A 243,325-nucleotide genomic window follows, 5' to 3' on the forward strand; every position below is an offset into this window, starting at 1 on the left:
GCGCTGACTAATTTAACTGATCCACAGAATCCACAGCTCCGAACACCCGGATTTTGTCCACCACCCAAAATATGCCCATATTCTGACAAGTTTATAATACTAAGCAGTACGCCGAGTAGGCCTACGCGTCTCCACTCCTCTATAAAGTCGTGCTCGTCGGTGAGCTCTTGTACGTCGTTGTCGAACAAGGCGGCGCCACCCTTGCCCTAGAGGAGCGTCTAGCCGATAAGGTTAAGCGTGTGAGGTCCGCAGCGGAGGCGCTAGTGGGTGGCATTAAAACTATACTCTTAAACTATTGGAACAAGGTCCCTCTAGTAGTATGACTACTATGGATAACCGAGTGGGAGGAGGGACAAGGCGGGGTGGCTGCAACGTATTGTATTGACTCTCGTGTCCCATGTCAAGCTCTCAGGCTGTTGTGGTGGATGCCATTGCCCACCGGGCAGTGCCTGCCACACCAGCACATCATGTGACCCCCAAGCACCTTCTACCTGGACTGAACCCAGATATTCTCAACATAAACTAATATTGCAATAGTACTGTTGTTGTTAAGGGCGTTATTAAGCACGAAGTAACTAATTAACTGCGACGTAATCTTAAAGTCCTGCAGCGTTTTTATAATAACCTTAGCTATCCTCTCGCTACTGTGAGCGCCTGTTAGCTAGGGCAGCGCTATAGGCAAGTCCTGCAGGTCGCCTCTGCTATCGACAAAGTGCGCAACGACGCCTAGAAAGCCACGCTTGCCGCCCTTTGTCGTCTATCTATTAAAGCTAAAGTGTACTTTGCTAAGCGCCTGCGACAGTTGCAAGATAACGCGCAGCTTTAGGTGCTTATATAAGCGCGCAACGTACTAGGAGACGCTTATATAAGACGTCTAGAGCGCTCGTTCTACTAGTAGGTTGGCAGCTTTAAGGAGGCGTCGAAAAGCTGGTGTTTCAAACTTAGAGAGAGGGTAATTGTTCTTAATAAGCTAGCTAACAGCTGCTAGCTAGAAGCGCTAGGTATTAAAGCTAGCGAGCTCGTTAGCGACCTTCTGCAACACGCTATTATTGCTGTCCTTAAGCAGACGTTGTAGCTAGGTGGGTTTTGCAGCGACGGCCGACTTGCTATAGCTACGCTGGCAAATGGGTCGGGGTGTGGTTGGGGTTGGGTTAGAAATTTTGCGACCCCAACCCAACCCCAACCCATTTGTCAGCGCCAAGCTTAGGGTTGGGTTGGGGTTGGGTTGGGGTCGCACGGACCATGGGTTAGGGTTGGGTTATAGTAAAAAAATTGCAAGATGTATAATATAGATTTCAATAAAAGAAAAGTTTATATAGTATCACAGTAGATTAACACAGTGTAGCATTAACTAGTTTCATTTATAATATACAGAGGCTTCGCCAGCTAGCATTTAAGCACGTGTATCTAGATATATCTTATAATCTAGAGAAAAGCTAGTAACTCGCGCGCAAAGTAGCGCCTAGCCAATTGAGAATCCTTCTCTTGAATAGTAACCCTCTTTGCGTGAATAGCATTGATGTTGCAGTCTATAAAAGTTATTAAATGAAAAATAGTATAGGGTAGATAGACTATACCCTCAAAATAACCAACTAAGAAAGCTTCTGTAGCTTCCTGAAGAGCTTCGATTGCAGATCGTTGAAAGCGGATATCGGCCTTGTGCACCTGTGCAAATTCGCGCACTACGCGGGAAAAGGGGAGTTTTCGCAAGAGTAGTTCAAAACCTCTCTGGTATCTCTTGATTTCCCGTAATGCGACAGCTAAGCTAAATTAGAAAATAGCTGTGATAAACGACTGTGATAACCTACTGCCGGCCTTAAACTTGCGCTTCTTCTTAACAGCTACAGGTGCCTTTCGCGTAGACTTTCCTGCTACTTGACGTCTAGCCTTACTAGCAAGGGCCTTCTGAGCCGGCTTGCCGCCAGTAACTGTCTTGCCATCAGGACCACCCCGGCCGGCTTTACCGGTGACCTTAGGCCGTGGTTTTGTCCTTGCCATTGCGTAGTAGAGTAGATGATGAACGTAGGCGACGTATGTGATTAATTACTGTGATAAATGTGGTCGACAATTAAGAAAGTAGTAGGCTGAAAGAGTTAGGTAGCTGGAAAGTTTGGGCGACGGCAATTTCCCGATTTCCGCACTAGTAAAGGCAGCAGCGCACGGACTGCATGACGTAATTTGCTGTTTCACGATCGCATACAACCATTTCTGTTGCAAAATCAGTAGCGAGCATATCATACAAACGTGTTAAACTGCTGTGATAAACGCCGAGCTCGCGCATGCGTGCAGCCCAAAAATGAAGGAATCATCGATGTGTTGATCATTTTGGGTAATTTCCGCGTTTTCGCGCTAGCGCAGGCAGCAGCGCACGGACCATTTCTAGGTGAGCATAATGCTGTCTACCCATTTCTCCAGCCCCTGACGCCCAGTAACTCCCAACACCTAATAACTCTCTTTACTACATTGAAAACACCCCATTTACAACAGCGCATTATCACAGTCCCCGCCATGCCTGTCGCGAAAGAGCAAGTCGGCGACGTACCTGAAGGCCTAGTTCCAGCCATCAAACTTGAACCTCCGCCTGGGTTCGAACAAGATGAGTGGGAGCAGCTTACCGATGTAATAATCACAGCCATTTATCACAGCTTATGCTAATATAAGCAGGGATTTGCGTGTGAAGCTGACGAGATTGACGGTATCTTAGATCAAAGAGGTAGTGGGGGTTCACGAAAAGGCCGACCTATCAATTTGAGCGTCCCCTATACTGGCTCTCTGAGTGGTAGCGCCCGTGCTATTGCTCAACGTGAACGCAAAGCTCTTTTCGATAAAGAGGAGAAGGTACTTGAAAGCGTTAGAACAGCCGACCGCTCCGCGAAGTACCAACTGAAGAAATCGCTTTTGCAACAGCCTAAGTATAAATTAGCAAATAGTGCTAGACAGGCTAAGCTGCTAGAGAAAGAGTGGGATATACTTTCAGAGAAGCGGTTTACCCAGAAAAAGTCTGGTAAGTTATCACAGCTGTTTATCATAGACATCTGCTAATAGACTATCCCAAGTGGCGAAGGATATACTAGCAATACCAATTGCTCAGGTTGGGGTTGAAAGAGTTTTCAATGTTGCTAAGGATGTTATTGGTAGTCGGAGGCACCGACTATCTGCCCGGACAATACAGCAGATAATGGTTCTTAAGGATACAATATCTCAAGAGGAAGAACAGGGTCTAGACTACCTAGTTGCTCAATTAGGGGAGGATGGAGAGCCAATTGACGAGGTTAATGATCTTTTTGAGCTTCCAGCCTCGTTAGAGCATACCTTCGATATAGATGAGGAGAACCAGACTACAGAAGAAGAGTCGGAGGAAGAGGTCCAGGAGGAGCGTCAATTGCCACCTCGAAAGCGCCAGCGTCCTCAGCGCTACCGTGATAATTAGCTGTGTTAATATATCTCGTTTTATGTATCTACTATATCATCAACGTGTACACATTATCTTAATTAAGTGTTGTTCCGTTAAAGTACCCAAAAAATATAACCCAACCCCAACCCAACCCAACCCAACCCAAGCCCAACCCTACCACTTGGTCTGTGCGACCCCAGCCCAGCCCTAACCCATGGTCTGTGCGACCCCAACCCAACCCTAACCCATGGTCTGTGCGACCCCAACCCAACCCCAACCCAAGACTGGGTATACCCAACCCATTTGCCAGCGTAGCTATAGCTATAGCCGCGCTTAGGCAGCTCTAAGTGTCGCTGCGCTAACGACGTTAAGAGCGTCGTCTTATATGTCTTAACGCTAGTATCTATATACTTATGCTCGTAGTAGTAACGGCACACAAAGTATAGCTTACTCGGGTCCTTCAGCAGCGTAACGCGGTAGCTATAGTAATAGATTTAGCTCTTGCGCGACTTCTGCGACGAGAGCGGCTTTATATATATGCGTAAACGCCCCTAATTAATTCCCTTAAAGTCGTCTATAAGGCTCGCGTCTAGAGCCTCTTGCAAGGTCTTATTGTCTAGGGCTGCTGCCGACGAGGCTGCTATTACCCTCTCGCTGCCCTCGGTAGGCGCGACGATAGCGTCTTCAGGCCGCGACTCGCGTAGTTGCGACTTAAAAGTTGAAGCCTAGGACGCCTCTACGAGAGCTCTGCGAGGCGATAGCTAACTATTAACGGCTATAGGCTGGCTAACAGTGCCGCGGGCGGTGGACGATTTAACGCGTTTTTTAGGGCGAGTAAGGTCATCAGAGGCGCGTTTCGTAGGAGGCATGGCAGTGGAAATATGATAAGGGCGACGGAAGCAAAAAAAGTGACGTGATAGTAGGTTACAGAAGTTAGGCTAATAACGTACTAGTACTGCGACGACTACAACACCAAAAACTTATCGTAAAATCGCTCCTGCTGCAAAACGAGCAGCCTCACGCGCCACCTCAATTAAGCCTATTAAGCTAAACAATTAAGCTGACCCTCCTCAGCTTAGATTGCTAAAAAATTATTATAAGCGAGCTTGACTTGATGGGATTGATAGTTATCAAGCTATCAATCAAGCGCTTGCAAGCCGCTTGATTGTTGACAAGTCTGGTAGTGTTGATGTAACTCTTCTGCTGAAAAATGATATGGGCATGGTTCATTGGTACCGAAGTGCTCCTACTCGCTATAAATAACGGTCAGCGATGGAAGTTAATGGTCAATTAATCAACGAACCTCTCAACATAGATCAAACATTCTTCTAGGGGAAAGAGTCAGTTGTCCTAGGTAGAGCCTGCAAAAGCTTCTATCTGCTTAAGGGTCTGCCTATAGGGATGTCGCATAGCCTTTTATATTAAAGGGTTGTTCTCTGCAGTGTATGTTTTATATGTGTGAATCATGATAGACTGAGACACCTAGTATCTGAGTTTGTCTTTTGTGGCATCGTTAAGTGTTTTGAAGTTTTTAGGAAGCTTTATTAATATGTCGATCCTATAGTCTAGAAGTAATGGAGGATTGGCTCTGATGAACACTAGGGTAGTCTAAGCTCCTTGCCAGTTAATGATACAAGATATCTTTGCCTGCTCGTCGATATAGATGTTACCGGCATGGAAGTCTGGGTGCCAAAGTCTAGGAGAGACAAGCTCTAGGTCCTAGGGAGTAATATACTGAGCCGCGGCTAGAAATTTCTATAATAGAGCCGTATGGGCCTCTAGGGAATACTACTTTAGACTCGTATACTGCTATGGATTCTTATTCGTTTTATCTGCTCTCCCGTACATGTTGATCCATTCCATCTCACGGTGAGCGATAGACATTAGATATGCTGCAGAAGATGTCCCTATAATTAATGTAAGTCTTAATTATGAATCTTAGGTATCTAAACACCTATAGGGGCCGTAGTATTGCATCTTACTACGCTCTTTCTTCCAAAACTCTCTTTGGGTGATAGGTCCAATGCAATAGGTTGATTCGACGTGACTGACAATATCTTGTGGACCAGTTGTAACGATAGCCAGCTCACATCCCGCAATCCCACTATCTTTGAAATACAATAATCCTAGTCTGCCAGTGCATGTAAGTTAAAACGGCCTACAATTCTCTGTTGTAGTAAGTTAGGCCATAATTAATAAGAGAAATTAAGAGCAGTTTCTTCTCAACGTCTACAAACTCACGAATGATATTAAGCTTCTTCCTTAAGGGGAGATCCTGCTAGACCTTATGCAGTTGGGAACCTTTTGCTTCTTCTATGATAATATACTCTGCTTGAACAGGGTTTTCGTCGGTAGCACTCCAAGCAAGAACTCGTGGGACGGGTATGTTTAAGATGGTCCTGGCGAACAGACTTCCCAACAAGCAAGCCTTATCAAGCGCTTGGCTTGATTAGCTTGAAGCTTGATTATTCTATCAAGCCAAGCTGCCTTATAGTAATTAACAAGCCAAGTCAAGCTGTAATGGAAGCCGGCTTGATTAGCTTAATTAGTAGGTGAGGCTTTTAGTTTTGCAGTAATAGCGATCTTGCGATAGTTTTTTGGTGTTGCAGAACTAGCTTAGTAAGCAATTACTGCAACCTTACGTCGCGCTCTTATGCTCTATCTTATCTATACCTTCGTCCTATCCTTCTTATTATTACTATGCCGCTTAAACGCGCTGCTATTACCTCTTCTGCACCAAGAAATCGCGTTAAAGTCGCTCCCCGAGGCACCTACAGCCAGCCCATCGTCCTTAAAGACTCCTAGCAGTCGCAGCGCCTCTCGCCGCGCGGAGCCCTCGCCAACTCGCGCCTACCTGGCAATACTTTTAAGTCGCAGCTGCGCGAAGCGTTGCCCGAACGCGCGATCGTCGCGCCTGATGAGGCTAGCGAGGCCGCCACGGTGGCCGCTACGGTCGAGGACGATGCAGAGAAGGGTAGCGATCACGCAAACAACCCTATTAAATACTAGGTAGAGCTGCGCGATCGCTACCCTAACCTTAGCAAGCTTGCGCTTGACGTACTCTCTATCCCAGCTTTAAGCTGTGAGTGTGAGCGCCTGTTTAGTGAGCTTGGCGACCTCCTTGAGCCGCGTCGCCGTGCTATAAAACCGCAACTTCTAGCGGCTATACAGTGCGTAAGACGATGGCAAAGAGCTGGCTTAGGCGACGTCGAGGTTGCTACTAAAGGGGTGATAACGGACGATGAGATGGAGCTTTTGTACGACTTTAAGAGCTGGGGTGGCGACTATCATAACTCTTAACACTAAGAACTTTTGTAACTATAGATTAACAAGCTATTAAGCCAAGCTTCAAGCAAGCCACTAGAACCAGCTTGATTATGTGATCAAGCCAAGCTCCTCAACACTAAATCAAGCTCAAGCCAAGCTGACCCGTCGGCTTGACTTGACTTGCTTGTTGGGAAGTCTGCTGGCGAACTGCATAGTTGTCACTTCCGAAGCGGTGATGAGTAGTCGTAGGCTAGCATTAGGATGTGGAATTTTAGCGATGACCTTTTAGCCGTCCTCCATCTTAAGGCGATATGCCTTATTGTAGTTTCCTTCGCCGATCTTCTTAAATGATACACACCTGTCTGCGCCGACGGCTTGACAGGCCGCTTGCTCAAGACTAGGCACGTTAAAACGTCGATATCGGGCTTCTAGTTGCCTACGCTCATTTTATAGCCATCGCCCGCTGGTGTAGCAGAACAAGGGATTCGTGTCAATTTGAGATTGCGATGGCATTGCACGGCTACCCTCGAAAGTGTGTAGTACCGTGCACGGACACCGGGTGAGCCAGGACACCGGGTGAGCCACCCAACCCAAAATGGGCTTGTTAGAAAAATGAAGCTTTTAAACCACCCACAAATGCTATTATCGCGAGATTTTTCGGAGTTAAAGTAATTAGATACTTGCGATCAACTTGTACTAATTATATTTGGCTGGTTTACGGATTTGACGACCGCGCATTGTTGTTTTAGGCGGAGGAGATGGCGGCGCCGGTGCAGCTTCAACTTAAGTTGTAACACTAACAACATAACGACGCTCCGTATTTTATTTATTAGTGCCAGATAAGGCTTTTCGTTTACTATTATTCTCTCTATCGCGGGCTTTTTGTGCGGTTGCAGCGTCGCGTTGTTGCTTTTTAGCTTTACGTTTAGCGGCGAGCTCTGCGGCCCTACCGAGGCGCCCGGCTTAACCATCCACCCGGCGTGACCATTCACCCGAACACCGAACCCTGACAACTACACAATTTCAAAACGACATAACTCTACTAATATGGGAGCAATTGAGGATGCGATTGAAGCGATTGAGTCGCGCAAGCCAGGAGAACCTTTTTCATACAGGAATATAGCAGCTATCTATAGTTGCAGCTACGCAGCGCTTAGCCGAAGACACCGAAGCGTCTTAACCTCATGCAGCACTAAAGCTCATGTCACGGTATCCTCTCGTCTCCCCTGCCACACTCGCTTATGCGCACGTGCCTCCTCTCACCGCTTGTATGTATCTTCAGCTCGCTCTACGCATAACTTGCTCCTTAGCTATCCTCTTGGCCTCACCTGAGTATTGTCCGTAGCATATCCAATCAAGCTTCTGAAGTCAGCTTTGGTGTCCCTGCTCGTTGCCTCTCGTGACAGCTCAAAACTAGTAAGCGTGTTACGAACCTGTGGGAAGGGGCACGGCGGTTAAGTTAAGGAGCGTCGGCGGGATAGCTGACCCCTCCATATGTGACACGGGAACTTAATCACGTGACCTCCTCGGCTTGGCATGCACGAGGAAAGGTCTTGGCACACTCCTCGTACATACGCCACCGAGGAGTACTCCTCGCGCGTCAGCCACCGAGGAATCCTCGGACTCCTCTGAGCGAGGACAGCGAGCACCATAGGTATATAGCATTAGGCAATGAGCTTCTATAGCTCATTGTGTTCAACTTCGAAATCTAAGGATTAGTACTTGATTCTCAACTCCCCGTATATTACATCGATCTACCAATCGTGCTATACACCCTCGTGTCCATCGCATCACTCTATCCCCGAGAACCAACCCAAGATCATCTTCGGACGACCTTCACAAAGCGCTCCACCCCTAGTAGGAGCTAGAGCTCCTACGCTATATTAAGCGCCTTACAAGGCAAGGCCTACCTTCTACACGGCCTATAATACGACGCTTTGCCTTAAATATCGCGAAAAAGGAGCTTAGAAAAGGCTAGGTTAATTGATATATTAAGCGACACCAGGTTAATTGTCACGATACTCCAGCTGGGTCATACTTCGGTAGGCCTCAGGGAACCCTTCGGAGACCCATCGGCCCGAGCCAGCCACAGTCACGTGCCATAGTCGTATATAGCATCTCACTGGATCCTTGATTGCTCCTCGAGGATTCGTCTTAATACAAGCCTATACCTACATCTCAGTGCCTTGTAAGGGGCGAGAGTCTATAAGACTAGCGGCACGACTACATGCACCACGCCTGCGCAAAAGGCATGCACAAGTTGAATCAACGCGATTCAGCTTGCGTAGTCGATATTTATGTAGGAGGCATGACTGCGCTGCTCTCTTAGCCTACAAGTAGGCCTACATGGGTCTAGCCCATCACATGCCTGTTCGAATACTCCTTACAAAGAGACGCTTAAAGAACAACTTGTAAGGGGCTACGCTCAGGGAGCAATCGCACAGGTATACTGGAGTTGTATTCGATGGGGAAGAGAACTCCAAGCTATCTCGTGCTAAAGGTTATTCGGAGAGCGGCTCGGAATAACCTTCTGCCTATGGACTGTGCAGATGGTCTGAGCGTCGTTCGGACCGAGATATCATCGAGGATTCACTAACTGGGCTCTTGTGAGGGATCGATCAAGAAAGATTGGATTTGACAAGATACAAGCTATCGAGCTATCTAGGTTGTGAGCCCGAACTTATGCTGTGGGCGCCAAGGCGCTAGTCCGATAAGATAAGGATCTTATCGATATGGGGGCCATGGGCCGAGCGAGTCTATGGATCCGTAACAGCTATAGCCCATCACATAGTATAGCTTACGTTACTTCTTAGTGTCAGATATGAGTTAGTATTTGGTAGAATGGAGCGGAGTTGAAGATAGCACGTTCCATAGAACCCCTAGTCCCAGGAAGGACTAGGACAGGGCGGACCTTCCACCTCATCCCTCGCAAGACTGCAAGACACACGACAATACACACGTTGAACCCAAATCATCATCACTCTCATCAGAACCCATATTATCTGACACTTAGTACTATTAATTATCTCTTAGTGCTTCTTGCTACACTCTCTTAAGCTTATTTTTTTAGGCTTAGTCTTCTCCTTATATAGCTAGGTCTCTTAGTTTAGCTTATTCTTTAAGCGTTTCTTACCCTAGTTCTTCTAGCTGTTCTTTAGTTAGTTGTGTGATGGGCTGGAGCCCAGTTGGTGAATCCTCGATGATATCTCGGTCCGAACGACGCTCAGACCATCTGCACAGTCCATAGGCAGAAGGTTATTCCGAGCCGCTCTCCGAATAACCTTTAGCACGAGATAGCTTGGAGTTCTCTTCCCCATCGAATACAACTCCAGTATACCTGTGCGATTGCTCCCTGAGCGTAGCCCCTTACACTCGCGTAGACTACCTTTATTAACCTCCGCGCTAAGACCTAACCTAGAGTCTATAGCTATATTAGAAAGTTTTGCGAGATAATTGATAATATTACGGTATAAGGTATTACACTTTGTCGGCCATAGGGCTTATCCCTTGGCTGCTCCCTAGGTAACCAGGCAGCCACCCATTCGCCCGCTAGTACCTTTACGGCCTAGCTCCTCCATTCTCGCCTCCCACTATATATATAGACCTCTTTCTGATAGCTCTAATACAACATGATTCTCCCCAACCTTGACGCTTGACACATAGTACCAAAGCGCTACGGTCCATATTGCAAGTCTTGACGTAGACGAATAACATTCTAGCAAAAGCATGTGTTGACTTTGATACCGACACTGGTACTATGGTACATCTAATCCGAGGCGACCCCCCAAGACTACCGTATCCAAAAGTCCCTAAAAGATTACATCAACGTAGCGAATTTGCGATCGAAGAGAACCCCTAGCCTATTGACTTTGATTGTGGTGATCTTCTGCGTCTCATGTTAGTTGCCCGATGCTAATAAAGGAGGAGATTTGAGCTCGAACCCTAGCAATCGACTTTCTGTGCATAAAAAGCGTGGTTGAACCGCCAACCATTAACGCTAGGAAGTGCCTTGTTCTTCATGTTGGTCTGCCATTCGCGGTATCTCCAGGCAGTAACGACGCACTGCTGAGCGATGCAGTTGGGGTTATCGTCAGGCAGAGTAATAGTTTCAGCCATGTCGGCTGTGATGTCGCGGCCGAAAATTTGCTGCATTTCAGGTTTCGCGTTCAGGTCCTTGAACTTTTGGCCTAACGCTGCGCACTCCAGTTTGAGTTTCTGATCAAGACCCCATGCCTGAGCTTCATGGCAGTTCTGGTATTCCTTGTAGAAGACATATAATCTCTGGTAGCAGCTGAGAACGGGTACGAACAAAGTGAAGAATGTGGTAAACCACAAAGTAAGAATGGATTGACGCATGATAGCAGGAATCTTATTATATCAAGAGAACAAGATGTGTGTGATGATAGCGGGGACAAATTGTAGCAGTTGCTTCCTTTATATAGACCTCTCTCTACTAGTGTTTCTCAGAGATATTTATGATTGTCGCTCTATTTCCTTTTCAAGAATCTATGTTTATCGCTCTAGTTTCCTTTTAAAGATCTATGATTATCGCTCTAGTTCCCTGTTGAAGATCTTTGCCTATCGCGCTAGTTTCCTGTTAAAGCCCTATTATCATCGCTCTAGTTCCCTTTTGTAGATCTGTGTCTATCGCGCTAGTTTCCTTTTAAAGACCTATGATTATCGTGCTAGTTTCCTTTTTAAGATCTATGACTGTCGCTCTATTTCCCTTTTATGAACTAATAAGTGTTTAAAATTCTACTTTGACACGACCTTATAATGCTACATAAGCTGCCACATTCGAACTCAAACTTACCCTTCTAAACACCTTCTACACTCCTCCTATCGTTCGGCGTTCATCATCATGAAGCCTCTCATTCTTGTTTCTACTCTTCTTCTCGCCGCCTTCGGCCCCTCAACGGAGGCCTGCAGGCAGAAATACATAGAGTGGAACAAAACCTGGAAATGTGGGGGGAACGTGGATACATTGAATAGCGAGTGCTTCACCATCATGCAAAGAATGCGGGACTATAGCAACTCCCATTCGAGACTCTGGGGCGGCGACTTTACTCACGACACCCCCGTTGCCTGCGGAACGTGTAATCCTAATGGTCAGGTGACCTGCACCTGCACTGTCCGCGCCTGGCGTTTTAGAGAATGGATGTACGACCCTGGCACACAGTATTGGCCAACGATGCCCCGTGGCTGGGGAGTTGTCGATCCAGACCAGGTACCCAATGGCTGGGTTGATACTGTGAGTTCTGATTTAAACTCCTCCTGATGCTTTTCTAATTTTCTGAAGGGACACAAAAACATCGACTGCGACTAAACGTTTACCGAAATACCGGCAATCAGGTTCTATTGTCGGAGGATATGTGAGGACTCCGTTGGGTGGAGCGAATGGATGGCAGCAGTAATGACCGGAGATCAATGTTATAGCGGAGCAGTAGGCTCATTAGTTGTTCCTTTCCAGCATAATCAAAATGCTTAGCTCTTCAAATTCAAGATCACACTATAACTATTCCAGACGTGCAGTTGCATCGTCATCTGCGACTTTTTTAGGAATAGATGTATCTAAACATGGATTGACTGTAACCTCATCAAGTAATGTATTGATAGAAGCGTTTTCGTTAACGTTTGAGTGACATTTCTCTTCGGGCTTTCTCAAATGCTAAGCTGTTAGTATTTACTGCTTGTAATGGTGCAACTACAACCTTTTTTACTAAGCACCACAGCCACGCAATGTTATCAAATTAAAAATCCACCGGAATATTCGGGGTTTTTGGCTGCGTCTACGCATATAGTCTAAATCTAAAAGCCGTGTAAAGTTCACTAGGCTAATACATGGACCGTTTCCAAAGGCTCTCGTACTTTCTAAACGTCCGGATCTAGACGAATTTGGATCGCATTCTAAAACTGTAAAAATACGAGCTCCTTCGTATATGTCGCCATGCTAGTGCGACTGCACATACAACGACACGTGTATGTGGTACCCTGCCAGTGCGATATCGTCTGTGGGGTTCGGTCCGTATTATGCTTCTCCCAACTACACCACATCAAAACTGAATTAACTCTGCAACGTCTGCATTAGACCGAGAACGCGCCTTGCGAGAGTGTAGAGATAAAGCTATACACATCCAATGGTTTATGTTATGTGACATCCTGCTAGCATGTGACCTTGGGCGTGAGTCAAGACCATTTTCGCGCCACTACTAGTGGGCGCTGAAGGAGCTCGTATTTTTAAGCGCTAGGGTGTCCCCCGCATTCGCCTAGACCCTGCCTAGCAGGAGGAACGACCTCGGGAGCTCCTTCGTAAACCAACACTGATCACCCCTAAATTAGGCCGAAAAGTCGCCTTGAGATAGCGTAAAGATAAGCTATACACATCCCACAGTTAACTATGACTAACTCGTTCAAATCACATATATATATATATATATATATATCAGATCAAAGCCTCCTCTATCTTAATACCCACACAACAAACAAAATTTACAGGCTGCACTATCATCATGCAACTTCTTTTGCCCGTTCTTCTCGTTACCAACATCCTTGGTCTTGCCTCCGCATGCACACAATGGCAGATTTTTTACAGAACCAAATCCTATGCCTGCGAACTCGACGCCGGCGCCCATCGCAACCTTTGCAATCAGATGCCGGGCAAATATTTAATCTACAACGCCGACAATCAGGGCCGTCTTGGTACCGATATTACTGCTTCTACATTCTGCGATCCGTGTAGCCAGAGGGGCCAGCGCTGCTACTGCCTCGTTCAATTCTGGCGTTACTCGGAATGGATATCGAGTTATATCCCACCCTTTGAGGACAATACCTGGCGAATCGACTCAAGTATCCCTGCGGGCAGATTCTCGGAAAAGACGGTCGACTGCTAGATACCTGGAGGTTTGGTAGAATGTGTGGACCTCGCTGCATAAGTTGACGGAATGGAGAAGGAGCTCAGAAGCATTATTAGCCGGGGATATTTGTATTTACTATCAGTTAATGGGAGAGTCGTTTAATTTTCTACATAACAATGAAACCTGTTCCTAATGGCTTTTAACAGTTTTATCATAAACTGCCTTTGGTGTATATGTTGCCGAATTTGATTCCTTACCTATAGGATCTTTGGCATGATGCAAGCGCTCGCGAATAACCTTCTGTTTGAACTATGCCGTTCTTTGGCGCCTTCGTCAGGTGAGCGCATAGCACCTGTGCTGGTACAAGAGCACGAACGAGATCGAGTGCGACTTAGGTAAAGTAATTGCTTACAAAGAGAGGAAGATATTTCTAAGAAAATCTCTGACTTAAGCTATTTACACAATATCCATGATGTAAAACTATACATAAAGTATCAATGTCACTTGCTCGCTCCCTCACAGTACCTATACCTACTGTAACCAGTTAAGCAAATTGCATTATTAGGAAAATACATGATGGTATCTCAGATTAAGAGGAAATACGCGCGCGTGCTTTAGGGAACGCCTTATAAGATAGTCGCTAGTAAAGTGGAATATGTCGTAAGCGCAGATGTGGTGTTCGTTGAGGTTCCTGGGTTAGCTGCCTCGAACCAAGCACACACCAACTTCGTGCACGTACCTCGAGTACCATCAATCACTATTGAGCTTTTCCGGCAATGTTGCCAAATACCTAGGTAACTATCACAAAACTTGTAGATGATTAAAACTGCCAACACTACGAGTAGAGCTAGTGACATATGCGTGGTAGTCTTCGCTGAAACATCTAAGATGCCCCTGCATCTTGACAAACTCACAGGGAAACCTATGCGATCAAACGTGGCTCGAGCGCGCGCATAGGCGATGCGCGAATCAGGCACAATCACGGAAACAAGAGCTCTGATAAGCAGGATGTCACTCGATATCAGAAGGGCCGTTACTAGAAAAATGAGTACTGTCACGAGGCTTCCGAAATACGTAGACTACGATTAGCGCGCTTATTGTGGTTTTCGAAATACCTTGAGCCGCCTGGATCTGGTTAGCTTGGTGCCCAAGAACATCAACTCCCATAGTAATTTGTTAGTAAATTAATGCAGCAGCCGTTTCCCACCTCCAGAAGCCCATGAAGCTAGTCCTGTACTCTAAATCGTTCGTGTATAGCGTTTTGTTTGTGTGGAGCTTGTTGCGAGCTCAATCTAGCTGCTGTTGGGATGCCGCCCAAGCGCCAGCGTAAGCCGAAGCAGCCATTCGATCAAGGCGTTAACCCGTCCTCCCAGAAGCGTAGAGCGCCAGCAACTAGACAAAATCCTACCCATTTAACGCCTAAACGTGTCCGCCGTGAGGCGCTGCCGTCGCCTCCAGCGACTGCCCCGCCGCGCCGTCAAAGCCCGTTGTCCGAGCCTGAGCTGCAAGCCACCCAAACAGCTGCCTCCGCGCAAGCTGAAGATATCGTTGGCGAGGATGAGGATACTTTCGAGGATGGAGATGGCGATCCGCTGCCTGAGGATGAGGATGAGATCGCTGCTAAGGGCGCTGCCGGTAGTGTTGAGGATGAGGGAGAGCCAGCGTACCGACGTCAAGAAGGCACTCCATGGCTGCCTCGCTCATCGCAAGCGCTAGAGGATGAGGTTAATCCTGTACTGCGCGTTAGGTGGAGGGCTTGCCTTGGTGGTGATATGGAGAAACACTTTATTCCTGAAGCTGCCGATAGCGAGCACGGCGTACGGCTGTACTCGCTGCATTTCGACGACCTATGGCAGTGGGTAGATGACGTTGTTGCAGAATTACGGCCAAAAAGAGCGAAGATCTCATCTGTTTGCACTGTTGTTTACCCAGCTAAGCAGGCCAAACGCGAGCGCGCGATAAAGCGATTGCGGCGAGGTGTTGATGCAACGTGGAATAGCTTTCAGCGCCTTGTTGTAGAGGTTGATAACTATGTCAGCGAGCCAGTAAACGTCGATTTCGAGCTCATCTTGGCTGAAATTCCAGGGGAGCAGCAGCCGTTGCCAACGGTTGTCGACGGTCCTCGTCGACGCACCGCAACGGTGATTCAAGAGGAGGGGCTTGCTGGTGTAATAGCAGCTGAACAAGCAGGTAGCGGGCATGCTATTGCTATCCGGGATAGATGGCGCTGTACAGATACCCATTGCGAGAACTATCCTTATTGCTGCTGGATGGCGCCAACAGCGAGGCAGCCAGCGCGCTTCGAAGATCACCTCTTTGTCAACGGCAACATTATCTCCATGTGGGCAAGAGCAATTACAGCGAGAAGGGCAACGTACGATGAGCCATCTGATGATGTACGGCTTGCAATTTTGAGAGCAAAGGACCTGCGGGTGCATGAGAAAACGCGCAAGTTGCGGGCGGCTGGAGATGGCGACGATGATATCAAAAGCTTAACAAAACTGCTCATCGTTGGACAGCTTGAGCGGATGAACAGGCAACCTCAACAGGAGTCTAACTTGCAGGCAGCTGCACCAACGATAACAAGAGCTGAGGTATCTAGTGCATCTCAGTGGGCGCCTATCCGATATGATCATGAGCAGGAGATTAACGAGCATACTAGTAATTTCTTTAACTACCTTAAGTTAAAATTTCCTACAGTTGGAGAGGACATTAACGAGCTTTATAAGACTCTTGTTATTGACGGAGCTATGGATATCAACCTCTTGATGCAGCCATCTGGTGATATCTTGAAGTTGTGGACGCAGCATTTCAAGCAGCCTCCTGGCTGGTTTTTCACGCTACAAAACACTGCAAAAGAATGGCAAGCTGGGTACCAGGGTCTCACAGATCGTAACTGGAGACGAGTCGAACGTTGTAAGAAAAGAGAAGAGATTGCGCGCAAGAAATTGGTGGTTGAACCGTCTAGCAGTGTTGTGTAGGATGATGGCGAGAATGCTTGAAGCTTAGTGGCCTGAGCGTTTTTGGTGACAGCGGCCCGTGCCCGCTATAAGTTAGTGTTGAGGTTTTTCAGGCGTTTCAAATGCGCTGCAACAATAGTCTATTTGGATAGCCCTATGTACAACACTACAACGTTATGCGATTATAACAGGTTAACTTCCTAAGATAGTTCTATATGTATAGAAATAGCTCTTATTTTTTTAGAATTATTAAATCGCTTTTGTGGGTTGCGCATTAAGGTGTAATCGTTCGCATTTGTATGGTATCATCTACCTATAGAAACGTACTGTGGCATCCATTTAAAAGCACAATTAATAGGGATAGCCACACCTATGGAACCAGCTTCTGCAGTTAATATTACAGCACACCAGCTGCGCTGCATACTCAAGAAAGACCCCAAAGTCAATGAAGTTCTCCGCTTGCGCTGAATTCCTTTTCATCCACCCCTTGAGCTGCTTAAAGCTCTTCTCGATGGGGTTGAAATCTGGTGAGTATGGCGGCAGATACTCAAGGAGTACTCCAGCACTTTGGCAAAGCACCCGTACACGCTCTGATCGATGGATGGAGGCGTTATCAAGCACGATTACTGAGGCTGGCCCTGGGTGAGGATTGCAGAACGGCAGCACTTGAAACTCTAAGAAGTCTTCTAGGATCTCAGATGTAATCGCGCCTTGAAAGATCTTATAGCTTATGTAGCCATCTATCGTCATGGCTGGCAGCAGCGACCACCGTTCTGATCGCCTGAAGCTGTGTGATAGCTCCACCGGCTCCCCGATTGGAGACCAGCCATACTTGCGGTCGCCCGTACGCTCATTGCAGGCGCTCTCGTCCAACGCAACGATCTGCTCCGCCTTATAGTGTTGCGCCATCCTGGCAAGATAGAGGCGGCGGAGTGGCTCACTCTGCTCCTTTGCCCGCTTTGTTGCAAGCTTGCGAGACCATCTCATCTTCTCTAGCTCTCGGTAAACGCTCGCAAGGCTTATCCTAACGTCGTACTCGTCGTACAAGAAGTCCCTCATCTCATCCATGTATGCGCCCGGTGAGCCATTGAGGTATGCCTGAAGGCCTTCGCGCTGAGCTTGCCGGAGTATAGATGGCCGCCCAAGTCGAACGCAGCGCGGCGGATAAGGCACGCCCCAAAACTCTAAGCTCAACCTCAGCTTTGCTACTGTGTTACGGCTCGCACCTGTAGCTCTAGAGATGGCTCGATCACTTTCGCAGGCAGCAATTCGGTCGAGGATAGCCTGGAGAACAGCGGGCTGCAAGCGGTGGCCGGTGCCTGGCATCGCGATGAGATGGGCTCGAGAAAATTGCAACACCAAAAACGCGAGTCAGTAGAGGCGATCGCAGCAAACAATGAACTTCAAATACGTTGTGGGTGTTAGAAAGCGTGGCTGCATCGATTTACTAACAAATTACTATAGGAGTTGATGTTCTTGGCCACCAAGCCAACCAGATCCAGGTGGCTCAAGGTATTTCGAGAAACACCCATAAGAACATAGTGATTTGTGCGAAACATACCAACGTAGGATCCTGACTATTACCTATTTGCGCTGAGTAGGGCCGGTACTGGAATAATAAGTACTGTCACAAGACTTCCGAAATACGTAGAATACGACTAGCGCATTCATGAACATAGTGATTCGTGCAATGTCCGTGTATGTGTGTTATTAATAGTCGTGATAACCGCTCCAGACGCTCGGAACTTGTCACAATAAGGTCTTCCGATGAAGAACCGACAGGATTTCTGATTACCTCCTTATTAAAGATATACATACAGGATGCTAGCCTTGAGGGACAATTTCGGCGAAATCGAGGGTAATGAGGCATGTCGCGCGAGTGTCCACGACTACAAGACTCTATACGGTTGGGGCGGCGCGGCCGGGTGTCTGTGGGGTGATGGGGTTGGGTGGGGTCGGGAACTGGTGTCTGATGTGGAGAACAAATTCGAAGATAATTAGCTAGTGTGCCGATAGATGAAGACATCTTTAGAAGGGCTGGCGAGCTTTCGTTTTATCTAAAGAGCTCCTAAATCCACCAGAACTCTTCTAAACATCTCAAGCATTCACTACTACATTGCTCACTTCAAGATGCTTATTTCTAATCTTATCTTTGTTGCTTTATCCCTTGGGGGAGGAGCCCATGCCTTTGCCATACCCGCCGACCAGAGCGCCAACATTGACTGGAAAGAACTCCAGTGGGATATTTCCAAAATCCATTCTGGGAAACCTATCGATACCGGCCGAGGCGACGAAATCCTAATTCCTCAGCTTGCTAACTGCAGCCTTACTCGCCACAATGGAAGTATAGTCTATAAAATCCCCACTGGCGGTTACGATATTTCTGAGGAACTGTTCGGGAAACTAAATGGAAAAAAGCTAGAGTATGACCTTAATTCTATTCTTAATTTCACCTTCGTCTGCTGACTATAAAAGATCTTCTTTAGACAAGAGGCAATGCAATTCCGACAACCCTTGTGAGTGTGGCACACACAGAACTTGGCAATTGATCGATGTCAGTTGGTCAAAGTTTTTGGGAGAAACAAAGGTCATGTCGTCTCCTCTTTGCGGACCTGGTTCGATTTCAAACACGTTCACTGCGACGTACTCTTACTCAGTATCCACTACAATTACTACCGGTGCTGGCCCAGTAAGTCTACAATATTACGATCTATCAGCACACGATCAAGGCTAACAAAGTTCAGGTTGCATCCGTTTGGAAGGGTATCGATATCAGCGTTGGTTTCTCATACACATGGGGTAATGCCGTTGCAACCGGTTACAGTGCTACTTGCGACGCCTCACATCCATGTATCGCCACATTCAGGCCTTATATCGGTCAGGTCAAGGGAAGGGCCCGATGGACTGATCTGTCTAACAGTGGCAACAAGCTCTGTGGAACCGGCATCGCCGGGAACGTCGAAATTCATCTCCCTGCTACTGAACGGGGTTGCAATAATGACAAATGTGGTGCTGAGGGTGAGCCAAATCATATATCAATTTTTGATGAAATCTAAACTAACTATCCTCTTAGGAGTGTGGGATCATTGTTACTATTTAGGTCCTGTAGCAAAGGGGTATTGCAGGCACATCGGCCCTACTCCTAAGCCTGAGTGCCCCAAAGCTCTGTACCCTGGTGGGTCATCGTAGTATTTCAATTGCAGTGTCAGGTGTTGGACAATGTTAGTGAAAGGTTTAGTACTAGGATTGTATTTAGGAGTAAGGGTTAGGTGTTCAGCTGAATCGCACTCTTAAATACAGAGAGCTTTGCCTAAATATCTCCGAGAAAGCACCTTTTATCTTGAGTTTTTTTTTAAAAAAAAAGACTCCACAGCACGGCCTCAACTACTATATTATCGAATGAAGGTCCCACGTATACTGTCGCTGAGATTCTAGTACATTATATACGACGAAAATCTTGCGTAAAGTAAGAAAATGCACTAGTGAATTAGGGTTCAAGCAATTACCGACAGAGGTTAGGGCACGTGACCTCTCTTCCTACTTAAATTTAGCGTTATATCGTGTCGGCCATAGGGCTTATCCCTTGGCTCCTCCTTAGGCGACCAGGCAGCCACCCATTTACCCGCTAGTACCTTTACGGCCTAGCTCCTTCACTCCCTCTTCCCACTGCGTATATAGACCTCTTTCCGATAGCTCTAATACGACATGATTCTCCCCAACCTTGACACTTGACCGGCTTCTTGATGCCAACAAACTTGCAGCAGCATGTGTCAACTTCCCCAAGTCTGGCACTTTGTGTATTTCTACCAATGCCAAGTGTAAAACCCGACTCGTACAACAGGGCGACACCTGTGCAAAGGTCGCAGACGCGAATAAATCGACATGGACTCAGGTCGCTACTTGGAACCGTGACTTCGGCTCCGATTGCAAGAGGATTGGAGAGTTTGTTGGGGGTTTAGTGTGCATTTCCACGCCAGGGGGAGATTGGAAGAACCCTAGTCCTTCAGCAGCAACACCAACTCCATCGGTCACGTAAGTTGGCTATTTTATCATTCTCTATTGTGGCTAGCGTCCCGTGGATCACCAAACTAACACTTGAAAAAGCCTCCCGCCCTTCTATGGAGTCGATGCTTCTCTCATACCGCAACCGACCTTTAGCGGCATGATCAACGGCAGCGATATCTGGACATACAAGTTAGCCGAAGGCACACGGCTCGATTGCGACAAGTACATCAACGTTACCGACGTCGGCACAAGCACAGGATGCGCAGCCGTTGCCCAGGGTTACGGTATCACAGTCGACCAACTCGTCAATTGGAACCCGTAAGTCATAAACAGCATTTAGAAGTGGTGTGGTTGTCAACACTAATCACTAGTTTAGTTCATTGAGCTCTTCATGCGTCCTGAACAACGACCTCACATACTGTGTCCAAACCTCCATCCTCCACGTCGCCAACGTCACACAATACTGCACCTACGAAGACCAGCCGAGCTTTGGACAAACATGCGATGAGTTTTTGCAGGCTTGGGATTTGGATTACGAGACGTTCGAGGCGTTCAATCCTGGCCTTGGGGCCAAGTGCGACAGATGGAAGCTTGGTAAGTTATCCGATATGTCGCCGTTGATGCGGGACAAAGCTGACAGACCTCACCCAAGGCCACAGCTACTTTGCGAAAGCGATGCACTTTCGCCAACCAGGTATCGTCAAGAACTGCAACAAGTGGGACATGGCCAATACCACAAACTGTAAGCTCCCCACGAACTATCTGTTCACCGAGGCATTCAGCCCACTGAAGGACCCTAGATCTGGAAAATCCATGCCAGATTTTCGAAGACAAATACGGTCTACTCCATGCTCGTTTCGTCGCCTGGAATCCCATGGTACAGCAAGATTGTGAGACCAGCATCATGAACCGGCAGATGATCATTTACTAACAGAGGGTCAGGCTCTGGTATACAGTTGCACAATGACTACTGTGTCAGTATTCCCAATTATGTGCCTACTTATACAACGAGGCCGGTGAGCTCTGCAGCAGCGTGGACAAATCCGTTGGGTACATGGTGGGGTCCTGCCCCAACAACGACAGGATAGGCTGCCGCTTCGGGTTCTGGAGGAACGTTCCTGGGGGACATGGGGCGCCTCCATGAAGGCCTCAGAGAACAGGAATGGCGCAAACACGTATTATATGGGGATAAAAAGATAGCGGTGTCGGTGTGGCCTGCACATTTCAGTTAAACGTTTGCGACTTTGCGCATTCCTTGAATCTGTATTGAATAGCTTCATTGCACTTCCCTACCACACCAACTTCTGCGCTTTCTTGGACCGCTGTTTCTTCTCCTTCGGTTTACTCTTGATCTTCTTTTCCGCAGTCTTCCATTTCTTCCCAGAATCCGCATAGCATTCCCTACCCTTCCAATCTCCCACAACTGCATCCTCGCCAATTCGCGCGTCCAGATGCTCCAACCCAGGTGCTAGCTCAAGCACTTCCATGTAGTGCTCCAGATCCCAGGCCAACATTCCTGGTATGAAATCGATGGGACCTGAATAGTTGCCACCTCCACTGCTCGTTATCGTCAAGTTTCGCAAACTGCCATGAAGATTCTGTAGTATGACGCGTAAAGTGCGCGCCAGAACGTCAAGATCTTGCACACCGAAGTCGAGAGTGTGGAGGGATGCAGTAGAAGCAAAGAATTTTGCTAGAACGAGAAGTCCAGTTTCCAAAGGATGAAGATCCCATGTTCGATTGGAGGTCGGCGAGTTGATGTAGAATCTGAGATACTTGAGGTTGGTAGAGCGGTTAGTGAGGGAAGCGAAAAAATGGCGCGGCGCGCCCCTGTAGAGATCCAGGCGCTCTAGTCGTTCCCAGGATGTTGCGCGCGCCCATAGATCGCAGTTTTCCTCTGATAAGATGAACTCATCATCCTCCAGGGCCAACTCCAAGAGTGCAGGAAAGCGGTCGCCGGGCTGGAAGTCGAAATTGAATGTGCTGTGTTTGATAATTTCCCAGCCCTCAAATTGCGCACGTTGTGGGTATGCGTGGACACCGCGAGATGAAAGACGCAGGACTTGTAGACTGGGAGCTATGCTATTCTTAATCAAAGACAGCTCACTCAACGACCGTTCAGTGTCATCGGGCATAATTCGGTAAACTTCGGTGTCAAGGGTGTACAGTTGAGGAGAAGAAAGTATATCGCGGCTGAGGGGGTTGAATTTGCGATTTCGGAGTATCATATGCAGATGTGCCGAAGGGTGCCATTCGTGAAATGAATCGAGCATGACTGGTAGAGGCGCGCAATTCATGCTCCAGGTGAGGTCCTGCAGGCTGTGGGCGTTCTTTAGAATACCCACTAGCATTGGCGAGATTTCTATCTCAAACCTGTCCTCGTCCTTAAAAGGGCCTATCTTTAGATGTCTGATATACTCTCCAGTGACCCCATTGCTATCCTTGAGCTTCTCTAGTATTTTTGTTGACTGGCTTTGACTAACGGCGGTGCGATCATCGATCGTAATGTTGCGGAAGAGCAAGTACTCGGACCTATTACGGCATGTTCTTGAGACGAGGCGAAAGTTGGAGTAGGCATTCTGATCAGTTTCGTAAAGCTAGCAAAAGTGATTGATCAGAACAAAATAATGTCGTGAAGCAACTGCCCGGGGACGTACATCTTCTACGACAATGCGAAGAATAACCAACGGCAATTGGAGTAGTTGAGAACTAGGCTTGGCAGCCATGTTGCTTAGAGGCCGCTATGTGAGTTGAAGATGTTGCATTTTAGTGGAGAGGAAATAAGAATCGGAATGATAGACACACCAGACTTTGAGCAAAGCTAGGCACGGCGGCGTGATTATCCGCTTCTTTTGCAATATATCCGCCGGTACCTGTTCAGCACGTGGATATTAGACTGCATATGGCGAGCCGCGTGCCGTGCTCCACTTACGCCCGCAGCCCCTTTGCATGCGCGTGCATTTGGGATGCAATCCAACATTAGTAGCATGTCCATTCTGGCGAAGATGCTACCCATTCCATACACCCTTCCGAAGATCGCAGAAGAACAACGCCCGATTCAAAATCATTGTAGTTGTCAACCTGAGGATGGTAAGGTCGTGGTGAGTAGGGCGTAGCCCCGCATGTCAAGTGTTGCACGTGCAACTCCTACCCTAGACAGTTATCGCATGTGGAAAATATCCACAGGCCTGCAAAAGTGGCCGTTGCATACATGTAACGAACAAGATTTAATTGCACAGCTCTAATACTTTACAAAATGTCCATCTCGACAGGAAGTACACATTATACATTATCCGCTGCTGCGACACACAGGAAGCCTGAAATCATCATCATAAAGCTCAATCATTGAACTATCCCAAAACCTCATCGTGCCATCCTACTCCACTCTTTTCCCCTACTCAAGCTTCTACAAAGAACCGCATCGCAGAGACAACGTATTCTTCTGTAAAGACCCCCGACCTCTCCCCTTTGATCTGTCGCAACACTCCTTGTGTGCTAGTCTTGACCTTACTCTCCGCAAATGCGATGACGCAGTCTTGGTTGACAGCTGGATTGTCGTTTGTTTGGAGGCGCTTGGGGCTGCGAGGTTGCTTAGTGATGTTGGGCTGGGGTTTTCTGTTCGATGCGGACTTCGCTGGAGTTTGGGCGGGGTTTCCAACGCGAGATTGGGACGTGGTGTTGAGTTTTGCGGTAGATGGGTCTTGCATGGTATGAGAGCGTGTGGGCCTGAGCTCTCGTTGTCGGTCGCATTGCTTCTCGGGCAAAGGGTTGGTCGAACGCGAAGGAGCTTTTTTGGTCGGATCGGTATGTGCTTTGGTTTGCATGTCGATATCGGGCGTGGTGTGCAGACTAGAAAGGGGGGATGTATTGACAGATCCCGACATCGCTGAGTCAGGCTTGACTGAACCTATGGGCATGGGTGTCGGTGCTGCAGGTTGAACGTTGCTTTGCCTGGTCTGTTGTCGAGCTCGTCGTTGAGCCGAGGCCTCTCTTAGCATTATCTCAGGGTCTTCCAACCAAAATGGATTTGCTTTGGGTCCCTGTACACCCATTATGCGGGTTTCTGATGCAGGACAAGTTTCAGAAGTTCCTTCAACGCACTCGGTAGGGTGTGTAGTCAATAGGCTACCAGACTCTGCAACGTCTGCTTCAGAGCTGCCTGCTTTTTCTGTCGAATCTGTATCTGCTTCCGTTGGCGTTGAAGTCACCGCAAATGGCTTTGATGAATTCCCCGCTCTGAGTGATCTATGTTTCTCTTTGACTTCAGTAATGGTTGAGGGGGGGACAGCATTACATCCACCCAGCGTTGGGGCCGGACAATCTAAATATACTGGTTTCTCTGTCGACCTGCTGCATTCCATAGGCCTAGGATCGTGCTCAGTCAGCCCTGAGTTCTTGCCAGTGGTTACAGTTGTTGAAGTTCTATCGTCATGGTTGTGAGGTCCACTCGACGTTGTACTGAGAATCTTTGCCGGAGTCCAACGACGATCGATCAAAACTGTCCCGTTCCGTCCCTTGACTTCCAGTCGACTGATAGAAATTTGTGAGCCCACATTCTTTGTCCGTTTCGAATCACTCTTCTTCTGAGGAGACAGACTGCGTTTCGGTTTTGTGGGTACGGAATATAAGCCTACAGGTGGCAATGCCCCCGAAGGTCGGCGATGGAACAGTGAGGGAGGTGCAAGCGGGACTCTGGGATCTTGCATCATGGAAGGTTGCGAATGGTTCCAGGAACGCGGATTTGTGGCACTGACTTCGATGCCATCTGGATCGCGATATCCGGGCATCATGGGGGGTACAGAGTAGCTCAGAGCCGGGAAGTCGGCGTTGAGCGAATGTGCAGTTGGTCGCTTTGGCAAGAAGTATGGCACTGTGTACGGACTGGAACTGAACAGTACCTGGTTGGCTCCCGTACTTACAGTCGACAACGGGGTGTGAGTACGTCGATCTAAATTATGGGAGCTTAGTGGAAAGTGCTCGAGGGGACTAGATAGTCCAACATTGAATGGTGGGGTCATATGGCTTTTCATACCGCTAGACATTGCGCCTTCTACGGCTGCATCTGATGGCTGCATACTGTGAGGCGATAGGTGGAGCTGTGGTGCAAAAGTATTGAAAGGACGATCTTGAATCAAACTAGTCGGGTTCACACCAGGCCATTGAACTCTATGCCTTCGATCTCTGTATGCATCTTGTTCATCTGGAACTTGTTTGTAAACCTTTCCAATTCCAGGGGAAGATAGCTCTTGTGCTCCGTTAGTCGCCCGGGTAGACATTCTCTGCAAGTCACCATGAGCGTGCGGAGACACTGAAGGCATGGGGCCCTTCGCCTTTGAGCGGAGCTCTTCTGACAACTCAACGACATGCTCATCGACATGTAAATGGACGACTTTCGGCACAGACTCGGGCTTATGTTGAGATTCCGCGCCACTATCACTTGTTGGTTCGAATGGATAGTTTGTGTCCACCATGCGCTGCGGTGCCTTCAGGTAGCCTACGCCATCGGTAATCTTCCTACCCTCTCCAGCAGTGACGATGATGTCGATGGTACCGAACTTCTTTTTACCTAGCTGTTGCATTTCATACACTTGGTCTGGCGGGTGCATGGTGGCGAGGGCGCTCAAGAAATGTGCTGTAGGGGGGATTTCTCCCGCCTCATTCGTGCCTCGCTCGCATGCCTCGTTCTGTAATGCCTGACATAGTTGCCGCCAGCGTTCTTCCGTCGAAGTGTTGTCACTGTCGTCATTCTTCCTCACAGTCCCGACTGCGGTCGACTCGGGTGGAACAAAAATCCACGGTCGCTCAGCAAGGAAGTCGATCCTGGTACCGGAAAACGTTTGGTGGAGACCCTGAACTCCAGATCTCAGATCGTGGACGGGTATGAATCGGCATCCAGAGAGCTGTCCGTTGAAAAAGACATCGATCTTGAGGGACGTCTTTTGGTCCTGCAGTCCAGATACGAACGACTTGTCAGAGAGATGCAGATGGAGTATCAGTGCTAAAGGCATGAGGTCGATGGCTGCATGCACAAGTGTCTATTAGCCGCTGTGCTGTCAATTGGTCTTCCTAGTACGTACGCTGTGTGGTTTCGGTTGTTGCGTCACTGCCTTTGGCAAAGAGGTCTTTGCCGGCACGAACTTGCATGAAAGGTGCACCTCCCAGCCAATTGAGCTGCAACTTGTTCTCGTCGCCTGGAAATGGCACCGGCTTTTCGGCGAGCAGTTTGCTTTGTAGGAACTTTGCTTTTGACGCCTCGGCCTGCTGCCTAGCTGCTTCACCTTTCCTTAATATGATGTTGCTCGTAGTGGTGTCTTCTAATGGCATTGCGGCTAGACGCGCCGTTATGCCACGCGCAAAGTAGGTAGGCATGACTGCGGGCGAGGGTGAGAGCACCTAGATGGGGCCCAGGTGACGAGTCGCGCCTTCCGAATTTGCAAGGGGGGAGAGTTGTTCGGTTCTGGTTGCGATGGCCGTGCTTTGAGTGGTTATGGCGGGGGCAGGCACTCCCTACTGTTCACCGCCCACGGCCAATTCTGGTACAGCGCTCGGCAGATTAGCAGAAGCGAATGAGAAAGACACATGCGTACATTAGGGCACCGAGATATGTGATATGGAAAAGACTAGGAACTACCCACCAGCATGCAATTCTACATGTGCATGTGACATGCAATGGCAAACATGTGCAACACCAAACTTGAAGCTTACATGTCAAAGCTCCATTTCGCCGTCAGACTCTACAAACCCCCTGCCGCTTCTCTCCTGCTCAGTGCCGCCATTGACAGCCCAGTCGTCAGTTATGATGCCAATCGGGGGACCACCCAAGACGTCGCCGAGCTGGCCGATGGTCTTCTCATATATACTTGCCACACCGCGCTCCTCCCATTCGTCGTCTTCCTCGTCTTCTTCATTGTTTTCAAACCCTTCAAACGTGACAGTTGCCTGACGCCCACTCGCATCTGTTTCCTTCTCCGTATCTGTATCCATTGAGTCGCCAACATAATCTTCGTCGCCCACAACGCTCTCCTTGCTTACCACACGCGTGACGGTGAGGCGTGTACGATCAACAATGCCTTTCAGACGGACCTTGTCTGTCGTAGTGACGGTGCGACCGCCCTCGAAACCGGGTAGTTGGTCGCCAGTCGCGGCATCATGACCGGTGAGCAGGGATGAGAAGGCGTAGTCTAGCTTTGAAAGCAAGCGGAAGGTGGCCTGTGTGGATGGCGTCGAGGATGCGAACAGAGGGAGGAATTCGGCGCCAAGGACGGCCAAGTTGAGCAGGTAGGGAATCTGGAGGTTTGCTTACAGACATGTCAGTAGCGCCCATTTCACCAGCGAAGAATAGCAGCATACGAGACCCAGATACCCATACGACATCTACCAGCCCATCAAGATCCTTTGCAACTTCCCAAAAGGCCTTGTAGCCTTCCTCTTCACCTGGCGCAGGCTTTAGCTTCCGGTTGGTCATACGATTATCTACACGCTTCTGGATGCTATTGACACCGTGGTCTAGGTACTGGATCAAGTCGGACTCGCGCCATCCGCCAGGCTTGAGTGGGTGTTTTCGTGGCTGCGGCAAGGGCGATGGGTGCTGTGACGGCGCATTCGAGGCAGGCGGCGTAGGCTGGCCATCTACCATTGTTGCGCTATTACTATCTTGCACTGTGGCCATGATGATCAAGTCACCGTGTCTATCAACTGGCATGTTCGGTTGTGTGCGCGCGTTTGGGCGCGTTGGAGAGTGTCAAGGTGGCAGGAAGAAGGCAAACTGAATGAGTAAGCGGCGGGGTGCAATCGTCATGCTACCCCTACTGTACACGTTTGAGGTTGTGTCTGGCTTATGCAGTGAATTGTACATGTAACAACTGTTGAACGTAATCTCTGCTGTCTTCTGAGTCGAGTGTGAAGGAAACATGGGCGACTGGTGAGGATGCCATGACGTTCGCCGAGGGGCTGCCAGTTCCCCCGCAGGAGCCTCCGACACAAGGCCTTGCACTCACCACCTAGACAGAGAGTATTTATCCCAGGCCTGTACCTTCAGCATTCAATATGCATCATCAGACCTTGTCTGACCAGCAGTGCATGCGTATTGCTTATTGCCGACACAATGGGAAAGTTGCTTGCTTTCGGAATTGCATGGCTGACTCATGTCGGCATACCGGACTAGTCGGAGTTCAGCTGCCATGCTAGGCCGCCATGCTGATTAATCACCAGCGCCCTTCTCATGCGCGCCCTACGAATAAACTTCGACATGTTCTTGACGCGGCCTAGACGCCTGGTTAGGTCACCATGGTGGTCTTTGCGCACTCCTCCTGCTCCAAGTTGAAAGAAAATTCCATTGCAAATGCAACATCGGAGGACGCCGATGGCAGCGTCAAAGATTGAAACGCGACTTTTATTGACTCTACTATTTAACGGCATAACGCTGAAAATTTGCAAAAGAGCCAATCGTACCGCATATCCACTCATCGTATGCTCTTAGCGTTGGCAGTCACCCCAAACATTCCGTCTTTGTCCTTCACACAGGGCAATTGGAGGCTCGACTTGCTGCAAGACGACTGCTACACTGTTGTTTGACGCTGCAGCCTAACGTGACCCTCCATTGAACGGTGCAAACATGTAAAAGACGCCTTCGAGACCGCTATTAATGTGGGTGCTGTTCTTTGGTTGTAGTAGGCTTCCAGAGAAAAGCACAACCTGTCGCTCGATTAGGCTTAACGCATGGCGCTATCGGCATAAAGGGCCTGGCTTCTTGAATGGACAACTGAAGGTCCCGCGTGCCCGACGGCAAAGCAAGCCATCAGCGCATCCCCCAGCGCATCATCCTGCAGCCAGCAAACTTCACATCACGTATTCTGCCGCCTGGGGATGACTCAAGCCAGGGTGTATGCAGATGACATGTATAAGATCGCCTTAGGCCCAACTTGTTTTGGCTTTTGATTCAACCTTATCTCCGCTTGCCACCTCAATCCCTTGCTCTAACTCGTACTATCGCTACCCCGGTCACTTCTCCGCATTGAACATATCTTATCTTCCCCGCCTTGTCTTCTGCTTTGCTGGTGAGAACGTTTCGACATGCCTTCTTCTCCAGCTTCTTCCGTCTCTGTACAGCCAGACAGGATGCAGGCGCTTGGAAACCAGATAGGTTACAAGGTCCGCAACATTTCGCATCATGGCCAGCCCAAAATCGTCATCCATCTGGACGACAGCAATGGCCACCAACAGAAGTTTGTCACAAGCTACTCTTCAATGGACACCCTCAACGGTACAGTCACCATTACCGCGCCGCATGATACACGCTTCGAAGATATTGACATTGCATTCACTGGTAAGTTAGTGCTATTTCCGTGCTTCTAGAAGACAACCATGGACCGGCGTATACAATGTCACCGCTGAAAGGTTCCATCGTGCAACGCAGCTATGTATAGCCTGGCATTTTGGTCTTTCTATTGAGAAACTTTAATGAGTGCGACTGGTAGCTGACACAGCCCAGGTACAAGCCAAGTGTACGTAGACAGGATGACAACCACGCCGACTATGACAGGACGAACAGAGGCAAAGCACCGTTTCTTGACTCTTAGACAGCCAATAAACGAATCAAACTTTCCAACCCCAAGAATCTTTGAAGCTGGGAAGGCGTACATATTCCCCTTCACCTTCACAATCCCATCGCAGTTACTGCCCAAAGCCTGTTCACACAACGTCATCTCAGATCAAGTCCGCGAACAACATCTCTTGCTACCACCCAGCATTGGCGATCCTGACCTTGCCGGTTTCGGTAGCACACTGCTCGATGATCTGGCACCAGACATGTCTAAGATTACATATGCAATCCAAGTCAAGATTGCGCACATGCGCGGGGGAGAAGGCTTAACTGTACTCGCGGATAAGACAAAGAAAGTCCGCGTCAAGCCTTCATTTCCCGAGCAGCCTCCACTGACCATTGACCACAACGAAGACTACCGACCGCGACAAGAGAAGACGGTCAAGAAGGGACTATTCCAGGGAAAGCTTGGAACCCTGTCAGCCAAGACCGTCCAGCCGCCCCCTCTGGTCATTTCAGGAGCTCGATCCGCTGAAGGCAGATCAATAGGCACCATGGCCAAGCTGGTACTACGATTTGATCCCATAGAGGAGACTGCTGCCCCGCCGAAGCTAGGCTCACTGTCGACGAAGATAAAGGTTGCGACTTATTACGCCTCAAGTCCCAGGCAAAACTTCCCAGTACGATCGAGCCTCGGCTTCGACTTATCCCAAGGTCTCTACTCCGAATACGCGCCCTTGTCCAACCTCTGCATTGCATCAGCGCAGTGGGAAAAGCATGATGCCACCTTCAACCCTCCTGCTGCATCTCTCCTACGTCGTGACTCTGGAATCAGCGACTGCTCAACGACGAGTGAAACCGAAGAAGCTTTTGCCATTGGTATCCTTCCCGCGTCCAAGGACTACAAAAAGGGCACCTTCTACACAGCCCAGATCCTTGTGCCCATCACCCTCTCTATGACGAGAAATTTCATTCCTACCTTTCACAGTTGTCTCATTTCGCGAATTTACACCCTTGCGCTACAATTCCATGTACATGGCTGTTCCAGTCTGCGTCTCAAAGTTCCCGTCCAAATTTGCGCCGAAGGCAGCGATACCGGGATTGAGAACGCAAGGGTGAGGAGTGTGGAGGAGACTGCATTTAGGACTGCAGCGGAAATATTTGTGCCAAGGAGTATTGCACCGCCAAGTTTTGAGGCGAGCAGGAATGCCAGCGTCAGCATCAGGGAAGAGATGCCACCTGATTATACCGCGTTTGCGCCATCTACGAGCAGATGTACCATCAGCCACTCGGTTATCGCTTGAGGATTCCAAAGGCAGGGACGATATACATTAATCCCGTGGACCTTTCATCGACGGCTGCTATAGAGAGACTTGTCACTTTTTCTTTTCAAATTTCGGCGTTGAGTGTCACGATCAAATTATCCACAGCATACTTAATCTGTCAGTCTCATGATGAGATTCATCCTAGTTACTTTAGATGCAAGATACCCAGTCTTCAATTCTGAAAAAACTAATACACCGTTGATCCTAAACATTGTCGATGCTTCGCGTACTCGTTGCCGGTACCATGGAAACCAGTGCTGGTGCCGTTTAGTGTATAATGTATTCATTTCATCAGGAACGATAAAAACCCCCAAACATATGTCTTGAAGATGCAACAAAATCTAACATTAAATATATCGATCACGCATACCAGTAAGCTAGGTGGGTGCCCCCCACGATAATGCATCCATCTCATAATGTCTTGGCAAATCTGTGTCCACGGAGATCTCGCCACAACCTCAACCCACCTAGGTACCTGAACCTCACAAATCCCATCTCACCAAGCTTTCTCCCATCAACCAAAAATCAAAGGAATCATGGCCGAGCACCCCTCCTTCACACTAGCGGGCCTACGTAAGTCAATGCGCTGGACATTTGCGTGTGGGTAGGTCTGACGATGCCCGTGTAGTGGCTTGCGGAGGAACAGCCGGTTATCTCCGAACACGCTCAACACCCAGCCTCGTCGCAGGACTTGGACTGGGTATATCGTATGCGTATGCTGGTATGTTGAACACCGTCCCATTTCGAAATTCCACCGCATGGGAACACGGAGGTCTTGTTGATGGTTTGGTGCTCGTGACCTCGGCAGCCGCCTTTCACCACATGAAATCTCTTTGTGGCAACGATTGCTGACTTGGTAGGCTACCGCATCAAGCAAAACCAGGATTATGGCACTGAGCTCGCGCTGGGCAATAGTGTGTTGCTAATGGGTTCTGCGATTCCTCGCATTGTTAAAACGGGTGGGCGTGCGCCGGTGCCGATTGCGTTGGGTGCGACGGGTGCTTTGGCGACTTGGTATTATCAGAAGAAGATGCGCGAGTTTAGGTATGGCGTGTGAGTGCTGTATGGCGGTGGTGGTTTAGGGAGACAATGTATTGTATGTGCAATTATAAACGCTTCTCAAGGACTACTCTTTATATGTTTTAAGCCATGTGGTCGTTTTCTGTTCATATGATACTCTTATAGCTTATCAGAATCTCGTCCGCATCACGACAGGTTCATTGTAAGTTTCAGATAATAAGTGGTGGCTTTGGAATAAATCATTGTTATTTAACTTCTATAAATGCAAGTCTATGATGCCTGACCGTTCTACGAACGCGGCGACATGGGGTATCAACAACAATTTCTCCAACATCAACAGAGCAGGAGCTGAACTCCGTCTGCTTTCACACAACAAATGTGTGAGCAAAATATCGGATCCTTGATAACTCCAACACTATACTAGCAAAGGAAAGGTGGGTATATAGATAGGGAAATCGTGGGGAATGCGCGGTGTATACGTGGACTGGCCGTGGGGAATGCGCGATGTATGCGTAGACTGGAATGGAAGTCATGTAGGGAAGGCTTTGTCTAGTCCTGCTATTTCCGTGGGCAGCTAGGCGATTGTAGTCGAGACCACTGCGGCATTAGGAGAAGACTTTGATGTCTAGACAATTCCCCATCTTGGAAAGCACCTACTCTGGCAAGAACTATATAGGCTGTTGATTTGTCTTACGAGTCATCTTCTTGTCATTTGGGTTCCGCTTTGCCTTAGCATCCAGAACTGGATTGCCAGGCGCTGAGTTGTTAGCACCTCGACGGGAACTCAGAATAGTCCCCACAACTGGATTCGCACGCTCCGCTTGGGCTGCGTCCTCGTTAGCTGGTGCAGTTTTCCATTTGTGCAAAGCTTTCTTCTTCTTGGCTAGCTCCTCCCGAAGTTCGGTAACATCTTCTCCCAACATATCGAGGCGATCAACCTCTGCCTGTAGATCGGTGCACTCCTTCTGTGCTTTTGCCTTGGCTTGTTCACCTGTCAACGGAGTTGCGTCTGCGTCCTCCTTTAATATTCCCCAGGTTAACGTGTCGCTACGACCAAGCATGCACAGAACGCGTTTGGGACGATCTTTGTGGACGATCTTTGAGTGCTGAGTGCATTGATCTGATTTCACGAGGAATTGGTTTTGACACCGAACCCGATATGTCTTCCCGTCGAAGACCACATCTACCCACTCAAGGCAGAATGCAAATGTACCATTGGCGAACGACTTACGCGTCTTTGCTCCGCCGTCGGGGATGTGATGGCCATTGTTGAACATGGCACCTGTTCCGCCGTTCATCATATCCGAATGGAAACTACCATCATTCCAAACTCGACACGTTCGTGATAGTAGGTCACTAAAGTCCCGCACCACATCTTCGTCGTTGTAGTGTGCTTCTTGAAAAGCCAAATGAGCTGGTGGCTCTGGCTCTGGCGCCGTCGCCGTCGCCGTCTTCTTTCCCTTCTTGGTCAGATTGTTGTGCTTAGACACGTGGGGCATCTTGAATGCTGGTGTCGATAGTCTTGCTGGAGATTGTAAGGTGTTGGATTCTGGTCTAGTTGGAGCTGGTGGTCGAGCGATCAGGGGAGTGCGGGTTGATGTCGTAAAACATCTGAGCGGGGAGAAAATTATATAGACAGATGGGCGAGAGTGGATAGCCGGACCTGTAGCGCTTGAGTGCTGTGCGGCTATAGTCGCGAATGCCTTGTAGTCGCATAGGTGGCGGGTGTAGTACCTTCACACCTGCACTGACTAGGCGAGTATTCATGACGAGTGAAACGTCTCAAGCTTGTGATAGAACTCAACATTGTACGGCGCATACTGTGTGAAATCGAACATAAACCAATGAAGCCATGAAATCGTAGTGATATCAGCTTTCTTATAAAGCCAAGCGCCAATACATTCTAGTAATGTATCTGGATCAAGGCGGACAGCACGTATCTAAACACACCATATCATAACTCAACAAACAATTACTATAGTTTCCCTCCACATTGTTTACTCAAACTGGCTGTACAGCCCCGACAACACGCACGTGCCAGGATTAGCCCCACGAACTCTTTGTGCGCAACACTGTTCAGTCTTCATTCACGCACTAGGGCAAGAGCAAAAAGGCTGGGTGAAGCCCTCGTCAGAACCATGTAATCGACGCTTCTCATGCTTCACGCACTAGTTCAGCCCCTCCTAACATATGTTCCCACTCCCGCTCTACCCTCCTCACACCTCATATCGCGCACACTTCAATCCATCACACACAACCACTGAGATAACGCACCGTTTATTGCACATTCGACAAGCAAACGTAAAACCTCAATACCGGCAGCATGGCTTTCGGCCTTCGCAAGGTTGCCAAATTTGGCAAACGTATTTGTCACTCGATTGCTGGTAGCTTTGGCCACATGTCATCGTCCCAAGACGTGACTACCACTTCTTTCGACACTGCTTGTCGGGCAGCTTCCTCTTCTCAAGAGACGATTATGACCCATTCACTGGTAGACTCGGAGTCTACTGCGCCAACGGAACACTCTCTCCCTCTTTCAGACTGTATGCGCAAGAATTTCAAAGCTGTTTGCAAGAAGTTCAAGCTAGATTACCGCCACGACACTGTCACTGGTACTGCGATGATTGCTACAATATTCGAGGTCACCTCGGAAGATGCGCCAGAACCTACCATGGAAGGTGTCCCGGAATCTATCGCGACACATGTGCCAGAACCCATCGTCCAAGATGCCCCAGAACCCACCTCGGAAGACACTGTAGAGGTCCGAGACGAGGAGGGTGACAATGAGGGTGATGAAGACGACGAAGACGACGACAATAACTGGGGCCATCGCCGCTGTGACTTCAAGATCACTAATACCATTCCTGAAGCAAAGTACGTAGAGCTTTTCCGTATCACCAAACTCATGACCGACACCATCCAGGACATTCGTGTAGTGGGTCGAAAGCATGGGTTCTACAACGCTGCGACATTCGTCGAAGTCAAAGACGGGGAAAACGTCACTGAGTATGTGGTACGGGTTCCAGGACACTCGACAACCGATCAATGGACTGAAAACGATGCCTACGTACTGGAGCGTGAGGCCCAGCTCATCGAGCACATCCGCAAAAACACTACGGCGCCAGTGCCTCATGTCATCGCCTACTGTTCCAGTCACGATAATCTGTTGGGTTTCCCGTACATCCTCATGACGAAGCTACCCGGCCAGACTGCTGACACCATGTGGGACGACGGTAGCCAACTGTCTAATCAGGCGCCAGAGTTTGGTTTCGATCCATTCTATCTGGCGGCTGACGTCCCGAGCGCAGTCATGGAAAAGAAGCGTCTGAGATTTCTTCGCTCATTAGCTCGCATCATGCTGGAGATTCAGACTCTCTCATTCCCGCATATCGGAATGCCGATTTTCAATCCAGACGGTTCGCTGGAAGAAGTAGGCCCATCTTTCTGCGTCCACGAAAATTATCCAGACACTCTTTTAAAGGTGAACGCTAGGCCACGAACCAACGGATATCTTTAGTCGATCGGTTTCAAGACGATTATCTCCTTTGTGACGATCGTGAAAGCGCGACACTCTGCATGGCAGCCGAAGCCATTTTCCATATGATCTTCAACCTGCCTGTTTTTACAGAACAGAATGAGACATTCACCATTCGCCACAATGATCTCGACCTGCAAAACATCCTCGTCGAGGAAGAGGGCAACATCACGGGTATCATTGACTGGGACAATGCAATTGCCGCGCCGCGTAGCATCGGTACAGCAGCAGTACCTGTCTTCTTGCGAAACGACTGGTTCCCAGACTGGGCAAACGACCTGCGCACCCCCCAATCCATGGCGTGGAATCACCATTATTACCGCCAAATTTACGCCGCCGCCTTGATGGAAGCTGGTAGCGAGAATGCAAAGTACACGATCAAATCCGCGCTCTATCAGGCTGTATGGTGTGCAATTACCGGTAGTGGTAGCCAAACAGACTTGGTCGAGAAGGTGCTTCGCGAGATTCCGAATTTCCGGGGTACTAATGTGAACGATTTCAAGTTGGCACTCGGTCAAGGCAAATGGACAGCAGCCGAGAACATGCTTAAGAAGCAATTGCCCAAGATCTTCGAACCGGAGCTACCACCCGAGGGACTCCTAGCAAAACTAGATTTTGAACTAGACATGCAAACGACCTGGTGGACATCTTGCGACGAGCTGATTGCGTTATTCGAAGCTAAACGACGTGTGGCTGATGATAGCGCCGAGGAGTCGGATGATAGCGCCGCCAGCTGGAATACGACGGAGTTCCGTACATCACCGCATGTGCTCATCTGACTGAGCAGGATTTCCGCCTCTATGCAGCAACCACCACCGACTCCCGGGAGGAAGGAAGACGGAATTGGCGCGATTTCGGCATCCAAATCAACGTCCCGGTCCATCGTGACTGCCTGCAGCCTAGATGGCTCTATGGAGTGGGTTGCAGGTACGCCTCCATCGCCATCGGCATCGGCCTAGTAGCTGAGCCATCGCAGAAATGGGCCGGATGGTTTGGCGATTCAGTGTAGCTGAGTCGGTCGGCAATTCCAAGGTCCGTTTGGGTCTGCGCTCGTTTGGTGGGCGTATTCGGCGTATTCAATGAGCATACGAAGGCAAGAAAAGATCAGAAACAAGGAACAGCAAGTAGGTGATTAGTATACGGCGTGGATATTTTAGCCGTTTTCTGTTTTGGTCATGTACAAAGAGAAACTTGACGTAGAAACTCGGAGCAATGAACAAGAAAACTTGATATTTTGACAACTTTCCCGCAGTTTTTCCGTGTCGACTCGTGAGATAACGGCGAAGACTAACATAGTGACACAGCGTTGTAACCCTGATGATTGACATCGGAAACTCGGAACCGCAAACGAGTCATTGCCCGGTCTATATACTAGGAAATTGATAGGAAAGGGGGGATACCGAAGGCCATGCAGCTCGCTGTCGTAAGCCACGTTACTAAACCGGCAGCCATGGAGTTGTATCCGGGCCCCATATCCAGCCCCATACAGGCTCCATATTTGGCCATCTGGCCATCATGCATGGGACATACGGATCCGCATGTGTGTGACGAAATCCAAGAAAAGCTCATGCATCACTGTGCATCCGATCTTGGGACATTGACGATACGTATGGATTCCAAATGCGTAATGTGGAGGCTGGGCAGAGGTGAAATCATGTGCATGACCTGCTCTATTGGGTTTGAACGATCGTCACTCACTGTGCTCCAGACTTTGGAATCAATCCAGCTCGTCCCGAGGGCCATCGGTTGTGATACCGGATGCCTGGAGCGTTCACGGGGAAGCGGATACTGTGCTGTGCTATGCAGTAGCGACATGACTGCTTGGTTAGCCAGGGTCTTGTTCAGGGTGACAACTGGCGCGTCTCTAACATCATAATGACGCGGTTTTGCATGTTGAACGTGTATAATTTCCCCGAAACGCGTGCAGCTGAGGCTGAGGTATCGTAGATCTGCAAGCTGAACCTCAACGGTTGGACCCCACATCTGCAACCGTTCATGAACGGTTGCGAGAACCCTCGGATTGTGGCATGCGAAAGCGTTTCGCTGCTTCGGGATTGACGTCAGACGGCTGATCGTTTGCTCGTGTCTTTCATGGATGAAGGGCCGATATCACCGTATAGGACCGAAATGTGCAGCAACCGCGCCCCATACGCTCCGGGTACGAATTCCTTGATGTCATGGGCGGACTTCTAGATGTGGTATACCGTGTAGAACCCATGAAGCAAATCAACAGCATTAAACTGCATATGTTGTCACTTTGCACTGTTTGGTGGTTGTTTAGCGGCTCGGTAACGTGACAAAGGCGTCTTCGGACCGACCCAGGGCCAGATTGTCTAGTGCACAAGTATGAAAGCTTCATGCAAGACATCTTGGAGTGGGTATAGTGGAGAGCGCGTGTCGGAAAGTGCATCGGAGCTTTGGGGCGTTTGAGGCGTGTGAGGCGTCGTTAGCGACTATCCGGTGGTTGAAATTGGCCAAGTCTCAAAAGTCAGGGACCTCAGGTGGTTTATGCTGGTGGGGCCCACCCATCTTCGATATTGTCACAGCCGAGATCTGGAGTCTCAGCGGGGCGGGTCGGGCTGCTGGCATAGGCGATGTCGTGCTGTTGCTGGCTCTCGCTTGACGGCAGCCGTATCTGACGGCAGACGGAATAGCTTCCAACGAGAAGTTTGATTAGGAAGATAATGCAGACCGCGTAATGCCAGCGAGCGGAAAGTGGGTGAGGATGGGGCAGGGAGAGCGGCTTCAGTCTTCTCCACGGATGCCTGGCTAGCCATGCTCGTTGCTTTTTGGAGGCCGACCGACAAGGAGCGACTGTTGACTTTTGAGGTTTTGTGATTGGAATCCGACAGATGGCGGTTGAGCACATGAATCATACCCCACTTCTTGGTATTGCAATGTGTATGATTTCAGAATAGCGAGGTAACCCCAGAGGGGAGCCAAGGAGCGCAATGAAGCAGGCTCAAGGGCCAACACGTGCGGAAGATTGGATATTGACGAGAGCTAGCAGATAGACTTTACGATGACATCTAGATACAGCTTAGCAGAATATGCACAGATTGGCGCTACCGAATGGCAGACGTCGACATAGCTGGCACGTCACGAAGCGTCGTTGGCGGTGAAGCATGCTAGCCACGAAAGGTACTGTCATCCCTAATGTCATCGAGGATCATGCTGACTCGGACTTGAGCTCGCTAGACTTGCTGTAAGAGGAGCTCAGAGTTGGGCCAATTTACGATGCGTAGCCGTGTCCGCAACAACGAACCAGATGTGAAGGTGTCGTGCATGACGAAGGGCTGGTGTCTAATCGCATCGGAACTGCCTGCATGTCAAAAAATGAATGACGTCGCCATCCAGACATGGCGGAGACAGCACCGGTTGGGCGCGGGTCGTGAGTGAAGCACTTGGCGGCGTTGACATTAGGCGACAGCGGAAGGCCCGCGTCCCAACGGAGGCGCAACCTGCCTCGCCGACACGAAGGTCAGCATGTATGTCACTGGGATAGTGGTTTGGCGCAGTGCTCAACAATGGCTGCGGCGCAGGCGTGCAGGCGTGCAGGCGTCCAGGGCCGAGTGGTTGAGTCATCTGATCGTCGTAATCCATGGCGCGACGACGACGAGGACGACGACGTCTTTCGCAATGCTTCTCCACGAGGCCTGAGGCGGTGATGACCTACACATGGTGACACAACGGGTGGGATGGTGATGTGCAAGATTGGAAACACGTGACGGTGTAGGGCGGAATTCCCTTTCTAGGCGTCACAACGTGGGAGCTGCTGCAGGGTCCAATGAAGGCAACAACAGTGACAACGTCGAGGAAGGCGCACCGGGCGGACATGCCGTTGCAAGGATGGCCGGCCTATGTATGGCAGGAAAGTGTGTCCGGTCTTCGGAGAGTAATCACGAGGACAGCGTGCATTGTTTCGAATTAGGAGCCACATGAAGCAACACGGCAAAGTGAGGCTTAAAGGGCGACATCCGTGGGGGTAAGCGCAGTGGGTAGACGAGTCGAGTGGTGGTGGTGGTTACGAGGATAATTCGGGTCGTCGCTAAGGGCCTTTTTTGTCTTGAGTGGGCTAGAGGCTTGGTTGGTGTTGAGGGTATGCAAGTAAGCACGCAAGCACCCAAGCGACATGATGACTACCCCAGAACGGCAGACCATGGGGTAGCTGGCGCGACCAGGTCTGTTTGCTCTTGCTCATGTTTTGACGAGTGGAGTGGGAAGCGACTTGATACACACGTCAAGCCGCTAGCAAGGTGGGCTCATGACGCGCAGCCGTCGTCGTCGAGGCGAGGACATGTGAAGGGGGTATGGTAGGATACAGGGCGCATCAAAGGACAGGCTAATGGCAGCAGCGGCCTGTTAGTTGGGTGCTTGTGTAAGAAGGCCCAAGAGGGTCAAACAGCCGAGAGGGCTCCGGGCTGGCAGATGCATTCTGCCGACCCGGCCGAGTCTCGAAACGCATGCAGCGACAGTGACAGTGAAAGCACGGGGGGATTGCTGGCGTCTCGCCAAGGCTGCAGGTAGAATAGACAGCCTGCTGTAGTGGTAGTGGTAGGGCAGTAGGGCAGTAGGGCAGTGGTGGATATGGTGGTGCATATGGACTGTGGACCCAGACAAGAAAAGGTGTGAGTACTACCAAAGGACTACTGTATGTACAGTATACCCTACAGACCAGGGCGCTTGGGCGTCAGCGGCGGTTCGCAGAAAGCTACAGCAAGCATGCACGGTACTGGCTAGGTATGATGCCAGGTGAAGTCGGCTGCGACGACAAGGGAGGACGGATGAGCTTTGACCAAGTATACAATTCAACTATCACCAATACCAACAGAATGATGCGCCGGTTGTATCTCGGACAAAGCGGTGGCGGGCTTCCAGGTCGCGGACTGGCTGCGCCACGTGGAAGAGAGACGACGGCAATACAGTAGTCTGAGTGGTAGGCCAGACAGTCGGCCGAGCGGCACTTCCCATGAGGCAAAAGGGAATCGTCTTCTAGAAGGACTGGGAATGTTGACATGTAGCACCGATGCATCTTAGGAAGCCGTGCTGGGTCGACTCGAGGCTACCGCCGGCACTGGCACTGGACTGACTGGTGGCCAGGGTGGGCTTGTATATGCACCGCACGACGGCGTGACACTCGACGACGCTCTCGACACTACCGCTCCGGCTCTAGTAGGGGCGCGTACCAGTACCAGAGCAACCGTGTGGCCGTGCTCTCGTTCCCAAACCATGGCATGCAGATGCCTCGGCCGCCAGTGCCGTACGAGAAGGCGAAAGCACATGACTGTGTTTCTGTCGCTTCAATTTGCAACCAGGCTGAGCTGCGAGCAATCGACGACGGTACCGCATCTGCCAGATCCTTCCGCACTTGACTAAGGGACCCCAGCCGTGGCTTTCGTCACATCGTCAGCGATCGCCCTTCGTCAGAGTTGCACCTTTGCTGTCGCCGACGCATACAGGCACAGTAGCGCCTGCCCGCAATTGGCCGCACCCACCCACCTCTTTTCAGGGATGCTCCAAGCTGCAAGCACGCCCGCCCGCTCGTCCATACTAACCTCGTCACCGCTTCCACGCCAACATATAGCCCCCCAGGCCCCGGGAACGAGTTCACTATAATTTTGTGTATTTTGAAAGACGGCTATTTACCAGCGCTATCCTTTCTACCCAAACTACTGCCAAACTTGCAGTGCAAAACACGCATCATTCAAAAAGAAAGACTTGTGCCCCAGCCACACCGCACACACCCACCTACGCCACACCAACCGCACAGTCATCTGAAACCCGCGCCTAAGCACTTGTCGGCGCACCACCATATTATCCTCCCCTCCCCTCCCCTTCCCTCCCCCATTGCCTGTCTTCAAGACTCTTTCTCTCCCCCACCGTGAAGCTGGATTCCTACGAGCATCCGCCACCTCTCTCCCACTCGCCGCGCGAATCTACCGCAGCGAGCACTCCCATCACCACTCCTGTCGAACAGCCCTCGTCGCCGCAGTTTGGCCGTACTAACAAGGACCCGAGCGCGAGCCTCTTCAACCACTGGCACCGCAAGCCCCAAGAGCTTGTGGCCGGCCACCAGCCCGACTCGGACGTGCTTTTTGAGGACGCGGGCGACTGCAGCTTCCCGCTGTTCCCAGAGGAGCCGCGCGTGCAAAGCGGCTTCGCAGACATGGCGACTGCTTCGCCCATCGACATTCAGACCCCGCCACGCTATGGCTCCAATTCACCACAGAACCAAACCTCTAATCTGACGTCTGCTCTGAGGCAGGCCGAGGCTCAGCCCGACCTCGCCACAACACCGGGCCTGCTCAACCCCAACAATTTCGACTTCCATGCCAATGGCACTCGTCCGGGCATGGGTGAGCGCCACCCCTCCGTCACCATGCTCGGCTCTTCCTTTTACGGAAACAGCAGCGCCCGTCCCATCACTATGAAGGACCGCGGCCGGCGCGAGAGCATGAACATGGGCAGCTTCGCCGGTGGCATGAGCTGGGGCGGCCACTCAGTGGGCTCCTGGATTCGTGATGAGTAAGTTATATGTAACCCTTCTGTCAGCGCCTACCATGTCTAACACTCGGCCAGCATCATGATGGGCACCTCGCCTGCTCCCCTCGCCCAGAACTCGCCCTCATTCCACTCGTCATCGTACCTGCCCAAGATGGAGGCGGCCTTTATGAAGGACTTCACCTGCTGCGGCCTCACCCTGGCCTCGCTGCACGACCTGCTCCAGCACTTTGAGGAGACACACGCCAACACACCCGCTGCCCGCCCTCAACAACCACCACAAAATGGCTTCACATCACAATCGGGCGCCCCTACCAGCTCAATAGCGCCCAGCCAGACCCAGGGCGAGACATACAACCAACAGAACGGCTTCCAATCAAGATCAGGCTCCACAGGCGCACCCCGCCAGCGGATAGGCTCCGTCAGCCGCTCCAACCTGTCCACTGTCCAGGACATGGACTCGCTAGACGACATGGACATGGACGACATCAACTTTGAGACTCTCGGCCCCATCGAAGAGCAGCAGCCCATGCAGCAATATCCCGTCCAGAGCCAGTTCAACCAGAACCAGAACCAGCAGCCGCAGCTCAACGTCAATGTCAACCTCGCCAACAACATGCAAAGCCACCAGGGCATGCGAACATCGACGCCCACGACGCCTTCTGCCTCGCAGCAATTCAACCTCCAGAACAACCCTACTGTCTCATCCGTCAACACACCAACGCTTGGCACGATGCCCATGCAAAACCACAACTTGACATCGCCCGAATCATCACACCCTGGCACACCTGCCGAGCTCGACATGGACTTTGGCGGTTTCAACCCAATGATGGGCATGGACATGGGTATGCCCATGGGCATGAACTTTGGCAACGGCAACGGCAACTTTGGCATGGGCGCCTTTGACAACAACGGCACCATTGACCAGCCAGGCAAGCGTCTGTTCAGCAAGCAAGGCGCCGGTCTCAACCAGGCTCAGCTCCAGGCCGCCCTCAAGAACTACCAGCTCAGCGGCAATGACCAGAGCGAAATGGCGAGGAGGCTACGAGAACAGCAGCTCATCAATGGCGCAAGCATACCCCAATTCCCCTTCCCTGAGGAGGTCAAGCCATTCCGATGCCCAGTCATTGGGTGCGAAAAGGCCTACAAGAACCAGAATGGATTGAAGTACCACAAGCAGCATGGTCACCAAAACCAGCAGCTCAAGGAAAACGACGACGGCACATTCTCCATTGTCGACCCCCTGACATCCATCCCTTACCCGGGAACTGTTGGCATGGAGAAGGAGAAGCCATACCGCTGCGAGGTCTGTGGCAAGCGATACAAGAACCTCAACGGTCTCAAGTACCATCGCTCCCACGCTCCCCACTGCAATCCTGAACTGGCCATGCAGAAGCTTGGGCTGACGGGTTCTCTCCAAAATCTTCAAAACGCAAATGTTGCTGGAGCCGGAATGGGTGGCATCGACCCTTCCATGTTTTAGAGCACAAGCTCGTACAATGCCTTCAATTCTCCCAGTCGCTATTGCTGCGTCTCACCCAATTGTCCTCTTCTTAATACCCAAACGTTCAACAATCGCGACCAAGCTTGCGTCTTTCGTCTATAGACCTTGTTTTCCTTATCGACTGATGCTGGCCAGCAACATGAAAAGTCATGACTGAATTCAATTTTTATCTCTGCATCACCTGGCGTTTCTTGGATTGGACCATCAGCAACACATCTAGCAAGCCAGCCAGGCCTGATTCTTGGATAGACTGTTCGTTGGCCGTTCTATGTATTTCAATCTCTGCACATCCTTAGAGTTGTGCATCTCCTTTGACCGGCACAGAGCCTGGCAGGATGACATCGTTTGCAGGAGAGCCGTTTCGAGCAGCCCTGTCCTGTTTTGTGTTTTCGCGGAATATCCCCTGGGTCGTCGTCTGATTTCACTCAATCGTTAGATCTGGGTCTGTTGTGGCGTTACTATCACAAACTAAAAGTTTTCAAAAAAGGTTCACGCTTATACGCTGTCCTTTGGTTTTACAAGTGTATTTTTCTGTTTTCATGGAGATAGTTCATAGACGTTGAGGATTTTCCAACGGCCCCCCCGTGTAATTGGGGGGAGGGAGGACGGTCCCGTAATACCACACTACTACAAACATGACGCTTCGCTCCGAATCGCTTCTTTCGTCTTCTTTCTCTTGTAGCCACGTCGTTTAAGAATGGCACTACTCTACCAGCATGTTCCTAGTATGACAGACTTCGCTTGGTGATGTTCGCCGCCGTCGCAACTACGGTACTGCACTACTAAGCTTTCGGCCAGGTGCCCATGCACCAAGTTTCCTGGTCCGGCAGACCTGTCGCGTGCGTTCAGGTACTCATTCGGCTATTGTGCCAAGGTGGCTACAAGCGTGGTCAGCAGAAAAATTATCAGACTCGACTTGCTTGATCACAACAAATTGAACACGTGCAAGACAGGAAATCCAATCCAAGACGGTAAAGACATAATATCCGATCATGTTATTTAGCGCCGAACGCGGTGCAAGTATGCCCAACATGGTGGATCAGTGGAGTTTCTATTACCCCCAGGTAACTCCACTCCCACTCCGACTTCACACACACCGCTTGCAAATGTTCCGTGCCTACACTCCTAGGACCTAGGGCAGTCAGCTAGGGTCTTTTACCCGTATGGCATGGAAGAACCTAAGAAGCACTTTGCATTATTGGCAATGCCGAGTGGAGGCGGCTACTGCGAGACACTTCTGAGTTCGCATGCACGACTGGGCGGGATAGCCTGGCCAGGGTAGTTGTGGTTTGTGTGTACGTGCAGGCACCCCACTTACGGCCACTCGACGATTATCCACATTGTCGGTAATGCGGCTCCGTGACGATCGATTTGCTGTTGCTTGCATTCGCCGCTTTTTTTTGTCCAGACCAAACTAGAGTATTGCTACCTTGCTGCCATTGCCAATTGCCTTGTTCTAGCTGAACCCAGCCAACCGAGGCTCGATTGGCGGCGATGCCGTCGGCTAACTACGGCAAGGTGACTTAGTTATAAACGGCATTCCGCAACGCCTAGTTCATAAACAGCAGTTCGGATACATGACACGCAGTCACCGACCATACCTGGCCTGTATGCTAACGGGAACAAGGCCCCTGCGTTGGCGACAATGCGAGTCAGACACGTGCGCACGAGACAAGAGACCCTTAAGGCGGGCGGCAGGTGGCCAGGAAGCATCGATCCGCCCAGGTAATGAGGTTTATCCGGGCCTAGCGAGTCGTGATTGGACGAGAGACTTGCGACTAGGGTCTTGACTCTGGAGACGGCAGACGGAACAAGCGCGAGCCGTGGACTGATGACTGTTTTCCAAGGGTACCTGAAGACATGGGTACCAAGATTTCCTTAAACCAATGTCGCGAATATTGTGGGACGATTCTGAGCTTTCTGGAATCGAGGCAAACCCGCTTGGTGTGTAACGCGTGCTGACCACCGTTCCTGGAGTAATAAAATGCCTTTCTCGCTTCATCATGTATGCACGACCCGTGGCATGTAGATCATTCCACGTCGTCGGCGCCTTCCAACAAATCTCTCTCTGGTTGTCACTTGTGTACTTGGACATGACTACCGACGTAGGTAAGCACTAGAGGTACAACAGCGTCCATGTGCAACCTTTGTTCGTGTCGTCTTTCCTACTGTGTGGCATGCACAGTACAGCTTCAACCCCGCTGCATCGTCGTGATCGTGAGTCTACTTGGCGCTTACGAAGCATGTTGCCAACAGGTGTCCTCAATCTCACATGCAATTTGATTCCGAGGTCATCCGCCTTACAACCTCGGAGAGACACAGGCACGACTTCAAGATACCTAGGTCTGCTGTTGCAGCTGCATATTTTGTGTATTTTGTTTTTCCGGTCCAGTGACATACCATCGTGCCATGTCGACGTACGGTACTTTCCATGCGGACCCAGAGCCCGAGCAACATCCCGTTCGCCGGGCCAAAGCGCCATGGAACCTCATGGCCGAATGCTACACGTTGCTTCTGAAGCTGAAAGACTTACCGAAGGGTGTCTACGACCCGCTCGAGGCTGCGTGGGCCGATAAGGGCATGGGCGAGTTCGTTGGTGGACTGGGAGCGGTCATCATCGTCAGGTATAGCGATACGCCTGTTGGTATGTTTCCTATTTTTAGATACCGCCGCATTCTTTGTGACATTTCATACTATCGCATATCGCATGTCTAGTCGAATTCACGAGCCTCAAACTTGACAATGTATCGTGTCACAAGCGGAAGCGATGGAATCCCATCTGATGTCTTGTTACACCACACAGATGCATGACTACTAAGATTGGGCTCATGTCCCATAAATAATAACGTAGTTCATCTCTAATCACTCCGTAGGGCCTTACGATGAGCTTATGATCGTACCCGGCAGCTTTACCGTTCCTCATCCAGCAGACGGACCACTCAAGATTCCCAAGAAAGCACTGCGCATCTCCCGCATCTACGTCTCCCAGCGCACTACAACCTACAATGGCCGTCTAAACTGGAACATTCCCAAGAACTTGGCTCGCTTCTCTTTTTCCGCACCACCCACGGTGCAAGGACAAACTCCACCAAAGTCGCTCACGGTACAAGTCTTTCCACCAGGTACAACAGACGGTGATGGCGAAGCTCCGTTTTTCGCATGCACGCTCAAGCCATGGCAATGGATTCCAGCTATCCCTGTAAACACGAAATACATGCCAATAAGTTTGACAGTTGCCCAGCCTCCCATTCGAGAGCATCCAGGTCACAAGGCAGCTGCCAAGGCTGCGATTGAAGGTCCGCCTGTGGACGAATATGACCTTGATCCGAAGAAGGCGGAGGCAGTTCTGGTGGGCACAGATAGGTGGCGCGCAGTCGATTGCTCATCGTCGGCACCACGTGCAAGGGGCTGCTGGGTTGAAGTGCATGAAAATGAGACCAAAGAGCAGGATGATGGGGAGAAGACGTGGTTTCCAAAGAACTTGGGAACATGGGCTGTGGGTGGGTGGCTGGAAGAGGTGAGTTGGAAACTTGGCGACGTCACTGATTGGAAGCTTTAGGTGTGTTGGGTAGAAGGGGTGATTAATGTGGGAGGAGACAAAGTACGAGACAGACAGGAAGAGCTGTATCCAAGGTCGAGCCGTATGAAGTTGCTGTTGTGAGTATAGCTACAATAATTTCTACGTCATAAGCTCCTCGCGACTGTTCAGAACACGTGCAGAGTTTCCCCAACGCGCCAGTGAGCAACTTACGTCGAAGCAAACAAACACACTAGGCTTCGCGTATCGTACCTGCTCTCCCCCCTTCCCATATAATAACTGCTGTTTACCAAACACGTACACCAGAGTCTCCCACTGCACTGCAATCGCACGCGCAACTGTATCTCACTCTGCTACATCTTTTCCCACTTACGATAGCACTATACATACCACACACGCACGCAATTGCGCACCATTGCATCACTGCATCTTCATCCAACATCTCTTCCACACACACACACACACACACACACACACACACACACACAACAGCTCATCCATACACGCGTCGAGCATATGCTCCTATCGGTCAGTGTTTCCATGTCGCTTATTGTCGAATAGCTCAACTAACGCACACACAGTTGTTCATCATAACAGCACTCATCATCTCCTTTGCCACATCATCTCTTCTCGTCTTCTTCGCCACAACATCCCTAATCATCTCCCTCATCACAACATCCATACTCATCTCCTTCATCATGGTGTCACCCCCACCCCAATGCACTGTCCCATGGACCATGACCCTTCTCCGCCGCGACATTCGAAACCTCCGGACCAAGTCCACGGCCAAGTTGAAGAACACGTTTGCTTTCTCTAGGACTGCGACAGATGCTTCGATGCACCCAGAGGTAGAGTCCGATAGCACAACAGCGATCCCGGGAGGCCGTCAAGACTGCAGCGAGGTGACCGAAACTGCGAGTGAGGGCAGTGTATCCACCAAGCCGGTGCAAGACAGCCACTCGGTAGCAGAAGTCGGTGCCAAGAAAGGCGGCAATGCCCTATACGAGCTCCTGCAGAACAAACTCAAAGCCTCGTATGCGTCTCGCGTCCTCAAAGCATCACATGAAGCCCGATGGAGTTTCCGTGGTAGTTGGCTCCTCCTATACATGGCTACCCAGGCATGTCCGTCGAACGACAGCTACAATATCTTCAGAGGGGACCAAGGCCCTCCAGATGAGTCACAGATGCTTCTCGACTTGCTTCAGCAGAGCATTGAGCCGACCCAATCGACTACAGCAAAGGTCAGCATGATGCCCGCCGATCCATACACCGAAGACAACAACATTCACACACGATATGACTCCATGTTTAGTGACGCTGGAAAATCTATCCCCTCTCCTGTGCAGATCTGGTTGACCATTCTCCAAGCCGCCAATGACTCTACAAAGATAGAAGGCCTTGCCGAAGAGCTTCTCGGATACGTGTACCCCGGAAAGAATGCCACCGATATCCTTGACCAGATTGGTAACCCGAGCAGGAAGTTGAACGATGATGACGACGCTCTGCTCCGAGCCCGTCTCCAAATGTTGTTGTATCCCGGGTACGAAGCTCTCACGAGCAACTGCATCTGACTTCACCGCCACTATCCTGGTGGTCGTCCGTCTTCGGCGTCTAGGGCGAATCATAGCCCGGTTCGGGAAGATTTGGTCGAAAAATCCATCGTCGGTAGCGGGCGATACCGCAAAGCGGCACGTAGCCGAAGCGGCAGAGTGGGTCTGTTTGTCATGGCCGTCTACCCCTCCCCTCATCTCGTTGTACTTAAACTCCTCGGGCATCCTCTTTTGTGCAGACCACACCGCCTGGGGAACCACGACTTGCGATACGATTTTCGCACACATTATTGATTGGAAAACATTTAGGCGACACAGAGGACGCTTTCTGGGGGGTCCACAGGAGATTTCGCATCTTTTTTCGGCAACTTGAACCGTCCGCACGTCGCGCACGTCATTACACATACTCGACATTTTCTGGGTACCGAATCAGCACTTCGTATGAGCAGCGAAGAAAAAGGCAGCACGCCAGGATTAATCAACCCGCATAACAATCTCGCAAGAGTCAACACCTACCCCCACGCCGAATTCACTATTCCACCATCGGACACGCTCTCACCATGCCCAAGTGCCCAAACTCACACCGCCGATGCCCCGGCATTGGCCAACTTCAAGGCGAATCACCCAAACAACACTGCAACTGGAGATGAAAAAAGCCACCAACCTCTCGATCAAGACTCTCCATCCATCACAACTACTGCCCACGATGAGGTAACCTATCCGGAAGGCGGCTTAGGCGCTTGGTCCGTCGTTCTGGGTTCTTTCCTAGGGCTCATATCGTCGCTGGGTATGATGAACACAGTCGGTATCTACCACGCGTACATTTCCGAGCACTATCTACAAGACTACAGCGAGTCGACCATCTCTTGGATCTTCAGCATGTATGTGTTCTTGTCGTTCTTCTGCGGACTGCAAATTGGTCCCATATTTGACGCCCACGGACCGCGGCTCCTGGTACTGGCAGGCAGTATTCTACTATGCCTATCGAATTTTCTGCTCGGCCTATGCACCTTATACTGGCACTTCTTCCTTGTCTTTGGCGTACTCGGAGGCGTCGGCACGTCGCTGATCTTTACTCCGGCATTCGCAGCTATTAGCCATTTCTTCTACGTGAAGCGTGGCAATGCGACTGGTGTGGCTGCTGCTGGAGGCTCGTTGGGCGGTGTCATTTTCCCGCTCGCATTGGAGAAGCTGCTGCCTTCGGTGGGGTTCCCATGGGCAACTCGCATCGTCGGCTTCGTCACACTGTTCTGCTGCATTGGGGCCTGCATCCTCATCCGTTCTCGCTTGCCACCCAAAGTTGGTCAGTCAGTGTGGCCCGACTTCCGAATCTTCAGCCAGAAGAGCTACTTTTTGCTGACGGTCGGGATTTTTCTGATGGAATGGGCACTTTTTGTTCCAATAACCTATCTCACCACTTTTGCTACTAGCACAGGAGCGGTCGGCCCGTCTTTTTCCTACCAGCTCCTTGCCATTTTCAACGCAGGGAGTTGCATCGGCCGCTGGGTCCCAGGCTTCCTAGCCGACAAGCTTGGCCGTTTTAACAGTATGATCGCTGCACTGGCAGTTTGCTCGGCTACTTCTCTAGTGTTTTGGCTTCCAGCCTCTCTGCTTACGCCGACAACTGAGTCTGAGGCCATTACTATCAAAGCACTATCGATCGTCTACGCAGTCACTTTCGGGTTCGCCTCTGGCTCCAACATCTCATTGACGCCGGTATGTGTCGGTCAGCTCTGCGATACGAACGTATATGGGAGATACTACGCTACTTGCTACACGGTCGTGAGCTTCGGTACGCTCACGGGTATTCCCATCGCAGGTGCTCTTATCCAAGCTTGCGGTGGGCATTATTGGGGTGTGGTTGTTTGGACCGCGGTCTGTTACGTGATGTCCTCACTCTGTTTTGTTTGGAGTCGTGCACTACAGATAGGATGGAATCTGGCGGTCAAGTTCTAAGAGGTAGACTAGGCAGTGGTGCTTTGAGTTACTGGGTGTTGCTGAGTGCTGCTGGGTGAGCAGCGGCTGAGATCAGCAACCACGGACGCTTTATAAAATTGTAAACTTGTTGTATGGGAAAGGCGATGTAGTGCATGTTGCAAGAGGAGGACGGTGCCAAATTGGTTGATTGCGCATGGGATTGTGGGACGTTCTTTGGTGTCCCCACTTACTGTCATTATCGTGCTACTCTGATCGTCACTGTGGCGACGGTAATCTTAATCAAAGACGGTGGCTTTGTTTCATGTTCTCTTTTTGTCCCCCGCTTGTCCGAAGCAATTGAGATTCGCCCCAACATGTTGGTGAGGCTGGAATGTTCGGAACGCCGATATATTGGCAAGGTCGGGACGATCTCCCCCACGCCGACTAGCAGCCCACCGAACCGCTGCCAGACCGAGCTCAGGACAAGCTCCCCAACCAGTTCTTGTTGTGATATTCAACCCGTATAACGCCCAATGCCCTTCTCTTCAGAATGGAGGTGCCAGTTTTCAGAGAAATTCTTCTAATGGCTCACGTGGTCTCGAACAAGAAGCGTAATTTGATAGAGGTGGTACCTATACCCCTGAACTACCGGGAGCCACAAACACGTGGGCCGCCTAGCTGAAAGGTTCATGCCGCACTGGGCTAAACTCTACCCACACCAGTGAGTGCCAAGCAGATTGTCCGAAACAACAAATTCCAGTTGATTGCGCGCTCTGGGATCCGTTTGCAACGTAGTTTGCACTCTCTCATTTGCCCGGCGATCCCACCAAGCACAACCCAACCGCCAGTTTTCCCGCGCCACCGACGTGCTCACCGCACGTTGATTGATTGAGAGAGACGATGTACCTGCACGGATGCGGTGTTGCAGTCATCTTAGACCTACCGTCGTACCCGTTGGCGAAAAAGCGAGTCAGGTCGGTGTGTGCCCTCTGTCCAATGCAGGACAAGAGCGAAACGCTTTTGGCAGATTTGAGTTCAAGGCACAACATCTTTTGCATCTATTGGCAAAGCGCCATGGAGATGGTAGCGCCATGCGGGGCGAAATGACACAAGTGTTGGCGATGAGGTTGTCGATTCGTGCCGGCGCCGTTCCTCTACCATGCCCGATTGGGACGACTGAGGTCTGGGTATACCGTAGTGTACCTGTCAATCTTTCGTTCTGTTGCAGGTGTACTTTCTTCTACAGACTGACCAGTACCCTTCTTTTTAACCCTGCATGCCCTCGAATGCCTGGTTCTTCCATATACCTGTGCTTAAACTAATTGCTGGGCTTCTTAATGCCCGCTCAAGATCATGAAGTCCCCGTCTTGCCATTGTCTCTTTGCTCGAAACTCGACTGACATGGAGCCCGCCATACGCAGAATCGACCTCGAGATGGAATCCGACAGTGCGAAAGCGCCCGCGTTGAAACGCAAGGGCTCGACGCTTCAGACTTCTGTTGAAGTCCTCAAGTGCAGATTTGGGAAGCCAGCAGGCACACCGGAGGAACGCGGAGCTTTCAAACCATCCAAGCAGTGGACGCCGATATATTACGCCGTGTATCATCAACGCGAGGCCGCTCTATCACATTTCCTACGGACCGGCGGATCACCAGACGACATCACTGGCACCGGCCAACCACCACTGTGCATTGCCTTTGCTAGCGGCTATGTCGAAACTGCAAAGTCTCTCCTCGAAGCTGGTGCCGACGTAAACGCTACAATCAAGAACACCGGCGAAACCGCTCTTCATTTGGCCGTCAAGAATGGACGAAACGACTTGGTCGAGCTCATCATTCCCTACGGAGCGAATCTGGACCTTAAGACATACGACACTGGCGAGACCCCTCTGCACTATGCTGCATCAAAGTCTGCATCTTTGGCAAGCGCCATGACATTGATCAAGCATGGAGCCAGCTACGATGTTCTCAACGTCAAGGGACAAACAGCAGCAGAAGCAGCTTTGAAGGCCAACAACATCCAAGGTGCGGCGGCAATCATCAACGCTGCACGAGACAAGCGCGACGAGCTTGTCAAGGAAAAGGAGATGCTGCTGAAGCACGTGGAAAACACTCAGGGTCGCTTCTCCATTGGAAACGACCTCATCGCAGATATCTTTGCTGCAGCCTGCGACCCCGAGTCGACGGTTCTTGTAGAGGCTATCAAGAGGAACGATGCAGCGCTTGTTGAAATGCTCCTCGAGAAAGGCTCGGACCCGGATCAAGAAACAACCAGCGGCCTCCGACCCATTTTCGTAGCCCTAGACTGCGCCAGCGCACCAGTCGTCAACGCTCTCTTAAAACGAGGCATCGACCTCAAGGTCCTTGACAAGAAACAGTCTACTGTACTCCAAGCTATTTTCGAAAGCCCGTTGGCACATGAACAAGAAACGTCCGCTTTATTTGCAGCCCTGCTAGAGCAAGGTGCGGATGCTGATGTAAGGTACCCCGACGGCAAGACACTACTCCATCACGCTGTATCACCCATCTTCGACAACACAAAGTACGCACAATTGCTTATTGACAACGGCCTCGATGTTGATGCGCAAGATGAGGGTGGAAACACAGCGCTGCACCTTGCAACACACAGCAAGTCACGTGTGGAAATGCTGTTGAAGAACAAAGCAAACCCACACCAAACCAACGTTGGAGGACTTACGCCTTTGCTCTATGCTTCCACATTCTGTAAGAAAGACAAAGAACCAGACCTGCTCTCATTGGTCAAGGTGTCAGATCGCAGCAAGACCAACGCCAACGAGCAGTCAGCCCTGCATCTCGCTGCTGCAAACGGGTTGGAGAAGACATTACGCTTGTTGCTAAGAGCTCGTCCGGACATTGCGGTCGTTGACAAGGACAAGAACACGCCATTGCTTCTTGCTGTTAAGAACCACCAATGGGCTGTTGTTCCGCTCCTTGCGATAGCTCCCAGCATCAATGCATGGGGAACAGACGGCCTGATCGCGCTACACCACATTGCTACCAGCACCCCGACCGAACCTGAAACATGGGCAGACATCGCCGCAGCGACATTTCCCTTTTGTCAACGGGGTGTAAGCAGGAGTATGCGCGACCGATCAGGAGCAACGTCACTTATTTTGGCTGTCAAGACCCTCCCTGAGGAAGGACTTCCTGTCGTAGAAGCTCTACTAGTCCAGAAGATGGACCGGCAAGCGAGCTGGAACTGCGCGGGCCACGAGGATCACCAGAAGCGCGAGGCATTGTACTACGCCGTCACACTAGGCAAGCCCGCATTCGTGGAAGCATTGCTCAAGAATGGTGCTACGTTCAATTTCGAAGACTGGACATCCGAGACCGCCGAGATGTCTCCCTCTGTGGAGACCAACAAGCAAATCCTCAAAATTTTCGCTCAGCACGAGTGGCAACGACGTGCCGCTCTGTTACGGAGATTGCCGACCGAGGCCGACGATGGACTATTTTTCTTTTTCACGGCATTTCCTATCGCGAGCCTCAAGCAGATGATCTCATTGGGTCTGGACATCAATGCTTTGCCCAAGTCGCCTATGGGATCATCTTTGCTATGGGCTTTCCTACGCCACATCCCACTTCAACCACCTATGTCACCAGATTACTTGATGGAAGGTCTCAAGACTATCTTGGCAGCTGGATCAGACCCAAATGCGGAATGGGTCCGCAGCTCAAGACGCTCGACTCCGCCGCAGTCACCAAACTCCTCCAGGATCGGTCTTCCGTTGACACTACGTCCTCTCTCTTTCTTGCTCGAAGAGTGCCCAGGCATTGACATCGCTGCGGTGAAACTTATGCTGACGCAAGGTGCGGACCTATCCGTTGCATCGCCGTTCTACGCTGGACGTTTTCCTCTTCATTCTGCAGCAAAAGCCCGCCGAGTTAATATCGTAGAGGAGCTGTCACTGCAACGTGCCGACATGAGCTGTGTCGACCAGTCTGGACGAACACCACTATTCTACGCAGCTGAGGTTGGTGATTGGGAGATTACGGATACCTTGCTGCGTCGCGGCGCCAAGGTAGACATTCAAGACTCGACTAAGGACACTCCCTTGCACCTGGCAGCCGTCGGTGGAAGCAAGAGGGTCGTAGCCATATTGCTCCGTGAGGAAGCAAAGGCCAGCATGAAGAACGTACAGGGTCTCACACCGCTAGAACGTGTGCCAGAGGACCTCGAAGAGCAAGAGAAGGAGAAGATTGTATCTATGCTGAAAGATGCCGAAGAGAAGGAGAAGAGAGAAGAAGAATATCAACGACGACGACAAGAACAAACTGCAGCGCTAGAAGCAGAAGTCAAACAAGCCCATGAAGAGGCACTCGCAACAGAAAGGAGACAACAAGAGGAACACCGCAAGAAGGAGCAAGAAAAGGCAGAAGCCCTTCTCCAGGAGAAACACACAGAAGACCACGCCGCCACCGCCACCGAAACCCTCCAAACACCACCCCAGCTCAAAAACCGCAAATCATACTCCCTCTTCCGCAAATCCTCCCTCTTCTTCTCCAAGTCCACAGGCACCAACACACCTGCCGACAACAGCGCCAAAATGAGGAAATCATCAATGCTTAGCCTACGCATTACTTCAACACAAGAGCCCAACAAGCCCATCCCCGCAAACCACCCCTCTCCCAACACTCCCGCGCTGCTGCTCGCAAGTCCAGACTTCTTCACGACGGACTTTTCCACCAAGATGAGCCAGCGATCAACTGCCGCGGTACCAACGACGCTGAAACGCCTTCCCACGCCTCGTGTGGACAGCGGACTGGATTCAGGGCAAGCGGGACTAGTGGGTAGAGAAAAGGATGACAAGACAGCGTTGGACCTGGCGGCTGTGAACGAGAAGTTAGCGAACCCGAGGGACAGTGGGCATGAGTTCAAGGATTGGCTTGCGCTGACTAGGATGCTCGATGTCGACGGTGTTTGATGAGGTCGTTTGGCTTGCAGAGTGGCGTTTTGAGGTGTCATCCGGTTGGTTTGCATATACTTGGCGCTTTCTTCTTTCCTTCTGAATCCCCTTTTTCTTTTCTCTTTTTTTGTGCTTTCTTCCTTCTTCTTTTAGAAATATATTTTGTGGTCCAGATGGATCTTTTCACGAATATAGGGGTATGAGGTTGCATGCAGTGTAGACTTTTTTTGAGCGAGGGGATGAGGGTTTTTTTTCTTGTCGTTACAATGACGGGTGGCAGTGGATACTAGTATATGTAATATTAATTAATCATCAAGGCTCTCGCCCTCTGTCGGATCATGCGTACCAGCAGGTACGTCAGCCGCCTAATGATGCCCAACAGCCGACTCAATCCTACTTCGGCCGTACTCGCATCAGATCATATACACCTCCATAGCACCCTTCGGTAGGGGGATAGATCAGTCGAATACAATGCAGTTATAGTTATTTCACTTTCAGCACTAGTGCTACAAGGCCTACCAACACCCTCAAAATTTGTTGTAGCAGTGGTTTGATGGCGCTCGTGATGCTAGCTAATGAGGGCCAATTCTTGTCATGGGAGGCAAGAGTCGAAAACACACTGAAGAGCTCTCGTCAATATCATGTAGCGATCGTTCTTCAGTTTGGTACGCTAAGGATAGGCACCATGGTACTGTCAAAGAGATAGAGACTTCATCGTAAAGACAAAACTTTTAGATGTTACACAATCATCGCTCTGACTAATTCACTATGCGCGTCCAAACATGTGGTTAATATTCATCATGCTCGCATGCATTCCGTTTCCAGGTCCACCAGATTCCATGCTTCGCAACATAGCCCGCATCGAGGCCCCACTCTGACCAAGCGATCCCACGCCATAGACTGCCTCCGCTACCATCCTCAACTGCATCGGTGCTTTCTCGTCGCCGTAGTGCTGAATAACCTGCGCTTTTGTGACCTTTTTGCGTAGATCCTGCCACGCACCACTCTCACCGAAAGCCTCACACTCCTTCTGCTTCTCAGCTGTCCACCATGGCGGAAGAAGCCCTGGTCGTGTAGCCGCCAGGGCGAGATACTTTCGGAACGGCTCAATGCTTGAGGCCGCTCCGGTGTAAACACTGTTCGGGGCCCTCTTATCCTCCATTTGGTCGTCGTCCTGCTGTCGCATACGGAAAGAGTCGATGAGAAGCTTGTAGACGTCTTTCTCTGGACGATCGTGCAGGTATTTGCCTTGGTCGAGTCGCGTGAATGGGTTCGGTACATGCATTTCGAGATCTATCAGACGTGGTGCAGAGTAGTTATCGCTGTGTTCGGCGTTGGCGTCGACGTGGGCGGCGGCAGCAGCCCGCTTGTTACAGGCTGCCTTGTGTGCCTTGTAGTGGGCTTTTTGACAATCGCGGCCGCAATAGACGGTGCTCTTGCACTTGGCGCACCGTTTGAGTGAGGCGGCGCCACAATCAGCAGCTGTCTTCTGGCATTTCGCGCATTGATCCATGCTTTGGCTAAATTGGGGTCAAGGATAGAAGAAAGGGGTGTGCTGCTTGCGATGTTATGCGGTATGAGGGGTGGAGGAAGAGTCCCAGAGTTGCACTTGCTAGGACGGACTTGTGAATGAGGGGCAGCGGAATTGTCAAACCAAGCACGCCAAGAAGAGGCAAATACTCAATCACGCTTGCTACGCGTCATCATGTGATTTCGTAGCTGAACACGAGCCTTATCCCTCCCAGCGAACAGGAAACCGTCCACTGACGTTCCCCTTACAAATGCCGATAAGAGATAAAGAGTATGATTATCGCTACCCGCGCCTCCATTACCCCTCTAGTGGCCATCCTCACTCAATGCGGCTATATATAGCGACATTCGCATCATCTATATTCGTATCGCAACACTGGAGTGACCCATTACAATTGAAAGTGAAGACCTGTTTCGAAGATCAATACTCAAAATGTCTTCCTGATCAGCTGCGTGGCGTTAGACGATGGAAGCCTGGGGTGCGGGGAACATTGGCTACACGCGTCTACATTCCCACTTTGGGACGGGTCAGGTACAATTGTCACGACAATCACTGTAGAATTCTTACGACGTGAAGTACTTCAATAGATCAAGTCCTCAGGTTTCTCAAGATATTCTACAAGATCAATTCCTCATCTTTCATTCACGTCACGTGACCCGAAAAGCTGGCAAATTTCTATCTTGATTGAGACATCTATCTCGAGTTATATATATATATCCCTCCAAAAGCAACATGCAGAATCCATCCGTAGTTCTCTATGGTCCACACAACGCGAAGATCGAAGATAGACCCATACCAGAGCTGGTCGACGCACACGATGTCATCATTCGTATCAATTATGTTGGAGTGTGCGGCAGTGATGTGAGACACCTTCGGTCCTATCCCAAGAAATTCCACCTTTATAGTCGCTTTATGCAAGAGCATGACTGATGATGTGCACTCGCAGGTCCATTTCTGGCACCATGGTGGCATCGGCAAGATGGTGAATCCATCCACCGGCCTCGTGATGGGTCACGAAGCCTCTGGCACCATTCATTCAGTCGGATCTTCTGTCAAGACCGTCAAGCCCGGTGACCGGGTAGCAATTGAGCCAGGAGTTCCCTGCCGTGTATGCAAAGCCTGCAAATCTGGCACCTACAACCTGTGTCGCAATATACGTTTTGCAGCGGCACCAGGGCCGCCAGATACCCCAGGTACATTGTCCAAGTACTTTCGTTGTGCAGAGGACTTTGTGTACAAGATACCGGAAACCATAGGACTTGATGAAGCGGTGCTCGTGGAACCGATCGCAGTCGCAGTGCATGCTGTCAAACTCGGTGATATCAGACCTGGCGAGACCGTGGTGGTGATGGGAAGTGGAACAATTGGTTTGTTTTGTGCAGCGGTGGCACGTCAGTTCGGGGCTCATCGCATCATCATCGTCGACATCCTGGAGAAGAAACTGGAATTCGCAGCAAACTTCTTGAAGTGTGAGACATACCTGTTCTCAATGGATATCAGTGCCGAAGATAACGCCGAAAATTTGCTGAACAAGTTCGATCTTGTGGAGTATGGTATCGACACTACTGGCGGCCTCGTGGACACGGTCATTGAAGCTTCGGGCGCAACAGCCAGCATTGAGACTGGCATACACATGATCAGACCTGGCGGAAAGTACGTTCAGACAGGCCTTGGGAAGCCAATAATTGAATTTCCCATCGTTGCCATGGGACAGAAGGAGTTGATGATGCGGGGCTGTTTCAGGTATGGTGCTGGTGATTACGAACTTGCGGTGAAGTTGCTGGAGAATGGTCTTATTGATGTGAAGCCTCTAATCACGTCAGTAACACTGTTTGAGCAGGCCACGGATGCGTGGGAAAAGACTTCAAGGGGAGATGGAATCAAGAATCTGATTCTAGGCGTTCAGAACTGATTGGACATTGATGGCAACTATCACGTTTTAAATAAGAAACACGATCCGCTCGCAATTGAATTGATTGATATATATGAAGTGATACAAAAGTGATACGAATATTAAGCAGTACAATCTCAGAATGCAAGATCGTTGTGACGCTATGATCAGTACGGGCGAAGAAGCCATCTATCTCACTATCCTATACTCATCAAACTACGGTAACAGCCCATTGTCTCTTGATAAACCGACGTAATTCCCCGTTACTCCTGCTATTGATCGTGCCATCTCTGTGTCGTGCCAGCAATTTGTCCCGGGGGTTTGAATTCGAATGTGGAGCATGGACCTGTAAGGGGCTAGACCCCAGCGGCCGTATCGATGACGATACACAGATGACTGATCAAGAGATGCCTTGTAACAGAGTGGATTTGACAAAGAGCTACAAAAGGATGCTAGCTGTACATAAATACAGGAGCGGACCGAAGATGGGCCGAAGTAGAATTAGATGGATGATGACAGAAACCTATAGATGCATCTCGAAGGAATCGCATGACGACAGCTACGCACACAGCGTAGCGCATGTAATAGGCTCAGCCTGTTACAGGACCATGCACAATACATACACTCATGGACCTCGTGATCCCACCCTTCATGAGAAGAACCCTCTGTGCTATATCGTTCTACTACAGCTTCCTCCATGAGAGTGAGCTTTCTGCCACCAAATCCAAGCTTTTTGTAGAAACATTCCATGGGTAAAAGCTCTGAATTTGAAGTAGGCTTCTGATATAAGTGACCGTGGCCATCCATCCATATGTCGGATTGTACTGGGAGTCTATCTGGCGGAAGATGGTAGAGAAGGTCTGTGAAATGGAAATATATGTGCCATTCGACTTCTCTAAAGAACAGCCGATTGCTCTTATACTGTATTTTGTCTTTATCCATATATTCCAGCTGAATATTCATGTAGAATGATCCTCGACCACTATAGATGTGTAGTTTAAATGAAGTATAGAGAAGCCCATTTAACTTAATTCGTACTTTGCAGACTCCGCAACAATCAATCGATTGACATGATTGATTCCTATATAGGTTAAAGAATTACTTCATTAGGCAGCCTTTAACCTAGATAGGAATCAATCATGCCGATCCGATTGATTGTTGCGGAGTCTGGTACTTTGGTCAATGTGCTAGGCGTTGCCAGGCAGAAGTTGAGTGCCAACGTGCAGACATTTTCCAGAGACCGGGTTTGGGCTTCTGAGCTTCTAACTATAATGCTACCGTGTAGGGGATATAAAGCCCTATCTTCGGCCCACTCAAAAAGACTCTGTAGTGTTTTGAAGTTGTCAAAGTCAGCGATTGGTTTCGTTGTTTCTAGCTCCATGGTTATTGGGATGGACCGAGCAAGCCACGTAGCGCAATAATATCGGAACTCGGGTGAAGCGTTGAAGATGCTCTGATCGAAATCTTTGATTGTACGATTGTCGAGATTGAATCTGATAACCTTTTGCTCTGTAGCTGCATAGCGGCATATAAGACCCATTGGCTTTCCACTAAGACGATTCAAAAGGGTATTCTCAGGTGCCCACTGAACCATTCCTGAATCTTTCGAAATGAGAAACTCGCGCTCCGTTCTGCTACAAGTGACATATCCATAGTCGCTTGCAATGACCACTGAGCGCAATAGGACTGATTGCGAGAGTCTTCGAAGGCCCAACGCATCTCCTCTCCCAAGATTGGTAAGGCATCTGTTTAGATGTCCAGCATATTCTTTAATATCGTCCCGGTCATTACGTCCACGCATTGAACATGAATGCCTTCTACCCGTATCAGCAAAGGTAATCTCGCAACCTGCCCAGAGAATTCTCAGAAAAGGGAGAAATTTCATATGCAACCACTCAACATCGGGGGAACAGACAGCGCCTGCATCGATGACCATTTTCTTTATCCTGCTAGTTTGAGTGTCGAGGCTCTGGAACCACAACGGACCGTAGTTGAACTGGTGGTACGCGGTCCTGCTCGGGCCTAGGAGAAGTTCATCATCATCGTGCCTCGAGACAACTCGCGAAACAATGAAAGTGTTGTCGCCATAGAGAATACCTACAGCCTCATGGTACATTTGACGACACGAGAGAAGTAGCCCGAGTCCAAGTGAAGCAGAGTGGTTGAATTCTTGAGCCTACTCACGTGCATCTTTGTTTCTTTTGTCCCACTTGAGCAGGCATTCTTCGTCATACTCGTAAATTTCTTCCTCGCAGAGTGTTGCGCATCTCTTCACCCTGTATTATTATTATTATTATTATTCCATTTAAGTCCTTTTTCAGTCAGAGACTATGTAGGACTGGGCCGGAGGCCGTTCTATCTGGTTTTGTTTATCGTACATTTTGGGTGTTTGTTTGGCTATGGCAGTTTAGGCTTGCTTCTAGCTAGACTCGGTGTCTAGCTGGTGCCTAGTGCTAAAGAGCAGTTTGGTGAATAGAAAGAGATGTATCAGCGGGCTCTTATAGCAAAGGAGAAGGCAGTGTTTTTAGTTTTATATAGTGTCTCTCTGTGTGTCGTCTGTTAGCTGTCCTTAGTACTATTTTCTTGTTCCTATTCTAGTGCTAGTAATAAAAGCTAAAGTGGCTTCTATACCGGCGCTAGTATAGAGAAGTAGTGGTAGAGTAGCTAGTTAGTGATTGATTGCTTGTATAAGAGTTTTTCTTTCTGTTTTGTATAGAGAGCATTGTAAAAGTAGGTGCTCTAGTGTTTAGGTGTGCGAGCAGCTGCAGAGATCAGATTCTATTTTCTTAAATCTCTTTAAATAGGACCTAAAGTATCCGTGTCCTATTTTAAGAGCATAGAAGGCGCTAGAGATTTCTCGATTGGTGCTGCGTGGTATTTAGATTGTTTTTCGGATTTTGAGTGGGAATTTTGTTGAGTAGGTCTTTTTATTTAGAGTAGTTGCTCTTGTTTTGTATTTTTGGTACTCTTAACGTTATTCGGTTTGTTCGATCTTTTTAATAACAGTGCCTAGGTAGGCAATGCTTTTTGTTGATGATTGTGGGACTTCTTTAGCAGCTTCTTTTGCAAGATAGTCTGCTCTTTTATTCCCTACTATGTGTTACGAACCTGTGGGAAGGGGCACGGCGGTTAAGTTAAGGAGCGTCGGCGGGATAGCTGACCCCTCCATATGTGACACGGGAACTTAATCACGTGACCTCCTCGGCTTGGCATGCACGAGGAAAAGTCTTGGCACACCCCTCGTACATACGCCACCGAGGAGTGCTCCTCGCGCGTCAGCCACCGAGGAATCCTCGGACTCCTCTGAGCGAGGACAGCGAGCACCATAGGTATATAGCATTAGGCAATGAGCTCCTATAGCTCATTGTGTTCAACTTCGAAATCTAAGGATTAGTACTTGATTCTCAACTCCAGACTCCGCAACAATCAATCGGATCGGCATGATTGATTCCTATCTAGGTTAAAGGCTGCCTAATAAAGTAACTCTTTAACCTATATAGGAATCAATCATGTCGATCGATTGATTGTTGCGGAGTCTGCTCAACTCCCCGTATATTACATCGATCTACCAATCGTGCTATACACCCTCGTGTCCATCGCATCACTCTATCCCCGAGAACCAACCCAAGATCATCTTCGGACGACCTTCACACTATGTCTGTGTGTCCGGGTGCCCACAGTAAGTGGATAGTAGCCTGTTTTTGTCGGATTGTTTTTGCTGCTTTTAGGCATCGTAGTTGCCATTGTTGCCCTAGGTTATCTAATAGGTTTTTAAGCCTATAGATTGCTGCCTGATTATCTGCGTAGATCTCGAATTCTTAGTCTCTTGTAGCTGTCTTTGCTGCGTATTCAAAAGCTAGAGTAATGCCTTCTAGTTCACCGTTGTAAACTAGTTGGTATTCCCCTATATTAGTCTTTTCTGAGTAGATCTCTTGCTGGGTTGAGTTGTAGGCTACGATGCCAACACCTATACTATTTCTATCTTTTATTTGTGAGGCGTCTAAGTAGATTGTAGTGCAGTTATCTAGCCTAGTTTTAATGTAGGCCTTATGCTCAATTGCTTCCTCTTCCTTGCGTTTTTGTGAGATTGTTATTTTGTAGTTAGGCGTATCCTATGGTCTAAACCGGTATAGGATAGTCTGTTCTATATCTCTTTTGTTATTTTTAGGAATTAATTCGATAATAGCTTATAGCTGTTAGTGTTAGTCTAGCTTTTTTGTTTGTTGGGGGTTTGTTGATTGTATCCGGGTTATTGCATTAGCAATTAGGTGGGTACTAGCGAGCAGGTTTGCTCTTCTTGCGTAGTTCCGGATAGTTGTGTTGAGTCTAATTGCTAGTGGCAGTAGGCTAGCTTACGCTGGTAAATGGGTCGGGGTTGGGTTGGGGTTGGGTTACCTTAATAGGTAATGACTAGTTCCAAGTTAGCCTAGTCATTACCTATTAAGGTAACCCAACCCCAACCCAACCCCGACCCATTTACCAGCGTAGGCTAGCTTCTATGCTTGTTGGAACGGCTGGTGCGGTTCTAAACACTCCTAGAATCTTCCGGCATGCTAGGTTATGTAGTGATTGTAGTAATAATGTGGCGTATAATTAGTTTTGCCAGTAGATTTGCGCTCCGTAGTCTGACACGCTGGTTACACATGCTAGATATAGTTGCCGGATAGCATGTGTTGATAGGCCGAGTTCAATGTTCGCTAGTCTTCCTAGTCTGTCTTCACCCTGTAGGTGAGCTGCATTACGTAACTTTTGCAATTTTCGAATGTTCCGAGCGCGAACATAGCGACCAATTTTACGGATAGACGTGTAAATACTTTCTTTTTCATTCCTGATGTAATCATTACCCCGCGCGTCTAGCACGACTGGCTTCTGGTTGTAGTAAAAGTCGGCATTATGGATCAAGATAGGTTCAGGTTGAACAAAAACGAATCTGCTGATTGTGTTTCGTACCTCTGCGGGCAGCTTGAGGAGCGACGGCGCTGTCGGATCTGCGGGCGCAGAGTAAACCTTGGGGATCTCCATCATGGACAACGTTGAAGTCGCAAACTACAGGTTGTCGACTGCGACCTCAAGACCAGTCTTGTAAGCGGCAGTAAGAAGGAGCGATAGATAGGGATTCAATACAAAGTATGAGAAGGAAGTTCGGGTTTAATGACTTTGCATCTTTGGGAATGGGGAAGGAGTATTTATATTGCTGCAAAAGTAGTTGTCGCCAGGACCGTGCGACAGCACAAACGCCGCTATCAGATGCCCCTTGCGTGACTATCTCATTCAAATGCTGGGACACATGGTTATCCTTGATCAAATAGTGATACTGATGAGCTTGTTTGAGTGAATTGTGACAGATCAAGCGTTGCATCATACGTTTTTCTTGACCCACACCTGTTATCACGAACAGTGACGACACGCTTCAATAACGACAAACACTCACTCCGATCACGTAGCGTCAAAGTTATATTTTTTCTTCATTTTAATTCACGTCCTGGCGAGAGGTGGTTGCATCGTCCAGCGACATATTCACGTCCTCTTTCTTTAATGTCACCGCATTTTGGGCACATCAGCACCGCTATGCGCCTCCAACGATTAAAATATCAACGAGCAGTCTTGGTTTAATAATTAAAGTACATATTGCACATGCGTGGATATACTCATTCATATCTACCCAGGTTCGTCATGAATTCTGCCAACAAGCAGCATAGGTTGTAAATAAACAGCTATTGAAGTAAGGCATAAATTCATGCTTCGATAAGATAAATTGATAAGAAGGCTACCACATAGGAGGATTCTTTGACTCATTGTGTCGCACTACAGCATATGTAAATGTGCGAATCACCACAAAATCTTAGTAGTCAGCTTCTGCATGGTAGACTTTGTCGACCCACAGCCTACACACAGAAGCTCTATATACCTGAGGCACATAATATGTCTTATACCCAGAACATTTATATATTGTGACGGAAGGCATATAGAGAAGAATCTATTCCTCTTCATATTGAAAATAAGCATATATAACGTGGTTGGCAAGCGAGTCGGTCACCCCACCAACTTTAATCACCTACTCTATCTCAACACATAATGCCTCCACGCCGCGCTCCTCTTGTGCCTTCAAATGAAGCAGATATTCAGCTTGCTCTCTTATCTATAGATTCTGCCTAAATTCAGAGTACGCGACGCGCTGCTACAGTCTTCGATATCCTAAAATTAACCCTAATTGACCGGCGCGCTGGAAAGCGCGCGCGACGCGATTGCCAGCCTAACTTAAGGAAGCTTACCTAGAGAGAAGAGGAGGTGATTGTTAGCTATATACTTTATCTAGATCAGCGCGGGTTTGCGCCTACCTACGTAGCTGCACGCGATATGGCTGATAAGCTGCTAGCTGCGCGCGGCGCTGGCCAGGTTAGGCAGAAGTGGCCAGCCAACTTTGTCAAGCGGACAGATAGTCTTCGGACGTGTTTCAACCGAGCGTACGATAGGCAGAGAGCTCTCTGTGAGAATCTAGCCCTTATTAGAAGCTGGTTTGAGCTTATAGAGAAGACAAAGGCTGAGCTTAGTATCTGCGATAAGGATATATACAACTTTGATGAAGCTAGCTTTATAATGGGCAAGATTACAACGCAGCTGGTTATAACAGGAGTAGAGAGGAGAGGCAGGCCGAAGACTCTTCAGCTAGGCAATCGCGAGTAGGTAACGCTGATCGCTGCTATTAGCGCTGCTGGCTAGTCAGTCCCACCGTTCCTTATCTTCGCTGGCTAGTACCACCTATTAGCCTGGTACGAGGAAGCTGAGATCCTACGCGACTAGGCAATCGCAGTTAGCGACAATAGCTGGACAAATAATAAGCTTAGAGTTGAGTGGCTAAAGCACTTCAACGCTCACACGCAGGCTCGTACTATAGGCGCGCGTCGCCTGCTTATTATTAATGGCTATAAGAGCCACTAATCTCTAGCGTTCTAGGAGCTCTGCAAGGAGAACAATATCTATACGCTCTGTATGCCTCCTCACTTATCTCACCTACTCTAGCCACTTGATGTTGGCTGCTTCTCGCCATTGAAGCGCGCGTACAGCCGTGAGGTGGAGAGCCTTATGCGCAACCACATCAACTACATCACCAAGCTAGAGTTTCTGCTAGCATTCAAGATAGCATTTAATTAAGCGTTCACGCTAGCTAACATCTGCTCAGCCTTCCGCGGCGCAGGCCTTGTTCCTCTACAACTAGAGGCTGTTCTATCAAAGCTAGATGTACAGCTGCGTACACCTACTCCTCTAGCAGCAGCTCTGCCAGAGGCTCCTTGGGTAGCTCAAACGCCGAGCAACGCGCGTAAGCTTGAAGCTTAGTTAAGCCTAATACGTGAGCGCGTGCGCCAGCACAAGAGCTCATCACTAGTATTAATTATTGAGGCAATTGACTAGCTGAAGAAGGGCGCTGAGGTGATAATGCTCTCTGCTGAGCTAATGCGCGATTAGATCTCTAGTCTTGAGAAGGCTAACAGCGCAGCCTCAGCGCGTAAGCGGCGCTCTAAAAGGCGTATACAGAAGCACGGAGTACTTATAAAAAGAACTGGAGAGGATATACTAGCTCAAAATGAGGCTGACCAGCAGATTGCTCATGAAGAGCGTCGAGGAGGAGCGCGATCAGGCCTCAGCCAGCGCGCTCAAAGGCGCTGCACTAGATGCAAAGAGACCGGGCACAACTCGCGCACATGCAACACTAATACTATTAATATAGAGTAGTCTACTATATCAATATCTAGCAATAATATTATCGTGTTGTTGAGATATATCGCTTTAAAGTTGCAAAAGTTGGTGGGGTGACCGACTCGCTTGTCTGACCGACTCGCTTGCCAACCACGTTACCCTTGGTCCTCCCACCACGTCAATCAGCCCAAGATAAATATGTTAGCAACACCCCGATTTCTGGCGCTACCCCTGAAATCACGGAGTGGCACATTCAGCCTTCTTGTCCTCCATCCCCGAGTATCAATACTCCTCCAAGCTGTCTTTCAAATAGTAGCGTAGTTCACGCCAGTAAAGCGATATAGAACCACGTCCTGATAGCGAACACACATATTTTGCCCGATCCAATTGCGAAATTCCTCAGTACAGAAGTTGTTCAGGAATTTCCGCAAAAAGATCTGAACATCAAGGGTACCCACTACCCTCAGACATGTATATCCATGGGGCGGTTGAGGAACCCAAGTTGCAATGTTCATGTTCGCCTTCTGCTTTTGATAGATATAGTTCAGGTATACGGTGTCTAGGAGTGGAAGTTTCTGTAAGCCCTGGGCAATGCAACGCCACGATCCGTCTGTCAGTGAGACCTCAAGACATTCAACTTTTTTGAGCGTGGCCCCATGCTCTTTGATGAAGCGCCTAGGTCGCCCTCCACTTATGTACATTTCCGAAATTTCGAGTTCGGCAAGGCTGGGGTAATGCGTTATGCTGATGGTGTTGTTGAACACATCGTTGAAACCGTTGCAGAATCGTATACGAGGGGCGTTTTCACACCCGGTTACATTTATTGCAATTAATTCATTGCACTCCCTCATGAATTCGGAAGTCCCCTAGTAACGCCAACTGTAATCTTTGAAGTGATATCAAAGATTTTTCGACCGCTTCTCTTGCCTCAACAATCGCTTTGTTTCAGTGTCATCATGTCCGTCTCCCAATTTCGGGACACCGATTGCGATCGACCTTAGGTAGTCCTTGTACCCTGGATGCTCAGTAATGTCGTACTCCAAGGTTTCGTGTTCCTTAGCCAAAATTATTGTCTTCCTTACAAAGACCACGATTCGCCGTGGGAATTTTGTTTATGAGAAGGCTCCAAGTATAAGTTTGTCGAGCACCTTATCACCTGTGTTCACGTCTGGGAACGAGGGAGAAGGGTTCAGGTTGTGGAAGCACTCTACTACTCTACTAGGAGATAGAATGTCTCACTAAAATTTGCGTCTTCATTCATGTCTCCTCCCATAACTTCAGCCTCAAACTCGGGTCGGGGGCCGATATAAGACGGTTTGACTTGAGGTAGACTGAGCTATATCATGCCAATACGGTCGCAAAAATCCGGGATGCTAGCTAAGTGGAGAAGCAAGTAGAGGTTTGAATGGTTGGCTTCAAGTTTCAACATATCCAACATCATACCATATCTGATTGCAGCATCGTAGGTGGTGTTTACATACAGATACCAGCACGTCAGGCGTAGTGATTGTAGATCCTGATTTTTGTACCTGACAAATGTGTTCTGATCTTCTTTGACAACTGCGCCAACATATCGACAGATGTTGCCGATGATCTCGGACAGAAGAGAGAGGATACCCATTTTGAGATTTTGTGTCGGTTGTCATTGAGGTAGGTTGGTTCGCGTGAAGTTGTATCGATAAGGCAGTCAGACGGGCTATCCGTGACCGAAGGATTGATAGATAGAGGAAAGTGTCCTAGAGAAGTGGTGTTGATTAAGTTGCTAAGTAGTCGTTGGCCTTAGACAGTGTGGGCATGAGTAGAACGTTGATATAGAGAGAAGAAGTATATGCCAAGGCGCTAAAGTGATCGCAGCTCTGCTACCATCACAGGGTCGTGTGACCTATTTATTCGTTTGTAAGAAGATCAGTGCGCATGCATTCACTAATTAAGAATGAATGATTGTATAGCATGCTCAACTACTCTTCGGGAGGATAGACCACGATGCGATCAATGTCCGCACCCTTCACATCCTGCCCATTACTGAGACCGCCAATTGTAATGGTATTGTGGCTCCCCTTTTCTAGATTGAGCAGCAACGGTGTGCTCAAGATGATACCCTTGTGAGTATCTCTCTGATACAGAGACTCGACTTCCTCCGTTTTATTATTCACAATAACGCTCGAGATGCGGCGCAACTGCCACGTCCCCTTGATCCGATCTGGCGACCCTCCCGGCTGGTCACCGAAGCCCATGTCATCGGTATTCTGGTAGTAGAATGATACCCACTGGGGCTTGCCCGACCCTTCAATGTTCGAAAATGTGACTTTGCTGTCGTTGCCATGGATGCCAGTGACAATCACACCATCGCTCGCAAAGGTGGCTTCTTGATGGTATGCGTCACCTATCGTTGTGGCGTCCTTGTTGTAATAGGTGGTACCGTCGATTGGCGTAACTTCTCCGGTCTTCAAATCGAGATCGTAAACATCGTACCACTTGAGCTCGACCGACTTCTTCTCTTCGTCAATCTCAAGAGGTAGCCATATGTATCTCGACTCCCAGAGTGATATGGAATCCCATTGGTCGCCCATGTATAAATAGGTTGTCTTTTTTGTGCCATTGATACGCAGATTCAGGCCAGATTGGGAGTTGTAAGTTCGAGTGTTGAGTGGTGCGATGACGAAAGGCTGTGACCATGGACCCGAGAGCGAATCTGCGCGGAATGCGACCACGTCTAGGCATTGTAAGTTTCCGGTTCTTTTGAGTTTTACATATTTGATGCTTACTGTTTGGACGATAGCCTGTTTTATGCGACATCAAAGCAAAGTAACTCTTATCCGTCTGCACAATTGTGGGCGCTTCAAGGTCAAACTTGTTGAATCGAAAGATGACCTCATCAAGGGCTGTGATGTTCTCATTGAAGGATGTAATGTAGACATCCCGCCCCTCCTTCCTGTCGCCATTCGAATACAATGAGTATGCTCGACCATCTTTCTGGTCCATGAATAGACCGAAGTCTTGTGACCAGTTCCCAAGTGGGGCTGTAGCATCGACAAAGCTGTATGGTCCGGTAATATTATCTGAGACCGCCAGACCTTGGAGAAGTTCTCCGTAGGTTGAGTTATCTGCATGCCACCACATCTATGTATGGTCAGCAGAGCCTTGAAATGACTGCATCCAATATCTTACATGGTATCGGCCGGTGCCTTCGCTGTATACGACCTTGGGTCTCTGAATAATATCTGTTGGAGCAATATGGGGATGGCCCTCGATGGGTTTCAATGCCAATCCGTGTGGCTCCCATGTCGCAAGATCATCAGAGCTGTAGACGCTGACGCCGCCGCCTTCTACTTGACCCTCAACCTTGTATTCGCCGAACCAAAAGTATTTGCCCGTCGCTTGGTCCACAGTGATACCACCTGCGTGAGCATTTACGAGTGTACCATCCGTTGCTCTCCATCGCGCTCCTGGAACAATCCATCTGGCGTGGGAAATTGCAGCGGCCAGCAGCAGCTGGCAGGAAAACTTACCAAAACCCATGGCAGACCGATGGGAGGGCAATTGTGGTTAAGAGCTTTAGTTCATGGCTATACGACCTCATATAGCCGGTTGCAAATGCATGGATGATGACCAGCCAAGAATATCCGGGGTTCAATGACCCGAGCCCCCAGGAACCTAAGCCTTGACTTACATCTTGCGGGGCTCCGCATCTGTTCACGGAAGAATGTCTAAAGCTTCCCCAGGTTTTTGGACAGGACTAGTGCTGCGTATGGGTATTGGCGACTCAAATGTCGGAAAAACCAAGACATCGGCCCCTCTGCTAGCGGTGCGGAGACACGGAGACACGGAACGGCAAGGCTGAATGCGACTGCCACTTGACAGAGCAACTGGCACGAACTCCTGATGATCATCCTTTATCGGAAGAAATTGGTGGAAGATCGATGCTGACCCCTCATGGGGTAGTTGTAGAAGAGCTTCAGTGAAGCTCGAGATTCCTGGAGTCAAAGAAGCTACTCGCCTACGCTAACGACAAGTGGCGACCGCAAGGGCCGAACCAACATGTTGAAGTATGTCAATGACGCAACTGCAGCTTAATGCTTACAACCTTCCGCGCTTTTCATCGGGCTGTGCCTCAAAAGTAGACAGTCCATGATAAAACGGCAAATCATGTGATGCCATTCACAGGTCACGTGCCCAATGCGGACACAGATTAACTGTTTGACAAGTATGTACAACTCTCAATTAAATATTTACAAAAGAAGAATTCCGTATCCCATGAAAGGTCTCCAGAATGACTGATAGCAAGCTTACACACCTATATCCACGACCCAACAGGACCAAAGCTCAGTTGAACGCAGTAGGCGTAGCAACCCTCTTAGTAACAAACGTACTGCAAGGTTCCGCCTCAACAATACCAAAAACACTCTTTGCGCAAACAGGAAGCTTAGCAAGCTTTCCCTGGGTACCATTGCAGTTGACATTGGTATCCAGCTTCTCGCTCTTACCGTTGCCCTTGTCAACGCCCTTGTATTCTCTGCAAACGGCGTGTGTGACTCCGCAAGAGCCACTGACCTTTGCCGTATCGCCGAAGTTAGGGTTGATACCGACAAGGTCGGAGGTCAGGCCGTATGCCGTGACGTTCTCGACAATGACGTGGCGGGGTGACTTTTTCGAGTTGTTGGTGCAGTCGCCGCAGGAGCGGTAAAGTTTACCCGCGTCGATGACGGTGTAGTCGCGGATTGTGACTGTTCCGGGGCCGCTGGTTTGGGGTCAGTTAAAGCTGAATGTAAGGTTGGACAAGGGCTGCTTACTTGTGTTGGACGACCTTGTCTACTGCGTTTTGTGCTCCACCACCGACGATGAGGGCGTCACCAGTGCCGAGAATAGAGATGGCATCTTCGCAGACATCGCGGAACCAGACATTGGTCAAAGTGCAAGAGCCTGTGATGTTAGTGTCACTGTCCAAAAGAACCTAGGGGAGCATATGTACCTAAGCAGTGGACGCCCTCGAGCGAGTCGCTGCCAATGATGACGTTTGAGATGGCTGCACCATCGTTGAGGATGAACACAGCATTACTGCTGCCTGTGTCTTCATCTGAGTCGCACGGGTGGCCACGGTCGAACTCCTTGTTGCCAAAGTCAACCTTGCCAGTGATGACACTAGGCGATGGAAGCGCAATCTTAGAGCCAGAACGAGTGGGAATGTTCAGCGTTTGCGCAGCCGCCATGCTGGCGACGAGCGAAAGAAGTGCGGCTTTGGAGACCATGGTGAAGAGCTGGAGATGTGTTGAATTGAGGGAGTTGTTAGCCTTTCAGATATATGTGTGGAATCAACGAAGTATAGACTGGGACGAAAGATGATAAGTAACACTCCTCTCTTCTTATAGATACATAACACATCCCCTTTCCTAGACGGATGCATAGTGGACGAACTAGAATACACGATAAGCCCACCGAGGCAGCCCTGAAATTGCTGAGGCCCACAGGGTGGAGAAGGTCTGCGGAGTAGACTCTGAATTGAGGCCAAGACGCCATGGTAATTGTGGAGAAATATTTTCCGTTGTTGCTTGTCCTAGAATGATACGTGCGTTGACGCTTGGAGAATGAATGGTGACTAGGACAGCCATGTCAACTTCTGAGTCGTCGCCGTCTGAATGCACATTGAGTAGCAATGGGATAGGTCAGTCTCCAAACAATTGGCGGAAACAGGAGGGCAACGATCCCTCCGCATACTAGCAGCCTAGTGTAATTACTTCCTTTCTTTTTTACAACTCTAGGCAGGTGATGGGGCTACGCGTTACCCAGATTGTACATTTTGGTGGAGATCTTAGGTCCCAACACCCATCGGTAATGAATTTTCCTAGACTTGTGCAAGGAGTTCTGGGCGTCACCTACATTTGCTTGGCAAGGCTTTTGAACTATAACACATCGTTTCTAGTGTGGTTACTTGGGGCGCCATCTTACTGGTGCACACACGAGGTATCTCTTCGCTGAACCGTCTTCGGCTGTCAGTCAGAAAGCGGCAGTCTGTGGCCGACTGGTATCGCGATATGAGGCGTTACATCTGATCAACAGTTTAATTCGCTTTGCACACACAAAGGCTCTCGTGCATCATGGGATGATTGTATGTTTAAATTTGAGATTAAGTTGGGCTGGGATAGACGCAGTAGCACCTCGTGACGGTTGGCTGCTCATGCACGATACGGTTGTTTAGTTGGATATCCTTGCTCAAATCTATCTTTGAAGTGAGATAGTAGACTAGTAGCATCGTAACGGTATGTCCATCTTTCCGTGTATGTGATATGTTTACAGTTGAGAGGTGTCTCATCCGACTGAGCGGACACTGTCAAGGCGCACAGACCCGCGCTAACAATTTAGGGCCGAGGCAGGCTTGGCGTCTAGAATAATTTCCAGACAGCAATTCGAAGGCAATCTTCGACACGATTCGGAAACCACCAAAAGTCGCCCGTCATGTCGTCCATGCGCAATGCCGTCCAGCGGCGTAATCACAAAGAGCGTGCGCAACCCATTGAACGCGAGAAATGGGGCCTACTCGAGAAGCGCAAAGACTACAAGCTGCGCGCAGCCGACCATCGACAGAAGAAGGCAAAACTCAAGATTCTGAGCGAGAAGGCTCGCGACCGCAATCCTGATGAGTTCTCGTTCAAGATGATGTCATCTCAGGTGGACAAGCAGGGAAGGAAGATTGTGGATCGAGGCAATAGGGCGCTGAGTGTGGAGGTGGTCAAGTTGCTGAAGACACAAGATGCGGGGTATATTCGCACAATGTTGCAAATGGCACGCAAGGAGAGGGAGGAGTTGGAGCAAAAGCTCATCATGGAGGAGCAGGGCGAGGTCCGGGCTGTCAGAGACGGGGAGAGGGTGAAGCCGGGCAAGCACAGGGTTTTTGTGGAGGATGAAGAGGAGCAAGAGGAGTTTGATCCGGACTCGTGGTTTGGACAAGGCAAAGATATGCCTGCGCGCAACGATTCACCCACATTTGGCGACCTTCAAGACGACCTCTCGGAAGAGGAAGAACAACTCATCCAGCAGTCCGGCACATTATCCAAAAAGAAGATTGAGGCACAAGAGCAGGCGAGACGGGAAGCAAGAAAGTTCCGCAAAGACCGAGAACGAGGACAGGAAAGACTAGTGACAAGGTTGCGAGCGATCAAGAAGCGGGAGAGCGAGCTCGCTGCGGCCGAGGAGGAACTGGAGCTGCAGCGCGCAAAGATGAACAACACAGTAGGAGGTGTCAACAAGAACGGCGTAAAATTCAAGATTCGGGAGCGCAAGCGCTGAGCCGCGTTCTGGATATTATACACGAATAGATACTAAAGCCTTGCTGGCATTCTCATGGCGCCATCCAACCGCAACACGGTCCCGTTCAGCATCTCATTGCCTACACACTCCACCACCAACCTCGCAAATTCCTCAGGCAACCCCGCCCTCTTGGGGAACTCCATACTGTGTTCGAGACTCTTCCTGACCTTGTCGCTCATCATTCGCGTCATGGCGCTATCGAACATGCTCGGCGCTATCGTTACGGCGCGTATACCATACTTTGACAGATCGCGGGCGAGTGGAAGAGTGAGAGAGGCAACAGCGCCTTTGGAAGCTGCATATGCGACTTGACCCATCTGACCGTCAAATGCAGCAGAGGAAGCGATCATGATAATGACACCACGGGAGCCATCGGGGCTGGAGGGCGTAGCAGTAGTCATATATGGCAGCGATTGACGGATCAAATCCAACGTGCCCCTCAAGTTGATATTGAGTACAAAATCGATGCTTTCGATACTGAGCGGCTCATTCTTCTTATCAATGATCAACCCAGGCATTCCCACACCTGCTCCAGCTATTACACCTCCAATCTCTTTCCCCGTCTCTTTTACCCATGCTACTGTTCCTTGTACTGCTGCGGCGATGGCTTGTGTGTCCGAGACATCGGTTTCGAAGAACTTTGCGCGAGAACCGAGTTCGGAGACGATCTTGGCACCGTTGTCAGCGTTGAGGTCAAGCAGTGAAACGTATGAGCCTTGTTCGTGGAGTGCGCGTGCTGTAGCGAGACCGAGGCCTGAGACACCGCCGCTGATGAGGAAAGTTCGATCTGCGATCTTCATTGTAGGTGGGTTTGTGTGTTCGCAACGTGAATCGTGATGGGGTAGGTGGTAGGTGGGAAGCGAAAATGAGCAAATATCTAGATCATGTAGTGGTGAAACAACCGTGTAGGTAGTAGGCCGAAAGCTCAAAAGCGACACTGCATGTGAACTCTACCCCAGCTGATGTTTCCATGCCTCGGCCCAGCCAAACGTCGGTGCCTGTCCCTCCAAGCCCCCGATCTTGCCCGCTCCCAATCCACATCTCCGCTAACACCCCTGCTCCCAAGGATATCAATCTCGACCCAGCACCATAGCGTAGCGTAGCACCACCGAAAGTCCGCAAGCATCACCAACACGCTCACGCATTGCGCCTCGCCCATAACCCCGTTCTCCGAACAATTCCTGCTCACATATACGGCAAACCTCAATCGAACTACGACTAGGGAACAGGAATACAGCTGGCTTTTACGCCCCACCGATACGCCAGACAGGCGCATACACACAGATCTCCTCCCACATAACCAAACATGACAGACCGCATGATAATCGGGACAAACAAGCTACCCAGCAACCCCACACCTCTCTCCGCGCCACAAGAACAACAAGTTCGGGATCTATACTACAAAAACGTGCGCGCGAAATGCGCTCAAGAGATTGAAAGTATGTCTCCATTCCCATCTCCCCTTGTATCCCCTTCCCCTCCCTCCCACAAACCACATCACTAACACGCTCACCACGCAGCATTTGCCCAATGCGCCCTGGGCCGCACATTCACCATGATCTACGCATGCCGCGCCCCCCGCCTCGCCATGAACGCCTGCATGCTGCAATACCAGAACCAAGACGAGCTGGACAAGGCGCGACAAGAGTGGTTTGCACTAGCTGGGGAGCGGCGGCGGGCGCGGGAGGAGCATCAGAAGAAGTTGGAGGATGCGCGGGAAAAGCACAAGGAGTGGTGGAATTTGGATGAGAGTGGGAGGACGGTTGGGAGGAGGGCTGAGGAGGGGGCTGGGAAGGGGGGGAGGGAGGAGAATAGGGTTGATGAGAGGGGGGTGCAGAGGGGGGGTATTTATAGGGGGACTTAGGGGGGTGTGGGTTGGGAGGTATGGGATAAGCATGTAACAGTGGTTGAAAAGGTGGGGGGAAGGTTGCAGGAAGATTGTTGTATTATATTGTAAATACTATTTCATTCTTCGAGGCGCGGAAAAGGCAAGCAAGCCATTCGGCTCTGGTATACCATTTGACCAAAGCCAACCCTAAACGCCATTAAAATGCTGCAACCTCAAACGCCTTTTACCATCTCCCCTCCCATGTCGACTAGGTACCCATCCGAGCCATCACATTCAGCCATTGTTCTCCTGGTTGATACCCATAGCCTCCTCAAACTCATCGTCATCGTCTTCATCCTCCTCCTCCATCCCACCCATGGTGGTATCCGCACCCTCCCCACCTGCAGTCCCATTGACCGCACCAACTGGCCCTCCAAAGCCCGCACCACTAACCCCCACCTCATCATCCATATCCACATCGTCATCGTCATCCACCTCTTCCTCCCACGCACCTTTGACACCCCATCCCACCCCGGTAAAGCAGTACCTCTCCGGGGGCAGCCTAATCCCAAACTCCCTCTCCACACGGGGCAGCGCGATACGATTCCGCTCCTGCGCTACCTCACTCATGAACTCTTTGCCAAGCGTACCCTGGAACGTGCTTGCAGCCCGCGCGCCCACGGCCGTACGCAGCGCATTGAGCGAAATGCCATCTTCACCGGATTCGGCGTTTGCGCCGCTCCGCTTCTTGGACGTCGAGGTTGTGGGGAGAGGCGGCTCGTACGATAGCGCGTCTGACAGGATCGAGGAGGTGTAGCGGTAGGCAAAGTCGAGAAGTTGGAGGGGGACGCGCTCCGTGTAGGCGTGCACACCCATGTTGGCGAGAATAAGATGAATGAGGCGCGCGTCGCGGGGTCGCTTGCTTACGCCATTGTCTTGGAGGGAGGTAGGCGGAAAGGCAGCGCTCATGCTGGCCGTGGGGTTAGTGGGCGCCCCGCTGGCTTGTTGCGATAGCTGTGTGTTGGGCTGTGGTTGTGTGGGCGGGCTGAGTGTAGGTGCATTCGCTGTCGCTGGTGGGGTGGAAATGCCATTTTGCATGTTTTCTGCGGTCGGCGACGCCATTTTGTCTGGCGGGCGGGGGATGTGTGTTGGATTGTTGGTTCGACTTGATAGGTAGTGATGGAGCGTATTGGTGAAGTCGTGGAGGTCGCGAGTCGACCGGGCTTGGCATGCGGCCAGGTATAGAATCTGGGGAAACAACGTCACAGCAAAGTCAAGTCAAAGTAAAAGTGGAAAGATCTAGTAATATGCTACACGCTATGCAATAATATTCACAGGTTTTTATTTACGTTTGTGCCAACTCATGCTCTCAAGTGGTCAGTGAGAGCATCCTCTTCGTCGCCAGTCGCCTCACTAGCGATACTCTCATGCAGACTTGGGGTCTTGTCCTTCTTCCCAATGCGCTTGATAGAGCCCCAGACGCTGGCCTTGTCCTTTGGCGTTCCAATGCTCGGACTGTTGCCTGTGCTGTCTGTACTTTTACCCAGGCCAAAGAAGCTACTGGAGCTCTCCTCTTCTCCCTCGTCAGGAGTACCAGGCACATCACCCGCTTTGGTCTTGGAGAATAGAGCATTCTTCTTACCAAACGTCAGGAATTGATTGGTGCTACCTTTGCGTGTCAGCTTCTGCATGAAAGACTCTTTGCCAATGGAGCCTGCATGATCCGACATTGAGTGAGAGATACTGCGTTCAAGCGATTCGCGTGGGGAAGCTTCAGACACGTCGGCTGTGGAAATCGATGGTGTGTCACGTGACATGCGAGAGCCGTAAGGTGAAGTCGCATCCCTGGAATCTCCAGCCTCGGACGAGGTGGTCTTATCTTTTCGCGAAGCCTTCTCAGCCTTGTCTGCCTTGGCCTTCTTCTCCTTTTCCTCCTTCTTTTCAGCCTTCTCCGCCTTCCTGGCCTCTTTCTCCGCAGCCTTCTTGGCCTTGTCTTCTTCGTTCTTCTTACCCAGTTGAAACATGGTAAAGCTTGCTGCTGCAGGGTTCAACTGCTTGGGGGGCGTAGGTGGAATTGGACCAAGGGAGGAAGTGGAAAGTTGCGCTTGCATGTGCGAAGCAGAAGACTGCGGTCGGGTACCGATGGGCGCTTGAGTAGGTGACCGTGTGTTTGAAGGAAAGTCCAAGACATCATCATGCATCATGTCATCGTTAATCAGATTGGCGCTGGATCCATGCTGCATAGAGGGACGGCGTGATCCTAATCTTGACCACGAAGTAGTATTCGTGTTGTTGACGCTCCAGTCGACTCCGAGAGGGCTGGCTCGAGCGCCAAAGGCATCCACGTTCCAACCAAAACGTGTCTGGCTCTCAGTTGATGGCCGCGGCAGGGCCATGCCTTCCAGCGAGTTTGTAGAGCCTTGACGTGGGGATTCTGGCCTCTGGAAACCCAGCATGGAACGCAGCCATGGATCGTCCCCCTTTGCACTGCCAAACATGTTGAAAGGTCGCTTACGCGTAGCCACGTGCTTCGGACTGTTGGTCGATTCCATAGGCTGAGTCTTGGTGCGCATAAAGGCGTCGTACCATGCACCCTCGGAATGACTACCGCGGCGGCGTGAACTTCCGATACCATCGAGGCCGTGCTCCTCGCGAGGCAGCGATTGACTTTGAGACGGTTTTAGGGAGCCTAAGGCAGGTCCTTCATCCGAAAATGTCTTGCCACGTGCCCGATTCAATCCAAAGAGCCCACCAAAGCGACTGGCTTGGGGGTTAATTTGGAACGAGCTTGACGTGGATCGTATTGAGCGCTTATCGCTGTCAACATTGTTTTCGTTGGTCGGATAGAACTGCAACTCTGCAGCACTTTCCCTAGGGCTGGCGAAAGCACTGGGCGATTGACTTTGCGGTGAAGTTGGTGAGCTCGAGTTCTGCGGGGGATGCATAGTGCCGGGAGCACCGAGACCTGGCAAGACATTTCTCATATTTGGCGACGGGTTGAGTGAGGGATCCTGGGGCGGGCCTGGGTCGTCCTCTTCATCCTCAGTCAAGCCCAGATCATCCGCAAACAGGCCTGCTGGAAGCAGCGAGCCGGCCGTCGGACTCATAGGGGCACCACCAGTCAAGCTCTCAAAGTCAGCCTGCGAGAAGGAGGTGTTGTAAGTACGTGGAGGCAGTGCCATGCCGTTGACTGGATTGAAGTACGGTGTAGCCTGACCAAACGATGGTGATGCGGTTGTGGGGATGCTGTTGAACGGAGCCGACGAAGTGTGCACAAAGCCAGCAGTAGCTGCAGACAGAACTCCCTCGCGCATGCTGAGAGGCCGCGCGCGCTGGCTGTTCCTCCTCACTGGCGGCCCCATGTCCGGGGCGATGGGTCCTGAGAAGAGTTGAGGTTGGCTCAGACGACGCTGTTGCATATACGTCAACCTGTTTGTGGCGTCTTGATGAGCACGCTCAGCTTCGGCATATAGTGACCAGGCCTGCGCATACTGTTGCTGCAGCAGGCCGAGCGTCATCTTCCATCGGTTGTCTTCCTCTTTTTCTGCGCTGTCAGGACCGTCTGCCGCCTCCGCCCCCTCTTGACCTTCTTCCAGCTTCTGCCTCTCTTCCTCGAGCACCTTGATGTGGATACCCATTTCACGAATAGCATCCTCCAGGACTTTGTTCGCCTGCGTTTCATCGGCATACTTGTCTTTCAACTCCTGGATACGCTTTTCCGAGGCTGATTGGTACTCGGCCTGCTCCTGTTTGATCTTCTCGGCAGTGTTGCGGAGTTCGCCAGCCTCTCGGGTCCATTTGGCGACATCGTCTTTCAACTTCTTCCGCTCGGCTTCCTTTTGGCGGAAGAGACGTTCCTGGTGAGCGCGCCTAGTTTGAGCCGCGGCATTCTGACGTTCAAGACTGGCCACCTCTTTGCGCAAATCTCGGCTGGCATCCTCCTTCTCTTTCAGTGCTGCCTTCTTCTCGTCACGCTTGTCAACCAGAATGGCCTTTTGAGTGATGAATTCCTGGTCTTCATCCTGAATCTGCCGTTCCACGTCGTCCAGCTCGCGTCGGAGCGCATCCAGCTTTTCCGTCAATTGCCTGATCGAGTCTGGGCCTTCAGCCTCTTGCGGTATCCTCCCCTGGTCCTGCGGCTGCGAAGCGGGCGAGCTCTTCCTCCCAATGTCCGGGCGCCTCATGCGGGATGTGCTATTGCTGTGTTCGCGGGTCATGGGCGGCGCGGCAACCGAGGTGACGACATCAGCGAGTGTCTTGTTTGGCCGGATAACGGGGGTAGGCGTGTAGTCATTGTCGTCACTCGTGGCCTGGCCATCTTTCTGTGGGTGTGGTCCATAGAACTCATCTGACTCAGCGGGAAGGGTGCGGAGACGTATGGGCACGCTGGGGGCTTGGAAGCTTGAAGAGTTCAGGGTAACGATGCGAATGGTGTAATGACGGTCGGGTTGCAGGTTCTCGATAGTAATGGAGCTTTCTTGCGGGGAGATGTCGCCAACTGTGGCGTGTCAGGTTGTGGTCGCGTGCCATGGGTAATCACACACATACTGTCTATGCCGTTGATACGGATCACGTACTTCAGGACAGAAGTGCGCTGATCTGGCGGCTTCCAGTGCAGCAGCACGCCGTCTGCCTTTATTCCGGCGAGCGACACCAGCGGCGCAACGGGGACTTCGAGGCCAAGCACCTGCACCAGTTTCTCCACGGGTTGGGTCAGGACTTGGTAGGCGCGGAAGGCGACCCTGCGTGGACGATTAGCACGCGCGTAGAGGTTAGTTTTTGCATGTTCTTGTCCATACCAGAACAGGGCGCACACGATGCAGGCAGTGCGCAACCAGCCTGACGATGAAAACAATAGTGCTTCCATGTCATAGCGGGCCACGTCCGGGGGCCAGTAGAGCGAAGAGGCAGGTTCGGAGAACATGATGGCGGACGGGAGTAGGCGTCGCCAGCATGGGTGGAGTGCCTCTCGTTTTTCCTCTCTTGCTTATTTCTTAGTCGGGGGGGTTTAGTTCAAGTTTGCATCGTGAAGGCGGGCGCCATGTGCAGCGCCGCTGTATGGCCGTACTCAGCCGAGACCGACAGGGCATTTCCTGGGCTCCACATGGGCGTGGGTATGCAGCTGCTCCGCATCCCGCATTCACTCTTCGCTCCATAGACACTAGCGGGGGCCCTGTGGCTTTTGATGGAAAAGTCCAGATGAGGTGTCGCGGGCTATGGGATTCATGTCACTGGACATGTCACGCAGCCACGGAGCCTCGCCAGAAGCCAGAAGCTTGGTGGAGCCAGAGCGCGTCCCAACACTATCTACTCAACAGCCCCTCCATGTGCGCTGACGCTCCGGCCTTCCAATCTGCTCGCGTCGTTGGAGCATGTGAAAGATATTTCTCCCCACTCGCCAGAGGGCTCATATGCAATTATTCATCCTCGCCATGGCCAAGCTCAAGTTTGCAAAATTCCTGCCGCAGCAACCGGCTCAGCAGACCCCATGACCGCCGACTGACGTCCGTGATGCGCGCGCGCTCGGTGACATAGCTCTCACCACTTGCTCATCGCATACCTAGGCACCCAAACTGACCTCAGCTCCGTCGCTCCTTCCACCCCCTAACCTTTTCGCTGCTCGTTCTTGCCCTCGGCCGATTCACAAAAGCCCCACTGGCATGTGAAGAGCAAGCTGCAGATTCCCTCGCCTGAAACAAATAACCTTTTGTTCTATAGAAACTACTCGACCTTTTCTCTCCTTCGCTCTACACAAACTTCGCACATCTAGCCACCTACCCAGCGCACGAGGGCCGCCGCGCCCACAACTGCGAGCCATGAATTACGTGCGTTCCATCACCGGCAGTGTCTCCAAGGGCTGGAATTCCATCAACCCCGCGACCCTGAGCGGCGCCATCGACACCATTGTCGTCGAGCAAGAAGATGGCACCCTGGCATGCTCACCCTTCCACGTTCGCTTCGGCAAGTACCAGATTCTGCGCCCGTCGGACAAGAAAGTCGAGTTCCGCGTCAATGGCGAGCTGCAAGACTATTCCATGAAGTTGGGCGAGGGGGGCGAGGCCTTTTTCGTCTTTGAGACAACGCGCTCCATTCCCGCCGAGATGCAGACGTCGCCCATCGCCTCGCCCGCTGCCAGTCCCGAGCAGAAGCCCGTAGAGCTGCCCTCAGAGCGCGCCTTCGACGACGAGCCCGAACCTCTCGACCTCGACGGTAACAGTGTCAGGAGAAGGGGGCGCATGTCCATGTCGGTGCCCCTCTCGGACTGCATGCTTGAGGATGATGAATATGGGCACCCGACATCAGGCGACTGGTCGGGCTTCCATATGCAGAGGGCAAGTACTGACGAGACTGTTCCTTCTGTAAAGGATGGTTTTGCCAAGACTTTTGAGCCATCTCAGACACACGGTCCGCTACAGATCAGTAGGGAAGATGCAACTGCCTGGAACAGATCAACTCGCTCCACAAGCCCGCCGCCCGTCTCACCCAGCGAAGCCCTCGCTCGCGCCATCAAACTATCCAAGAAGCTCTTCACCTCGAACATCCCTAACAAGGTCACCGAGACGGGCGACTTGGAACTAGACATGACTGGATACAAAAGCAGCGAGGAGGATGCTTTGCGCGCCGAGGTCATCGCCAGGCGCATTCTCTCGGATGAGCTTGCTGGTGACTACGACATTGGCGCACTGATCGGAACCGATGAGAACGGAAACTTGTGGATATACAGCAGTGAAGAGGCGAAAGCGGCAGCCATGGCCAAGACTTCGATGAACGTTCTCAACGAAGCAGCCCTTCGGTCCACTGATGCCCTGTCGGACCCCGGCTACCAGAGCGACAGCGGTCGTAGTGATGACACTGTTCAGTACCAGATGCGACGAGACTCGGATAGTGCCCTGGGCTTGTCTGCACCGCAATCCCCCGAAGCACGCAAGAGCGAAACCAAGACATATGCCAAGACACTGCGTCTAACAAGCGACCAGCTTCGAGCTCTCAACCTGAAGCCTGGTGCGAACACGATGAGCTTTACTGTGAACAAGTCCAAGTGTGAAGCCTACATGTTCTATTGGAAGCACGATGTACCCATTGTCATCTCCGATATTGATGGTACTATCACCAAGTCGGACGCCCTAGGCCATGTTCTGCATAGAATTGGAAGAGACTGGACACATCAGGGAGTCGCGAAGCTGTACACTGACATTGTCAACAATGGCTACAACATCTTCTACCTGACTAGTCGCTCCGTCGGCCAGGCTGACACAACACGAGCCTACCTAAATGGCGTCGTACAGGACAACTATCGCCTACCAAAAGGCCCGGTCATTATGAGTCCAGATCGCACAATTGCCGCCTTGAGGCGAGAGATTTACCTTAGAAAGCCAGAGGTCTTCAAGATGGCATGTTTGCGTGACATTATGCAGCTCTTCAACAAGCCGCCACATCAAACACCCTTTTACGCCGGCTTCGGAAATCGTTTCACCGACGCGCTCTCCTATCGCTCTGTCAACATTCCCTCAACTCGCATCTTTACCATCAACTCAAATGCCGAAGTCAGTCTTGACGTCCTGTCGCTTAATACTTACAAGACTGGGTATGCTAGTATGCGAGAGATTGTAGACCACTTCTTCCCACCCGTCGGGCTTCTAGTCCCCGCAGGAGGTGAAGCATATACAGACTTCAACTACTGGCGCGAACCAGTCCTTGATATCGAGGATTTCACCGACAGCGAAGATGAGGACGAAGACGAAGATGATCATACCGAAGCGGCTAGTATCCGCAGCGAAGACGAAGGATCGGAACTTGGCGAAGATCTTGAAGGGAGCTACATGTCGCGGGAATCGCTGGACGAGGCTGGTATGGGTGATTCTATCATGGAGAGTGTCGAAGGAGGCGATTATGTTGAAGAAGATGAGTACGTCGACGAACAGGAGACAGACGGGGAATATGAAGAGGATGAAGTCGAGGAGACTACGCCGACTGAGGAAGAGCAAGTTGATATTGGTAAGTCTGCAGAACGCATGAGGACGTTGGGTGTCAGGGACTCCACGCCTATTCCGCGCGCAAGCCCAGGACGGTAGCCGTGGATGAGTTGTTGTTTTATTTGTTGTTGCATAGCATGGCATGGTTTGGCGTTGGTAAAGCTTAGATCAGTAGCTTTCTATACTATAGATGAGGATGTATCTCTAAATTCATACCAATTCACGGTCCTGGTATAATCTGCCCTTTCATTGTATCTTGCTGTGTAGACGTGACGCGATAGCACGACAATGTAAACAGCAACCAAGTTTGTTCACGTGTAGAAGGTTGGCTCATAACTGGTACAGCCCTTTGGTGGCCTCTGCAGAAGCCCTAGTCTAGGGTATTATAGCATTCTTGTACGGAGCGCAAGTAATGGATACAATAGCATCTTCACCTGGCTTCTCGGTAACAATGCTGTACTCTGCGCAGTGTCTTCTGTCGCTCGTTGTCTAAGTCACGTTTATTTCTTTCTACTCCGCTCTTTTCCACTGAGCAAATTTCCCAAATAGGTTAATTCAGTCCATTCACAGTCACCTTTACCCTCGTACGTCAGTACCAGTTGACTGGGTCGCGGTGACCAGGCGGCCGCTCTCTCATCACCACGCTTTGGGCCCTGGCCCCTCACTGCCTCTCCCTGTTGGTATATATACGGCCCCTTCTACCAACCGTCGATAACGCTGCACAACTAATCAACGCCTACCTTGACCCTGCTTCAACTCCACTCACAAACGACCACCAAACTCTCCGCGCTCATGAACATGAAGACTATTATCGCCCTCATGGGCCTCATCTCCATGGTCCTCAGCGGCGCCGTCCCTCGTGACACACCCTTCGACGCCCTTGACGACATGTCTGACAATGTAAGTGAAACCACCGATCTATTCTTGAACCTACTAACCAGAAACCAGGATTTCAATGCCATGTCAACTCCATGTCAGCAGTGCTCGCAGATCTACAAGGACTGCCGCGTGGTATGTCTTTGAAATACTACAGCGGATTTGTGTATGTTTACTGACAATTGTGTCAGCCCTGTCATTATGAGTATTGCAAGCCTATCTGCAAGGAGAAGGCTTGCAAGTCCATTGTCAACGGCAAGGACTGCAGCTCGCTGTGCCTTTGGTACTGCTAGAGTGCTGTATCTCTTGCGCTACAAGAACTTGACTGGGAGATAGGCTGGATCTCTGCCTGGAGAGGGTGAGGTTGGATGGCACTGTAGATGGATACAGATTTTTTCCACGGCATACAATTCGAGTATATGAACGCCCTTGGGTAGGCAGTATACATGGCACAATAAGAGCATGACTTCTTTTCTAATTAGCGGTTGAGTACCCCGCTTTGTGACAGTAAAATCACATCGGATTACAGCCGAGTTAGGCTAATTTGCGTCTAAGAAGGTTGGGAGAAACAATGGCAATTCTGACGAGAACTCGGACCGACGTCTAATGTAGAGTGAACGCTTCGCTACTTTCACCGGATGGAGCTAGCGCACCCCATCTGCAGGGTCCTACATGGATGAAAGCTATTGATGAGGCGACATTTTCGGGCCCAGATGTCACCCAACCCAGTCTCATGACCATCACGGCGTTTATTACTTGAATATGAACCTCTCCCCCGCCGGTGCAGCGTCTTATTCATCGTCCATTACTCACCCTCCGCCATGATGAGCACCAAACCCCGCTCGTCGAAGAGCGTCTCACCGGAACGCGACTGCCCCTCACCACCAGCGAGATCGGCGCGGCCACTACTTTGGAGGCTATATCTGTCGCATACACTTTCGACGTGGAATGCACGAACATTTGAGTTTGGCGCGGTGATATTTCTAGCCGCAATTTTCCCTGGCACATTGTTCTTCGCATCCTGCTACGCTTTATTTCGGTCTGCGGCTGCGACTATCCTGGGCGCATGGATCGGCAGCCAGGTTGACCGGAAAAATAGACTACATGTCGTCCGTCAAAGCATCATCTGGCAGAGGCTAACTGTCGCTGGCTCGTGTATTATTTTACTGTTGCTGCTAGCTGGTGGCAAAGAGAAGGGAATCGTCACGTATGGCATGTTCGTCGTCAGCGTCATTTTAGCGTGTCTCGAGAAACTCGCCTTCATCGCCAACACAGTCTCCGTAGAGCGAGATTGGATCATTGTCATATCCGAGAGTCTACAGGTGGAACGCCACGACCTCAACAGTGCAATGCGCAGAATCGATCTAGTCTGCAAGCTTATCGCCCCCGTCGGCATTGGCTTGATTGATGGCTACTCGACCAGGATAGCCATATGGGTAGTCTTTGCCCAGAATGCCGTCAGCGTACTAGTAGAGTACTTTGCAATTGCTCACGTTTACGCTGCAGTTCCAGAACTGGGACGCGAAAAAGAGCTGAAGCATTCTGAAACACCAGGTACCGAGATGCAACAGTCTTCCCACCAGGATGCCGCTACGGACCCTACGGACCCTGGTCTACGTTCCACCCTTTCAAATATAGCAGCGCACCTCCGACCGTGGAAGGATTACGCCCAGAATCCAGCCTTCCTCGCCTCCTTTGCGTTGTCACTCCTCTACCTCACCGTCCTGGGCTTCGGTTCCCAGACGACCACATACCTCCTCACACTCGACTTTACTAGTACTCACGTTTCGCTTATGCGACTTGCCTCCGTCGTAATCGAACTCTCAGCTACCGTCGCAGCCCCTTGGCTTACGAACAAAATTGGTGCCGTACGAGCAGGACTCTGGTTTATCAACGAGCAGCTCTTCTGCATCGCCTTGGCTATCGGGACTTTTGTCATGATGGACAACAAAGCAATGCTAGCAGCCGGTGCTCTGGTTCTTGGAATATGTCTGTCCCGTCTCGGTCTATGGGGATTCGACCTTTCCGTACAATTCCTGGTCCAAGAAGACGCGCCAAAGGCTACACGCGGATCATTCTCCGCTATTGAGATGTCACTACAAAATCTCTTCGAAATGCTTTCTTTTGCTACCACAATGGTGTTTTACCGACCAAAGGACTTTAAGATACCGATTTTCATCAGTGCGGGTGCGATTATGTCTAGTGCGGCGTGCTTCGCTGGCTTTGTAAGGAAGAAGAGAGGGCATTTGCTGCACACGGATAGGTGTGTTAGGAGGATATACAAGAGCAAGACGGGGAGATATCAGGTTCTACCAACCATTGAGGAAGAGATTGAGATTGACGAGTATACGAGCTATGGAAGCAGACATGAAGTGCGATGAGAGGTAGATATCAATTAAATTGAAGATTTCATCCAAGAAACGACATGACAGGACTTGGAAAGCGTCCTCCACCACTTTCCTTTATCATCTCTTCGTCAACCTTTCCATCATCCAGCCCATTATGACCTATAGAGTCTCCACCACCACACCCCTTCCGCTCCACAACCCCCATCCTCTTCAACAACCCCCTCACCATCTCAACCACCACCCCGGGCCTCCTTATCGGCAAATCATGTCCCCAATGCTCAAAATACGTAAACTCAACATCCCCACTCAACCCACACTGCGCCCTAGCAAGCTGTCCATGAAAAACCCTCGCCCCCTCAATAAACTTCTTTGCAACCCCCCTCTCCTCCTCCGTGCCCCCACCCAACCTAACCCCCTCATCATACAAAACCTGATAATCCCCCGCAATATTACACTGCACGACTGTCAACGGCCGTGCCCCAAACGCCACATTATCAATCTGACGACTCAGCGCCAGCGCATGCGCAGACGCATGCGTGTCTTCCAATGCAAGCGCTCGCGAGCTCCGCCCCGTCGCTTCAATCGCGTACCTCCACTCTGCGTCGCTGAACCCAGCTTCTTGCTTCAGATGCGTGAGGGCGGCTAGATTAACATATTTGCCCACGGCTTCCAATTCCCGCGGCGGGATATGATTGAACAGCGCTAGCATGAGCTCGCTCGCGGTGTCGAACAGTAACATACCGCCCACCTCGCCTTCCGAACATGTTTGCAGAAACGTCCGCGCTGCTATTCCGCCGAAGGAGTGGGCGGCGAGTAAGTACGGTCCCTCAAGCCCGGTTTCTCTAAGCAGGATACGCAGATCCCGCGCTGTGTCATGGCATAGGATTTGTGTTATTTGCGGTGGTAGGGTGCTGTGGTCGTAGCCGGCGCGGTCGTAGAACAGACAGCGTATGTGGGGCGAGAGGTGGCGTTGGAGGAGCGTGTATACTGCGCTGGGTGCGCCGGCGCCGGTGAAGAAGATGAGGAGCGGGGAGGTGGGTGTGCGTAGGGGGCCGCTGATTGTGGTGGAGAGGACGTGTGTGGTGTTTATTGGGACGAGGGCGGTGTGGGTGGGGGATGTGAGCCAGGGGTTTTTAGAGGAGGGGAGGCGCATTTTTGGGAGAGGATAGGAATTGGAGATGGGAGGATGCGATGGGATGGTATATTTAGGATTAAGGGGTGTTGTTAAATACTTCTCTTTCTCTTATGCAGCCTTATCACACATCACTATATTGATGCTGCAGCCCCGTACGTCATGTCAGCATTCCCATTGCAGATTGCCGTTCTTGTTTTCAGTGCGCAAGCTATGAGGAGCTTATAGTCGCAACATTGAGTTGTTTGTACATTGATTTAAATCGCAGATTGCGATATTGACTGCATGAGAATGTGTCAAAGATCGTCAATCAGCCTCCATAAGGCCTGTAGGACCATTTCCTAAAAACGTACTACAGTACTCAGTGACTGGCGGGGATAACGTAGAGATTGCATATTATATGCAAGGCCACCCATTACCTGCAGTCCTAAGAGGTTAGAGGAGCGGGATTAGATATTACACGGCGGTTCAACGGCAACGTCTTTTTGTACCCCTAAAGTAGGATAGACTGTGTAGTCGAATAGTGTGATAAAGTTGTATCGCTGCTACAAACCGCAACAAAAGTAGAAGCGAAACGTCTCTATACCTCTCGCTGGCAAAAAGATACATCCCTTTCCCCGCATTGCTACTACCCTCTCTTCTGCGATCCTGTGATCTCCACCCAAGAGAAGGTTGTCCTGGCAAAAAAATATTGTAGCTGTTTCTCCGCTCCCAGAATCGAACTAGGGACCTTTCGATAACAATTGCTATTACAGTCGAACGTGATAACTAGAGAGGATGTTAGAGGCTGAGTGGGAAGATATCGACAGTATCAGAACTTACACCAACTACACCAAGCGGAGTTTTCTGTCGAGTGGACAGGCTTGTTGATGGAGGATTTGTGGAAGAGTTGTTCTATAACCTTATTCAAAAAAGTTAGGTAATACAAGGGGAGGTTGGAAGAAGTTTGGAAATATTCGTTGTTCGTGTGAAGAAACGACAGAACAATGGTTGGGATAGTGGGGCAGGTACCCACGGTGGTGATGATGCGGGGTAGCAACGGTCGTATACATACACCTTAGCGGTACCACCTCCAAACGCATTATAATTAGTCGCTTGAATTATCATCTAGTTCCCGAAGAAGCAGGTACAATGTCGTGCAAACACCAGCATGTCAAGGTTCCACGTTGATTCTGGCGGTTATCTGCCTCCTGGTATCATTGCTCTATCCTACTCGTTTCTGATAACCTACCTAATATTACACCTGCGAATCCGTTCCTCATTCATAGGAATGAGGTCTCGTCATCTGTATAAGTGAGGGAGCCTTCCTCCTCGCCATTACACGCATCCAATAGGTCACTTATGTCGCTTCCATAATCATCTTCAGCATTGCATCGCTCTGCTTTCTCATACCGCTCAACGTCTCTGATCTCGCTCTGTGTAAGCGACTGCTTTGGAGCTTGCTCCAACTGAAGAACGAAATGGGGAACAGCAGTCTACGCTCCGCCGTTAAGCAAATACTCAATTGCGCCCTGAACGTTGCCGCCACTTCTCCGCAACGCCGAAACGTTGCGCTCGAACTCGTAGAAACCCATCTCGTTTAGCTGCCTGAGCTGCGTTTCGTACACCTCCTCAGGCGGTCGAGTATCCGCTGGTGGAGGTGTACCAAAGCCACCTGCTCCGCCGAATCCACCGGGGCCGAAGAGTGCAGCGAATGGATTGGCCGCAGCGCCGCCTGCACCAGGTGCTCCTGTCTCTCCCAAAGAACCGAATGGGTTTGCTCCAGCACCTCCAGCGCCGCCCATCATTTGCATCATGTTGCGCATGGCTTCAGGGTTCTGCATCATCCTCTGAGCTGCCTCGGCGATTGGGTTCGCTTGTCCTCCTTGCGCACCGGCTCCTCCGAACAAGTTAGGAAAGGTGCTTGAGGCGTCTTGTGTGTTTTGCGCTGCGCCAGCGTTTGCGCCCGGTTGCTGAGGCGCGAAAGGATTCTGTCCGCCGGCAAACAGGCTAGCAAAGGGATTGGCTCCACCAGCACCTCCACCGAACGCTGCGAAAGGATCTGCGGGAGCGCCTGTATTGGGCTGGTTTGGTGTCGCCGTGGCGCCTTGATCTGTCGCTGTCGAGCCTGGTGTGTTGTCGGTAGCGCCTGGAGCTGGGAAGCTTGCTGCACCACCTGGAGCGCCTCCACCCATGCTTCGCTGCATCCTCAGTTGCATGCGCATCATCTCTGGGCTAAACATCATGCGGCGCATCTCGGGATCTCGGAGTACCTGCTGCAGCATCGGATTGTCGCGTATCTGTGACATGTTAGAAGTAGCCATAGTAGAGCTGGCACAGGACCTACCATAGGACTCTGCAGCATCATATCGACCACTGCAGGGTTGTTCATGGCTTCATTCATCTGTGACAAGAACATTGGGTTCTCCATTTGTTCGAGCATTGACTCAGTCGTTGGTGGGGGGCCCATCTACGAATTGTCAGTACACGCTCGACTAGGCCGAACTCGAGGACACTTACACCTCCATCGGGCCCAAACATGTCCATGCCAGGCAAGCCATGAAATCCAGCATACCGTGCGCCTGTAAGACCAGCAAGAGGATTGTTGCCTGTTCCTGCTGCGATATTGGTCGGTACCTGAGGCGTAGGAGTCCCGCTTCCACCTGTAGTGCTCGTTGTGCCTTGGCTGGGGTTCTGCCTTGCATTGCTCGCGGCGCCCTTGACAAGATGTACTGTATGACCGTCCTTGATCTTGACGCTGGCGAGTGTGTCGGGATCCTTCAGTACGCGGCCTGAGTATATCAAGCGCTGGCGCTCGGCGGGCACATCTGCATATTCCGATGTCGAGAGCTTGGCTTTGAGGTCGGCAATGGTAGTGGCACTGGATAGTGTGAGGACGTGTTTCTGATCGTTGGCAGCCTTGACGTTGAAAGTGATCTGCGTGTCATCCGTCGTCGTGGCGGCGTCGTCGGCCATCTTGTAAACAGCGAGGGGGTCTGTTATTCTTATGTGCGATAGAGTTCCTGGGCTAGTAGTCTCCAAGCTGCGTATTAATACCGTGATCTCGGCAAGGAGAATAATGTCTCGTTAGGAAGAAGAGACGTGGTGAAGTTAGGTAGAGTAGAGAGGCTGTGGGTAGCTTTGGATTCGATTGGAAGGCAGTAGAACGTCACTGACCCGCCATGGTACCCTGCTTCCTTAGCGTTAGCACAACGCTGCCTGCTGCCATGTGGCGCGGCTGATTACTAAAGCCCGCATGCCAAGCTCTGGGTGGGGAAGGAGCGAGCGGAGGTCGACCGGGGAGCTAGCCGAGGTATCTTTGAACGCGGAGGGCTAATACGTCTCATCTCAGCAAGCTGCAATGGAGCTCTTGTGTAAAGTCGGCCCTTACTCTCGTCATCATTCAAAAGTACCAGACTGACCTCCTCTTTTCTGCGCTTGTGCCTTCCGTAGTCAATTGCCTCTCTGAGACCACAATCGATTACATTGTCAACATCAGCGCTAGCTAGACATCAAAATGAAGGGTATACAGATCAAAGAATATGTTGAGGTAGGTCTCTTATATCCTATCCTGAGCATGTCAGCTGATGTCCCCAGGGTCCCAACGACCTCAAAGTCATTGATCTCCCAACACCCACCCCAAAACCCAACGAGTACTTAATCGCCATCCATGCCACGGCAGCGAACTTCTTCGATATACTACAAATTCGCGGAAAATACCAAACCCAGCCACCATTCCCTTGGGTAGCTGGAATGGAGTTTTCTGGAGTAGTTCTAAAGGCACCAACAGCTTTGCCCGGTGGCAAGACGCCAGCATTCAAGGAAGGCGACAAAGTGTTTGGCGGAAACCAGGGCGCATATGCCACACATATCACATGTACAGAGGAGATGTTGAAGCCTCTGCCCGAAGGATGGAGTTATGAGGATGCGGCCGGCATGTTTGTTACAGGACCAACGAGTTATGGTGGGTTGGTAGTCAGGGCCGGCGTCAAAGAAGGTATGTTGTCCCCTTCATCTCTTTTTCGCTTTCACTAAGTCAATGAAAAGGCGACTGGGTACTCGTGCATGCAGCAGCAGGCGGTGTCGGACTAGCTGCCGTTCAAATTGCCAAGGCCTTCGGCGCAACTGTCATCGCAACAGCTGGTACCGCCCACAAACTTGATGTGGCCCGCTCGTTTGGTGCAGACTACGCTGTCAACTACCGTGATGCCGACTGGCCTGAGCAAGTCAAGAAACTTACTCCCAAGGGTCGCGGTGTAGACATTGTCTATGATCCCGTTGGACTTATTGACAAGTCCATGAAATGCATTGCCTGGAATGGTAGACTGCTGGTGATCGGCTTTGCCGGAGGACCCATCGAGAAGATCGCTACAAACCGTATCTTGCTGAAAAACATCAGTGTCGTTGGTTTGTTCTGGGGTGCGTTAATCGAGAAACAACCCGAGATCGAGACTCAAGTTTGGGATGGCATCTTCAAGTTGGTCAAAGAGGGGAAGTATAGGGGCACTACCTTTACTGACAAGGAATATGTTGGGCTGGAGAGTGTACCTGCTGCACTAAATGTGTTGGGTGGAAGAGATAGCTGGGGAAAAGTCATAGTCAAGGTGCCGCAAGATGGAGCAAGTAAGTTGTAAGATCATTTTGAGTGTGGTTAGCAAGGAAAGCAGTAACTACTTCAATGAAACTTACAACTTTTCAAATTCAAGTGGTTGAACCTCTGTATTGCTTGTCTACCATCAAACCCGATACCAAATCCGTGCAGGTAATGTTACTGATGTAGTCTATTCACTGACAACATCTGGTAGTAGACGACCTCGCGACGAGTCACCTCAAACACATACTGCTGCTTTCCGAAGGTTCGACCCAAAACCGGGAATAGGCTTAGCGTCAGGCAACAGTCCCTATGGCGCAACGCTAACCATTGCTCGAGTCTGCTACAATCGTTGCCCGAGTCTGCTACAATCGTTTCCCGTGTCTACTACAATCGTTTCCCAAGTCTGCTACACAAGCAGCCAGGCTAAGGCCCACCAGGAAAGATTTCGCAATTATAGTAAGTGGCAAAGGTCAACAATGCACGACAGATGTACTTACATACCTAAGGCCTCACAAGATACCACCCATCAACCGATTGCAGAATCAATATGCACCTGTGACCTCGAATCCTCATCCCCCATCACCCAAGAGCCTCTCGCATGGTCCCTCACTCCATCCACCATACAAGACCAAAACACATGTCCCTTCTGCACGCCCATCCCGCGCGAAATCCGCGACATGATCTTCAGCTACGCCCTCACAGACACCACCTCCTACCCTGTGGATCGTGAACCGTGCAGGGCCGTCTAGACCATAACATTCACATGCCAGAGTACCGAAACCCTTGTCTCTACTCTTCCGACATGGCATTATCTCTGCTTCTGACCTGCAAGGCAATCTATCTGGAGACTCATATCACACCACTATGTGTGAACCCATTCGTCATCACAGCACTACGAAGCCAGATGAGCAGTGCACTCAAGGTATGGCAGCTAGCAGAGATCAGGGGGCTGGATATCACACTTGAGCAGTGGGCCCTCGATTGTGGCCACTTGTTCAAGAAGCTAAAATCCTGGGCTGCTAAATCTCGAAAAAAGGGTGCTTATATGGTGCCCGAGGTGTACAAAGAAAAGTATACATGGGGTAGATATTGCAGTTACGCAACCTCCTTCAACTCCGTTCTCATTCCTGTCAATGGCGTGCCGGACAAAAAACCTCGGCGTCTATGCGAAATCTTGACAAACGTACAAACTGCCCCCTTCTTTCCGACTCTCCAATGCTTCGTTAACAAGCGTTGTAGTGTCTTCCAACCACTTACACACTTAACACTACGCATACACCACGGAGACTGGTGGATGGATCAACCCTACAAGAATGACGACCCTAAACACAGACTGTATATGGACCCTACGTTCGGAGTCATTCGCGCCGGCTGTGAAACTAGCGACCTCATGATGTTTCGAGCTGCCGAGCGCCGCATCGGGAGACAGCTAGATCAAGCCACCGAATCACCTTTCGGTCATTGCTGGGGTCCGCAGATAGGGAAGGTACTACCTGATCTAAAGAGTTGGGAGCTTGTGCTTGAGATGTTCAAGATGAAAGCAGATCTGTTGCATAACGTGGTCGAGTGTGCGAAGACGTGGAGGTTCGCAATGGGGGCCTTGGATGGAGAACAGGTTGCGGAGAGGAACCGACAAATGCTTGTTTGGGATGGGGAGGTGATTGTGAAGGAGTGGAAAAAGAAAAATGGTATGGTTGATTTGAGTTTGCCGAAAGATGCGGCTGATGGGTACATTGAATTCGAGGTTCAGGTTGTGAGGTATGTGAAGAAGACGGTTGATTAGGGGGCAGGGCACAGTTTGTAGAGGGCATCTTTGTTCATTCCATGTAATCTTCAACCCTAGCCATGTATCTAGGTATATGGTATCTGACCGTGTACAAACATTACCCAAGTCCTTTTCTATCGATGTTTGAGGTGCTTCCCAGTTCGCACTAAAGTAGCCCCAATAGGTAGTTCGACATGGCTTCGCAGCACACGTACACAACGCTCCAGAGCAAGATGGCCACAAGCATGATGCCGAAGAACATGATCCGGTCTTTCAAGTTGCTGAACTCGCCGTGTGCACCGAATAGTAAGGCTACTACAACCATTGCGATGGAAAGCGCAAGGCTGTACTTGAAGCTAACACACAGACGTAGTAGAGTCATGACCAGCGTCAGGCGCCTCAAGTTCAAAGCCGGGTTACGGACACCCACGTTCGTGCAGCGGTCGACAACAAGCTCCGCATAGTATAGCAGGCAGTGGCGGTACCACAGGAAGCGAAGAAAGGTGTTTACTGGGGTTGGTAGCGGATCGAAGAGATAGGAGACTTGGAGTGATACCGCTTCGATTTTCTGGACAATTCCCAGGACAATATCGTCGAAAGTGACTACGGCAGATGGTCCGAACAACGGAGCTGCACAGAGTGAACAAAGATGGCCCTGGTGACCTCCAATCATGATTAACCACAGTCCGCAACAATCAATTAAGTGGGTCCTAGAAGGTTCAGATTGGATTGATTGATTACCGCTTTAAGCCTAGTAGTTACCTATAGGAGTTTAAGCCCTACCTAGATAGGTAAGTGGGTCTAGGAGAGTGACCGGATTGAATTGATTGTTGCGGAGTCTATGATTAACAGACACGGACGGCCGAATACGTGGTTACAGGGCAGGACTCGAACTGCGAGATGGTCGCTGTCGTTGTATTCGCACAAGCCTAGACCTATCAGCATACTATACAAGAAGCGGCAAGCTACTTACAGAAAGCGCAAATATCGTCGTTGAACTTGTCATAGGGAGAAGAGGGGACAACATGTTGCTTGAGAAAGGTCTTCTTCGAGATGCCTAACACCATGCCTGACATGATGGCTGGAGTAGGGGTTGTATTTCCGCCTTCTGGCGATGTAGTGAGTTGAAAAGGAGGAGATTCGATCAATCTGCGGACCAAGTAGTTTAGAGTGGCGCGTGATGACCATACTACAAGAAGGGCGTGGCAACAACCAGACTCCGCAACAATCAATCGGATCGGCATGATTGATTCCTATCTAGGTTAAAGGCTGCCTAATGAAGTAATTCTTTAACCTATATAGGAATCAATCATGTCAATCGATTGATTGTTGCGGAGTCTGGCAACAACGCACGGACGCGACATCAGTGAAAGAAAATGAGTGACATGCTATCCGCCCAACAACTAAACTAAGCCCTTTCTGCAGATATAAATGTTTTCTATGTTTGAAGTTTGTCATACCAAGTGGTATCACCGTAAAAGAAGAGAAGGAACAAGAGAAGGAAGAGCGCAATCCTAGCAAGAAACGACGGCCGTAAATGTTTGAACTGTGACTCGATGGAACGGAAAATATACAGTCAACTAGGAGGGCTTGAAAGATATAAGAATTTTGAATAGGGGCAGAGCCATTTGAGGGCCGGCGATGTGGGAGTCTGCAGAAAGAGCAAACTTTCAATGATGAGTGTCTCAGCTATAGCAACCAAGTAACGAATTATTGCAGTCTCAGTAGTTATGCGTTGACCAGCTTTCTCGCTGTCCCTTCTCACCTATCAGGTGCTCTGTACAAGCATCAACACCATGTACAAGCCATTTGCCTCAATCAATCCTTCGCATACGATCGCAATGGTAACACGCAAAAGTAGCAAAAGGGGAGAACTTGAGTGTTGAGAAGAGAAAGATCTCGGATGGTTCGACAGGAAACTTGTGCCTGCAAAGAGAAAGGCTACCCATCTTGTACAAAGCAGAATAGGGCGCGGAGGACACTGTAAAGCATCTGGGCGAGAACCATCGACGAAATATGACCTCCCACAGCCTTTACAACGCAATATCGCCATCATCGGCTTGACAACTCCTCAGCTTACAGGGCCATAGTTACTATGAGATGATACCAAGTCCACTCATGGCCTTATTGTTGTTTTTGTTGTTGCCTGGAAGTTGCGGTCGCGCTACCTTGCACGTGCACTGGCGTCACAGGCGAGGAGGGGCCGAGGTTTTGCCGTCGCTAGCGCGCCCGGGCTCAGCTACAAAACCCCGCCAAAAATGTTTCTCACTTCTCCAACGGCCTGCCTCGCCAAAGCTGCGTTTCTTTGCACACATACAGACGCTTCCACCAAGTTGTCCTAGCCTGCAAATGAGAAATTCGGAGTAATCTTCACTTTTTATCACGTCCTTTGGGACTGTACTGCTCGTAAGAGCCTGGCGTGACTCACGTCTGCATTCGGCATCAGAAAGCTCAGGGCCTAGAAAGCAGGCTTCTACTTCGGTGGGAGTGTGTGGAACTGGTGTCCCTATGGGAGTCGGTGCGAAGATTGTGTGCTCTGAACCTCTGGGAGAGGAGTGACACTGTAGTACAATACGCAGCGTACTTGACCTTAAGTAGCCCTTGGGTGAAAAAGGGCACAGTATCATTCGATTCTGATTACTCTGGCGAGGCAGGCCGTTCACCATTTTTTTCTACGTAAGTGTGCTATTTTGCGCAGCATCTATCAGTTCAAGGATACTACTAACAAAAAATCACGCAACCCACGCAACCCGCCTTACCTTCAGCCATGTCACCTTTTCTCTCCTGCACCTGCTCGCCTAGGCCCCTTCGCCGCGTCCTTCGACCGTATACATGATATCCGTCCGCAGCGTATACTTTGTTCCGCTTACCACATCGTCGCCGGAGTGGATGAGATTGCGATGCTGGAATAGCAGGACGCGTCCGGCCTTTGGTTCGACATCTATACGCTGGACCAAATTGCCGCTGAAGAAAGTTGTGGCGCCGCCTTCTAGCTGCCGCACCCCACTCTTTTCCACAGCGCCGTTTAGATACAGATGCAGGGTAAAGTATGACCGCTCGGTTCTATCGGGTGTTTCGTAGGCACCATCACAGTGGGCTGCATGGATCAGTATACGCAAGAAAACTACCGGAAAGAATACATACGTTTGAAGTACTCGCCGCCAATGTATTTGAGATATCGTCCGCGCTCGTTCAGCCTCGTCACTTTCCACGTTTCTTTACGCTTCACGGGACCGTATCCGGTAACTTCGGCCCAGTTTTGGAGACGATGGATCTCTGGTACTGATGTCTCTATTCTGGCCCAAAGCCTCGTCATGAGTTCCTTGTTGTCCCAGATGATGCGGCCGCACTTTCTTGTGTCCTCATACATGGCTTGCATACCCCCACCGATGTTGACCAATGCTCTTTCCCATTTGCCATCTGTGGTTGCCTCGGCCGCTTCAAGCAATGTTTTGCATTCCTTCTCTGTGAGTACACCGTCTAGTACGACTGCCCATGCATTCTGGTATTCCGGGAGGCCTTGTTTGTTGAAGTCAATTTTGGTTTTGGTTAGGTCAGGCGCTGGGTCCTCGAGGAACCCATGGGGTAGTTTATGTGTCGAGGTTGATGCCATAGTTGCTGATATTGTGATTGAATTGAGCGCAGGTGAAGTGTATATGAGCACTTGACTAGCCCCAGAGCTGAACTGGATTGCGGGGCGGTGAACGATGCCATTGGCCTTCAGGGACTGTTGCCTGGTATAGCACAGCCACGCCGAAAGGTTTCACCGGTGGTCGATGTCGTCCGGATAGTGTGAGCCATCATGTGGCATGTGGTGATGTAAAATGATCATGTATGAGTAGTAATCATGTGTACATTGTGCCTTGCAGCTGAACTCTCTGCTGCGAGCTCTGAAAGCTCTATAAATAACAACAGAAAAAGCAAATCTCATACCCCGCCAATGGAGCTGCATTGCGCGGGTACCTGAACGCATTCAATCATCTTAGACTCTTGCACCTACTACTTTCGACCATCGCCCTTGTCGGTTGCCAGAATGGGGGGAGTGAGTGAGGTCCGGGGAGGCGCGGGACATTCAGTCACGTGGAAGCGGCAGGCGCAGCCCTGTACATTCTTTGGTTCGCGTTTCAGGCTCGCAGGCTCCCGCTGCTCAACTAACTCCCACACCACAGCCATTGATCCGCGGCATCCGAACGACTCGTGTCCAGCCCAGTGGTGCAACCGCATGTGACTTCTCGGCCGTATATCATCATCCTGCAGAGGGCGCCTCGACGCGACGTAAGCCACTGCCGCTCGCGCCACCAACCGTTGCGCCAAGGCAGAGCTGGCTCACTCCTAATTTCCCATCTCCACGCCAGCTTCAGGGCGAAGGAGAGGTGCGCAGACGACACGCGCCGACCGCGACAGATTCGCCGACTCTCGTATCAATTGCCTCACCCTTTGGAGCCTCCAGCTACACCTTCTCGTCGCCCCTCCCCCCGACCACGCATTGACAACCCCGTCACTGTTCCCTCAACACCCGCCAAACAAAACAAGCAAACGCACTGTGGGCTCCACGCCCTTCCGCAGACCCTGGGGCTCTTGACAATCGCTCCTTATCTCGAACCCAGCGACAATCGTCGCGCGCCCCTCGCTATCACCATCCATTAGACGCGCCGCCGCCATGTCGCACCCGCAAGCTCAAGATGATCAAAACGTAAATACCGGACCTATCGTTGGCCGCTTTCCCAACCTATTTGAAGTGCTGGGCCGGAGAACGGTCGCACCCCTAGATCTTTTCTCCTTCTACATCTACATGCGAGACCAGCAACGATCGGTAGACTACTTGGACTTTTGGTAAGGCAAGCGCAACCAAGGCACGTTGCAAATGCTAACAAGCAACAGGCTCGATGTATCGCAACACCTCCACCTATGCCGGCTGTATGTGCGTAGGCTGCACAGGAGCATGATCGAGGAGACACCGGACATGGAGAAGAATAGCAAGCGGTCGTCCTACATCTTGGACAACGCTGGGGAGGGACCTTCTAATGAGAAAGGCGACAACATGTCTGATCAGCGCTTGTCCGCCTTCCTGCGCTCCGATCGCGGAAGCCGCCACCATTCACCACAGAACAGCCAAGGTAGTAATCAGAGTCGCGAGCTTCCACAGCCAGGCCTGAACTTACACGAGACACCAGGTGACTCGACAGGGCAGAACTCGTCTACTGACAACACCTCACCTAATCGGGATGACTTGCGCGCATCAGCTGAGAAGATCCTCTACACATACCTGCTGCCCGGATCCGAGCGAGAGATCATTATTCCCCAGAGTATCCTCGCAGACGTTCAGGAAGCCATAGAAGGACCCGAACAGCGTGCAGACCCGGAACTCTTTGATCATGCCAAAGACTACGTCTTTCAGGCCATGGAGCGTGACGCATTCCCAGGTTTCCTTCAGACCAAAGGGCTCGGCAACCTAGTTCCCCAGAGCATGTTTGCGCGACTCATTATAGGCTTGATCAGCTTCACCGCTGGCTGTTGGGCAGCCATGGTTCTCATCTTCCTGGACAAGTCAAGGTCTACACGGTGCTGGGTATGTCCCACGGTTGATTTCCAGAAGCACAATTGACTAACAACATATGCAGATTATCCTTCCCTTTGGTATTGCCATATACCTCATGTTAACATACCAGTACATGCTCGATCCCCTCATCGCCCTGGCCGGTTACAGCGAGTACACATTCTTCGACTTCAACCGAATTAGGGAACCGTTTGTCAAGAAGTCGCTCAACAGGCGCTCATGCACCGTACTGATCGTCTTCTTGATTGTCACGACAGCTTGGTGCTGTCTCTTCATCTTCGTCCCCGGCAAGCGTCTGTAAGACACGTCGGGTTACCTTTCACTTCTTACATGACGTTAATTGTTTATTTTTTTTGTGGCATTCTCAGCTGCACAAATGGATGCGGTACTGGGAATAGCCTGAGGGGGAGGTGCAGAAGTAATGCAAGCGGGCGACGTTAAGATACCCCCTCGCTTCGTCGACATATGACCTACAGCAGGACTTCCATTTGTTTTTTAGTGTAGTTTGGATTGCGTATCTTCTGGTTATGCACAGCCCCTCGATGTACAGAGCGCGGCGTTTGGGTGTTTATTTATGAGACAATCATTCAGCGAGCTTTGATAGGGCAAAAGACCCAACTTCATACTAGCCACTACTCAAGATTACCATAGTGACGTGAGATGAGAAATGCGTCGACTTATGCACCCCTGATTAGCATTTGGCGAGCCGTTAGCATGTGGAGTCGCGCTGCATGCACGCCAAGCCTAATGACGTGAACCGCGGCCGGGTTCAACCACGTCGAATTGAACCTCTACCTCCAATATCGGCTTATTACGCGCCGCCACGGTCGCAATTCACCCCATCTCTGCCGGTACTTGTCATTGAGAAGACCAGAATACACCAAACATAACCACATTCGCTTCAACGTGCAGCATCTGCGGCAGCCAACCGTTTGTTGAACTACGGCCACTAGTAAAGTGGATAGCAGTAACCAGCAAAATGAGCGGCCCAACAGCTAAGAGCAAGAGAGGGCCGACGGTGCTCATGACGGATGCTCGCGACGCGAAACCTCGAGCACCTCAACGACCCGCTGCCCTCCAGAGACAAGCCACGGGCGCACGATTGATTTCTGTCGACAACATCCTGCAATACGCCTCCGACATTCCTTCGCAACAGCAACGAGGCCCACCGGGCAATCGACCCATGAATCACACGCGCACCCCCAGCGGTCGACACCCTCTCGATCCTAGGTTGACTGGCCGACTGATTCCCCAGCACATGCCGACGCGATCCAGCAAGCTCAGCGAAAAGCTTGTCCTGCTACCCGAGACCGAAGGCCAAGACGACGATGAGAAGGTAGACTTTGACGAGGATGAATACGAGGGCCCGCCTACAGATGAGGAACTCGCAAGACGAACTGCCAAGGGTGGTCCCAACGACAAGAGTTACGCGGAGCGGCTGCCCAAAGCCAAGAGGACGGACAAGCTCTCGCGTGTCACGGCCTACTGCACCGCGCAAGCATACAAGATGAAAAGCACCGCCGAATTCGTAAAGGACCAACACCATGCGCGCACCAAGCTGTATGATGACTGTCTCTACACGGTATACCATCTTCCGTTGCTGCCAGGTAGCGACGGTTATCGCGTCCGGAGTAGTCCTGCGCTGAAAAGCCCGGGCGGCAAGACCGTCCTGGACGAGGAGATTGAGCGAAACGAGCAGCGCGATCATCAAGAGGGCTACTTTGGCGATGAGGAGACGTACTATGTGCGTGACGACCATGAGCTAGACCAACCCTACGATCGCAGCCAAAACCGTCGGGACTCGACGGAGAACTCAAGAGTTGCGCCCAATGCGCTGACCTTTGGTGAGATGTTTGTCTTCTCATACGGTGTAGTTGTTTTCTGGAACTTTACCGAAAAGCAAGAAAAGGATATCCTCGCCGACCTCACCTTTTCCGCAAATGCCACCGGCATCTCCATCGCAACACGGCCTCTGACCGAATCCGACTTTGAGACTGAAGAGTTCCACTTTGAATACAACCCGGATATTCAGCGGCCTCGTGTCTACAACGACATGATTACTTTGAAGAGCGGAGACCACATGATCAAGCTCGCCATGAGCCACGCCATCGCACAGAGCACAAAGCTCAGTCTGTTCGAAGAGGGCATGAACCGAACCATGCTGGCCGCACAATACGTCCCGAAGCGCCTAGCACTGACAGGTAAACTGGGTATGCGAAGAACCGACGTCGTCAAGATGATTGGCCAACTCTTCACCAGCCGTGTAGACGTAAACCTCTGTACGTAACCTCCCCCTTTCCCACAACTAACCAACCACATTCATCTACTAACCCCATCCCAGCCTCAAACATGCTCGACACCCCCAACTTCTTCTGGGACGCCGAACCCACACTCCACCCCCTCTACACCGCCGTCCGCGAATACCTCGAAATCAAACCCCGCATCCAGGTCCTCAACGAGCGCTGCCAAGTCTTCCTTGACCTCGGTGAAATCCTCTCAGACTCCATTAGCGACAAGAAAATGACGAAAATCACCTGGATCATCATTGTGCTCATTGTTCTGAGTATCTGCATCACGTGCTTGGAGGTGCTGCTTCGTTTTGCTATTCTGCAAAAGGGGAGGACGAATGTGCCGGTGCAGGGAATGAATGTTGGGGCTGGGAGTGGATTGAAGGCTGTGGGACCCCCGGCGTATGCGGGGCCGGCTCTGCTGGTGGCGAGGAGCTTGATCTGGGTGGGTGGTGGGGTTAAGGGTATGCTTGTGGGATGAGGATTCATGTGCGTATGTGCGTATATGTCCGAGATGGTAGTGGTGCAAAGTAAGAGAGTTTGAATGGCGTTCAGAGGGTATATACGGTCACTTTTTTCTCTAGTGCATATTTGCAAGATTCATACTCTTAGATAGGCGTTTGAGAGTATGTATTCTCCATTGTGGCTTAGCGGATGGCATTTTTTTAGTGTTACGCGGTAGATGCAGTAATGTTCGTATAACGAGATACTTCAAAATGCGTGGTCTTATTTTGTACAGTGCTTTTCTAATTGTTTGAGTGTGCCTTGTGGTAGTATGTCATATCAGCCCCAAGGCCATGTTATCGCTACGACGCTACTTGACAAAGTTCAAATACTCGCTATTATGTTTTGTAATCCACTCTAGCTCGGAACACGCCGTTTTCCGGCCTGGTTTGTTGTACACTGTTCGGTTCATCGGGATAATGATGAGCCGTAAGCTCTGAGTCATACGTACATATTGCTGAGATCATCTTTTTATATATATTGATGGTACTCCTATGTTCTTTGAGAGTTGGAACCAATGTTCATTTCCCTCTTCAGATCACGTTTCCAAATTGCCGCCACAAGCTCACTAATCCCCACACACCACGCCCATAATGACAGACGTAGAGAACGCACTTTCCGTAGCAGAACGCGGAGCCCTCCGCCACACCCTAGCAGCCACAACCGACGCCTACATCTCCTCCATCCCCAAAGTCGAACTCCACATCCACATCGAAGGCATCATAAGCGCGTCCCTAAAATGGGAATTTTCCCAAAGAAACAACCTCCTAATCACCAACCCACGAACCGGCCACCCCTTCTCCTCCCTCGCTGAACTAGAAGACTCCCACGATACCTTGAAGCCCCGCAAGGGAAATCGCATGGACAATACCGAAGAGACTTTGTCGTTTTTTGAGGCTTATTACGGGGGCTTTGAGGTGCTGAAAACGCAGCTGGATTATTACGATTTGGCCATGGCGTATTATGAACGCGCGGCGGAGATAAAGGTGAGGTATGCGGAGATTTTCTTTGATCCGCAGGGGCATACGAGATGTGGGACGGGGTGGGATGTGATGATGGAGGGGTTTCGGGAGGCGCAGAGGAGAGCTAGGGAGGAGCTTGGTGTAAGTTGGCCTGTTAAATTCCCTGGAGAGCCAGGTATGGGGGCTGTTTTACTGACGGTGTGGTTGTAGGTGGAATCTGCGTGGATCATGTGCTTTCTCCGGGATGAATCACCAGAGTCTGCGATGGAGCATTATAATGCGGCACTGGAATACCGCGATATGATAGTGGGGATTGGTCTTGACTCGAACGAAGTCGATAGACCACCGTCGTTGTTTGATGACATCTTTGTTCGAGCGAGGAAGGATGGCTTTCGGATTACAGCGCATTGTGACGTTGGCAAGTCGTATCCTCTCGAACATATCCATCAGGTGGCATCGAGTATCGCAGGCACAGGTGCTGACAGGATCGACCATGGACTAAATGCTGCTAGCGACTCAAATCTCATGACCTTGATCAAGGAGAAGGGTCTCGGAATGACTATCTGCCCTTGGTCGTATATTCGCCACCAACCGATGGACGAGGTGTTCCAACGCATTAGAGCGCTCTTTTACGCTGGTATCATGATTTCCATTGCGAGCGACGACCCGACGTTTATGGAGGATACGTGGGTGCTGGAGAACTTGCTGGTGGTGAAGAGGTACTGCGGCTTTACGAATTTGGAGATACAGAGGTTGGCTGAGAACGCGATAAAGATGTGCTGGGCTTCTGAAGACGCGAAAAGGCAAATGTTGCTGGAGCTGTATAGTATTGATCCAGGGACTTAGATGATCCTGTAAGTATACCGACATAACTATGTCCTCTCTGCTGGTTGTGCGATCTCATGGTGTATAGTCGGGTGTCTTATGCCCGGCGTCGTTCAATGCGCTATGTTGTCCCAATTCTTTGCCCAGCTAGCAAGCCTCGTGATATTTTCTGGTGACTTTGCAGCCTCCTCGCCCCGGTCTCTGTGCATCTTCATGATCAATTCACGAATCATTCTTGCGTTTTGGTTCATATAGCTAGCTGCTAGACGTCTCACGTAGAGTTCTACATGTGCCATCGTGCATTAATTCTGAAGGTTGTAATGCTTACTGTTCGAATGCTATCTCAAAATTTGTGTATGTAGAGCAATGTGTGGTTGAAGCAATTCTCTCTCCTATTCTTCGGTAAAATGGGTTTTCCGGCGATAACGGATCGACGATAGGAGAGCTCATGGCCTCTATATGAGATCGCCGTGCTCCTCCCTAATGTCAAGAAACGTCCGTTGATAGATAAGCAGTGTTATCCGATAAGGCAAAGATATTATCCCGCTAACTATATGATTGAGATGATATACTTGCCATCTCCGCAATCTTTCTCATACTCGAACCAATCTTGGTTCTTGACAGAGGCGAATTCCTTCCAGTTACTCACTGTTAGTTCCGCAGGTAAATACATCTTACTACAACCAACTCTCCGGAATTGGCCCACGGTAGTACCGGCCAGGACCAGAAATAGACATTCCATACCGCAAGACTGATCTCCCCCATAAGCGTTATCGGGATCCATGGTAAGAATTAGAAAATGCAACTTTGCGATGTGGTGAGGTGCATCGATCGCTCCACGTGACATGCGAGATTTCAAAAGCTTCTCGTTGAATTTGAAAGTAGCGAAAGATGTACTCGATTTCGTCGATAAGAACCTGATGGTCGCTAGCCGGCAGAATATTCTCAGAGTACCACCAATGACTGCGCCGGTCCGGTCCGCCGTAGCAGTCTGTACATCGCAATCAACGATGTCTATCAAAGATGTCCGGTTTTCGAAAATACACCCTGGCTCAATCTCGAAATCTTGGCATGCCCACGACCATGAAGGCGTCCGTTAGGTATTAGAGACACTCTTAGATAACGGTGGCGAGACCCACTCAAGCTCAATTTTAGGATGCGACGGCTTCCACCCAAGCTTAATGTGAAGACGGCTTTTCCAGAGTCCTGCGCAGTATTCGTCATCGAACAACCGTTCCATAATCTTCGCAATACCGGACAGAGCGACTAGCTTGTCACTTGTGTATGTAAGGTTGCAACCGGTGTACATGGCAACGATATCACGCCAGAGCTGCCAAGGCGCACGCTTGGAGTCTTGAGAGCGCCTTTGCATTGGCATGGACTCATAGGAGTTGCCAAAAACCTCGTAGAGGAGATCAATTGGGATGGGTCCGAAGCTCAGCCATAGATTCTGTATTATCCAGTATTGTAGGTGCCCGGACCGTTCTGAAAGCCACCAGATAACTCGGGAAGTTGGCGGGAGACCATTTGGGAACATTTCACAGGCGCGTAAGTCATAACACTGCCAGAACATCTGGCTGCCACATAAAAAAAGCACTCTGGGGGCTAGTAATATTTCCTGAACAACCCAGGCTCGGTTAGTCAGCGGCATACCGGCTATAGTTTCATTCCAAGAGGTCTTTTGACACAGACGATAGCTGCCGTTAGCGTGGTCGTCCCAGTCCGTGTGAACGAAGCAGGGGTCCAAAAAAGATGTCGTTCTTTCCGGGAAACAACCCGCGTCGCTATCGGCAGCGATACTGGCAGCGATGTTTAGGGTACTGTTGCTGTAGACTTGACTCATAAGTGCTGACTCCTGCTGCCAGTCCAGCTCTGAATCCTGAAATATACACAAGCTGTCTATCCAAAGCAGACCGATGTCTAGTGATCGTGTTGTAAAGATGGCATCTTGGAAGGTCTGACTGAGCTCTGAAATAGCTATACCCATTTCGAGATCGTGAAAAGAAGCAGATGTCAACTTCAAGACGTTTGTTTTGCCCCAACAGTGACTTAAAGTAGCATAACCCGAGGATGTATCGAGTTTTTTCAGATACTGGTCGAAGGCGAACCTTATGAGGCTCCGGCTGGCCTATTTCGAGAAGACGAGTAGGAAGAAAGGAAGTATCGCGCGCGGAACGAGATGCTTTGCACCTGTTATGCGCTATGGAGCATTGCGAGAGCCAATTCCTGGCGCTGAGCATGCTTGACGACTAGTCTGCAGGATTGTAGTCGCCATCGAAATGAATGCAATTATCGGTTACTAAACAGTCTGTCAGGATGCATACGACTGCCTGCATACGACATTGAGAAGTGTTCCTGACTTCCACTTTTTTGTCTTGTCAACTTGGTGTTTTCGAGACTGTTACATAGCAGGCCGTATCCAATTTTTCGTTTGGTACATAATTCGCTCCAGATTTTCGATTCAAAAGACCCCGTTGATCATTTGCCTGGGACCCCGGAACAAGACAAGACGATGTGCTAGTGCTTGACGATGGAAAGGAGAAGAGAGAAGTGATGATGCAGCGTGAGGTGACGCGCGCCGATTGGCTATACGCCGACTCAATTAGCGGGTAGTGGCGACAGGGGTCTGACGCGACAGCGTTGCCCGGACGCAGCACATCAACACAGGACCAAATATACAGCGTGTCTGCATTGAATACGTTATCACACACCCTCCCACCTCTGTCTCACTCCAACTAATCATCTTCCTTACAACCTACTCTTGATCTCTACTTTTCTGGGGTGCATTTGCCTTTTGTTTCTCCTCAACTCCTACACCGTCTTTGTACTGCAGCTGCGGGTGACACAACAACGTGTGGCAATTCTCTCCTCAAAGACGACAACATGGCAGTTTCGACAAATGGACGAGGAAATGGTGCAAATGCGAATGTCGCACAGCGGTACGCCCCCTCACAATTCTGCCTTTGAACCCCACCATCCTCTACGTGTACGATAGTTTGATATGTCCTTGATACTAAAACACCTCCAGACTTCAAAAGGAGCTCATGGACATCATGACCAAGCCCACACCTGGTATAACCGCCTTCCCCGACGATGAGAACATGACGCTGTGGACTGCGACCATCGACGGCCCGGCCGACACACCCTACGCCAACCTCGTCTTCAAGCTGTCTATGGAGTTTGCCAACAACTACCCCTACAGCCCACCAACCGTACTCTACAAGACGCCGATATACCATCCCAATGTCGACTTCTCGGGCCGCATCTGTCTAGACATTCTAAAAGACAAGTGGAGTGCAATCTACAACATCACGACCGTGTTGCTGAGTCTGCAAAGTCTACTAGGAGAGCCGAATAAGTGAGTGCTCCTGATGTATCTGAAAGCGGATATGGACTGACAATGTAAACAGCTCGAGTCCTCTCAACGGCCAGGCTGCTGAACTGTGGGACAAGGACCCCGCAGAATATAAGCGCCTCGTTCTCGCTCGACACAAGGCACCAGAGGAGTTGGACGCCTGAGGCTCCCCGCCGCATCCTTTATGATCCCGCACTGCCTCCCGGCTCGGTACGTCTGACATGTCGGTCTGGCACGCCATCTGGCGGCACAGTTGCTGTGCGTCTTCAGCGCGGCGTTGGGGTTGGATAGTTCTTGAGTCAGGTTTGACTTGTCTCAGTTGGTTCTCAGTTGCCGCGGCTTACCGCACAGTTACGATTGGCGTCTTTGCTTTCGCGGGTGTTGGTGGCACGGAAATGCTAGTCTTGGCTCTTCTTGCACATAGTAAGAGAATGAGACTCGATGCCTCTTATTCCCTGTGGAGTTCCGATAGGCGTTTTTTGGTTCACCCTTGGAATAGCGGGTGTTGGATAGCCTCAGGCGTCGGTCACGTATCGGTCGCATTGCGCTGCCTATCTGTCCAACGCATCAGCATCTGACATCCTCCAAAACCCCAGAAATCAGCCCTAAAGCTTACTAAGAATTACCCACCAGTAATTAATTTCTGCACATGCTTTCATTCCAGTGACATTGCATAGCATAATCACTAACAGCGGTGGGTGGCGGAAAGAAGGGGATCCTCAGCGGCTGCTTACCCTTTCTCTACCCCCAATCCACCTTGCCCTTGCCCTTGCCCTTGCCTTTGCCCCCCCACCCCTCAAACAAACCAGCCCAAGTAGAACATCCCACGCCCCCAAACCACTTTCTCAAAACCTAATCGTGTTTTACACCCGCTAAACTTGCGCGCCGAAACCGATCGTGCCGCTCAACAAGATTTCTGTAATGGTACGTCAAAAGCCGCGCCTGCCAGAAATTGTGGGTGTGTTTTCCGTGGACAAAAGGGGACATGGCCCAATGCGCTGTAAGTAGCTGCGCGTGTTGGCTGGCGCGCCCCACGCCACTACCGCGCAAGGCGGGATCAGAGACCAGGGGGCTTGCCTTTGCTCCACAGATTCATTTCATCACACTTCACACATCGTAGACGTGGATCAATCATCGTCATTATCACACACACAAGGCACAGGCACAGCAACAAGTACCGGTCGGGTACGACAAAGCCCTACGATACGGATACGGGGTGACTTTCCTTCGTAACCTCCATCGGCGCAGTTACCGCAGCCGCCGGCTTACTCGTAAACTCAGCCCATCATAAGCCCAGAAACAGCTCTGTGCCAGAACTTTCTGGCTGTCTGGCTGACTGGCTGACTGGCTGACTAGGATCCATCAGGGTAGTCGTTGCGAGGGCACATTATTTTTTCCCTTCTTTCTAATCGAGAAGAGTTCCACTGCCGAGGTTTAGATATTAAGCGGCGGAATAAAATGTTGTTTTTGAGCTGACATCCTTTCGTCATCGTTGTGTTCTTTTTTGGAAGCATGAGCGGAAACGGAAACGGAAGCGGAAAACGGGTGGAGTGTTTTTTTTTTGGGGGGGGGGGGGGGGGGCTGTGGTTGCGTTGATGGAATATGCCGGATATAGTAGACCTACGTAGAGAAAGCCGGGTAAAGGAAAGGGAAAGGAAAGTTGGCGAACAAGACTACGGTTACTTTGTCAGATTATGAGTTGCTGGATTAGGGTTAGAAATGATGCGTTGTTTTTCTACAGTGCGTGCAGGCGGTATATTTTTCCTTTGCCTTTCCCTTTCCCATGGTCGTGGACGCGTTTGCGAGCGGCGGGTGAGCATGGATGAGACGTTTTGCAATGCCGTGGTTAACTAGTTGTTGGCTGGTTGGCTGGTTTGTTTGGGTGCAATCAATGCGTATGGTGGTAAAAGGTACTTAGTTCGGGGATAAGCCGCCCGAAGGGTGGACACTAAAAGAGGGGCGGCCGGTCGGTTGCCTTCTCTTCCCCATTCAGAAGCTAGCAGCTGAGGCAGGTAGGTTGGGGTCAAGTGTGGAACAAGCTTGGGAAACTTTCCGGACACACACTCTCATTCACGCACATGCAGGTCGGTCGAAGACAAATGGCAAGGTTTGATAGTTAAGGATTTAAATTAAATTTCTAAAATTTTCTCTCAAATCGACGGATGAAAACGGTTGCATGGTACACACTATTTCTTCTCACGAACGAATGGTTTGCAAGGGGGGACGAAGATTAATTCCCGCCCTTCCGAGTAACGCCGATTTGAGGGAATAGTATACTTGGGGACAAAAAGAAACATTGCATGCCAAAAGGAAAAGTCCCATGATCTGAGCAACACTGGGTATGAGCTTTGAGTCCTGAGACAAGCAGCAAGCCTCCTTCCTCATAGTCCTCGCGAGGCGCGCACGCACGCCAGCCACATTGCGCGGAAATTGAACAGGGACGCTGGATAATACTGCCGAACAAGACCTGCGACTACGTTGACGTAGTCTCCGTCGCACGCTTGTCCAGTCCGAACCAGACACCTTCTTAATGTAATACGAGAAGGGTGTGAGGCGAGGCTAGGCCTAAATTTCCGCCATAGATGAAGATTTATGCAGTATATGCGCCGGCTTGGTCTGCCGCAGCAATGGCACAGCCAGCGCAATCAGGGCAGAGGGCAGCAGAGGGCAGCAGGTGCGAAGCGCGGAGAAGGCAGAGTACTTTTTGGGGTGTATCGGAGCCTCAATCTGTTCAAGGGGGAATAAGATCCGATGGAAGCGCCGCCCCGGTTTGAATACGGGTAGCACAAGGTTGGCTCAAAACAGGTACGTAAAGCGAGGCCGCCTGACGCTTGACCATTGACAACTGGAAGCTTGTCCGGTACGGCGAATATTCGCGGGAGATGCCCCGGGAGGCAGTGTGGGCTATAGAGAGGGAGACGTTGTTTTGTTTAATGTATGCGATGCGTTGTGTGTTCAGCAAACGTAGTGGTAGCACCGATGAGGAGCGAAGTCTTGAAAAAGTAACAGCATTGGCATCGTCGTACTCTGTATCTTTTTGCTCGACATTTGCTGGTCTGGTGACTGTCGCTTGTGATACCTCATCTATGTACCCCGCGAAGGCTTCGCAATGGCAATATCGCAAAACGACTGGGTCAGGGGTGTGGATATTGTACCTCGGACGCCTTCCAGAACACGGAAGCCTTGATATTAGAAGACGCCTCTCGGAGCTACGAGACACACCAGCAGCCACTGCTGATCAGCGGTAGTGGATGGCAATGAGCAGCATCACCTGTCCAACTGGTTTGTTACGTTTTGCATGCAGGTCAGGGTTGAAAAGGGCTGCAGGTGCTCTGAGAGTGGGAGGGTAGTTAGAAGCAAGCATGAGTCGCTGCTCGTAGCTTGCAGCCGTGGTTACTCATGCACATGTCGAGTAACATGTTCACGCACGCATTCGGTTAATGTTGCTGGCGGCCGAACCGAAGGCGAGGAGACGGGGCGGAGGGGTTTTGTATCCACATGCATCATATCGCCTGACGCTGCAACCGACGGGCAGCGTGCGAATCATTAGGGCAGTTCTGCTTACGGGGCTCGTTTGTTGGAGTAGTTCGTTGCTGTCGGAAGAATGTGGCTGGGCTGGATAACTAGAGGTGGGGGTGGTGGGCTGACTCGCGTCGACGAAAGTTGAGGAAGGTGGACTAAGGCCAAAACTCAAACCAGCTCGTCTAGGCACCTACCTGAGGCATTTGGACGGCTGTGCCTGGAGTATGTTTTCTTGACGTGCTGGACCGGTGGTCACAAACACATGGTCCACTGCCCACTGCTGCGCACTCGGTGAAATCAGTGGATAGTTCCGCCCAAGGTGTGCGGGGCTCCCGTCGGCGCAGACCAAAATAGGTCGGGCAGACTTGCTAGAATGGCGCATCCCGATGAAGCTGAGCTGCTAACCACGACTGACCGACGCCCACCTGGGCACCCGCCACGCCGGATGACAGCGCGGGTGACGCGATGCTTCCCAACCGCACGCCTCGAGGCCGCGCACCGCTCTTTGCTGGTCAGGCGATGCGGCCTGGTGGACTATCGTAAGCCTCACGACCACGGTAGTCCCAGGGCAAGGCGTGGTGAGGCGTGTACCTAGGTATGGCAATCTTGTCGTGTGTGCTGTGCTGTGCTGTGCTGTGCTGGCTGGCGCTGGCTGTACCTGTTTCGAATCTGACCATGCCCTGTCGATGCTTGAGACGACCCCCGACCCTGCCTGGCGCGACAAGGCCCGGCTCCCAAATTCCGCACCCATGCGCCCCGTCGTTTTTTAAACGCACCGCCATTTGCTGTCCGCAAGCCTGGCACGAGTGACGGCCGTCGACTTGCCCAGACCTAGCCCGACTCAGCACACGGTGCATCGCTCCGTCGCTCGGTCAGCGAGCCTTGACCCGCCCGTCCGTCCAGCAGGTCGAGCAGCCGTCAAGAGATACACCATGAAGAGTGCTGGCTGGTAGTAAAAAGGAAATGTCCCATTGGGCGCATGTATATAGAGCAATGCCTTGCATCGGCCACAAATTGGTCGGGGTAGCACGAGGTACCTTGGAAGCGGGCCGCCGCTGGATTTGGCTGCATCTGCCACCCTGAACTGGCGTAATGTTCTATGCCTCGACCGCCTTGGTTCGGCACCACGGCCTTGTGAGGTATGCGCGTTGGCACAGCTTCACCACCCGCTTTCCCACTCAGCTCTGCCCATCCCTCTGCTTTTTGCATCGACGTTTGAGCATATTGAATCGTTGCTGTCTCTCGTCTGGTTTTCCCAGCCGTTGCTCCTGTGCGTGACAACCAACCGTTTCAGCATCGTACCTTGATACCCCGTGCACGCTTACTCGCTGGATTCCGGGACCACCGCGCTATGACAGTCTGACCTGGCTGATGGTCCTCTGAGCGGCGAGTCCTTTGTTCGTTCCTTCGTCTTCCTCGAACATACCAACGCCTCACCCAAACGCCAGGAGCCTCGCCGACGGGCCTCTGCTCTGCCACATACCCGCTAGCACTGCTTGCTCCTCGCTCAGTGCCTGGGTGCTCTCTCCATGCATTGCTTCTCCTAGCAACTTACGGGTGCGAGCTTCACACCGAGTTCCGCCTCTTTGTATATTTCAAAAGCCAGCAACACCAACATGGCTACCACTATGCTGCCTGCAGGGGGCATTGCCCTTGTTGGCGCCCCGGACCGCGACCTCGGACTTAACGACGCCAAACCAACGCCGATGCAGGCCATGCAGGTGGACATAACTCAGGACATTGTTGATGCCCTCCTCGAAAGCATCAAGAGCGAGAAACCGCCCCAGATCATCTTTGGGCGGACTCCTGTATGTGTGCCAATCTTCCGTGCACCTCTCGTGTGTTTGTCATGTTTGGTGTTGGCCTCGTTGTCGGCGTGGTTCGATCGGAGGAATGGGAAGACACGAGCTGGGCTGACCACAACAACAGCAACTCAAGTACGGCGACAAGACGCACATGCTGCAGAGCAGCACCGAACTCCATCGCTATGAACTATACAAGTCCAGCGGGACTGGGACCGACGACGAGACACTCGAGTTTGCCGGCTTGATCAACCACAGTCTGGTGGTACACAAGGCCGAAGATGTGACGGCGGGCGTTGACTCGGCGCTGGAGCAGCTCAGGAGTAACATGGCTGCGATCTCAGAGTTCAAGGAAGCCAACAAGTATGCCTCCCCGGTGTTTGCATGGCTGGCCAGTTCTTTGGCATCTAGTCGAGAGACTCGAGCACCCCTGTCGCAGCACGCCGCCATTGTGACATGAAGTTGTGGATATCAGGACTGACAGTGCTTGTTGCAGGACCATTGTCGGTGATGCCACGCCAGGTCGCACTCCAGCCCATCGCCGCTTCCCTTCGACGGGCTTCAAGGCTTCGCACCTCGCCCCTTCCTCGCCCATGGGCAAGCGTCCACCTACCTCGCAGCCCACAAACAGCCACGACAACATTGTCACGGCTCTTCGCGTTCCCATAATCCACCTCCTTGCACGTGAACCCGCGACAGAAGCCTCTCTTGCCGCCACCTGCCGCACCTCGCTGGCTGTCATCAGAGATGTCTTGCCAAAGATTGCCAAACGCTCCACCTCGGACGCGGATAAGTGGCAGCTGACTGACAAGTCTTTCCGTGAAGTGAATCCTTACAAGTTTCCATACAAGAGCTCGGAAGAACGTCAACAGGCAATCGATGGCGCAGTCAAGTCGTTTGACCGCCAACGACTGTCAAAGGATGACAAGCTTTGGCAGATTCTCCTACCACGTGAAGAGCGTGGCCAGGGCAAATGCTTGTCGCGGTCGACGGTCAAGGCACCCGAGGCGAAGCCCAAGGCAAGCACCCCAATGCAGAAGATCTCCGACCTCACCAAGAAGAAGCCGGCCGCCAAGAAGGCCGCCGACAAAGCTATTGTCGAGAAGAAGCCTAGAGTCGCAAAGGTTGCCGAGGCCAAGCCCAAGTCGAGCATGAAGGAAAAGTACCTGGCACGTGAGCAGCCGGTTGTGAAAGAGGTGAAGGAGGAGCCCACAATAGCTGCGGCCCCAGTCACGTCCACCTCTTCAAGCTCAACTGCTCGACCGACCGCACCTTCTCACCGCAACACACCTTCTACCGACGTTTCCAAACCCCGTACCAATACCACCACTCCACGTGTAAAGCCCAAGATGTCCGGCCGAGACGCGCAGCGAGAACGACCCGCGAACAGGCCATTCAAGCCCACGATGCCCGTCAACACCAAGCCCAAGAACCCCTCACCTCTGTCTGCCTCGCCGCCCGTCAACGCCAGTGACTTTGAAGACTCGCACCCAGTCCACAAAGCTCTCGCCGCTGCTCCGTCGCCTGCCAAGTCCTCTGGCAACTCGGACCGCATTCTCAAGCGCAAGGCAAATGACATTGACAGCGACATCCACAACCACAGTCTGGCCGTCAAGAAGCCGACCGCCGACCGCGCCACTCCCAACCGCACCCCCTCACACACCAATGGCAGGCTCAACGGCTCCACGCCCTCCAGCACTAGCTCACTGAAGCGCAAGTCCGACGATTCGTCTTCCTCCAACACCCCCACCACTGCACCCAAGGTTCGCAAGGTCACCAAGATTGACACCGGTCTCGCCTCTCGCTACCACCACAACAACCCCCGCGCATCTCCAGGCGCCTCCTCATCTTCGACCACGTCTCCATCCATGCCGAGTCTGAGCTTCCGACAGACGGTTGAGCTATCTCAGAAGTTCCAGCGCTACTACAAGAAGTACGAGGAGCTCTACTGGCAGCTGACCGAGGCGGAGAAGCCCCCGACTGAAGCACAGAGGAACGATCTGCTCAAGATGCATAAGAAGCTGGAGGAGATGAAGAGGGAGATCAAGGCTGGTGCTGGCATGCACCACCGATGAAAGACGGCACTGAGTCGTCGCTCACGACACGGCGCATAGTGCGCGCATGATTATTCAGTACACATTGCACATATACCCCACGGCCTACGCGACTGATGAGAATGGCGGCAATTTGCATATCCAAAAAAAGGAGTTTGTGTTTTCTCTGTCTCGGCGTTCATACAGGAGGACTTGCAAGGACGGCATTTAGGGTATGGTGTTTTGCATTTGATCATTGTTCTCTTCCAAGCTTGCATGTACCTATGCGTACGGCTCCCAATACTATGAACGCGATGAAAACATAATGCCGGCGGCTACATATGCTCTGCATCCGTACAGTGTGTACGTCTCATCACTAGAAATTAGAACCATTGCCCAAATACCGTCTCCACTCGTGCGTTGTCTTTACATCCAGCGGAAGCCCACTTAGTACGACATGCAAAGGCTGAGCCGTTCCCTGCATGAAGACGTCAGTATGTCAGGATGAGCCAAAACAAAAGAGACAGCACTCGCGCCGACCATACTAGAAGAGCGCTGAACAGAGTTCAGGACGAAGGGAAACCCTGGATCAGCACACCGCCGATCTCAGCTTGGTGGACCGGGGGGGGGGGGGGCAGCAGCAAAGACGCGCCCCAGGCCCGGCACCGATCGTGCAACAGCCGATCGGTGGTGCTGGCGATCTGCGGCAGCTACCACCCCCCTGCAAAACGTCATCCACTCAGCCCTATGCGCTAACCGCACCTCTCGACGTTGCTTACTGACGCCATGAGCATTACACAGTCGAAACAAGCAACATAGTCGACGTCGCCGCCACCATCTGCAATTGCCTTTGTCTCTCCATATGCGCGCATTACGAACTTTTTTCGCGAACCTCACACGCAGCGCACCGAAACGTGAATACGCACGGGTCCACGACATCACAATCAAGTGGGACAGAGGAGCCAGTCCGACACCAAAGCAAGAGAACCACGACACTGAGGCCATGTCTTTGAACGGTATGTTATTTTTTTTATACGCCGGTTGTTGGGCATGACCCCCGGGAAGCCTGAAAGGAGAGGTATGCCGCATGATGACTGCATGCATTGGGTGCCTTGTATGTTTTGCCCGGTCCGGGACCCGGTTACAGGATACCACGGTACCCGTCTCATTTAGCATGGCCGTCGGGTGAAACGGTTTGGTTTCGGGTCGAGTGTGATCTTCAGGCACGAATTTGTTCGGTCTAGAACCGGCGGGTTTTTGTATGCATTGGGTGTGGTAGGTCGAAGAGAGGAGGGGGGAGGTTACGCCATGGCTTGCTACGCCCAAGGCTACTTTTGGTGGACGACGACCACCAATGCCACCACTACTACAACGAATACATGTGGTGCGATCATGTTGCACAAATTTGCTGACAAAGGACTGTTTTTCTTTCTAGTCTTCAAGCAACCCCTCGCGCTGCACTCAACGCAGCCCCTCACAGGCTTCACCCGCACCGGCTACTGCGAGGTGCCCGCCTCGGACGCTGGAAATCACTCCATAGCGGGTATCGTGTCCAAGGAGTTTCTCGACTTTAGCGCGTCCCGCGGCAATGACTTGCGCCAGATTGGGCTCAAGGATGGCTGCAAGTGGTGTCTTTGTGTGAGCAGATGGAAGGAGGCGTTTGATGCGAGGACGGGGCATGACGATAAAAAGGTTCCCAAGGTGGTGCTTAAGGCGACGAATGAGAAGGCGTTGGCGCGTGTTACGTTGGAGGATTTGAAGGGTTTTGCTGTGGATAAGGAGTAGGGGGATTCTGGGGTGGGAATGTAGTGGGATAGAGGGTATGGAGGGTAGAGGTAGTCGTGGAAGTGATGCGTTTCTCGTACATTGTTAGAATTTGCTGCTTTCGGTTCACCATGGATATGGATTGGATTGAAGTGTTAGTCGTGCACTCGTTTGCGGTAGAGAAAACTATATGACTAGAGATACCTTCGCTTACACACTACATCATAAGAATTTCTCATCTCAACAACGCATTGGAAGTAGTTCATCAACAGTCAGATATATGCACATTTCTCAAAGTTATGAGATTCAAGATGAAATATTCGGAGTTGACTATAATCTAGCTACTCTATCCATCGATGCTGATCCGAAAGTCTACATTGTGGGGTATCTGTGTCGTGCCGAAAATGACGAGAATCATGTCTCGATGCAACCATGCCTTTGTATCCCCCAAGCTATTCCATACACCCAACCAACTACATCCTCGTGAACCACCAGGGCGAGCTTATCATGTAGCGATTGAGTTCTCTCGATCAAGCGAGTGGCGGGTCTGCGCGTTCTGCACCGAGATCACGTGTCACGTTTGCCTTCACTCATATCTGGCGATGTTACACGAACTGAATCCCATAAAACTACCAAGTCTGACTAGTACATCCAGTACGTCATTACAATACACAAAGTAGCTTGAGTACCTGGAAAATACAGAGATGAAAGTGGTTTTACTCGAGGTTTAATGTACCGTAAAAGGTACCTGGGTATACAAGTTGAGAATATGGTGTGGAATACCACAGAAAGATGTATCCACCCTACTATTTACCATCCAAATGCTTGTGAAAATGCTGTCTGTAGTCTCCAAAAATTCCATACCCATCCTGGGTCATGGTCTGCTTGACCATATGAGAGCATCCATTCTATGAACTTAACCACCGTATGCTCTACGACTTGTACTGGTGGTGAATTCGGAGCACTCGTGCTGAGCGCTCCGGTGTTTTGCTTCCGGTGGGTGCCCTGTATGGGCTGTCGCTTTCCCATTGTAGTGGACTGCTGGATTGTAATGGACTGCTGAGGGGGGGCGTAGAAGCTGGAATTCCCCTTTTCTGGAGTATGAAGACAAAGGCTTGAAACACCCTCTGTTATATCTGCTATCATAGAGTCCTCTGAAGGACGGGTACGATTTACAAGCAGGGTGCAGAGTGTGCAGTTGTTGACGCTCATTGGGAAAATCCAGCGTTCTTTCAAGTCCATGGGTTTGAGGTCGTCCGGAATGCTCCAGTTGGCTGCTTCGGGTTCGGGTGAACAGGTTTTGTGGATGAGATATCGGATTGCGAGGCGGACGCTGACACTGATTTTTGTAACGGCTCCAACGTCGTTACTTGTATCGTCGCTATCGTCACTATCGTCGCTGCTTGCATCGTGGCTAACGTTGTCATTTGAATTGTCGCTAACTTTGTCGTTGGGATCGTGGCTAACGTCATCGTATCGTATGACATCCGAGAAATAGATGCAGGGATCGCCTTCTCCCCCATCACGTTGGTCCAGTTGGAGAAAGATGATTTGGTCGTAAGTGGTGATGAACCCGTATTTGAGTTTGTGACCAAGCATGTAGTTGACTGGTTGGCCTATATTTCATTAGTAGTCTGACAAGAGAATGTAGACTGTTGTGCATACCAAGGATTGCACGAAACTCCGTTGAATCGCCGTCAATAATGCCTTGCATCATTCTCTCCAAGTTTACTAAAGGGTGAAATTTGATCTCCCCAACCAATCGGATTTGGTCTCGACCTTGGATAGGCAGCTTGAGTAGTATATCAGGCTCCATTCCATCGACTCGAAGGTGTTTATCCAAAATCTTTGCATCTCCGAACGCGAGTTTCTGAGGCAATAGAGTCGGATTTGCACTCTTCCCATGAGCTGGAACAACCAATGTGCGAACAACTGAAATCACAGCTGCGAGTACCCTAGAGAATAATCGACCAGAAAGCGAAATCTCGGCGCCACATTGAATCGTCTCGCGGGTCATGGCTTCGCTGTTGACCTCCTCGATAGCTTTGCCCATATAGATAGGGACCTTAGCATAACGGTCCAACTCGGCTTTGGTTCGTGGATCTTTGTAGAATGCCATGACACTCTCTTTGAAGTCTTTCCATGGAGCGAGTTCACCCTCGTAATTATGAAAGATTCTAGGGGCATTTGTGATCGTCTCTATGCCGTGTTCTCCCCTCAAGGGTCCTGGCAGAGGCTGATTTAGTAGATCGTCAGCATTGAGATAGGAGCCTATGAGCTCATCCCCCGAGGATTCTGGGCTAACAATGCTGGTGTCATTTGAGTCATTGTTGATTTGAGTCTCGCTAACCATTCTGGGTGAAATTTTGTAAAGGGGATAGTGACGTTCAGTCGAGAACACTAGTGTTAACTTCATGGAGTCGCTGACTTGCGTTGAACTGTTGACTTGCGCAGAGCTGTTGACTTGATAGAGCTGTTGACTTGATAGAGCTGTTGACTTGATAGAGCTGTTGACTTGATAGAGCTGTTGACTTGATAGAGCTGTTGACTTGATAGAGCTGTTGACTTGATAGAGCTGTTGACTTGATAGAGCTGTTGACTTGATAGAGCTGTTGACTTGATAGAGCTGTTGAACTTTCAGGTACAGTTATTGGTTGATTGCGAAGAATGTGGGTTTTTGTAACTCATAGGTCTGCGACTTTCCACTGCCATGATCGCTTGCATTGCCGTATGGTGATTTCATCCTGCGACCTATGCCAGAAACTAGACCGCTTTCTTCCAATTTGGCCGCCAATAGCTTTAATATTACTTCACACTAAGTTTTTTAATGAGCTCACAGTGTTATTGTTTGCGTTGCGTGAATTGGAGCCTGTTGTCGCAGCGCACGATTTCCTATTTTGGTTAGTACGATCACGTGCCTGCCAGACCCTACTTGTTTATACCTGGACCCCGCCATACACTTCCTGAGCACCCTCACTTTCTCAGCATCGCGAATCAACTGCCATACTTAGGTGCTAAAGTACGAACACTACAGTTTACCATTGTTCAACGCGTCACAGCGACACAAGTTGTGTCCCTCGACACTACCCCCTGCCCGCCGATACTGCTCCGAGAGAACTGCACCAAAGGCTGGCTGGGATATCAAGTAGAGTTTCAGGATGGCTCGTGGTGGAAGTTGGAGAAAGCGTTGTCACAGATGGAGTACCAACGAACCGACCCACCCTTCGAAGCTCGACAGGTTTTCGAATGCGTCTGCACCAAGGACCCCAACAAGTGCCATAACGGCGTCGGAAAAGCTATCGCCAAGGTCAAGTACCAGTAGAGTAGCACAACCCACTAACATTCGTAAATACTGACTAGTCCTAGGGTTCGGGGTAAATTCGATGATAGGATGTTCTACTTCTCGGAGATGGAGCGCCGCAAAGAGGATTTAGCAAAGAAGCTGGGCACTAAAGAGTACGACAAAGCGCTTCAAGAGTACGAATATTTCTCGCGTCTTTATCACAATGCCGTTAAAACAGTCGACACCCCCCACATCTTCACAACCCACGAGATGAATGCGCTCAAACTCTTTGTAGAGTTCAACTGCCAGTATGTACCGCATCTTCTCAGCTCCTGGGAAGGACCCATGCCAGAGGGATTGGATGAGCAGGCGATGCCTGGGGGCTTTCTGAAGATCATACTCATGAACAAGCTTCCTGGGGAGTCGCTCGACTACACCACTTTCTGGGACAAGGATAAGAAGACGAGGAAAGCTATTCGACGTGCGTTTAAAGTGGCTCTCATGTAAGTTAGCTATTTTGATTTCACTAGTTCAATGCTCACAATAGGTAGGGAGGTCCGGAAGTGCGTACTCAACCTACACGACACTACCCTACGGAATCTGGTTTGGGATGAGAAGGAAAAGAAATGGTATGTTCTTCTTTTGTGATAATAGGCTATGCTAACCTCTCTGATTAGCTACATTGTCAATTTCCAGCAGTACCGCAGTCTCCGGGGCGTGCCAGGTGAAGAGAGGGCATGGAAGAATTCCCACTACAGGTTCTGGGGTCTCGCAGAAGAATGTCGGGAGTGAAACGGGAGGTGACGGAGGGTTGTGACAGATGATCGGAGAAGAATCGTAGTCTTGGGAGAAACTGAGGTTAGACGGGTGGGTATTGTACCTATGTGGGATTTCTGTGATATAGTAGCGGACACGCGACATTGCTGCAGATATAACTCTTATAGGAGGCATGTCTTTATTCTGCTATTCTACTGTATATTCCTGTGTATGTCATGTATATCACTCTGTAAGCCATGCATATTCTCCTGTAGGCTATGTATATCTACCTGTACGCCATGCAAACTCGAAAGGGTTAGTCCAACCCCGCTAGGGCTAGCCCGTGTATACATGAACCACCACACCCGCTACAAACCTTCATATCAACACCCACATCGACTTGCGCAACCAGTTAACCACACCGATCAATACCACTAGAACATGGAGCTTGTAAATCAGCCCTGATGTGTTGAATTCCGCAAACCCGCGCCGCAGAACAAGTCAGCTGCTGGCCTTGCGACTGGATGCCTGGGCACCCAGGTACGATTTGACGACGGCTCACTATGGGAAATGACCAAAGTACTATCCCACCTGAAGTACCAACAAAACCAACCACCCTTCGAGGCTCGCCAAGTTCTGGAGTGTGTCCGCATCGAAGACCCTTATAACGCGCATCCTGATGTGCAAGTCGCAGTCACCAAGGTGAAGTATCAGTAGGTTGGCACGTAACATCTCAATATAATTGCTAACAGTTTCAGGGTGCATGGAACGCCGGCGAGTTGCTTCTTCTACTGGAATCAATCACAGGAATCCGAAGAAAAATTGCGCCGAGCAACAGGCACTGCGCATGATGAAAATGCAGAGTCGTGTCAATATGACAAACAACGCCTTCAACTTGCTACCAAGCCAACGGATAAGCTAAACGATGATACCACAAAAGAGTTCGCGGCTCTTACCCATTTCAAGAATGGAGAGTTCACACATGCGCCCCACATTCTCGGCTTTGCAGTGGATAACACGGCAGAGGAAGCGGACGACACTGAAGCAATGCTTGGGGGATATGTTGTTTTCATGCTCATGAATAAACTTCCTGGCGAGCAAATTACTTGGGCCAAGTGCTGGAGCAAGGAGGAGAAGACTAGGGAGGAGATTCGTTGTGCGTTCAAGGTCGCTCTAATGTAAGTATCTGCGCTGGAACCCTATGTCCTAATACTGACAAAAAAAAATAGGGATGTTTGGTCGGTAGGTGCCTGGCCTAGCGACCATGGTATGCGCAAAGTCATGTGGGATGAGCAAGAACATAAGTGGTATGTGTTCCTTTTGTATTGCCAGTTCTTTTACTGACCTTGTGCAGCTACATTGTGTATTTCGAACATTACACTGTCATATGTGAGGAGGACCCAGAGACAGTGATCGGAATGGTCTGGTCTGACTTGGTCTTGGTCTGGTCTAGACCGCCAAGACTTGGTCTGGTCTGGCGATTTTTTGAGACCGTGGTCGGACCGGTCTAGATGATCGGACCGGTCCGGCTATAAATAGGTCCACGTGACTAGATCTTAGACTAATCTAGCCAGAAAATTTAGCACAATATGAGTCATTAAGATCAAGGTAAGTCTTCTACTTACATAGAACAATCAAGTCCTTAACAACCTACTTATATACTATTGTTATGGAGCCTTCAACACCAACCTCACCGTCCCCATCGAATATTATAAGACTAGATTTAACGTCTCTTACTCCATCTCCTATCCCCACGTCATCACCCACCCCTATACTATCACCCACTCCTATTCAATATCACGAATCTCCAGATGAGTTCGTGCAGGGCGGTATCACGTACGTGAAACGTGCAATAATTGCAAGGAAGGATTTCCGTCAAGGTACATCACACATCTGGAAGTACGGACTCCAATACATTCGAGATAGCGATAAGAAAGAGGTGTATTACTGCCATGAGTGCAGGGTTGGGAAGAGCAAGCAAGAGTTGTTTGTCATCAATGGCACTTCTAGGATCCGGAATCACCTGGAACAGAAGCACCAGATTGATCCCCAGAGTGGCATCAAGCGAAAGGGTTCTGTACGGAAGTCTATAATCGACCAGCAAAAGGATGGGGCTGCTTCCAGCATCTTTTTCTGGAAGGAGTCAGTAGAGAAGTTTAAAGAGCTTCTAATTCGTTGGATTGTGTACTGCCATATCGCCTTCTTTCAATTAGAGAACCAGTACTTTCGTGAACTACTCCTCTTTTTAAATCCGGCACTACTCAACCACCTCCCGAAGGCTGCGAAGACTATCCGAAGCTGGGTAATGAATGCATTCATATCGAAGAAGCAACAGCTTAGGGAGGACCTACACCATTCACGGAGTAGGATCTCTATCTCCTTTGATCTCTGGACTTCACCAAACCCTTACGCTATCCTAGGCGTCGTCGCTATGTGGATTGATACTACCGGCATGCGACGTGTTACCGCTTTAGGTATGCGACGTATATACGGCGAACATACTGGAGAGAATCTTGGATCGGTGGTCCTTGAATTGCTGGAAGAATACGACATTAGCGGAGATCAGATTGGATACTTTATGCTGGATAATGCCTCGGCAAATGATACCGCTGTTGAGTTTATACTCAAGGATCTCTGCCCATGGATGAAGTCAAAACAACGTCGTCATCGCCGGCTGCGTTGCTTGGGCCATGTCATCAACCTCTGTTGCCAGGCGTTCCTTATGGGGCGAAACTGTGAGAAGTATCTTGCGAAGCTGGAGAAGCATCATCAACGTGGCGACTATACGAAGGTGGAAGAGCTCTGGAAGAAGTTCGGATGTTTGGGTCGTCTTCACAACCTGGTGCGATACATCAGGCTTACTCCACAACGGCGTGAGGAGTTTGCTACAATTATTATCGGCGGAGATCTTTCGCAATTCGACGGGCTTGAGCTTATCCAGAACAACTCGACCCGCTGGAACTCATGGTTTTATTCGATTACACGTGCATTAAATGTTCGAGAACGTTTAGAGCTCTTCTCGGCTCGTCATGTACCTGGAAAGGGCTCCGTAGGGATCGCGAACTTTAAGCTTGATGGACAGCACTGGTTTGAGCTTGAAAAGATTGAACTCGCTCTCAAAGACTTCTATGCTGCAACTTTGCTTTCTGAAGGTAAGAAGACGTCACTTGCGGACTGGTTTTCAACTTTGGACTGCCTTCTCCGGGAGATAAGCGAGACGAAGGATCACTACCACGACATCCACACTGAGGACGATAACAACTTTACATGGAAGTACCTTCAAGGCTGCGCTGATGCTGCTTGGTTAAAGTGCGTTGAGTACTATAACAATCAGCAGCTGAATTGGCAAAATCGATTCCCTGAAGATACTGACCTTCCACCGGCATATTATGCGGCTCAAATCCTTGATCCATATCGCAAGTGGGGATGGTTCAGGCAAGAGTGGGTTCTTCATGGCGACGAAGAGAAGAAGAGGTGGTTTGAAAACGCACAATTAGCGGTGAAGCATCTCTGGGAGACAGAGTATAAGGGAAGGTACCCTGTCGAGATGCTGCCACCACCAGCCAGGAAGGAGAGAGATCCTGACCCAGCATTTGATCGCCAGCGGGAACATAAGCGCATTCGAATAGACGCTCCAGTTTCTACAACTGATTTGTATGAACAATACATCTCTACTGACCGGCTTCATAACGAAGAGGCAGGTTGCAATGAGGCTATTGCGTACTGGCTATCTCGCTACGACTCCCAACGAGATCTCGCTCGCTTCGCTCTAGACATGTTTGCGATCTCGCCTATGTCGGATGAATGCGAACGTCTTTTTAGTAGCGCGAAGCTTACTATCGTCGATCGCCGTGGTAGGCTGAAGGCAGATATTATAGAAGCGTGCGAGTGTCTCCGGGCCTGGTATGGAAAGCCCCAAGCTGAGGGGAACAGCGATATCGAGGATAGTGAGAACGAAGACGACTAGATTGACAGTCAGTAGTAAAACACATTTCCTCGGCTTCCTTCTTTGCTTCAGCCTCATTCTTGGCGGTCTTGTTGGTCGGACCGGTCTGGTCGGACCGGTCCTTATGTAAGCACCTGGTCTGGTCTGGTCTGTACCCTCAGACCAGACCAGACCAGACCATTCCGATCACTGCCCAGAGACATTGTGGAAAGATGCCTGGTACGAAAGTTGGGAGCTTGCAGAGAATTGTCGGACATGGCGCAAAGAATGAGTGCGATGGACAATCGTAAGGACATGATCTACGATAGGAGGATTTGCAAAGATTGGGGAGACATTGAGGTTGGACGGGCTTGCCCTGCCCCCGGCCACATTAGCCGAGGGGACCCGCAGTCGCGTTACCTATGACAGCATCGTGCTGAACTCCACCTAACCAGTACCAACAACCTGTTTGCAATGAAGATCATCCCAACATGTCTCTAGCATGCGCATACCAATTGCATCGTGAATTTGTTGCATACTCCGTGAAATGAGCTACTTGGGACATGTACGCACTCACGTTAGCTGGGATACCCATCTCCATTGGCGCCAATGAAGCCGTACACCAACAGCGGCTCTTGGATGAGGAAGCGGAGGCCGATGAACGCCAAGAGGAGTTTTATTTAGACGTATTTTGCGACGCGAAGAGCAAGAAGAAAGACGAGGTCAATGGCGCGATTGTGGTTTTGAAAGATGGAAAGGTATGCACTATAACCCCACATCAATTTAGAGGCGCGTCAAGCATGCCGCATAATCAACCGCTATCCACGCATGTGTTCAGGTAAAGATTCGCGGAGCTGATTGTCACACAGATCTGCCTCTGGCCCAAAGACCCAGAAACCGGCCTTCCCGCACGCGGTCCAAATGACGAACCACCACCCTACCCCTTCACAGGCTTCTATCTACCTTTCCCTTCTTCTGAGCTCCCACATCGCCCTATGCCTGCCGCGCCCATCCTAGGCCTCGTCAGCACCGTCCCACCCTCTCCCCCCCTTCCCCGCCTCATCCGCGCCTTCAACACCCTCCCCGACACCACCCTCCAAAACGTCCTCCAAACGCACAAAGCCAAAGCTCAACTGGCTCTACGCGGACAACTATTCGCGCGAACTGCGGTATGGGCCGCGCGCTGAAGCAAAGAAACATACAGTTGGGCCGTGGGATTGGACAGAAGATGAACAGGGTTTGACGTTGGATGGGGAGGAGTGTCTTGTGGCTGTAGAAGAGAAGAGGGGCGGGTATGGCTGGGCTGTGTACTGGGATCGAGAGGATGACTGTTTGAAAGAGCAAGGAATAGGGAAGGACAAGAGGGTGTTGAGGTGTAGTTTGGAGAGGAGGCTAGTGGAGGAACGGACTATAAAGGGGCTGAATGAGGACTGATGCATCGTTAGAGAGTTGCGTTTGTTGGAGACATCCTCGTGGTTTTCTGTTGACTCTCCACCTGGCAATGTGAAAATTCAGCTAAGGACCACCACAAGATATGATCATTGATTGTTACACCACGCAGGGTTTCATTTCCGTATCCGCTGGCATTGCTTACGCATTACTGGGTTTCCCGAATCTACGCCGGTTTCTACAATCGATTTTACTGTACAAACCATAGCGATTCCTAAAATCCGATTTTGGATTCACTCCGATTTTGCCGGGCCGATTTTTGGAATCCCTACCGATTTTCGGAATCCCTACCGACTATCGTGATGCGTACCGATTTCTGACTCTCGATTCCTAGGACCACTGCCGGTTTTCTGGAATGCACCCCGATTTCTAATCGTAGATTCCTAACTCTACGCCGGTTTTATCGTAGCTTTCTCTTAGATTTTTGCCAATTATTACAATACGTAGTTACTGTTGGAAGGTCTATAGCACTAGTGCTGAAAGGAAATAACGATAACTAGGAATGCATTCTGTTCGGTGATGGTTCTTGTTGATTACGAACATAGCTGCTACGAAGGTATACCTAAGCTCTGCGCAAGGTGGGCCGAAGTCGGGCCGAAGTGTCCAGCAGCCGACGTCTCTACCGATACTCACGATCCGACAGTTACTAAGTTTTCATTACCGATTCATAGGATCCCTCCCGGTTATCTGGATTGTACACCGATTTCTAATGGCCACATTTTAGAACCCCTCCCGATTATCACAACTTGTAACGGTTTTTAGGACCATTACCTGGTTTAAGATTTTATCCCGACTTTCGAGTGCCGATTTTAGACCACTGATTTTGGGGACCCTTACCGATTTCTTCGACGCTGCCTTTCTATAGTAACTATAACTGAGTCCTGGCCTCGGAGGCTACCCTGAATAGCCTAAATGCTTTCGCAATCCTGGAATTGCGAAAACTTTCCAGAAGATGCATAGCAGAACCTAGACTCATGACTCTAGAAACGCGTTAGATAGAGCTACATCAAGGTCTACCTTTCCCTACTACGTACAGATGAGGTTCTAGGAAGTAACTTTAAATTAAAGGTTTTCGTCGTCTTCTTCGCCTCATTCGTGTTCTGCTCATACCAGAAGCTCCGGACCTATATCTTTATATCTTTAGGTAAGGCTAAGAGTGGTCTACGCAAGAAGATACAAGTAATTGTACCATGTCACTATCAGCGACTCTAGTAACAACCTACACGACTGCTGAGTACAAGGCATCAACGTTAACATCCATAGCTTAGAGCATGCAATCAATAGGTCTTGATTTGAGATTCGACTCCCTTGTCTATCGCCCGTACTATAGTTCATCATTGATGTAAAAAGGTCAGTGAATGTTGTGGTGTAGTAGCTTGTCACGTGTTCGGTGTTAGGTAATCGGCGCTAGGGTTGAGTATTTTAGGGCGACTCCGTGTAGAGGAGCTCGACATCTTATCGTACACGATTCTTAATACTACCGATTGTTACTCGGATACCTTCTTGTTCTCTACTCTCTACCGATTGCGGGTCGGCAGCCTCTCTTCTGACTATTGAGACTATCCCTCTACCACAATATCTACCAACGACCAAAGTGTATCCCCGATTACGAAAGGCTAAGAATTTCCTACAAAGAACATCGTCGGCGTGGAATAATTCCACACCGATTTCTCAAATCTACGCCAATTTTGGACACCCCCCAATATTGTAAGACCTCAACTGATTATCGAGATCCACACCGGTTTTGAGTACATACGGACTATAGATGTACAGCGATTTTGTATGCATACCGAGTTTCAAGAACCTTTACCGATTTTATGTATCTGCCGATTTTACGCGTCTATCGATGATATAGGTTTTTAGCTTATTGTTAGAATCATGCCGATTTTTGATACTCAGTACATTAGGTACCGGCCAACCTCTTAGCATCCACCTCAGTTTACATACCTAGCTGCCTTTGAAGACCCACACTGATTTTCACACTTCATACCGATATTATAATACCTCGACCAACTCATGAACGCAGATTTCTGACAACCCACTCCGATTTCCAGAACATACGCCGGTTTTCAATACGTACCAGTTCTCAGAAACCCTACAGATTTGCGAAAATCTGCGCCGATGCGTCGTCAAGCAATTACTAGAATCAATATCGATTTTTAGAATTCATGCTAGATATCGAGAGGTACTGATGTACAGAACCCCTACCGACTTTTGGATTTCACGCCGATTTCGAATAGCCGGTTTTTAGAATGTACCCCAATATACTAAGATTACAGCCAATAGTAAGTAGTCCGACTTTTAGAATCTACATCGATTCTTCGAAACTACACCCATTTTTAAATAAGTGCTGAATTTCTAGCACCCCAGCCGATTTTTGAGAACTCACACAGATTTTGTACAACCTTTGCCGGTTTTCGACATCTAATTACCCTAATTCATGCCGATTTTAAAAAGCCGATTTCCAGAGTACACCGGTTTTCCACATTCACAATCGACTTTCCGAGATTCCCCGCCGATTTTGAGTAGCCGATTTTCACATTCCATACTGGTTTCGATGAACTCATACCGACTTTTGGTATAGATGGCGAGATCTCATTTTGGATGTATGACATAGTGTAACAGGCTGAGCCTATTACATGCGCTACGCTGTGTGCGTAGCTGTCGTCATGCGATTCCTTCGAGATACATCTATAGGTTTCTGTCATCATCCATCTAATTCTACTTCGGCCCATCTTCGGTCCGCTCCTGTATTTATGTACAGCTAGCATCCTTTTGTAGCTCTTTGTCAAATCCACTCTGTTACAAGGCATCTCTTGATCAGTCATCTGTGTATCGTCATCGATACAGCCGCTGGGGTCTAGCCCCCACAGATGTCAATGAGCAAGCTGAGCGAGCTCAGCCAATTGGCTTGCTCAGCCAATTGAGCGGAGGCCAGCAGCTCGCTCGGCTCGCTCGGATTGGCTGAAACAGGGCTGTCAGCTCGCTCGGCTTGATGGGCTCAGTCCCGATTAGGAAAGTTATATAGAAACCTTGGTGTTGAGTTTCTCAGCTAATATCCCACTTATGTACACCGTATTTCGCGTCCATCTCCTCATCGCTGATAGCCTCCTTTACAGGCACCTCACCACTGCCAAATCCAGCTCTTATCCATCGTCTATCGCACTGTATTGCTGCTAGAAGTTGCGGAGAAATGCTGCGCCGACGGGGCTCGAGGAGGTCACCCAGCTCGCTGAATAAGCGCTCACACTCACAGCTTGAGCCTGGGATTGATAGCATGTCGATAGCAAATTTGCTAAGGCTGGGGTAGCGATCGCGGAGTCCTACCCAGTATTTTATAGGGTCGACGCCCTCGCTAGCGATCGGTTCGCTGCGTTTCCAAGCCTCATATTCATCCTCCTCGTTCTCCGTAAGCCCTGCAGGCTCAATAAAGCTGTTGATAGCGTCGTCTATATCATTGTGCCTGACTTTGGGGCGTAAGCGCGGCTTCGGTAAGCTTTTGTACTCCGCCCACAAATGTTGAAACTTGCGGTTGCTGCTCTCTAGCCAATCAGGCTTATCCGCCCACGCTGCGTCAAGGTAGCTTTTGTAGCGAGGATGAAGGATTGTAGCAGCATAGTAAGCTGGCGAGAGGTCGAGCTTGTTGTAGTACTCGCGGGCTTTAACTAGGGCAGCGCGGAGGTTGATAGCAAGGTGGTCTTCGGGTGACTCTGTATGCTCATCGTGAATGACGTCTTCATAGCTTTGCAAGCGGTCCTCATAGACTCCAAGTAAGTATTCAAATACTGGAATAACCTCAGCGATTGCTCCAAAAGCACCGCTTTTGCCGCGGCCTTCAAGCCGTTTTGTAGCTTGTTTCAGTGGCCTGAGCACATCAATATACTCAGCAATCACCTGCCAGTCATGGGCATTGATCCCATCAGACCTCATCCAATCCGGCGCTGCAGGCAGCTTGTTGTTACGACTTCGGGCGTACGCGTCTTCAGTTTCAATCTTCTGAATATGGTAGTTGGCGTACCCATTAACCGCTAATTGCAACTCAACAGCGCGCTCAAAACACGAAACGTAAGAGTTCCAGCGAGTAACAACTGGCTTGACGGGCTCCTTGATTTTGTGCTGTTCTGTTGGCGCGTTGACAGGCTGGTCCCTAATAGCGAGCTTCTGATACTTCTCAAAAAGAGCGTACTGTTGTGGTGTTTTGATGTAGTTGATAACCGCGAGAAGCACTCCTAATGGTCCATCGCCTCGCCAAGTAGCCATGTTCTCAGCTTCGTTCACGCGCTCAGTCTCCTCGTTGTCGTAGGACTCTTTCTCCTCACCCCAGAGTAGCATCTGGCCAATGAGATTAAGCGTATGAGGACCGCAGCGAAGGCGACGCTCGGTAGCGCTGAAGCCCATCTGCAAGGCGAGAGTGTTGATCGTGGTGTTGTTGTTATGTGCGTTGTCGAGGACGAAGTAACCGAGCTTGCCCACAGTGATTTCGAACTGCTTGAATATTGCCATCACGACCTCAGCCATGGCCTCGCCGGTGTGGGCACCTGTCAGTTGTGGGAGCGCAATAGGCAAGTCCCTGAGCTCGCCAGAGCTATCAACGTAGTGGGCGACGATACCTAAGTAACCGCGCTTGCCACCTTTTGTCGTCCATCCGTCAAAGCTTATATGGACTTTGCTCATTGATTCTGAAAGGCTTGCGACAACCTTTGGTAACAGGTAGTTGTACAGGCGTATAACGTATCGTGAGACGCTGTTATGAGATGCCCACAGGGCTCGTTCTGCCTCTACGCTAGCTAATTGTATCATATTGCGAAAAGACGATGATTCGAATTGTGAGAGTGGGAGGTTGTTTTCGACGAGCCAGGTGACGGCCGCAAGCCTAAACTCTTGTATATTGAAGTTGGTAAGCTCGTTGGCAACAGCCTGAGAGCAGCCCTTCTGAAGGGCGCGTTCGAGGAGAGTTTCTTTCCGAGGAGCGACGGTAGTGCGCTTACTTGGAGGCTTCAAGCCATGACCTTTCTTGTCTTCTCCGAGATGACGTGCTGGCGCTGATGGAGACTGCGAGACGTCATGTATGCCACGGCCAACAGTAGTGAACTTGTGCTTATAGCAATAGTGGCAGATCCACGTGACTTTTGCGACGTTGCTGCGCAAGGCGATGCGATAGCTATGGCTGTATACCCAGCTTGCTCGGTTCGAAAGTGATGTGGGCGGCTTGCAGTGCTTTGGGTAGCGACTCCAATTAAAGCCGTCGTATTTGTCCTCTACCCATACGAAACCCTCGTCGACAGCCTCGCTAGCTGCTCCTGAAGCTGCAACAGTGGCATGCTCGCTGCCCTCAGGTGGTGGGATGATTGTCTCTTCGGCGCGCGACTCTCGGAGGGTCGCTTCAAAATTTGGTGCTTGTGGCGCGGCGACGAGAGCTTGACGCGGCGACAGCGGTGGAGGAGGTGGAGATGGTGAGAATGGCCGAGTATCGACTAGCACAGGTTGGCTGGCAGTCCCGCGATGACGCGCTGCGACTCTAGGGCGCTTCGAAGTTGTCGCGATTTCTAGAGCATTAACGCGTGTTCTTTTTGCTGGCATTATAGCAACGGCGAGGTAGATAATAGCTGCAAATAGAGACGCGTTGATGGAGTATAGGTGAGTGTGGTGGGTGATAAGTAGTAAGTGAAGTGTCGCAGAAGGAGAATATTGTTGCCAGGCCGTTAGCCGGAAATTTAGTAGCTTATTTGCTAGAAATATAGCAAAAAAGAGTGTATTTTAGGTTATAACTAGGTTTCGAACTTACGCACTACACCTAAAAATCATCGTGAGATTGCCCCTCCACCAAGTCCTTCAGCCCCAAGTTTCCAACCGCCCCATCCAACCAAGCTAAGCAAGCTGACTGAGCGAGCGCCTATCCCTAAGCTCGCTCGGCTTGCAAGCGCGCACTGCGCGCTCAGCTCATTCGGCTTGGTCAAAACGTCCAAGCCGAGCGAGCTGAGCGAGCCGGCTCGCTCGTTGACAAGTATGGGGAATAGTCTTCAGGCTTGCAGTTTGCACTGTCGTAGCGCCATCAAAGAGAGCTTGTGTGGTTATAAACACTCGGTTTACTGCAAATTGCCGGAATGCTGAGTGTGTACTGTTTTCCTCAGAAACTTGTGTATAGTCTAGGATCGCATAGTATCCACGGCGTCTAAGCATTGACATCGCATCAATATTTATACCATCTCCATCGGTTCGTATGAACGCAACCTGCAGTTATTGGTTGGTGTAGAACATTGATACTTGTTTGTTGAAGTCATGCCAGCTGTCCATGGGGCCCTTGAATACATCGCACAGAGCACTTGTCGTGGTCCTTTCATTGGCGTTTCCACCGATAAGGTTTGGTAAACTCTCTTCGATGACCTCTTTGGGGTTTTGTTCTATGACTTGTCCTGGAATAGGGCTCATTGCGCTTGCTACACAGGGGACGATATCGTGGTTGAAGAAGCGCGTGATTCAGGAGTATGTGGTGCAGGAGTGTGTGGTGTAGGAGTGTGTGGTGTAGGAGTGTGTGGTTGAGTAGAGGTCTGTGTTCACGAAAAAGCCTTTTTATCTGTAGAGGGAATAGAATTCCGCGCTAGTCAAGTAAAGGTCGGTGGTCAGTGCATTTTTTCCAAGTGAAAGAAGCCCCCGCGCACTCTACGCGTTGTCTCAGAAACATCTTCATATGCAATTCACCTGCATAATTTTCTTGAGCCTCTTAAACATCTACTTATTATTATTATTATTATTATTATATTTCCATTAGAGTCCTGTATCAGTCGGTGACTATGTAGGACTTTGGCTAAGCCGTTCTATGTATGATGGTCGTTGTGGAGTTTCTATAGGTCTTGTACAATTTGGGTGGTGTTTTGCGTACTCCAATTTCAGAGCTAGTCTTCCATTGGCGCGGGTGCTAAAGAGCAGTTTGGTGAGTAGAAAGAGATGTAGCAGCGGGCTCTTTTGGATAAGGGAATATTGTTTTTGTAGTTTTATACAGTGTCTGTCTGTTCGGTGGTTTGCCTAAGGTGCCATTTTCTCGTGCCAATCCTAGTACTTGCAATAAAGGCTAGAGTAGCTTTAATGCCTGTCTTTGTTTGGAGGAGAAGTGGGAGGGTGATAGGTCTGTGTGGTATTGCTTCTTTGAGTGTATTTCGATGTGTTTTGTACTGTTTGCACTCTAGAAGTAGATGCTGTGGTGTTTGTGGTTTGTAGCATATACATAGATTGCAGTCTCTCTTGTTGAATCTCTTAAGGTAGGAGTTGAAGTATCTATGTCCTAGCTTGAGTGAGTAGAACGCGCTCGAGATTTCTCTTGGTGTTCCCTTCGGGACTTTGATTGTTGTATGTGTGTTGAGCTTGAAGATCCTTAAGTAGGAGCTTCTGTTTTTAGTGGGCCTGTCGGTATACCTCTTGTACTCCATTAGTTGTTCTGTTTTTTGTATTTTGTTGATTTCTGTGCCTAAGTAGGCTAGGCTCGCTGTGGTCGATGTTGTTAGTCTCTCTTTAGCTGCTTCCTTTGCTAGCGTGTCGGCTTTTTCGTTGCCCTTGACGTCGTTATGTCCTAGGGCCCACTGCAGGTGGATCGATGCTTTCTTTGTCGTTATTCTCTTTGCAGCTCTGATGCATCTTAGTAGCCACTGTTGTCCCGGGTTGTCCGATAGGTTGTTAAGCCTATGGATTGCTGCTTGGTTGTCTGCGTATACGTAGATCTCTTGGCCTTCTTGTGCCACTATAGCCGCGTGTTCGAATGCCTGTGCTATCCCCTCTAGTTCACCGTTGTAGACTAGTTGGGAGCATCTAATGTTTGTCTTTTAAGAAAAGGTTTCTTCGTGGGTGGAGCTGTACGCTACTACACCTACGCTGATCCCTATTCCCTTGTCGTGTTGTGAGGCATCTGAGTAGATTGCGGTGAAGTTATCTCCGCTCCTTGATAGGATATAATCCGCGTGTGCAATTGCCTCTTCCTCTTTGCTCTTTTTTGATACAGTAACCTTGTAGTTAAGACTTTCCTACGGTCTGAACCTATATGGGATTATCTTTTCTACGCTGTTGTTGTCTCTCTCTGGGATTAACTTAACAATAGTATATAGTTGTCTATGCTGGTTTGGCTTTTTGTAGCTAGTTTTGTCTGTATTTGTGATCCTTGTAATTGCTTTCTAGATTGGGTGGTTGCTGGATAGCTGGTGTGCTCTAGACGCATACTTTCGGTTGTTGGTGTTAAGTCTAATTGCAGGTGACGTAAGTCCGGATTCAATGCTTGTTAGTAGAGATGGTGACGTTCTGAACACTCTAATTATCTTTCTACACGCTAGGTTGTGCAGTGATTGTAGGAGGCTAGTGGCGTAGCTTTGGTTCTTCTAGTATATTTGTGATCCGTAGTCTGCAACGCTTGTGACGCAGGCTAGGTATAGTTGTCGTACTGCTTTTGGGGAGAGTCCTCTTTCGATGTTGGCTAGTCTCCCTAGCCTGTGAAATGCTTTTGTTGCTTAGCTTACGCGTGTAGCAATATGTTCCTTAAAGGACAGTCTATTGTCTATGTAGATGCCTAGCCATTTGATTGTGTCTTTTGGTTCTACAATGGTGTTGTCTGGGAGCTGTAGGCTTCTCTCTTTTCTCTCTTTCTTGGCGGTAAAGTGAATAAGCTCTGTCTTAGCTATATCGAACATAATCGCTAAGTTTTTCCCTTGGTGAGATAGTAGGCGGACTTGCTGTTCTAGTATTTTGACGTTTTTCTTTAGGGATGTTGAGGATGTCGATAGAGATAGGTCGTCAATATAGGATAGGTTGAAGCTTTGTAGTCCTAGGAAGAGGTCTCTAGTGTAGATAAGAAAGAATATTGGAGACACTGGGCTGCCTTGAGGTATCCCAGCTATTATCTCGGAGAATTCTTGTGTCTTATTGTCGAAGGAGAGTCTTAGCGATCTGTTTGAGAAGAAGGATTTTGTCTAAGCGATAAGACTAATTGGAAGGCCTAGCTTCTTAAGCGTTCGCAGGAATTAATTGTGTGAGACGTAGTTAAATGCTCCCTTTACGTCTAGGAAGATAGTTAATGTTATTTGGCCTTTCTGTTTCTGGTGCTGAATTTGGTCGATGAGTAGCATAGCTGCATCTATTGCAGATTTCTTGAGTCTACCCCTAATTTGGGTTGGGTGTAGTACAGACTCCGCAACAATCAATCGATTGACATGATTGATTCCTATATAGGTTAAAGAATTACTTCATTAGGCAGCCTTTAACCTAGATAGGAATCAATCATGCCGATCCGATTGATTGTTGCGGAGTCTGGTGTAGTAGCTCTGTGATTTCTGCTAGATTGCTCAGCCTACTTGCGGTGATTCTCTCGTTAATCTTTCCTAAACAGCTTAATAGAGTGATAACTCTGTAGGCTTTTGGGATTGAATAGTCTGGTTTTGATGCCTTTTTAAGAACAGCTCCTGTAGCTTGTTTCCAGCATTTTGGGTGGTATCTATAGTTGAATAGGAGTGAGAAAGCTCTAAACATTGTTTGCGGTTGAGCTTTGTACGCGGCTGTGATTATGTCTTGTGTTATTGCATCTGGTCCTGGGGTGCTACTTTTGACTTGACTTGAGCATGCTCGTTCTAGTTCAGTCGTGGATAGTGCTGGCCAATCCCATCTCTTTTCCTAGTAGTTAGTGAATGTGGGCGCTTCGGTTATAGGCGGTGGTGGGAATAGCGTGTTGCGGAACGCTTGGTATTTCTTGTCGAATGATGTTTCTCCTTGTATAGGTGGAATTCTTTCGACTTTGTTATCCTTTGTATATGCCATGGCTTTGTAGATTGACTGCGGGTCTTCCTTCTCTAGGAATTCATTCTAGTGTTTCCTTTTAGCGTCTTTGATTGCCTTGTTGTAGGTGTTTCGTGCACGTAGGAAGTCTCTTTTCTCTAGGTAGGCGTCGTGTATCGCAGTAGTTTCGAGCTTTTCTTTAAAAATCCTTCTATAGTGGGAAGTGTCTTGTCGTAGCTTTGTCAGCTCTTTGTTCCACCAAGCTTTTGGTTTTGGACCAAGTCTAGTGATAGGGATAGCTTTGTTTGCTGCAGTTTGGATTGCTTGAGTTATTGCTTTACCAATCTCTTCTAGCTGTTGCTCTAGCTCTGTATTGTTGCCGAGGAGGAGGTCCATTAAGTCTGCCTTTCTTGGATCACTGATCTAGTCTATATCTTGCAAGGTTTGACTGTTTTGGATTGCCGTTTCTAGTTCTTTGTTGAAGGTGTCCCAGTTAGCCTTTGCAGTATTAAATCTGGGTTAGTTTGTCGGGTTTTCTACAAGGTCTGCGTTTGTTTGGATGGAGAATAGGAGGCCGTAGTGATCTGATCCAGTTTTAGGTATGGTCTGCCAGTCCGTAGCTTTGCTAGCTAAGTCTGGAGTGACAAGTGAGAGGTCTAGGACTGTTTCTCTAGATAGGTGTGGTCTGAAGAATGTGCCTACTCCTGGTGTGTTTAGGAGCTCTAGATCTTGTTCTTCAATCCAGTCAATAAATGGCTGTGCTCCTTGGCTCGTCGTTGGGCATAGCGGGTCCCACAATGGATGGTGCTCGTTGCTATCTAGTACTAAAATAGAACTTGGCGGAAGCTTAGTGTTAAGTATAGCTCTGGGCAGTGTTTTTTCCCCTTCGGCGTTTGTTTGGTTGTATACGTTAAATAGGTTAAATTGGAAATTAGAACCTTTTATTGTAATAGCTATTGCGTCTGGGTCTATTTTGAAGTCGTTTTGGGTGAATGTCTCTGCTTCTAGTGTTCTAGATATATAAAATAGAACCCTAGGGCGGACGGGTAGGTTTGTTACTGGTAAGATCTGGATAAACGCAGTGTGATTTATGGATCTTGCTGTTGCGTAGTTGTCGTTGGTAGTTAGCCATAGCTCTTGAATTGCAATTATATCAGCTTTAAGTTTAACTGCAAGTTGCAGTGTAGACTCAGTCGCTGTAATGCTCTTGTTGAGATTGACTTAGAGGATCCTAATGTTGTTCAACATTAAAATCCTGCGGGGATGCTCTTTGTTACTGCTTAGTAGAGTTCGCACTCTTTGCTGTTTGCAAAGTGGGGCTCTTCGCAGTTACTACAGTGGGGGAGTGTATAGTTGCAGGGTTTTCCTTTTGTATTACACACTAAGCATTTGTGTGTTGTAGTTGCATGTTCTTCTCCGCACAAATTGCATGCTGGTTAGTTTCGGCATCTAGTGGCTGGGTGGCCAAATTGTTAGCAGTTTAGGCATTGGGTAGATGCTGCTATAGGCTTAAACTTTTCGGTGAAGAGAGTTTGTCTAAGGATTGTAATTCTACCACTAAGTTTGGCTGCGTCTTCGGCTGTTTTGAATGCTATTACAATAGAGCTGTTCTTCTTGTTTTGCCATTCTCTTAATATCTAGTATGGGTTGCTAGTAATTTGTAGTCTGTTGTTGTATGCTGGGATTTCTGTGTGGAGTATCTCTAGTGTCTCTGCTCCCTCCTATTCTGTTGGCACATTATGTACTACTACTTTCGTCCATAATTCTAGTAGTTGTACATTCTTTAGCTCGAACTTTTGATGCTATATATGCTTGTGTTGGACTAGGTATTCTCCTGAGTAGGTTGGAGTGGTTGTTAGGATAATATTGTTCTTTCTACTTGTTGTTACTTCCTTCACTACTGGGTCTTTGATGCCGCCCTTTGTGAACTCTTCGTTGTGTGAACGGTCTGTAGGGACTGTATTCCAGCTACCTAGTCCAGATGCTATTTACAGTCAAGATGAAGAAAGAAGGTAAGACGCAAGCGGCGAGCCTGCTTTGTTTGGGTTGGCGCACGGCCCTCACGTTGCCGGGGAAGCGACTAGGCTAGCAGCCTAGTCATGTGACTCGAGGCTCAGCCCGTTACATTACCCCCCTCCTTTCCCTTTAGCGCGTAGTTTTCTCCATTTCCTCCAAGCGTCAGTCTTTAGTACGTTACTCACAGGTTCCCATGTCGGTTCAGTATAGTCCACCCACTTCACATATGCCTCCTTGATTTCTTTCCCTCCCTGCCTTGTTGTGCGTTCGCCCAGAATACGTTCAACCAGCCATAGCTCGTCTCCATCTACAAGTATAGGCCCTGGCTGAGTGTCTCCAACCTTCTGCGATGGGAGAGAGTCGTTAGGCGCGTAGCGAAGCAGGTCTACGTGGAAGACAGGATGGATCTTCCCCGGAACGTCAAGTTGATAAGAGTGGGAGTTGACCTGCCTCAAGACTTTGTACTTTCCATGCAACCAGTCTAGCTTCTTGGAAGGTCGTGTTGTCTTCACGTTTCTAAGGTTCAAAAACACCCAGTCTCCCTCCTTGTATTGGGGCGCTGCTGTTCTTGTCTTGTTAGCTTGATGTTGCTGTTTCTCTTGTGTTATCGCGATCGCAGCTTGGGCCCACTCTGTTGCGTCTTGGAGTCTTTTAAGGAAGCCTTCTGCCAGTGCTTCGCCGTCTCTCTTTGGTCGGTCCTGAATAGTTCGATCCTCTACCAGCTGAATGGGTTCATTGTGATATCCGTGCATAAAATAGAAGGGGCTTAGGCCAGTAGATGAGGCCTCGCGATTGTTGATTGCTCCCATAACGATAGGTAAAAGTGCTAGCCAATTTTCTTGCGTGTAGGTGGCCCAGATTCGAATCATCTTCTCAATCTCTTGGTTCATTCGCTCTGTTGCACCATCGGTTTGCGGATGATAGGCAGTCGACAGGCGTTGCTCAACGCTGAGGAGTTTACAGAAATGCCTCCAAAGATCGCTGACGAATTGTGGTCCTCTATCGCTCGTAATTGCCGTTGGAATACCATGAATAGGGTAATGCCGTTCTAAAAGCCGTTGTGCTACTGCTTCTGCCGAGATATCGTGCATGCCTTCCAGTTCAACTCCCTTTGTCAGCCGATCAGTGACCACCATGCAGTTCGTTGCGTCATCGCGTCCAGATGGCGGCAAGTCCGTAATAAAATCGATTGAAAGTTCTCCCCATATACGTTCTGGGATCGGTAGCGGTTTAAGGAGGCCCTTCTTTGTCTCTCTCCATATCGTATTCCTCCCGCAAATCTCGCAGTTACGGACAAAGCGTCGCACGTCGCTTGCTACACCTGACCAGAAGAACTGCCTTGATAAGATTGAGTAGGTAAGATCTCGTCCAGGATGGCCGGTGATATGCGAGTCGTGAATATTTTGAATAATTCGTGTGCGAAGTGGTTCGCAGTCAGGGATCCATATCCGGTCTCGAAATCGCAACAGGCCTCTCTCGTCTAGGGTGCATTCTGCTATACTCACTGACTTCTCCTTCTGAAGTTTGGTAGGGAGGTTCCGCTCCTTGTTTGCTACCAGCGTAGTGAGCTCCTGATAAAGCTTATCCTCTTGGCGGCTTCGGTGCCAGAGATTTTGCATGTCCTGGTCCTCAAACATGCGTATCTCTTCTGTGAAGTCAATCTCCTCGGACGACAGGGACTGGATTTGAACACTCTGCAAGTGCTTGCTCTGGAAAAGACGGATAAATCGAGACCGTATTCGTTCATCGTCGTAGTTGGCGGGTAGGTCTTGTTCTCGTCGTGACAGGGCGTCAGGTTTTCCCATAGTCTTTCCAGGTTTCCATTCCAGGGAGAAGTCGAATCGTGAGAGAAACTCTGACCAACGTACTTGTCTTTCAGACAGCTGTCGTTCGCGGTAGAAGTATTGAAGGTTCTTGTGGTCCGTCAGAACTGTGAACTTCCTAACCATACGTAGTTCAGGAGCCCATGCTTCTAAGCAACGAACAATAGCTAGAAGCTCCTTGTCATGAATTGGATAATTGGCCTCTGTTGGTGAGTGCTTCTTTGAGTAGTAGGCAACGGGTTGCCAGTTGTTGTTCTTGTCCTTCTGCAGCAATAGGCCGCCAGTTGCATGTCCTGAGGAGTCGGCTTCTACCAAGGTGTCCTTCTCTGGATCAAAATGGCCGAGTATTGGTGCTGTAATGAGAAGTTCCTTAATCGTTTCAAATGCTTGATTGCAAGCCTCGTCCCAATGAAAAACCATCTCTTTCTTAGTTAGGTTGATAAGCGGTTCAGCAATGTCCGAGAAGTTTGGTATAAAAACTCGGTAAAAGTTGGCAAAACCAATAAATGCTCGGATAGCCTTAACTGACGTTGGTGTAGCCCATTCGCGGATTGCGATAATCTTTTCAGGATCAACTCGAATGCCCACTTCTGCTTCCACAATGTACCCGAGGTATTTGACTCGTTTAGTCTCGAACTCGCACTTGTCGATATCAATCTGCAGTCCAGCGTCTATAAGGCGTTGAAGAACCTTTCCAACCTTCTCTCTGTGATCCTGAAGCGATCCTGACGAGTAGATTAAGATGTCGTCAACGTAGGCTGAAACAAAGTCGTCAAGGTAATCCTGTAGAACACCATTTACGTAGCGTTGAAATGCGGCTGGTGCTCCTGTTAGTCCGAAGGGAGCAACCCGCCATTCGAATAGGCCGTATCTTGTTCGGAAAGCTGTCTTCCATTCTTCTCCTTTGGCCACACGGATCTTGTGGAAGGCTGCGATAACGTCAAGTTTTGTGAACCATTTAGCTTTAGCTACATTTCTCAGTGTTTCTGTGAATAGAGGCAGAGGGTAACGGTCCTTCCTGGTGATGTTGTTCAAGCCTCGGTAGTCAACGCAAAATCGGATGCCCCTCCTGGCTTTTTGACCATCAGGACGGGTGCAGCTGCGGGAGAGTTACTTGCGCGGATAAAATCCTTGTCTAACAGCTCGGTGAGAGTTTTCCTAAGCACTAGTAACTCTTCTCGGCTCATGCCGTAGAGCGGACCCCATGGAATGGTCTTCTCGTTTCCGTCTTGATCCTTTTCAATCTCAATGTGGAGATCAACGCCTTTACGATGTGGGGGAAGTTTCTCAGCTAGGAAATGGTCGAAAGCCTTCAGCCATTGGTGGTACTGGGGTGGGAGCTTCGTCTTTGGATCGGATCGTTTGCGCGGTTTCAAAGCTTTCTCAATGTCGGCGATGGAAACAGCGAACAGTCCAGTGTCGAGCGCAATACCGTCTCCTTTGTTCTTCCTACGGCTTCTTCTCACCTCCGCCATGAATGCGGAAGCCATCACCTGAGTAGCCTTCATTAGTGGTGGCTTGTATGACGCTTTCTTGTGGTTCCATGCGCGGATGTTTGACGCGCCGATATCTAGGCAGCCTTGTTTGGCCGAAATTGTGACGTCGGCATCTTCTAACCAGGGCTTTCCTAGGATCACGTCGTAAGTTAGGCCAGGTACAACGTAGAAGAAGACGCGTTTCTGCTGGTGGCCGTCTATGTCTATCGAGGCGTAAGTAACTGTATCTAGGACAGTACTTGGTTCTGCGTTCTTCCCAGCTGCTTCCTCTAGCTGACGCGGGGCTATCTTGATTGATGGCAGTCTCAGAGATCGAAAGAGTTGTTCATTAATGGCAGAATAGCAAAGGCAACCTGAGTCAACAAGTCCAGTGACAAAGTCAGTTCCATTAAGTCTAACGTCCAGTACAAAGGGATCGCTATCCATCTTTTGCTTTCCGGTCTCTTTCCATTCTTTCTGAGCTGCCGCGTGTTCCTATTGCTCTGCTTCGGAGTCTTCTGGATCTTCCTCCTCTACAGCTGCCTTGGTGACCACAGTACTCTTTGCTGTCTTGACGCTAACGTGAGTTGGTCGTAGAGCGGCTGCTAACGGGCATGTAGCTATTCGGCAATTGTTGCGGCCGCATCGGAGGCAGCGTCGTTCCTGGCGTCGAGCATCGATTTCCTCTTGGTTGACCCATTTTGCTCGTTTTCCAATAAGTTCTCGGTCTTCGGGACGCCTAGATGGATATCCATTCATGTTGGTCTTGCCGCGGAGGCCGACAGCGTTCACTTGGGTAGTTGTAGGCTGCGTAGGTTCCCATTCCATCATGTCTTCAGGGGAAACTGCTGTGAGCGTGGCATTATTTGATTTTGCTGGTGGTTCATAGGTTAGTGCATTTTCAGCAGTTCGGCTACCGTAACGGCGGGTTGTTTTCGTCCATTGGCCGAACAACTCCATGTCGTTGCTAAGATCTACACACTTCTGAGCGAACCTTGCGTATGTGCTTGTTTCTGCTCCTGATGTACCAACAAGCCTATCCTTTATCCTACCACTTAATGCGTTGCGTAAGTAGGATATCTTCGTATGCTCAGGCCAGCTTTCTGCGTCAGCGTTGGCCATCTCTTTCTCAAACCGTGGATAGAAGGAAATAAACGTCTCGTCGTCCTTCTGGCGTATAGAGTAGAGGTTCTGAATGGCTTTCTCCTTCCGATTTCGTTCGCCGTAGAGGAGTTCAAGGCGGTCAAGCAGCTTGAAAGGGTTTGGCGATTCTTCTTTAACTTGTATCTCGTAGTATGTTGTAACGTTGGTTTTCGCTGCCCCATCAAGACGCATGTAGACGTAGCGTAGCTGAGCTTTTAGGCTTCCAATAGCTTGCGCGTCTTCTTCGATCTTGCCCTCCATCTCTAGCTTCCATCCTCGCCATTGTGATTTGTTTCCACCAAACGTAGGCGGGTGGGGTAAGCTGTGCCGCGGCTTTGGGGTTATAGGCACAGATGTGTTCGAAGTCTCGGAGGTTGGCGTTGGATCAGTGGTGGCGTCTGTATTGTGACCAGGCGTTTGAGGTAGCTCGTGCGATGGTGCTTCCAGCCTCTCCATCCTAGTGCTCATGTCTTCAAGTCTCTGTAGTAGCGACTGTAACAGCTGGTTCGAATCGTTCGTCGTCATGTCAGTATCCCCGGGGGAGCTCATTATAGCGGTGCTTTGGTTGCTGCGTGTTCTGCGTGTTCTGCGTGTTCTGCGTATTCTGCGTGTTCTTCTTGATCTTGACTGTATGTGAACGGTCTGTAGGGACTGTATTCCAGCTACCTAGTCCAGATGCTATTTACAGTCAAGATGAAGAAAGAAGGTAAGACGCAAGCGGCGAGCCTGCTTTGTTTGGGTTGGCGCACGGCCCTCACGTTGCCGGGGAAGCGACTAGGCTAGCAGCCTAGTCATGTGACTCGAGGCTCAGCCCGTTACACGTTGATTAAGTCTCTAATCTGGAGTGGTGTGTGGGACGTAGGCTGGGTAAGCGTAAGGACTGCTTGGTAGTAGCTTGCTGGCTTTTTGTTTGTCTTCTTTTTTGTAGACACTGTAGTCCATGTGTTTCCGTTGTTCTGGGCGGCTACGCTAGCGTATGATGTCTTGTTTTGTTAGGTGTTTTGGGTGTTTTGGGTGTTTTGGATGTTCTGGGTGTTCTGGTTGTTTGGTTTTTCTTGGTTGTTTGGGTTTTGTGGTCTAGTTGTGGCATTAACAGCTTTCTTTAGTGTCTTTGTAGCTTGTTAGGAGGCGCTTGTAAGCGTTGCAGTCTGGTACGCAAGCTGTGCTGTAAACTTCTCAGTCATTTGCTGCGTAACCCTGCCTAGTTCCGTAAAGTCTCTAAAGACGTCCAGTAGTTGTAGTAGTTTGTTTTGGGATAGATAGGATTCGGCCATAGTAGATGCTTGTAGAATTAGGTCCCTTGCCCAGAAGATTGCTTGGGTTGAGTCCTTTGCTCTTGGTTTCTTTTCTTGGCTGTTCTAGAATGGGTTTCTCTCTCTTGTAGTTATCTCTGGGGAGAATGCCGCTGGTCTTTTATTTAGTGGTGGCTGAATAATTAACCTTGGTGTTTCTTGGGTGGTCTGCTCGATGGGTGTTGTTGGGTTGTCTTGGTGCCTTTCTTCGGTCTCCATTTCGTCTTCCAGTATGCTTGGGGTCCGGAGGTCTTCTGGTAGCTGGACTACGATAGTGTCGCTATCTGGGGCCATTTTAGCCTCTCTGTTGTCTTGTTGTTGTTGTTTCTTGGCTTGGTCTGTGCGTTTGCTTCTGAAAGTTCGGACGCGTCGCGTTTGGGGTACTAGACTCCTTGTATCTCCACAACCACGCGGCTGCACGGCTTGGGAGTAGTCGGAATCTATTTCTTTCGATGGATATAGTTGGTTTCTGATGGAGTTTCACGTGTTCGGAAAAACTCGAAGTTGTAATTACTGTTAAACATCTACTTGTCTAGGTTAACATAGCGTAATATATGTGTATGGGGTAGAAGTTAAAGACATCAAATTCCTAGCTTATGTTCCGCAGGAAAATACCACTCTTTATCCAAAGCGTAGTGATCATTGTTGAACTATACTGATATACTAGTCAGCCACGAGTATATTATTGTCGGGACTGTGAAGGTCGTCCGAAGATGATCTTGGGTTGGTTCTCGGGGATAGAGTGATGCGATGGACACGAGGGTGTATAGCACGATTGGTAGATCGATGTAATATACGGGGAGTTGAGAATCAAGTACTAATCCTTAGATTTCGAAGTTGAACACAATGAGCTATAGGAGCTCATTGCCTAATGCTATATACCTATGGTGCTCGCTGTCCTCGCTCAGAGGAGTCCGAGGATTCCTCGGTGGCTGACGCGCGAGGAGCACTCCTCGGTGGCGTATGTACGAGGGGTGTGCCAAGACTTTTCCTCGTGCATGCCAAGCCGAGGAGGTCACGTGATTAAGTTCCCGTGTCACATATGGAGGGGTCAGCTATCCCGCCGACGCTCCTTAACTTAACCGCCGTGCCCCTTCCCACAGGTTCGTAACAGGGACATGCGCGTACAGCCAGCCCGGCGAGTTTTTCCGGGCCGGAAGCTTGGACCACTAGTTAGACCAAGCTTCCCGCTTAGCTCGCAACCGTACATATGGAGATCTCTCCATCCAGCTCTTGCTCACTACTAATCAAATACTATACACTTTGTTCGTTGCAACGACTGCTAGTATTCGACACCTTTGCCGTGTCAACAATTATAAGGTTGAATTATAGAGGAACGCCAACTTATTCCGTTACGTATACATTTGAGAGGCTTATAAATATGAAGTAAGTAATATCAATGCTTAGTAGTAACGTACCTCACGGGCGAGTGGGCCACATGGGCGAGTGGGCCACTCCGCTAAGACCCCACCAAAACATACTGTTACCTACAGTACTTTCACAATGAGCCAACAACAAAACAATCTACCAGCTTTAAAAGAGGCTCGATTACAGCTTGCTCTCAAGGCTATCGAACGCGACGCGACGCTGTCGCAGAGACGCGCTGCAGCTATCTACAACGTATCTCGAGTAACTCTTGGGCGCCGACGCGCTGGAATACCTCTTCGGAGCGATTGTACGCCTAACTCAATGAACCTCCTTAAGACAGAGGAGGATGTAATTGTCCAGCATATCCTTGACCTCGACGCGCGAGGATTTCCGCCCCGACTTGCTGCTGTGCAGGATATGGCTAATTCTTTGTTGGCTGAGCGCCACCGCGACCCTGTTGGTCAGAACTGGGCTGCAACCTTCGTCAAACGTCGCCCTGAGCTTAAGGTCAAATTCAATCGCAAGTATGACTACAAGCGAGCCCTCTGTGAGGATCCTGAGGTTATACAAGGCTGGTTCCGACTTGTGGAGAACACAAAGGCCAAGTACGGTATCCTTGATGAGGACACCCACAACTTTGACGAGTCTGGCTTCATGATGGGCATGATATCAACTGGAGCAGTAGTCACAGGCTCTGAGCGTCGAGGACGACCAAAGAGCGTTCAGCAGGGCAATCGCGAGTGGGCTACAGTGATCCAGGGTATCAACGCGACTGGGTGGGCAATCCCACCTTTTATCATCTTCAAAGGCAAGAACCACCTCTCTGCCTGGTACAAGGAAGATAACCTACCTCGCGACTGGGTTATTGCAGTCTCTGAGAACGGCTGGACAACAAACAAGCTTGGTCTAGAGTGGTTAAAGCACTTTGACGCTCACACAAAGAAGAGGACTGTAGGAAACTATCGTCTGCTTATTATCGACGGCCACGAGAGCCACGACTCGCTCGATTTCCAGCAGTACTGCAAGGATCACAACATTATTACTCTCTGCATGCCTCCTCACTCGTCGCACCTACTACAGCCTCTTGATGTGGGGTGTTTCTCGCCTTTGAAGACAGCGTATGGCCGCCAAGCCGAGGATCTAATGCGCAACAAGATCACCCATATCACTAAACTAGAGTTCCTACCGTGCTTTAAAGGCGCTTTTGACGCTGCGATTACAAAGGCCAATATACAAGGAAGCTTTCGAGGCGCTGGCTTAGTCCCATTTAATCCAGAGGCTGTGATATCGACGCTTGACGTGCGGCTGCGCACTCCACTGCTACCTACCGTCGAGGACGGTCCCTGGCAGTCGCAAACTCCAAGCAATACCCTAGAACTTGGGTCGCAATCAAAGCTGATTCAAGAGAGGATTCGAAGACATGTAGATAGCTCACCTACGTATATGGTTGAGGCGATCAAAAGCCTGTCAAAAGGTGCAGAGATGATAGCGCATTCTCTGGTGTTAATGACCAAGCGCAACGCTGAGCTCCAAGCCGCCAACGAGGCCTCAAGTAAGCGTAGATCATATAAAAGGAAGCGCTTACAGCAGCAAGGGACCTTAACAATTGATGAGGGCGTGCGACTGACGACTCTTAAGGAGTTTGGGGCATGTAGTGATAGGAAGAAGGCGAAGAAGAGAGTGCGCGTTGAGGCAGGCGAGCCTAGCCAACGACGCTGTGGACGCTGCGGCGAGGCAGGACATAATATGCGCACATGTAGGCAAGAAGCAGCGATAGATTCTGAGTAGAATAGCCTATTACGATTTCTATTTACTATCTTTGACGGTGCTATATAGTCGTGTACAGTCGTGGTTTTAATGGGGTCTTAGCGCAGGTGGCCCACTCGCCCGTGTGGCCCACTCGCCCGTTAGGTACGTTAGCAGATTTTCACAACATGGGGTTTATAGCAGCAGTATAAAAAACCAGTTAACAAGAGCTTTACAATGAGAAATGGTTCAAAGACGATACTCTATGAAATGCAGATCATCGTCTTCACTTACTCGTGGCTGTGAGGGACGTCAATAGTTGAGATGACCGTATCTGTATTAAGTACTAAGTGAGATATTGCGTGCAGGTTCGAAGACCTGCGCGGGTCGAACTTTGGTGTTCGGCTGTGGCCTTCGCTTAAGGCGCACGGGCCACCTCGCTTACTAGAGGTCGCGGGTTTGATCCATGACACTACCCCCCCCAAAAAGAGAGCAAGTTCCAACGCTCGAACTGCCTTTTTTTTTTTTTTTTTTTTTGCCTAAAATTGTATACAAAGGAGATACCTATATCGCAAAACTGCTGCATACCAAGCGTGTCGCTTGCAGTGTCCATTCCATTACTACATTCTATTCCCGTTGTCTGTGCACAGTAATTATGGATCATCATCGTGGCGTGGTGACCTTAGCATCTTGTCTTAACAATAGTAACTTTGACAGTCTAGTCCTTGCCACGAGCACAGCGTCTATAAGTCCTATTTCTAGCACAACTTATCGACGCCCTCGATTATAGCAAGCACAACTATATTATCCCAGTCTTATTGTTGGTCTTGTCTGCTGTTGTCACCACTGGCTAGACACGACTAAGAGCGTGAAGTCGCATAACCAGCATATCTTGTTTGCCTGTGAGAGACTTAAACTTCCTGTGCATAGGCGGCTTGTTTGGGTGATCAAGGTGATAGCGCGTCACAGTGTCAGCGGAGTCCGCGAGGTTCATGTATGGTTCCCATGAAGGATTGTCGGGGCCGTCGGGATAGTTTGCCCATCGTACCAAGTATTGGAGCAGGCCTTGGGTAGTCTTGCCCTTGCGACCGCGGGCGGCAGGATCCTTAAGCTTCTTATTAATGCGGCAGTCTTCGATTGCTTCGACAGTGTATTCAGTGTCGTCTTCCACTTCTGGGTCGAACTCCGCAGGGACCTCAGGATCTTGTGTTTGTCCAGTAAGTGGGTTGTCGTCAACCAAGTGTAAGAGCCATGGGTGGAAGACATTGTGGATGCGCTTCATGTTAGCGGGAAGATCTAGCTCGTATGCGGTGTTGTTGATGGCGCGAACGATAGTAAAGGGACCGCGGTTCTTTAGGTCTAATGACGCGGAGGGTCTTTTCGTCCGTAGGTTGCGAGTGTCCAGCATCACTTGGTCGCCGACTTTGAAAGCTGGTGCGGGTAGCCTTCCTTCATTGGCGTATTCTGCTTGTTTTGCTTGCGCCCATTGCATTGAAGCTCGCAGCTCGTCCTGCAGCGTTTTCATGCGATCCGCGAAAGCGTCAGCGTTGAGACGTTCTTGTTGCGCAGGCGCAGTCAAGGTCGCAGCGCCTGGCGCTGGCGCAGGGGGTTCAATGCCACTCCGTGGGTTGTATCCTTTAGTCGCGAAGAAAGGCGACTTGCCAGTTGTGCTGCTGGTGCTGGAGTTGGCTTCGAATTCAGCTATTGGCAGAAAAAGCGCCCAGTTATCCTGCTCGTAGTTGACATAGGCGCGTAGGTATTGCTTGAGGTAGGAGTTCGCGTTCTCGGTTTGTCCGTCAGTCTGGGGATGGTGAGCGGTCGAGAACTTCGGGCGTACACCCAGACGCTGGCATAGTCGCTTCCAAAAGTAAGAGACAAACTGCGCTCCACGGTCTGAGATAATCTCCTCAGGAAAGCCCTCTTCTCGCCAGATGTATTCGATAAAGGCTACCACAAGGGCGTCGGTGGTCATACTAGCCATTGGGATGAACTTCTTCTTCTTGGTGAGTCGGTCGACTACCACGAGGATGTCAGTGAACGTTTGACCGTTATGCCTGCAGGGCGGCAGGTGAGTGATGAAGTCTATAGAGATGCTGGACCAGTATTTGCTGGGGATTGGTAGCGGATGCAGCAGCCCATGCTTGCCTTCTCGGTATGCTTTGCTCCTCTTGCAAGTCAGACACGCGCGTACATATTGCGCGACGTCCGTGGTCATCCTAGGCCAGTAATACCATCGCGACAGCTTGGAGTATAACTCATGTTTGCCGCTGTGGCCACCGCAGACGCTCTTGTGGGCTTGTTCAATAACTTGGGTGCGAACGGCGCCGGCGGGGACGTAGACCTTGTTGCGCACATAGAGTAGTTCGTCGGTGATCTCGCAATCGCCAAGTTCCAGCCTGAGGTGCTCTTCTCCATGTATGAGTTTGAACGGCAGGCGTCGTAGGCCGTCCTTCTTGGCTTTGACGATCGCCTGCAACACCTTATCATCCTTGTATGCTGCCTTGATATTGTCAAGCAGAGCATCAATAGTCAGCTCGTTGTTCGGTGGCGCGGGCACATTAATTGCGGCGGGCGTCTCGTTTGGTATCGCGGGCGCACTAGTTGCGGCGATTGGCGTTGTAATAGGCGAGATTGTAACGTTATCGGCTGCACAGAGCGATCTTTTGCTCGTGAGGTCATGGGAGACGCCGTTTTCTCCCCCCTCAGGCTCGATGCCAGGCAGTGCGGCGAGGACGGCGTACCGTTCAGAGATGTTGTCTTCCTCGCTAAGTTGATACAGCATTTGCGCGACTGCGGGGATAGAGTCAGGAAGGGTGCGCTGTGTGATGAGATTTGCGAGGTAGACTGCATGGCGAGAACCTCCATCCTTGGCGATGTTGATGGTGCAGACGCGCGCTTCAGGATCGACTTGGTCAGGCTTGATGACTACCTGGAGTTGATGCCGACGGCGGATGTCGTCGGGTGACTCGGGTAGGTCGCCAGGACGCCTTGTCAAAGCGTCTGGCTTCGTGCCCTGCTTGCCTGGCCTGTACTTGATAATGAAGTTGAACTCTGCCATGAATTCCGCCCAACGGGCTTGGCGTCTGTTGAGGCGCTTTGTGGTCATAAAGGTCTGAAGGGCTTGATGGTCAGACAACACCATAATAGGATCATCAGTACCAGACAGCTCAAAGCGCCATTGCTCAAAGGCGTTGACAATAGCTAGGAGTTCCTTGTCGTATATCTCATAATTGCATTCCGCAGGGTTCATCTTGTGCGATAGGAAAGCAACTGGGCGGAGGACTCCTGTCGCGTCCTTCTGAGAGAGGATAGCTGCAGTAACGAAATCTGAGGCATCGGTTTCCAACCAAGTCTCTAGGTCAGGATCGAAGTGTGCAAGGACTCCTGCAGTCTTAAAGGCGTCCTTAAGTCGATGGAAAGCTTGTATAGCTTTGCTATCAGCGATGAGCGGGAACTGATGTCTCTGGTCCTTGCCTTCGCCATCCTTGCGCGTGAGTTCTGTCAAGGCTTTTGCGATGTAGGAGAAGCCTTTGATGAAGCGACGGTAGAAGTTGGCGAAACCAAGGAAAGACTGGACGTCTTTGACTGAGCGCGGTATTTGCCAGTCTAGTATAGTGGAGACCTTTTTTGGATCCATTTCGATGCCCTCTGTAGTGAGGATGAGGCCTAGGTACTTCACTTTCTTGACCTTGAATTTGCACTTCGTGGGATCAAGATGGAGGCCAGCGTCGCGTATCTTAGAGAGGACCTTGATGACGTCGGCTTCATGAACTGACTCGTCATCGTCGCAGGTGTATATAAGGACGTCGTCGAGGTAAGCTGTACAGATATCGTCAAGGTACTCGCGGAGTGTCTCATTGATAAAGGTCTGGAAAGTGCCAGGCGCATTGCAGAGGCCGAAGGGCATGACAACGTATTCGTATAGCCCATACCGAGTGAGAAAGGCTGTCTTTTCTTCATCGCCTTCTTTGATCCGAACAGTGTTGAATGCAGCCACAACGTCGACAATCGTCATCCATCGTACCTTGGCCATGCGGGCCAGCGTTTCCTTGATGGAGGGTGGAGCGTTGCGGTTCTTCTTGGTGATGGCGTTGAGCTGACGGTAGTCAACGCAGATGCGAAGTCCGCCACCTGGTTTCTTGACAACTAAGACAGGTGACGCGTACGGAGATGTGGACGGTCGGATGAATCCGCGTCCGAGCATGTCGTCGATGTAGGCCTTGATGGCCCTGGTCTCCGTTCGTGTGAGCCCATAGATCTTAGGCTTGTGAATGCGTCCGTCGGTGTCAATCTCATGGTCAACGCCTTCGCGATGAGGTGCCAACTTCCCTGCTTGTATAGGACTGAACAAGTCTGGCATCTTGCTGTACAACCAGTCTGGCACCAGTTTGCGGATCTCCGCTTCCGTCATATGTGGACTCTCCATCTTGTTCATATAGTGGTCGTAGTCCTCTTGTGTGACGGCGGCGAGGCGGGCGATGTTGCGTTTGAAGGAGTCTAAATCGCAATCGTTATTGTCGTCTGGAGGGTCAGCAAGCTTCTCCCAGTCTTGTGGTTCGACCCAGATGGCTTCGTCTGGGTTGTGCGCAGCCATGAGGTAGGCGGCCTTGGCGGTGATAATGCAGATCTCGCCCACGGGCGTGGTTTGCCGAGATTCTGAAAGTGATGGAGTCTTGCCGTCGCCGTATACTGTCTCAGGGAGACCGTGGTCGAGACAACATGAAGTACAATGTGAAGAAGAGAACTTCATGCTCCGCGGTGAGAAGGTGAGACCGGGGTCGTGGTCTTCCAGCCAAGTCATACCAAGGATAAGATCAAAGTCTCCTACGTCAGCGACGAAGCACACGACTGGTGATAAGTGGCTGCCGTGTTTGACTTGGATTTCCACGGCTTCATTCAATGTATCAACAACCTTCCCATCCGCGAGAGAAAGCTGGATAGGTGAAGAGGTAGACATTATGGGCAGGCCCATGGCTTTAGCCCATCGCCTGTTCACAAAGGAAGCGCTAGCGCCTGTGTCGATAAGAGTAGTTGTCTTTTTCCATTCCTTAGAAGAAGTGAGGGTGTAGGAGTCGTAACGTAGTTGTTTAGTAGATCGAAGATGGCCCTTAACGGCGATCGCAGAGATGTAGTGGTCTTGGACGTCTTGTGAGTTGTCCTGATCTCCGACTTCTGGAGATAGTATCCTGGCGGCAGCGACCTTGAGACGGTTATGGTTTTCTCGCGTCTCGCGGTTCTGTTGTATGTCCTTGCGCCAGTCTAGCTCCTGAATGCGACTGTTATCAGGAGCGTCTAGTTTTCCGAAACTGGCTCGCCCATGTCGTCCAACTCAGGCTCCTCTTCAGTGGAAGCATTAGAGTCGTCGTCTTCGGCGTCGAAGTCCGCTCCCATAGCATAGAGATGCATACTACTAAGCTTAGGCTTGATTTGGTCCCAGTCTAAGATTGCGCAACCCTTCTTATCGCGCGCCTGGTGACCAGTCTCGCCACAACGGAAGCAGACCTTAGCCTTAGCCATTGCGTCCTTCTGCCACTCTGTGCGCGTCGTAGTAGCTTCGCGATGTTGTCCTCGGCCAGAGCGAGCCTTTCGTGCAGGATTACGATCATTTGGGGAGCGCGTGCGCGGCTTGGTGCGAGGTTTGTCAGCAGCGGTCTTGCCTTGATTAATCTGTTTCTGTGTTAGATCAGACTTGCGGGCGGCGTCAAGGAACTTGACAAGAGCATTCTCTTGCTCATCGTCAAAGGCGTGTGAGGCGGCGGCGGCGAGGCCAGGTCGCAGGAAAGCGCGAGCGTAGCCAATCATGGCGCTGTCTGGAAGCTTCACTAGGCGACACACGCTCATAAAGCGCCCACGCCAATCTGCAAAGGATTCAGACGATCCCATCTTGAGAGAGCCATCAGCGAGTTGCGACTGTGCTTCTGAGACCTTCTCGTAGGTAGAGCGCGCGTAGTATGGGTCCAGTCCTTCAAGAAGGTCCAAGTAGTGTTCGAACTTGAGATCGTCAATATATTGCCATGCTGCGCCGTCCACCTTCATCTCCAAGTAGGCCAATTGCTTGTCTTCAGGCAGAGATTCGCACTTCTGGATGGCTGACCGACGCCACTTGTCGTAGTTCTTGGTATCATCGTTGCCTTTCCAGACTTCAATGTCGGGGAGCTTAAAGGAAAGGCTTAGACCTCCAACTGTGGACGCTGCCTGTTGTACTGATTGCTGGCCGTTGTATGGAGGAGGGATATATCGGTGAGGATCTTGGTTCAACGGATTCGCGCGATCTCGGCGGGAGCGGGAGCGCGATCTTGAGTGAGAGTCGCCGCGAGGGCGAGGCGCAGGCCGAGTAACAACAGGAGTGGCTTGTCGGCTAGGATACGGGTTAGGTGATGCAGTGCGGCGATCTGTACGGCGCTCAGGTGACTCGTGTCGTCGGTTGCGCTGAGTAGATAGATGACTGTTACGACCGCGGTCCTCGCGACGCTGCAAGGTGTACGGGCGGAAGTTATGATCATATCGCTGAAGGCGCGCAACAACGTCATTGTACTCACGCTGTTGCTGAGTTAGAGAGGTCTCTAGCTTGCGGGTATTCTCAGTAGCTTGGACAAGTTGTTCTTCAAGTGCGCAGTTCTGGGCGACCACATCTTCGTAGTCGGCGTCGCGTTCTGCGCGCTGCTGGTGATAGCGGTCTGCGCGGGCGCGCTCTTCCTGGTGCTTCCTGAAGAACTCCTCGTACAGGCCGTGGAACTTAATGGACTGCGCTTCTTCGTGTTTCCAGTCCTCATACCAGTCTTGGTGAGTAGGGTTAGTGCAACCGGCGGTCTTGGAGGATGAAGGACGATAAAAGCGCTCGACCTCTAGCTTAAGCTCATTACGCTCTCGGTTGGTGTGTTCCAACTCAGCATTAGTAGTCTCAATAGTCTCAGTCAGCTTTGAGACTTCCTTCTCGTACCAGCTAAGCTTAGCTTCAGCCTTAGTGATGCGAAGGCGTAAGCGGTTAACAGCGGCTTCGTGAGCTTCCTTGGTTATTGCATCGATGTTCGCGTCCAGGATAGGAGCGCAAGCAGCGGCGAACTTCATGAGCTCAATAGCTAGAGAGCGCAGGAACGCGGTGTTTGAAGTGGCTAGCTCCAATAAGTCGTCGTCAGTGCAGACGGGGACTTGGAATTCTTCCAGGGGAGATTCTCGGCCTAGGTACAGCTCAAATTCATCCTCAGTCTCGTTTTGTACAATAGTGATGAACGTGAACTCAGAGTGAGTAATCTTGGCAGACAAGACGTTCTTGTTTCTGAGGGATTGGAGTCGACAACTGCCAACTATAACATCGTAGATGTCGGCAGGGTCGTGTGGTACCATTGTGGGCTCTTGGCTGTCTCCTTCTGTAACTGGAAGTGCGGGGTAGCCGAAGGTGCTTCGACGGCCTGGTTCGGATCGACGAACAGGCTCATGCTTAGGAGCGGGGCCTTGGCTAATAGTTTGTTGGGTGTCGGATGCAGTATCCTTAGGTCGCTCGCGGCTGGAGTCTTGGCTGCGGGGGTCGCGGGCGCTTTGTCTTTGCGCTTCTTGCGGCCAATAGGGAAGTCAGTCACGCTGGGCTGTGGAGGAGGCTGCATGTCGCTAGATCGGCGGGGTGGCGGCCGCCGGTAGAGACGTTGTCGCTAATGGCGTTGATAGTTCTAAACATTTAAGGTGTTGGGTGTGGTTAATGTAGGTGGAGAAAGAGAGTGGTTATGATTGTGAGAGAGTGCGTCAAATGTGGGCGGGGAGCACAGCTGATTATTTGCTGTCACACTCCTGACTCCTTGCTCGAAGTAAAGCGGTGAGCCAAACCGTCTACCAGTCACCAAGGTGATGCGATACCGTCGCAATCGTTCCAGTGCAATCGCGATACTCTCAATCGCGACGCGGTACTGGCAACGTCCTTCGATGATGGGCTTCTAGCACAACACGCCTTCCGCTGTCAGCACAATAGCTTGTATCGCGCGCGTACGAGGGCCAATGACAATTGAGTTCCACTCCGCAGTCGTATAACAGAGCCTCAAAGTCCCAGTTGGCGGCGCGCGAGCTATCCTGATGCGGGTCTGTGACCGAAGATGGGGGACGAGTTGTCGCCGTCTCAGCCGCGGGGTTGCGGGGTTGCTGTCACGAGCAATACTGATTGCGCGCTGAGTTCTTCGGTGCGGTCACTTTCCGCGCGTGTCCTAGGTACCGTATGGTAGACGCAATATAGTGTGAGGGACGTCAATAGTTGAGATGACCGTATCTGTATTAAGTACTAAGTGAGATATTGCGTGCAGGTTCGAAGACCTGCGCGGGTCGAACTTTGGTGTTCGGCTGTGGCCTTCGCTTAAGGCGCACGGGCCACCTCGCTTACTAGAGGTCGCGGGTTTGATCCATGACAGTGGCTACTGCTTGGCTTGCTATCCCGGGGGTACTTCGTGACTTCATTCTTGGCAATTCAAATGTCACCAGCATCGGAAATTCGGGATTTGCGATAAGAGGAGTCATTTTTTGGTACCTAGTATTAAATATAGTGATAGCTACCTATGTTCATAGTTTATTCAAGGCTATAGAGCAAACAAATTGTTTTGCTGTCTCAATTCTTAACTTAACCGTACTCTACCGCGGGGATACACGGACTACTCCAGGCTTTCTTCGCAGAGCATAAATCGAATAACTTTTTTCTATTTACGCTCAACATATCTGAGCATCCGAGTAATACTCCTGATGCTGTAACTTCTCTCACACTTAGTGGAATCCTGGTGTAAGTGAATGCTAACAAACAATCACTTGGAAGTGGCGTTGCGTGGGGCTAACCCCTTCGAGGTTAAGAGCGCACGTGCTCACGTGAAACCGTACCCGGATAACTAGGGCTATGTATCGCACTACCGTCCACTCAACTCTCGCGCCCAAATTACACTCACATATTAAATGTGCAAGATGTCAGCCCAAGTTTCTTCGTCTACGGTATCTGGGGTCTTGCCTGCTGCAGGTTATGCGTCGCTTACCCCAGTTGCAGCCGACCATCCTAAAGCGGCGCGCAGTCCTGACCGAGATATTAGCGACTCGTGCGGCGTGGTGGGAACATACGTTGCCTTCTCAGAAGAATCGCGATGGTTGATTCAAGAACCACTATCCGAGATGAAGTTTCAGCGCACGAGTAGTCCTTGTGAAGCGACGCAAGTATTCGACGTTCGTTGCTCTGAAGACCCGTGCTCAAATTACCATGTCGGCCAGGAAGCAGTAATCAAGATGAAGTTCCAGTAAGTGCGCCTATCCTTTTTCTCCATAAATCTAAATTCATAAGGATCAAAGCATTGGAATCGACCGAGCGATATTACCAGAAGTGGATTACCGTATGCGAAGAGTACATGTTGATACGGCTAAGGTATCGGAATCACCTTCGTTGCAACGAGTTGAAATGATTGTGATTGTTCTTGTTGTTCTATGGAGGTGGAGGAAGGTCGGCAGTAAGGCAGCAGCTAGAGCTCGGACCACACGGCTTAGTCAGCCGTGTAATCCAAGCTCGTGCATGCAGCAACCAGCTGCCTTATCTACCGCAGGTTCGATTCCCAACAGTACACTAGTCGACATTCCGAGGACACCCCAGAATCAAGCAAAGAAGACGAAGCCAGTATCCAAGAAGTCAACCGCACAAAATTGGCAATGCACCTCTGCACACACCCTGCCTTGGAGGTGCACCAAAACACAGCCAACGAGATCTTCGCCCTATATCACCTCACAGACCAGCGATATCAACACGCACCATGGCTGTTGAGCTTTATAGAGACCTGCGTAATGCCCTGTGACCACCCGCTTGGGATCGTCGGAGGTTACTATGTGGCAGTGATCGGAATGGTCTGGTCTGACTTGGTCTTGGTCTGGTCTAGACCGCCAAGACTTGGTCTGGTCTGGCGATTTTTTGAGACCGTGGTCGGACCGGTCTAGATGATCGGACCGGTCCGGCTATAAATAGGTCCACGTGACTAGATCTTAGACTAATCTAGCCAGAAAATTTAGCACAATATGAGTCATTAAGATCAAGGTAAGTCTTCTACTTACATAGAACAATCAAGTCCTTAACAACCTACTTATATACTATTGTTATGGAGCCTTCAACACCAACCTCACCGTCCCCATCGAATATTATAAGACTAGATTTAACGTCTCTTACTCCATCTCCTATCCCCACGTCATCACCCACCCCTATACTATCACCCACTCCTATTCAATATCACGAATCTCCAGATGAGTTCGTGCAGGGCGGTATCACGTACGTGAAACGTGCAATAATTGCAAGGAAGGATTTCCGTCAAGGTACATCACACATCTGGAAGTACGGACTCCAATACATTCGAGATAGCGATAAGAAAGAGGTGTATTACTGCCATGAGTGCAGGGTTGGGAAGAGCAAGCAAGAGTTGTTTGTCATCAATGGCACTTCTAGGATCCGGAATCACCTGGAACAGAAGCACCAGATTGATCCCCAGAGTGGCATCAAGCGAAAGGGTTCTGTACGGAAGTCTATAATCGACCAGCAAAAGGATGGGGCTGCTTCCAGCATCTTTTTCTGGAAGGAGTCAGTAGAGAAGTTTAAAGAGCTTCTAATTCGTTGGATTGTGTACTGCCATATCGCCTTCTTTCAATTAGAGAACCAGTACTTTCGTGAACTACTCCTCTTTTTAAATCCGGCACTACTCAACCACCTCCCGAAGGCTGCGAAGACTATCCGAAGCTGGGTAATGAATGCATTCATATCGAAGAAGCAACAGCTTAGGGAGGACCTACACCATTCACGGAGTAGGATCTCTATCTCCTTTGATCTCTGGACTTCACCAAACCCTTACGCTATCCTAGGCGTCGTCGCTATGTGGATTGATACTACCGGCATGCGACGTGTTACCGCTTTAGGTATGCGACGTATATACGGCGAACATACTGGAGAGAATCTTGGATCGGTGGTCCTTGAATTGCTGGAAGAATACGACATTAGCGGAGATCAGATTGGATACTTTATGCTGGATAATGCCTCGGCAAATGATACCGCTGTTGAGTTTATACTCAAGGATCTCTGCCCATGGATGAAGTCAAAACAACGTCGTCATCGCCGGCTGCGTTGCTTGGGCCATGTCATCAACCTCTGTTGCCAGGCGTTCCTTATGGGGCGAAACTGTGAGAAGTATCTTGCGAAGCTGGAGAAGCATCATCAACGTGGCGACTATACGAAGGTGGAAGAGCTCTGGAAGAAGTTCGGATGTTTGGGTCGTCTTCACAACCTGGTGCGATACATCAGGCTTACTCCACAACGGCGTGAGGAGTTTGCTACAATTATTATCGGCGGAGATCTTTCGCAATTCGACGGGCTTGAGCTTATCCAGAACAACTCGACCCGCTGGAACTCATGGTTTTATTCGATTACACGTGCATTAAATGTTCGAGAACGTTTAGAGCTCTTCTCGGCTCGTCATGTACCTGGAAAGGGCTCCGTAGGGATCGCGAACTTTAAGCTTGATGGACAGCACTGGTTTGAGCTTGAAAAGATTGAACTCGCTCTCAAAGACTTCTATGCTGCAACTTTGCTTTCTGAAGGTAAGAAGACGTCACTTGCGGACTGGTTTTCAACTTTGGACTGCCTTCTCCGGGAGATAAGCGAGACGAAGGATCACTACCACGACATCCACACTGAGGACGATAACAACTTTACATGGAAGTACCTTCAAGGCTGCGCTGATGCTGCTTGGTTAAAGTGCGTTGAGTACTATAACAATCAGCAGCTGAATTGGCAAAATCGATTCCCTGAAGATACTGACCTTCCACCGGCATATTATGCGGCTCAAATCCTTGATCCATATCGCAAGTGGGGATGGTTCAGGCAAGAGTGGGTTCTTCATGGCGACGAAGAGAAGAAGAGGTGGTTTGAAAACGCACAATTAGCGGTGAAGCATCTCTGGGAGACAGAGTATAAGGGAAGGTACCCTGTCGAGATGCTGCCACCACCAGCCAGGAAGGAGAGAGATCCTGACCCAGCATTTGATCGCCAGCGGGAACATAAGCGCATTCGAATAGACGCTCCAGTTTCTACAACTGATTTGTATGAACAATACATCTCTACTGACCGGCTTCATAACGAACAGACTTTCCAACAAGCAAGTAAAGCAAGTCACCGCTCTAAACTTGACTTGCTTGGTTCAAACATAGGCTTTACTTGACTTGCTTGGGGTGATTTTTTTACTTGCTTGACTTGCTTGTATTACTTGCAAGTACTTGGATTACTTGACTACTACAAAGAGATTGAGCTACATACAAATTACCAAAACTCAGTGTTCCACTCTAGTATGTTGTAATCTCCTACAAGCTGCTCATCTGAAAGCTTAGCCTCGCTACAGTTGTACGGTTTATAACCAGCTCGCACCCATGACCTTACTAATTGAAGAGCTGCGAGTAGCTCACTGCCCAGAGCACGTCGTTTAGGTTCAAGAAGGTCGCCAAGCTCACTGAAGAGGCGCTCACAGTCGCTGCTTGATGCTGGGATAGTCATGATATCGATTGCAAACTGCGCTAAATGCGGGTATTTCGGCAGTAGTTGTATCCAGTATTGGACAGGATTTCCATCTGCGTTGTACTGCTCCTGCGTCCACTGCGGCTCTTGTGTTTTCCAGCGCTCAAACTCGTCAAGTGGAGCCTCTCGGTCATTGTTGCGGCTAAGTATAGCAATAATTGCCTCGTCTATGTTGTTGCTACTCGGCGCAGTTGTATACCGCTGGCGTGCTCGTTGAGGTTTGTATGCCGCCCAAAGCTGTTGGAACGACGCGTTGGCACTAGTAAGCCAATCAGCTTTGTCTGCCCACGCCACATCGCAGTAGTTCTTGTAGTACGGGTGTAGGCAAACAGCGGCGTAGTAAGCGGGCGAGTCGTCGAGCTTGTTGTAGTAGTCGTTGGCTTTGCTCCACGCGGCGCGGAGGTTGACGTTGAGGTGATCCTCTGGAGCCTCGGCATGAGCGTTGAAGTCGACGTGCTCGAACGGGCGCGCCCGGGCCTCAAGCTTGCTGAGTACGTACTCAAAAACGGGTATAACCTCATAGATTGCGCCGTATTTGCCATCCTTAGAGCGTCCCTCGAGGCGTTTTGTGGCGTACTTGAGCGGCTCTAAGCAGTCCTGGTACTCTGCAATCACCGCCCAGTCAGCAGCTCGGAGCCCAGTTGATCTCATCCAGTTTGGGGCGTCGGGCCGCTTATTATTCCGCTGCGCAGCGTGCGCATCTTCAAGGATAACCCTATTGATATGATGCTCAGCGTACAAGTTATACGCGGCTTGAAGCTTGGTAGCGCGCTCAAAAGCAGCATAGTATGAGTTCCAGCGAGTGACGACAGGCTTGACTGGCTCGAGTACTTTGAGACGCCCTTCAGCAGGCAGGTTGTTGTTGGCAAGGCGCTGGTAGCCACGAAAAAGCTCGTACTGTTGCGGCGTTTTGATATAGTTGATGACGTCAACTAGCACTCCAATAGGGCCATCTTTCCGCCACTCTCGCATATACTGCTCCTCGGTATTGTACTGCTCTTGAGTGTTGCCGTAGGCGTCTTTGTTGGTGCCAAATATAATAGCCTGGCCGATGAGGTTAAGCGTGTGACAACTGCAGCGGAGGCGCCGGTGAGCGGACTCAAATTCGTACTCGCGCGCGAGCGCGGCGATCGCAGTGTCGTTGTTGGTAGCGTTGTCGAGTACAAAATAGCCTAATCGGTCGCTTGTTATTCCGTATGCTGAGAGCGTCGTCGAGATAGCTTTGGCAATAGCCTCACCGGTGTGGGCGCCAGCGAGCTCAGGCAGATCGATTGGTAAGTCTCGTATTATTCCAGCTGCGTCGGCAAAGTGAGCGACTACTCCAAAGAAGCCACGTTTACCACCCTTTGTTGTCCAGCCATCAAAGCTTACGTGTATTTTGCTTACTGAGCCTGACAGGGTGTCGATAACTTGCGGTCGTATAGACCGGAACAACCTCATCACAAAGGTAGAAACGCTGGTATTACTTACCCACAACGCTGCCTCTGCCTCTGGGTTGGCAAATCTCATCATCTCTCTAAAATCAGGCGTCGTAAGTTCGCTGAGCGGGTGGTTTCGGTTAACAAGCCACATGACAGTGGCTGTTCGAAAGCCCTCTACGTCGAAGTTTCCAAACGCGTTAGCAGTGTTTTGTTGTACGTCTAAACCAGCGTCAAAAGCTTGCCGCAACGACAGCTGGCCTCGAGCTCTCTGCGCTAACTTTGGGCCATCTTTCGTAAGGTTGTGGCCAGGCTTTGGTTGGCTGAGATGGGTGGCTGCTGAGGTTGTAGCCTGAGTAATGTTAAACAAACCACCACGGCCAGCGTCGATAGTTTTGTGTACATGGCAGTACTTGCACACAAACCAGATTCGAGATGTAGCATGGCGCTCAACAACGCGGTAGCCATACTGAAAGATCCAACTTTTTGGGCGCTTAGAACGCGCCAATGGCTTGATAAAATCAGGTAAACGTGCCCAGTCAATGCCGTCAAAGTTCTCAACTAGTGCGCTGTTTGTCTCATCCTGACCACCCTCTCCAGCCTCAGTTGTAGCCACCGTGCCAGCTCGGCTGCCCTCGGTGGGCGCGACAATCTCAGCCTCCGCCTGCGACTCTAAGAACTGCAACTCGAAGGTAGGTATTGGCGGCGAGGCGTTAGCCTGGCTTGCGGCAGCTAGGGTTTTGCGAGGTGATCGACGCTGAGGTCTAGGCTTAGATGCAGGCTTAGATGCAGGCTCAGGTGAAGCCTCAGGAGTTGAGGCGACGTTGTTGGTGGCAGCGGCTACTTTCGTACGTTTGCTCCGAGCAGAAGTTTGTGGTAGGCGACGTTTGGCCATATTGGGGGTATCAGGGCAGTATAAATCACTGGAAAACGCGTTGCTATAGGGGATACTGCATTGCGATAGGCTTCTAGACAGGCGTACGTCGAGATTGGAGCAATGCGCTAGACTAAGGCTAACGTTATTTGATAGCCGCTTAGCCTGTTTGGGACTCAACCGAGGCAACTGCAACACTTCAAAACCATCGCGACATCTACCGTACAGCAGTTTTAGCACCCTCATCACAGTAACGCTAAAACAACCAAGTAAACCAAGTAAGCCAAGCAAGCAAAGTATCTTGACTTGACTTGCTTGCTTAGCTGCCCAGCTCTTACTTGACTTGCTTGCTTGGTTTAAACCAAGCAAGTCAAGCAAGTAATCCAAGTCAACTTGCTTTTTGGAAAGTCTGATAACGAAGAGGCAGGTTGCAATGAGGCTATTGCGTACTGGCTATCTCGCTACGACTCCCAACGAGATCTCGCTCGCTTCGCTCTAGACATGTTTGCGATCTCGCCTATGTCGGATGAATGCGAACGTCTTTTTAGTAGCGCGAAGCTTACTATCGTCGATCGCCGTGGTAGGCTGAAGGCAGATATTATAGAAGCGTGCGAGTGTCTCCGGGCCTGGTATGGAAAGCCCCAAGCTGAGGGGAACAGCGATATCGAGGATAGTGAGAACGAAGACGACTAGATTGACAGTCAGTAGTAAAACACATTTCCTCGGCTTCCTTCTTTGCTTCAGCCTCATTCTTGGCGGTCTTGTTGGTCGGACCGGTCTGGTCGGACCGGTCCTTATGTAAGCACCTGGTCTGGTCTGGTCTGTACCCTCAGACCAGACCAGACCAGACCATTCCGATCACTGCTATCAAGACGGCAATAAAAATCCAAGCATTCACATATTAACTGCGGAGGCGCGGGTATACTGCAATTTCAATTAGGCTTACGCTTGATCTCAGAAGGAAAATATATCAAAAACCTACAAGCTCAAGGTTAGTTGCAGACTCCGCAACAATCAATCGGATCGGCATGATTGATTCCTATCTAGGTTAAAGGCTGCCTAATGAAGTAATTCTTTAACCTATATAGGAATCAATCATGTCAATCGATTGATTGTTGCGGAGTCTGGTTAGTTGAAAGAAAGGAGGTGAGTTAAAGCTATGCAGGAGGTGGGCTAGAACATTTTCTCGTTTCCATCTGAATGGTAAAGGCTTGGAGTTCGAATCACGAAGGGAATGTTTTAGGAAGTATACATGTCTTTCCCGGTTAGATGGCGAGTCCGGGCGGGTTCCCAAGCTTCCCCGCTATCTTCAATGATTTCTTCAATCTCTACGACTTGTCCAAGACCATTGACCTAGAAGTTGGGTAGCGGCTAGTCATCTTCCAGGTAGGTGCGGTCCATCATTGCTGTGACTACATTGATCCGCAGTTGCAGAAGAGATAAAGAGTGCTCAGAGACCATGGAAGAGGATCCATCAGTTCCCGAGGTCCACATCTGGATCTTCAATTTATGAACCTTATTTATTGCTAAGAAGTGCAAGGCAAGGTTGCTGATAGATTATATACCTAGGAGGCAAGAGCTGGTCTGTGCGTCAGATTGCGCGCAGATTATGATGTACAGGTAGGTGAATGACGTGCACGTGGGTTATAGGAAACGCTAGACACTTTACTCTTTTCTTATCTCATGACAGTCATATAGCGCTACATGTAGCCGGAACAGATGCAAATTGTAAAGATAGAAGTCCTAAAGGACAGATTTCAACCAGGTTATTATCACTGCATAGCACCATAACCCTCCATAATAATAGAGATGTTGAGTCTTATATGTGACCCAGCCCTCGACAACACTAGAGGTATCAGGTCTTATATATCATCCGGATGATTGCTTCCATACCCACAATGATTGCGTCACCTCAAACCAAGCATATTGGGTGCTAAAAGTTTTGCTCCAAGACGTTAAGCTCAAGTACACAACAATGGCACGTGTGAACCCATCACTACCCAAACGAGGTAAACATTGTATCTCCTACGCAGTACAATCACTCACAAGAATGGAAAAAAGCTCTTAAACTCTAATCACCCACCTCCTCTATTCCCCCCTCACAAACCTACAACCCATACCCCCTCAACCACCGCAACTCCCTAGCCTGCTGTTCCAATGCCCTCCTCATCCCTGCCGTATACTCCCTCTCCCGAACCCTCTCCCCGGCCGCATCTCCAACCTGCTCCTCCAACGCATCCTCAAACACATCCTTGCCACCAAACGGCGGCTCGCGCCCAAATCCAAGCATACCCAGTTTACCGTCTCCAGTCCACAGGACCAGGTTACCTCCCACAGTATGGTCGGAAGGTACAAACGGTGTCACCAGCGACGACGTCACGGTTGGTAAAATCTTCTGTACGATATCGCCGCCCCATCCCGCTTCAGTATCAGACTCTGCATTAACGAGACCGGCTTGATGGGTAGAGGTAGTGGCAGCGTGAGTGTTACCATCGCCACCGCGCTGCAAGTCATTGATGTTGAACTGACGAACTGGTGTAGAACCATCACGCTCCACCCACTTCAAATTTCCATCACCATCTGCAAAAACAAGACGCGTACCATGTGGCGCCACAGACAGTAGTTTCGAACTACTAGCCGTTTGGCGATTCTGATAGTACGCCTTTTGGTTCCGCGTCGTGCGGCTATCACTCGAATTGATGGAGTGAGCGGGATCGGTTGATAGACCGTACAACTCGAGTGAACCTTTGCCTTTGTATTCGCCGGCTGTGATTAACGTGTAGCCTGGCGTAGATTTGACTTCGCGAAGGAGACTGGGTGGTGCGTAAGGCCGGCCTAGACGGAGGTCATGCGGTACAAAGGGGTACGGTATAGCTGTGATACATGACAGCCGAGCGCCGGAGTGTACGGTGCCGCGGAGGCGGGGAAAGGCGCGACGGTCGAAGTTTAGCATGCTTGTGAAGCGGCCGCCGACCCAGATATCGCCGTTGCCATCCCATTCGCGGGCTGTGGGTAGGTGGAAGATGGATAGCGCGCCGGGCTGTGAGAGCGAGACGTGGCCGCCAAAGTCGCCAGTTTCGAGGCGTGCAAAGGAGGTGTCAGTCGCGCCGCCGATGAGTTCGCAACGTACAGAGGCGGGAGGCTGGGGAGGTTTGCGCGTGTCGTGCAAGTGGAGAGTCCAGTTGGTGCCGACTGTCAATGGCGTTCTATGGTGTGCTTCCGAGAGAGCGGTGATGGGGAATGGATATGGCGTTCTTGAAACGACTTGGAGTGTATTCAGATCCACCTCGTTCAATACGTTTTGCACAGCGAAGAAGCCCTTTTTCAACTTGCTGTCGACACTCACACACTCCACTGCGCCCGTTTCCGTCATGATGGCTTGGCTCTGCGTGAGTCGCGTATTGTAATCCAGATCCGAGCCTTTCCCTGGCAAAAGTCCCACATTGCTCTTCGCCACCAGTTTTCCTTGTTGCTCGCTGCTTGCTGCAGCGTCCCAGATGCTGATACTTCCGTCGTCGAGTGGCGCAACGAGCTTGTCTGCGAGACCGTCGCTATCGAAGAGTATGCCCGCACCAGTGGCCTCGCGTCTAATATTACGCTCATCTTTCTCATCGCTTCCTACGTCTTGGAACCAACTAATCTGCTGTTCCGCATGTCGCTGTATGAAGTCCTGGTACCAGTTGACCTTTTCGTCAGGATAGCTCGGGTCCCAGTTCGCAAGCAGAGCCTGCCTCCTCTTCTCGCGGTTGCGTTCCTGCTGCGCCTCTGCACTCGGCGCGTCCGCATTGTGGACTGAGGTATCAAATGTATTCGAGAGGGTATCAGCGGCGCGTATCAACTCAGCGAGTCGCGGGTCGATATCGGTCGACAATTCGAGACGGCGACGACGGCGCTCGGCAGCCGAATGAGAAAAGCATAGGGCCTTCCAGAGGTTGTTGTCGCGAGATATCTCCAGAAGGCGGCGCGATACGTGTTGGAGGTTGACGAGTTCAGAGGGCTCGAGGTCTGGAGGTCTGGTTAGGGGTGGGGTCGCATGTCATCACAGGGTTCGGGGTACCTACATGAGATGATGTGGAGAATGAGCTCGTCGGGGAGGTGCTGCATGGTGCTTGAGTGATACTGAACGTTGTGATGAAGCGTACTGCAGAGCGCAAGGTTGTGAATGTGTGCGAAAGAGCGAACAATGGCGGATACGATGCCGTTATCTCGACTTCAATGACCACCGTCGCTCTGCGTTTGAGGGCGACAGGGCTGACATGCCGAGTGCGCATGACTCGCCGCCCTTCCCCCCTCACCGCCACCGCCCTTCTCCGCCCTCAGCTCCCCCATGTCATTTCTATATGCACACCTTCAGTATACCGTCATAAAATCAGTAAGAAAAAATCGGATAAATTGAACAGATGAAATTGGTATAACCGCTCCTGTTCGAAGGCAAAACGCCCCGTCATTATATGTACATGTCCGCGTAAAATATGTCATACATCTCAAAAGAAAAGCCTGAAGACGGCTGTTACATATGCCGGTATTATGTACTCCGAAAATGCCCACAGTAAAGACGGTCTACCGCTGTACCTGTTTCTCCAGATCCTCGGGTGGTGTTGTAACCGTCGACATCTCAGCTGTGGGCTGTGGTGGCCTATATGCGACATACTGCTGTGGGGCTTCTGGTGTCTCTCTGATGGCCGGCATAACGCTTGTGCCGTCCAGCTCCGACGCCCCTTCGTACTGGTTGAAGGTGGTCTGGTTATGCGCTGGCGAATACTGAGGCGGTACGCTGCCCCAAGTGTTGCGGTCCGGGTGGCCAGTTCCATTTCCTCCGCCGATACCAACTGCATCTGGTCCGTACGGTGTACCTTGTCCTGGTTGGAAGCCGTTTCCGGATGCAAGTTCTGCGTGGCCTTTGACTGTGGAAATGGGCCGTCCAGCACCTACGGGATTACCATCAATTTCGGCAGTTCCAGGCGCCGAGTTACGGAATGTCTCCTTTTTGCTGAGTTTGCCTGCTGCGCCGCCGATCAAGCCTCCATTATCGCCATCAGCGTCGGCTACATCGTTGTAGGGATTGGCCTTTTGTTGATGGCGCTTGCGCAGCATCCAGAAGATGATGCCCAACAAGGCGAGCGCAAGGGGAATGCCCACTGCGCAGCCAATGATGACACCGAGGTTCGAATTTGATTCACTTGAGCTGGCGTTGGATCCAGCAGCGGTAGCAGTCGACGTTGGCGTAACATAGAAAGTAATTGGGACAGTGACTACTCCGGCCGAGCCTGAAGAGACACTGGCAGAGACGGACACGAATGGTGTGGCCGTTGTCGAAACCGAGTTTTCCTTGGCAGAACCGGCAGAGGAAGGGGGGTTTGCGGCAGCAGAAGAGGGTTTATTCGACGATGCTGGTGCCGATGTCCGTGGTGCTGAGCTTCCACCACCTGAGCCTGATGCTAGGCCAGTAATGTCGGCTAGGTCCGGCGCATTCATTGCAATCTGGCCACCAATGGTCGCATATGCCGAGCCGTCTTTGAGCGCGAAGAAGGGTCGTGGTGAGGGCGATTCCTGGCAGCAGTTTACGTGTTGAGCGTCTGCGTTGCAGCACCATTGGTCGTCATGATTTGAGCACTGTGTTATCGACTCTCCGCCGCCAGCTTTCATATCTGCTATCGTTTAGCAATGCTTGGATTGATAGAGCGACATTCTTACCATAGGTACACATGTTGGAGGCACAGCCATCACCCTTCCAATTCTTGTCGGTGCAACTATATCTACCAAAGAGGTTGTCGGCAGGATAGTGACATAGGCCGTTGTCGAGACATTCCCACTTGTCTGGACAGCAAGCCGTAGCACCTTTTCCTGACGAGCAGGGCTTCTCTGTATCTGGAGCCTTTTCGCCATTGGGATAGTCTGTCGTCGATCAGTTGAGGCTCATTCGCGAAGATAAGACATAACATACAGCATTGCTGAGCAGCAGCCTGTGTCGCAAGAGCAGCCAGGGCAGCGGCGCGCACCCACACGAATGTAGTGGGCATCCTGTCCTGTGTTGAGGGTCCCTTGCTCAAAAGAACAGCAAACACATCAATGGATACTAGCTCAGAGTCGCAATTCGTGGGGAAGCGGTTATTAACCGCGCTGAGTTGATCCGAAGTGAGAGCGAATGGTGGTGGAAAGTAATTGTAAATCCCCAAGCATGAGAGACCAGGTGACAGTGATAGTAGCAAAGATGGAGACGCGATGAGAGACGGGAGAGAGCGCACTGCAAGATGATCACACACGAGTTTGCGCGACGGCGATTGCCCTGACTCTCATGGATATACAGGCAAATGGCGGCCAAGGCGAGCAAACGTTGAGCTACCGCACCAATGAAAAATGCACTTTGTCTCGGTTGCATTACCGTCCGCCCATTTTAGCGACCGAACGGCTGGCAGTCACGGTGAGGTCATCGGATATACTGTCCCCTTGCACTTGCCACAACCGGAAATGTGGGTCCGCGTATCCTTCTGAAGTTGCCATCAAACGTCGTACCAACCAAGCCGATCCATTGCTCCAAGTTCCCCTTGAAACGAGCGCGCTGCTTTGCAATGCGGTCGAGAATGCAAACAGACCACTTTGACACTGCTACTGGAACCTGAGTTTCAATGCAATCTCACACACACCGACGACTGACCAAGTGAGTAGACAAGCATATCGCAATACGAGCGATCGGCACCTCCAGAAAAGCAGAAAGCATCATGCCTGGAGCGCAAAACCGGCTTTCTCGGCGCAGCCCGCTGCGACTGGCAGGCGTAGTTGTGAACCATGGCATTATCCGTCTCTTATATTATTCTCTGGCGTACAAGTCGCACGGGATGGCACCGCCCGCCCTGTCTTGCTCCAAAGCAACTCCAGTTGCGTCGTTGGGACCGGTAGCTGACACCTCCTGTCCTTACTCAGCTCCGCGGCGCCATTACTTTTTTCCCCCTCATTTCACCTGCCAGCGAAGGAAGCGACCAGGGGCACGTCCCGTTGATCGCCAGCAGCAGTGACCGCTTCGCTCCGTATCGCGGCGCAATTGGGGAGAATACGAATGACGTTGTTGGTGGCACGGAGCGGGCGACTGAAGAGAAGTTTCTATTTCCAGCCCCGCACCGCCGAAGCTACTAATTACCGACTTAGGTACTCAGCCTCGTGCACTGTTGCCTCTGTCGTGGGACGGCGTCTTGCCCTGCGTCAGGACTTTTCACATTTATGCACTTTTTGATTTACCATGCTAACTGTTTTTGTTTCTTCTTATTCGCCTCGCATACGCTACATGCGGTGCTCGTCTTCGCCTCGGTAATCTTCCGACGCTCCACACTAGCTGATCTACCGGACATGACTTACCCCGAGTTGTCATCTTGGAAGTGACGTGATACATATATTGTAGACTGCGAATCAATTCCACCTGATCCCAGAATTTCGCGACTCTTTTCCGGCAACGGTCAACATTTGAACAGCAGCCTCACGCACGTGTTACCAGCATGTCACCGCGTCCAAGCACACCGAAGCTTTGCCAACAGCTAAGCTACACGCAGATAGTCGGCATCTTTCCATCTAAGTTATCGGCCCTTTAGCGTCTTACATTCTACTATGATTAGATCCCAGTCGTTGGGATCTACATCTACACTGAGTGACTGCGAAGTCTAGCCGAGTATCCGGCCATATCGCCTCTAAATTCCTATCTAGATTGCACGCTATGCCAAGGTGGCCAGATACACCATCTCCCACCGTATTCACTTGGCAACGATATGTTATACTATAGCTGTCGCTTGGAGACGTAATCTACAACGTACACATACAATTTCGGAACAGCTGTGCTTTGTTTGCTCAGGGATAGCATCTATCATTCTAGAAAGAGCAAGCCGACTAACATCTAGGAAATACTTGACTCAAATCATCCTCACGAACCTAACACATCCTTGCTCTCCTCCTCCTTGCCCTCGCTATCGCTTGCGCAAATTCCGCATTGGAATTACCGCCCTTGACACTTGTCTTCTCACCTGGCCAGTTTTCCTCCTTGGTGTTGTCCATCTCCGCATGCAAGATACGAATCTGGTGCCTGATCACCTTGAGCAGTACATTGTCCTTGAGGTGTGCCGGAATTTCCACGGTCGGCAGCACCATGTTGTTGAGCGCTGCTTCCTCGTCTGCTTCGACAGCCTCATCAGTCTTCTTCTTTGTCTCTGAGGATGAAGTGGTCGGGGGGAGGGACTTGTGGCACGTAGCGCATTTCGCGGTGCATGTGCAAAGCTCTTCCTCCTTCTCTTCTTCTTTCTTCTCTTCTGGTTTCTCTTCTTCGTTGTCCTTCTCTTTATCCTCGTCTGCAGCTTGTTCGGCATTCACATCCTCGTCCTCGCCCGTAGCCCCCCTCACCAACCCCAAAAGCGCCATAACAAACAACTCCTTCAGATAGGCGAAACTGAATCCCTCAGTCATCTCTGCCACAACATCCACAACATCCTCGGGAAATTCGACCTCTCTCCCTACCAGTTTGCTTCTCCAATACTTGGCATACGCCTTCCTCTCCTCCAACTCCGGAATCTTGAAATGATACTTCCTATCGAACCGGCTTGGCCTCTTGGCAATCGCAGGATCCAACCTGTTCAGGTGATTTGTGGAGCCAATCATCAAGATACCGTCGTTGGACTCCAAGCCATCAACCTCGTTGAGAAAGTACGACCGGGTCTCATCCTTGACCAGGGAATCCAGATCCTCGAATATGAGCAGACACGGTGCTTGGCTGCGTGCCAATTTGAAGATTTCGGAAATGGCATATTGCTCCGTATTACACTGTGTGCTCAGACTCTTGATGTATAAACTGGGAATGGCGTCTTCCCTCGCATATAGCGCGTTCATCAGCGCTTTGATACTGACCGTTTTGCCGTTACCAGGCACCCCGTGTAGGATGATGCCACGTTTCCAGGGCACACCGTACGAGGCATACAACTCCCTGTTGTCGAAGAAGCCCATCACGTCTTCGATGAGAGACTGCTTGGTGGTGGGGTTGAGAATGACATCGGCCCAGGAAGATCCCGACACCGCTTTCCAAAGTTCTTTACTCTTGTCCCAACATCCGTCGTCGAAAACGAAAATCTCGGAGTGTAGCTGCGACGTCCATTTCCCGGCTGCCAGGATCAAAGCATCGGTCTCGGGACAGTGGCCGTTTGCAACACTGCCAGAGCTGCGCGGGTACAGGATGTAAAACACTTTATCCATTGACTTGAGCATATCGGCCCAGGTCACGTAGTAAACAATAAACTCGTGATCCTGCCAGATATACTGAAATCGCGCAAACCGATAATGATCAATCAAGTCTCCAGGATGCATCTTCTTCTCCACGCCCTCACCAACAGGAACCCACTTCCTCGTCGCCTTGAACTTTTCATCCTCGGCATCCAGCGCCAGCGTCGCCTTATCCGCAGCTGCAAATTCGAACAAAGAGCATTTTGCCTCGTCGACTTCCGTGATGTGGAAGTCGGGGTAGGTGCTGCGGAGTGAGGTGAGGACCTTGTTGCGGGTTTCTACGCGGTCGCCGCTGCAGTGTTCGTCGAACGTTTGATCGACGTAATTTCTTTTGCTGGTCGTGGAGGAGAGGAGGGTGCGTGCTGCCGGCATTTTGGGTGGATGCAGATGGGTGAATGAGGTGGAGGATATGACTATCAGACACGAAGGATGAACAACCCTTTCTTCAACGAAGGTAGGATGCAAGATATTGAAATCTCTGCCAACACAAAACTCAAAATGACAGGAAACACACCCTTATATACCCCCTCATACTCCTCACATCATCATCGCCTTCACCACTTTTCCACAGCCGCAACCCAACATATCCGCATCCAGCATCCCTCCAGGCAGCAACCCCATCACCATGCATACACCCTCTCACATCCTACCAATCACCCCCGCCTCGCTAATGCACTCTCCAGCTTCTCGCGTAAGCCATACCACCAACGAACCTACCCATCACCGCCTATCTTGTGAGAGAACCAGGCAGTAGAGGCAAAGCCTTGACACAGGCCGCACACAACGCCTTACTCTATGCGAGTGCGACTGGCTGGCCGTGTGCGGCCTCTTCTCTACTACTATCGGCGACCAGCTATACAAAGGACGGTCAAGGGTGGACTAGTTCGCTGAATGGGCTGGCTGCCTGGCTAGCGGTGGCGAATACACAGAGATCGAAAGATGGTTGGAGCGGTGTTTGGTTCGGAGTGAAGTGGCAGAGGATGTGATGGTGTGCGTTGCGTTGAGTCTTACATACATGTGGGGACCAGTTTTTATTCCCCGCGTTGGTGGGAGTGGCGGGCTAGGCACCCAGCTTTGTAGCGGGGGATGTGCAAGGCATCTGCAGTTTATGCGATCAGCCTATGCAAGTGAAGGAAAGAGTAGAAAGATAAGATCTGCGGTGAGTAAAACATGGGATACGCAGGTATCTTGGCCGCGTATACGACACCAAGGCAAATGTATACGCATGCGTCAGCCTCACTATTTTTGTGCTTCCAAATTCACTGCATTTCTCAAGACTCAAGTAGAAAGATTCACCACATTTGCTCAAACATCAGATAGACAGATTCATTTCATTTGTAAATGCCTATCAAATCTGGGGGCATCGTCGTAATCTAGCTTTCCAGCTGAACACGCCCCTGCGACGCCAGCCAATCTTTCAGGCTAGCAAATCGCCCCTGCTATCTTCCCTAAATCGTGATATCATGTCGAAGTTGTAATAAGTCGAGTCGTTTCTGTACAAGAAGAGACCACTGCTTAGTGGGCTTGACGTCCGCCCTGGGACTCGTTGGTGATGCCGATGCGTTCAGAGTTCTGTGGAGATGCATGTTAGCAGCTGCGGTAAAGCATGAGGTATGATGGCAGTGGATGGGGAAAGCTAGGGTTGCAGTGTGTACGAACCTCGCTCGACTGGACAGATCCCTCCTTGAGGATCTTCTTGACAACGTCGTCCTCGTTGCTGGTGCCGAACTCGTTCTCCATTTGGCTCTTGCTCGCGGTGTTGAGGATACCCTGCTTGCCGTGCCTGCAATAGAAGATAATCGTTAGTTGTCATGTTCTTGTTGTTTTGCCAAACACCTCAGGCTGGCGTCATAGGAACAACCACTTACTCAGGCACCAGAATCTTCCATCCAGCGACAACCTCAGTCATGGGAATGCTGCTGTCCTCCCTCCACTTCTTGAGCATCTCCTCGCTCTCGATGAAGACGGTGAATTGGTCGCCTGAGCTACCCTTGTAGAAGACCTGGGTCTGAGCTACGTTTCCACGGGCCATTGTTGCGGATTGGTGTATTGTTTCGTTTGTTAAGCAAAAAGGTTGTAGTGTTTGGTGTTGATGGAGCTGAATCTCGTGTTTGGAGCGTGAGAGACTGGTAAAGGGTTTGGTGATGATGTGTCGATAGAGGGGAAGCTTTGGAGGGGCTATTTAGCTTTCCACGACAGCTCGTGAGCTTTGACCGGACCTACGTCATAGCCAAGCTCGGACTAGGAGCAAGGTAAAGCACACACACGCAGAAGGTTCGCAAGCCCTCCCTCTTACTGTGCCTGATCGGACTGCACGGAGGCTCATGCTGAAACATTAATCTCTAGCTCCATGAGCGCCTGTCTTGACTATCGTGTTCACTTTGCTGTTTTGCTTGAACAAGTGCGGGAGCAACAACAACAACACTCATGTTGCAAGCCGAGGCCCTGTGATCACAGATCCTACAATTCCAGAATAATGCCACGTTGCATGGCATATTGCCGCTCTAACCATGATTTGATTGCTACTATCCAAATATACGTGTCTTTTGCAATGTGCCCCTCCATCATGCGATCGCGTGCCCAACCCCAGCCGATGACGTCATATGGATTGCAAGCCCCAACCCCCAAACGAGGCTGCGGGTGTGCCTTGCATTAATGCTGATCCGCCATGATGTTGTGCATCGCCACCGTCGTTTCGGTCGTAGTATTCATGTCTCATACTTGCTATTACCACAAGGATAGCTTCGTGACGTCGTGATAACCTTCATAACATGGAACCTTCCTTTGCATCCATCTAACAACCATCCAGAAGTACCGTGAACGAAGACAGCAATTGACGTCAGTCGATGGCGTTCATCTAAAGAAATTAAAAATCCGGCTTTTGCTCTTAAAGAACTTTTTCGAGGGTGTAATTGGTGTCATCTCAGGCCTCGGCTCGCGGTCCTTCTTTTCTTCCCGCTTCACCCTCCTGTTCTCCGCACTCCTTCTTACACCCACACAGGGAGTTGGCGCGTGCAAAGCAGATGCTGTTGATCCATGGGAGATACTCCTCTTTGCTACTCGATTACTCGACTCAGATCGTGGGAGGTTGATGATATGTGTAGAAAGACGACGAGTCTTCTTCGGCTTGGGTGCAGGTTTATCGTTTGAATGTTCTGAACCTATCGCACGGTTGGCGAGACGTCGGCGTCTGCTTGAGGGTCTTGGGTCCTCTACCTCGAAGTCGGTTGGCAAAAATGCGGCTGGTGCGGTGTGAAAGTCCACGACTGCTGGTGCTGGCCTTCGGTCGGTCGCCGATTGAGCTCGTAGGTTTCTCTGAGACACCTTGTGAACGCGGCTACCAGAAGAATCTTCTGATCGTGAGTGACTCGTGTTCGAAAGGCTAGGGGACCGACGAGAAAAGTTGCTGGCGATGCTTGCCATGCTCAGCTTCCGCATCACTGAATTTGCCGAGGCTCTGATTTGATTCTCCATTCTGCGGTTTGACATGCCGGGAAATGGCAGGAGGTCCTTTGTCCATACGTCTTCCAACTGACTCTCAAGGCGAATGCGCTCTGCGCGCCGAGGAGCCAGCGTAGGGACGTGATTCGTGGAGAGATGCGATTGCGATCGGGTAATCATGCTGGGGGAGAATGTGGGAGGCACATCTGGCAACTTCTGTGACTGTGTGTTTTTGATAATCACCTGGCTCATGTTCGATTTCGAACCCAGCGTCGCCGCTCGATGAACTGACATGCGTCGCACTAGACTGTTCGCGTGGCCAAAGACAGGACCAAGAGACTTGAGATCTAGAGATATCGATGTATACATGTCCTGCATGGTAGGTTGGCCTTCGACGAAGTCGTGTGTTTCATAAACAATACGTTCGCGTAGTTGTGTCTTCCACACCTCCTCTTCCTGCGAGCTGCAGGCACTGAAGATGAGTTCATGTAACCGATGCCCATGTTCAAAGACGAATTTCCACGTGTGCGGTGCAGTGTGGCACTGGATACCCCGGCCATTGTTAGACTCTTCGATGCTAGCATTGGCGAGCCCAATCGAGGCGACTACGGTGTAAGGCGAATGAAACCGGCTAGCCGTTGCAAGTACAAGACAAGATTTGTACAGAACGCACACCAAGTACGAACCCTTAATGCGATCAGGTGTCTGGTATGCCACGTGGAGTGCACCGCATAAAAGCACATGCCCAAGCAGTCGAAAGACGAGAGCTTTCGATATCTTCTGTTCTTGAAATGCTAGTCGATCTTGTAGCTGCCATGTAATCTCAATCAATCGTCGTGTTTGGGGATCGTCTTTTGCTTTGTTGACCTCTCGAATAGTCTCTTGCAGGCGAAAAAGGGCCTTCTCAAGCTCAGCGTGCGCTTCCGGATCATCGTAGACGGGGGTGTGACGGCAAAGATCATCAAAAAGTAGGGGGTACTTGCAGACCCTCTGGATGGGTTTGATCAAGAGGTCGGGAAAGCTGAGTGCTTTCCTGCTACCCGCCTCGCGATTATTCTCTGAAGCTACTACCTTTTGTAAAGCTTCTACACCTCGCTCGTACTCTTGCCAGCCATGCAGCCCCTTGCACATTGTAGTCAAATCCTGTGACATTGTTGTCCAATGGGCACCATATTCTTCATAAGTGAAGAAACGCTTCATGTGCTTGTTGAATATCTTGGCAATGTCTCCGGCCGTCTCGGTATCGGTCACCAAGCCGTTTGGTCTGCGATCTGGCGATCGCCCAATCTCCAGAGAATGTCTAAGCCTTCTCGCGGCTCTGTGTTCGGCAAAGCGTCCGGGTACGATATCGGCACTGTGGAAGCGGATGTGCTTGGCTTTTGTCACTGGGTAACTCTCTTGATCTGCGCTCTTGGTAAAATCGGCCTGAGGTACAGCTTCGTGAAGATCCGCAAGCAGGTCTTCGTGGAGTTGTAGAATCTGTGAGATGTTTTGCTGTATGGATGACTTTGTGTTTCCTGATAGAGTCGGAAGAGCCGTAAGGACCATAAAATAGTCGTTGATGAGAACTTTGAGGTCGGCAATGTAGCTCTCTTCTGAGGAAATCAGTTCCTCTACGACCTTGCGGCGCTGTAGTGATCGAAGCCATGCGTTCTCGTCAAGTACAGGCCCCAACGCACCACAATGGCTCTCGAGTGATCGGCGGACATCCGAATAGTTGCTGCTTCTGTTACATACGCGGGTCCTGCCATGCAGACCAATTTCTGACCGCGGTGCAATGCTTGCGCTCCCAACCGTCATGGAACCGGTCTTTATCGCGGTTACGTAATCCATCGAAGACGACATGGAGTCCGAGGTCCTGCACATGGACACTGACGTCCGTCTGGCTGGAGGAGAGAGAACAGAGATGCCATCAGTAGTATCGAATGACAAACGAGGTACGTTGTGCAGATCATCCTTCCAGCGCTGGGCATGTCGACGTTTCAAGGTACTCATCCACCGCCGAAACGGCTGCGAAGGAACAGCAACCGCGACAGGCACTAGCTGATCAACCTCGTGTGATTCACCACTAGTGTTATCAGAAAAGCGAACTATTGGCAGGGGTACATCTATGGCTTCGTAAAGGTTGAAAAACTGGTTCTCATCGAAATGGTGTTCATCAACGTCCATGGATTCTCGCAGGCTTTCGCTGTCGTAGGAAGGCGCCGAGGCATGCTGTGGTTTGTGGTAGTCTCGCGCATATGGGTAGGACGGTACTGCTGTCCGAGAAAAGGACGGTGGAGGTCGGTCGGGGCCGCAGTTTCGCTTGCGCGGTTCTTCAACGAGGTGCCTGGTGCTAAAGGGAAAGCCAGTCTTGTCAGGGACGAGGTCGAGCAGCGACTGAGAAGTGAGGGGCGCCATGTTTTCGGTGCTGCGGGTCCAGTCTCCAGTTCGATTTGCGCCGAGCGTATACAACGAGCAGGCGGAGCCATTGCGAATCGTGATGTCGCTCAGTGGTGCGAGCAGTGCATCCTTGGGGGGCGAGTAGGCATTGAGGTACGGATTGTCGCTGAAGGAACGCTTGAGCGGGCTGTGCGGCCGAAGGGACAATACATATGCCATGTCAATGGCGGTGATGGGCTCGACACAAGGCGAGGACGTGTATGACGACTAGAACGGCATGGGATAAATACTACTGCATCCAACGACGATGACTGAAGGAAAGACTTGAAAACAGCAGAGTCGTCAAGGAGCTTGATGAGGCATGACGGATATGACTACTGGCTACATGTATGAACGAAGAAGAAACACGTCCAGGGAAGGGTCCATGGGCAGTGCGAGCAGGCGGCGATCTCTTGGGCAGGTAATGGCGGTCTTTGGGGAGAAGGGTCCAGTCGGGGCAATTTGAGGCATAGACTAGAGGGAGCCATGGACACTTTGCACTAAGAAGGCTTGTGGTGAGCCGTCGTTGAGGCGCGACTAGGGCATGGTGGCCGCGTTGTTTTGATATATAGTTTGGTAGGCGCGAAGTCACCATGACGGTAGCAGGAGCATCTAAAGGCAGGGGCGACTCGGACAGGGCCATGTTTGATGGTGATGACTGCATGTAGCGAGTCATCGGGCCATTCTGACCATGGGTTTGGTGTTTCAAGCTCCGCGCTCTGACTGGCATGAGGTCCTAGACATGACCCTATGGAAATGGATGGCGTGAGTGAAGGATAGCCAAACTGGACTGGCGGGTTTTGCCCCGCACCAGTGTCTGGAAGGCGCGTCTGGTCGCGCAGCTCAAGCTTTCCTACCCCACATTCAATCCGAGCTCCAGCAGCAGCCAGCGACAAGTGATAGACATTTTTCGCCATGGACGATATTCACGCGCCGACAGTCTCCTCGGGCCCAACTTCGTCGGGCTACTCCAATGGCATTCCCAAGGAGCAGTTGTCGCTGCAGGAGCTCATGGCCGAGAAAGACCGAGTAGAGGCAGAGCTCAAGGCCCTAGGCCAGGTGCTGGATTCGGTACGCATCAATGCAATGAATCACGTGTGTCGATCTGGTTGTCTGATGTCTTGCTATAGCACGGCGTCCACATGAACACTGGCCTGACTACCTTTGACGGCTTCCCGCGCAGTGACATTGATGTCGCTCAAAGTATGTAGTATGCGCCACCCACCACAGGAGCCTGGTGCTGATCCCTCGCAGTACGGACAACGCGGGCGCGCATCATACGGCTGAAGAACGACTACAAGGACCTCATGTCGCGCATCGAAAAGGGCCTCCACGAGCACCACGCGCGCCTGGCAGAGCAAGCCAACAACCCCGCGGCCGGCCAAACACAGGATGCAGGGCTCGGTGCACCGCCTGCGGCTCTCGAGGCGCCCTTTGCAAAAGTCAACAGCGTCGTAGCAGGGAGCCCGGCCGAGACAGCTGGACTTAAGATGGGCGATACCATTACAAAGTTTGGATGGGTGGACTGGACAAACCACGAGAGGCTGTCGCGCGTGGCAGAGGCCGTGTCACAGAACGAGGGGGTACGTCATCTTACCGCAACCGGCAAAAAGACCAAACTTGAGACGCTCGGAGGCTCAGACTTTCGCAGCATGCACAGCGTGCACTAGGTGTTGAAGGCAAAGGCAGTCTGCAGACAGCTAACATGTACTTACAGATCCCCATCACGGTCAAGGCGCTGCGACCCAACGCATCGGGCGGACCAGCAGAGAGTGTGCAGATGCAGCTCACACCACGGCGGAACTGGGGCGGGCGAGGGCTTTTGGGCTGCCACTTGCTGCCCATGTAGCTTATCTGGTATGGCATAGCATTATCAATCAAACCAACAGCAGGCGTAGAATTACCAAACCGACAACACGGCATGGCTGGTGTGGATAAGGCGCAATGGGCGAAAACAGCGCTTGCTGCGTGGCGCACTGGGCTTGGGTCAACAAGCACTGCATGATACCCGGCGTTTGTCTTTATTTGAACAAATGAAACTTGAATCGAGCGAAAGAATCTTCTCGCGGCATCACGTGCCGATTGCCCGAGCAAAGGTCCAGCGTTTGTTTGCAGCCAGGCAGTTGTTGTTGTGGAAGCCTGTGGCTGCCTAAAGCGCTGCCTTCTGCCGCTGAGGTCAATTTTGCGGAAGGTGAGGGCGCCAAGGGATCCACACCGCCCGGGGCCAACACTTCAGCGTGCACAACAAAACCTCTTCTTGCCCCTCTGGAAGCAACAAACGCCCGCAACCTTCCCCACTCTTTGCACAAACGTAAGTCTGCACCACCGCCTTTTGCTCAAATCGCCCGTGCGACCTCAACTAACACTTTTGCTCCTACAGCTTCTGCGCAATACCCTTCTCCCACTCCCACACACACAGCACATCCCCCCCCCCCCCCGCCACAACAGTAAATCATGGCCGACGCTGCAAGCACCGTCCCTACCTTCAAGCTCGTGCTTGTCGGTGACGGTGGTACCGGAAAGGTGAGTCGCCAAATTCTGCTGCGCTCGCGATACGCTGCTGGGCCATTGCGCCGGCTGCGCGGTCGAGAGCAGCCGCATATCTACGCGATAACACATGACTAACAGCTCAACCACAGACGACCTTTGTCAAGCGTCATTTGACTGGAGAATTCGAGAAGAAGTACATTGCGACGCTCGGTGTCGAAGTCCACCCGCTTGCCTTCACCACCGTACGTTGTCCGCTTGATCCACTCGCCCGATACGGCATACTAACAAAGCAAACAGAACCTTGGCCCCATTCAATTCGACGTGTGGGACACCGCAGGCCAGGAGAAGTTCGGTGGTCTCCGTGATGGATACTACATCAATGGCCAGTGCGGTATCATCATGTTCGATGTTACCTCGCGTATCACATACAAGAACGTCCCCAACTGGCACCGTACGTTTGCGACGCATTCCTTTAGCTACCCATGACTAACATTCTCAGGTGACTTGGTCCGTGTCTGCGAGAACATCCCCATCGTCCTCACTGGTAACAAGGTCGACGTCAAGGAGCGCAAGGTCAAGGCAAAGTCCATCACCTTCCACCGAAAGAAGAACCTCCAGTACTACGACATCTCCGCCAAGTCCAACTACAACTTCGAGAAGCCCTTCCTCTGGCTCGCCCGGAAACTGGTCGGTAACCAGACGCTCGACTTTGTTGCCGCCCCGGCTCTCGCGCCTCCCGAGGTTCAGGTCGACCAGGCTGTGCTCGATCAGTACCGACAGGAGATGGAGAACGCCGCCCAGATGCCTCTTCCCGATGAGGACGATGCCGATTTGTAGATACGGTCACGAGGTCGCTCCTGGCCACGGCTAGGACTGTAATGGGTTACACGACACGACATGCAATTCCCGACACTGGGAGAAGCAGGAATATGCAGCTTTCAAGAGCTTAGGACTTTTTTGGCAAAAACGGGGCAGCATGCGGAGGATTGGGGAGGTATCCAACATGGAGCGCTGGAATAGCCGGCGTTTCGACGAAATGATCAAATACAATTCTGTTCTCATGTTCAATGGGTACATTTATCGTCGATGAAGACGTTTTTGGTTCTACCTAACCAGCGTGGATCAAACATCCATCGTCAGCCTGGCTTTCCCTTTCCTACTTGCCCGTCGCATTAGATGATCCTTCGTTATCGTTGAAATTGCCTTTTTTACCCACCTTTTCCCCAGCCAACTCATTAGATAATTATATGGGTATATCAATGCCCCTCAGTGACTCCGATGACCTTTCTTTTTGTTCTTTTCCTAATTTATACTTTGGAGGTTGCGCAAAAAAGAAAAGGAAAACTCACTACAAAACCGCCCGTTGACAAGATCATCCCGAAGAGAAACGGGCGCTTGCTTGCTTATCCAGTACTAGACAACATGGGGAAAAAGACATTTGGCTCGTTATACACGAAGACTAGAGATGGGAAAAACGAAAGTAATAGACAGGATAAGACAAGACATAGACAGTGATGAGCAAACAGTAATGATACGAAATTTCATGGAGCCAAAACATGTGATCAAACGGACCCTGTGGGGGGAACATCGCGTGTGCCATAATATTGGAAATGTCGAGGAAGCGTGATTTCCCTCTCGCTGTGGTGCGCGTCAAACGCCCGCTTTGTTGACCCCCAAGACGGAAGAAGGAGAAGACGCCATAACTCGGGGAAATGCGGAACGATGAGGGTGCGAATTTTGGAATTTGTTCGATTTTGAGCATTAAGATTTCAGCATGCTGTGATGAAAGGTCAATTCTGTTTCCTGAGTCAAGACGAAGATATACTTACGGAGCGATCAGCTGAGCATATTGCTGCTGTGGGACATGGCTTCCCTCCTCGATGACGTTCCGGATAACGTCGTGTTGGTCGATGTTGCTCCACAGATGGATGCTCATCGCCTTCTTGCTGTTGAAGAGCGTGTGGGCTACACCGCGGACCTGACCGAGGACAACATTGGCAATGAGCCAGGTGTTGGAGTATTGTTGCAGGGTACCAACATCGAGACGAATCGATTGCTTTATGATGTCGTCTTGGCCGTCGGGGACGAGGAAAGACCAATAGGAAAGATGCACAACCGATGCCATGACGACGACGCAGGTGAAGAAGGGCGTGTGGAAGAGTAGTTGTCCGGGTAGTCGGATGAGGGAGGATATGTTTTCAGCAGCCGTCAAGCACTTTGCCGTGTGGATCTCCCGTGTTTGCGTTGGGAGGAGTACCTGTCCTGGTTGCACACAAATGTTTACACCTTCAACTCGTCCAAAGCCCAGACTACTTCTTGGTCTATGCAGCATGATGGTGCTGCCAGCATTGACCATGTGTGCTTGAAAAAGCACCTCGTCGACATGACCATCGTTATTCACAATGTCCATCTTGGACGTCGGGAGGTGCAACCGCCAGTTGCATAGGTACTGGTCCACCACATCGACGGCATGGTATTCAAACGTCGAGTCGAGACGCGCGCATTCGAAGACTTTGCCCAAGATCCGGATGGCGTCAATGAGGTAGGTGAAGGAGCTGAAGGTGACGAGTGAGGGGAGAAAAGCGGAATCGTCATAGTCTTGGAGTGTTGATGGGTACGGTATTTGCTGATGACTGTTAGTGTCGGTCTTAATCATGAGTGGCACAGTCGCCGCGAAGGGAAAAGTGATATGCAGTCAGATGATCCCGTCCACACCCGCGGGATCTATACGCCGGACCGCACATGCGGGAAACACTGCCAAGCTCGGTTGACAGGTGTCAGACTAAGCGGGTGGGGGCCTTGAACTTACACCTGAGAAATACTGGCTGTTCTCGCATGGAAGCGGAACATCAGACACGACATCCTTTAGTCTGAACTGCACACCTGGGTTGACGGCTGTCATCATGCCATTGGCCGTGAACATGGACCACCACGTTCTCCGCCAGCTCTCTTCTAGCTGCGGGTCGTTCTCACCGTGCATCAGGGCAAACTCAATCCGGTTAAGACCAATCTCCAGGGTCAGGTTCTGAGCTATGGCAAAGACTTGTGCGGCTCGAGGCACCTCGTTATGCGCATGGAGACCAATGGAGAAGAGGAGCAGAGCTTGGACCGACCACGCATCCCTTGGAAAGTTACCGTTGTTGATCTGGCGGTCCAAAGCTTCCTTGTACATTGCAGTTGGTACCGAGGGTATGTAACTTGACCCGATGAATTGGATGGCATATTCCAGGAGCGGGGCATGTCTCTGCTTGAAGAGATCCGCTAACCTCACCTCGGGCAGGCAGAAGGGATGTGAGTTGTAAAAGTAATGGTAAAAAGCTTGAACCGCAGTCTCCGGACCATGGTGACCAAAGCGGTTCAGGCGTGCAGTTCCGTTCAGGTTGAGTTGAGCAACTGGTGGCGCTACTGGACGGACGCCAAGGCCATGAGTCGGGGAGAGTTGATTCAGGTCGCCGTTATAAGAGTACTCGGGTGATGGAAGGCCAGCACCCGCATGGATGACTGGAGCCTCGGAAACAGATAGACCTGGTCATGTTAGATGTTAGAAAGGTCGCCGTCGCCAGTTCACGCACCGTTGACCGTCGCCGGCGCGCCATTCTCGTCCTTGTTCTTGCGCTTCCCCTTCCAGCCGCGTCGTGACTTAATGTAGGTACATTCCACATTATCGGTCCTACATCGGGAACACCGTACTCCACCGTCGCATTTAAGATGTCTGCTCCGGCACGGAACACACGCGACTGCGACTGAGGCCCTTGTTTGTTCGTTGTTTGATTGCCTCTGGCTGTTCTTCGGTGCAGGCTGTGAGTTCCCTCTCCCACCATCAGACTGGGGCGTCTGTGCAGGCGGAGTGCCGCCATTGACGCTACTTTGCGTGGTAACACTGGTAGAAGGCGACATGTGAAGTCGGAGCGATGATGATATGGGCGAAGTGGAGTCGGATGAGAAGTCGCGGTGGCCGCCCCAGAAAGCGGGATCCACGCCACCCGCCATGGAAGGGGCGCCCGTCATGGAGTGGGCAGGCATCGACATTGCAAGCAGCGCTTCTCGCAGTCGTCCAGTATTCACAGCGTCCGAGTGAGCGCGGCGTTGCAACAGTGCGTCTGTCGAGACGTTGAAGGTCTAACGGGTGCGGGCTGCTAGTACTGTTGACGGTTGCACGTGACGCCCTTGGTTAGCGCTGGGAATGGGAAGGTGCCAAACCGATCCCGAACCACCCTTTACCCAATCGGCCGGCTTCGCCCCCGACCAAATGTTTGCAGCCTCAGCCTCTTTGTCGGCCCTCTGAGATCTGCGACCGTCTTCATTCAGCTCACACCTGCCATTGTGCAACCCACTCGCTCGCACCGTGGAAATGGGCGGACTACCGTTACGCTATCATACCGTTGACTCCTGTTGCCCGCAGCGCAAGCCCACCGCTGTTGAAACGCCTGGCTGGCGAATCGGGACACGCGAGCTGCCTTCTCGGACGAGCCGTCGTCAATTACTGGGCCGTTTAGTGCGCGCAATCAATCCGTCACCGCTGTCTCGCGAGGCGACGTTCTAATATACGTCCGATTGCGCTTCTCAACCTGTCTTATTAGAGCGCTGGGGAAATTCAAATCCCCTCGCCACACGTGATCGCACTTCCATCGTAGGGTAGCGCTTTGAGGTCATGTGAGTGATGAGTAAAGAGATTAGTACGACCCCGACCCAGCTGGAGTTACTCGCTTGCCAGCGATCACCTCTTTCGATTGGACAAACTCCACGGGTGGCTTGACAACGAGCAGCATGTCGGGTTGGGGCAAGCTGGCCTTGGCTCCTCCATTCCGAGCAGGTCTTATCAGATACAAGCGCTGAGCCCACCCACACCAAGCCCGTGAGAGATTCACGAAAGCATCTCAATTGGATAGTGTACGTTTCAGAGAGATAAACATGCCACCGTGCTATCAACATCACGACAGCGTGGGTAAAACTGTCAAGTATAAATTCGTGGTTGCGCTGCCCAAACCTCGCCGGCCAAGCCTCCATGCGCCTTTTGTAGACGTCAGCGGCAGACCTCGTCCTCTCCCGGCGTCCATTATCCGCTTCCATGTGGTCATGATTTGCAGACCAGCCTCCCTCATGACACACCACGGAAGACGTACCCGTGAACCCCTCATTTGACATGTCAACCTGTAGCAATCTTCGTCACAGTGCACTCACAGCGCTCGTTCAACTAACTCCTGGATTATTAACTCGAATCATATGATCTATCTAGCTCCAAAGCAGACCCGGATATATACGGTGTAGGACAAAACCAAACGCCAGCTTGCGATGCTGCAGGTATGCGAAGAAAAGTGGACGGAGTAATTTTAGGGGACCGATGCATCATCCGGAGTGTGCGACTATCCCAAAACTTTTATCGTGCTCGCTAGCACACCATTGGATCAGACTCCCGCGATCCGGCACATCGAGCCTTTGTGAAGTTCCAAACGTCTCCGGAACAGTCGTCCAGAGACCGCTCTGCTCTCCATTGCAGCTCGGTTTCAGCTCGGCGCACCTCTGCCACGCAGAAGCCAACGTCACCCGGTCTACGGCCAACTTCCCGCGCTGGGATCTTCCGCTGGGACGCTCCTTCCAGACTCCCAAGCACCTCACGGACGCTATGTCCTCGTCCAGTACCTAAGTCGGGTCAGAGACAAGTTGCCAAGGATAGTATGGTATCGTTAAAGCTTACCAAGGTTGTAGGTACGGAAGGCGCCTTTGGTACGACCAGCAGCCGAGGCCGCTAGTGCTGCAATGTGACCCCGAGCCAGATCGACTACGTGGATGAAGTCACGAACAGCTGTACCATCGGGTGTGTTCCAGTCAGTGCCGAAGATGTCCAGTACTGGCTTAGTCCCTGTCAGCACTGTTGCGATGACTGGAATCAGATTGCTGGGCTTCTGCCGTGGATCCTCGCCCAAAAGACCAGACTCGTGACATCCGACCTGCTTATGTTAGCCGCATTCCAAATCAGTTCTGGACTTTCCACGTACCGGGTTGAAGTATCGCAGCGCTGTAATGGCCCATGTTGGGTCGGACACCGCAAGATCTGCCAAGATGGATTCGCACATGAACTTGGACCGTCCGTAGGGAGATGTTAGACCCATAACTCCTGGAAGCACGCTCTGTTCAACTCCTTGGTTGTCTACGAAAGACTCCGTGTGATGAACACACAGCTCTTCACGGAGAGGCACTCCGCAGTTGGCACCTTCGCCGTAAACCGTTGCCGACGACGAAAATACAAAGTTCTTGATTCCAAACTCCTCCAGCAGACCCAGAAAGTCTACTAGCCCACAGACGTTGTTGTTGTAGTATCTCAGTGGCATCCGGATACTCTCTTCGACGGACTTGTACGCCGCAAAATGGATCACCCCCGAGATTCTGGATCTACGCTCAAGAACGGGACGCTGTACATCATCCATTGCTATGTCGATACCGGAATCCATTCGCTGCAGCGTCGAAAAGGGGAACCGAACCGCGTTTGGTGCTGGTTTACTGCCGATACAGTATGATGAATACTCAGACAGCACGACTTTCATCTGAGAGCTTCTGTAGTCAAGCTTCCGGAACTGCAATGTTGGCATTTGCTTTCCTTGTGCCGCGCAATATTCGAGTGCGAGGATTCTGATCCTGCTCAAAACGTTTTCGTATGAGTTGCTGAGATCGTCAACGACGAGGACGTTGTAGCCTTCCTTGAGCAGCTCCAGTGTTGTATGCGAGCCGATATATCCGAGCCCACCGACAACCATGATGAATGGAGAATCCGATCCGGCAATGTCGAGGGGATCCGCAACCACATCGTCGTCGAAGAGTACGGATTTTTGGGTTTCTGGTGTGCTGACGGCCGCGGGCGATGCGGACGGCGAGCATGAAAACATCGATGAAGATGACGACATGACGTGCAGGAAAGCTTGCGTATCGAAGAAAAGAGTGAATTAATGAAGAGCGAATGTTGTTGCCGTGATGTGAGACTTGGTAGGTATGCCCAGAAATCTTTATATACGCACAGCTTTTGGGATTCCACGCAGCTCACGGTCAATTAGGCAGAACACGACCAAAAGAGATATTTTCTTGCGCCATCGATATTGTTTATGGGCTTGGCACGACCCGGCCTCTTAATCCCGACTGCTCAGATCCGAAGTCTCGTCAGGTCCAGCACTCTGGAAGATACTCTCGCATCGCTAATAATCCCTGTCTAATTTGCATGGCGAATACCCAACACCTGACTGTGTACAGTAGGTCGCACGGCGGTATTCTCTAGACCCCAAGAATAGTTGGCTGCGACACACTAACGAGGGCAGTCCGTGAGGAACTGCTCAATTTCTAACAACATCTTTCGTCGCCGCACCTGTTAATGACGTCTAAACACATCGGTCCAGGTCACTTTACATGATTGCAATCATTCAGGCCGGCAAGTCCCCACTCACAAACTGAACTTTTCACTCGGATTGTGGAGGCTGGAGCTGAGTCCTCGTCATCGGCTTACAACTAGCCGCGCCCAAAACGGAGCTATGGAAGGGTCTGGCTCGTACATGGTCCCGCTCCATGTCCACCTACGTCGGCGCGTGGAATCCTTCCCGCCATGCGTATGGCGCCTTGCCATTGTTGTACGTGCCACACCATGGCTGAAAGTTTTCCATATTCCTCGGGAATCGTCTCATTCCCGAATACAAATTACAAAATCCACAAACAATCACAACGGACATGGACATGGCGCAACGCCGGATGTAGACTATTCTGTCGCCAACGACGCACTCGACTCGCTCAACCATGTAAGCACTATAGATGATGTGGCAACTACATGCTGGACACGAAGTCCGTGGTCTGTACGGGATGTCACTTTCGTTTGCTCTTCTGAAGGAATACAAGTCAGCACTTGTATTGAGTGGGACCGTTGTTGGTGACAGTAGTCTTTAGATTACGCTGAGTACCTTGATCTCGTTGCTCGGGCATCTCAACATAGGTCCGGTCTAAAGGAAAGAAATATCAACCGGCTCACTTCAATCTGACTCGCACTCTGGACACCACAGTCACGAATTTGGCTTTGCCATATCCATGGTATGGTGTGATCCTCTCCTAACGCGCCACTCGTGGAGTAAAGACTTACTATCGGTTACACGGAAGAGCAGCAACTTGATTGCCCGCACCGGCAGTTGCATGAGCATAAGGCTGGCATTGTGCTGCATTTTACAATCCGGGCGCTTGCCCGAGCCTAGTCGTCTTGTGTAGCAGGGAATTGGGCGCGAAATCCTAGTGCTGTCCATTCCTGGCCGAGCCTAACTTCTATTGAGACAACGAACACGCTACTGCAGCTCCTGTTCGTGGGTCGTAGCCTACAACTAGCTCCGACTATGCAGAGATGAACTGTGCTTTTCCCACGTTCATACAGCTTTTGGAGACCTTGTCAGGCTGAAAATGGGGGTTCGGGCCATTAGGATGCCGAGATCCAGGTTTTCGGCGGCGACACCCACACAATCACACACGGAGTCGGTCGCCACCGTATTCGAGCCCAACACTAATCTTCCCGAAATGCTATTCTGAGCAGTCCAAGCCATTTTGACGGACTGGCACACATACATACAGTCAGCCTCGATTTACCGGTATGACGATCCTGACACGAGGAGCATTCACAAGTCTCCCGGGCTGATCGACTATGCGCATACCGCTTCCGTTGACGAACTATAGGAATATCGTCTTGACAAATATATAGATCCCGAGGAGTTCACTTGAGAGAAAGTTGCTCTTCTCTACTTTAACGGACCGCGAGCCCGACGGATGAATCGATAGAATACGCATCAGAAGCTGATACATATGGCCGAAAGGCATGCTAGGTGAAAAGAAAGTGTAATCTTCACCGAGACTGCGCTTGCCATTCCCCATCCAATCAAATCTAAACTTTTCCAAAACTTTCCCTGTCACCTCCCCTGTCATGTTGCTTTGGGCGGCAGATCTGACAGTCAGATGATCCATGTCCGCATCCCCGGATCGGAATACTAAGCCTTTAAGCCCGCGCTAACTCCGCCCAAACCACTTTATCACAACCCTGGCCTTCATCTGCATATGCCAGCTCTGCTGCAGTCTCTCATACCTGCTGAAATTGCCTTTTCTTCGAGACGATTCTCCGGCCCTAAAGCATATTAGCTGCATTTCACCACAATCATGTCATTTTTTAGGGCCAGCTCGCGGGATTTGCAGAGTCGCCAACGGTCAGTCAAAGTGAGTCGGCCCTGAACAATGACATGCGGGATGCGCAGAGTCGCCAAGATTCAACAAACTTTCAAACTTCACAACAACGCATGTCATTCTTCAGGGCCGACTTGAGCCGCGCTGCTTGAATGTTAGCGGTTCTGCGCACCCAGTCGCAGTACCTGCTACATCAAGATGCAAACACCCGAAGATCATGCCTTGCTGAATGTCACAGTACATTAGCTCGGGCCACAAAGGGTCTCGATAGCTTCGTATGACATACCACGAGGCTGGAAAACCTCGTTCGGTCTCATCGGGACAGTCATACTCGCTGCTCGCGAAATGCGCTGCGTCCGCAGCGCTTCCGACCATTTGGGCCCGTAAGCGAAAATCAAGCTTTCACATGCCCACACAGACATACCTATCTACACATCGATGGCGATTTCATCGGGTCGGGACAGACATACTTAGACAGTCGTCTCGGCTCGGGTACAATTTCGAGTACAGTAGTGCTTAGTCACGCAACTAAACTGCAAAAGCACCGTCTTGGGTCTTGGAGATCTGATTAGTCTCCACAACTAGCGCACAGACAACGTGTCTCCACACCCGCAACAAGGCATCGTCCGCGGACCAGCCCCTGGGGCTTGCTCACAGCCTCAACACATGCGACCCCTGCCCCAGTCAGCATCGTTTCAGTTACACAACGTGGATCGAAATAGCTGCATGCCCAGTCAAAGCGCCTCCAACACGGGACGAGAACGATCCAAAATCCACACCACCATGCATCTTGCCGGCTTGTAAATCGCCCAAACTGGTGGCTCGGCCGTCTATCGTGGCGTTATTTGCAAGAAAATTTCGTGACGGAGCTTGTTTAGACCACCAGCTTGCAGTAGCTGACTTGAGAAACGGGTATCCGGGGTGTCCACTGACGCGTATCCCGTATTTCTGCGCGATGCATCTGGGCATGCATCTTTCCTTTAGCTTCTCCATTAGCTTCCCCGCGAGGCTGGAGGGGAACGTGCAGTTGGTGGATGTCTTTACCTCGATCTGCTCCGGACTAACGTCCCGCACCAAATGTGTTTATTGACATGGCCGCCAGCGGCAGCCATGAATCGTGCCGTCCTCGGGCCACTAGCCCGCTCTAAGTACGAGGAATTTGTTCGGATGAGGCCGCGTGGTCTACAATCAACATCCTATACCGATCGCAACAAGAGATTAACTGGCAGTTTCAAAGCCGACGGCAATTGTTGTGAGTAACCCAGGGATTGTTTCGCTCCATCACATGGGATAAATCCAAGGAATTCAACCGGTCGGTAGATGTGTCTTGGCACGTGGACCCGCCAAGTTAAAGTGCATGGCATCTCGCGACATCCAGCCTTGCAAAGGGAAATTGAGCCAGTTAGCTTACCGCCATGGAACACACGGCAACCACGTCAGACTTCAGCCGCTCAATGATTGCACGCAGGGAGAATTGGTGTAGACTAGGTTCCCCAGCTTTTCGACTCTAGGCTAAATGCGACCTTAGTCAACATTGTGGCATTGCTTTTGCAAGTCAGCAAGTGACATACACCAGGGCTGAGCTGAAGCAGCGGATGGGGAGCATCAAGTCGTACGATGTCGCGTAACGGTGGGGCAGAGAGGCCAGGGACCAAAGACTAAGCGCCCGTGGAGCCTCGCATCCTCGGGCTAGAAAACTCGCCCGAAAGAGAAAAGCAAAGCCACACACCTTGGCCTGTATCCTACTCGGTCCTGCAGCCTCTAGCCTCCGTTGTGTGAGATGTGGCAATTATCGCCACAGCACCGGTGGTAGAGCATGTTGGAAAAGCTTGTTCTCTTGATTGCGTGCTGACGCAGCTTCATGTCGTGATGGCTTCGTCCGTGGCCTAGGTTAATCGTACCACACGGGAAGCAAAGCTGAAGATTTGCAAAGGAAGCTGAGCTAGAGTTTCCGAGATGAGTGAATTCCCACATGAAAATTGATTTTCTTTTCTTTTATCGCTTTCGGTCTCCTCCATTGCCTTTGCCTCCACCAAGATTCTCGTTTACATCCGTAGTCTCTACGACCTTGTCACAGTACTCCACCCAACCATCTAATTCCATCTTCTTCAACAAGGTGCTGAAGCCTTGGCTCCCATCGCCTTTCCCATTCGTTGCACAGAATTCTCCCACTACATCCTCCTTCAGCCCTTGCTCCGCCCCAGCACCGTCTGGATACTCGATGTGAAACACAGGCTTGCCAGCAGCGATGAAAGGCGCAAAGGTAGCGCATTCGGAGTACTTGACACACTGCTCATTGACCGAGAAGTGGACCAGGGGTAGCACAGCTGGAATGATGTCACCGGCGTTTTTGAGACCGAGGGCAAGCTTCAGGGGCGCAGTGATCGACGAGAGGTACTCCACGTAGTTGATGGAGTCATTCGACGTCAGCCCGAGACCGTTATCGTTTTGCTATTCCGGAAACCCCGTTAGCCCGCTTCCTTCTCTCCGAAATAGCAGTAAAAACAAAGATTCCGACGCTTCCCATGACGTTAGACCCGTAGAATGTAAAGAAGAAACTCACATATGCGTCCACGTTATCGGGATCGACACCGTCACATCCCTTTTCGACGGCCATTTTCATCCTCTCCTTCATGATGCGTCGCACATTATCGCTGCTGAGCTTCAACCATTTTTCGCCGGGCCAGCCATCGAGATTGTGTCCGAGATCCTCTGGCTTGAACTCGCTTGCATCAGGTCGCCAGTTTTCGTAGCTCCCCGCGCTGAAATAACATATCACTTTCTTGCCCAGTGCGTGCAGCTGCTGGATAGTTTCCTTTGGGGTATCGAAGAGATCAATATCGAAGATGGATACATCAGGCGTGGTGTTTGAAGCGTCCTTGTCCAGCACAGGCGGATGGTTGAGGATGATTTGCCATGTCGACGATACGGCGGGTGTCCAGGGAACTGTCGAGTTCGGAGATGGAAGCGGGGTTAGCGTGGAGGTAGGAGGAGAGGAGCTATTGTCGTCTCCGCTTCCTCCGAGCGTCAGACCCAGACCAAGACCTAGCGCTAGGGCTAGAACGATGATGACGAGGGGAAGGACGATGAGAAGGAGTTTTCGGCGCAGACTCCATGGTCGGCGTGCTGCAGGTTTGGCGTCCATTGTTGCAGAAACTTTGCCGCTCCTCTCGCTGCTTGCTGCTGGGGGTGAGGGGCAAAATCAATGGAGAGGGGGTGGCCTCGGGACGATTACAAGTGGAAATAGACGACGATGTCGTGAGGCATGCAACAAGGTCGACTACGCATGACGATGATGCTAACAAGCCACCACATGTGCAGAGGAACAACGTCTTCTTTTGACACGTTCTAGACGATACGATGGCGTGAGCTGAGAAACTCAGGAATCAATAGTTCGAAAAAGTCGCGAGGAGAGAGGCGACGAGAAAAGCGGCGCAGACCAATGGATGCCTACATGCAGGCCCGCAATGGCAAACATATGCGGCGTCTGCATGTGTCGTCAATATAAAACTGCAAGGCGTGCGGCTGGCTTGGATTAGCGCTGAGGTAGCAATATTGCGGCTGTGGCGCGCCTGAGGGGGAGGGGCGCAGTTCAAACGGCGAAGAAGTCTCAGCCCCCGCCCCCTCTCCAAACCCAACACATCACAACACTTCACAACACATAGTGCATAACTACATCCTTTATAAGATCTTCAATACTCGTTTACTTAACATTGGCTGACCGGAATAACAGGGGATGTCGTGCGACATTTAAAAAATGTCACTGGGGGAGCAACGTGGCAAGTTTCACGTAATCAGGCGGCCGCCAAATCCAAAGGCGCTGCTAGTCCCCGTACCTTGGTGACGCTTGAGCTCGTATTCACCCGTACATAAGCCGTCGTGTTGGTGTTGGTGGATGTGGGGTTGAGCGGCGCTTACGGTTTGTGCACCCCTGAGGCAGCTAGCGCCTTGTAGGTACTTACATGTATGCAGGGTCTGAGAGAAAGTCATGGTTGCCAAGATCTGCCTTCTCAACAACTCAATCACATTTCATTGGCATACAAAGTTCGTGGGGCAGAGACGAAATCAATTGGATAAGCACCATCTATGGAAATGATACTAAATTTAGATACGAAGAAACTTGAAGCGCGACCTTGACGATGCAGTGCTTTTTGGTGGTGGCGATGGCCCCTACAGTTGTAGTGCCGAAGACAACTTGTACTGCCTGCTTGCGCCACTCATTGTCACCCACAAGGTGAGTGGGTCGCTCCCAACCTGTTCTTTAGTCGCACCAGTGGTGTCAGAAATAGGTCCTGGCACCGTGATGGGAATCGTGGTTCCGCACTTGTTGCCGCCAGCGGTGTACACGTTGACCGAAGTGACACTAGCGCCATCGGCTGAGGTGGTCCATGTCATGCTAGGGCGGCACAGGTCTCGAGTCTGTCGGTTGATGAACTGCTGTGTCATGTCATCGTGTTTGAGCGTCCTGAACGGCCAGGTAGTACTGCATTCCGTTAGCGCATATCTTGGGAATCCATATCGGGTGAGCTTACAGGCGCATCATCTCGGCAGTGATGACCTCGACCCATGTCATGAGCAGGGAGTATTGTCCCGATTTGCCGTTTACGGTAGTCGATGGGACATCGCTGACGCGCATGTTGGCTTGGTGGAACATGTAACTATGCACGTTTAGCAAGGTATCTTCAGGTGGACATGGTAACCTACGGGTCCCAGTGGAGGCCAAACAGGTTGGTCATGGCAGTGTTTCGCGTGTTTGTGAGCAGATCATCGAAAGTTCCCTTTCCAGCAGAAGTGTCGATCCACTCTTGCAGCGTACAGGCCGGAAGATCGCAGTTGTAGTAAATGACTGAAGCCCATCGCGGCATGACGATGAGCCCAGCGTAGCCGTTGTTTGCAACGTTGGTGGTCAATGGCCAGAAAGTGCTCTGTGTGTTGCGGAGCGGTGGTCGAGTGTTGTCTCCAACTACGTTGTTGATGCCATTGTCCATCCACGCCTTGATAACGTCTGCGTTGTGGAGACCAGTGATCGCAGGCGGGATGATGCCGTTGGGGCTCCAGCGCTTGGCGGCATCAAGTCCAACCTGCTTCAGCCATGCCTGGTTAAAGGTGATCTCTTTGGACGCGTCCGAGTATGTGGCGTTAGTCAAATCCATGTGTGAACTATATAAAGTTAGAGGTGCAGAAAATCGGGCCGAAGAGGACGTACAATGTATGCGAGATGTGCGCAAACGCGTCGCGCTGGCTTGCGACTGCGAACCAGTTCTCCAATGCATCGAGCTTCGCACATTCAAGGCTCCAAGTGTACTGAGTAGGCGTGGTAGGCCAGATGTTGACGCCTGTGCCAGGTGGCTTCTGGTACTCTGGGCTACCGTCCTTCTGTTCCGCATACTCGATAGCGTTGCTAGGCGAGCATACCGTCTGACCCTTGGTAGTTTCCACACTAGCTTCAATATCACCGTTACCGTTGTGTCCAATCTCGACGAAGTAATCAGAACCAGCAGGCATCCTCGCGTTGAGGCCAGCCTGCCATTGGACGTGCACTGAAAGATCCTCTGGCTTGACACGGAAGATCTGGCCCTGTGGCCTGTAAAGCTCAGTCTCCAGGAACATGTCATCCACTTGTGTGCTCAGGTAAATTCTCCGAAAGCCAACATAAAGACCCCTGGTGATCCAAGTGATCCATGCGTGCTGCAAGATGTTGCTAGAGGGCGCCCAGTCTAACGCAAAAGGCAAGAACCACACCATCTGCTGACGGGCGCCAATTTGGTTTATAACAGCAGCGGATCCACCGACTGAGAACTTCGCCACTTCCCACGCAATTGAAGCGTTCACAATAGTTGCGGGAGAGTGGTAAATGCTTGCAATACTGACGGGAACATTTCTATCGGCCTTGTGAGCTACGTATCGATGAAGAGTTCGCGAAAACTTACGCCTTGAGATTGGCAGATGGAAATCCAGACATGTTCGTGAAGGACACTGGCTCGTCGTTCAAGTTGCCACCATTGGGAGAAACCCCAAAGTCGGCCGTAGGATACACATCCAAGCGGACCATGCGCACACCAAAATTGGTCTGGTAGGCGTACAATTGGCTCCATTGCGCATCTGTGAGTGCGCTGTAGTACAGGTCATTGTAGTTGTATCCCACTTCGCTTATGGTAATAATACCACCATAGTTTCCGTTCGTAACCGTAGAGTTGAGCAGAGGTAGGTTGGCTATGCCAGCCTGTGGGACAGTGAGGATCTCGTAGGGGATACCATATCCTTGGAGACCAAGTGCAGCACCATTGGTAGCAGATGTTGTATCGCGCGCAATGATTAGGATTGTGCTAGATACAGTAGCGCTACCCACGTATGCCGAGACATGCTGCAGGAAGAGAGAGAAGGAAGAGAGCGCGCATACTCGCAGCAACGATGAGAACGTCATGATGAGACGCGAAGTAAACAGCGTAAGATGGAACATTCCCCTAGGAACCTGGACGTCTTAATAAAGAAGTCTCGGCAGCGAACATGTTATAGGCTGCCAGGTCGTCAGTGGTCCAGATGCGGAAAAAGTCCATGAGACTATCGATTTCCACGTGAATTCTCAGCTGAACAGCTCACCTGGGCTTGACTTTCAAGGCGTTCAGTGAGTGGCGTGCGCGGTGTGGAACTCCATCAGACGTCTTGGAGAATTATTGCCGTGTGCTGCTGGGAGGCGTTGCATACGAAACTTGCCTTAAAGCCATATAGGAAACAAGGTTCTTGGCGGATCCTTGCACACACACATAGCCGTGAAGAAGCAATCTACCACGTGATACCAATGTAGACCGAACATCTCTCGCATATTGATGTATCGGTACTCAGGACTTGAGACTCCCTCTGAAGGCATCAGCCGCACGTCTATGAGGCGCACGACAAAAGTCTGGGCAGTTGTGTAAGGCCCCAATGAATACGATAGAGTGTGGATATCGTGGGCAAACTCGGCTGGTGCTTTTCAGCCAGCTTACACTAAAGGTCTCGTTTGGGGACAGTGTTCCGATATTGCGTGAGTAATTATGGCCCCTGGACCTCGTATGCAAGCGATGCATTACAGTGCATTAGCCTCGGGGTCGCGCCCGACAAGGTGCCGGGATAGATGAGGATCATATCAAAACGGTAGTGCGGAGGAAAGTTAGGCTAAAGGCGAGCCCGTGCCCGAGCCCGGATGAACGTCGGAAAGAGAGAAGATTGTCGTGCACGGACATGCTGCACGAACCCTGACCCTTCAGCCTCGTCACGTCTTCACTCCTTCCACCACTTACCGCCCACATCTCCCATCATGCGTTCTCTTACCTAGTACCAATATAGCCAAAGCTCGCTGTTCGGAATAGATGAGCATGGACCCGCCGGGCGGGTTTAGTGTGGGCTGTCATCACAGCTGCCAATGTATGTACGGGGCAAAGGCTTCGTGTCGGAAACCGCGCACCCATGACTGCCGTTCCATTGCTATTCATGGCAACCGAGAGGTGTACGAGCTGGTTTGAAGGCTTCTCGAAGCATGTCTGTGCTGCACTTTACCGCTTGCCTGCAGTGGTGGAGCTTCTACCACAGTTGGCTATCCACTCTGTCTGCTAACGCAATGCGCAGATCGTCAGCTAATACCTGATTGCAATTAACGTAAGGCGATGTGTGCTTCCTTTGGTTGTCTGGTTGTTTAGGAGGCTGACGAGTCTGCTATTTCACACATTACCCTAGTCATCTTACCCTTAGACATTACTTCGATTCAACTATTCTGAATTTTTTTATGGACCATCTTATCGTTATCATGTTTTACATGCTCTGATTAATTTCTTTCACCCATGGTACTGCCTATGCCAAGTTGAGCCCACCTGCGGAGTTACGTTTGGGAACTCCTGCCATCGTGCCGCGCCCTTGGATCCCGGCAAGTTAGCAAAAATGCCCCGACCAGAGATCCTAGGTATTGAGGCCTTCCGTCATGGGCCATCACTTCACGGGTGGTGGTGGGAATGGACGCTCATTGCCATCATCGGCGCCAGCGGTCTCATTGGTATTATCACAGTGCTGTGGCATGCGTACCGTATCCTCAGTAGTTTCCTCAAGGTACGATTCGTACACGATTGCTGTATCCTCAAGGCTAACGGAAGTAATAGAGAAGAGCCGACCCCGATAACTTGCCGCGATCCGTACAAGAACGTATTCAGCTTCTATGCAACGATTCGAGCGTCGTGCGCAAATCCCACGTCCTTCCCACCAAGCTAGCATCGTTTGGTGTATACCTAGGCCAATTGAGTACTCCCGCCACACAAGAAGAAATCAGTATACTATCGCAATGGGAGGCTGTGGTGCTGGATCACTCCCAACCTGGGGTTTTGGAGGCTGTCAGCGATGAGAGTATTCCTATGGGACCGCACATCATCGCGCGGTTGGACCTTAGCAAAGTCATCACCTTCTCAGCCATGGAATTTGAATCGGAAATGTCGCGCGCGATATATGTACTTTCGTCGACTGTTCAACAGACTTTGCGACAGGCGGACCAAAAGAGATACTTTACTGGCGTCTTGGTAGCGGGGTGGCGCGACTGCGTTTCTGTGCCTCTATTGAATGGCCTGACAAAGCTTCTTTCTGCATATGGCTTGGATATATACCTCGAGATCGGAGCTCCAGACTTCCTGGATGGTGTCCGCAAACTCGACATCGGGCTATTTGCCGGTATGGTAGTGCGGAATGGTACAATTATGTCCAATGGAGATCGCCGCGATTTCTTCGCCATGGACAAGATGAAGACCACCACGAAATCATTTGTTTCGCAAGCCTGCCAGCGCCCTTTCGTCACCATGATGTGGGACACGATCGACGACAACGCCGAGCTCTCGCATGCCGTAGTTAGAAGAGCACACATGTGGTGCAGCTATCATGGCGCGATTCCGTACTTCCCACGACAACGCGCTTTGACAAACATTGATGAAGTTCGCCCCTGCGATGAGCCTTTGGCAGCCTTCCAGTGGTTGAAGGATCGTAGAGTCATGGACGTTCACGACAACTACCGAGCCGCACGCACAGTAAGTGCAAACCTCTAAGCATCTGGAGACCTTTCTAACTCTATACAGCTTTCCCCGGGGTTTTCGAGCATCATTGATGACTATCTGCCTTTGCAAAAGATCTTTCCCTTTCTGGCCGATGCACTTGCCAATCTAGATGGATCGGAGTCTGAAGATGACGATGCTTCCAGTACCTCTACGCTTACCGTGCACTACCCTGAGATTGACGAAAATGGAGCATTAGTTCAGCGAGAACCCACATCGCCTGGATCGTCGCTGGATTGGTCCGTAGCCATGGAAAAGAAGGCGGATAACCCACTCTCTTGCGCTTACGATGGAACACTATATACATCACTCGGATGCTTTCCCATTGGTCTGGATGCTTCCAAGACAGACTTCGATCGCGTTCTCGTCTCGCAACGGCGTCTACGCGACCTAAAACTACTGGTCAGGGCCACCTCCCAGCAACTCAAGGCCGCCGCAAAAGTTCTTAGTGGCTATTGCCACAGCAGCAGTCACTTCCTTGACCTAGTGCCTACCTCAAGACAAGCCATCTCGAACCTTGCGCATGTCCTATCCCACACCAACGACGATGCCAACGACCCGTATCAACTACAAGTCTACACTGCGCTCGATTCAGGGTTTCACACCCCTAGTGGCGCCCAGTTTTGGTCAGTATGGGAGGTTGAGCCAAGAACCAAGGCTATCATCATGTACATCTCCAAGTCAGTGCAGGATGTCAATACTGTCGTGCTCCACACACATCTGAGCAGGCTTGGATTCTCCAGATACCATTGCCTCCTCGCTGAGTACGGCCTGTCAGAGTTCACCGTGGGGTCTTTTTCGCATGAACGCCTACCCGCAAGGTTTCATCAAGACCTGGACTTGCTTTCTTCTTCGGATCTCCTATTGTACCTGCAGCACATTCACTACTCTGAGTGGGACCAAGACTGCTCTCTGGTTTCAGCTATTCGCGAGCGTTGCCAAGAGCTGCTGATCGACGTACCAACGTATCATCAATTCAAGCAGCTGAGTAACGTGGAGTACATCAGTGGCAGCATTAGCGACGAGCAATTAGTGAGCGCGAAGCTCAAATGGTATCGGGGCTCTCGTCTACCAACAATTGGTAGGTCAGACGCCCTGCAGCTGTTCAGACACGTTGCCGAGGTATTTGGCGACATCTTGTGGTCACGTGATCATGAAAGGCTTGACATCATCACTTCAGCTATAGCAAAGATCACAGGCAGAGGAAGCTTGGATTCAGCTGCCGACTTTGTTCTCTTCTGCATCTTCAGCGCCGCTAGAAAGCATGGCTTTGAAGAGGTCTACATCGAAGTGTCAGACCGGAACCCGCTCTTCAACCAGTACTCCGATCAGAGCGCGGCCTTTGCAGAACTCTTCGCGCTGGGCTCTCGATGCGAGGCGTACTTTGATATCAAACCAAGCGACATGGGCATTATACTCTCAAAAAAGCACAGAGACTACTACAACCACGAAGAACACCAGCCTCCAATGTGGATCTTCAATGCGCCGTCATTCGCTTCCGCGTATGCCGCAGCCCAGACAGACATTGATCCAGAACAGAAGCCATCTGTAATGCCTGCATACCGTCGTTTTACCTTTCTCAGCGTCTTCGCTATTCCTGCCCTCGTCGACATTATCCTTCTATCCACGACTGGACATGGACTCTATCTTAGCGTGAACATGTCTGGAGACGAGAGATACTATGCTACCCTAGCTTTGATGTGCTCTTTACTTCTCTCTGGTGCCGTAGGAACCTGGATCTCGATTGGAGGTACCTACTACCTCATCTCCATGGCGTTCTCCGCAGCCAACATGTTCGTCCTCACACGCCTGGTCGGTGGCCTCGCTTTCACCCTTGCTGGAAGTGTCATTGGATTCATCGTCATCTCAAGTGTATCGAACCCAAACAACGGAGCAGTCTTCTTCTTCTACCTGCTTGGGCTCACGACGTACTTGACTGTTCTTGCTGTCCTCTCCACGTACCAAATTCCGGGGTCCAGTTTCCTCAATGGACGTAAAATCATCATCATGGTCATTCCCACTTTGCTCATCTCCCCTCTATTGACCATCTTTATTCGGGGTCATGAAGTTATCATTTACCTGACGATTCTATACGTCTTCATTGCACTACTGATTCTTGGCACCCGACGTGTGGCGACTCAATGGGTGACTTGGTATCATAACATCAAGACCCTCAACGACGCCGATGTCAAGGAATGGTATCTAAAGAGACACATGGAAGCTGAGCGCTTAGCAGATGAGGCCCAGGCGAAGGGTATGTACACAAAAGCAATGATCAGGCTACATATGCTAACTACATGATAGCAAACCGACCGGGAAATTTGCCCGTTACTGCGAACGACTCCATGGCTGCTTCCTCGGACGTTTCGCTTCGCGCGCCAGAGATTTTTCGCAACATGAGCGAACCAGCTGTCCTTACATTATGCCGTGATGCCTTGCACGAGGCGGTATTGAAAGAAAAGGGACGCAAATTCTGGCAAAAGTCTACCGAAGACAGCTTCGTCAAGCGGCTGGCGGACTGTTGGGATTCAACACTCTTCTTGTTGGATTGGTATGCGCGCATAACGGAAACCAGACGGCCAATTCCATACAGCTCGACCTGGAACCTTGAGACACAAGTCGCGCTCGAGAGCATGCAGCAGTCGCAAAAAGGTATTCGGCTCCACAACTCTTTCATACACTGGCGTACCGCCGGCGATGAGATCTACTGCGGAATCCTTTACTTTCTGGTCGCGCTCATGGATCGATGGCTCGATCTCGTGCATGGCGGTCAGTTCGCCGGACTAGGAATTCCATTGGACGATGATATACTTCGACTATCCGTCGGCTTTGGGCTCGCATACTATCTCATTGGTGCAGTGTTGCTCGACTACAAGGCTCAACATCTACATACAATGTCGGAGCAGCTGTCACCGGTCTCGATTGAGAACTCTGAGCAGATCAAGAAAGCAAAGGCCAACGACTTGAAATTCAGGCGACACTTGTACTTCGGCACTCTGTGTCACTTTATTGGTGTACATGTGTGGGCTCTTGCTGTTTCCACTGCCCTTATCTGGGTCTTTAATGGCTCCTCACCAGGTGTGGTCTTGTTCTTGAGCTATGTCGGCGCCTACACTGGCCTACTCCTTTACCAGTACAACAAGATCTTCTCTGGCCCACATGCACTGATGCCACTTCTGGCAGCAGTAATTCTTGGCTTACTGGTTGGTAACATACTCATCGAAATCTTCCCAGGGTTCCTTTACGGCAAGATCATTGCTCTCGCCGTGTCAACTTGGACAGCAGCCCTCCTCTCGTTCCGGACGGCCAAGTTAGGCACACCTGAGGCATTCGATATTCGCATGTGGATCCTCGAGGTCCTTCCAAAGATCCGATGGACTCATAGCTCAAACAAACCGCCAGCGTCTGCGCTGGTGATCGGTTCCTCTATCATCGAGGTTTACCATGCCTACAACGGTGCCGGCAGCGACGCAGAGTTCAGTCAAAGTGAGCTTCACGCTTGTTGCAACAAACTGCGAGCTGCACCCAGGGAGAACAGGTATCGCGTAAATGCTGTTGGGCAGCCAGGTGACCAAATTACCGCGATACTCCTGTCATGTACGCACGATAATCTATCCAGACTTGCTATGCAAGCGTATCCAAACATGCCGTTCCTGGTGCAGCGCATCCTCTCAGCCTGGCGAAAGGATCTCATCCAGGTCTTCATCGTCCCAATCCGAACTATAGCAGAAGTCGCTGGTGACCTTCGAGCAATCTCGCACTCTTCAGGAGGTCGTCTGACGCTTTACATAGCTGCGGACGGAAATGGTACGAGCCTTGGGCAGACAAACGTGAGCAGCAACTGTACCATCATTGCAGAAACACTATTGCATGCTTGCTCAGAGACCATACTTGGTCTGCCACACCATCACGCAGAAATCGCTGAGTCCATGATCGCCTGCCGAGGAGATGATGGATTTTATCCCATATCCGAGTGTAGTAAACGATCAATGCCGGCTTCAAATGTAGGGGCAGATGCTGCCACGTTTGAACTGACATGCCGCAAGGAGCTGTTGCGCAACTTGTGTCTAGGATTCGACTGCGATACACAGTGGGACAGTCTTCCCCTTGAGATCCGCCGTCTTTTCCTCCGACGTTGTCTCGGTATCAGAGCACCCTATTCGAATACCGAAATGGCATGGGTCAATGGAAATGTTTCTGCTGAAAGCTCCTGTACGATACTTTCGTGCATTGCACGGTACGACCTGGGTGCTTACTTGGCTGTGACCAAATACAACTTCTTCAGGAGCCGGGGCGATCACTCTCTGTCCAAGACAGAGTACCGCCAGAGTTCAGATATCCAGGAAGCATACCACCCAGTACTGAACCAGTCGGCTGTATCATTACTTGGCATGTTCACCGAGTACATTCGCCTCCCGATCGCGTATGTATATCACTCTACAGGAACATGGGTAAAATTCTTCTTCTTGGCGTGCATGGCAGACCCTGAATACCAGCGTGAGCTGAATGGAGCTCTCTTACATTCTCCAAGTTTCGTGCAGATACCCACCACCTTCGTACTTAACGGGTTGTGGATATACAGCCGAGCTGCAATGTCAATCTTCCTACCATTCTTCTTGTATCATCACCGCCAAGATATTGCAGATCTTGCCGGAACTGTCAAAGGCAGTCTGATCATTCAGAAGAAGAACCGCTTGATTATTCAGAGCTACGGAGAAACAGAAACGGCTTTTGTGCACCCTATAGAGGATGGTGGAGTCAAGTTGACTTTCTACCAAGGTGCCCTGAAACAAGAGCCAACATCAGGTCACACACGAATCACCCAGTACGACAACAAGATGCGCATCACCTTACGCGAGGAATATAAGAATACCGCGGTGACCAATGAATTCATTTACGAGTATGGAGACAAGCAAACAAAGCGGAGATCGATGATCTCAAAAGCCCGGTCGAGCAGGATACCGCTAAGCAGGAGCTGCCGTATCGGTAGCGATGAAGGCGCCAAAGTCGTATACAACCACAAGGGTCACATTGAGTCTGGAAACTATATCAGCGAGCATAACTTGGTTCGTTTCAAATACCATTACCGGAAGAACGCAAAGTACGATGACGAACTGCTCCGCGCGGAGTTTGTGCTTCCCCACATGTCCGTCAATGTCAGTTGGTGTGCTCCTCCCGTTCGCCACGCCGAGAAGATGGAGCGTTGGATACCGACACCTCGCGTCTACGAAGCGACGTTTGTCCAGGGGCCCGACGTATACGAATGTTCTTGGTTTTACGATCACAAGTTCCACCCAACCATCACTACCAAGCTTAACGGCGAGCCGGTCGATACCCCCGATATGATCCGCTACGATTGGCTCGGCGTCCTTAAGAAGCCTACTCGATGTACCTTCGCCGACGAGAATCCCCTGCTGGCGTTCAAGACACCGACCTCAAACCTCTTGAATCAACTACTCCGTAGGAACATCAAACAGCAGGACATCTCCACATCCAGAGCTCGATCCCAGCTCTGGAAGACTTGGAAGAAGCGAAACGATCTCGATGGTGTTGTTATTCGATGGGTAGACGAGGAGCTGATTCGAAACGAGGCCCTCCTCAGGCCCTACTGGAGACGCCGTGATCGTGGAAGCCTTGTGAAAGCGGAAGACTACCTGGCGATGCATGCCGATGCCATCATGGCGAGCTCTGATTTGACTAGCGACATTAGTGCTTGGACAACTCTCGCCATCCGCATGAGCGACCTTTTCAGTTTCGGACAAGGCGGTGATGCCGTCATCTTTACCAGGACCAAGGCACTACAGCGCGATACTGACCAGAATCTACACGTTATTGCTGTCGACACCGGTACTTGGCCAAACGAAGGCGGCGGTGTGTCGGCATGCCGTCGCGACCTCATCAACAACTTGCGTACCATCAAATGGCACATGGTAGTCGAATCAGCCAATGACTTCGGTCTTCCAAAGCACCAAACCGAGGAGAATGTTGAGTCGCTCAAGATCATTCCACTATGGGGTTTGGACTTTATGCACCCTAATCACGGCATGTTCACCAACAAGCTCGACAGCGAGGTCGATCATCTCGTCAAGGCAGCTACCATCACCGATATTGAAACAAACTTCATTCCTACCTTGACTGCACTTGTTCATGGAGCCCGAGCGACCACAATGACATCAGCAGACGTCAAGCAAGCAACGCGTGCTTTGGTCAACCTCAACACGTACTTCCAAGATTCGCGGCATTGGAAGGAGGTGTGGACGAGCGATGTTGTGAAGAATGCTTGGAGGAACCTGTGGCTTGCAGACGACATTCCGAATGCGCAACCACCGTCGGAGTGGTTCCGCACTGAGCTACCAACCCTCAACCACTTTGATACTGCGCTGGAGCTGTGGTACAGATACTTGTTCATCTTCTCGATCCCCATTCCCGAAAGGATTCCGAACGTATTCCAGGCCTCTCATCACAGTGTCTCGGCTTCGTACGGTATCGTTTGCAAACTCAAGCGCAACTGCACGCTTCAGATTTGGGACCACGCGATATCCTGGAGAGAGACTAATCTCTACCTCTCCTCAGCCATGTGCACTTTGCCGCCGTTCATTCGGAATTCTCTGTTGGGTCTCATGAAGTTGACTTCGTGTCTCATCTTGCATCATGCTGATCAGATTCTTCCCTGTGCAGACTTCTTTAACCCCGGTTGGGAAGTGGAAATTGGCAGTGCCAAGGGCCAACTTACCCACCGCAATGTTTTCCGTCGAAAGGTCGATCCTATCGTGAACGGCATTCCCGACATGACCAAGTTCGCCCCTGTGACGGAGATCAAAACGAAGTCGCCAACCGTTACCATGTTGTCCCATGTCTGGTTCGCAAAGGACATCAAGACCGCTCTACTTGCGGCAGACATCATCACCAACGAGTGGGGATTCAAGGACTACAAGCTCGACATTTACGGCGCTCTCAACAAATCACCAGTCTACTCATCGGAGTGCCAGGAAATTCTTGCTTGCAAGGGCCTTGGTAAGAATGTGGCGATGCGAGGCACTGCAGACCCCGCGATGGTCCTCGCCAACACCTGGCTGTTCCTCAACTCTTCCGTCTCCGAAGGTCTACCCCTCGCACTCGGAGAGGCTGCGTTGACTGGAGCTCCTGTCGTATGCACAGATGTCGGTGCTTCACTACGTGTTCTTACTGATCCCGACGACGGCAAACGTTACAGCGAGGTTGTTGCGCCGAACGATGCATATGGTCTTGCACGTGCCCAGATTAACCTCCTTGCAATGCTCGACGAATGGGCGCAGTATGCCGACGATGAACCTGGAGTGCCGGCCCCTATCCTTCCTCACAAGCCTACACCCAGGGATGTCGAGATCATCACACGCCGCATGTACGAGAAGTCTGAGCATCGACGAAAGCTGGGCATGATGGCGAGAGGCATTGTCCAAAAGTCTTTCGGTGGTGAGCGCTATCTACGAGAGCACGAACAGATGCTCTGGATTGGTAAGGCTTCTCACGAGATGCTCGGTATCGAGAAGAGAGTACCACCCCCCAAGAACCCAGCACGTATGCTATCGCTCCGCCGTACAGTTCCGCGACAGCTGCACGTAGAAAGCACCTCGAGTCAAACGATCGACCTACAGATGGAGAAGATGATGCACCCACGCCCGTATGCTCCAGGGCGCACATCAGCCACTACATCTTTCTCATCGATATATGTTGATCAGCCAACTGCATCGTCCAGTTATTCCGACCCTCTCTGGGGGGAACACGAAGACTGGAATGCACATACAGACTCGCCGGGGTCATCAGTCGACGACGACTGGCCAGTCCCGTCTGTCGCGCGTCCAGCGAAAACATACTCCGGTGCTAGCGCGATACCCATACCACCTATGCCAACATCTACCAGAGGAAAGCAACCCGCACATTATATTCCCACCGGTCCTGAAAGAGACGGTAGCTTGATGCTCCCGGTAGCAAATCCTAAAATGGATCCGAAAAAAGCCGTGCGCATGCGGCAGAGTCTGGTTACCACCGACAGCGCAAGGAGTAGTGTTAGAACGAGAAGTCATTTGCATGAGGTGGAGGTTGCCGAGTATGGCAACGTAGATGGGCGGCTGTAAGGGTTGCGGATTGAAGATTTTCATCGGTTTTAGAGCGATTAGGTGCACGGAGTTTGCTGCTTTGGGGCTTAATTTCTTTTCTCTTGCATCTATATTCAAAAGCGCATTGTCTATATAGCGAAATTGCTCTTGCACATATCCAAGTAGAAAGGAAAAAATTCTTTGTAATCAATTAGATGAATCTGTGAGTCATACTGCAATGACGACCTTCTACAACTCGCATGTTCAACATCTTACCACCTGGGTGATATGAGATATTTGATATCTTAATACACAAAAGGTGCTGTAGGCGCCAGATACGACTATCAGGGGTGGGATAACCGGGTTTTACTGATATTGTCGCTGTCAAGTATTTCCCTGGTGTTACTCTACCATTACTACGTCGTACATTCCTCTACCAACAGCCCCCTTCATCGGTCTACCGAAATTGGTTGATCAGATGTGATGGGTCCTTAGTCTTGGATCGTGTTCTCATACCGTGAGACGCTGCCGCAGCCCTGCGCAGGGGTTGGATCGTGGCGATTACTGATGGATGTTGTATGTGGGAGAACAGAGCAGAAAAGAGGCAGAAAGTTGTTGTATTGAGAGAGCTACATGAAGCGATTATATACACAACTAAGATGAGTAAGCAGGTGACGAGGAGTCACGTGAGATACAGTTCACAGTGTACCAGGTGAACCGAGGTGCCAGGCTGACAATGGACATATGATCCAATGTACGAGACAACCCCATGGATGGCGATTCTGGCTCATCCGGTTCCTCTTCGGTGAGGGAGCCATGATCCGGAAACATATTGGCCTTGTCCCTAGTCTGCGTTGCAAGCATCTGAGGCCGCGTGTTCGGGGTTTCGTCATCAGTCCCTTGTGATTCTTCTTCTACATATGCTTTGTCTTCCGTCCAGTCCACAGTCTTATCAAGAGTGCTTTGCTCAATCCTCCATTCTGATTTATCGTCGCCGGAAACTCGACGAATCAAATACAGAATGGCTAGACGAACGCTTATCTTCTCCAGTTTGTTTGGAGTGGAAATGCTCTCAATAACACTTTGCGTATGCCTGATTGGCTGCGAGTAGTGTAAAGCCAGTTGCCCGTCCGATTGAATGACAACCTTCAGAAATACAGTCTCAAGGTAAGTCGACACGAAGCCGAATCGTAGGCCGCGTGCTTTCATATTCCGAGCCACTTGCCCTAGAATAGCTGCTAGTATGCCCCTGTCTTTCAATGAACATTTGAGAGAACTAACCAAATATATGGCGTTTGGTTCCACAGTCTTGCAAAGAGTCATCTTCATACCAAAGCCCTGAGATGTTACAGGTTGTAAAGAATTTCATCTCTCCTATCATGCGTTCCTCCTGGTTATCTCCGTCTCCTGGGGTCATTACCGAGACATATGGCTTGTATCGGAAGCGAAAGCCCTTATTCACAATCTTTGCAATACCAATGCCGATGTTGTCAGCCAGTGGCAAGCTCTTGAGAGGCTTGGCATCTTCTGTTTCAGGATTATATGAGTCGAATAGTTGCCTGACTGCGGCTTTGGTCCTTCTAACAGCATCGTGCTGGAATAGTGGAAGAACCCCGTATTCATCGGATATCTGGATTTGATTTCTGAGGTCGGCAAAATCGGGATCCCATGCCTGAATACCTACTAGATTCAGCCCAGCTGCAACATTGTTGCATCTATCAAATGCGTTTTGCACGGCAGGGTTGTAGTATAACTGGGCCACATCCTTCTCGAAAGTGACCCACTCTTTCAAGTCGCCAACAAACACGTCACGAAGATCGCTTGTCGAGACCATCTCATCAGGTCCGCCGTTATGGAGATCAAGTAATCTCCCCTCAATGATCTGCCTCGGATTGTGGCAAAACTCCTTGGGGATAACGCTAAGTTCTGGGAATATGGGAGTCGCATATTCCGGTTCCTTGGTATCGGTTGAGTCCATTGATGTAGGCAGCACTAAGACTTGCGGGAGTTGACTCGCGGTTGAGTGTTGGGTTGATACAGAACGTAGCTCTAGTTTCCCAAGATCTACAACATAACATGCCCGTGCGCGTGACGCTCGGGTTCGCGTGACGCTCCGGCGAACAACATCATAACCTCAGCAAACATGAGGTTGTTGAGCCACCCACAACAGGTAGTATTATAAGATTTTGTAGCGGAGTAGTAAAAAGATGTTTGCGATCAATTTGTACTATCTGAATTTATTTGGGAGGTGAACGTTGCGCCCACGTGATGTGGTTTTAGTTGGGGGCAGCGATAGCTCTAGTGCAGCAGTATTACCACTTACAGCAGCCATAACACGCTGCCTACTACGTTTTTTTAGAGTAGGTTTCTTTGAGGCTAGCCTCTTACCTCTTTAGGATAATTGTAGCGCTTTTATAGCGTTTGCAGCATCTCTCTGTTGCTGTTTCTTACGCCGAGCGTAAGCAAGTCTCTTAGCCTTCTCAGCTCTCTCCTTTTCCCTCACCACCTTAGCTCTCTCTCGCTCCTCACGCTTCTCCTCTATCTGTAACTGTTTAAGATGCTTAGTATTATCTCTCTACTTCTTACGCTGAAGCTTTTGAAGGTGCTCCTCCTCCTCCTTTCGCTGTATTACTGCTGCTCGATCACGTGCTCTCTGAACTGTCCTTAGAGAGTACAAAACAGCGCCACCATAATACTCTCCTAACTGCCTTAGTAGGAGAGCTTTACTGTGCTTCTTCCTCTTCTTCTTGGTCTTAAGAGCAGCTTTAAGACCCTTATTTTCATAGTGAAGGAGCTCATTTTAGACTTAAAGATAGTGAAGGGAAGTAGAGAGCTGCTTTGCTTTGTCACTGTTGCTATCTTCAACAGCTAAGCGCATAAGCTGTTCTATATAAATCTAATCACTTAGAGAGGGGCATGATAAAGAGCTCTCGCCCCTAACTAACTGTGTTAGAGTATTAGAGAACCTCTTTAATGTAACGTTGGCGTTCATAGGCTAGATGTTAGTAGCTTTAAAGCTCTTAATAATAGTCTCTTTCTTAAAGGAGGTGATCTAGGCACCCTAAAACAATAGGAATGTTGGTAGGCCTTGTACGATCGTACGGGGTGAATAACAACAACGAAGTTCTTCTGGTGACTGGTATTGGTATTCTACGAACATAGCTGCTACGAAGGTACACCTACGCTCTGCGCAAGGTGGGCCTAAGTCGGGCCGAAGTGTCAAGCAGCCGACGTCTCTACCGATACTCACGATCCGACAAGGAAGAAGTCTTCTTTCTTAATAGCTAAGTGCCTAAGAGCGTGTTATTAATAATAAGCTAGTTCAGCTAAGTAAGATGATGAGAGAGGCTTAAACATCACTATATTAAGGGGTTAAAGCGTATAAGTTGAATAGGGAGGTGTCAAATGAGATGAGATTTTGTGGTAAACTGATGATTATTGTTTGTTCTCTGTCCGCTGCCCTCTCACGAAGTTGAGGGCTACGGGGGTATATATGTCGTTAGATTCGAGTTAGGCCAACGTAGGATTTGGGCTTTACAAAGGGGGTCTCATCCCTTACCTAGGGGCATTGAGCCCCTCGGAAGGGTTTTTACCCCTTGCCTAGAGCCGAAGTAGGATACCCCTTCCATCTGACACCTCCATAGATCTTAGGTTAACGAATTCATCTGATTCTTTCTGGCAATTGCCCTCAGGGCCGGCCCCTTTCACAGCTGTCAGAACGCAGGTCTACACCCACTACGCTATGCAATCAAAAAGGTACGTATGATCAGTGAACTCCTGATCATCGTGGTAGAATAGTATATATTGTACACCTCGCATTGCGTAGGCCTGACACCAGCACCGTTATCCACTCCCTGTTGCCATCTTAGATAGGTGCTCTAACTCCTTTCTTCACCTAAGTCTGTTTAAAGAACACCCTCTTTGTTCTACCCAGACATGTCAACAATCCGTTCAGTCAGTTTGCAACCCCTGGCTTGAATTGAACTGCAGAAAGCAGGCCGAAAAATCTCAGCAAACTGATTGAATTGTCTCTCAGCAAAGCCCGAACTGAACTAATTAGGTAACTTATTTAAACTGATCACTTTTTTACATACAAATTAGGCCTCGCTGTCGTACTAATTCCCTAAGTTATACATAACGTTAATTGCCTCGTCGCTGAATAGAGACTCTAAAGTCTCTCCTTTAACACCTAAACTATCCCGTATTATTATTATTATTATTATTGTCGGATCGTGAGTATCGGTAGAGACGTCGGCTGCTGGACACTTCGGCCCGACTTCGGCCCACCTTGCGCAAGAGCTTAGGTATACCTTCGTAGCACCTATGTTCGTAGATATCAATTAGAACCACCGAACAGAATGCATTCCTAGTTATCGTTATTTCCCTTTACGCACTTAGTGCAAAGCCAACCAACACTGATCAGTGATTGCTTGAGGCGATCACAGACAGCAAGGAAGAAGAGACAGACCGCATCTTTGACAGCCTCCCTAACGCACGACGTTATACTCCTGAGAGAAGATTCTGTGCTAAGAACAGAGCGAGGCAGAGATAACGCATAGCGATCAAAACCTCCCTCTAAGCTGCTAATCCAGGCCGAAGCTCGATTACAGCGCGTCAGCAACGCACAAAGACACACTGTTGAAATCCCGACGCGAGAAGTCTTGGGACGACTACAGCACGTCAGCAGCGCAGAGCGACAGACTATTGATATCCCGACGCGAGAAGTCTCGGGACGACTATAGTGCGTCAGCAACGCGTAGCGATTCCGTACGAGCGTCCCCGGACGATCCTATCACGTACAACCACAAGCGCTGGAACCGACCAACCAGCTAGACAAGACAAGGCAACGCGTCAATATACACCGGCACGATGGCAGGCAGCCAGAGCAACTCTGGCGATACAGACGCTGATGTTCAAGAGCAACTACTCAACTATCCATCCGAACGCAATACAAGCAAGCGCGCAGAAACTATATCCCCAGGAGCGAAGTTTACTGCTGAACACCTTATGCGACACTGTCCATACACAGTCACGTTTGACTATATCAACCCATCTCTCTGGGGTGTACCCGCACCAGAGGATGCAGACGAGACGCACGCAACAACCTGGGTCGCGAAGGCTATCCACGACTACCATGTAGGAATGGAATGGGATGAGAGACTATACTTCGACTACCAATGGGACTTTGAAGGATGGACACGAGAGCTATTCCAGAAGGTTGAGCGCACTACGCTAAGATCTCTGAAGACTGTGCTCCGGTATAGGGGAGTCTATACAGGCAAATTTCGGGCTAGAGTAGCTGATTCCCTCTTCAACTTACTAGGAGGAGAAAACGCTCCCGAATGGGACCCTGCAGAGTTCAAGGCCGAGAAGTTTGACGAACGTTCTGAGGCGTACCAGCGTCAGCAGAACGCACATCTAGCAGCCCCTATAGATAGACAAGCGCAGCAGCCACTGCAACAGACGCAGCCACTGGAACCGCTACAGCCGCAGCCACAACGTCCGTCACAGGGCGAGCAGTATAGAGTGAGACAAGGCGTTCGAAGCCACCCGCAATATCAAGAGCTACAACAACCGCCCTACGCGATCAATGCCTATGCAGGACCACAGCCTCGACAAACGGAGCAGGCTATGCAACCACAACAATGGTACCCGCAGACACAGACACGACCCCCAGCGACCGCATACCGCGAGGTGACACCTTTCCCTCAGCAACCTACAAACCGAGTACCTGACAGACCCCTTGGCCTACCACATGACCCGTACAAGACGCTACCGCCGCGATGGTCTCGCAACGATCGGCTCGAAGCCAATACGATCACGCAGTTCTCTAAGCTATGGGACAATAGCAACAAGTATACAGGGAATGCGTACGATCTCCTAGACGATAAGATTAAGATCTTCTTCAGCATCTGCTGGCAGGTAGATATCCAGGAGGAGCAGTTTCACGCAGTGTTTCCCCGTATCCTTACCGGGCGTGCAGAGACGTTCTACATACAGGTTGTAGAGAGAGATGATAGCTTTGCTGATGCGTACATGGCAATCAAAAACCACTTCGACCATGACGTCCATCACCAGCACTACTACACAGACTGGACGACTACAACCTTCGCTCGCACCCGCGCAGAGAACCCTGATAAGGGACTACACGAGGTTCTGCAGATCCTGCTTGACAAGCTGCAGCTATGCCAGCGTGCCCTTGGCAAGAACTTTGAGGGTGAGGATGCCCTCCGCACTACGGTCATCAATGCCTGCCGAGGAGTACCAGAACTTGAGATGGCACTGTTCAAGCCAGCCACAATCTGTGAAGGACTCTTCTCAGATCTACGATCCGCAGTGGAAACACACCTAGCACGGCAACACACCGCCCAGTTGGTCACAGAAGATCAATACTACCTAGACCGCCGATACAACGGCAATGGAAGGATCCGAGGTGGATCTCGAGGTGGAGGAGGATTCAGAGGCGGATCCAGAGGAGCATACCGAGGAGGCGAGCAGCGCGACGACAACGGACGAGGATTCAAGCCACGTTGGAGGAAGAAATGCTTTGTTTGCCGGAAGGAAGGATGCTGGTCTACCAACCACACAGATAAAGAGCGCAAAGATGCCCGTGCGCAGTTCTTCTCTACGCTATACTTTACAGGTGCACAGCCCCCTGAGGACTTCTCCGTACATCTTGCAGAATACGAAGGGATCGAGCACACCAGCCAGTACAATCAGAGAGGCTGGAGAGAGGAGGAAGACTGCGAGGATGACGAGGATGACGACGTCGCGGAAGCACATTCTGAACACCAGTTCTTCAAGGAGCAATGCCTTGCAGACCAGGCGTTCTTGCATCATATCTCGGGCGACGACATATACAGCCGAGACGCGCCGTCAGCACCAGCATCGCAGTTCCTGCTTGAGGACCGCTACACACGATCTGTGTACCAAGGAATCCTACCAGATACAGGCGCTGCAAACGTATCCACGGTCGGCAAGGAGCAATACCTCGCACTTACGAGAGAAGATCCGACGGTTAAGTTAGACACATCTACAGCAGGGAAAGCGTCTATTAAATTCGGAAAAGGCGAGGCTACAGCGTCGATTGGCACCGTGCAGGTCTCTACGGAGATCGGAAAAATCAACTTCGAAGTGCTCGAGGCGCCTACGCCGTTCTTGCTATGCCTTGCAGACATGGACCGCTTAAAGGTATACTTCAACAATACGACAGACGAGCTGGTTCAGGATGACGTACACATCCCGGTGATTCGCAAATGGGGACATCCTTGGTTCCATCTAAACAAGAGAGAGAGAGCAACTATGTTCCTAACGGAGACAGAATTGCGACGGCTCCATCGACGGTTTGGACACCCAGCTGTTACGCGACTAGTCAAACTCTTAAAGGATGCTGGCCATAACGACTTCGAAGAAAGAACCCTAGAAGAAGTCACTAAGTTCTGCCACCACTGCCAGCTCCACAGCTCCGCGCCGCGCCGATTCAAATTCACTCTTAAGGATGATCACCACTTCAACTATGAGATCCTGGTGGACGTAATGTACCTAAGCAACAAACCTGTACTGCATGTGGTCGATTCCTCAACAGCGTTTCAAGGCGCGAGGTTCCTCAGCGCTATCTCAGCTAAAGAAACATGGCAAGCACTGCGGATACTATGGATCGACACCTACCAGGGACCACCCGACATCATCACGCATGATGCAGGTACTAACTTCGCGAGCGCAGAGTTCCGCGCAGAAGCAAAGATCATGGGAGTCACATGCAAGCAAGTACCTACGGAGGCGCACTGGTCTATCGGCAAAACTGAGAGGTACCATGCCCCTCTACGCCGGGCATGGGACATACTCCATGCAGAACTCACTGACACTATGTCCGACGACGCGATTCTCCAGATGGCTGTGAAGGCTGTTAACGATACTGCTGGCCCTGATGGACTAGTCCCGACGTTACTAGTCTTTGGAGCGTACCCACGAATGACTGCAGAGTCACCGCCATCACCATCAATGGTCAAACGCAGCGAGGCTATTCAAAAGGCGACGAAAGCCCTGCGCAAGCTCACTGCAGAGCGCCAAGTTGCAGACGCCTTGAACACCCGCAATGGACCAGCCACTGCAGACATGCTCGCGCTCCCACTCCAGAGCGAAGTCTTAGTATGGAGAGAGAGTGATGGCTGGAATGGCCCGTACAAGATCGCCAGTACAGATGGCCACAACATCACTGTCGACATGGTTAATGGTCCAGCGACATTCAGATCAACTGTCGTTAAGCCATACTACAGACCAGACCACCTGTGGAGCGACCCTGATGCGCCACACGCGCCGAATGAGCCGAATGAGCCGCACGAGCCGATAGCAGTACCTCCGGCAGCGCAACCACGTAGAAGAGGCCGCCCTCCAGGGTCAAAGAACAAGCGGAAGGCGCACGCGTACATCACCAAGAAGGAGCAGGACGATCTTGAGCTAGCTATCAAGCTACGGAACGATGGCGTGATCACAACCTCAGGCGCCCCCTTTGAAGCGTCTGATGACCAAGAGATCAGCGACCTAGTAGGTCGTGGAGTCTTCAAGTTTGAGCAATACGACGAGAGGCTACACAGCAAGATCCGGATCTTTAAGTCACGCCTAGTACGTGAGGTCAAGGGAAAGACAACTAAGCCTTATGAGAAATCCCGTCTGGTTATCCAAGGCTACCAAGACTATGGCAAGGAGGCTATCTTAACGCAGTCGCCAACCATCCAGCGATGTAGCCAGCGCCTGATTATGTCGCTGGCGCCTGGGCTAGTACAAAGCGGCATGAGCGTTGAGCTACGTGATATTACGCAGGCATACCCACAGGCTCAGACAACACTGAAGAGGACGATACTCGCACACCTCCCTACCGAGCTGGTACATCGATATCCAGAAGGCACGATACTCCACGTGATCAAGCCACTATATGGGATCGCGGAGGCAGGAGTCCACTGGTGGACAACATATCACGGACACCACTGCAAGGAACTAGATATGTCAACATCTACGTACGACCCATGCCTGTTGATCACGAACAGCGACGACGCAGACGTCTTCGGCATCGTCGGTATGCAGACAGACGACACCCTCATGCTCGGAACGACCGCGTTCTTATCACGCGAAGAGAAAAAGATCCAGAAGGCGCAGTTTAGATCAAAACCAAAGGCTATGCTGACACCAGAGGTGCAGTTAGACTTTAATGGATGTACACTTACGATGGACGCCAGCAGAGTCTTAATCCTCAGGCAGAAAGGACAAGGAGGAAGGATCAGGCTTGTTGATATTAGGGCACCCGACCGCGCGCAACAGTACACCGAGCAACGCGCCCGCGGAGCGTACATCGCATCAACATGCCAACCAGAGGCATCATTTGATCTGTCCGTAGCTGCTCAAGCGCAGCAACCATCAGACGAGGACATTAAGGCACTCAACAAGCGCCTGAAATGGCAGATGGAGAATCTCACTCGTGGCCTACGCTACGTCACTGTCAACCTTACGGAGGCTAAGTTGATAGTCTTTGTAGACGGCTCCTTTGCCAACAACAAGGACCTCAGCTCACAGCTAGGCTTTGTCCTCATGCTCGTCAACGAGTCCATTGGCGCCAACACCTTCACAATACAAGGCAACGTGATCCACTACAGCTCTACAAAGTGCAAGCGCATCACACGGAGCGTACTGGCCTCAGAGATCTACGGCATGGTCAACGGCTTTGACATAGGCATCGCGGTTGCAACCACGCTAAGGATAGTTACAGAACGACTTGGACTACCTGCAATTCCCTTGGTTATCTGTACAGACTCGTACTCCTTGTACGAGTGCCTAGTAAAGCTTGGGACAACGAAGGAGAAGCGCCTCATGATCGATATTATGGCGCTGCGCCAATCATATGAGCGTCGCGAGATCACGGAGATCCGCTGGATCAATGGCGAAGACAATCCTGCAGACGCCTTCACGAAGGCATCGCCAAACCGCGCTCTTGAACGCTTTATTGACGGCAATAAGCTGACAGTCCGAGTAGATGGATGGGTGCAGAGGCCAACAAGCTTTGATGTTTAATGCTATACACTGTCACTACCGATACAAGCAGAGTTACTAGCTATCCAGAAAGAAAAGACTTCCAGTGTCGGATCGTGAGTATCGGTAGAGACGTCGGCTGCTGGACACTTCGGCCCGACTTCGGCCCACCTTGCGCAAGAGCTTAGGTATACCTTCGTAGCACCTATGTTCGTAGATATCAATTAGAACCACCGAACAGAATGCATTCCTAGTTATCGTTATTTCCCTTTACGCACTTAGTGCAAAGCCAACCAACAATTATTCCATTAGAGTCCTTTTTCAGTCAGAGACTATGTAGGACTTTGGCCGAAGGCCGTTCTATCTTGGTTTTTCTAATTTACATGGTTTTCTGGTATGGTTCGCTAATATGGTTTTTGGCTTTTCTACAAAAGATAGCTTGTATCTGTTTGTTGCCAGGTGCTAAAGAGCAGTTTGATAAGTAGAAAGAGATGTATCAGCGGGCTCTTGTGGCAAAGGAGAGGGTTGTGGTTTTAGTTTTATACAGTGTCTCTCTGTAGGTCTTCTGGTGGCTGTCCTAGGTACCATTTTCTTGTTCCTATTCTGGTGCTAGTGATAAAAGCTAGGGTTGCTTCTATACCTATACTAGTGTGGAGTAGTAGTGGTAGTGTGACTGGGCGATGTTTGATTGTTTGTAGGAGCGTTTTTCGATGGTCTTTGTATAGATGACAGTACAGTAGTAGGTGTTCTGGCGTTTGGATGTTTTGGCAGGTGCAGCGATTCGAGTCTCGTTTCTTAAATCTCTTTAGATAGGAGTTGAAGTATCCGTGTCCTAGCTTAAGAGAGTAGAAGGCGCTAGAGGTTACTCTTTTCGTGTTCTGTGGCATTTGGATGGTTTTGCTGATTTTAAGAGGGTATTTGGCTGAGTAGGTAGCTTTGTTTAGAGCGGTTGCTCTTGCTTTGTATTTCTCATACTCTTGGCGTTGTTCCGTTTGTTGTATCCTTTTGATTGTCGTGCCTAGGTAGGCAATGCTCTTTGTTGTTGATCTGGGGTCCTCTTTGGTTGCTTCTTTTGCTAGGTAGTCTGCTCTTTCGTTTCCAACTATATCTGTGTGTCCAGGTGCCCAGAGTAGGTGGATGTTTGCTTGTTTTCGTCGGATCGTATTTGCCGCTTTTAGACATCGGAGTTGCCAATGCTGTCCTGGGTTATCTGATAGGTTTTTAAGCCTGTAGATTGCTGCTTGGTTATCTGCGTAGACCTCAAATTCCTGGTCGGTTGTAGCGTTCTTTGCTGCGTATTCGAATGCTCGTGTAATCCCTTCTAGTTCGCCGTTGTAGACTAGCTGGTATTGTCCGATATTAACTGTTTCTGAGTAGATCTCTTGCTGAGTTGAGTTGTAGACTGCTATCCCAACTCCTATTCCTTTTCCTTCTTGTGTTTGCGAGGCGTCTGAGTATATTGTCGTGTAATTGTCTAGCCTTGTTTTAATGTAGGCTTGGTGCGCATTTGCCTCCTCTTCTTTGGATTTTTGAGAGACTGTTACGGTATAGTTTAGAGTATCCCATGGCCTAAACCGGTATGGGATAGTCTGCTCTGTGTCTCTTTTGTTGTTTTTAGGAATTGCGTTAGTAATAGTTTGTAGCTGTCTGTGCTGGTTTGGTTTCTTTGAGCGTTGGAGATTAGTTGATTGGATCCGAGTTATTGCCTTTGCAATTGGATGGGTGTTGGCTAGCAGGTTTGCTCTGCTTGCGTAGTTCCGGATAGTTGAGTTAAGCCTAATTGCTGGTGGTAGTAGGCTCGCTTCGAGGCTTGTAGGGACTGTTGGTGCTGTTCTAAACACTCCTAGAGTTTTTCGACAAGCCAGGTTGTGTAGTGACTGTAGTTTCTTTGTAGCGTAGGGTTGGTTTTGCCAGTATATTTGTGCTCCGTAGTCTGACACGCTAGTTACACATGCTAAGTATAGTTGTCTAATAGCGTGTGTTGATAGGCCGAGTTCAATGTTCCCTAGTCTTCCTAGCCTGTAGAAAGCTTGTCTGGCTTGGCTTACACGTATAGACACATGTGATTTGAATGATAGTCGGTTGTCTAGATAGATACCTAGCCACTTGACAGTGTCTTTGTGTTCTATCCGGTCGTTGTTTGGGAGTATGAGGGCTCTTTCTATCCTCTCCTTCTTAGCGGTGAAGTGGATTAGCTCTGTTTTGGATGTGTCGAAGATAATGTCTAGCTGCTCTCCCTTGGCAAAGAGTGTAGCTATCTCTTTTTGCAGTGCTCTTATGTTTTTCTTTAGAGAGGTTGATGAGGTAGTAAGAGATAGGTCGTCGATATACGATAGTTGAAAGCTTTGTAAGGCTGGGAATAGGTCTCGGATATAGATAAGGAAGAAGATTGGTGATACTGGGCTGCCTTGTGGGATGCCTGCTCTAATCTTGCTAAATTCTTCAATCTTATTATCGAATGCCAGTCTTAGGGTCCTGTTGGAGAGAAAGGATTTCGCCCAGCAAATTAAGCTAATTGGGAGTCCAAGTTTCTTAAGTCGGTCTAGAAATCGGTTGTGTATGACGTGGTCAAAAGCTCCTTTGACGTCCACGAACACTGTGGAAGTAATTTGGCCTTGCTGTTTTTTGTGTTGAATCTGGTCTACTAGGAGGAGAGCGGCGTCTATTGCAGATTTCTTGTTTCTACCTCCAATTTGTGAGGAGTGTAGGAGGTTTGTGGTTTCTGCTAGACTAGCTAGTCTTTTGGCGATAATTCTCTCTAGTACCTTCCCTAGGCTGTTTAAGAGAGTAATTACTCTATAAGCTTTCGGGAGAGAGTAGTCTAGTTTGGATGGTTTTTTGAGAATTGCTCCTGTAGCTGCTTTCCAGCACCGAGGGTGGTATCCGTAATTAAACAAGATTGAGTAGGCGATGAAGAGGATCTCTGGGTTGAACTTAAACGTAGCGGTTATAATATCTTGAGTAATGGCGTCAGGCCCTGGTGTACTACTTTTAACTTTACTAGAACAGGCTTGTTCTAGCTCAGAAATTGATAGTTGCGGCCAGTCCCAAATGCTCTCTTGATAGTTTAGAAAGCTTGGTAGTTCTGCTGTTGGAGGAGGAGGGAAAAGTGCTTTTCTAAAGGCCTTGCACTTTCCTTTGAATGTTTTCTCTAGTATCTCTCCATGGATAGGTGGGATCTTTTCGACCTTTTGATCCTTTGTGTATGCCATAGCTTTGTAGATAGACTGTGGGGTTTCTTGTTCTAGAAAGCTATTCCAATGTCTCTTCTTGGCATCCTTGATTGCTCTTGCGTAGGTGTTCCGCGCTATTAAGAAGTCTTTCTTGAATAGATATGCCTCTTGGATGGACAACTGTTGCAATTGTTGTGTGTAGACTCTTTGGCAGTGAGTAAGCTCTCTTCTTAGCTTAGTAAGCTCCTGGTTCCACCAGGGTTTTGGTTTAGGACCTAGTTTGACTTTTGGGATTGCTTTGTCAGCTGCTAGTTGGATGACTTGCGTAATTGCTTCCCCTATCTCCTCTAGTTTGCTTTGAAGCTCCTGGTCCTCTTCTAGAATTAGATTCTTGCAATCTTGTTTCCTAGGGTCGTTTATCTCGCTTATGTGCTGTAGCGTGATGTTGTTTTGAATAGCCTCGTTTAGGGTTTTTTGAAAAAGTGGCCAATCCGCCTTTTTTGTGTTAAACTTGCGTTGGTTTATTGGATTGTCTACTTGGTCGGTGTCTGATCGAATTGAGAAGAGTAGGCCGTAGTGGTCAGATCCAGTCTCCGTAGTGACTTGCAAGACTGCAGCGTAACTGCGCGCTTAAAGCAGCTAAAGTATAAGTTTCAGCGCGTAACAATAGGCTTAACAACCTTAAGGATCTTGCGATCTTTTGCGGGTAATTCAGCGTTTGCGCGGTGCTAGAAATTAATAAAAAGCTTATGCTGCTGTAGTGTTTTAATATAGTTAATAACGTTAAGCAGCACGCTAAGAGGACCATCTTTACGCCACTTCTTTATAAATCTCACCTTATTGCTGAGCTCCTTAGGCGCGTTATTATACGCCTGCTAATTATTACCCCAAAGGAGCGTCTGCCCAATAAGGTTGAGTGTATAGGGACCGCAGCGGAGGCGGCGGTAGGCGGGCAAAAAGTCGTAGATCTCTGCAACTACGGCAATAGCGGTGTCGTTGTTAGCTACGTTGTTAAGTATAAAATAGCCTAACTTAGCGCTATTAATACTAAGCTGCTGTAACGTTTAGTTAACAACCTTAGCTATCTGTTACGGATCCATAGACTCGCTCGGCCCATGGCCCCTATATCGATAAGATCCTTATCTTATCGGACTAGCGCCTTGGCGCCCACAGCATAAGTTCGGGCTCACAACGTAGATAGCTCGATAGCTTGTATCTTGTCAAATCCAATCTTTCTTGATCGATCCCTCTGTCAGATATTCACTCTCATCTGGAATACTGATGAAATAGGTAATAATGGTGATGATATTGATTGTTGATTGTTTGTTGGTTCTGTCTACGGTTGTGGGCACACCTGGGGGGTGCCAAGCCTTCCTGTGATCCGATTGGCTCTCTCAGATGCCGGGTCGCGCTAGTCTAACCCAGCGTCTGTACGCTCTCATCTTCAACAGTGCTATTATCTGACACACCCCTTCAGCTTGGACGCTCTTCACGCTTGCAAGCTGGGCACTTAGTCCTACTCAAGGCTTACCACGAGATTTTCAAGTTTCTCTTGAATTTCTTCGAGCGGTGCCGAGTTTCTCGCCAGGATTTCCTTAGCGGGGACTAGTCCTAGTTGTTCTAGGAATTCTGGCCATTTGTTTGGTGGCAATGATTTGGTGAGACCGTCGGCGATCATATCCGCGGTAGGTATGTACTCTACGGAGATCCGGCCTGTCGACACCTCCTGTCTGATCCAGTGATTGTGTATGTCGACATGTCTGAGTTTGGTTTGAAGCTTTGAGACCTCCTCGGTGACTAGGCGAATAGTCTGTTTGTTGTCGCATTGAATAGTGATACTAGGGGTGTCAAGCTGGATGTTCAGCTCCTTGAGGAGACGGGACAGGAATAGAGCTTCCTTAGCCACTTGAGACAGGGCGAGAAGCTCGGCTTCTGTCGTTGATGTTGTAACAGTGTCTTGTTTGTTTGCTTTCCATGCGATGAGTCCATTAAAGAGCTTAATCGCGTAGCCTTGTGAGCTCTTCCTGTCTAGGGTATTGTCGGCAAAGGAGGCGTCGCTGGCTATCTGCAGTCCAGTGCCTCCTCCAAGTTGTAGCGCGAGGTGTTTTGTCGCTAGTAGATATAGAAGAACACGGTCGGCAGCGTTGTGGTGCTCTAGTCCTGGATTGGAGAGAAAGCGGGCGAGCCGCGACGTCGCAAAGGCGATGTCTGGTCTGGTAGTTACAGCTGCGAAGAGGAGTGAGCCTATCTTGCGCTGGTATTTGTTGATCTCTGATGGGCAGGCGAGCCCATCTCTAGGGAGTAGCTCGGCAGTCGCCATCGGCGTGTCGTGTCTAATGTCGGTACGGTCGGCCAGTCTACTGATCTTGTCTGCGTAGGCCGCCTGCGACAGTTGGATCGTCCTTGATTTGCGATCTCTGATGATCTCGACGCCGAGGAACCATTGTAGGTCATTTCCTCCTGTGAAGAGGTACTTCTCCTGTAGGCGGGCAATTGCCTGCTGGGCGGATTGCTCCATGTCTTTGTGGTATGCTAGTATGATGTCGTCCACGTAGAAGAAGATAATGATGCCGCCTTTGATGAGACAGCAGGGCTCGTGCGGTACTTCTTGGAAACCGAGTTCTTTGAGAGTGCTTGTGAACTCTTTCTGCCAGAGGAGCGGGGATATGCGCAGTCCATACAATGCCTTGTTAAGCTTGAGTATAGTACCTGGCTTCTGATGGCCGCGTGGCATTCTCATGAATACTTCTCGGTCTATTGTCGCATGCACGAAGGCGTTTGTCACGTCGTACTGTTTGAGCTCTAGGTCGTACTTTGCCGCAATTGCGGTTAGCATTCGGAACGACCGGCTTGCGAGTGTTGCCGCGTAGGTGTCTTGCGATGTGATGTTTCGCTGCTGATCACCGCGGACGACTAGTCGTGCCTTGCACTTGAGTAGTCGGTGATGCTTGTCAAGTTTGTAGGTGTATACCCACATGCAGTCCAGGATTTGTTGTCCTGTTTGCTTGATTTTCTTTATAGGGATCTCTGTCCATGAGTTCATTTGATGGTGGCTTGCCAGATGGGACTGTTCTGCTTCTTTGAATAGTTCTCCCATTGGGTGGTCCTCAAGCTTAGTTCGGCATGTTGGCAGAGGTGGTAGCTGACTGCGATGGGGCTTCAAGCCTTTGGCGAGCATTCTCACAATCGCAGCCTTGTCCATAGCTACTCCTCTGTATTCTCCAACCTTTCCGGCCTGGGTACCCGCCATGAACGCTGCTGCCCATGGGGCAGTCTTAGGGGTTCCTTGTCGATCCTTCTCATCTAGCGATGCTCCTGCCATTAGCCGCGCGAGCAACGCTGCGGGTGGCGGTGTCGCCGGAGGTGTCGGGTAGCTGTCCCGGATTTTTCTCCCTTGATAGTATCCTGGCTGGTCGCCCTCGCTGTCCTGAGCGAGTGACTCCTCCGGTGGACTGTCCTCATAGAAAGACTCCGTCTCTGGTTGCTGCGCTGGTGTTGGCAGCTCAATGGTCCTCACGTGTGTCGCGATTTCTTCTAGCGTATTGTGCATGAGGTTGTCCATTAGGTCTTCGGTTTTGCCATCGAAGATTGACTGTTCGTCGAAGACAACGTCTCTAGTGCTTATCACTTTGGCGAGTGACGGTATCCAGATTCGGTAGATGTTTGATGACCGGTATCCGACTAGGTATCCGATCCATGCCTTTGGGTCGAGGCGTTGTAGGCGCGACTTCCCTCTGTGGGTGTCGTCTGTCATGGCGAAAGCTTTGCAGCCATATGCCTTAAGATGAGTGAGGTTTGGTTTTCGGAGAGATGTGACTATTCCGTTGCTAAAAGCTACTCGTGTGAAGAAGACTTCGTATGGTGTCTTCCAGTGATTGTTGTAGTTTGGGGTTCTGTTGTAGAGATAGACTGCGGCTCGAGTGATTTCTGGCCACAATTCCCAAGAGAGATTGGCGTCAAGTCGCATTGCGCGTGCCTTCTCCTTGTTCACACCCCCTGAGCGCTCGGCTCCACCGTTTTGTGCCTGTGTGTCTGGGGCTGAGGGCTCGACTCTGATGCCCTGTGTTGCCAGCCATCGCTCGACATCTGGCTTAACAGTTGTGATCTCGTTGTCAGACTCTATGGTCTTAACGGATATATTGTAATGGTTCTTCATAAATGAGAAGAAAGTTGTGAGCAGCCGGATAATAGACTTGGCTGTCGGTTGTCGGTAAAGTATAAGTCCCATTGGAGGCCTGAGAAACGATCGGTAATGAGCATTTGGCTCTTCTCTTTTGTGATCGCCTGGACTTCGTATGTATGGAAGTCGATAGCAAGTCGCTCTCCTGGGCCTTCGTCGTTTGTTCGCGGTAGGCGTCGTATCTGTCTCTTGGACTTGGCTCTTCCGCAGGAGTCGCATTGTACTGTCGTCACCCCTTGAACTCGCACCCCCTCAGACTGCTGCACGAGATGCTCGATTGCTGCTGGTCCCGGGTGGCCGAGTCTCTTGTGCCACAGCATCGCTGAGGCCTTCTTTGGTCCTCGCTGCGTGCGTGCTGTGATGGCTTTTGTGTGGACAAATGCCTGGGCTAGAGGATTGTACTCTAATACCCACTGGCCAAAATTTTCTAAGAGGTTGCCAATAACTTGATCGTCTGGTCCTCGTAGGTTGGTTGGGTTTGATTTGGTATCCACCAGATTCCTCTCTGCCGTAGCAGTCGGAAGGACACTAGATTGCATACGATCTCTGGGCAGATTGCCACATCTCGCAGCACTAGCTTTGTTGTCCTATGCTGATGTTGCAGCGTGATGTCTGTGGTCCCGTATCCCCGTATCCAAATCTTTATACTACCAGCCCATATGTAGTCTCCTAATGATGACGGGCGGTAGTTGTATATCCGATCTGGATTGTTTGTGATGTGGCACGTCGCTCCTGAATCAAGAATGAATGATCGTGCGAGAGGGTACGTGTGCTCGGCTGTCCCACTCCGTGCGATGGTAGTGAACGCGGCGTCTACGTCCGTAATCTTTCGGCCTTCTAGTCATTCGATTGGTGACTGAGAGTACTCCGGCGTTGGTGTATGTGATTGTTTCAGAGCTGGCGTGCGTGTACGGGATCTGCATTGTCCGCGGATTAGCCCTTGCAGCTGTGTATCATTCTTACATTTAAACTGTACTAGTTCATTTGTAGCTTCATTTGGTGTCCACCACTCTGGCGCTAGGTCTGGATTGACATAGTAGCATGCTCTGAGTTCATGATATTGATAACACGCTGGGCATTTCTGCCCGGAGGTAGTCCCTTCACTTTGCGCTGAGGACCGCTTCTGTGCTGGCTTTCTCATGGCTTGTGAGGTTTGTGGTTGTTTACGAGGACGTCCCCGATACTTTGTTTGCGAGGTATTCCCCGGATTCAAGTTGGTAGATGGCGCGGTGACCCCACTGCTCGGCGTCCCGCGCAGTGGCTGGTAGGATGCACCTCCAGCGAGAGTTGTATCATCATGTGTGCTTTCATCGTAAGCTGCCATAGCTGCTTTGTGCTTCCCTGATCTAAAAAGGGGATGGTGCATCATCATGTGCTCTCGGAACCGATTCATCATCTCCTTTCGGCTCATCCCAGCTGCCCATCGTCCGTTCTCTTGGAAGTTTACGGCCCAGATAGGTGCTGTTTTCTGGACGGCCACCAGAAAGTCCTTTGACATCGCATCAAGTTGTGACACTTCTGGTACGCTGTATACTTCAGCTTCCGTGGCGGCTTGGTCATATTCCGCCAGCCACGTGTCCCATTGATTTGGGGTCCTCATTGGTTTGAGGGATGCTAGGTATCTTTCTCTAGCTCGCTCCTTCTCGGTGCGATCGCTCACTCCAACTGTAAGCTTCAAGTTTATAATCCACTCGCGAAGTGTCTTGTCTGGGAGACAGCATGTGCGTAGTAGGTGCGGTGACACGCTTGATTGAATCAGGGTCATGATGTGCTGGAAGCTTGACTGCTCCTTTTCGTATTGGTGTCGGTCGCTTTTGTACTGCTCCATCGACATGCGATAGTACTCGAGGTCTTCTTTAAACGCTTTCTGTCCGCTGTTCGATAGTTCGCTAAGTCTTCCTGGCTCTTCGATGCCAGAAGCTGCTTGGTAGTCAGCAAGGATTGGGATTCTAAGGTCGGTAGGCCTCCGGAGGGGCTGAGTAGTAGTCTTTGGGTCAATCTTATCCCAAATATTGTGTGCTATGCAACGCGCTTGCAGTTGTAGCATCCAACCGGTGTAGTCTGACTGGTCGCGTAAAGTCACGGTCGCGTCGCGGGTGGTAAATGTCGTCATTTTGGTAGGTAGGTAAAGATAGTGAGACTCTTAATTGTCAGATATTCACTCTCATCTGGAATACTGATGAAATAGGTAATAATGGTGATGATATTGATTGTTGATTGTTTGTTGGTTCTGTCTACGGTTGTGGGCACACCTGGGGGGTGCCAAGCCTTCCTGTGATCCGATTGGCTCTCTCAGATGCCGGGTCGCGCTAGTCTAACCCAGCGTCTGTACGCTCTCATCTTCAACAGTGCTATTATCTGACACCCTCACAATACCGCTGCAGGCTTTGTAATACCTAAGATAGCAGATTTTACACACAAAATATATCTTGCTGCTAAGGCGAGGGGCGGTAGAGTTAATGCGATAGCTATAGGCATAGCTCTAGCTTTTCTTATGCTTCTAGGGCGTAAGCGGTGCCCTATAACTAGGCAGCTGTTGGGAATCGAACCTGCGGTAGATAAAGCAGCTGGTTGCTGCATGCACGAGCTTGGATTACACGGCTGACTAAGCCGTGTGGTCCGAGCTCTAGCTGCTGCCTTACTGCCGACCTCCCTCCACCTCCATAGAACAACAAGAACAATCACAATCATTTCAACTCGTTGCAACGAAGGTGATTCCGATACCTTAGCCGTATCAACAGCAGCCTTAGCTAAATAATATTATCGAAGTTGTCAGCAAAACTCGTGTTAAACTCTACCGCCAGCTCCTGCTCTACTGTGCTGTTGTTATTAGCTAAAGCGACTGTAGGAGCGCGCGAGACGGCGGTAGGTGCAACAATAGCCTCCTCTAACTGCGATTCACGCAGCTTAAGGTCGAACGCGTTATCCTTAGATAGCGGTTGACTCCCTTGCTAGCTAGCAGCAAGCAGCGCGCGTGGGGAGGACAGGCGCGTTAGCGCAGGCATTGATGATGCAGGTAGTGCTTGACGCGCTAGCGTTATTAGTGCAGCTACCCGCGCGCGCTTTGTTGGGCGATTTTCTGGTGTTGCGAAGCCAAGCTGGGCTTGCCTGACCTTTTTAGTCGGTTTGGTCGTGCGCTTAGGGTGCGACATAGCGGCGTTAGGGGACAAATAGAGGAAAAAATCGTGGGTTGCTCGCATATAAAGACGCATTTTGTCAGATTGAGGCGAGGTTTTGCTCCATGATCGAGCCGATGGTGGTTGGGGAAGGACATGAGACCCCCAAACCAGGGCTAGCGCCGGGACTTAGCACTGCCAAGCCCGAGGCGAGGCCACCTCCCACAGACAGAGCCGTAGACAGACACAGAGAATACACACTTGATCCCATCCATAAAAATCTGACAATTAAGAGTCTCACTGCCTGTACCGAGTACAGAAGAGTCAATCAAAGTTACTTTATACTACAAATACCGTCAATACGACGATCCCCACGCTACAACACGTAAGCGCCGAACCGAAGAGTCATCAAAACTCATCGACAAGATGTCTGTACTATCAAACAGAGATCCAACAGTGATCCTAACGGATTATACCAATTGGGCTAAATGGTACCAACAACTACAAGCGGAATGCGCCGCATACCAAGTGTGGGAAAAGGTAGATCCAAAGCAACGTGGGATCCCTCTAATAGAACCACAACCACCACTAGCTCCACTTATCGGAAGCTATCAGCCATCAACTGCAGCGACGAATCTGCACGTTACCCAATATCGCCAAGCGATCGGCGACGATAGCGCCGAAGCGCCAGCCTACGTACCGGTACGACCCTCGGACCTCGCGACGAACGCGAAGACGTCCTATAAAGAAGATATCGATTATTACCGAATACAACTAGAAGAGTTTAAAATACTTAACCAGAGATATCAACAAGAGCGGACCGGACTTGGAAAGCTCACCGAGCACATAAGGAAGACTGTGTCACAACACCTCTTCTACAACTGCTGCAAGGCAGGTCTTTCCCATCGGCAGTGGATTGAAAACTTAGCCGCAAATGTTGGGATTGACACGAAGGAGGAACTCAAACGTGCGAGAGAACGTTACCTCGCGGCCCAAAAACCGATGAGGTTGTTAGCACAGTGGGAGACCTGGCTAACTGAGATGGACCATGCAATCACGGAAGGCAAGGCCCTTGGCATACCTGAATGCCAAGACGAAGAGTTTATCAAGGAGGATTTCGTCAAAGCAGTTCTCAAACCATCACCAGAATGGACTACCGCGTTCATGGCCGGTGGAAATAAAGACCCACGTGTCACTGTACGGATGATGATTAAACAGTTCCGAGAGTACGCCTCACTGTTGCATCCGATCAAACACAAGGTCCCGAAGGCCGCCTTTGTAGCAAGTGGACCTCAACTGAACGGCGAAGACGCAGATGACGCCGCCGAGAAGGCCCCAGGAAAGCGAGGTCGCGGCAAAAGCCGAAAGACTCCCGGACCGGGCAAGGATAGGAAACAATGCAAGGTATGCGACCAACAGCACGAACTAAAGGATTGTTGGTACGCGTTTCCGCACAACGCCCCTGTTTGGTGGAAGCCACGTGAAACACTGAAGACGATGGCTCAGCACCGAATTGATAGCGACACTGATCTCGAACAAGAGATAAGGGGAGCCAAGAGAGCTAAATTAGGGACACCCCAGATTAAGAAGTCACAGAGCACTCCGGTAGAGGATACTGTCGAGTGACCAGAAGGCCGGAACATAGGCCAGATCAACCTTATAATCTGTGCCTCATCATTTATGGCAAAGGAATCTAAGTACCCACTTCAACGCTCTTACATAATGGACTCCGGAACCACTATACACGTCGGCAACGACCTCGGACGATTCACGAATATTCGACCGCCTATGACAGGAGACTTCCTCTGGGCAGGCAATACAAGGGTGTGGATTAAGGCATACGGTTCAGTTACTCTGAGAGTAGATAGCGCAGACGGTCACCGTCTCCTCTACCTCGAGAACGTCGCCTACTGCCCTGACCTACACTGCAGTCTTGTCTCCTTCCGGATACTCCGCCGGCAAGGTCTTTGGTGGGACACCAAATCCGACCCAACAATCCTCCGACGGTCCGACGATAGCGAACTGGCAGTACTACACGAGAAGTACGGACAATGGATACTGGAACTCAATGACGCTGAGGCGCGAGCAGCGTTTTCAACGCAGCAGCCAACGCGCAGGACAGCCGTACGAAAACGAGCTGAGGCTATAGTCTGGCACAAGAGACTTGGCCACCCTGGATCCGACGCCCTAGAACACCTAGTGAACCAATCTGAGGGGGTGAAGATCGTCGGGTCCCCACAGTGAAATGCGATGCCTGTGGGATATCAAAGTCGAAGCGAATGATACGACGGACGCCCCGGACTATTTTAGAAGGTCCGGGAGAGCGAGTTGCGATCGACTTTCACGACTACGAAGCAGAAAGTACGACCAAGGAGAAGAGTCAGATGCTTATTAACTGCCGCGTTACGGGATACATATGGGATTTCTATCTTAGTGACAACCGAACGGCAAGAGTCATCCTTAAAAGCCTTAAGATGTTCGTCACCTTTATGATGAATCAATTTGGTATAACGGTAAAGGTTATTGAGACGGACAACGAGATATTTTCCGTGAAGCCAGAGGTCGCCAGATGGTGCAGAACAAGAGGTATAGTACTCGAGCCTTCCGCCCCCGATACGCAAGCGCAAAACGGAGGAGCCGAACGCTCAGGGGGTGTGGTAAAAGAAAAGGGTCGAGCAATGCGACTCGATGCACATCTGCCGTGGGACCAATGGCCGGAAATCGCCCGGACCGCCGTCTACCTACACAACAGGACGCCGAAATATCAGAACCGCTGGAGATCTCCATACGAGATGTTCTTCACGGCAATCGCTTTCCAGAATGGAGTTGTTACATCACCACGCAAGCCCAACCTGTCGCATTTACGAGCGTACGGCTGTAAGGCATTTGCGATGACGGATGACACGAAGCGAGGAAAAGGACGTCTACAGAGATTTGACCCGAAAGCCTGGATAGGGTACTTAGTTGGTTACCGTTCGACGAACATATTCCGAATTTGGGTACCATCTATAGGCAAGGTCATTAGCACTCGCGACGTTGTATTCGACGAGGAAGTCGTATATAGTGGAGAGCATAAAGAGGTTATGGACAATCTTATGCATAGCACTACAGAGGAGATAGCAGCATGGATTCGAACTATTGAACTGCCCCCTGGACCAAATCCCACACGGGAAGAACTTGGAACTTTCTACGAAGATGAGACCATTGCTAGAGCGCCGGAAAATGGGCGGCTCGAGTATGATGAGGCGGGAAGGAAGGTAGTACCTTATCCGACGCCACCACATACGCCCCCACCGGCAGCACTGCTTGCTCAAATGCTAACTAATGTGGAACACCCCTTCAGGGACGATGATACCGGAGGCTACGGCCTACAATCCGAAGAGACTGCCTACGGGAAACAAGGTCTTGACACTAGCTACGGCGAACATGGTGTACAGACTGGCGCACAGCGCGAACATGGTCTATCCGCAGGCGTTCCACGCGAACAATGCGATGCCGGAGGCTACGGCCTACAATCCGAAGAGACTGCCTACGGGAAACAAGGTCTTGACACTAGCTACGGCGAACATGGTGTACAGACTGGCGCACAGCGCGAACATGGTCTATCCGCAGGCGTTCCACGCGAACAATGCGATGCCGGAGGCTACGGCCTACAATCCGAAGAGACTGCCTACGGGAAACAAGGTCTTGACACTAGCTACGGCAAACAAGGTCTCGCGAGTGGTATCCTCCATCCGGAACACAGGATGTTGAAGGAGCCATGGGCAGCCGCCTTTATGGCAGGCACCAAGGCAGGAAACGTTCAAAACTTGGCAGGAGAGCGACTGGACAAGGCAAAGCTTGAGCGTATGATGCGAAACGGCAAGAAGCCTCATCGCAGCCAGCTGCCACCGCCTCCCCAAGCGAACGGCCTGCGAGAGGATCACGAGTTGTTCTATTTTTTCAAAGAGGCTGAGATTACACATCTCCATAGCCACAAGGAAACCAGATCCTGGTCAGAGGTCCCGGCGAAGACGGCTCGGAAGACCGACCAGCAGGTACTGGACTCAATGTGGGTATACACCTACAAATTTGACAAGCACCATCGATTCCAGAAGTGTAAGGCGCGATTGGTAGTGCGTGGAGACCAGCAACGAAATGTCACCGCACAAGAAACCTACGCTGCTACACTGGCCGGAAGATCGTTTCGGATGCTAGTGTCGATTGCGGCCCGGTTTGACCTAGAGCTGAAGCAATACGACGTATCGAACGCCTTCGTCAACGCAGATATTGATCGAACAGTGTACATGCGGATGCCCCCAGGATACAGGAAGCAGGGAACAATACTGCAACTAAACAAAGCGCTGTACGGCCTACGGATCTCGCCATTGCTCTGGCAAAGACACTTCACTGCCTTCCTTCTAGAAATCGGGTTCTCGCCAGTTCCCCACGAACCTTGCTGCATGATCCGAGACGGAGTGTTCATCTTCTTTTATGTTGATGACATTATCCTTGCCTCTTCGAAACGGCACGCGGAAGTAGCTCGGAAAGTGGAAGAGGAACTGAAACAGCGATACAACCTGACCGGAGGAAAGGATTTGCAGTGGTTTTTAGGAGTAGAAGTTATACGGGACCGAGAGAAGCGAAAGATCTGGCTGTCACAGAAAGCTTATGTTGAGAAGATTGCACGGCTGGCAACGAACAAGGACCAACGACACAACACACCAATGGCTAGAGTCGAACTAGTTGCACGTGAGGGTTTGGCGACTCCTGGAGAGATTAACTTGTATCAACGCAAGATTGGATCGTTACTCTTCGCCGCCGTCAACACCCGACCCGATGTCGCATTCCCAGTATCACGACTCGCCCGGTTCCTCACAAACCCTGGTCCACTACATCAAGAAGCCGCTGACCGAGTGCTGTTGTACCTGGAGTCAACCAAGCTTCTATCCTTATCATTCGGAGGAGACGACCAATTGGTAGTAGCTAGCGATGCATCCTTTGCGGACAACACCGCGGATCGCAAGAGCTCCCAAGGGTACGTTATCAAGCTATTTGGAGGACTGATCGCATGGAGGGCGAACAAACAAGATACCATCACGACATCTACGACCGAAGCAGAACTCCTCGCGCTATCGCAAGTGGCTAAGGAGTCCATGTTTGTGCGGATGCTGCTAGAGGAGCTTCGGGTAGAGTTGACGGAGAAGACAATTACGATACAGTGCGATAATACGCAGACGATCCGGCTGATCAACGAGGAGATCTCTCAGCTGACGACGAAACTCCGTCACGTGGACATCCACAATCACTGGCTGAGGCAAGAGGCAAAGCGAAAGTCTATCAGAGTCGTGTATGTACCGTCTGGCGAAATGCTCGCCGATGGTTTCACGAAGACCCTGCCTGCCAACAACTGGCCCCAGTTCTTGACGCAGGTCGGACTGGTTGAAGTGAAGGAACGAGACGTAGAGGAAGCAGATCCAGAGGAAATTCTGGAGAAGATGGAAAGTCTTGTTATATAGTCCGGTATGAATGTCGCAAAGACCACTCCACCTCAGGCTGCCGAGGAGCGCCGAGCTGAGGGGGTGTGTCAGATTGAGGCGAGGTTTTGCTCCATGATCGAGCCGATGGTGGTTGGGGAAGGACATGAGACCCCCAAACCAGGGCTAGCGCCGGGACTTAGCACTGCCAAGCCCGAGGCGAGGCCACCTCCCACAGACAGAGCCGTAGACAGACACAGAGAATACACACTTGATCCCATCCATAAAAATCTGACACATTTACTAGTAGGCGTTACCGTAAAAGTGGGGTTAATTACTTCCTACAAAAAGAGGCTTACAAATTAAATTACAACACTAGAAGTTTCTAACTTTAAATAATCCCTAAACAACTGTTAAACACAATTAAGCACTCTAAGATTACAAACTATCAGGCCTTTCAGGCCATTCAATCAGGCCTTCACCCTCGGCTTGAACGGCCTGCAAAATTTAGGTGGTTCGGCTTGAATTGAACGAACTAATCACGTGTCAGGCCGAACAATCCGTTAACGGGAAACTGACGGATTGTTGACATGTCTGGTTCTACCTAATACACTAATTATAAAGCCCTTCTTATCTATATGTCAGATAGCAGGGTTACTCGACGTTGGCAGCAACCAATCATGTAGCGGTGTGAGGAGAAGAGGAGGACTGCGTTGCATTGTGTAGCTATGGAGGAACTGCAGCTATATAGGTGTGTGTGATGAGAAAGTGTGGTAGCGATAGCCGTACCCAACTCTCACCCAAGTCAGTCTTGGCAAGGCCCAAACCGTTACAGCATTTGATGGAAGCCCTGGAAAGCCAACATGTGAGAGGATTAGCCGATGGTATCGAATTTCCAGTTTGACTATCCTCATGGATCGCTCATCGCGTCTAGTCAATAGTGGAAGCAATGCAGACGCTGAAGAGCGATAGTACGGGAAGTCGCCTTCGTGCTAGCTGTACTTCATGAGTCATGCGCTGCAGTAGTCGCAGCGCTGCCTGACTCGCTTATCCAACATCCCACTTGTCCTACCAACAACAACTCTCTTTCTCCGTGATCGCAACACTGGAATGCGAATAAAAACGCTTCATTACAAGAACATACCTTGCTATATCGAATCAAAAATGTATCCCAGCCTCCGACTAACTCGCTGTCTTCTCCGACTCCAAAGTGGGCTTGACGCCAATATCGGTGCCACAACCAACATGCAGCGCAGGTCCGACGCTGAACAAGCCACTCAAAAACCGACCAACATCTCCATGCGCATCTTATCGGTTTGCCAGGAACAGACCCGTAACTATCTTTAGCTACACGTTGCCTCAATTTCTTGAAACGTCCTTTCTCAAGATGTCAAAGGCCATTCATGATGTTTGCGGAATCGACGTCTTCTTTGTCCATCACGGTTCTGTCAGGGGCCAGTGCCCAACTAGTACAAATGGCTAATCAACCATGCTTGTGTCAGCAGGAGCGACATTATCACTGCGATCTCGACTGCCATACCTCTCTACTTGCAAGATGACTGGTATCAAGTCTCTTTGAGTCATACATGGATTTCAGCACATGAGTGTCTCTGTATTCATATGCATGTATTCGCAACCCATCCTCACGTAGAATCTAGTTACAGAAGCGCATTCTTCGGCGTACGCATTCGTTATGCCAACCACGACAGCATCGACGACGTCCCACGAGCCGGAGCCATCAGACACCCGGGTCCCGTGTGCGCGAGGAGATTTCCCATCTCCTCTACAGTACCATGGCACCCATCCTTCTTGGCGTACCAAACTAAAGAACTATAGATCACCTGATCACGACGAGAGCTCTGCCGAGCTATTTCCCACTGGCCTCGCCCGGACCCCCACGTTCCTCGGGCTACCAGCCGAGCTTCGAAACAGGATCTACTCCTACCTCTTCGAATCCTCCGATTCAGTCTGTATTGCATTCCACCGTGATACTGGAAGCCGTTCATCTAAGCTCGCATTATCCTTTCGCTCAGAAACACCTTTTCCCCTTTCGCTCTTCTTAGCTTGTCGGCAAATCAATGCGGAAGCATCATCAGTCTTTTACTCGAATAACACGTTTCTGCTGCGTGTTCGGGGCAATTCACGTATCTGGGTTTGTTTCATCGATGCTTTATTGGTCTTTCTGGACCGGGTAGGGACACGAGCATGTCTCATCCGGAACTTTGCGGTCGATAACATCAACTTCTGTACGCGCATCTGCCATCGCGAATATCTGGATTGGAATAAAGAGCTGTTCGACCAGGATAGTTGTATTGTGGAAGTAACAAGTTTACTCCGCATGGTCTGGTCCCGCGGTCTACGGTTCAACGTCTCTCTCCCGGATAGCGGGACTGTTGTCACCAGATCCACAGACGTTTACAAAGCTGTCATACGAATAATTCAAGCCCTTCTAAATGGTCAGCTAGGATTGAAAGATTATGGGAGCTTAGTCTGCGGTGTTGCTGTCAGATATGATGGTTCAGGTGGTATGATCAGCTGGGGTAGCTCACCACCGCCCGGTATCTACAACGCAGCCTGGCCACGATACTATCCACACACAACTACTCCCTTCACCAATACTATCACAGGCACCGGAGATACGGAGCTCAAACTCGTTCCACGATTCACACCCACGCTGCTCAGCCTCCCCAAAAGCATACGCTCATACATCAGAGACCTCGTCGTCTTCCCCCCTGGCGAAAGCACAGAGATCAACGTCGATATCATGACGGCATTTCCACTGGGTTTACCACATGTAAACAAGCAACTTTACGCTTCGCTTTGGCCGGCGAGTTTACTAGCACATAGGAGCTACGTATTGCGGACTTGCACCACCAATACCCGCAGCGACTTCAACGGTTTTAGTAATTTACGACGCCTACTGAATAAAGCCATCACTTACACCCCACCGCATGGTACGCCCGTTGTTGTGACGCTAAAACATGGGTATCCGGGTATCGAAAAGATAATCTTGGAGTTTAATCTCAAGATAGGTGTAGAGTTTAACGACTTGAGGATTAGTATTTTACCACTGGTGAGGGAGACAAGGGGAATATTCTCTAGATACAAGGAAGTCATTGTGAGAATATGCTATGGGAATGACGTGAGGGAAAGAAGGGTCAGTTTGGAGAAGCTCAGAGGAGAAGTTCTTGGTGCGTTGGAGAGTGTATCCGTGTCGGAAGGAGACACGGAACAACATGTTTGGATTAATGGGTTAGGGGAGTTGATTGAGGTAGTCGCTGAACCGGTGGCTGGTGGATAGGCCTAGAAGTTTCTTCGTAATCACCCGAATGACTTGACTTACTTGGCATACTCATGTATAAAGGTCACTCTACGCGTCAGACATGCTTGTTAGATGCTTACCCATACTTTCAAGCATTTCATGACACCCAGGTGCATCTATTTCAGGGGCTGGAAGGAATATGAAGGCGGGGCGGGGAAGTAAGTAAACTCAAGCAAGCGTGCAAGGATGCTGAATCACACACATACATCGTATGAACCCCCTCATACCCAACACCCACCTTAGTCACAGTATCCATCCCAAAATACACATACATACTTATGCACTCAGATCTGATAACAGCTAGAACGGCTTCCACATAAGAAATAGCTCTCCAACCCCTCCTTCCTTCCGCCGCCCTTTAGCGCCCGTTATAACGTTCAGACGAACCGTAATCACACACACGCTCCTATCGCACGCTTCCTAAACACCCCCACTCCGCGTCATCCTCAGCCCCTCCTCTTTCCACCTAAACCCAGCGAAACCACACAACCCCCACCCCCCCGCACCCGCCAATCAAACGCCATCTGAAACAAAGCAGCTTTCCCGGCGGCGGCTGGCGGTGGCTATTTTCTTCCCACTTGTCTTTGCTTAATCTCTGTACGACATGAGGCATGCACATCCTACGTCTCTTGGCTCGCGTTGCGCACGCCATCTCGATTGCTCGCTCGCTGGCGTCAGGGTAGGGTATATCAGATTAGATAAGTAGATAGGCTAGCAGATTCCAATCTATCTCCACATGCAGAACATACAAGTGTGGCGGCGCCTCCGCCGCTACTGCCGCAAATCCTGCCGCTTTCCCTGCCGCTTTTCAAGCTGGTGCTGGTTATGCTATAGCCCCCCTGGTAGCTTAACATCAAGGTCAGGTTAATGAAGACTACGACGGGTTCTGGATTGCGCGAGTATGGGGATGCATGGGCGTGGTAGGGGAGGGGAGGGTAGGAGAGAGGTTATCTTGTTTTGGCTCATATGAGGGGAGATATAGAGGCTAAGAATAGATGATGTCTGGGAAGGAAGATATGGGCAGCTCTTAACCGTGGTCTGGAGTTCCAAGTTTTCGATGGCCGAGAAAGACGTAGTATAGCTAGGTTCAATTGCAAGTTTGTGAGCAAGCCAGTTATTGGAGCTGTGGGAGATTCGCTGGCAGACTGCAATTGGCTCTGCTAGATCGGTGGCTTGGGGCTGCGCTGGCGGGCGGGCGAGGGCAGGCAGGGCAAGAAAAAAAAGTTGTTGGGTGCCAATCCAATCTGCGGTGCTGCCTACGTCACAAGGCAAGGAAAACGGTTTTCGAGAGAGAGGAGAGAAAGAGAGAGAGAAAAAAAGACCCTGCTTGATCGGTGAAGTATGCACGTAAAAAGGACTCCACTATTAATCGACAACGTATACATTCCTGCATGCCGGCAAGGGGTGCCATGAGCCGGTGCAATTGAGTAGCAGCATCAGCAGCAGACAGGCAGCGCAACATTGAAGATCGACATATGCTCGCACCAAATAGTTTGTGAGTGATGAGATATAAGCGACTAGTATGACGGGATACGACCTCGACGCGCCTCCCGTTAGGCCCGATGCCGAGACGGGTGTACATGATTTTGACAGGTAGCACTCGCACAAGAGGGGGTGAAGGCCGACACTTGCATTGGTGTTACTAACGTGGTCTGACCTCTGTCACTCCCGCTGTCAAGTAACGTAGCTGTCAAAAAAACGCTGTCCCTCGGTCGCTTGTGCGGGCACCCATTTGCCATGATAGGACGTCCAGCCCGCGTCCCCGGAAGTAGTTTCTGTGAGACCCTTGCGTGAGCTAGGGAGGATATGCGTACAAGACTGTATAGCCCTGCGCTGCAAACGTCGCTCAAGAGTGGGGATAACTGCGCCGTGGAACCACCAAAACGCGTGCTTGCATGCTGGTAGCCGTGTACAAAGAGCTCCACTGTGGAGATGTGACATGTTGTGCATGAGTGTGATAGTCCTTGGGTCGTTGAGCGGTCAAAACTGCCACTCTGGAATGTCACATTGCCGTGCCTCGTAACGCATGCCAGTTCCTGACGTTTCTTTTTTTTTCTCTAGACGAGAAAGGTCCAAAAGCTTGGATAGACAAACTCGTCTTCGAAGATGCGCCTGACCTGCTCCAGCACGAATGACTCTACTTTGCCCACGTTCTTGAGCACTTGCTTACCACTGCCCTGGCCACCAATCTCGCTTTCGACTTTGATGTGTTCGAGCAGGCCTCCGATCTTTGGTCGTTGCACAGGCCGTGGGTTTTGGCCCTGCGCGTCCGTCTGAAGGCCATTGAAGCCGATGTCGCTACCGACTAGGGCGTCTGCATCGTCCGGTGAGAGGAAGCAGAAATGTGCTCGCTTCTTTATGTACGCAAGGATTGCGACACCGTCAAAGGTAAGTCCGGTGATGTTCAGCTTCAGGGGAATGCCGACAAAGCTTGGCATGGGGTAATCCAAGAGGATCTCTGCTGTCAGTGACATTTTGATATTCCCAGAGTACTGCACATGTGTCACGACTTGAATATCCTCCGGGCTCTTCTCATGCATGCGGTGGGGCGACGCAGATGGGGTCCGCGTGTAGCCATGCGGCGAAGCACCATCATCTGATCCGGCAAAGGATTGCCTCTTCCCCTCATCATGCTGGTGTCTGGATGAAGGGCGCGAGGTGGGATCTGGGTGGGATTGTGGTGTAAGAGTCAGCGAGTTCACAGACGCAGCGTGCCGAAGACGCATATTGGTTGGAGTCGAAGGCCGATGTGGGTTGTCAAGCCAACTGTGCAACTGGGCACCGGCTACAGCAGCGAGAGGCGTGGCAGCGCCAGAAAGCCCTGCGCTCAGTGGAAGATGGAAATAGTTCATGTTAGAGGTTCCACCAGGAATACCGGGTGTGAGTGCTCCAGGAAAGAATGGGCTACCTAGCTCGTTTGGAGCCAATGACGAGCGCTTGGTAGATGGCCTCGCAGGAGGTTGAGAAGGGCGTAGTTGATTGTGATCAATACTCCGTCCCACAGGACCTTCTGCTCCCCGGCCTCTTTCTCTGGACTGGCTATCCCTTGATGGACGATTGGATGGGTTGCTTGAGTCGCGTAGCTTGTCGCCAGCGCCTGGGGTGGCATCCTCAGCTTCATTCTCAGCTTCATCCCCCTCTTCGTCTGGATAGTCTTCGTCGTCCTCGTAAAAGTCTGGCAGTGGGTCACAGATGTCCTTGATCTCAATTTCCGGGGGTACACTGCCAAAGTCGAACGAGTGCACGTGAACGGAACGAATGAAACGCGGCAGGGTAATCTGTTGGAACCGGTCGTGGATGAAGGCTCGTATTTTTTCCGCACGAGCGGAGCCCTCTGTACCGCCCGTAATTGTGTCCCAGTTGATATCTATCGACATGGCTAAGGATTGTGTTGGGGTTGATGAGAAAGAAGCCGCGGCTACGTATACCGGATGTGGAAGCGACTACCCGGGCCGAGCGAGCGCACAAACGATGACGGCCGACCAACGGACCATTCAGCATCCCGACCACCAAGACATCGCTTGCTCATCCCATCTCCTCACGAAACCTTGGGACGTGATGAAGGACTCAGTTCCGCGTCTGTACCCTGCCCTCCACACTTTCTTGACTCGAAGCTCGGCCTCCAAAGCCGCAAGCGCTGTGCACATGAGGTCGTCACAACCAAAGTCGAGAGGTCTTCAATAGAGCCGCATGGTATGGCTGCACGTGCTCCCACAAGCGCCTCGATACTGTAGATCTTTCGATGTATTTGAGAAGAAAAGAGCAAGGGCTGTCGTAAATAACGACAGGGACATCGACAGGGTTGGCGGCAGTAGGCGTCGTGCGTCTGCCCCAGGATATTAAATTAAGTGACGACGCCAATCAACAAGGCACGTAATCCTCTCATGACCTCTATCCGCGCAAGTTTTATCTGGGTCAAGCTAATAAACAAAAATTGTGGCGAGCAAAGTGGGCGAACTTGATGGTGCGGTTTGCTATTGCGGCGTGTGGCTCAGCTTTGGGGCGAACCGTTGCTGTCGCAGGTAAAGGCTGAATGGCTTCTAGAAGAACCGTTACCCGGTTGGCTGCAGGTGACGCATACGCCGTGCGCATATATAGTACGTCCCATTCTCGGCTATTTGGCGATCAGGGTACGTCGTCTATAGGCCGCAGGTTTGCATCACATGAAAGCTTTGGACCGTCAGAGGTTCTACGGCCGTCCATGGCACCTCGACTACATATGGCTGCATGGCCGGAACGAAGGATGTCAAGCTTGCTCTACTGCTACGTTGGTCAACATGCCACGGCCCGTCCCTCGGAGGATCCAAGGGGCGTCGTAGATTGAACTTTGCTCAGGCATCATCTCATATTGCTCTCATTTCCCAGTTCAAGTGTCACGCCCAGTGCTAGATGGCTAGGCTGTGTTGCATGACAAGCTGTGCTTTATCGGGTCCTATCACGACACAGGCATGAACAAATGCCTTGCCCATATATCCTCGTTCCCATAGATGTTAGCGCAAGCATGTTATACAAGGCACTAAGCGGCAATCTACAGAGTGTATTGCAGATTAGACTTGGTTAATTGGTATTGGACCCAATTTTGTTGGAATAGCGCGCAATGAACTCAGCAGATGGATTATGGCTACCCGACTCAGGGGCTTTGCCCATGTCGGGTGCCTAGGCATTGATTGACTTGCTCGTTTACTGGATTTCGTCCCTCGCAGGGAGGTTGGGGGAGCACCAGAGGCTGCAGACGGAGATATTGTGGTAGCAATGACAAGAGGAGAAGAAAAAGAAGTAGGGAAATAGTAAAAAAACGCCGCGTGGCTGGCCGTGGGCGCATGGCTCGGCAATATTAGGAGAGCGTGGTATCCGTGTAGTAAGAAAAGGTTGGAGAGATACAAGTGTGAAAAGTGTCTCGCAACAACAGCCTGTATCCAAAACGCCGGACTGGAAGGGTCCAAAAGTGCAAATAAGTCGCAATGCCCGAAGAACGCCAATACTTTTGAATCCGTGACGCCGTGAAATGCAGTCTTGGGGCGGGGTCAGCGCCTCTGTTTGGTAGGCAAAGGTGCCTCAAGACGCGGGGGCCGAGCGATACAAAGCTCGGTTTTGATGGTGCGGCGACGGCGAGGGAGTGTGGGAGGCACTGACTGGCCATGATGGGGTATCGTGGTATCGTGCGAATCAGTCGAGGGTAACACACTGCAGGCGGCGCGGTCAGGCTTGTGAAACAGGTTTGGGTTGGGAAACGCGGCAAGTACCTGTCAGTGGTCACAGCTATCACACTTCTCGTCGTGCTTGACCGTCTTTGTGTTGCAGACTCCGCAAGGTGCTGTCCTCGAGGTCGCGCATGGCGCCTTCTCCGAAATCTCGTGGCCGCAGCCATATTTGTGTACGACCTTGGTGCACATGTTTGGCGGGGGTAGGCGGGTAGGCGAGCGAGGCAGGCACGGTGGTACGGCGGGGAGCGCCTTCTGTAGCGGCGTAGCGGCGTGGGAGTGTGACGGCGACGGCGACGGCGGGCGTTGGCGCGCAGGAAGGCGGGGTGGGAGCTTGGACGTGCTGATTGGTGCGTGGGCGGGGAGCTCTTTCTTTGCACTGGGCAACGCAACAGGTCGAATGGATGTGGAGCACAGCTCAACGTGACCAGAGCCGATCAGGAGCAAGGTTGGAGGATTGAATGACGAGGACGAGGACTAGGAAAGAGAAACAAAGTTTCAACAAGTAGAAGAAGAATAGCAAGAAACAGACTGGACTGTAGGATGACGATGTAGAGGTGCAGGTGTCGGTGGGTGGTGTCTGGCTAGAACAGAGTCTGTCTTGCGGGCAGCAGCAGCAGCAGCAGAGTGGGTTGTAGTAGCGTGTACGGTAGATACAGAGTGGCCGAGATGGGGCAGAGGTGAGGAATTGGTCGGAGCGTCCAAAAGGGATACAGCGGGCAGCGCAAGCAGTTTTATAACAGAGGCATTGCAGCGAGCCAGCCTGACGGTACCCGCGCAAGATGTTAGATTGCTTTCGATCCCGTTTGCAACGAGACGCGACAGTCTTGTACAGCCGTTGGCTCCGTGCGGAAAGGCAAGGACATACATACGCGGAGCTGTTAGCCTTGACGCCTAGCTGCAGCCATCATCGCATCAGCCAGGGTGATCCCGCCTCCTTGCCCAGCGCCTCTTGCATACGACCGGGCAGGCGTCATGGGTCCAATCGCTGTGCCTGGACAGCCGACGCTGCGCTGTTGATGCTGCTGATGGTCCAATCACGCCCCAAACCGTTTCTCCTCATCCTTCGCGTCCGCGCCGCCATGGTGCAGCCCGTCCTCTACCACTCGCAGCTGTTGTTGCTGTTTCTCTTGCTGCTGCTGCACCGCAAACTGTACCACGCCCAAGCCAGGGTCTCCGCAGTCCACAGACGTCGCTCCGGCGCTTTTCAGAGAAACAGCCGGTGCGCCAGCGGCCGAGTTGCTGCTGCTGCTGCTGCTGCTGCGTCGCCGCTTGCCAAACTTCGGTCATCTGACATTAAACTACTTCTGATCCAGCCCTCGTCACATGGCTGCCCGGCCTCTATGCGAGCTACATAATAACACCAAACACGCAGACTACTCGCCTTGCAAACACTATCACTCGCGACATCAGTCATGGGTTGCCCTCGGTTGTTCGGATGGGAGCCCGTCCATTATTCTTGTCACGCACCAGCGTTGCGTAGCAGTCCACAGGGCTGATTCATCCACCCCCCGACTACTCGCACAACGTTTGCTGCTAACCCTCCCAATACTGCACCTCTCCGTCGGTTGCGAGGCTAGGTGCAACACCATGCTACCATGCCACCTACATGCTCATCTGTAACGCCTATTGTGCAAATTCCCACTCTGGTACTTGTTGGCTTAGTCCACGTCCGAGTTTGGTTGCGCGTCCTGACTCAAGCATCGAGGTGAGGCGAGGACATGGTCAACGTCAATCATTGTACCCTTGTTCCTGTCGTGAGCGCAGTGCGCACACAATTGACACATGGCACCCTGGTCGCTCCTGCGCCCTCTGCGGCCTCTGCTTGGGGTCGCGGGAAACAATGGCAACGCTGCGCAGCCAAGTCATGCGCCGCTGCTACTTCCAGCACCACCGACGGCCAACGGCGACGGGTGCAACATTGAAAAAAAAACGACATGGCAAGGGCCGTCCTTGCATAGCACTCCCGCTACATTGCGACCGCCATCCGTCAAGTGAAGCACCTTCCATAACCCATACACGTCGTACGGGTTTGATGGGCCGAGCCAAATTAGGAAATACTCAGGCCTTAGCGCCGTGATTGCTACTTACCCCCATGATTCGAGACAAGCTGGAAACCATTCTCATCTTGCTCACCTCAGTCGTGGCCAGTTTGAGACCAGGTCCAATTATCGAAAATGGCCAAATTCATCAGACCCTAAGCTTGCCAAGCGGAATTCCCCATGTCAGCGTCGTTTGGAGATTTGCATGGTGGAGACGTGTGTCCGTCATACCCAAACGTCGTTACTGCGCACCCCCTACACACCGACAACAGGAGCAGATGTTACCCAGAGCGCGAGATGATCATGATCAGATGCAAAATATGCTCCCTTGTCGACCATGAGATATCATGGCGATACATGTCTTTGCTCGGCGTATGCTGTGTAGCCTGTCAAAAGCCCTTGTTCGATGTGGGCCGGTCTCGCTGCAACGGCCGCGGCAGGGGGCGTTTTTGGCGCCTTTCTCCTTTTGGCCTAGTCTTTCGGCCCGCTCTTACCTGATCGACTTGTGCGGCCAGGAACTCCACAACGCAGATGCGCCGTCGATGATCCAAAAGCAACGCAGCTTGTTTCGGTTTGCGAGGCGCAGGACCCAAAACTGCGCCATGGCCAAGTGTGCGTAAAGAAGCAATAGAAGACATGCAGTCCATCGGCATCCGTCTTGTGAGG

At 50.6% G+C, this 243,325-nt stretch overlaps 89 protein-coding genes across 89 annotated transcripts; 47 read left to right on the top strand and 42 right to left on the bottom strand.

Moving 5' to 3' along the window:
• Positions 1-1,425: 1,425 nt before the first annotated feature.
• Positions 1,426-1,998, bottom strand: PtrM4_115970 (HHT1, Histones H3 and H4; the record flags this gene model as incomplete). The annotated part of the gene is made up of 3 exons (XM_001934972.2): positions 1,426-1,529; positions 1,578-1,760; positions 1,809-1,998. 3 exons carry the CDS (start codon positions 1,996-1,998, stop codon positions 1,426-1,428), a joined length of 477 nt encoding a protein of 158 aa, XP_001935007.2.
• Positions 1,999-2,508: 510 nt separating this feature from the next.
• On the top strand, positions 2,509-3,430 carry PtrM4_115980 (Dimer-Tnp-hAT domain containing protein; the record flags this gene model as incomplete). The annotated part of the gene is made up of 3 exons (XM_001934973.2): positions 2,509-2,619; positions 2,665-3,004; positions 3,057-3,430. The coding sequence occupies 3 exons, from the start codon at positions 2,509-2,511 to the stop codon at positions 3,428-3,430; spliced, it is 825 nt and encodes a 274-aa protein (XP_001935008.1).
• A 2,664-nt stretch (positions 3,431-6,094) lies between these two features.
• PtrM4_115990 (Dimer-Tnp-hAT domain containing protein) lies at positions 6,095-6,694 on the top strand (the record flags this gene model as incomplete). The annotated part of the gene is made up of 3 exons (XM_066108194.1): positions 6,095-6,181; positions 6,203-6,368; positions 6,408-6,694. 3 exons carry the CDS (start codon positions 6,095-6,097, stop codon positions 6,692-6,694), a joined length of 540 nt encoding a protein of 179 aa, XP_065961379.1.
• Positions 6,695-10,603: 3,909 nt separating this feature from the next.
• On the bottom strand, positions 10,604-11,017 carry PtrM4_116000 (uncharacterized protein; the record flags this gene model as incomplete). Its single annotated transcript, XM_001934975.2, has 1 exon — positions 10,604-11,017. One exon carries the CDS (start codon positions 11,015-11,017, stop codon positions 10,604-10,606), a length of 414 nt encoding a protein of 137 aa, XP_001935010.2.
• A 505-nt stretch (positions 11,018-11,522) lies between these two features.
• Positions 11,523-11,987, top strand: PtrM4_116010 (uncharacterized protein; the record flags this gene model as incomplete). Its single annotated transcript, XM_066108195.1, has 2 exons — positions 11,523-11,912; positions 11,961-11,987. 2 exons carry the CDS (start codon positions 11,523-11,525, stop codon positions 11,985-11,987), a joined length of 417 nt encoding a protein of 138 aa, XP_065961380.1.
• A 1,183-nt stretch (positions 11,988-13,170) lies between these two features.
• PtrM4_116020 (uncharacterized protein) lies at positions 13,171-13,551 on the top strand (the record flags this gene model as incomplete). The annotated part of the gene is made up of 1 exon (XM_001934976.2): positions 13,171-13,551. The coding sequence occupies one exon, from the start codon at positions 13,171-13,173 to the stop codon at positions 13,549-13,551; it is 381 nt and encodes a 126-aa protein (XP_001935011.1).
• A 1,271-nt stretch (positions 13,552-14,822) lies between these two features.
• On the top strand, positions 14,823-16,496 carry PtrM4_116030 (uncharacterized protein; the record flags this gene model as incomplete). Its single annotated transcript, XM_066108196.1, has 1 exon — positions 14,823-16,496. One exon carries the CDS (start codon positions 14,823-14,825, stop codon positions 16,494-16,496), a length of 1,674 nt encoding a protein of 557 aa, XP_065961381.1.
• A 330-nt stretch (positions 16,497-16,826) lies between these two features.
• PtrM4_116040 (DDE-3 multi-domain protein) lies at positions 16,827-17,801 on the bottom strand (the record flags this gene model as incomplete). Its single annotated transcript, XM_066108197.1, has 1 exon — positions 16,827-17,801. One exon carries the CDS (start codon positions 17,799-17,801, stop codon positions 16,827-16,829), a length of 975 nt encoding a protein of 324 aa, XP_065961382.1.
• An 804-nt stretch (positions 17,802-18,605) lies between these two features.
• Positions 18,606-18,941, top strand: PtrM4_116050 (uncharacterized protein; the record flags this gene model as incomplete). Its single annotated transcript, XM_066108198.1, has 1 exon — positions 18,606-18,941. The coding sequence occupies one exon, from the start codon at positions 18,606-18,608 to the stop codon at positions 18,939-18,941; it is 336 nt and encodes a 111-aa protein (XP_065961383.1).
• A 124-nt stretch (positions 18,942-19,065) lies between these two features.
• On the top strand, positions 19,066-19,664 carry PtrM4_116060 (uncharacterized protein; the record flags this gene model as incomplete). Its single annotated transcript, XM_066108199.1, has 3 exons — positions 19,066-19,164; positions 19,220-19,493; positions 19,549-19,664. 3 exons carry the CDS (start codon positions 19,066-19,068, stop codon positions 19,662-19,664), a joined length of 489 nt encoding a protein of 162 aa, XP_065961384.1.
• A 973-nt stretch (positions 19,665-20,637) lies between these two features.
• On the top strand, positions 20,638-21,411 carry PtrM4_116070 (uncharacterized protein; the record flags this gene model as incomplete). Its single annotated transcript, XM_001934978.2, has 4 exons — positions 20,638-20,798; positions 20,857-21,074; positions 21,133-21,222; positions 21,281-21,411. The coding sequence occupies 4 exons, from the start codon at positions 20,638-20,640 to the stop codon at positions 21,409-21,411; spliced, it is 600 nt and encodes a 199-aa protein (XP_001935013.2).
• Positions 21,412-21,769: 358 nt separating this feature from the next.
• PtrM4_116080 (uncharacterized protein) lies at positions 21,770-23,206 on the bottom strand (the record flags this gene model as incomplete). Its single annotated transcript, XM_066108200.1, has 2 exons — positions 21,770-23,077; positions 23,138-23,206. 2 exons carry the CDS (start codon positions 23,204-23,206, stop codon positions 21,770-21,772), a joined length of 1,377 nt encoding a protein of 458 aa, XP_065961385.1.
• A 672-nt stretch (positions 23,207-23,878) lies between these two features.
• Positions 23,879-26,849, bottom strand: PtrM4_116090 (uncharacterized protein; the record flags this gene model as incomplete). The annotated part of the gene is made up of 2 exons (XM_001934980.1): positions 23,879-26,499; positions 26,558-26,849. 2 exons carry the CDS (start codon positions 26,847-26,849, stop codon positions 23,879-23,881), a joined length of 2,913 nt encoding a protein of 970 aa, XP_001935015.1.
• Positions 26,850-27,188: 339 nt separating this feature from the next.
• PtrM4_116100 (uncharacterized protein) lies at positions 27,189-28,182 on the bottom strand (the record flags this gene model as incomplete). Its single annotated transcript, XM_001934981.2, has 2 exons — positions 27,189-27,778; positions 27,831-28,182. The coding sequence occupies 2 exons, from the start codon at positions 28,180-28,182 to the stop codon at positions 27,189-27,191; spliced, it is 942 nt and encodes a 313-aa protein (XP_001935016.2).
• A 1,370-nt stretch (positions 28,183-29,552) lies between these two features.
• PtrM4_116110 (Bul1-N domain containing protein) lies at positions 29,553-31,325 on the top strand (the record flags this gene model as incomplete). The annotated part of the gene is made up of 2 exons (XM_001934982.1): positions 29,553-29,805; positions 29,971-31,325. The coding sequence occupies 2 exons, from the start codon at positions 29,553-29,555 to the stop codon at positions 31,323-31,325; spliced, it is 1,608 nt and encodes a 535-aa protein (XP_001935017.1).
• A 557-nt stretch (positions 31,326-31,882) lies between these two features.
• On the top strand, positions 31,883-32,403 carry PtrM4_116120 (Small integral membrane protein; the record flags this gene model as incomplete). Its single annotated transcript, XM_001934983.2, has 3 exons — positions 31,883-31,919; positions 31,975-32,067; positions 32,207-32,403. 3 exons carry the CDS (start codon positions 31,883-31,885, stop codon positions 32,401-32,403), a joined length of 327 nt encoding a protein of 108 aa, XP_001935018.1.
• A 631-nt stretch (positions 32,404-33,034) lies between these two features.
• On the bottom strand, positions 33,035-33,865 carry PtrM4_116130 (uncharacterized protein; the record flags this gene model as incomplete). Its single annotated transcript, XM_066108201.1, has 1 exon — positions 33,035-33,865. The coding sequence occupies one exon, from the start codon at positions 33,863-33,865 to the stop codon at positions 33,035-33,037; it is 831 nt and encodes a 276-aa protein (XP_065961386.1).
• A 1,406-nt stretch (positions 33,866-35,271) lies between these two features.
• Positions 35,272-35,883, top strand: PtrM4_116140 (putative aminoglycoside phosphotransferase protein; the record flags this gene model as incomplete). Its single annotated transcript, XM_066108202.1, has 1 exon — positions 35,272-35,883. The coding sequence occupies one exon, from the start codon at positions 35,272-35,274 to the stop codon at positions 35,881-35,883; it is 612 nt and encodes a 203-aa protein (XP_065961387.1).
• Positions 35,884-35,942: 59 nt separating this feature from the next.
• On the top strand, positions 35,943-36,680 carry PtrM4_116150 (APH domain containing protein; the record flags this gene model as incomplete). The annotated part of the gene is made up of 1 exon (XM_001934985.2): positions 35,943-36,680. The coding sequence occupies one exon, from the start codon at positions 35,943-35,945 to the stop codon at positions 36,678-36,680; it is 738 nt and encodes a 245-aa protein (XP_001935020.2).
• Positions 36,681-42,067: 5,387 nt separating this feature from the next.
• PtrM4_116160 (uncharacterized protein) lies at positions 42,068-42,430 on the top strand (the record flags this gene model as incomplete). Its single annotated transcript, XM_001934987.2, has 1 exon — positions 42,068-42,430. The coding sequence occupies one exon, from the start codon at positions 42,068-42,070 to the stop codon at positions 42,428-42,430; it is 363 nt and encodes a 120-aa protein (XP_001935022.2).
• Positions 42,431-43,432: 1,002 nt separating this feature from the next.
• Positions 43,433-43,885, top strand: PtrM4_116170 (uncharacterized protein; the record flags this gene model as incomplete). The annotated part of the gene is made up of 1 exon (XM_066108203.1): positions 43,433-43,885. One exon carries the CDS (start codon positions 43,433-43,435, stop codon positions 43,883-43,885), a length of 453 nt encoding a protein of 150 aa, XP_065961388.1.
• Positions 43,886-46,315: 2,430 nt separating this feature from the next.
• Positions 46,316-47,465, top strand: PtrM4_116180 (uncharacterized protein; the record flags this gene model as incomplete). The annotated part of the gene is made up of 2 exons (XM_001934988.2): positions 46,316-46,550; positions 46,780-47,465. The coding sequence occupies 2 exons, from the start codon at positions 46,316-46,318 to the stop codon at positions 47,463-47,465; spliced, it is 921 nt and encodes a 306-aa protein (XP_001935023.2).
• A 495-nt stretch (positions 47,466-47,960) lies between these two features.
• On the top strand, positions 47,961-49,015 carry PtrM4_116190 (uncharacterized protein; the record flags this gene model as incomplete). Its single annotated transcript, XM_066108204.1, has 2 exons — positions 47,961-47,972; positions 48,026-49,015. The coding sequence occupies 2 exons, from the start codon at positions 47,961-47,963 to the stop codon at positions 49,013-49,015; spliced, it is 1,002 nt and encodes a 333-aa protein (XP_065961389.1).
• A 420-nt stretch (positions 49,016-49,435) lies between these two features.
• PtrM4_116200 (AraJ, Arabinose efflux permease) lies at positions 49,436-50,950 on the top strand (the record flags this gene model as incomplete). Its single annotated transcript, XM_066108205.1, has 1 exon — positions 49,436-50,950. The coding sequence occupies one exon, from the start codon at positions 49,436-49,438 to the stop codon at positions 50,948-50,950; it is 1,515 nt and encodes a 504-aa protein (XP_065961390.1).
• A 1,362-nt stretch (positions 50,951-52,312) lies between these two features.
• PtrM4_116210 (Arp, Ankyrin repeat protein) lies at positions 52,313-55,855 on the top strand (the record flags this gene model as incomplete). Its single annotated transcript, XM_001934989.2, has 1 exon — positions 52,313-55,855. One exon carries the CDS (start codon positions 52,313-52,315, stop codon positions 55,853-55,855), a length of 3,543 nt encoding a protein of 1,180 aa, XP_001935024.1.
• A 748-nt stretch (positions 55,856-56,603) lies between these two features.
• On the bottom strand, positions 56,604-57,350 carry PtrM4_116220 (zf-MYND domain containing protein; the record flags this gene model as incomplete). Its single annotated transcript, XM_001934990.2, has 1 exon — positions 56,604-57,350. The coding sequence occupies one exon, from the start codon at positions 57,348-57,350 to the stop codon at positions 56,604-56,606; it is 747 nt and encodes a 248-aa protein (XP_001935025.1).
• Positions 57,351-58,100: 750 nt separating this feature from the next.
• Positions 58,101-59,280, top strand: PtrM4_116230 (Tdh, Threonine dehydrogenase and related Zn-dependent dehydrogenase; the record flags this gene model as incomplete). The annotated part of the gene is made up of 2 exons (XM_066108206.1): positions 58,101-58,229; positions 58,315-59,280. 2 exons carry the CDS (start codon positions 58,101-58,103, stop codon positions 59,278-59,280), a joined length of 1,095 nt encoding a protein of 364 aa, XP_065961391.1.
• Positions 59,281-63,852: 4,572 nt separating this feature from the next.
• On the bottom strand, positions 63,853-64,284 carry PtrM4_116240 (uncharacterized protein; the record flags this gene model as incomplete). The annotated part of the gene is made up of 1 exon (XM_066108207.1): positions 63,853-64,284. The coding sequence occupies one exon, from the start codon at positions 64,282-64,284 to the stop codon at positions 63,853-63,855; it is 432 nt and encodes a 143-aa protein (XP_065961392.1).
• Positions 64,285-65,616: 1,332 nt separating this feature from the next.
• PtrM4_116250 (uncharacterized protein) lies at positions 65,617-66,594 on the top strand (the record flags this gene model as incomplete). Its single annotated transcript, XM_066108208.1, has 4 exons — positions 65,617-65,939; positions 65,984-66,029; positions 66,214-66,247; positions 66,440-66,594. The coding sequence occupies 4 exons, from the start codon at positions 65,617-65,619 to the stop codon at positions 66,592-66,594; spliced, it is 558 nt and encodes a 185-aa protein (XP_065961393.1).
• A 2,318-nt stretch (positions 66,595-68,912) lies between these two features.
• PtrM4_116260 (XynB, Beta-xylosidase) lies at positions 68,913-70,473 on the bottom strand (the record flags this gene model as incomplete). Its single annotated transcript, XM_001934994.2, has 3 exons — positions 68,913-69,667; positions 69,720-70,074; positions 70,123-70,473. The coding sequence occupies 3 exons, from the start codon at positions 70,471-70,473 to the stop codon at positions 68,913-68,915; spliced, it is 1,461 nt and encodes a 486-aa protein (XP_001935029.2).
• An 804-nt stretch (positions 70,474-71,277) lies between these two features.
• PtrM4_116270 (pectate lyase D) lies at positions 71,278-72,200 on the bottom strand (the record flags this gene model as incomplete). The annotated part of the gene is made up of 3 exons (XM_001934995.2): positions 71,278-71,692; positions 71,745-71,874; positions 71,924-72,200. 3 exons carry the CDS (start codon positions 72,198-72,200, stop codon positions 71,278-71,280), a joined length of 822 nt encoding a protein of 273 aa, XP_001935030.2.
• A 1,204-nt stretch (positions 72,201-73,404) lies between these two features.
• Positions 73,405-74,235, top strand: PtrM4_116280 (U3 snoRNP-associated protein Utp11; the record flags this gene model as incomplete). Its single annotated transcript, XM_001934996.1, has 1 exon — positions 73,405-74,235. The coding sequence occupies one exon, from the start codon at positions 73,405-73,407 to the stop codon at positions 74,233-74,235; it is 831 nt and encodes a 276-aa protein (XP_001935031.1).
• Positions 74,236-74,320: 85 nt separating this feature from the next.
• Positions 74,321-75,056, bottom strand: PtrM4_116290 (FabG, Dehydrogenase with different specificities (related to short-chain alcohol dehydrogenase); the record flags this gene model as incomplete). The annotated part of the gene is made up of 2 exons (XM_066108209.1): positions 74,321-74,327; positions 74,356-75,056. 2 exons carry the CDS (start codon positions 75,054-75,056, stop codon positions 74,321-74,323), a joined length of 708 nt encoding a protein of 235 aa, XP_065961394.1.
• Positions 75,057-75,562: 506 nt separating this feature from the next.
• PtrM4_116300 (Cmc1 multi-domain protein) lies at positions 75,563-76,120 on the top strand (the record flags this gene model as incomplete). The annotated part of the gene is made up of 2 exons (XM_001934998.1): positions 75,563-75,695; positions 75,777-76,120. 2 exons carry the CDS (start codon positions 75,563-75,565, stop codon positions 76,118-76,120), a joined length of 477 nt encoding a protein of 158 aa, XP_001935033.1.
• A 197-nt stretch (positions 76,121-76,317) lies between these two features.
• PtrM4_116310 (TAF9, Transcription initiation factor TFIID) lies at positions 76,318-77,206 on the bottom strand (the record flags this gene model as incomplete). Its single annotated transcript, XM_001934999.2, has 2 exons — positions 76,318-76,325; positions 76,597-77,206. 2 exons carry the CDS (start codon positions 77,204-77,206, stop codon positions 76,318-76,320), a joined length of 618 nt encoding a protein of 205 aa, XP_001935034.2.
• Positions 77,207-77,445: 239 nt separating this feature from the next.
• PtrM4_116320 (Trichoplein multi-domain protein) lies at positions 77,446-81,008 on the bottom strand (the record flags this gene model as incomplete). The annotated part of the gene is made up of 3 exons (XM_001935000.1): positions 77,446-80,582; positions 80,633-80,826; positions 80,884-81,008. The coding sequence occupies 3 exons, from the start codon at positions 81,006-81,008 to the stop codon at positions 77,446-77,448; spliced, it is 3,456 nt and encodes a 1,151-aa protein (XP_001935035.1).
• Positions 81,009-81,900: 892 nt separating this feature from the next.
• On the top strand, positions 81,901-84,156 carry PtrM4_116330 (SMP2, protein involved in plasmid maintenance; the record flags this gene model as incomplete). Its single annotated transcript, XM_001935001.2, has 1 exon — positions 81,901-84,156. One exon carries the CDS (start codon positions 81,901-81,903, stop codon positions 84,154-84,156), a length of 2,256 nt encoding a protein of 751 aa, XP_001935036.1.
• Positions 84,157-84,849: 693 nt separating this feature from the next.
• On the top strand, positions 84,850-85,226 carry PtrM4_116340 (uncharacterized protein; the record flags this gene model as incomplete). Its single annotated transcript, XM_001935002.1, has 3 exons — positions 84,850-84,957; positions 85,006-85,068; positions 85,125-85,226. The coding sequence occupies 3 exons, from the start codon at positions 84,850-84,852 to the stop codon at positions 85,224-85,226; spliced, it is 273 nt and encodes a 90-aa protein (XP_001935037.1).
• Positions 85,227-86,147: 921 nt separating this feature from the next.
• On the top strand, positions 86,148-87,314 carry PtrM4_116350 (uncharacterized protein; the record flags this gene model as incomplete). Its single annotated transcript, XM_001935003.2, has 1 exon — positions 86,148-87,314. The coding sequence occupies one exon, from the start codon at positions 86,148-86,150 to the stop codon at positions 87,312-87,314; it is 1,167 nt and encodes a 388-aa protein (XP_001935038.2).
• A 416-nt stretch (positions 87,315-87,730) lies between these two features.
• Positions 87,731-88,434, bottom strand: PtrM4_116360 (MhpC, hydrolase or acyltransferase (alpha-beta hydrolase superfamily); the record flags this gene model as incomplete). Its single annotated transcript, XM_066108210.1, has 2 exons — positions 87,731-87,735; positions 87,786-88,434. The coding sequence occupies 2 exons, from the start codon at positions 88,432-88,434 to the stop codon at positions 87,731-87,733; spliced, it is 654 nt and encodes a 217-aa protein (XP_065961395.1).
• A 1,454-nt stretch (positions 88,435-89,888) lies between these two features.
• PtrM4_116370 (ubiquitin multi-domain protein) lies at positions 89,889-91,368 on the bottom strand (the record flags this gene model as incomplete). The annotated part of the gene is made up of 3 exons (XM_001935005.1): positions 89,889-90,692; positions 90,740-90,862; positions 90,913-91,368. The coding sequence occupies 3 exons, from the start codon at positions 91,366-91,368 to the stop codon at positions 89,889-89,891; spliced, it is 1,383 nt and encodes a 460-aa protein (XP_001935040.1).
• Positions 91,369-91,909: 541 nt separating this feature from the next.
• Positions 91,910-93,026, top strand: PtrM4_116380 (uncharacterized protein; the record flags this gene model as incomplete). The annotated part of the gene is made up of 3 exons (XM_001935006.2): positions 91,910-91,942; positions 91,990-92,389; positions 92,440-93,026. 3 exons carry the CDS (start codon positions 91,910-91,912, stop codon positions 93,024-93,026), a joined length of 1,020 nt encoding a protein of 339 aa, XP_001935041.1.
• A 762-nt stretch (positions 93,027-93,788) lies between these two features.
• Positions 93,789-94,769, top strand: PtrM4_116390 (uncharacterized protein; the record flags this gene model as incomplete). The annotated part of the gene is made up of 1 exon (XM_066108211.1): positions 93,789-94,769. The coding sequence occupies one exon, from the start codon at positions 93,789-93,791 to the stop codon at positions 94,767-94,769; it is 981 nt and encodes a 326-aa protein (XP_065961396.1).
• Positions 94,770-94,917: 148 nt separating this feature from the next.
• Positions 94,918-95,424, bottom strand: PtrM4_116400 (uncharacterized protein; the record flags this gene model as incomplete). The annotated part of the gene is made up of 1 exon (XM_001935007.2): positions 94,918-95,424. The coding sequence occupies one exon, from the start codon at positions 95,422-95,424 to the stop codon at positions 94,918-94,920; it is 507 nt and encodes a 168-aa protein (XP_001935042.2).
• Positions 95,425-95,596: 172 nt separating this feature from the next.
• On the bottom strand, positions 95,597-95,778 carry PtrM4_116410 (uncharacterized protein; the record flags this gene model as incomplete). Its single annotated transcript, XM_066108212.1, has 2 exons — positions 95,597-95,680; positions 95,725-95,778. The coding sequence occupies 2 exons, from the start codon at positions 95,776-95,778 to the stop codon at positions 95,597-95,599; spliced, it is 138 nt and encodes a 45-aa protein (XP_065961397.1).
• Positions 95,779-97,549: 1,771 nt separating this feature from the next.
• On the bottom strand, positions 97,550-98,364 carry PtrM4_116420 (2OG-FeII-Oxy-3 domain containing protein; the record flags this gene model as incomplete). Its single annotated transcript, XM_001935008.2, has 2 exons — positions 97,550-97,848; positions 97,896-98,364. 2 exons carry the CDS (start codon positions 98,362-98,364, stop codon positions 97,550-97,552), a joined length of 768 nt encoding a protein of 255 aa, XP_001935043.1.
• Positions 98,365-99,411: 1,047 nt separating this feature from the next.
• Positions 99,412-100,609, top strand: PtrM4_116430 (RGS domain protein (Rax1); the record flags this gene model as incomplete). Its single annotated transcript, XM_001935009.2, has 3 exons — positions 99,412-99,584; positions 99,633-100,320; positions 100,373-100,609. 3 exons carry the CDS (start codon positions 99,412-99,414, stop codon positions 100,607-100,609), a joined length of 1,098 nt encoding a protein of 365 aa, XP_001935044.1.
• Positions 100,610-101,287: 678 nt separating this feature from the next.
• On the top strand, positions 101,288-103,077 carry PtrM4_116440 (uncharacterized protein; the record flags this gene model as incomplete). The annotated part of the gene is made up of 2 exons (XM_001935010.1): positions 101,288-102,587; positions 102,650-103,077. The coding sequence occupies 2 exons, from the start codon at positions 101,288-101,290 to the stop codon at positions 103,075-103,077; spliced, it is 1,728 nt and encodes a 575-aa protein (XP_001935045.1).
• Positions 103,078-103,693: 616 nt separating this feature from the next.
• PtrM4_116450 (Add, Adenosine deaminase) lies at positions 103,694-104,908 on the top strand (the record flags this gene model as incomplete). Its single annotated transcript, XM_001935011.1, has 2 exons — positions 103,694-104,203; positions 104,273-104,908. 2 exons carry the CDS (start codon positions 103,694-103,696, stop codon positions 104,906-104,908), a joined length of 1,146 nt encoding a protein of 381 aa, XP_001935046.1.
• A 2,862-nt stretch (positions 104,909-107,770) lies between these two features.
• On the top strand, positions 107,771-108,406 carry PtrM4_116460 (Ubiquitin-protein ligase; the record flags this gene model as incomplete). Its single annotated transcript, XM_066108213.1, has 3 exons — positions 107,771-107,826; positions 107,916-108,245; positions 108,298-108,406. 3 exons carry the CDS (start codon positions 107,771-107,773, stop codon positions 108,404-108,406), a joined length of 495 nt encoding a protein of 164 aa, XP_065961398.1.
• A 4,974-nt stretch (positions 108,407-113,380) lies between these two features.
• On the top strand, positions 113,381-115,641 carry PtrM4_116470 (Tymo-45kd-70kd multi-domain protein; the record flags this gene model as incomplete). Its single annotated transcript, XM_001935013.2, has 3 exons — positions 113,381-113,572; positions 113,694-113,929; positions 114,063-115,641. 3 exons carry the CDS (start codon positions 113,381-113,383, stop codon positions 115,639-115,641), a joined length of 2,007 nt encoding a protein of 668 aa, XP_001935048.1.
• An 820-nt stretch (positions 115,642-116,461) lies between these two features.
• PtrM4_116480 (uncharacterized protein) lies at positions 116,462-117,384 on the top strand (the record flags this gene model as incomplete). Its single annotated transcript, XM_001935014.2, has 2 exons — positions 116,462-116,615; positions 117,035-117,384. The coding sequence occupies 2 exons, from the start codon at positions 116,462-116,464 to the stop codon at positions 117,382-117,384; spliced, it is 504 nt and encodes a 167-aa protein (XP_001935049.1).
• A 789-nt stretch (positions 117,385-118,173) lies between these two features.
• PtrM4_116490 (uncharacterized protein) lies at positions 118,174-119,716 on the bottom strand (the record flags this gene model as incomplete). Its single annotated transcript, XM_001935016.2, has 2 exons — positions 118,174-118,979; positions 119,029-119,716. The coding sequence occupies 2 exons, from the start codon at positions 119,714-119,716 to the stop codon at positions 118,174-118,176; spliced, it is 1,494 nt and encodes a 497-aa protein (XP_001935051.2).
• An 843-nt stretch (positions 119,717-120,559) lies between these two features.
• On the top strand, positions 120,560-121,438 carry PtrM4_116500 (uncharacterized protein; the record flags this gene model as incomplete). The annotated part of the gene is made up of 4 exons (XM_066108214.1): positions 120,560-120,681; positions 120,730-121,149; positions 121,198-121,275; positions 121,324-121,438. 4 exons carry the CDS (start codon positions 120,560-120,562, stop codon positions 121,436-121,438), a joined length of 735 nt encoding a protein of 244 aa, XP_065961399.1.
• Positions 121,439-121,972: 534 nt separating this feature from the next.
• On the top strand, positions 121,973-122,746 carry PtrM4_116510 (uncharacterized protein; the record flags this gene model as incomplete). Its single annotated transcript, XM_066108215.1, has 3 exons — positions 121,973-122,115; positions 122,161-122,580; positions 122,632-122,746. The coding sequence occupies 3 exons, from the start codon at positions 121,973-121,975 to the stop codon at positions 122,744-122,746; spliced, it is 678 nt and encodes a 225-aa protein (XP_065961400.1).
• Positions 122,747-123,071: 325 nt separating this feature from the next.
• PtrM4_116520 (uncharacterized protein) lies at positions 123,072-125,369 on the top strand (the record flags this gene model as incomplete). The annotated part of the gene is made up of 1 exon (XM_066108216.1): positions 123,072-125,369. The coding sequence occupies one exon, from the start codon at positions 123,072-123,074 to the stop codon at positions 125,367-125,369; it is 2,298 nt and encodes a 765-aa protein (XP_065961401.1).
• A 521-nt stretch (positions 125,370-125,890) lies between these two features.
• PtrM4_116530 (uncharacterized protein) lies at positions 125,891-126,514 on the top strand (the record flags this gene model as incomplete). Its single annotated transcript, XM_001935018.2, has 2 exons — positions 125,891-126,085; positions 126,197-126,514. 2 exons carry the CDS (start codon positions 125,891-125,893, stop codon positions 126,512-126,514), a joined length of 513 nt encoding a protein of 170 aa, XP_001935053.2.
• Positions 126,515-129,824: 3,310 nt separating this feature from the next.
• PtrM4_116540 (Dimer-Tnp-hAT domain containing protein) lies at positions 129,825-132,356 on the bottom strand (the record flags this gene model as incomplete). Its single annotated transcript, XM_066108217.1, has 1 exon — positions 129,825-132,356. One exon carries the CDS (start codon positions 132,354-132,356, stop codon positions 129,825-129,827), a length of 2,532 nt encoding a protein of 843 aa, XP_065961402.1.
• Positions 132,357-133,013: 657 nt separating this feature from the next.
• On the bottom strand, positions 133,014-133,205 carry PtrM4_116550 (uncharacterized protein; the record flags this gene model as incomplete). Its single annotated transcript, XM_066108218.1, has 1 exon — positions 133,014-133,205. One exon carries the CDS (start codon positions 133,203-133,205, stop codon positions 133,014-133,016), a length of 192 nt encoding a protein of 63 aa, XP_065961403.1.
• Positions 133,206-133,768: 563 nt separating this feature from the next.
• Positions 133,769-135,880, bottom strand: PtrM4_116560 (uncharacterized protein; the record flags this gene model as incomplete). Its single annotated transcript, XM_066108219.1, has 4 exons — positions 133,769-134,576; positions 134,625-134,752; positions 135,275-135,724; positions 135,812-135,880. 4 exons carry the CDS (start codon positions 135,878-135,880, stop codon positions 133,769-133,771), a joined length of 1,455 nt encoding a protein of 484 aa, XP_065961404.1.
• Positions 135,881-136,421: 541 nt separating this feature from the next.
• On the bottom strand, positions 136,422-136,919 carry PtrM4_116570 (uncharacterized protein; the record flags this gene model as incomplete). Its single annotated transcript, XM_066108220.1, has 2 exons — positions 136,422-136,597; positions 136,664-136,919. 2 exons carry the CDS (start codon positions 136,917-136,919, stop codon positions 136,422-136,424), a joined length of 432 nt encoding a protein of 143 aa, XP_065961405.1.
• Positions 136,920-137,042: 123 nt separating this feature from the next.
• PtrM4_116580 (uncharacterized protein) lies at positions 137,043-142,284 on the bottom strand (the record flags this gene model as incomplete). The annotated part of the gene is made up of 3 exons (XM_066108221.1): positions 137,043-137,729; positions 138,725-141,435; positions 141,477-142,284. The coding sequence occupies 3 exons, from the start codon at positions 142,282-142,284 to the stop codon at positions 137,043-137,045; spliced, it is 4,206 nt and encodes a 1,401-aa protein (XP_065961406.1).
• Positions 142,285-142,332: 48 nt separating this feature from the next.
• Positions 142,333-143,529, bottom strand: PtrM4_116590 (Retrotrans-gag domain containing protein; the record flags this gene model as incomplete). The annotated part of the gene is made up of 1 exon (XM_066108222.1): positions 142,333-143,529. One exon carries the CDS (start codon positions 143,527-143,529, stop codon positions 142,333-142,335), a length of 1,197 nt encoding a protein of 398 aa, XP_065961407.1.
• A 572-nt stretch (positions 143,530-144,101) lies between these two features.
• PtrM4_116600 (uncharacterized protein) lies at positions 144,102-144,566 on the bottom strand (the record flags this gene model as incomplete). Its single annotated transcript, XM_066108223.1, has 2 exons — positions 144,102-144,333; positions 144,421-144,566. The coding sequence occupies 2 exons, from the start codon at positions 144,564-144,566 to the stop codon at positions 144,102-144,104; spliced, it is 378 nt and encodes a 125-aa protein (XP_065961408.1).
• A 1,209-nt stretch (positions 144,567-145,775) lies between these two features.
• Positions 145,776-147,428, top strand: PtrM4_116610 (uncharacterized protein; the record flags this gene model as incomplete). Its single annotated transcript, XM_066108224.1, has 1 exon — positions 145,776-147,428. One exon carries the CDS (start codon positions 145,776-145,778, stop codon positions 147,426-147,428), a length of 1,653 nt encoding a protein of 550 aa, XP_065961409.1.
• An 808-nt stretch (positions 147,429-148,236) lies between these two features.
• Positions 148,237-154,987, bottom strand: PtrM4_116620 (PRP38-assoc domain containing protein; the record flags this gene model as incomplete). The annotated part of the gene is made up of 4 exons (XM_066108225.1): positions 148,237-148,943; positions 149,007-152,662; positions 152,716-154,683; positions 154,728-154,987. 4 exons carry the CDS (start codon positions 154,985-154,987, stop codon positions 148,237-148,239), a joined length of 6,591 nt encoding a protein of 2,196 aa, XP_065961410.1.
• Positions 154,988-157,480: 2,493 nt separating this feature from the next.
• Positions 157,481-159,583, top strand: PtrM4_116630 (uncharacterized protein; the record flags this gene model as incomplete). The annotated part of the gene is made up of 1 exon (XM_066108226.1): positions 157,481-159,583. One exon carries the CDS (start codon positions 157,481-157,483, stop codon positions 159,581-159,583), a length of 2,103 nt encoding a protein of 700 aa, XP_065961411.1.
• A 98-nt stretch (positions 159,584-159,681) lies between these two features.
• PtrM4_116640 (uncharacterized protein) lies at positions 159,682-162,246 on the bottom strand (the record flags this gene model as incomplete). Its single annotated transcript, XM_066108227.1, has 2 exons — positions 159,682-162,083; positions 162,204-162,246. The coding sequence occupies 2 exons, from the start codon at positions 162,244-162,246 to the stop codon at positions 159,682-159,684; spliced, it is 2,445 nt and encodes an 814-aa protein (XP_065961412.1).
• Positions 162,247-164,332: 2,086 nt separating this feature from the next.
• Positions 164,333-166,329, bottom strand: PtrM4_116650 (F-box domain containing protein; the record flags this gene model as incomplete). The annotated part of the gene is made up of 2 exons (XM_001935027.2): positions 164,333-166,230; positions 166,287-166,329. 2 exons carry the CDS (start codon positions 166,327-166,329, stop codon positions 164,333-164,335), a joined length of 1,941 nt encoding a protein of 646 aa, XP_001935062.2.
• Positions 166,330-166,785: 456 nt separating this feature from the next.
• PtrM4_116660 (Mid2 domain containing protein) lies at positions 166,786-168,245 on the bottom strand (the record flags this gene model as incomplete). Its single annotated transcript, XM_001935028.1, has 3 exons — positions 166,786-167,873; positions 167,920-168,120; positions 168,170-168,245. 3 exons carry the CDS (start codon positions 168,243-168,245, stop codon positions 166,786-166,788), a joined length of 1,365 nt encoding a protein of 454 aa, XP_001935063.1.
• A 1,894-nt stretch (positions 168,246-170,139) lies between these two features.
• PtrM4_116670 (SpoVK, ATPase AAA+ class) lies at positions 170,140-171,846 on the bottom strand (the record flags this gene model as incomplete). Its single annotated transcript, XM_001935029.1, has 1 exon — positions 170,140-171,846. One exon carries the CDS (start codon positions 171,844-171,846, stop codon positions 170,140-170,142), a length of 1,707 nt encoding a protein of 568 aa, XP_001935064.1.
• Positions 171,847-172,989: 1,143 nt separating this feature from the next.
• Positions 172,990-173,506, bottom strand: PtrM4_116680 (SBDS domain containing protein; the record flags this gene model as incomplete). Its single annotated transcript, XM_001935030.2, has 3 exons — positions 172,990-173,046; positions 173,134-173,257; positions 173,343-173,506. 3 exons carry the CDS (start codon positions 173,504-173,506, stop codon positions 172,990-172,992), a joined length of 345 nt encoding a protein of 114 aa, XP_001935065.1.
• An 821-nt stretch (positions 173,507-174,327) lies between these two features.
• Positions 174,328-177,516, bottom strand: PtrM4_116690 (Rho guanyl nucleotide exchange factor; the record flags this gene model as incomplete). Its single annotated transcript, XM_066108228.1, has 1 exon — positions 174,328-177,516. The coding sequence occupies one exon, from the start codon at positions 177,514-177,516 to the stop codon at positions 174,328-174,330; it is 3,189 nt and encodes a 1,062-aa protein (XP_065961413.1).
• Positions 177,517-178,251: 735 nt separating this feature from the next.
• On the top strand, positions 178,252-179,185 carry PtrM4_116700 (DegQ, Trypsin serine protease, typically periplasmic, containing C-terminal PDZ domain protein; the record flags this gene model as incomplete). Its single annotated transcript, XM_001935032.1, has 4 exons — positions 178,252-178,407; positions 178,467-178,539; positions 178,591-178,919; positions 179,054-179,185. 4 exons carry the CDS (start codon positions 178,252-178,254, stop codon positions 179,183-179,185), a joined length of 690 nt encoding a protein of 229 aa, XP_001935067.1.
• Positions 179,186-179,790: 605 nt separating this feature from the next.
• Positions 179,791-180,663, top strand: PtrM4_116710 (GTPase SAR1 and related small G protein; the record flags this gene model as incomplete). Its single annotated transcript, XM_066108229.1, has 5 exons — positions 179,791-179,859; positions 179,976-180,068; positions 180,124-180,277; positions 180,326-180,333; positions 180,433-180,663. 5 exons carry the CDS (start codon positions 179,791-179,793, stop codon positions 180,661-180,663), a joined length of 555 nt encoding a protein of 184 aa, XP_065961414.1.
• Positions 180,664-181,651: 988 nt separating this feature from the next.
• PtrM4_116720 (putative c6 zinc finger domain-containing protein) lies at positions 181,652-183,855 on the bottom strand (the record flags this gene model as incomplete). The annotated part of the gene is made up of 3 exons (XM_001935034.2): positions 181,652-182,452; positions 182,636-183,351; positions 183,399-183,855. 3 exons carry the CDS (start codon positions 183,853-183,855, stop codon positions 181,652-181,654), a joined length of 1,974 nt encoding a protein of 657 aa, XP_001935069.2.
• A 1,360-nt stretch (positions 183,856-185,215) lies between these two features.
• On the bottom strand, positions 185,216-186,725 carry PtrM4_116730 (GalE, UDP-glucose 4-epimerase; the record flags this gene model as incomplete). Its single annotated transcript, XM_001935035.2, has 3 exons — positions 185,216-185,466; positions 185,522-185,774; positions 185,823-186,725. 3 exons carry the CDS (start codon positions 186,723-186,725, stop codon positions 185,216-185,218), a joined length of 1,407 nt encoding a protein of 468 aa, XP_001935070.1.
• Positions 186,726-191,007: 4,282 nt separating this feature from the next.
• On the bottom strand, positions 191,008-192,157 carry PtrM4_116740 (DUF297 domain containing protein; the record flags this gene model as incomplete). The annotated part of the gene is made up of 2 exons (XM_001935036.2): positions 191,008-191,463; positions 191,576-192,157. The coding sequence occupies 2 exons, from the start codon at positions 192,155-192,157 to the stop codon at positions 191,008-191,010; spliced, it is 1,038 nt and encodes a 345-aa protein (XP_001935071.2).
• A 1,025-nt stretch (positions 192,158-193,182) lies between these two features.
• On the bottom strand, positions 193,183-195,436 carry PtrM4_116750 (uncharacterized protein; the record flags this gene model as incomplete). Its single annotated transcript, XM_001935037.2, has 5 exons — positions 193,183-193,495; positions 193,545-193,670; positions 193,717-194,172; positions 194,219-194,893; positions 194,943-195,436. The coding sequence occupies 5 exons, from the start codon at positions 195,434-195,436 to the stop codon at positions 193,183-193,185; spliced, it is 2,064 nt and encodes a 687-aa protein (XP_001935072.1).
• Positions 195,437-196,926: 1,490 nt separating this feature from the next.
• PtrM4_116760 (glycosyl transferase) lies at positions 196,927-206,188 on the top strand (the record flags this gene model as incomplete). The annotated part of the gene is made up of 4 exons (XM_001935038.2): positions 196,927-197,091; positions 197,142-198,050; positions 198,099-200,328; positions 200,379-206,188. The coding sequence occupies 4 exons, from the start codon at positions 196,927-196,929 to the stop codon at positions 206,186-206,188; spliced, it is 9,114 nt and encodes a 3,037-aa protein (XP_001935073.1).
• Positions 206,189-206,803: 615 nt separating this feature from the next.
• On the bottom strand, positions 206,804-208,127 carry PtrM4_116770 (uncharacterized protein; the record flags this gene model as incomplete). The annotated part of the gene is made up of 2 exons (XM_001935039.2): positions 206,804-207,375; positions 207,431-208,127. The coding sequence occupies 2 exons, from the start codon at positions 208,125-208,127 to the stop codon at positions 206,804-206,806; spliced, it is 1,269 nt and encodes a 422-aa protein (XP_001935074.2).
• Positions 208,128-211,018: 2,891 nt separating this feature from the next.
• Positions 211,019-216,211, top strand: PtrM4_116780 (DUF1421 multi-domain protein; the record flags this gene model as incomplete). Its single annotated transcript, XM_066108230.1, has 1 exon — positions 211,019-216,211. One exon carries the CDS (start codon positions 211,019-211,021, stop codon positions 216,209-216,211), a length of 5,193 nt encoding a protein of 1,730 aa, XP_065961415.1.
• A 497-nt stretch (positions 216,212-216,708) lies between these two features.
• On the bottom strand, positions 216,709-224,061 carry PtrM4_116790 (uncharacterized protein; the record flags this gene model as incomplete). Its single annotated transcript, XM_066108231.1, has 4 exons — positions 216,709-219,971; positions 220,229-220,397; positions 220,874-223,539; positions 223,587-224,061. The coding sequence occupies 4 exons, from the start codon at positions 224,059-224,061 to the stop codon at positions 216,709-216,711; spliced, it is 6,573 nt and encodes a 2,190-aa protein (XP_065961416.1).
• Positions 224,062-224,413: 352 nt separating this feature from the next.
• PtrM4_116800 (uncharacterized protein) lies at positions 224,414-225,635 on the bottom strand (the record flags this gene model as incomplete). The annotated part of the gene is made up of 2 exons (XM_066108232.1): positions 224,414-224,439; positions 224,486-225,635. The coding sequence occupies 2 exons, from the start codon at positions 225,633-225,635 to the stop codon at positions 224,414-224,416; spliced, it is 1,176 nt and encodes a 391-aa protein (XP_065961417.1).
• A 2,044-nt stretch (positions 225,636-227,679) lies between these two features.
• PtrM4_116810 (uncharacterized protein) lies at positions 227,680-228,264 on the top strand (the record flags this gene model as incomplete). Its single annotated transcript, XM_066108233.1, has 1 exon — positions 227,680-228,264. One exon carries the CDS (start codon positions 227,680-227,682, stop codon positions 228,262-228,264), a length of 585 nt encoding a protein of 194 aa, XP_065961418.1.
• A 96-nt stretch (positions 228,265-228,360) lies between these two features.
• PtrM4_116820 (uncharacterized protein) lies at positions 228,361-228,882 on the top strand (the record flags this gene model as incomplete). The annotated part of the gene is made up of 1 exon (XM_066108234.1): positions 228,361-228,882. One exon carries the CDS (start codon positions 228,361-228,363, stop codon positions 228,880-228,882), a length of 522 nt encoding a protein of 173 aa, XP_065961419.1.
• A 35-nt stretch (positions 228,883-228,917) lies between these two features.
• PtrM4_116830 (uncharacterized protein) lies at positions 228,918-232,136 on the top strand (the record flags this gene model as incomplete). The annotated part of the gene is made up of 1 exon (XM_066108235.1): positions 228,918-232,136. The coding sequence occupies one exon, from the start codon at positions 228,918-228,920 to the stop codon at positions 232,134-232,136; it is 3,219 nt and encodes a 1,072-aa protein (XP_065961420.1).
• Positions 232,137-233,787: 1,651 nt separating this feature from the next.
• PtrM4_116840 (uncharacterized protein) lies at positions 233,788-234,998 on the top strand (the record flags this gene model as incomplete). The annotated part of the gene is made up of 2 exons (XM_066108236.1): positions 233,788-234,888; positions 234,942-234,998. 2 exons carry the CDS (start codon positions 233,788-233,790, stop codon positions 234,996-234,998), a joined length of 1,158 nt encoding a protein of 385 aa, XP_065961421.1.
• A 2,475-nt stretch (positions 234,999-237,473) lies between these two features.
• Positions 237,474-238,793, bottom strand: PtrM4_116850 (uncharacterized protein; the record flags this gene model as incomplete). The annotated part of the gene is made up of 2 exons (XM_066108237.1): positions 237,474-238,513; positions 238,607-238,793. 2 exons carry the CDS (start codon positions 238,791-238,793, stop codon positions 237,474-237,476), a joined length of 1,227 nt encoding a protein of 408 aa, XP_065961422.1.
• Positions 238,794-243,325: the final 4,532 nt, after the last annotated feature.

The sequence above is a fragment of the Pyrenophora tritici-repentis genome, chromosome 6 (genome assembly GCF_003171515.1).
Source record: "Pyrenophora tritici-repentis strain M4 chromosome 6, whole genome shotgun sequence".
Taxonomy (NCBI): Eukaryota; Fungi; Ascomycota; class Dothideomycetes; order Pleosporales; family Pleosporaceae; genus Pyrenophora; species Pyrenophora tritici-repentis.